Here is a 257,281-nt window from a genome sequence, read left to right on the forward strand (position 1 = left end):
ACAGGAAGGACTCAAAGATGATACCTAGATTGCTAACTCAGACAATGAATAGATTCTCTGATTCTATTCACTGAATCAGAGAACACAGGAGAAGAAGCAGGGTTCCATTTGGAATGTGTTCAGTTTGAAGGGCTGTTGAACATCCACAAAGAGCCATCTAGTTGCTCCCTTGCTGGCTGGAAATTTAAGAGAATTGAGGTCTGGGCATGGTGGCTCATGCTTGTAATCCCAGCACTTTGGGAAGCTGAGGAGGGAGGATAACTTGAGGCTAGGAGTTTGAGACCAGCCTGGGCAAGATAGTGAGATGACCCTCTCTACAAAAAATTTAAAAATTAGCCAGGCATGGTTATGCACACCTGTAGTCTTAGCTACATGGGAGGCTGAGGTGGGAGGATGGCTTGAGCCCAGGAGTTGAAGGCTGCAGTGCGCCAAGACTGCACTCCAGCCTGGGCAACACAGGAAGACCATGTCTCAAAGAGAGAGAGAGAGAGAGAGAGAGAGAGAGAGAGGAGAGAGAGAGAATGCTGAGGGTTTTGAAATCATCAACTTATTGATTACAAAGCCATAGGAGTGAATGCAACCCCTTCTGGGACAGGCTATTGAGAGAGAAGTGGGAAGAAGAAAGGCAGCTGAACATAGAACCATAAGTAAGGTTAACAGTGAGAGGTTAAAGGGAGGAAGGGAGCCCAGAAGGAACATTTAGACAGCAGGTGGCAAACCTGGAGAGGAAGGAGGTCACGGAAGCCGAGGGAAGCAAGTGTTCTGAGAAGCAGACAGATGCTGCAGAGAGTCAGAGTGAGAAATGAAGAGTCAGGGCAAATTCACAGCTCAGGCAGGATACTGGAAACCAAGATGACACTTCTGATCCACCGTCGAGGAGGAGTATGCTCCGAGCTCTCTCCACCTGGACCTATGTGCATTGACCAACCAGTAAGAAATGAGAGAATAAATAATCAAGAAGCTGTCATGCTGCTAAATGTTCATTTGGAACTTGTATCAAAAGGCACAGGGAAAATATACAGAATGTGAAGACTGTGTTGTTTCCATTAACTGCTTTTCCACTCCCATCTCAGGGAACGAATCCTCAATAGTGTCCTTACCTGAGCACTTTCACAGTGTATATATTTGTCCATTTTCATGCTGCTGATAAAGTCATACCTGACGCCAGGCGCAGTGGCTCACACCTGTAATCTCAGCACTGTGGGAGGCCGAGGAGGGTGGATAACCTGAGGTCAGGAGTTCAAGACCAGCCTAACCAACATGGTAAAATCCCATCTCTACTAAAAATATTTTAAAAATTAGCCGGGCATGGTGGTGGGCACCTGTAATCCCAGCTACTCAGGAGGCTGAGGCAGGAGAATCGCTTGAACCCGGGAGGTGTACATTGCAGTGAGCCAAAATCGCGCCTTTGCACTCCAGCCTGGGCAACAAGAGCAAAACCCCATCACAAAAAAAAAAAAAAAAAATGACATACTGATGTACAAAGGAAAAGAAGTTTGATGGACTTACAGCTCCATGTGGCTGGGAGGCCTCACAATCATGGCAGAAGGCAAAAGGCATGTCTTATATGGAGGCAGACAAGAGAGAAAATGAGAACAAAGCAAAAGGGGGTTCCCCTTATAAAACCATCAGATCTCATGAGACTTATTCACTACCTGAAGAATAGTATGCAGGAAACCACCCCCATGATTCAATTATCTCCCACCTGGTCCCTCCCACATACGTGGGAATTATGGGAGCTACAATTCAAGATGAGATTTGGGTGGAGACATAGCCAAACCATCTCAGTGTGATTTTGAGAACTGTTTCCAATTGATACAGCCCCCAAGCCTTGTTCTTATACCTTCTCAGAAGTTCTGTGAGTCATCCAGTATATAAATCAATAAATTCTGATTCTACTTAGATCATCTAGGTTATGTTTCTTTGTTTGCAAATAAGAACTTTGGATGATATAAGTCCCGTATCCTGTCCTGGAAAAGAATATTATAAAAATCTCTAGGTTCCTGTTTGGATGATTAGGAAGTGACCTGTTAGTTAATGTATGGTCTTCATGTCATCCAAGAAGGGAAGGCCATGAAAGAGTGACCATGGTCAGTTAGTCAAAAGTCATAACTGCATGGAGAGCCTGGGCTGGCTGGCCACACTTTGACCAACCCTGATTCACCCACACCACCGGCTGGGGTGGCAGCCCACAGCAAGGAGCTGTGATCACTGGCCACCACTTATAACTCATTACTCTACAGCACAGTGGCGATCTCAACTGTAGAGGACCAACACAAGCAATTCTCCTCTGTATACTGAAGAAAATTGTAGAAGAAATTCGAACACCTATTCTGAAAAACCCAACGTGCATTTTCTACCTTGAAATAAGCATTTTACATGCAATGGTGTTAATAATGGTCATTAGTAAGCCGTAGTAAGCAACCCTGATGGATAGCCCATCTGGACAGAAGCCTGGCTTGCTGTCCCGGCCCTGCCTGCTCCTAGATTTGGATTCTGGAATGCAATTCAGCACCCAATTTCTGAATATTTTCTCATCCCTTGTTGCTGAGTTTGTCTTGCTTACTTATATCCCTCCTCTCTCTCCCTCTCTCTCTCTCTCTCTCTTCCTCTTTTCCTCCCTTCTACCTCCATGACACCCCTGCTCTCTGATATAAGAAGAATGAGGAAGAATAGGTTAAGAGGGAGAAGGAACAGTTTCCAGCAGAGGAAATGTGCAAAACACCCAAAGATGAGCAAATTCAGGTTCATCTGAATTTAGAAAACTCAAATTTAGGAAACTACAAGTAGTTCCATTGGATGTGAAGCCAGAAACTGTGTGAAGGGCATTGGCAAGAGGTGAGTCTGAAGAGCTCATGACAGTGACAACAACACATGGAGAGATCTTTTGTGCTAGGAACTGCTGTCATGTTTCACATAGATTCCCACAGCCTACCCTCACAGCACCTTTTGAGGTAGGTGCTATTGTTATTCCTATTTTACAGACAAGGAAACTCCGGCATACAGAAGTTAAGCAACTTGCCCAAGTCATGTAGTGAGGAAGAGGCAGAGCTGGGGTGTGAACGAGGACCCTAAGCAAAGCTACTGAACTTGGACTTCCACCTGAGAGCTACCGAAGACCTTCAAAGAGGGGAGGGATCTGAACGGCCTGTGCTTTGGCGAGGTTGTAGGATGCCGGTGTGTCCCCCGATGCCAATAACAAGACTGAAACTGAGGATGTTTGGGAGTTAATACTCCAAGAAGATGCCAACAGACAGACATCAGAGCTAGCAGAGGAAGCAAGCGGGCAGTGGCGTGGGATGGAACTAGGGCCAATTGCCAGGTTTCCAAGAACTGAGTGGGGAGCTGCCAGGATTGCAGCCAAGGCTATAGGAGATAAGGGCATGGGGATGGCACTTAACTGGTTCAGGCTATTTCTCAAAGGCAGGAGCACCCACTAGCTTCCTTGACCCTGACTGTACCCAGTGCCTGACACCAACTTATCTTTTCAAACTTATCTCCCTGCATTCACATCCTCCTGCAACCGGAACCTATTCCGTCATTTATACCCACACGTATTCACAAATATGTGTGAATTTGTGGGCCCGGGGGCATTGCAAGAAATAAACATGTAATGAAATGATGTTAAAATATGGATTAAAAACAAATATTAAGACCAGAGAAAGCACTCATTAGAGCAGAAATTGAACTTTTGGGGAGGAAAGGAGAAGAAACTCAAATATTCAAGCTGTGTGGTTCTCTGCTCTTGCTCAAGTCAAGCTCAAGTTTGAAGCTAAACTTCCAGTCAAAGTGAAAAGGAAGGCAAGGTCATTTACGTGGTTGTTATGGAGAGAAAAGAGGAAGTGCACCAGCTGCCAAGAAAACTTGGGGCCCTTTGCTAGCAAAAGTCTGGCATGAATTTTCAAAGTGGACTGCTTTCCAATCCCTTAACCCCTCCTCTACTTCCCCCATCACACCTCTGTTTAGGTGGTTGCATCCACCTAGCTTACAAACATGTAAGTGTCAGTCAAAATCCTGCCCAAATTTTAAAGCCCATCTTAAGTAGTTTGGCACCCATGACATAAGAAGGTGTCTTTTCCCTCCCTGGTCAGAAATTTTTCCCCTTAATTATTTCTCTGCCTTGTTGTTGCTTCTTTCATAGCACTCATTACATTCTCTCACATGTTACAATTCAATGTCTATGCATCTTGTCTTTCGTGAGGCAGCATAGCCTAATGTTAGAGCAACAGTTCAGGAGTCAACCTCCCTGGGTTCCAGCTTGCCCCACTCTGGCTGTGTAACCTTGGGCAACATACTTGATCCATCTAAGCTTCAGTTTTTTTCATCTGTAAAATGAGAATTTTAAGAGCATCACCCTTGTTCTCTTAGCACGGCATTTGGCACATGGCAAATGATCATATTTTTATCAGCATCTTCATAATCATCATCTCATCTCCTAGGGCTGTCAGTACAGTAGACACTAGCCACAGGTAGCTCTTCAAATCTAAATTAATTATAATCAAATAAAGCTTAAAAGTCCTTTCCTTAGGGGTACTAGCCTCATTTCAAGTGCCAGCTGTAGCTAGTGGCTACCATATTGGACAGTCCAGATATAGCATAATCCCACTCTCACAGAAAGTTCTAGAGTTCCCTCTAGAGCAGGGACTAGCAATTTTTTTCTATCAAGGGTCAAATAAGTAATTATTTTAGACTTTGTGGCCATAAGGTCTTCACCACTATAGTGTGAAAGCAGCATAGACAACAAATAAATAAATGGGCATGGCTGTGTTCCAATAAAACTTGACTTATGGACACTTTAAAGTAAATTTCATCTAATTTTTATGTCAGAAAATATCATTCTCCATTCAAGCTTGTTTAGCCACTGAAAAACATACGGCCAGGCGCAGTGGCTCACACCTGTAATCCCAGAAATTTGGGAGGCCTGAACAGGCAGATCACTTGAGCTCAGGAGTTCGAGACCAGCCTGGGCAGCATGGAAAAACCCTGTCTCCACAAAAAATATAAAAATGAGCCAGACATGGTGGTGTGTGCCTATAGTCCCAGCTGTTTGTGGGACTGAGACAGGAGGATCTCTTGGGCCTGAGAGGTCAACTGCAGTGAGCTGTGTTTGCACCACTGCACTCCAGCCTGGGAGACAAAATGAGACCCTGTCTCAAAAAAAAAAAAAAAAATGTAAAAAATTAAGCTTACGAGCTGTACAGAGACAGGTAGTAGATCAAAAATTGTTTACCCCTTCTTTTAGAATATAAACTCCATTTGAACAAAGATCATGTCTTCCTCATATACTACCTAGCAGGTTTCTGCTCTGCATTCAGGGAGAGCAATACAGAGGTCACAGTCTTTTTACCATAGGAGCTCACAGACTGCCGCAGTCAGCCAGATGATGACCCCCCGCAGGAATGTCCATGTCCTACTCCCTGAAACCTGTGAAAGTGTTACAATACATGGCAAATGGGAATTAATATTGTAGATGAATTCAAGGTTACTAATCAGATGATCTTAAAATAGAGAGATTGTCCTGGATTATCTGGATGTGGCCGGTGTAATCACAAGGGTCCTTCCATGTGGAAGACGAAGATAGAAAGCTAGTATCAGAGTGATGCAGCATTAGAAAGACTCATCTAGCCATTGCTGGCTTTGAAAATGCAGAGAGGGCCGGGCGCAGCGGCTCACGCCACAGCACTTTGAAATCGCAGTGCTTTGGGAGGCCGAGGCAGGTAAATCATTTGAAGTCAGGAGTTCGAGACTCGCCTGGTCAACATGGTGAAACCACGTCTCTACAAAAAATACAAAAATTAGCCAGGCATGGTGGTACACACCTGTAATTCCAGCTACTCAAGAGAATGAGGCAGCAGAATTGCTTGAAACCAGGAGGTGGAGGTGGCAGTGAGCCGAAATGGCTCCACTGCACTCCAGCCTGGGTGGCAGAGCAAGACTCCATCAAAAAAAAAGAAAGAAAGAGAGAAAGAAAGAAAGAAAGACAGAAAGAAGGAAAGAAAGAAAGAGAGAGAAAGAAAGAAAGAAAAGAAAAGAAAAGAAAAACACAGAGAGGGACCAGAAGCCAAGAAATGTGGTCTGCCTCTAGAAGCTATAAAAGGCAAGAAAACAGATTGTCCCCCAGAGCCTTCAGAAAAGGATGCAGCCCTGTCAACACCTTGCTTTCAGCCTAATGAGACCCATTTAGGATTTCTAAGGTTCAGAATTCCAGATAATAAATTTGTATGGTTTTAAAGCACTAAGTTTTTTGCAATTTGTTATAGCATCAAAAGGAAACTAATACACAGATAAGCAGAAGAAATAGACATGAGAACAAATGTGCTACAATGTACTTGATGAGTAAATGAATATAATAAGAGAAGCACGTGCAACAGAAACATTAGCACAGAGAAGATATAGAACCCTGTATGCAAAGAAGTCTTTCCAGAAGCACCATCAGAGGTAAATTTTGAAAGCTCAACAAGAATTTACCAGGAAGATGGTGGTGTGACAGACTGGTGAGGACAGGGGAATGGAGTAAGGACGGGAACATCAGTCCAGGCAAATGGAATAAATAAGAAAAAGAAGCTGGCATAGACAATGGCACCAAGGTAAAGACCATAGTTGGTTCAGGAACCTAGAAAAAGCCTGGGGCCAGGTGTGATGGCTTTCACCTGTAACTCTAGCACTTTGGGAGGCCAAGGTGGGAGGATCACTTGAGGCCAGGAGTTTGAAACCAGCCTAGACAACATAGCGAGACCCCGTCTCTACAAAAACAACTTTTTAAAAAATTCAGCAGGCATGGTGGCACATACCTGTAGTCTTAGCTACTTGGGAAACTGAAGCAAGAGGACCACTCGGGCCCAGGATTTTGAGGCTAAAATACTCTACACTCGAGACTGGGAAGCAGAGCAAGACCCGGTCCCAAAAAGAAGAGCCTGAGAGATAAAGAAGAGTACAGTAGGAAGGGAAGGTAGACAGAGGCCAGATCTAGGAGAATCTTAGCCCTGCTGAGAAGCCTTTCTTTGTTTAATAGAATTCCAATTATCTATGGCTATCTAACAAGTTAACATAAGGCTTAAAACAATAATTATATCTCATTTTGTGGAGCAGGACATTTGGCAAGCCCAGCTTGGGGGATTCTTCTGTTCTATGTGGTGTCCACTGAGGTCAGGGGTGGCATTCACCTGGAGGATGGGCTGGTCTGAAGGATTCCAAGCGGCTTCTGTTTGGTGGGGAAGATTAATATACCAGGCCCAGCTGACGCCGTTTGCCAGGCACTTACATTATGGAAGACTCAGGGTATCCAACTTTTCCACAGTGGTCAGGGCTCCCAGACAGAATGTTCCATGAGAGCCAGGCAAAAGCTGCATGGCTTTTTATAACCTACCCTTGAAGTCCCAGCACAGCACTCCTGCTATTTTATTTTATTTATTTTTTGAGACAAAGTCTCCCTCTATCTCCCAGGCTAGAGTGCAGTGGCGCTATCTTTCTCACTGCAACCTCTAACGCCTGGGTTCAAGCTATTCTCATACCTCAGCCTCCCACGTAGCGGGGATTACAGGCTCCCACCACCACACCTGGCTAATTTTTGCATTTTTTTTTAGTAAAGAAGTGGCTTTGCTATGCTGGCCAGGCTGGTCTCGAGCTCCTAATCTGAAGTGATCCATCCACTTCAGCCTCCCAAAGTGCTGGGATTACAGGCATGAGCCACCACACCTGGCCCATATTTTCTTATTCAAACAAATTACTTAGGCCAGCCTAGATTCAAGGGGAAGGGAATTAAACCCAGTCCGTCAATGGAAAGAGTCTTAAAGCTCTTTGGCCATCTTTAATCTGTGGCAACTAGAACAGGCAGTCAGTAAAGGGCATTTTTGATCACATATTTTTAAATATGTTCAATATAGAAAAATACAAAAAATAAAATTAAAATCATCCATAATTCTCCCACCTAGAAACTATTTATAACGCTGTGAAGAATTTTCTCTCAAAATTTTTGATGTACGATGTTGCCACATTCTCCATTTATCTTCATGCTTTTCCACTCAAGAGCGTTAAGTAGGAAATAGATACCATTAAATTTGTATGTTGGGCCAGGCACGGTGGCTCTCACCTGTAATCCCAGCATTTGGGAGGCCGAGGCAGGCAGATCATGAGGTCAGGAGTTCGAGACCAGCCTGGCTAAGATGGTGAAAGCCCATCTCCACTAAAACTACAAAAATTAGCTGAGTATGGTGGCATGCACCTGTAATCCCAGCTACTTGGAGGCCGAAGCAGGAGAATCACTTGAACCTGGGAGGTGGAGGTTGCAGTGAGCTGAGATCATGCCACTGCACTCCAGCTTAGGCGACAGAGCAAGACTCTGTGTCAAAAAAAAAATTGCATGTTGAAAAATATCTTTGGCATCAGTGCAAAGAATAGTTTGGCAAGGAGACAAAAACGGGAAGCGATTGTTACAGCATAGGGAGTGGCCACTCCGAGGCTTGGCTGCAGAAAAGTAAGAAAGTGTGGGTAGGCGGGGAGTCAGCTATTCCATGACCTTCTCCCTATTTAGTTTTTTGATATGAACAACTTAACTTTTAAAAAAATATTACATAGCACTTGCCTTTCAAGTTGCCTGCTTGGCCCTCTTCCAAGTGTATTTTCCTTCGTTTTGTTCCTGCTCTAAAGCTTTCTTTTTTCTCCAACTTTTAAGTTCAGGGGTACATGTGCAGGATGTGTAGGTTTGTTACATAGGTAAACGTGCGCCATGGTGGTTTGCTGCACAGATCATCTCCTCACCTTGGTATTAAGCCCAGCATCTATGAGTTATTCTTCTTGGTGCTCTCCCTCCCCCGACCCCCACTCCTCTGACAGGCCCCAATGTGTGTTGTTCCCTGCCACCATGTGTCTGTGTGGTGATTTCTCAAAGACCTAGAGGCAGAAATAGTATTTGACCAGCAATCCCGTTACTGGGTATATACCTAAAGGAATATAAATCATTCTATCATAAAGATACATGCACATGTATGTTCATTGCAGCACTATTCACAATAGCAAAGACATGGAATTAACCTGTACACCCATCAATGATAGAATGGATGAAGAAAATATGATACCTATACATCATGGAATACTATGCAGCCATAAAAAAGGAATGAGATCATATCCTTTGCAGGGACCTGGATGGAGTCAAAGTTTTTTTAATGAACTTTCACTCCCACTCTAAAACTTGCCTCAGTCTCTCCTTCTGCCTTATGCCCGTCAGTCAAATTCTTTCTTCTGAGGAGGCAGGAATTGAGGTTGCTGCACACTCATACTGATACACATTGACCGCCAGTAGCATACTTGGGTGCTGTGTGACTTGGATACATTCCCAAGCGCTAACATACTTTGGTGCTGCATAGCTCACATGTGTTCCCTAGTGGTTAGAGACCTCTACACCCTCTTCGGCTGCAGGCGTTCAAGCCCTGTACAGTTTTCTTCTCCCTTTCGCTCTCCTGCTTTCTAACCAATGCCCAGAACAATTCCTCTCAGCCACAGTGGCTCTGCTCCCATGGCTGATTTTCAGCTCACCCCGACGGCTGGCTCACGGCGGTGGGAAGGACCTTGGGGTCTGCACCAAGTAGAACTAAGGCACTAATGACCCTCCTGGACAAGAGGCTCATGAGGGTGGTAGAGCTAAAGCCTCAAACCGTGCAATTTCCGGGGTGTCCTCTGCTTTTTCATGTAAGATCGGCTCTTTCCCAAGAACCCGCACTGCCTGTTCTCCTGTTTTCTCTGTGTCTTCTGAAAAGAGGCCTTGGGCACCCGCCGAATGAACCATCGGCCTCAGGGGCAAGTTGGCCACTTGGCTTTCACTTCGAATACCACACGACTTCTTAAACACACGCTCTCTGTTATTAGTGTGCTTGCGGTTCTTGCACGGCAGCAAAGACACAGGCTTCCTTGAGGATATCCCCTGAGATTTATACTTGGTTTTAACCTAATAGCGTGGATGACCTCCAACTCTTCCCCTGTCTGCTGGCACATGACCAGGAGAGACACTAACTCTGGTTCTGCCAGCTCCTTATGACTTACCATATGCTTTTCGTTCCTGTTATGCCTCGGGGCCAAGTTTTCTGGTGGCTTTTGAAGCAGTTTGTCCGCCTCCGTGAGGCCTTATTCTGGCCCTTTAAGGATCCCACTTACTGGCTTTTTTGCTTTGTTTTGTTTTGTTTTTTGAGTTAACACCACTTTGGGAGGAGGCAGAATTCTGCTTTTGCCATTTGTGAGTTCTTACCCGAAGCCCCAACTCCTCCAGAGGTTGCTGCTTTATGTCAAGATAGCAAATGAACATTGCCCTCTCGAATCCAAGGGCTGCTCTTTTTGCAAGCATATGAAGGCTTTCCACGAGTGTTCCTCTCACTTCCTCCCACTTCCTCCTGGAGCCTCCACTTCTCTAATGACTTCCACGCCCTTCTCAATTAGCATCAAGACCTGCAAGGTCATATTTGAAGCTTGCAGGGAGGGAAGTCCAGCCCCTTTGCGGCAGTGAGCTGAAAAACAGGCTTCTTGTCTCCTTAAAGAACATGGGAACTAAGCAACTGAGAAAAGAAATAATCATTTTGGCTGGGCACGGTGGCCCACGTCTGTAATCCCAGCACTCTGGGAGGCTGAAGCAGGCAGATCAGCTGAGCTCAGGAGTTCAAGACCAGCCTGGCCAACTTGGCAAAATCCCATCTCTACTAAAAATCCAAAAATTAGCTGGGCATGATGGCACATAGCTGTAATCCCAGCTACTTGGGAAGCTGAGGCAGGAGAATCGCTTCAACCCAGGAGGCCGAGGTTACAGTGAGCTGAGATCCTGCGACTGCACTCCAGCCTGGGTGACAGAGCCAGACACTCTCTCTCAAAAAAAAAAAAAAAAAAAAAAGAAATAATCATTTTTTTGCTAAAATGCTCTGAGTGAGAGTCATTATAAGGTCTTGGAGACAAGAAACAGGCTGGTCCACGGCCGCAGACACAAGAGACCCATAGGACAGAGATGGAGGTTGCTCCCAGGCTAACAGATTATCATTAGAACAGAGATGAAGGCAAAGTTAGGGGTACGCAGTAGAACCAGTTCACTCTGGAACCTCAAGGATAAACAGAGAACCCACTCTTCACTCCAGTATCTCCTCTATTCTCAAGTGGGTAATTGTGATGAGTTGGGACCAAGGATACATGATAAGACTGCTTCATTCTGGAACCCAAAGGACAATGAAGGATGCCCCATTCAGGATAATAGGAAAGTAGAGGGAATGCTTTCTTTTTTCCTTTTTCTCCTCTGTTCTTTCTTCGCAGGTGGGTAATCATGTCTCCATACCACAGGACATGCCCGCCCCTCAGATGCATCCCCAAAACTGGGAAAAGTTTTACTCCCCCAAACCTTAAGGAAAAAAAAAAAGTTTTCCTTTGTAATACTGCTTGGCCTAAACTGGAAGGAAATTACAAAACTCAGCCATGGAACCCAACACCGCTATGCAGGAGGTCCTCAGATTCGCCTCCTCCGTCTTTTATAACCCAGATCAGAGTAGAAGGACAGGGCTAAGAAACAGGAGAAATGTGGAGACAAGAGGCAGCCTCAACGACTGGCCGCTTTACAAGCTCTCCAGCACTCTCCAACTTGCCCTAAGGATACTCGTCCAGGTAACTGCCAGAGGTACAAAAAGCCAGGACACTGGAAAGCAAAGTGCCCCAATGGGATAAACAGGGAAAGGCCCTGCACGGCTTGCCCGCTCTGCCACAAGCTCAGCCAGTGAAATGGGACTGCCCAGAGGGCGAATGGGCCCTTGGGACAGAATCCCAACCCCTGATGGCCTTGAGCTGAAGGGCTCTCTGCTCAGGTTGGTTGACTTCCAAACCAGACGTCATCATCAACAAGACAAAGCCAAGGGAAACTCTCAAGTGGCAAGTAAAATGATACATTTCCCTTTGGGGTGCAAAAGCTGCCTATTCTGTGCTCATCTCCTCTTCTAAACAACTCTCCTCCAAATCCTGTTGTGTAATCAGGGCAAATGGCACTCCCTCTCTCTAAAAGAAAAGATTCACACCCCTTTATATTACTTAAGGGACCAATTACCATTCTTCCATGAGTCCCTGGTAATATCTAAATATCCCACACCTCTTTGGAGCAAAAATATACTTTCCAGGCAGTTGTGGTGCCTCACGCCTATAATCTCAGAACTTTGGGATGCCAAGGCGGGTGGATCATTTGAGGTCAGGAGTTCAAGACCAGGCTGACCAACACGGCGAAACTCCGTCTCTACTTAAAACATTTTTTAAAAATAAAAATAAATTTTAAAAATTGCCGAGTGTGATGACACGCACCTGTAATCCCAGGTACTTGGGAGGCTGAGGCATGAGAATCACTTGAACCTGGAAAGCAGAGGTTGCAGTGAGCTGAGATTGCACCACTGCACTCCAGCCTGGGCAACTCTTTCTCAAAAAGAGAAGTGTGTGTGTATATATATATATACTTTCCATATATACACATATACATATGTATACATATTATAAAAATACATATACTATATATTATACATTGTACATATACATATACATATGTATACATATAATATGTATACATATGTATATGTGTATATATGGAAAGTATATATGTATACATATTATATGTATATATGTATATGTGTATATACGTGTATATGTAAATATGTATATGTGTATATATGGAAAGTGTATATATGTATATATGTATACACACACATATATACATGTATGTACACATACATATATACATATACATACGTGTATATATACACATACATATATACTTTCCATATATACACACACATATATACACATGTATATGTATATATACACATATATATACACTTTCAAGATGGGTGCTCACTTAATATTTACCTAACCTCTATCCTATTTCTCCTAGGAAAGCTACCTAAATCTTTAACCAATAACTTCAATCTGGTCAGTCCCACCTCTGGGGTTTAGAAATAGCCCACACTTATTATTATTATTATTATTTTTTTTTTTTTTTTTTTTTTTTTTTTTTTGAGACGGAGTCTCGCTCTGTCGCCCACGCTGGAGTGCAGTGGCCGGATCTCAGCTCACTGCAAGCTCCGCCTCCCGGGTTCACGCCATTCTCCTGCCTCAGCCTCCCGAGTAGCTGGGACTACAGGCGCCCGCCACCTCGCCCAGCTAGTTTTTTTTTTTTTTTGTACTTTTTAGTAGAGACGGGGTTTCACCGTGTTAGCCAGGATGGTCTCGATCTCCTGACCTTGTGATCCGCCCGCCTCGGCCTCCCAAAGTGCTGGGATTACAGGCTTGAGCCACCGCGCCCGGCCAGCCCACACTTATTCAGACAAGCCTTAGTAAAAATCTGAGTGATTTTTTTTCAAATTTTTAAAAAATAAAAACAAAAACTATTTTTAAAATTGTGTAAAGTGCTTTACACACACAGCTTCAAGACAAGCCCAATCCAGACACAGGACAGAGAAAGAACCCTCTGAAAGCTTATTTCTCACACTGCATATCCATCAGGGAGCCTGAAATCTAGTTCCATAGTTTCTTCACTCCAGAGCTCAGGTCTAAAAGGTGGCCTCTTTATAGGACCGTGTGGCAGAGGGAAAGGAATGATGGAGAAGCCCACACTGACTCTTTTTTTTTTTTTTTTTTTGAGACGGAGTCTCACTCTGTTGCCCAGGTTGGAGTGCAGTGGCATGATCTCAACTCACTGCAACCTCTGCCTCCCGGTCCAAGCAATTCTCCTGCCTCAGCCTCCCAAGTAGCTGGGATTACAAGCTTGCACCACATCACACAGCTAATTTTTTTTTGTATTTTAATAGAGATGAGGTTTTGCCATGTTGGTCAGGCTGGTCTGGAACTCCTGACCTCAAGTGATCCTCCCACCTCAGCCTCCCAAAGTGCTGCGATTACAGGTATGAGCCACTGCACCTGGCCCCATGCTGGCTCTTAAAGCTTCTTCCTGAGAGGGACACTTGGCACTTCCTGTCAAATTTCACAGGTCAAAGCAGGCCAGAAACCAATCAGGTTGTGTACATGGGGCAGAGAAGCCTTGCAAGGGCATGCAAGCTCCTTAGATCTGGCTACCGTCAGCCTCAGACCTCAGCTCTTCTATCCTGCTCACACATTTCTCCAGCCACAGACATACTGGCTGTTGCTCAAATAAGCCAGGCCCACCTCGATCTCAGGGCTGGCTGTTCTCTCCACCCAAAACATAGACCTCCCCAAACAGCCTCAGAGCTCGCTGCCCCACTTCCTTGGGTCTGTGCTCAAAAGCCACTGGCCATCTTCAAATCGCAACTCTCCCCATGCCGCCCCCCTACTCCCCTGTGCTTCGTATTTATCACGATCTGATGTATTACATGAATTTCTCTAGTCTGTTTATTCCCCCCTCTCTCATACAAATGTAAGCTTCATAAGTGCATTTTTTTGGTTTGTTTATTTCTGAGGTTTTTTCCATTATTGTTGTTGTTCACTGTTGTGCCTCTGATACCTAGAACACTATCTGGCACAAAGAAAATGCAAAATAACCAAAAAAACACTTTTCTTTCTTTTTTCTTTTTCTTTTTTTCCTGCTTCAGCCTCCTGAATAGCTGGGATTACAGGCGCCCACCACCAGGCCTGGATAATTTTTGTGTTTTTAGTAGAGTGGGGTTTCACGATGTTGGTCAGGCTGGTCTTGAACTCCGGACCTCAAGCAATCCACCCACCTTGGCCTCCCAAAGTGCCGGGATTATACGCAAACCACCACGCCCGGCCCCAAACCACTTTTCCGATAAGTCAATAATGAATGAATGAATACTAGAAAAATTATTAGCACAGGAGACAGTCAGGAAATGTTGGCTTAAATTATAACTATGTGCCTCTCATTATATACCACAGTGCTAGGCTAAGTAAATATTGATGAATTAACTTGGTAGCATTCATTTGAAAACACTACAATGTAAAAATGTACCTGGAGGTAAAGTTTATTTCCCAGCAGTTGAACTATAATGTTGGTTATCTCTATTTTTCTGATTTTTATTGTTAAAACCATATTTTGAGCTCTCCCTATGTGCAAGGCACTGTGCAATGTGTGTACGTGAATGTCTTATTAAATCCACACAACAGGCCAGGTGCAGTGGCTCACGCCTGTAATCCCAGCACTTTGAGAGGCCAAGGCAGGAGTATCACGAGGTCAGGAGTTCGAGACCAGCCATGGTCAAGCCAACATGGTGAAATCCCATCTCTACTAAAAGTACAAAAATTAGCCGGGTGCAGTGGTGGGCGCCTGTAATCCCAGCTACTGGGGAGGCTGAGTTGGGAGAATTGCTTGAGCCTGGGAGGCGGAGGTTGCAGTGAGCTGAGATCACGCCACTGCACTCCAGCTGGGGTGACAGAGCAAGACTTCGTCTCAGAAAAAAAAATCCACGCAACATCGACATTGGGAAGTAACTAGCATTAGTATACCCATTAACACTTGGGTACCTGAGGCACAGGCATATTAGATGAGTGACTTCTGCAAGGTAATGCAGCTAGTTAGCAACAGAACCAGATTTTCAGCTCAAGTTTCATTCCAAGCAAGAGCACATAGTCACACTATATTGTCACTTTCTACAATGAGCATAATTTATTTTTATAATAGGAAGAGGGAGAAGAAAGCTAATTAGAAGAAGGAGGAGGAGGGAGAGAAAAGAAGGAAGGCAGAAGGAAGGAAGGAAGGGGGAGGAGGAAGAGGAAGGAAGGAAGGAAAGAAGGGAGGGAGGGAGGAGGAGGAAGAGGAAGGAAGGAAGGAAGGAAGGAAGGAAGGAAGGAAAGGGAGGGAGGGAGAAGGAAGGAAGGAAAGAAGGAAGGAAGGAAGGAAGGGAGGGGGAGGAGGAAGAGGAAGGAAGGAAGGAAGGAAAGAAGGGAGGGAGGAGGAGGAAGAGGAAGGAAGGAAGGAAGGAAGGAAGGAAAGAAAAGGAATAAGAGGAAGAGGAGGATGAGAAGAAGGAGGAAGATGCAGCACCAAGATAAGGAGCTTGTGCCTCCTAATGCTATGACAGACTTCAGTCCAATCACTTCATAGAACAGTTTCCTGCAAAGCCATGTATACGTCCAAGACTCCTTAATCATGCGGGCATTAAAAAAAAAAAAAATCTCATGAGCTTTTCTCTTAGTCCAGGCACCAGTGTGACTGAGGTGAAACTGATTGCAAAGTGGCTGATTGCTGGGAGACTGTCTTCCTTCCTTTTGATGAATCAACAACAGTTCACTGAATCATTAAACATGTTATGGATTGTGGGGATCACTGAAACTTAGGCTGGGCACGATGGCTCACGCCTGTAATCTCAGCACTTTAGGAGGCTGAAGCGGGCAGATCACTTGAGGTCAGGACTTGGAGCTAGCCTAATCAACATGGTGGAACTCTATCTCTACTAAAAATACAAAAATAAGCCAGGCATGGTGGCACGCATCTGTAATCCCAGCTACTCCGGAGACTAAGTCAGGAAAATTGCTTGATCCCAGGGGGCGGAGGCTGCAGTGAGCTGAGATTGTGCCACTGCACTCCAGCCTGGACAACAGAGTGAGACTGTCTCAAAATAAAGAAATTTAAAGTATGTTTCTTTAGGATCAGTGGAATGATTCTAAATAAATTTTTAGATGAAGAACCATAATTCTTTAGGCCTCGCAAGAATAACTGGAATGTTTTCTCCTTCAGTCACTTCAACCCCTTACTTTCAAAAGCTTTGGATGTAAAATGGAGTCTCTTCTGTGGTGTAGGCATTATCATCATTTTACAAACACAGGGAGGAACGTAGAAGAGTTTCAAAGGTCCTATTTCCAAAGCAAAAGATCAAACGGTCAAAATAACAAGTGGTCACTAAAAGGGAAATATTTTTAGAAGGCTTAACTCACTAGAAGTAACAGATGTCTTCTCCTTTTTTACTTCGCTGTTTCTCTTTTACAAAGCAAACCCACTGCTGCATTATACAACACAATCCAAGGATAAAGGGGAACTCTGAGGTCTAGGACAATATCCTTGCCCAGTATTAGCTCATTTTAGGGGTCACTCAGCACTCAGCTGTTTGTGGAAGCGAAGTTGATCTTTGCGTCCCACTCTCCATCTGTCTTGAGCTTACCTTCAATTCTAGACAAATAGTTCTGTGTGCATAAACTACTGCTTGTTTGATCATTTTTCCATGATAGTTTCGTGTGTAAAATAATCTAACTAGCAGAAAGGCAGCCCACAGTCTGCCCGTGAATCCAGCAAATCATAGAAGTTCAAGTTGTTCTTTGAGTCCTTGGTAAAACAGATAACGTCTGCAATGTCTTAATATATTCCGTAGATCTCTTACAAACTTAACTGCTAATTTGTTAGTTCTTTGCCACTGTGGCAGAAAACACATTCATTTTAAAGCGAACAGAGCAAATTTAACTTTGTCCTGAACTATGAAAGTGAACAATATCCTGTGACTCCTCACTTTTATTTGCATGACAAATTTAGGGACATTTTCTTAGTTTGGATTGTCTCCAGAATCTGAGACTTCACCCTCACTTGCTTTCTCCGTCAGGATGGAAAACACTGCTTTGTTTGTCAGCCTTTCTTGCTACATTTGATGAGATTCCAAAACTGACCCAAATAGAGCTTTTTCAACCTGTTAAAGGACATCTATGAAAAACCTGGAACATTTAACTCAATGATGAAAGACTGAATGCTTTCTATCTAAGATCAGGATCAAGTCAAGGACATCCACTCTCATCACTCTTATTTAACATTATAATGGAAGATCTAGTCAGTTCAACAAGGCAAAAGCAATAAATAAAAGGCATCCATATCAAAAAGGAATAACTAAAATTGTCGAAAATCCGATGGAATACCAAAAAAAAAAAAAGATACCACCATGAGTTTAGCAAGGCTGTAGGATACAAAGTCGAAATCAAAAAATTAATTGTATTTCTATATACTAACAATGAAAAATTTAAAGCTTAAAACTCCCATTTCTAATCGCATCAAAAATACAAAACATTTAAAAATAAATCTGACCAATGTGCAAGACCAGTACACTGGACACCACAACACACTACAGAGATAAATTTTTAAAGACCTGAATAAATGGAGAGATTTAATTTGTTTGTGAGCCAAAATAGTCAGTATCACTAAGATGTCAATTCTCCCCCATATTACTCTATAGCTTCAGGGCAATCCCAGTAAAAATACCTGCAGTTGTTTGTGGGATTTTTTTGTAGACATTGACAAGCTGATTCTAAAATTCATAAGGAAATGCACAAATACCTAAAATAACAAGAACAAAGTTGGAAGGTTAATGGTACCTAATTTCAAAAGTCATTATAAAGCCCCCGTAATAAAACAACATGATATTGGCATAAATATTGACAAAAGATCAATGAACTGAACAGAGTCCAGAAACAAACACACACATATATGGACAATTGATCTTTTTTTCTTTTTTTCTTTTTTTTTTTTTTGAGACGGAGTTTCGCTCTTGTTGCCCAGGCTGGAGTGCAATGGCACGATCTCAGCTCACTGCAACCTCCGCCTCCCGAATTCAAGCTATTCTCCTGCCTCAGCCTCCCAAGTAGCTGGGATTACAGGCATGCACCACCATGCCCAACTAGTTTTGTATTTTTAGTAGAGATAAGGTTTCTCCATGTTGGTCAGGCTGGTCTCGAACACCCGACCTCAAGTGATCCACCTGCCCCAGCCTCCCAAAGTGCTGGGATTACAGACATGAGCCACTGCACCTGGTCTGACAATTGATTTTTAACAAGGATGTGAAGACAATGCAGTGAAAAAGGACCACCTCCTCAACAAATGGTGCTAAAGCTTTTTTTGTTTTGTATTTTTTTAAGATGGAGTCTAGCTCTATCGCCCAGACTGGAGTGCAGTGGCGCGATCTCAGCTCACTGCAAACTCCACCTCCCAAGTTCAAGTGATTCTCCTGCCTCAGCCTCCCCAGTAACTGGTATTACAGGGACTGGCCACCATGCCCAGCTTATTTTTGTATTTTTAGTAGAGATGGGGTTTCACCATAATGGCCAGGCTGGTGTTGAACACCTGACCTCAGGTGATCCGCCCACCTCTGCCTCCCAAAGTACTGGGATTACAGGTATGAGCCAGTGCGCCTGGCCCGGTGCTGGAGCAATTTGATGATTTGTATGAACCCATATGCACTTGGGTCCATGTACATCATAGACAAAAAAAAAAAAAAAAAAAAAACTCAAACTAGATCACAGATCACAATGTAGAGCCTAAACTAATGAATATGTAGAAGACAACATAAGAAATTTTTTGTGACTTTAGGTTAGCCAAAGGTTTCCTATATTTGACACCACAGCCTGATTTGTTCAAAAAAATCGATAAATTGGACTTCATCAAAACTAAGGACAAACAATTAGCCACATCCAGATATGATCAGACATCAAGCTGGAATCATAAAGAAATACTTTCCGCCTGGAAAACTCATAGCCTGCTCCAGGTCGTCTGTCACCCCAGTATGGGAATGGTTGGTATATTTGCTGAGAGCCAATAGTTTATATGCTGAAGGCAATTTGAGGACATCTGGCCCTTCCTTTGTCCACCAATTGACCTTAGTAAAAACAGATAAGGGAGCCAATGGATATACACACAAAGCCTCCTTCTCTGCCCGTTCTTTTTTTTTTTTTTGAGACGGAGTCTCGCTCTGTCGCCCAGGCTGGAGTGCAGTGACCGGATCTCAGCTCACTGCAAGCTCCGCCTCCCGGGTTTACGCCATTCTCCTGCCTCAGCCTCCCCAGTAGCTGGGACTACAGGCGCTGCCACCTCGCCTGGCTAGTTTTTTGTAGTTTTTAGTAGAGACGGGGTTTCGCCGTGTTAGCCAGGATGGTCTCGATTTCCTGACCTCGTGATCCGCCCATCTCGGCCTCCCAAAGTGCTGGGATTACAGGCTTGAGCCACCGCGCCCGGCCTCTCTGCCCATTCTTTTTACCTTTATTGTATGGACAATATTTGGTTTGATAACGCTAAGTTTGATGAGCTATATAACCTTCACCTTGTGTCTAGGGTTATTGCCCCAGAGTGAAGGAAGTACAAAACATGAAAACAAAGAGGAATTTTAAAATCCTAAATGTTTTTGCCATTTAAAATATTTATTTTTTTCCTCTTGAAAAGTTAGTGAATGTTTCCTTGTTACAGCACCGTAAAAAAGTCCCAATAATCTTTGTTTCTATATTATAGCATATAAATGAGATGAAACTGTATTTGAATTCCAGTTTTACCTCCCAACAGTTGTGTGTCATTGGGCAAGCAACTGAGCCTCAGTTCCTTATCTGTCAAAGAGTAATAACATCTTCATAAGGTTTTTGTGAAGCTAAAATGAGGATGTGTGCAAACATGCACCACTATGCCTTGCACATAGTAAATTGCCAATAAAGATGAGATAAGTTTTAAATTATATGCAGTCAAATCTGTCTTGTCTTTTTCCCTGTGGCTTCATCCGACTAACCACCACTCGTCTTTCAAAATTCAACTCCAATGTCTCCTTGGAGACATCGTCTCTGACCTGCCCTGTCTTCTTGCTCCGTGGCGGCTTGTACATCCCCCCACTGGAAGACACAGCACTTGCCACACAGTCAGGACCCATCTCCTAGTCTGTCTCTAGCTCCACCCACTGGATTATAAACTCCTTAAAGGTAGGGCATTTCTTCCACTTTGTGCCCTAGCACCTGGGGCATTGCCTAGCACGTACCAAGCACTCAATACGCAACTGTCTCATTTTCCGTAATCGACAAATCTCAGTTTAAGTTCCATCCATCTGAGAAGTGTTCCTTGTCAGCGCAAGCTTCCACTGGCTTTGACATGTTCTATTCATCTGTGTATATCCCCAGTGCCCAGCATATAATGGGTGCTTAAATAATACCACATGAAAAAAATGAATGAATGGCTGAATGAACAAGTAAACTATCCCAGGATTCCAAAAAGGTGGAAGACTATGACAAAGAGGAAAATGTCTGGCTACCTGGAAATTCTGGATCAATTCATATAACGTTTTAATGCAGGGGTACCCAACCCTGAGCTACAGACCAGTACTGTGAGCTCTGCTCCTCTCAGATCAGCAGGGGCATTAGATTATTACAGCAGCACGAACCCTATCGTGAACTGCACATGTGAGGGGTCTAGTTGTGTGCTCCTTATGAGAATCTAATGCCTGATGATCTGTCACTGTCTCCCATCACTCCCAGAAAGGACAACAAGCTCAGGGTTCCCACTGATTCTACATTATGGTAAGCTGTATAATTATTTCATTCTATATTACATGTAATAATAATAGAAATAAAGTGCCCAATAAATGTAATGAGCTAGAATTATCCCAAAACCATCCCACTTTACCTTGGTCCATGGAAAATTTGTCTTCCACGAAACCAGTCCCTGGTGCCAAAAAGGTTGGGGACTGCTGTTTTAATGCGTAACTAAGCTTTCAAAGAGGAAAGGGAAACCTCAAGGGCCAAAAACATGCCACATGCAAACAGGCAAAATAAAGCACAAACAAAAATGGCACTGAAAATATGACCATCCACAAGAGGGTGAGCTGCTGCTATAACTGGGGAGGGAGACACCTGACTGTTACACTGACAAGCTACAGGCTTAGATTTTATTACCTATACAGACATAGAGATGAAGCGGTGGACCTGCATGAGGTAGAGAATTGAATCTAAGATTCCTGAATAAAACTGAGGACTTTGAAGGTCTACCACCAAGTAAAAGGATAGAAAATTACCCGGTAGCTCAGGAAGATAAAGAACCTTGCGTTGGCTGGGAGCGGAGGCTCGCGCCTGTAATCCGAGCACTTTGGGAGACCAAGGCACACAGATTGCTTGAGTCCAGAAGTTCGAGACCAGCCTGGGGAACATGATGAATCCCCATCTCTACAAAAAAATTACAAAAATTAGCTGAGCCTCGTGCCATGCCTGTAGTCCCAGCTACTCAGGAAGCTGAGACAGGAGGATCACTTGAGCCCAGGAGGTTGAGGCTGCAGTGAGTCATGATTGCACCACTGCACTCCACTCTGGGCAACAGAATGAGACACTGTTTCAAAAAAATTAAAAAAAGCTTGTGTCATCTGAGTCTGGATACAATAGTTTTCCACTGAGAAACTAAACCCCCTAACCTGCATTTCCAGTGGGTTTGGATCTGAAATACATAGTAGCAGAGTTGTCTGGGAACCTCTGAACTGATAAATTAATGTTTAAAAAGGTCGCAGAATAACGATATCCCTGGGGCACCTAACAGAAGAAACAAAAACCTCCCTGGAAGGCCCTTCCCATAACTCAGGCCATAGGGATTCTCATAAATAGCGCTACCCAGAAGATGAACTCACAATAGAAAACTAATGGTCAAAACTTTAAATTATAAAACAGTCCAAAAATACTTTCATTCAAGCATGTTTACGTAATCGAAGACATTAAAGACAGAATCAAAACTAAGGGGAAAAACGTAGGATTTAAAAGAACTGCTATTTTTTTCAAGGATCAAATAACTTCTAGAAATGAAACATGGAATTGATAAGGTTTGGCCATGTCCTCACCCAAATCTCATCTTGAGTTGTAGTTTCCATATTCCCCACATGTTGTGGGAGGTACCTGGTGGGAGGTAATTGAATCCTGGGGGTGGTTACCCTTATGCTGTTCTCAGGTTAGTGAGTTCTCACAAGACCTGATACTTTCATAAGGGGCATTTCCCCCTTTGCTCAGCACGTCTCTCTCCTGCTGCCATGTGAAGAAGGATGTGTTTGCTTCCCTTTCCACCATGGTTGGAAGTTTCCTGAGGCCTTCCAGCCATGTGGAAATGTGGGTAAATTAAACTTCTTTGCTTTGTAAATTACCCTGTCTCAAGTATTTATTCATAACAGCGAGAGAATGGAATGATATAGGAATCACTGAAATTAAAATCTCAGTAGACTAAACAGGATGTTAAATACAGAAAAAGAGAAAATGTGTAAATTTGAAGAAAAGACTGATAAAATTACATGGAACGCAGCACAGAAAAATAAAAAATGGAAAATAGGAAAGTTAAGAGCCATAGAGGATAAAGTACATTTTTTAAAATAACATATTCCCAATGAAAACCCCAGAGATGATAGGGTAGAAGCATCTGAAACATGATGGCTGATAGCATCCAAAACTGATGAAAACCATAGATGTGAGCATCGAAAAATATGCCAGGTCCCATTCAGAATACATAAATCCAAGCCCAAAACATAGCAAAGCAAAATTGCAAAATCACCAAATACAAAGAGAAAATGTAGAAAGCAACAAGAGGAAAAAGACAGGTTATGTCATCTGTACCTAAAATAGAACAGCAATTCAATCCACAGCTGACTTTTTCACAGTATCAAGATGAAGGAATAGAACACAAGAAATAAAAACAAAAGAAAATATTAAGACTGTGAATAAACCTAAACAAGTTTTTACTGGATAAAAATAATAGCTGTAATTACCAATGTGAAAAGTATAAAAACAATGTAGAAACTAAAATACTGGACAAAAATAGAATGTGGATAACTACAGTTAAAGCAGTCTAAGTTTTTTGCCTACAGTAAATCTACATGGAGAAATGGATTAAGACTGCCTAGGCTGGGCGCGGTGGCTCATGCCTGTAATTCCAGCACTTTGGGAGGCTGAGGTGGGTGGATGGCCTGAGGTCAAGAGTTCAAGACCAGCCTGGCCAACATGGTGAAACCCCATCTCTACTAAAAATACAAAAATTAGCTGGATGTGGTGGCAAGCGCCTGTAATCCCAGCTACTCGGGAGGCTGAGGCAGAAGAATTGCTTGAATCCGGGAGGTAGAGATTGCAGTGAGCCAAGATCGTGCCACTGTACTCCAGCCTGGGTGACAGAGCGAGACTCTGTCTCAAAAAAAAAAAAACACTGTCCAACATATACATATTAAAACCATAGGATTTAACACACCTAGGCCTAGTATTGTGAAAGTTCCAAACACTGAATATAAAATATAGACACATTCAGATACACACACACATGCACACACATATTTCTAAATGGTCATGACAAAAGAACAATAATCAGATAGCGATACCAACTTTCATCAACACAGTGGATGTTAGAATGCAACCTGATATTGCCTTCGATGTGTTGAGAGAAAAATGTTTCAGTTGTTTGTTTGTTTGTCTTTTGTTTTTTTTGATATGAAGTCTCACTCTGTCACCCAGGCTGGAGTGCAGCGGTGCGATCTCAGCTCACTGCAACCTCCGCCTCCCAGGTTCAAGTGATTCCCCTGCCTCAGCCTCTCAAGTAGCTAGGACTATGGGCGCACACCACCACACCCAGCTAATTTTTTGTATCTTAGTAGAGACAAGGTTCCACCATGTTGACCAGGATAATCTCGATCTCCTGACCTCATGATCCGCCTGCCTCGGCCCCCCAAAGTGCTGAGATTGCTGGGATTGCAGGCATGAGCCACGGTGCCCAGCCAAGAAAAATGTTTTTAAACAAAATATTATATTCCAAGCCAAAATATCAAAAAACATGTGAAAACATAATAGATATTTTGGGGCATTAAAGGGTTCATAAAGTTGTGTCTCAAGTGCAGTTTGTTAAAGCTTACTTGAAAATATAATCCAGGCCAGGCACGCAGCTGTCCCCTGTAATCCCAGCACTTTGGGAGGCTCTGGCAGATCACCTGAGTTCAGGAGTTCGCAACCAGCCTGGCCAACATGGTGAAACCCCATCTTTCCTAAAACTACACAAATTAGCCAAGTGTAGTGGCGGGTACTTGTAATCCCAGCTACTTGGGAGGCTGAGGTGGAAGAGTCACTTGAACCCAAGAGGTGGAGGTTGCAGTAAGCCGAGATCGCACCACTGTACTCCAGCCTGGGCAACAAAAGTGAAACTCCATGTCAAATAAAATAAATAAAAATGGAAGATATACCAAAAAAAAAAGAATAAAATTGTATTTGAAACATTAGATCGAGCATAGGAGAAAAAAAATGAAGGGAAGTAATTGAAAATCATCTGCATAGAAAACCAGAGAGCACTGAATCTGAATTTGACCAGATGGGTTGAATAATATGGAAATAAGTACGCACGGGGAAAAAAGGTATCTGTCAACTTGCCGGGCTGATAAGAGTTTGGAAAAAGATCTGGAGTAGCATTAAACTGGAGAATTCATTTGAACCCAACACTCAAAACATTCTCCACACTATGACATTAAGATTGTAAAATTGAATATTTACTGGTGAAACTGCAGTCTCACAGTGAGCCTTGGTTCTGAAGTGAACAAAATTTACATGATAATTATGAATTAATGGCAGAAAATGCTACAACAAGCAGAGATATAGCAGATGAAAGAAGAGAATTAAATGAATTAGAAGTGATAGAGGGAAGGATGGTGTTCCGATATCCTCTCATTGTCAACCAGATTTGATGCATGATGAGTAAAGGAATAAAGGTTTATGATCATTGCTGTCATATGCAAAGATGATTGTTGTGGATTTATAGAATTACTATATGACTGAAGAAGTGAGTGTTTGGGACTTCTCTATTGTACCAAGACAACTAAAGGCCTTGTCTAAAATTTGTAAATGAATAAATAGCAAAAGCCATATTATTTTGATATACTGCAGGATTCAGAATTTGGGAGCACAAAACAGACATTAAAACTAGAAATCTTAGTCGAGCACAGTGGCTCATGCCTGTAATCCCAGCACTTTGGGAGGCTGAGGTGAGCGGATCACAAGATCAAGAGATTGAGACCATCCTGGCCAACATGGTGAAACCCCATCCCTACTAAAAATACAAAAATTAGCTGGGCGTGTTGGTGCACACCTGTAGTCCCAGCTACTTGGGAGGCTGAGGCAGGAGAATCGCTTGAACCCGGGTGGCAGAGGTTGCAGTGAGCCGAGATTGCCTCCAGCCTGGGTGACAGAGCGAGACTCTGTCAAAAAGAAAGAGAAAAAGAGAGAAAGAAAGAGAGAAAGAGAGGGAGGGAGGGAGGGAGGGAGGAAGGAAGGAAGGAAAGAAGGGAGGGAGGGAGGGAGGGAGGGAAAAAAGTGAAGAAGGAAAGGAGAGAGACAGACAGACAAACTCCAGAAGAACTGGTAAGAAGCTGGTAACAGTGGTTGCCCCAGGAGGAAAGATGAGTGGCCACAGCCCAGAGAAGGGGTCAAACACTTTTCACTACATGCCTTTCAGTACTTGTAAATTTTGAGCAATGTGTGTATATTACCTATTTCTAAAAATATCTCTTTTAATAAAGAAAGGGGAAAATGGAGACCTACACTTCCTGCAACTTAACAGTCTAAATACCCTGAAATCCTTCTGCCTGCAAATACCTGGCAATGGCAAATAGAATATGACAACAACTTCTAGCCATAGTGAGAGTTTTTAACATACTATCTCCTAGTATTGGTTCAATCAAGCAACCCAAACATACGCAAGGTGGTAAAAGCTTTGAACAATGCAGTCTAAAAGCTTGACCTAGTAGATTACAGTAGATTATAAATATTATAGTAGATTATAAATATTATATTATAGTAGACTGAGGCACTCAACAATTAGTGCATTCACATTATTTGTAAACACTATAGAGCATTTGCCAAAATCGACCAGGCCATATGCATAAAAACATATGAAACTTCACAGAAGGCATCAACGAAACCTAAAACCCCCCCAAAAAAATCAGCATCACATCCCCATATTCTCTGCAAAATTTGTAATCAACTTTAAAGAGAACTTTAAAGAGAACAATAACAAAAAATCTTAACATGTTTAGAAATTTTAAATTTTTAAAATATTCTACATATATATGCATACAAAATATATATCAAAGAAGTGGCTGTAATGAAAATCAGAAAATGTTTAGACCTGAGATACAAATGAAAAGTCTGTGTAAAATGGCTAGGATGGGCTGGGCACGGTGGCTCACGCCTGTAATCCCAACACTTTGGGAGGCTGAGTGAGGCAGATCACATAAGGTCAGGAGTTCGAGACCAGCCTGGCCAACGTGGCAAAACCCCATCTCTACTAAAAATACAAAAATTAGCCGGGCATGGTGGCATGCACCTGTAGTCTCAGCTACTCGGGAGGCTGAGGCACAAGAATTGCTTGAACCCAGAAGGTGGAGGTTGCAGTGAGACGCAATTGTGCCACTGCACTCCATCCTGGGCAAGAGAACAAGACTGTCTCAAAAAATAATAATAAATAAAAACAAAATAAAATGGCTAGGATGAAGCTATACAGCAGGACTTACAGAGGAATTGTTTCTTGTTACACTCATCCTGCTGTTGCTTGCTTTCTTTGTTCAGTATTTTGTTTTACACAAGGGATTGTATTGACATATGAAGATTTAATTCACCCATTTAACTCTGATGTGGAAACAAGGGCACAGGTGTCCTGCCTGATGCCAAGGAAATTCTTTCCATGTTTCCATAACAAGTATAGTATTTGCTAGAAGTTTTTGGTAGATATTTTTTAGGTTAAGGAAGTTCCCTTTCACTCCCAGCTGGCTGAGAATTTTTATCAGGAATGGATTTGAAATGTATCAATCCACTAAGAGATCTGTTGAGTGGGTTATATTTTCCCTCTTCATCCATTTATATATTAAAATTGCATTAAATGTATTCATTGATTTTCCGATGTTGAGCTATTCTTTCATTACAAAAATAAACCCAACTTAGATTTTAGAATTTAAAAAGACATTACAAATTTTTTTATTAGCAAATAGGAAAACTTGGGCATTTTGACTGTGATTTATTTGTTTTTATCTTATTTTATTTTTTTTGAGACAGAGTCTTGCTCTGTTGCCAGGCTGGAGTGCAGTGGCGCGATCTCTGCTCTCTGCAACCTCCACCTCCCAGGTTCAAGCGATTTTCGTGCCTCAGCCTCAGGAGTAGCTGGGACTACAGGTGCCTGCCACCACGCCCGGCTAATTTTTTGTATTTTTAGTAGAGACAGAGTTTCACCGTGTTAGCCAGGATGGTCTCGATCTTCTGTCCTCGTGATCCATCCACCTTGGCCTCCGAAAGTGCTGGGATTATAGGCATGAGCCACCGCTCCCACCCTATTTATTTATTTTTGATAAGCTGATTGAGAAATCCCTGTAGAGAGCCGCCTGACACGGTGCAATGCTGACCACTCATCACGGGATCAGCCCGAGGCCGCGCTGCCTTCCTGTTGCCAGACTTCTCACTATGTGTGACATCAGACAACCGGAGATCAAGCAGGCCCCCAGGGCACTGCTGTACAAGTCACCCAAGCCTCAAACTCCTCCTGTACCCGCAAGGGGAGTCCAATGCAGGAAGTAACCTTCTGTTAGCATCCTCTTTATTTGTTAGGAAGCACACTTCACCTTTTTAAAAACAGCTGAAATGACAGCTGACTCCTTACCTTTCCAAAAACTTAGCCCCAGGGAAAAGCAGAGTTGATGTGACTAAATGCTCTAAATTTGGAAATTTTTAGGCTTAACATTTTCCAGCTAAATTGAAGATACCTAAACTATGTATAACTATGTATAATATAAATGAATATAGAAATATATTTGGTAGTTTTTAGAAAGATTAGCAAGAATCAAAGATCAACTGGGTATGAAGATTTTATGTTAACATGCATTTTTTCTTTAAGAGTTCCTTTTCTTGTTAACAAGTTTTTAAATCAAAAAAACGAATACATACACATGTTTAAAAAGCCAAACAATGGCAAATTATACAAATAAAGAATAAGCTGTCTCCCATCCCATTCCCCCAATTTCCAAGGTTTTGGGGAATGAGAAGAGACTTGGAAATCACCTTTTCCAGTTTCTCTCCATCTTTCCAGAAATCAACAATCCATATAAAATAGATAGGTCAGCCGGACACAGTGGCTCACGCCTGTAATCCCAGCACTTTGGGAGGCCGAGGTGGGCGGATCACAAAGTCAGGAGTTCAAGACCAGCCTAGCCAATATGGTTAAACCCTGTCTCTAGTAAAAATACAAAAAATAGCCGGGCATGGTGGCGCACACCTGCAGTTCGAGCCACTTGGGAGGCTGAGGCAGGAGAATTGCTTGAACCTGGGAGGCAGAGGTTGCAGTGAGCTGAGATCACACCACTGCACTCCAGCCTGGGCAACAGAGCGAGACTCGGCCTCAAATAAATAAATAATAAAATAGGTCAATTTATTTACCAGATCAACTATTTTCAGATAGATCTACAGCTAGATCAGTAGTTTTATCTTTTCATGCTAATCAGTTCTGTGTTAGTCAGAATTTAAGTGTATTTATTTATTTAATTTTTGTAGAGATGAGGTCTCACTATGTTGCACGGGCTGGTCTCCAACTCCTGGACTCAAGTGGTCCTCCCACTCAGCCTCCCACAGTGCTGGGATTATAGAGGTGAAGAAACATTGTACCCAGCCTTAATTTAAGTTTAAATGTAAGTGTGTACAATGACAGTCTAATATTTCCTCTGACATCTCCTGTAGCTTGTGGAGGCCATAGCAAAAGCCAAAAGTTGCATCTACAGAACAACTTTTCTCAAAATTAAAAATTATTTGTGATCCAGCATTTGCCAAGAGAGGCTGATATCACTTTCAATTATATCAATTAAAAATGAAGCTGCTAAAAGTATAAAAATATTGATGACCTAGTGAATGAATTTGCAGAAAAGTGAGCCAGAAAATCTAATGATCAATCAAATACCACATTAACAAATTATTGGGGCCGGGCGTGATGGCTCAAGCCTGTAATCCCAGCACTTTGGGAGGCCGAGACAGGTGGATCACGAGGTCAGGAGATCGAGACCATCCTGGCTAATACGGTGAAACCCCGTCTCTACTAAAAAATACAAAAAACTCGCCGGGCGAGGTGGCGGGCGCCTGTAGTCCCAGCTACTCGGGAGGCTGAGGCAGGAGAATGGCGTAAACCCGGGAGGCGGAGCTTGCAGTGAGCTGAGATTCGGCCACTGCACTCCAGCCTGGGTGGCAGAGCAAGACTCCATCTCAAAAAAAAAAAAAAATTATTATTTATTAAGTTACTTTTTTTTTTTTTTTAAGACAGAGCCTCACTCTGTCACCCAGGCTGGAGTGCAGTGGCATGATCTTGGCTCACTGCAACCTCTGCCTCCCCGGTTCAAGCGATTCTCGTGCCTCGGCCTCTAGGTAACTGGAATTACAGGGGCGTGCCACCATGCCCAGCTAATTTTTGTAGTTTTAGTTGAGACGGGATTTCACTATGTTGGCCAGGCTGGTCTCGAACTCCTGGCCTCAAGTGATCTGCCCACCTCAGCCTCCCAAAGTGCTGGGATTACAGGCATGAGCTACTGTACCCAGCCATTACATAAAATTATGACACGAAAATGTTACATTTTTTGCAATGTGTAAATTAAGTGTGATGCTCACGCACCATTCTTTTCCCTATTACATTTTATTTAGAAATAAATTTTTTTTTTTTTTTTTTTTTTGAGGCGGAGTCTCGCTCTGTGGCCCGGACTGGAGTGCAGTGGCCAGATCTCAGCTCACTGCAAGCTCCGCCTCCTGGGTTCACGCCATTCTCCTGCCTCAGCCTCCCGAGTAGCTGGGACTACAGGCGCCGCCACCTCGCCCGGCTAGTTTTTTTTGTATTTTTAGTAGAGACGGGGTTTCACCATGTTAGCCAGGATGGTCTCGATCTCCTGACCTCGTGATCCGCCCGTCTCGGCCTCCCAAAGTGCTGGGATTACAGGCTTGAGCCACCGCACCCGGCCGAAATAAAATATTTTTAAAGAAAAACTTTACGTTTTAGCGTCTTTAATAGCAGTTGCTCCTGTTTTTTGGACAAGAAATCCTACATTTCCATTTTGCACTGAGGTCCGCAAGTTAGGTCACTGGCCCTGATTGGAAACTTGGCAGTGCAGTGAAGACTCACACGCCCAGGAGCAGGAAAGTTCTTGGGAGTTCCACCTGTGTTCCCCGGAACATGGAGGGGTGAGGAAATGGCAGTGTGGGGAGGACTTCTCCACCCATGGCAAGGCGAGGGTCTGAGAGCTTCGGGAGTCATAGAGGCTGGGGGAGTTAGCAACGCTGGAGCCGTCCTGAATGGCCTTACTTGCCACCTGCCTGGGCCACAGAGGAAAGGGGTTGTGTGGGTGGGCACTGGGGGAAGGAGCTGAGCACAAGAAGTCTGCTGAACCGCACCTCCTAACTGCTATCAGAAACTAGGCAGCACAGGCTGGGCGTGGTGGCTCAGGCCTGTCATCCCAGCGCATTGGGAGGCCCAAGCAGGTGGATTGTTTGAGGTCAGGAGTTCAAGACCAGCCTGGCCAACATGGTGAAACCTCATCTCTACTAAAAATACAAAAAATTAGCCAAGTGTGGTGGCGGGTGCCTATAATCCCAGCTACTCGGGAGGCTGAGGCAGGAGAATGGCTTGAACCCGGAAGGCAGAGGTTGCAGTGAGCCGAGATCATGCCACTGCACTCCAGCCTGGGCAACAAAGCAAGACTCTGTCTAAAAAAAAAAAAAGAAAGAAAGAGACTAGGCCATTCAGAGGGTCTCACAGGAGCCCTCTGTATAACCACAAGTGGGGCCTCTGAGACGGTCAGGCATTTGCAGACATTTGGAGAACTCCCCTAATAGAAAAGCATTAGGGCAAGAAAGTACTACAGGGACATCCCTGGCGAAGACTTTCGCCGTCTCCCTGTAATCCCCTCTCATGGCCCCAACTCAGGCAGAGAGGGAGACGGAATGGAAAGGAGGAGGAGGGGAAAGAATAGAGGGGCTTAGCAGTTTTGAATTGGCAGTGAGAGTGACGTTTTGGTGTTACACATGGCTGAACGGTTCTGCTCTCTGCAAAGTTAGGGTTTCTGTCCATACCACACACATCAAGCTCTATGTCTGGGGGAGGAGGAGATTATGGTTACAGAGAAACAAGCTGCCTTCTGCTTGTCCCTCTACTGAATTCACAAAAGCAACCAGTTACCAGTGCATATTAATATACACATTTTTTTTTTTTTTTTTTTTTTTTTGAGACGGAGTCTCGCTCTGTCGCCCAGGCTGGAGTGCAGTGGCCGGATCTCAGCTCACTGCAAGCTCCGCCTCCGGGTTTACGCCATTCTCTCGCCTCAGCCTCCCGAGTAGCTGGGACTACAGGCGCCCGCCATCTCGCCCGGCTAATTTTTTGTATTTTTTTAGTAGAGACGGGGTTTCACCGTATTAGCCAGGATGGTCTCGATCTCCTGACCTCGTGATCCGCCCGTCTCGGCCTCCCAAAGTGCTGGGATTACAGGCTTGAGCCACCGCGCCCGGCCAAATATACACATTTTAAATAAAAATGACAGTATACTGTAGAACTTGAGCCATCTTATTTTTTTCCGTCTTAGAGACAGTTCTATTTCAGTACCAATAGAGCTGCTTTGTTCTTTTTAATGACTGCATAGTATTGCATCCACAAGTGTGTTGCAGTTAATGCAACCACCCTGTCCCCTCCTGATGGACATTTAGCTGTCTTTCAGTGTCCTGCTGTAGGTGTATTACTTTTCAAATCGGGGGAAAAAAAGCATTGACTTTTTTTTTTTTTTTTTTTGAGACGGAGTCTCGCTCTGCCGCCCAGGCTGGGTGCAGTGGCCAGATCTCAGCTCACTGCAAGCTCCGCCTCCCGGGTTCAGGCCATTCTCCTGCCTCAGCCTCCGGAGTAGCTGGGACTACAGGCGCCCGCCATCTCGCCCGGCTAATTTTTTGTATTTTTTTAGTAGAGACGGGGTTTCACCGTATTAGCCAGGATGGTCTCGATCTCCTGACCTCGTGATCCGCCCGTCTCGGCCTCCCAAAGTGCTGGGATTACAGGCTTGAGCCACCGCGCCCGGCCAAATACACACATTTTAAATAAAAATGACAGTATACTGTAGAACTTGAGCCATCTTATTTTTTTCCGTCTTAGAGACAGTTCTATTTCAGTACCAATAGAGCTGCTTTGTTCTTTTTAATGACTGCATAGTATTGCATCCACAAGTGTGTTGCAGTTAATGCAACCACCCTGTCCCCTCCTGATGGACATTTAGCTGTCTTCAGTGTCCTGCTGTAGGTGTATTACTTTTCAAATCGGGGGAAAAAAAGCATTGACTTTTTTTTTTTTTTTTTGAGACGGAGTCTCGCTGTGCCGCCCAGGCTGGGTGCAGTGGCCAGATCTCAGCTCACTGCAAGCTCCGCCTCCCGGGTTCAGGCCATTCTCCTGCCTCAGCCTCCGGAGTAGCTGGACTACAGGCGCCCGCCACCTCGCCCGGCTAGTTTTTTGTATTATTTAGTAGAGACGGGGTTTCACCGTATTAGCCAGGATGGTCTCGATCTCCTGACCTCGTGATCCGCCCATCTCGGCCTCCCAAAGTGCTGGGATTACAAGCTTGAGCCACCGCGCCCGGCCAGCATTGACTTTTTAAATTTGCACATCACTAGAAGAAAAAAAGGAGTTACATTTTTTATTCATTTATGCAAAACAATAAGGCTAATTTGTATATTGAACTCTTCATTGTTTCTGAGTTTTTCCCTCCCATGTTGTGGTAATGTAGAATTTAATGGTCAAAAAGGCCACGCTTTTGTAGGAAATGAGATTTGGTCGTGGCAGTCACCTCTCTATTACTTATTAGCTTGGCAATCTTTCATACATTATTTTGGTTTTCTGAGCCTCCTTTTCTTTGTCTATGAAATGGAGCTGATAATTCCTGCCTGGAAATGTTGGGATAAGAATAATCTTTGGAAAATATAGAGCACACAGTGCATGCTCCACAAAGGCACATGTTTTTATTGTTGTATTTGTTTGTATGTGGATGTGTCTGTATAAAAGCAACAAATTACTAACCTTTGGTTTGTTTTTCCATCACCCCTTCCTCGCTATGCATCTTGGTCACCTTTGGCAAACTTGAGGAATGCAAATGTGTTCTAATATTAAGCTAAGCAAAGGATATCGAAGAGAAAATTAGTGCTTAAAGAGAATGTAGTTCAAAGACAAAGAAAAATATTCCTCTCCACTGATATCAATCTTTGGTTCTCAATGTGCTTCGGCAATCCCTGGGTTTACCCAAGACTCTCTTGGGGTATCTGTGAAGTCAAAACTATTTGCAAAATTATCTAAGATGGGCCGGGCACAGTGGCTCACACCTGTAATCCCAGCACTTTGGGAGGCCAAAGTGGGTGGATCATGCAGTCAAGAGTTTGAGACCAGTCTGACCAACATGGTGAAACCCTGCCTCTACTAAAAATACAAAAATTAGCTGGGTGTGATGGCACGCTCCTGTAATCCCAGCTATTAGGAGGCTGAGGCAGGAAATCACTTGAACCCGAGAGGTGGAGGTTGCAGTGAGCCAAGATTACGCAACTGCACTCCAGCCTGAGTGACAGAGTGAGAGCCCGTCTCAAAAAAAGAAAGAAAGAAAGAAAGAAAGAAATCTAAGATGTTATTCACCTTTTTTTACTCACATTCTCTCGCAGGTGCACAGAGGGGTTTTTCAAAGGCTACATGATGTTGTGATATCATGACACATTGAATACAAAAGCAGATATAAGAATTCAGCTGTCTTCTATTATACCAGACATTAAAGAGATATGCAAAAATAAAAAACAATGCCTCTGTCCTCCCTGTTTTTTTGTATGCTTGGGGGAATAAAAAATAATATTAATGTTAACATGTAATGGGTTTATTATTACTTTAGTGTATTAATAAATATTTTAAATTCTCAGTTTTAATTTCTATTTCACTAGGTAATGATAGATATAATCATACAAACAAAAGTTCTTTGGGGTCCTTAATACTTTTTAACAGTGTAAACAGCATCCAAAAGCTTGAGAGCCACTAATACAGTTAATTGGCATTTGTCAATAATGCTAGTTAAATCAGGACAACATCCTTACTCAAGAGAGGAAAAAAAAAAAAGGACATTCATGATGGAAACTTTTGTATGATATTTAAGCAACTGACTCTGTAAGCCAGTCAGCCAACAAACATTTCATGAGCACCTACACATGGGGGCATTGCTCTAGGTGCTGGGACAAGACATATGGGGCCCCATCCTCATGGAACTTACCTTTTAGATGGAGGAGACAGATAGTAAACATGTAAACCAAGAAATCACAAGATAATTTCAGTTTTGATAACTGTTTTGGGGGAAATACATAGGCTAATGTGATAAAAAAAAAAATTCCTGGGGGTAGAAGAAATTGAGCTATGTGGTTGTGGGAAATTTTACACTTCAAAAGGACTTAAGAATCTATACTATGTTCATGGATTGGAAGAACAGGAGAAAAAAACTGGCCTACCTTGAAAACAGACAATGCATAAAATGGTGCAAAATGAGTGATTCCTGTTTTGGTGTGGGATAAATCTCTTTTGTAAAAAAAATGACTCTCTCAACATTCCCTGGGAGTCACTGAAGCAGGACGCTTTCAATTGTTCAGGAGAAAGAGATCCCATCAGGAATGCCAGCGGAAGTGGGTGTTGATGTTCCCTGGGATGAAAGTCAGAGGCATATGGAGCATTCCAGAGTTTGAGGTCAGACAAGGGTCACTTACAGATAAAGGCTGACTTAAACCCCCATCGGTGGAACGGATCCCTGGAGAGGAAGTGAGCTGAGAACCTAGGAATGGGCCACTTTAAATATTTTGAGATATGTCTTGTCTGCTTGATGTTTTTCCTAACAGCTTGTAAATAGTCTCTGGAACTGACCTTTCATGAAAAATTAGAAACCCACCAAAGGACATTTCTAACCTCAGAGAAATAACAAAAAGTCCAATCTGTACCCTCTTTAGATATTCAGCAGTGAAAACATTCGGTCATGTTTTTGGAAAGCAAGCTAGCTTTTTTATTCCTTGTGCGTATTTGCAATCAATAAGGAGAATAGGAGATCATGGACATAATAGGTACCAAAATAAACTGGTGCATTCAGCTTTAGCCAGTGAGTATTTGCCAGTTCACATTTCCATTTATAACAGAGGTTCTCACTCATCAGCAATGTGTGGTTTAGAGCTGCTGCAGCCGACTCAGCTCACAAGCTAGCCTCTTTTCTGATAGTGTTCCTAAAATTAAATGAATATTCAAAACGTCAAACCAGGACATTTCATTCTAGTTCTTCACCAACTGACACATTTTCCATTATAGCCTGCCTCCTCTCACAGCTTCAGCTACTACATCTTCCCCCAATTACTCCCGGATCTCTCTGTCAATCCCACATATCTACCCTTAGCCCCAGATACAGATATCAAATACCTCCTAGACATGCCCTCTTTGATGTCACACAGGATTTTGCTTACAGCCAAAGGGACCAAAGTTTCTGGTCCTCAGTGTTTATTTTTCTGTATCATCTGCATGATTAGCCCCACTCTCCATCCTAACAAGGACCTCCATCACAGCCTGGGTGACATGGCAAAAACATCATCTCTCTAAAAAAAAAAAAAAAAGTGTGTGTGTGTGTGTGTGTGTGTGTATACATAAAAATTAGTTGGGCATGGCAGTATGTGCCTGTGGTCCCAGCTACTTGTGGAGGCTGAGGTGGGAGAATCAGTTGAGCCTGGGAAGGTCAACATTGCGGTGAGCCATGATGGCTCCACTGCACTCCAGCCTGGGTGACACAGCAAGATCGTGTCTCCAAAAAACAAACAAACAAAGAAAGAAAAACAAACAAACAACAACAACAAACCCTGCATAGTAGAGATCCCTGGCGAAAGCTAAGCAGCTAAGTTTGCAAGCAATCATATCCCAGTGTACCTAAAGAGCTGGTGGTATATCAAGAGGTTTTAGCTAGGAGAATGAAAGATAAGATTGGAAAGAACAGGCCAGGAAGGAAAGCCTGGAATCTGCTTCAGATATCGAGTTCTTGACACGGCCCCATGAACTCTCATTTGAATTTCACGAAGAGAGAGCTCTGGGTTGAAACTTATTGTCCAGGTGTCAAGAGTGGGACCCAGAATGAGCACAGGGGTCTTGAGAATATAGTAGGGCTTTGACTCATTGAGAATGCTGGGGCATCGAGCACTAGTTAGATGTCCCAAGGGTTTGCAGTTTGCAGGCATCTCATAAAACTTTAGTGTTCATGACACCCACAGGATGGCTATAATAATTTGGAAAACAAAAACAAAAAACAGCAAGTGTTGGCAATGACATGGAGAAATTGGAGTCCCTGTATGCTGCTACGGGAATGTAAAATGGTTCAGCTGCTATGAAAATCATTTTTGTATTTCCTCAAAAAGTTAGACATAGAATTACTAGGTGACCCAGCAATTCCACTCCTAGGAGTTCAGAGCATTCTCAAGAGAATTGAAAACAGGTACCAAATAAGTACGTGTACGCACATGTTCATAATATTCACAACAGCCAGAAGATGGGAACAACCCAAATGTCCCTCAGCTGATACATGAATAAAATTGTGATACGTATATTCAAAGGAATACTATTCAGCCATAAGAAGAAATGAAATGCTGACGCACGCTACAACATGGATGAACCTTGAAAACATTCTGCTAAGTGAAAGCCAGACACAAAAGGCCACATGTTGTGTAATTCCATTTATATGAAATATTCAGAATAGATAAATCCATAGAAACAGAAAGCTGACTGGTGGTTGCCAAGGGCTTGGAGAGGAGGGATGAGTAGTACCTGCTTAAGGGGTACAGGGTTTTCTTTCGGAGTGATGGAAATGTTTTGGAACTAGATAACAGAGGTGGATGCACAACATTGTGAACGCACTAGATGTCACTGCATCGTTCACTTAAAAATGGTTAATTTTATGTGAATTTCACTTCAATAAAAAATGACAGTATAATTCTCCACATTAACATAGGAGAAAACATGATTGGGCACGGTGGCTCACGATTGTAATCCCAGCACTTTGGGAGGCCAAGGAGGGCGGATCCTTTGAGGCCAGGAGGTCGAGACAAGCCTGGTTAACATGGCAAAACCCCGTCTCTACTAAAAATACAAAAATGAGCCGGGTGTGGTGGCAGGTGTCTGTAGTCCCAGCTGCTCGGGAGGCAGAAGCACGAGAATCGCTTGAACCTGGGAGGCAGAGGTTGCAGTGAGCCGAGATCGCACCACTGCACTCCAGAGTCTCACTCTGTCTCAAAAAAAAAAAAAAAAGAGAGAGAGAGAGAGAGAGTGAGAAAACGTAAATAATCATTTCAATACAAGCAGAAAGGGTGTATACTGGGGGAAAAAACATTTCTGTGTTGTTACAGTAGACTCCAGCAGGTGGCAGCAATGAGGCATCAATCACAAGAGCCTTCCTCAGCAGAAACAAACATCCCTACGCGCAACGCCTAAAAGGCCAGGTCCCTGCAGGTGCGAGGTGTCTCTGGGGGCTTCCCAGTAATTAATAGGAAGGGCTTTGGAGGGAGCTGAATGTTCTATAAAAGGTAGAAGAAGCCGATGAAATTTGGGTAACTGATAACACAGGCCCATTTGCACGCAGAAGCCAGTAAGGTCAGAGGAAACCCAAGTTACACTGACAACCAGTCTCCATGCTGACCTGCCTCTCCCTGTTCCCTCATCTAATAGGCCACTGAGTCCTATACATTCTACCTCCACCCGCAGCAAGCACCTAAGTTCCGGTGTCTGACTCGGACTGACACACCAGCCTGTCACCTGGTCTCTGCCCCTATCACCCACCCCTCCCCAATATCATCTCTACTGCTGCTGCAGGGAGCTTTCTAAGATGCAAGTCTGCTTTTGTGAATCACCATTGCCTATACACTCACTACAGCTCAAGAAAGCTGAGACAGGCCGGGCGCGGTGGCTCGCGCCTGTAATCCCAGCACTTTGATAGGTCCGGGCGGGTGGATCACCTAAGGTCAGGAGTTCGAGATCAGCCTGGCCAACATGGTGAAACCCTATCTCTATAAATAAATAAATAAATAAATAAATAAATAAATAAGCTGGGCGTGGTCGCGCACGCCTGTAACCCCAACTACTCTGGAGATTGAGGCAAGAGAATTGCTTGAACCCCAGAGGCGAAGGTTGCAGTGAGCTAAGGTCTCACACCTACTCTCCAGCCTCGGCAACAGAGTGAGACTCCATCTAAAAAAACAATAATAATAATAGAAAGCAGAGACAATGTCTTTTGTTTTGCCCAGAACCAATCTGGTCTGTCTTCAGACATCTGTGCATTGCCTGAGAAAGTCCAAGGAGGCTCCTGGCAGGAGGGAAGAGTATTAAATCCTCACCAAGCCAAGAGGTCCCATAGTACAAATGTTCAGCCAAAAATGTTAGCAGCAGAAGGGACCAGAGAGACAAGGAGCAACTTATAAAAATAAGCTGGCCGGGCACAGTGGCTCACGCCTGTAATCCCAGCACTCTGGGAAGCCGAGGTGGGCGGATCACGAGGTCAAGAGATCCAGACCATCCTAGCTAACACGGTGAAACCCCATTTCTACTAAAAATACAAAAAAATTAGCCAGGCATGGTGGCGGTCGCCTGTAGTACCAGCTACTCAGGAGGCTAAGGCAGGAGAATGGCATGAACCCGGGAGATGGAGCTTGCAGTGAGCCGAGATCGCACCACTGCACTCCAGCCTGGGTGACAGAGTGAGACTCCATCTAAAAAAAAAAAAAAAAACCAAAAAAAAAGAAAAAAAACCCCACACTTCCCCACCCTTTTCATTCTTAAGATGCTGTTCTCAATTGGTACACAAGACAGTTTTGGGGGAGATGCAATGTCTTATCTTTAGACTCAGAATTTCATAATAGGAAATAATCATTTTGTCCAGCTGTTCTTACAACTTGTTCTACGAAACGCTGGGCTCTGATAACAGGTAAAGTATAAGAGGAATGAATCTTGTCAATGTTACTAATTTTTTTTTCTTTTTCTTTTTGAGATAGAGTCTCACTTTGTCGCCCAGGCAGGAGTGCAGTGTGCAGTGGCGTGATCTCGGCTCACTGCAACCTCCACCTCCCGGGTTCAAGTGATTCTCCTGCCTCAGCCTCCTGAGTAGCTGGTTCTACAGGCGCACGCCGCCACTTCCTGCTAATCACCTTGTGATCCATCCGCCTTGGCAATGTTAGTTTTATTAACTTCCTGCAGCAAGAGGGTGTGCACGTCAAGTGAACCATGAGGCAGCTCAGTAAGAGGCTGTGGGAAAGGGCTTTTTTGCCGGGTTTGTGTTAAGTGATGCTAGGGAGGGAAAGGTAGAAGAAACAGGAATCAGGTCAGGAATAGGTGTGTCGTGAGGCAGGGTGTTTTCCTCTTTGGGTGTCTCAGAAATTTTTGTTCAGCAAGTGGAGAAATCGAGTGGGTCTAGGAGAGGCTTTGATAAGAAAGGATTAGATATGCCAGTGTCAGTAATTTTGCAGCTATGGTGTGGCCTTGGGTTAAACACAGTTTTTGCCTGGCCTTGTGCTGGCCTTGTTTATGACTGTCGGGAATGTTCCAGTCTGCTTATCCGAGCTGATTTCCATTTTCTCAGGTTCCCACATGTAGTGGGTGTTCCTGGAAGAAAGGGATCTATCTTTAAATAAGCTTGGAAAGTACTTGGGAAACAATGTTAAATAAACATAATGCTGGGCTTTCTGGAGACTTGAACCTGCTAAAGCGAATTGTGAATCTCCCAAGACACCTTCAATTTATTTTCAGCACAGCTGCCTGTGTCGAATTCCAATGTAAGTCAGAACTTCCAGCGATTTCTCGGGTCACTCTGACCTTTTTACCTATAGTTCTCCCCACTCTTCTCCCTACTCCAGTGGCCCTGCCTCCTCGCTGCTCTTTGAGCCTTTCCCCCCATAACTGCATCATCTGCTCCCTTTTCTTCCAGACGTCTTGTTCATATGGAAATTTTCAGTGGGGCCTTCCCTTCCCACCCTATGCAAAATCTCTCCTCCTCACACTCCACACTCCCAAACACGCTTTCACTACTGTGAAAGCACTTATCACCATCTAGGAACTATACATCTCATTTTTCTTGTTGACGGTCTCTCTACCCAGGTGGGCAGGGGTTTTTATTTATTTTGGACAGTGTCATATCCCTAGAACCTGGAGCCATGGCTGGCACACAACAGGCAAACGATAAAAATTGGTCAGATGAATGAATAGATGAATGAATGATTATACAAACTCCTTCCAAACTTCTCCTTCTTCAGAGGGAGTGGTGAGGGAGGCTTCTGTGTTTTCCATTTATAGACAGTAAAGAGGTTTTGGAAGAATACACAGGCAGCCTCAGAGACTTCTCTTTTGGGGCTTTCAGACCGGCTACCCATATCTTATCACTCAAGCCAGTTTTTCCTGAGGTGTCCACCCAACCATCCTAGAACTAATTCATGCAGACCGCTAGATGGCACTGTTCACCAAGAATCTCGGGATTCTTAGCCTCGCCCCTCTCACCTCCACCCCAAAGCCTTTGAATCCACCTTCTTCTCAGGGTTGACTGATTCTAAAAAATGGTTGCCACTCCCTACACCACCGCTAGACTAGAAAGAAACCTAAAGTAGTACAGCACTTCCCAACAAGCCATGCCCAGCCAGGAGCACAGGCTAACCCTCTGGGAGCAAAGGTCGTTTTTGAGTATTTCTAGACGTACCCTTGGTAAATGTAGGCAAAGTGTTGGTGCCCTTTGAAGAGCTGCAGGACTCCACACTCTCCCCCTTGTACTTAGCCTGTGACCCTCTTGGCATAATTCGGCCTCTATCTCTTCACCGCTTGCTCCTCTGTCCCTTCATAGGATGAAGCACAGGTTAAGATGCCAATTCTATTTCCAGCCTTGAGCCAAAGGAGTCCGAGAGACAGCGTGGACTGGCAACCTGGGCACGCAGTGGAAGGGACAGAATACAACCACACTTGCATCAAAAACTGTGCTAGGGCCTTTGGCAACTTACTCAACAGTCTCCACTTCGGCATATGCAGCTGCCTGATGGGGATAAACATTCCTACACCAGATAGGTGTGGTTAGTGTTAAATGAGAAGATGGATGACGCTCCAAACCAAGCTTTCTATAAAGCTTGGTTTTCTATTTTCAGATATCGCCTATAATTAAACTCTAAAATTTAAGGCAGGGTGATCGGCTGACCTGCTGAACCCGTCTCTGTATTCTCGACCAATCTGAAGATGCCTCAGTGAACAAACACACCCTGATTGAACCTCTCTGCACTGGCATGAGTAATAGACTCTCAGCTCAAAGAACATTAGCAAAAGCACTCATAGAGAGCAACTGTCTTCGTGATCATCAGCCAATCAGCAAGCATTTATTGAGAACCTGTGATTCACCTTGCTGTTTCAGGAAGGTTATTCTGGAGGCAACATAAGACGGGTGAGGGGAGAGAATGAAGATTAAGACATCAATTCACTCTTTCATGAAATAACATTTTTCCCGACTTTTGGGAAGGAATATATAAGTCAAGGAATATTAGAAGTGTTGTTAGTTTTTGCTCCCTGTCTCTCCCCTTTTCATCAATAAATCCAGAAATAATGGTTCCATTTGGGGGACAAGGGCACATGATGGGGACCTTCATTCCCTGCAGCCATGCTATCTCACACGAACTGTCTATAATTAGAAACAAAAACCCAGTTGCACCTGCTGCTCAGCCAGATCTCTGGCTGGGGCTTCCTGCTTGCCAATCAGATCCATCATCTCCTTTCCCAGAAATCACCCCACAGCCCAACCCCTCCTCTTCTACCCTGGCACCATAGGGCTGACTCCTTGAACTTCCTCCACGTACTGACACATCGCCCTTCCCTCCCTCTCCCTCTTGGCTCCATTGTCCCAAGGCCCTTCCTACTTTATCCTTTCTCAAAAGGCCACATAACCCATTAGGGTTCAACTCATTCTCAGTTCATGTTCTGAGTATTGCCCCATCGCAGAAAAGAAAAAGGAGATTATTTCCTGTAACTTGGTTTTATAAAAATAGAATGGACTTTATAAAAAGAAGAACAGAAGAGGAGCAGTGTTTGTTCACCTAGTAGTTACTCTAATTATAGATGGTTGGGTGCCATGAGTGACCATATGGGGTGACAGGAGTGTTGCATCAGACAGGACGTCTCATTTCCACCTTCCCCTGTGAAAGCCCTGTGCATGCCCTAATCAGCATTTTAGAATTACAACCTGATTGTTACACAAATAAGAAGTCTCTCTATTAGATGAATTGTGGCCTGCAATTTTGTATTACCAAACATGTTTTTAATTCCCAGAGCCCAGCTTTATTCTCCCAGATTTTGCTAACTGGTCAGTAACTTATGAGTACGTTTTCCTAGGAATAATGGAGATTTTTCTTGTTTGTTTGTTTTGTTTTTCAGGGAAAAAATAGACATTTAGGAATTTCAGTCGAAAGAGAAAAAGCCAAAATCTTGTTCCCATTGGAACAAAGCATTGTTTGCCGCCCCACCTACCCCATTACCTTTTGCTGATGTTATTTAGTAGTGAAATTGCTGTTGCAAGAACTTGTAAGAATTAGGATGCTCGTAAGCCCAACATTCAAATCAAGAATGTCCTCTCCCACAGAAACCAGAACTAGAATGTTAAAAAAGAAAAACCAGTCTGACATTAAATGGATTCAGCACCTCTTAAGTTCTTTATAACCTTGTCCTTGGCTTTTTATATGAATGGACTTCTGGGAAATTTTTTGAGGGTGGAGCTCTTCAAAGTGGCTGCTTACACCTCTAACAAAAATCACAAACCAGCCCTCCGCAAACCACGTCCAGCTAGCTGATGTATTCAGTTTGGCTCACAAGGTACTTTTTGAAAACAAGAATTAGTTTTCATCATTTTTTAAATTTACCTACAAATACAGGTTTTTAATGAAATAGGCATAGATTTATATAAAAATATAGACTTACGTATTGTCTTGGGAAAAACGAAGTCAGATGAGGCAGCCCTGGGATGTTATTTCCACATGGCTGGTGGCATAATGGACCACTAGCCTGGAAAGAAACATATAAGGGGGAACGTTCACAGGAAGTCGTTGAGGCTGGGAAGGTGACCATTTTTCTCCCATGGCCATATCTCTACATCCAAACCTTAATTCCAGTAAGCATGTAGTTCTGCTGCTAATGAAAAGTGTCTGAAATGCAATAAATCCTCCTCATTACTTGACTGAAGATCTAGTTTCTAAAAGCAACTCAACGGGCTTCCCCTTCCCAACCATGAAACCAGCTTTGACTCTTCCCTCTTCTTCCCTGCCCCTCCCCCTTCCCCATTAGTCGCCATGCCTGTCATTTAGTCCCTCAAGACTCTACTGAGAATAAAGTAGCCACCAGCTACATGAACACTTAAAATGTGGCTCATGTGAACTGAGATATGCTGTAAGTAAAAAATACACACTAGATTTTCAATATTTAGTTGTAAAAACATTAAAATCTGAGGCCAGGCACGGTGGCTCACACCTGTAATCCCAGCACTTTGGGAGGCCGAGGCGGGTGGATCATGAGGTCAGGAGTTTGAGACCAGCCTGGCCAATATGGTGAAATCTCGTCTGTACTAAAAATACAAAAATTAGCTGGGCATGGTGGCGGGTACCTGTAGTCCCAGCTGCTCAGGAGACTAAGGAAAGAGAATGGCTTGAACCCTCCTGTAGCCTGTAGTCTCAGCTGCTCAGGAGGCTGAGGCAGGAGAATCGCTTGGACCCGAGAGGCAGAGGTTGCAGTGAGCCTGGTGACAGAGCGAGACTCTGTCTCAAAAAAAAAAAAAAGAAAGAAAGAAAATTAAAACCTGAATTAACTGATTAGTAACTTTATATTGATTATCTTTACCTTGAAATGATGTTTTGGATATATTAGAGTAAATAAATGATATTATTCAAATTAATTTGCCTATTTCTTTTTACCTTCTTAAATGTATCTTCTAGAAAATTGAAATTTACATATAGAGTTCACATTTGGGGCTCATTTTATCCATTGGTCAGCATTGCCTGAAAACAGCTCCATGATTTGGTCTAATTTTCTGGCCTTGTTTTCATCACTTTAGCCTAGTCTCTCCTGTCCCTTTACTTCCAGAATTTCGCATTAGTCCCCTAAAGACTTCTAGGTCTTTTCCCACTTCTAATTTGTTCTGCACACCCTGGCCAACTTTATCTGACAAAGACACTGCTTTTATCACGAAACACTCCTGCTCAAAAACTAACACCAGCTCCCACATCTACCCCATGAAGTCCAAACTCTTAATAACAAACTGATAATAACAGCTTACACTTTAAAAACTTTATGGTACACTTCATGTAATTCTCCAAACAATTTAGCACCTAGCATGGCGGGGGGGGGGGGGGGTGGGGGGGGGGGGGGGGGGTGGGGGGGGGGGGGGGGGGGGGGGGGGGGGGCACCTTTGATCTGAGAGGTTACAAAAATGGCACAAAGTATCTAAACAGCAGTTCCATTCACTTCTGAGAGTTTATACAACACCTCTCACAATCAGCCAAAGAGCAATAACATCTCTGAGTCTATGAGCTGAACTATTTTTTACATCAGTGGAGTGAAAAAAATAATAAAGTTGAGAAAAGAAACTGTTACATTTGCATCTCAGAAAACACAAACCGGAAATCCAACCAGAAAGGTTTAGGTGAAATAGTGCCCTTTGCTCATCTATTCTAGGTCCAAGATTAAAAATACACATATATATATATATATATATATGGCTTTGTCATAAACTAGGTATTAAAAGTAGGAAATGGGAAAAATCACAATTACTTTTGCACCAACCTAATAAATTTGAATTATGCTGATTTGAGACACTGTCATACAACAATAATTAAAATATTATCTCAAAATTTGAAAACGATGAATTAAAAATCCATCAGCAATTATACAATGCAAAGCTGGCAGAGCGCCTGATTCATAAATCGTATTGACAATAATTCCACATGGAAACATGTACAGTACTTAGCTTGAAAAAAGAGATCCTTTGTCAAGGTTTATCTCGAATTATGTGAGTTTTGAATTGTGCTACGTCTTCCAGACGTTACCCCTTTCATAAACTACACTGCCCTACACACACTTTCATTTTTTTTTCAGCTACGGATCGGATAGGTCTTGCCAAATAACTGTTTAGCAGTTATTTAGTGCACAGGAGGTCTTGAAAGCAGACAAATACACATTCTACCATTTATTGTTACTTTAGACAAATTGTGTAGCTTTGGAGATTCAGTTGCCTCCTCTGTATATTGAGCACAATCATATTTTCCACACAAGTTTTATAAGAATTCAACAAGATGACATACATAATATGGCGCTTGGCAAGTAGTGAGGGTTCTCAATCGCTCCGCAACGGATAAGACAACCTGCTATCTCTCTGGCTGAGGCAGCCCCATTTCAGGAGCTTCTCTCAACGCAGCTTGAGGACTCTACAAAAGGGTGGGGCTTTGGAGTCTAACGCTCTCTGCTAAACTCCGTAAGTTTAATAGGCAGAGCTACACATGTCAAGGGGTCTGGGCGGGGCGGGAACTAGCGCGTCCTCCTGTCCCCCTTGCGGCGGCCCCGACGCAGTTGCCGGACTGAAACCAGCAGGTCTGGCTCCAGCCGCATTCATTCTTCCCTCTCCCTCCCAGCTGGGCGGCTCCGGCAATGAAAACACCACCACGTGGGCCTGCTGCCTTTGCGTCCCGCGCTTTTGTCCAATGGAAAGCTGCGTTACGAAGCCAGGGGCGGGCCGCCAGGGTGGGTCCGCCCACAGCCGTCACGGATTGGCCAAGGAGGCGGTGTCCGCCCTGTCAGGTGCTCTGGTCCTCGGGACCCGCTCGTGAGGCAAGGAGGGGCGGAGCGAAGCCGGGGACGGGGCGGGGACGGGGCGGGGACGGGGCGGGACAGGACCGGCGACCCGGCCCGTGGAGCCGGCGCGGGCGGGCGGGCTGCTGAGGTGGCTGTCGCCGGCTCCGAGCTGCGGCTTCCCGGGCCGAGCCCCCGATGGAGGCCGAGGCCGCGGACGCTCCCCCGGGTGGGGTCGAGTCGGCGCTCAGCTGCTTCTCTTTCAACCAGGACTGCACGTAAGTCGCGACGCGGCCCCTGCCAGGGAGGTAGGGGACAGAGTGTCAGGACCCAGGGGTGTCGTCCTGAGCGCAGCTTGTGACCGCGCCTCGAGGCAGCCTCGGCGGGAGGGCCGGTGGCTGCTTCGCACGCGTTGGATCTTGTTATCCCCTTACGCCTGCAGTGGGGTTTGCCCCACCCCACCCCACTCCCAGTGTCCTCCGAGAGCCAGAAGGTTGGGCCAAGGGTGAGAGCAGGGAGTTCGCAAAGGGAGTGGTGGGGCTGCGGGGGCCACGAAATATGGGGGGAGCAGGGCGGTGGGAAAGCCAGTGACCAAAGTGGGTGTCTGGGGAAGAGAGACGGTGGCCAAACCAAAAGATGAGAAAGGAGAGGAAGTTGCAAGTTGATCCAGGACTCTGTAGTTGGGGCCCAGGAAGATGAGAGAACTGGAAAAACTTTCCCATTTGTCCTTGAGCATCTCAACGTGGCATCTGGGCAGGGCCTCCAGCGAAGAGGCAGCCTATCCCTGCGGCCAGGCCAGCCCCTGCCCCATCCCCAGCGCAGGGCATCGTGCCTGCCTGCTCTGGATGGAAGAAACCTTTGGATTTCTTTGGCTGTTTTCACATCGCCCACCCAGCCAGGCAGGATCTCGTTCTTGGAGTCCAAGACTCTTCCCGGGCGCAGACTGCTTTCTCTCCAGGAAACCGGAGCTCCACCCTGTTGTTTTTGAGTGGATTTTTAATGTTTTACTTTGATGTTCACATTTGGGCTTTGGGAGGGAGCTGGGACTTGAAGTGTGTTTCAGGCTCTGCAGGATTCTGTGACTTAGAGGCAAACGCGTGTTTCCTTCCCTATTTTCATGGAAGTCAGCCCTGGGGACCATATGGAATCATCTTTTTGGAATGTGCACCCAGAGCATCAGGCGGGGATGACCGATTCCCAGTTTCCCACTTCCTGCTGTACCAGTTTTTGTGCCTTGGCTGCTGGTGACTGAGCTATGCTAATATTGATCCTTCAGTAGTGTAATTAAGGCCATTATGTACCATTAGCCACCCTGGCTTCCATTCCCTTTGTGTTTCTGTTTTAAAACACCCGGTGCTGAACAATATGCCTTTGTTTGAAAAAAACATATGTGTAATCATGTAATCGAGTAGCTCTACAGCTTGGTTATTTGAGTGACTTTCAAGTTTTTCTTGACCACAATCCGCAATAAGAAATACATATTGCAACATCACCCAATACCCATAACACATACACTATTCACAAAATATCATGTGCACATTTTCTATGTCTTTTTTTTCTAAGCTGGTTGTGACTCACTGAATTGCGTTTTAGGATCCACTCATGAGTTGAGACCTGCCGTTTATAAAAATGCTGGTATAGATAAAATCCTGATGTTTTGTAAGAAACATTTTGCAAGAGGGCATGGCTGTTGAAATGCCTGGGTGATGTTTTCCTTCCCAATTGAACACAAGTTAAGAAGGGGGGTTAGTTTGCTTATAAGTAGTAAATGTTCTAAATTCTGCTTTGTAACATTATTAGATTTGAAAAAAAAAGGGTGTTAATTTATATTCTAGTCATTAAATAATGCAAAGTCTCAGCTTTCTACAGCAATTGAATGTTATTATCAAAACTGTAGGGTGCTTTGAAAGTTAATTTCCTTACTCCCTACTGTTAGTTTTATTTTCTTGGATGGAGGCTCTGCTGGGCAGCTTTGCCTTGCCTATAAATAAAAGTTCCTGTCACAGTCAGTTGCTTTGAGCCACAGAGGGTATGACACTGGATTTTAAAATAAGTCAAGCCCCTTACTGAATATATTTAGGTGTATTGCCATGTCTTTTTCTATAAATGCAGGCTGAATTTGGGATCCAGTATTTCAAAGAAGGTAGGTGAAAACGGCAAACCCTTACCAGTCCCCTATGCTTACACTTCGTGCTTGGTACCATACTATACACTTTGGGTACTTTTTTTTTTTTTTTTTTTGACAGAGTCTTGCTTTGTCACCCAGGCTGGAGTGCAGTGGTTGTGATCTTGGCTCAGTGCTGCCTCTGCCTCCCAGAGTTCAAGCGATTCTCCTGTCTCAGCCTCCCAAGTACCTAGGATTACAAACGTGTACCACCACACCCAGCTAATTTTTTGTTTTTTTTAGTAGAGACGGAATTTTGCCCTATTGCCCAGGTTGGTCTCGAACTACTGACCTCAAGTGATCCACCCACCTCAGCCTCCCAAAATGCTGGGATTACAGGTGTGACCCACTGTGCCCAGCCTACTTTGGGTACATTTTAAATTTGATTAGTGATAAATATTGTCCCCAGCTCTGTTTCCATGAGTGGTGATTAGAATTTTGTTTCTACAGGAAGACTTTATGGATGAAATAAGGTCTAAGTCTAAATTTCTTGATTCAGAGTCTTTCGTGGCCATTGATCAATCATCTAAAACATCACATAAAACATCACTCTGCGATTTTCTCATATGTAGAATTCTTCTGGTCCAGGACCAGGGCTTATGTTTGAAAATTACTTTAAATTGCTGCCACTTTGCATTAATGTTATAAGACTCTAGTTACAGTATTTCTTTCCTTACTTGCAAACTTTACAAACCTCAATTTGCAGCTAAACACATCTATATTTATGTGAAAAAGTTTATGTGAAGAAAGTTTAAAAACAATAATCACCACAAAATACATTTTGAAGTTTTAAGATACTCTGGGCTTACTTTTCCAGTTGCTGTTTGGTATCATGAATACCTCAATCTAGGTACTAAATGCCAGTTCTAAGTGCACAGCTGCAAATGTCTAACCCACCAGTTTAGCTACTTAGCAGGTTGGAGGGCTGCGAGCCGTCACCAGCTTCCTTGTGGATTAAAAGTTTACTGTAGTTGCCCTATCCCTGTGTCCCGGGGAAGAACAAGTGTTTGGGTAGGGAAAAAAAAATTCCAGGGAAAATCATGTGACCATCTCTTTTTTAGGCTAGTGAAACAAGAGCCTTGGCCATCCAGGCTTGTAGTAGTAAGTTGCTTATTTTAGTATATGCTTTCCTGTAAATAGTGAACCTCACCTTGGCTTCCACAGAAACATACTGCTGTGAGTGTGCTCCAGGTCAGATTCTGTTCATCACTTAGGTGCGGAGGGTACAGCTGGAAAGAGCTGGTTGGGGATTCCCAGCTGCTGAACAAAGTTGACTTTGATGTTTACTTTCAACACAAGGCCAAGAAAATCTGGATTCATGTCCTATCTTTCTGTCCTCATTGAAAAATGAAAAATTAAGAAAACCAGATTTTTTTAAAAGGCACTTTGTCCCAGATAAATGTTTAGTTTTTATTTTGTTTGTTGGTTGGTTGTGATGATTGCTTTGTAGGACATAGTAGAAAGCAGAGTTCTCCAACTTTGGCTGCTTATTAGAGTACTTGAACTTAAAAGAAAATCCAGTTAAACTTCCCAGCTGAGTTTAATGTACATCCAGGTGTGAGAGCTACTAGTATAAAGTATTGGGACATTTTTCTGGAAACTGATGAAAGGAAGAATCTATTAAATTTTACCTACTAATGACCTACTATGCCTACTGTGAAAGTGTTTCTTAGGCCAGGTGCGGTGGCTCACACCTGTAATCTCAGCACTTTGGGAGGCGGAGGCAGGTGGATTATTGAGACCAGGAGTTTGAGATCAGCCTAGTCAACATGGTGAAACTCTGTCTCTACTAAAAATACAAAAATTAGCCAGGCGTGGTGGTGCATACCTGTGATCCTCACTGCTCGGGAGGCTGAGGCAGAAGAATTGCTTGAACCCAGGAGGCAGAGGTTGTAGTGAGCCGTGATGGTGCCACTGCATTCCAGCCCGGGTGACAGAGTGAGACTCCATCTCAAAAAAAGAAAGGAAGAGAGAAAGCAAGAGAGAGAGAGAGAGAAAGGAAGAAAGAGGAAGGAAGGAAGGAAGAAGGAAGGAAGGAAGGAAGGAAGGAAGGAAGGAAGTGAGGGAGGGAGGAAGGAAGGGAGAAAGGAAGGGAGTATTTCTTCTTATAAGCAACAAACCAAGTTATGAAGGAAAGAAGAAACGATTTATCTGGTAAAGTGCCTCTCAGACAACAAGAAGACCCCTTCGTTGTGTTGGAGGTAGAGCTTTGAGCTATTATGAATATTCTTAAACATTCCATTTTCCTATTATCTGCCCAGTTGGAAAAATATGTCTGGTAGCTTTGACATTTTGTTGGATGACAGAACTCATGCCATTTCATGTCCCTTGACCATTTCACTTTTTTTTTTAAGTTGCCTTTGACTTTTTTTTCTTTTCTTTGACTCTTCCTGCCTGTCAAGGCATGCTTACCATTTAGGAAGTTATCAAGGATCTAAGCTCCTGCAGATGCTTGTTTACCTGTACCCCTGAGACTAGGGGGCAAAAGGTATCTATTTTCAGACAGATCTGTTGTTAGAATGCCTGTCGCCATTCCCATGCTGTCATTATCTTCCACAGATCCCTAGCAATTGGAGCTAAAGCCGGGTATAAGCTGTTTTCTCTGAGTTCTGTGGAGCAGCTGGATCAAGTCCACGGAAGCAGTAAGTGTGTGAGTGAGAGAGCCCAGGGATCTGCAGGAGAACCAGAGCCTCCTTCTAGGCTTTAATCTGAGGTGCCACCAAGCAGCCTATTTTTCCCTTCCTTAACCGTCAAACTTAGGGAAGTCAAGATTTTTCAGATTTAAATATAAATCATTGCCACCACTTGCTTTAAAACCACAAGCACTTAGTAAGATCTGGCAACAGTTTAAGTAACATTTTCTTTTTATATGAATAAATTATTTGTGTGAAATCATATTATTGAGACTTTTTCACATGCTTATATGCAGTCATTAATTTTTATCATTGTCAAACCTAAAGGACACTCGTGACATTTTCTTTTCTTTCTTCTCTCTCTTTTTTTTTTTTTTTTTTTTGAGACGGAGTCTTGCTCTGTCACCAGGCTGGAGTGCAGTGGCACAATCTTGGCTCACTGCAACCTCCACCTCCTGGGTTCAAGTGATTCTCTTGCCTCAGCCTCCCAAGTAGCTGAGATTACAGGCGTATGCCACCAAACTCAGCTAATTTTTGTATTTTCAGTAGAGATGGAGTTTTACCATGTTGGCCAGGCTCGTTTCCAACTCCTGACCTCAAGTGACCTGCCCACTTTGGCCTCCCAAAGTCCTGGGATTACAGGCATGAGCCGCCTCACCCAGCCACTTGTGACTTATTTTTGTCATTATATTGGCACCATAAGATACTGATAACATTCACTCAGTTATGGAAGTATCTGTTTGAAGAAGGCAACAGTATCCTGTTTACATAGCCCATGTCAATGATGTTGAAGCACATCGAGTGAACACTGTAAATAATTCACTAGAAATGTCACTTCCTTATTTTCTCAGGGTGATAGTTTATGCCATCATAATAGCAAGCAATATACAACCTTTCAGTTTCCTGGAAAGAAAGTGGTTCAGTAAATAATATTTTGGACTCCTACTTTACTTGTAAGATGTTATTTTTATTACACCATTCTTGTGAATTTTTTGCACTCTGTCTGTCCCACATCGTTCCCTGTGGGCCTTGTCCAAGTGAAAGAAAGGCACACATATGAAAAGAACGTGCTCAGAAAGACACCAAAGCCGTAACCTTTGTGCTCAGAGGGTCATTAACTAACTTCCTGAGTACAGAAGTACGTTCCTCATCATAATACTGATGTCCAGATTATTTTCAGCAGGAAAGAGATCCAGGGAGCACAGCAAGATAGGGGGTGGGGGGAGTACAGATTGAACTCTGTTACTGTCCCCTCCCATATCGGCACCCCTCTAGCAGGACAAGGAGAATTCTGAAGCAGAGGTTCCCCACTGAGAAGTCACACCTTTGAAATCTCTCAGGGAAAGGGTAGATGAAAATTGTTCAAACATTCCAAACATGTTTGACAGAGCAAACGGTGGAGCCCTAGAGTCTGGAGGGAGATTCTTCCACTCAGACAGCATCAGAGACAGCTGTCTGCCTTTGCTCTGACTTTGCAGTCTAGTCACTAGTGTCTTCTTTTTCTTTCCTTGAGACGGAATCTTGCTTGTCGCCCAGGCTGGAGTGCAGTGGCGTGATCTCAGCTCCCTGCAACCTCTTCCTCCCAGGTTCAGGTGACTCTCATGCCTCAGCCTCCCGAGTAGCTGGGATTACAGGTGTGCACCACCACACCTGGCTAATTTTTAAACTGTTTTTAGTAGAGATGGGGTTTCGCCTTGTTGGCCAGGCTGGACTTGAACTCCTGGCCTCAAGTGATTCTCCTGCCTCAGCCTCCCAAAGTGCTGGGATTATAGGCGTGAGCCACCAGGCCAGGCCACTAATGTTTTCTTTACTTTAGATATTTGGAAAGGACTCTGAAAGTGCTCCCTGGGAGAGGGTAAGAAGTCACCTGGCAGGGTGGGGGCATGGCGGATCACTGTCAATGCAAGCTCAGAGAGGGCGCCTGGCTGGCAAGACCTGGAGAACCTTTGGAACCTGGCCTGCACTGGGCCCAGTGTCATGGAGGCTGGAATCCTTCTTGGAAGTGATCCATCCATGTAACCTCCTGGCTACTTTTCCTCCCAGATGAAATCCCGGACGTCTACATCGTGGAGCGCCTCTTCTCCAGCAGCCTGGTGGTGGTAGTCAGTCACACAAAACCACGGCAAATGAACGTGTATCACTTCAAGAAAGGCACAGAGATCTGTAATTACAGCTACTCCAGCAACATCTTGTCCATAAGGCTGAACCGGCAGGTAAGTGGGGGAAATCCCTCAGAGTTTCAAAGCTTCTGCTAATGGGAGCCAAAGAAAAAAGATGGACATCTTTCAAGATCAATGTCTTTACAACAAGCTTCCAATTCTAATGAGAATTTTAACATTCAGGCCCGGTGTCCTGGGGGTATTGTAAACAGAGTCGACTCCAGGTGCTGGTTATAACCTTGTCTTCCCTGGACCTCTGGCTTATGTTTCCAGAACGTTGGTCCCTGACTGGTAGGTTGCACCCTCTCCCTAGGGTGCGGGTTGGGCACCGCAGGGATGGGTCAGAGCTCTGGGTTGAACAGCCCCTTGAGCCACCGCAGGGGCATCTTAAATCAGAGGAGCAACTCTTCTGGTTTTGCCCCAGATAGTGGCATTCATTGCAGATGGTGGGGCAATACCACCAAGCAGGAGACGCCTGAGAGTGAAGTCAGGGCTCCCTGGGTCAGGAAAACCACCCTTCTCCCACCTCGTCCTCAGCTGTCCTGGAAGGCCCACTATTCTGCCTTGGGTTCTCGTTTTTCTTTTTCCCAGCTAACCCTTGAAGACTTCTTCTGTTTTGTAGCATTTTCCTTGTTGAAGGATTATTCTGATCTCAAATAGGCCATACATTCTCTTTTAAAATATAAATTCTTATTCAGTAAGTATTGGGGGTGTTAGCAGATTTCCTTTTGAATTGCTGGGTTTTCGTTTTAGGTTGTTTTTGTGTTTGAGACAGGATCTTGCTCTGTTGCCCAGGCTGGAGTGCAGTAGCACGATCTTGGCTCACTGCAGCCTCCATCTCCCAGGCTCAAGCCATCCTCCCACCTCAACCTCCTGAGTAGCTGGGACTACAGGTGGGCACCATCACGCCTAGCTAATTTTTTTTTTTTTTTTGTATTTTTTTATAGCGACAGAGTGTATTTATCTATTCTCACATTGCTATAAAGAACTACCTGAGACTGGGTAATTTATAAAGAAAAGAGGTTTAATTGGCTCTATGTTCTGTAGGCTGTACAGGAAGCATGGCAGCATCTGCTTCTGGGAGGGCTCAGGGAGCTTTGACTCATGGCGGAAGGCAAAGCGGGAGCAGGCGTCTTACGTGGCAGGAGCAGGACCAAGAGATGGGTAGGGGGTGCTACCCACTTTTAAACAACCAGGTCTTGTGAGAACTCACTCACTCTACAGTACCAAGGAGGGTGATGGTGCTAAACCATTCATAAGAACTCTGCCCCCCCTCCAACACTGAAGATTACAATTCGACATGAGATTTGGGGAGGGACATCAAGCCGAACCGTATTACAGTGTTTCCCCATGTTGCCCAGTCTGGTCTCAAACTCCTGGGCTCAAGGATCCTCCTTGGCCTCCCAGAGTGCTGGAGTTACAGGCATGAACCACCACGCCCGATCAAGTTACTGTGAGGACAGGGACTGTCTTGATGTGTTCACTATTATAAGACCTGGTAGAACAGACAGTAGATACGTGCTCATAAATATCTATTTCCTGACTGACTGTTAAATAAGTAAATAAACAAAGAGATTCTTTGTGTGACCATGCAGATTTATCTATTCGATTAAGTATTCCCAGAGTGGTTGCTGCATTCATTGAGGACAATGTTTTCTTCTGTCTTTGTATCTGAACTCTTAACTACTAATTATTTTTTTAACAAATGAGACAAATAAATGCTTTTTAAATTTATGAGAAGGAAGGGATTGTTTCTTTGAGTTGATCAGCTCTTTCAAATGAAACTCCACTGAAGTCCATCTGAAGCAGTGCAGTGAAAAATAGCTGGAGAAAGAGAAGTGAGGCCTTTTAAGTAGGGAGTAGCAGGAGTAAGAAAGAAAAGAAACCTGCGTTCTTGGCGAGAAGGGAAAGACAGTTTGAGAGTTTTCTACTTGAAGGCTTTCAGATGAAATTCTTGACTCAAGTGTTTTCTTTGAAATCTGTTGGTAGCAGATTAAGTTTCGCTGCTAAACTTTTTATCTTTGCATATAATAGTAATCCGTATACAAGGTTAAATGTCTGTTTTTGGTACCTGATGATCTTTTGAAGATTGTTTAGGCAAATGATCTATAAAGACGGGAACCCTCAGATCACCTCTATTGTATTTGCTTATATGATTTCTCTCTTTCTGTCTGGTATATTCATTAGCAAATGGCACAAGGAAGGCCTATTTGAGTGTCTGAGTCTGTTAACCTTTAGGTGCCAGCCTCCCCTTAATATAATACTCATTAACTGTGAGGTTCTCCTCCCCCACCTTCTAAAGAACACTGATGCACCAGCAACTGTCAGCAATTCATGGCAAAGCCATGAACCAAGATCTAACAGTTCTCGGAACCAAGATCTAACATCGAAACCAAGATGAACATCGGTTCATTGGAACCAAGATCCAACAGTTCTCCCTTCCTTTAGCATTTCTTCTCCGACAAGAATGACTTGAAGTAGTCCTGGGAAGTATTGGGGGTTTGCTTTTCTGAAAACTTTCAGGTTTGGGACTTAACTTTTGGCTTAAGCAACTCAGCTGCTGCAGTCCCTCTTGCCAGGTAGAGATTCTGCGGTGTCCGGTAGGACTGCCCACTCTGGGGAAATGATAAAGGCCCAAGGGCAGTGTGTCTTGCTCTGTAACACTCAGTCTGCTACTTCCTCAGGCCTTTAGACAGCACAGTTTCTTTTTAAAAAAACAGGAAAAAATTGAAGATTTGTATAAGGAGTTATAAGGATTTTTTATGTATAAAAAATCCCCCTTTTATTTATTTATTTTTTTTTGAGATGGAGTCTCACTCTGTTGCCCAGGCTGGAGTGCAGTCTTGGCTCACTGCAACTTCCACCTCCTGCCTCAGCCTCCCAAGTAGCTGGGACTACAGGCACCCACCACCACGCCCGGCTACTTTTTTTGTATTTTTAGTAGAGATGGGGTTTCACCATGTTACCCAGGCTGGTCTCAATCTCCTGACCTCATGATCCACCCACCTTGGCCTCCCAAAGTGTGGAGATTATAGGCGTGAGTCACCACGCCCGGCCCCAAATCCCTTTTTTCTAAGTATATAGAAAGGAAAGAGCCAAGTGTGGTACCAGCATTTCAGGAGGCCGAGGCAGGAGGATCGCTTGAGCCCAGGAGTTTGAGACCAGCTTGGGCAATGTAACGAGACCTAGTCTTTACTAGGTCTTTACTATAAAAATAAATTAGCTGGGCATGGTGGCATGTGCCCGTAGGCCTAGCTACTTGGGAGGCTGAGGCAGGAGGATCGTTTAAGCCCAAGAGTTGAAGGCTGCAATGAGCTGCAATCATGCTGCTGCATTCCAGCCTGGGTGACACAGCAAGACCCTGTCTCTATAAAAAATAAAAACTTAAAAATGTAAAAAAGGAAGAACACTTAGGAATTGTCATATGTTTCATTTTTAGTTAATGTTATTTCTCTTGCATTGAACTGAGGAAATATATTTTACGGAATAAAGACAATAAACCAGTTGTACGATGTATTTAGATTTGCACACTTTTACAGTTCTTTTGCAATCTGCTCCCAGGGACCCTTGCTATCCAGATGGAGGCTGATTGGCTTGAATCCTCTGAGGCCAAATCTATGGTGTTCTAGGGCAGATGCTATAAATATTTTGTAATTGATAAAAGGAGTTATTACTTATAAAACCTAGAAAAGTATAGATGAAAGTCAAAGCAACAGACAAGGAGCTGAGTTGAAGGCAAGGCCATGGTTCTGCAGGGGCTGAAAACTGATGGTTAAAAAAGCAATTAGCAGCATCGTGCCCACCCCAGAAACACGCTCTCACACGAACTAAGACACAGTGCATCCTCGTTCCCTCCCAGTGTTTTCTTTCTGTTTCCCTCTGCATTTAGTCTTATCTGCAGCCTGCAGCCAGCATGAGGGTGACCTGAAATTCAGCTGAGTGGGCCGCAGAGCAGATGGGGCCATCAGAGCTCGTGGGAAAAAAGTGCAGATCAGATCAGATGGGCTAGATGTAGAGGCTGTTCCTATGAGAGGCATATGTCGAGGCCCCTATCCCGGGGATTGGGGGTGGGGCTAGGAGGGGACACAAGAGGCTATCAGAAACCTCAGAACAGAAGGAAGCATAGAACCACATAGTTCAAACCACGGCATGTGCTGGCAAAAGGCACAGTGAGTGGATAAGTCAGAGAATATTTCACGGAGGAACACTCATTTTACCATCAATTTTGAGACGTTGTTAGAAATTTTTTTAACCCTCAACCCCCAGTCTCAGACCTATGACAGAGCCTTAAGTAAAACTGAGAAAGGGCCGGGCACAGTGGCTCATGCTTGTAATCCCAGCACTTTGGAAGGCCGAGACAGGAGGACCTCTTGAGCCCAGGATGGTAGAGACCAGCCTGGACAACATAGTGAAACCCAGGTCCCTACAAAAAATACCAAAACATTAGCCAGGCATGGTGGTGCACACCTGTAGTCCCAGCTACCCGAGAGGCTGGGGTGGGAAAAGGGACTGAGCCCTGGAGGTCAAGGCTACAGTGAACTATAATCCTGCCCCTGCACTGCAGCCTGGGTGACAGAATGAGACCCTGTCTCAAAAAAAAAAAAATTTGAGAAAGACGTTTAACTTTTATTTTTCTGCTGGGTTAACACTGATGACCTTCATCATTCTGAGCCATGGAGAGTCTTCCTGGGGGAACAGCAGGGCAGGCTTTTCCCAGGAGCAGAGCCTGTCTCTTTTGTGTGGTATTTTTTGGTACCTTGCCTTCCAGCTGAGGTTCCCTGGAATAAAAGGAGCTGGCTGAGAGCAGTGGCTCTCCAGCCTCAGTGTGCATCGCAATCACCTGGGTGTTCGTCTAAAAACCTACCAAACCGGGGCCGGGCGTGGTGGCTCAAGCCTGTAATCCCAGCACTCTGGGAGGCCGAGACGGGCGGATCACAAGGTCAGGAGATCGAGACCATCCTGGCTAACCCGGTGAAACCCCGTCTCTACTAAAAATACAAAAAATTAGCCGGGCGAGGTGGCGGCGCCTGTAGTCCCAGCTACTCGGGAGGCTGAGGCAGGAGAATGGCGGGAACCCGGGAGGCGGAGCTTGCAGTGAGCTGAGATCCGGCCACTCACTCCAGCCCGGGCGACAGAGCGAGACTCCGTCTCAAAAAACAAAACAAAAAAAAAACCAAAAAAAGCCTACCAAACCGGAACCTCCGGGGAGAGCCCAAGGCTTGCTCCTTGGGCAATTCTGGTGCTCATCCAGGTCTGAGAAACACTGGCCTGGGGGAAGCCAAGTCAGGCCTGTGCAGGGGTGGTCGGCAGCTGCTCAGATGTTCAAGGAGCTGCCCGACCGGAAATGCCTTCCTCACACCTCCTCACCAGCACCGAAGTCTGCCCTTGCACTGGCTATGCATTCTATTCCTTTAAACACTCAAGACGTCAACCCTGTGGCCTGTCTGCACTTAGCTGAGAGCACAGCCATTGGGAAGAGGCTCTGAACCTGACAAGCTTTGATTTGGAGAAGAAGAGAAGGGTCTGACAGCAGTGGGGAGAGCAAGCACCAGAGAGAGGAGCCCAGGGAGGACAATGGGGACGTGGGACACTGGGGTATTCACAAGATGGCTGAAGCCCTTCTCCTTTTCCCTTTGCCAGGGCTGCAGACAGCAGCCCAAAAGCAGGCCTAGAGGAGAGTCTGAGTAGCAAGAAGTTAGAGCTGGTAATTATTCTTATTCGGAGAGGGGTAAAACCTAAGATTTGGTGATAGAGAGAAAGCAAAGAAACCCATTTTTGTACAGGAGGGAGACCTGTGCTATAAACACTGAAAGGCAGCCTGTCAGATGGCAGTGGAAACTAGAGAGGACACATGAAATTGCCTTACATGGCACAGGGGTTCTGATCAGAAAGTGTGCAGAAGTCCTGCCGAATGCAGTGGCTCAGACCTGTAATCCCAGCAGTTTGGGAGGTCGAGGCGGGCAGATCACCTGAGGTCGGGAGTTCAAGACCAGCCTGACCAACGTGGTGAAACCCCATCTCTACTAAAAATACAAAATTAGCCAGACGTGGTGGTGCATGCCTGTAATCCCGGCTACTCAGGAGGCTGACGCAGGAGAATTGTTTGAACCCGGGAGGCAGAGGTTGCAATGAGCTGAGATCGCGCCACTGCACTCCAGCCTGGGTGACAGAGTGAGACTCCTTCTCAAAAAAAAAAAAAAAAGTGTTCAGGAATCCCTGTTCTAAGGAAAGAAGGAGAAGGAAGGGAGGGAGAGAGGGAAGCAGGAAGGAGAGAAAAGTATAAACAATCTTAATTTCTAATAAAATTTGTTAAGATCTTGCATTGTATGCTTCTGTTCAGGTGGATAATTGTGTATGTGTGTACATCCATAAACATAATCTTCAAAATGCATCATCAAAATTCTCCTTTAGGCTTAGCATCAAGTTAGGACTCATATGAAAGATGAATGATTTGGATTTGGTCAGTGCCTTTGTAAGGAACGGTTTGGTAGACTGATAAGTCTGTGTGATTACAGAGGCTGCTGGTTTGCCTAGAAGAGTCCATTTATATTCACAACATTAAAGACATGAAGCTGTTGAAGACCCTCCTGGATATTCCTGCAAACCCAACAGGTGAGCTCCAAAAATGGAACAAATGACCCTCAAATTTCATGTCCAGGTGCTTCTTTCTCAAGCTTTATTTTCCTCCAAATTGCAAACCCGAAACAGTGTTTTCGCTTTTTGAGTCTTAGTGAGGTTTATCTCGAAGCTTTGTCTTAATGGTGGCAGATTCAAATTATGTCAGTCTATGTGTTCTGCAAGGGGGCTGTGTGCCCTTCATGGCAGTCCAAGAATAACAACACCCTTTGTCTGGGATCCATATCAGCAAATGTGTCAAGGCACATAAGGTAGACATGTAAAAGATTTCAAGCATCTGATGTTGAAAGGTGTTTACCCCTAATTGTTTTTTGTGGTTGTTCAGTACAGAGTAGGTGTGATAATTAGAAGCAGGTTTCAACTTGGCGTGTCTGCGTGGCCAGCAAAAAGATAATCTGAACCATAAAGAATGCGTTTTATTATATGACAAAGAAATCTCTCTACTTTGACGATGTGCTAGGATATTAAATCTTACTGAATTCTCAGGATTTAACACTATTTAATACATTCCTGGTGTATAAGAAGAGGAATGGTTTGGATTTGTTATATCGAAATAGCAGATGACATTATATGAATTCATCGAGGTAGGAGTAAACAAGAAAGAATTCCTTCGTTGTGTGGTGGGGTGAGGAGTCAGCACACAGAACAATTTGTACATTTAATGACTCCGAATTCACATTTGCAGATTATATTCCAGTTTAGTATCATTGAACAACTGCTTCTATTATATTTCAGTTTAGTATCATTGAACAACTGCTTCCATTTACTGTTTCTGAGTTATTTGGCTTTCACTGAATTTCAAGATCTATCTGGGTGCCACCCAAGTCACCTAGACTTTTGAACCTTGGTTCCCTTATGAATAATATGCATCTCCCAGGGTTGGCTGAGAATTAAACAAGGTAATGTTTGTGAAAGTGACCAGCACAGGAACCACCATGCACGAAATACTACCTATGCCTTCTCTTCATTCCAGTTCTATAAATGGCTTGGCTGGCCGGGCGCGGTGGCCCAAGCCTGTAATCTCAGCACTTTGGGAGGCCGAGACGGGCGGATCAGGAGGTCAGGAGATCGAGACCATCCTGGCTAACCTGGTGAAACCCCATCTCTACTAAAAATTACAAAAAACTAGCCGGGCGAGGTGGCAGGCGCCTGTAGTCCCAGCCACTCGGGAGGCTGAGGCAGGAGAATGGCGTGAACCCGGGAGGCAGAGCTTGCAGTGAGCTGAGATCCAGCCACTGCACTCCAGCCGGGGTGACAGAGCAAGACTCCATCTCAAAAAAAAAAAAAAAAAAAATGGCCCTTGGCTGTCGATTTCAGTGCTTTCACATTTCAACCATGGCAAAAGGATATTTTAAAAGAACAAAGCTAGCCAGGTGCTGTGGCTCACGCCTATAATCGCAGCACATTGGGAGACCAAGGCAGGTGGATCACCTGAGGTCAGGAGTTCAAGACCAGCCTGGCCAACATGGTGAAACCCCATCTCTACTAAAAAAATACAAAAATTAGCTGGGCTTGGTGGCGGCCGCCTGTAATCCCAGCTACTTGGGAGACTGACACAGGAAAATTGCTTGAACCCAGGAGGCGGAGGCTTCAGTGAGCTGAGATTGCACCACTGCACTCTAGCCTGGGCAGTAGAGCAAGACTCTGTCTCAAAAAACAATAAGTAAATAAATAAATAAATAAAAGAACAAAGCCATTGAGACCATTAAGGAGTTCTGTGAGACAATGACTTTGAAGCATAATTTCTGAAATGGAAGATGGTATGTGAAGAAGCTGTGGGTAGTAAGTTTTTCCCTTAGAAATGAGAGGCTGGAATCATCTGGACAAGTATCTATTGTTTGTGCCTGACACCATGGTAGGCACCATTAGGCAACCACATACCAGGAGCCCAAAATCTAGTTGTCACGAGTTCCCTTCAACAGTCTGTCTGAGGTGGTCTGAGACAGGCGCGCCAGCAGCCTTTGGCAGGGGTGGAACCATGTTTAACTCTGGGGTGCAGACACAGTTGAAGGGAGCATGTGCTCTTCCAATCGGGAGTGAGAGGCCCCTGAATCTGCACGGAGCTTGAGGCTGGCAGGGCCTGAGCTGGGCCTTCAGAGATTTGGGGAGGGACGTCGGGCATGCAGAAAGCTAGAAGCTGCCTATGGCTCTCAGTTTCTCTGAAGAGAGGGGAGTTGAACACAGTAAATGCCACTTATTCCTCACACCTGTCACACACTTGACCCCCAGAGGACGGGGTTGCTTTAGGACTGAGCACCCTCCCTTACAAACAGATGTTTCTCCCCCCCTCCTTTTTTTTTTTGAGACAGAGTCTCACTCTGTTGCCCAGGCTGGAGTGAGGTGGTGCAATCTCAGCTCACTGCAACCTCCACCTCCCAGGTTCAAGTGATTCTCATGCCTCAGCCTCCTGAGTAGCTGGGACTACAGGCGCCCGCCACCACACCCAGCTAATTTTTTGTATTTTTAGTAGAGATGGGGGTTTCTCCATGTTGGCCAGGCTGGTCTTGAACTCCTGTCCTCAAGTGATCCGCCTGCCTTAGCCTCCCAAAGTGCTGGAATTACAGGTGTGAGCCAGCACACCCAGCCACCATTACTCTTATTTTTTAGCAAAAATAGTTGTTTTTCTGTAGTTCAGAAAACTCACTGGTTGCCTTACTTTCTGCAGCTTAAACAGAGAGAAAATTAGGTTTAAAAGTGCAGGGCTATTTGTGTTCCATGTTAGAGACAGTGTATATTGCTTGTAAAGGGAATCACTTTTATCTCAAGAAAAATTAGAAACAATGGCAGAGACTTTCTCTGTCTCAGATAAAAGAATGCCTCCTTATGAAATGATCCAGGGATAGGTTGAGTATTTCTTCTGAAAGACCAGGAGCAGGTTGACCAAACTGTGTCTTTTTAGACCTCTGATGTTCTTTGGAGACACAGCCCAAGGTGTTTTAAATGCTTCCGTTTATAATTATCACCTCAACTTCTCCTGACCTCCCTTTCTACTGCAGTAAAATGCAGATGATCATTTTTAGCCCGCAGAGTTGCTACAGCGAGCATTACCTGAGGTCGTGGCCTGGGTGGGCAAAGGTGGGTCCGCCCTGTCCATGCGGGCAGTCAGACTCACTCCCTAATCAGCTCCGTCCCGTAGGGCAGCCTTGCACAGGTCAGAGCTGTGCTTCAGTGACATGATCAGGTCCTCACTCGGGAACCTTCAGAGGACTCTGCACTGTCAAAATCATGAATATACACTTACTTCCCAGAGGCCAGGAGTCGCCTTATCTGTTCTCATCCTCTAGTTTCTTTTCTGAACGAAGAAATAAGATGGAAACTCTGACTGTTGATTTTATAAATCCTTGCTAGGTACAGAAGGAAGACAGAATCACTTGTCTAATTGTCTTCAGTACACAAATCCTGAATGCATTTTGACTTCATAAACTACAAATAAATTAGCTACGCAGAGTTCGCCTGTTGCCTCACACTTGGTATCTAACGCAGCTGTAAATTTCCTTCTTTCTGTCTGTTTGTGTCATGCCCATTCCTGTTGTGTCAGAGATTGCAGGCTATTTCCTTTAAAGAGCTTGGCCAGACAGGGGCTCGAAGTTAATTTCCTGCTAGCACAGCAGTCTGCTCTGAGCAGTCAAGGGTGGAAATCTCCATGAAAATCCTGCCAACTGCAAACCTCCCAGTGTGGAGGAGGTGGTCACAGAGCTGACCACCTTTTATGAGATACTGAGGGAGCGTTCTATACCACACAGCAATGCAGATCGTTGAACAATTCATGGTTTCTTCCCCAGCAAGACCTCTTTCTTGCTTGAAAATGGTAATACAAGTGGTATAAATGCTTCCCTTCTGTAGGAGCATAGGGCATTTGCTGTACAAAGAAGATTTCTTTCCTTCCTATTTTTGAAAATTGGAAAGCGTAACCTGAGACGTTAATCAACTCAGAGGGAACTGCATTTTATAAATCACTGTTAACTTACCTAAAGTTTGACATGCAATACTTTAAATACCAAGGTGAGAATCATTTAGAATTATGGGACTTCCTTTTAATTCCACTGATGATGCCATTGGTTCTTGAGTTGAGAGCAGGCACTTCTTTTCCAGCTGTAGAAGAATTACAGCCAAATAATTACAGTGGAATGATAGCTGCCAGTGACTTGTGAAAATACGTGTCAAGTCTATAACAAGTCCAAAAGCCCCATCAGAACCTCATTCCTAGGTAGAAAAAAGACTGGAAGGAAATGTGCTCAGATGTTCAGAACAGTGAAAAGCCTCTGGGTTTTAGAATTGTGGGTGATTTTTTTTCTCCTTATATTTTCTAGGCTTCACAAGTGTTCTACACCATCACTTTTATATTATACAATAATATTTTTAAAGCCCATTTCCTTCCTTAAAAAGGCTTTATGTGACACCTGTAACAGAAAGAAGAGACTGGCAGAAAGGCAATAACCAAGCTAAGGAAAACTCTTCTTGCTTGTCTTGGGTGGTTCCCAAGATAGGAGGATACATTCATGTAGCTGATTGGATTTTTCTGGCACTTGGGCCGTAGGGAAGTTACAGCAGGCTTTTCTGGGGACCTTCATTAAGTCTGTAAGGGTAGGAAGGCAGGATTCCTTGTCTAAATTCAGATGACTTGGTAGAGTGTGAGCCTGGAGGCAAAACTGTCAAATAAGTGGTATGTGTCAGAGTATGCCTGCCCTCACTCTTATCCTTTGTGGCTTTCTTGTTAGCATCTAGTGTCATCCAGTTCTATAATACGTATTATAGAAAGTTCAATGTTAGCTTAGAAAGTTTAAACCTTTCTTCCCTTCTGGGAATATTTATATTTTAACTTAAAACTCTGAAGCATCGCTGTAGGTATGCGTCCAAGGCTTCTGCTCCAAGACCGTTTAGCTCTCTCTACCATAAAGACATGCCCAATATTTCAGAGGGAAGAAGTAAGAAACAAACATGCTTGGCATCTTGGAGTATTAAATCTGGAAAGACCTCTATGTCGTGGTAGCCTTCATTTCACAGACAGGAAACAGGCCGGAAAGAGCCACAAATAACTCGGCCAGGGTTACATAGTACATAGCAGACCCCAGTCTTGAACCTATGTCCTTAGCCTGTCTCTAACCAGATAAATATTCCTGAAACACACCTTAAAATAAAATTTGAAAGTCTTTTTTGAGATATAATTCACATCCTATACAATTCACCCATTTAAAATGCATGGTTAAATAGCTTTTGGTATATTCACGGAATTGTGTAACCATTACCACAATTAATTTTAGAGCATTTTCATTGCCCCAGAAAGAACTGTACCTCTGAGCCATCACTCCCTCTGCTCCCAGCCATAGGCAACCCCTAATCTACTTTCTATCTCTACTAGATTATGGATTTCTCTATTCTGGACATTTTACAGCAGTAGACTCATATAATATCGGTTCCTTTGTGACTGACTTATTTCACATAGCCTAATGTTTCCAAGGTTCATCTGTGTTGAGGCATGTATCAATACTTTATTTTTCTTGCTGGATAATATTCTATTATAAAAATATGTCACATTTTCTTTATCCATTTATCAGTTGATAACATTTGGGTTATTTCCACTTTTTGACTTATGAATAATGCTGCTATGAACATTCATATACAAGTGTTTGTGTTGACATGTTATAATTTCTCTTGTGTATATAGGTAGGAGTGGAATTTCTAGGTTATATGAGAACTTTATGTTTAGCTTTTGAAGAACTGCTAAAGGTTCCAGAGCACTGCCCCATTTTACATTCCCACCAGCGGTGCATGGGGTCCCAGTTTCTCCATATCCTCACCAACATTGTCTTTTTGACTATAGTCATCCTAGTGGTTGTACGGTGGTATCTCATCGTGTTTTTAACACAGTCTTTAAAAAAACATATGTGCTAGGCTGGGCGCAATGGCTCACACCTGTAATCCCAGCACTTTGGAAGGCTGAGGCAGATGGATCACCTGAGGTCAGGAGTTTGAGACCAGCCTGGCCAACATGGTGAAACCCCGTCTCCACTAAAAATACAAAAATTAGCTGGGTGTGGTGGCACACCCCTGTAATCCCAGCTACTCGGCAGGCTGAGACAGGAGAATCACTTGAACCCAAGAGGCAGAGGTTGCAGTGAGCTGAGATTACACCACTGCACTGCAGCTTGGGCAACAGAGCAAGACTCTGTCTCAAAAAACAAACCAAAACATATGTGCTGAGAAACCTTCAGCAGTTACATACTGCATTTGGAAGGCCTTAACTCTTTAGTACTCTAGTCCTTGTAAGATTTCCACAGTCTGCACATCTTTTCTGCCAGCCACTTCAGCACACAAGCCAACCAGATCTCCTGACTGCCTCCCCACGCAGTTTCACAAGGCTAGAATCCCTTCTGCCTGCCTAGCTGTTCTTGAAGTTACATTTGGATGGCAAAGAACTCAGACGGGATGAGGAATTGGAGTTTCCAGAGCAAAAATGGAAAAAAAGAAAAGAAAAGAAAAGAGTTGCCTCTTTTAAGGCTAGGGCCGGAAATGACCTTGTATAGCCAAAGGGGTGGTAGGGCTGCCAGAACGTGCAGTTGAAGGTTTCAGGGCTCGGCCACTTCCTCCCAGAGCTATGCATGGCAATTGATAAGAGGACAGCCCTGCTGTGGACTCAGCAAAGCCAGAGCAGGAAGAGAGACCTAGGTTCCAACTCTAAATGTTTGCTTTCTTTTTCCTTTGCTCCCCTTCCTCAGCAGATTAGTTAAGGTATGTTTCAGCCTGACCTAAAGTTTTTCTTATATTTTTAGAAGAAATCCACCTAATATACTAACTTGTAATAGACGCCAGTCACCTTTTTTTCTTTTCTTCTTTTTTTTTTTTTTTTTGGTAGAAAGATGTCTCTCTTCCGTGATCTCAAAGTTTCTGGTGACACTTCGGTTTCTATGGAATTGCTGGAATTCACTGCTATCATGTGCACCCCTATTAATCTAAACCATTGTTTTGAAAATCCTTTACTTAAATGCTCCCTCCTTGAATCCTCTTATAAATAAAAACAGCTTATGTTGGTTCGATGGTTTGATGGGCTGTTTACTCTTCTGGAATATTGTTGAAGCATTTTAAATCCAAAACGTCCTCTTTATTAAGTTTGTCTCAATGTCTAGGCGCACCATCTTGACTGCAGACGCAGACCTCAAATGAACTCCCACCTCCAGAGGTGCCCATTTTCCTTATCAAGGCAGGACATTCGGCTCAGAAATTGCTCAGTTTCTCTTTTTTTTTTTTTTTTTTTTTTTTGAGACAGAGCCTCACTCTGTCACCCAGGCTGGAGTGCAGTGGTGCTATCTTGGCTCACTACAACCTCCACCTCCAGGTTTAAGCAATTCTCCTGCCTCAGCCTCCCAAGTAGCTGGGGCTACAGGCACATGCCACCATGCCTGGCTAATTTTTGTATTTTTAATAGAGACAGGGTTTCACTGTGTTGACCAGCCCGGTCTCGAACTCCTTACCTCAGGTGATCCACCTGCCTCGGCCTCCCAAAGTGCTGGGATTACAGGTGTGAGCCACCGCGCCTGGCCTGAAATTTCTCAGTTTCTAAATAGGTTCTTGGCAGCTCCTCTTCTCCAACTTGAAATTACTGGCCAACAGTATATAATCATCTGCAGAAAGACCAACATACACTGACCTTTCACAATAGGAAGATTTATTTAAGTTTTGAGTAAATCTTTTGTAGCCCTAGAGGATAATGGAATTGGAAGAGAAGTAGATGCTGTTTCAGAGTCCTGGGATAAAATGTAAAAATGAGCAATATATATACATAATATATACATATGTGTGTGTGTATATATATATGTTTGTGTGTGTGTATATATATTTGTGTGTGTGTATATATATTTGTGTGTATGTATATATATATTTGTGTGTGTGTGTGTGTTTATATATATATATATATATATATTTTTTTTTTTTTTTAAGACAGAGTCTCACTCTGTAGCCCAGGCTGGAATTCAATGGCACAATCTCCACTCACTGCAACCTCTGCCTCCCGGGTTCAAGTGATTCTCCTGCCTCAGCCTCCCAAGTAGCTGGGACTATAGGCATGCACCACCATGCCCAGCTACTTTTTGTATTTTTAGTAGAGATGGGGTTTCACCATGTTGGCCAGGCTTGTCTGGAACTCCTGACCTCAAGTGATCTACCCGCCTCAGAGTGGTGGAATTACAGGCGTGACCCACTGCACCCAGCAAGTCTCATTGTTTCACTGTAGCAAAGACACAGCCAGTGTTAAATCAGGAGGTCTTCCCCTGTGAACTGACTTTACTGGAACCCTTTGATCAGAAGCATCATCAGCGGAAAGCAGTTGTCTACAAAGCCATACCTCCCCTTGCCAGTAGGTGGCACTGTAGCTGTACTGTTTTCAGATGCCTTCTCCAGCCGTGCACTCTCTCCCTTGGCCCCAGATTTCTCATGTCCTGTTTCTTCTTTGCCAGGTCTATGTGCTCTCTCTATCAACCATTCCAATTCTTACTTGGCCTATCCTGGAAGCCTGACTTCAGGGGAGATTGTGCTTTATGATGGAAACTCCCTGGTAAGTTGACAGTGACCTGGCTGAGCCAACCCACCTGCCTTGGCTGTGTGGTCATGGAAGGAGACAGATAACGATGCCCTGCCGCGGGGGGCTGGAGGCGGTGGGGGTAAGCAATACTGGGGGAGTTGTTCAAGAGAAGGTGATGCTATTTCCCCTTGGGCTTTCTGTCAGTCAACGTCACCATGAGCCAGCGGGCCAGGCCAAGTCAGACATCTGCAGCATAATGAAAACCACTTGCCAGCAAGGGGCCAGTTGTCTGCCTGAATGTGTCACGCTGTCCCATGCCACAGCCTGAGACAGTGTGCAGGTGTTTCATATTCCCTGCTCTCTAGTCTCTGAGGCATCCCTGAGCAGGACAGGACTGCTGTGGGAAGTTCCCTAAACATGTGTGCAGGGCACGCCTGCGACGGCATCACACTGCATCAGGTGCTTAGTTCGTGGCCACCTTCCTGAGGGCAGGAAAAGGGAGGGAAATGGAGTGGCCTTTAAAGCCGAATCTTGATTCACCAGAAAATGACGCCCAGCTTACATGCAAATGGCCTGGGGAACAGAGGAAGAGACAGGGAGTTGGACAAAGGAGGGAGAAAGGAGAAAAGAGGAAGGGTGAAATCCATCTTCCCTCTTCCACATCTTCAGTATCCATTTTGCCTTTTCACCAACAGAAAACAGTCTGCACTATTGCTGCCCACGAGGGGACACTGGCTGCCATCACCTTCAATGCCTCAGGCTCCAAACTAGCAAGTGCGTCTGAAAAAGTGAGTCCACTCCCACCACCACCTCCATCTGGGGTTCGCTGGATGGCTCCTGCCATGCCCAGGGCTGGGATGGAATGAGCCTGGTGACATAAAGACGGACTGGTCTCTAGGCCCACTCAGAATTTGTTTCAGAGGGAGAATTTCTGGCCTCTGCATGTGTGCTATATTCATACATTTGTTAATTCAATCATTCAATAGGCCAGGGGCCTGCGCTATGCAAGATACAAGACACTTTGCATGAAAATTCGTGGTCTTATGAAGAAATGTTCATGCACATCAGCCGTAGAGACAGACAGATGCTGCACCTTATAAACACAGTACAGTGCAAACCCAATGCTTTACTTTGCTATTTAGAGAAATTGACGTCTTCTGCCTAGAATAATCAGAGAAAGTGATCAAATTGAATTTTTTTTCTTTTTTTTAATTTTGAGATGGAGTCTGGCTCTGTCACCCAGGCTAGAGTGCAATGGCACGATCCCCGCTCACTGCAACCTCCGCCTCCCAGGTTTAAGCGATTTTCCTGCCTCAGCCTCCCGAGTAGCTGGGATTACAGGCACATGCTACCATGCCTGGCTAAGTTTTTGTATTTTAGTAGAGACAGGGTTTCACTGTGTTGCCCAGGCCAGTCTTGAATTCCTGAGCTCAGGAAATCCACCCGCCTTGGCCTCCCAAAGTGCTGGGATGACAGGCATGAGCCACCATGCCCGGCCTCAAACTGAAATTCTAAGAAACCAGAGCAGTTGGGCGAACACACACACACACACACGCACATACACATACACAGACACACACACACACACACACACACCAGCCTTGGGCACGGGTGGAAAGGAAAAGGTAGACAGAGGGTGTTTAAAACATTTTCCAAGAATTGTTGATATGGAACATAAATAAAAATGCCTCTATGCTCAACATGGTGTGCTTCCTCAGAGACAGATGTTCAAAACCAATAAAACAGACTCCTCTCTAAAGGGACATCTCTGTGTGAAACCATGAATGGTTATGAAATGTCCACCTGCTTTCTTTTCCAGGGCACGGTCATCCGGGTGTTCTCTGTCCCTGATGGGCAAAAGCTCTATGAGTTCCGGAGAGGGATGAAAAGGTCTGTGTTCAATGTCAAACCCATTTTAAAGTCCCCGCAGGGGCCGCTGGCAGCTGTCTAGGGAGAGGACAGAGAGTGGCTCTGTGCCCTCCACTCACCTGGAGGAAGTGTAACTACTCTCCCAGGTAATTGACTTCCAGGCTTTACTTAGGGTTCAGCAACACTGAAAGCCGAGATGCTGTTTTAACACAGTTCAGCCATGAGAGTCCCTTTTTGATGTGTGTGTGGGCGGCCGGCACAGGAAAAATGAGAGAGCCAGGGAGTCACAGTCCAAAAATAATTTCTGATTTCCTTCCATGGAAATAAAGGACCATGTAAAGTGTGACTGTTTGGGATCTTATTGGATGTAGGTTTGCAGCCAGATCGGTGCACAGAGCAACCGGAAGATTCCAAGATGCCAGGCACAGTTCTTCCCTTCTGCTAACAGAGGCAGGGCTATACCTTGTTTCCTCTCACATAAATAAGACTATGGGCCGGGCGCGGTGGCTCACGCCTGTAATCCCAGCACTTCAGGAGGCCGAGGCAGGCAGATCACCTGAGGTCAGTAAGGAGCTCAAGACCAGCCTGACCAACATGTTGAAACCCCGTCTGTACTAAAAATATAAAAATCAGCTGGGCATGGTGGTGTGTGCCTGTAATCCCAGCTACTCGAGTGGCTGAGGCAGGAGAATCGCTTGAACCCAGCAGGTGGAGGTTACAGTGAGTTGAGATCAAGCCACTGCACTCCAGCCTGGGCAACAGAGTGAGACTCTGTCTCAAAAATAAATAAAATAAAATAAAATAAAAAAGACTATGACCCTTTGTGAATCTTTCTGACATTGATTTCTAAATATGGGCACCACAATGTGTAAGGGATTTGGGGCTACCTAGGCTCTTCAGGATACATCTAATTTTCTTATAAAGCTGATCTCTGAGCTATAAGGCCGTAACTCTCATTTCTCTAGCTCACGGGCCCATGTGTTGCTGTGTTTCTAGGTATGTGACAATCAGCTCTCTAGTGTTCAGTATGGACTCACAATTCCTCTGCGCCTCCAGTAACACCGAGACGGTACACATCTTCAAGCTGGAACAGGTCACCAACAGGCAAGTACTGCACAGGGTGCCAAATGCTCATTAAATGAAAGGAGTCAGGCCCTGGCTCTTCTGCCAGCATGAATGATCTCTTTTCTTTCTCAACACCCTAATCTTGGCTTTACTTGGGGCTTCACCTAAGTGATGGAGCGCGTTAGCAAAACTTTGGGGGCATAACGCACATAAGCAAAAAACTGGGAGCCACCTACGTGAGTTCATGTCCCAGCTCTGCCTCTTAGGAGCCAGGAGATCCTGGGAAGATCATTTAGATCTGTGTCCTTCAGTTTCCTCATCTGCAAAACAAACCTAACGATAGTATATGCATCTGAGGCTTGTTGCGAGGATTAAATGAGTCTGCAGATCTCAAAGCGTTTAGCATTGTGCCTGGCACATAGTAAGCACTAAGAGGCATCAGCTGATGTAGCTGTAAATATAGCAATATATTTATTTATCATCGCTGCCAGCACCACCGCTGAGTGCTTAGGAAATACCTGCAATTTCTCAGGGCTTAAGAAGCTGTCTGAAAAGTGAAAGAAAAGCCTAAAAAGTGGATAAAATCTCTAGGGAAAGAGTAAAAAGAACTTCAGGGCAAACAATGAGCTTTGGGTTACACCTGAGCAGAATGGGGGTTGGAAAGTTCTGGAAAGACTAAGGAGTGGGAAGGGAGCAGCCCCCATTGTTTCATACCCTACGGTGGGGGACAAGGATTCTAGAGAAAGAGTGCTTTGAAAATGTTACCCCAACCTGCAGGGAAAGGCAGGATCAGGACAGAAAGCCTACTGTATTTGGGGAGTTGGTTGTTGGTACCCTTGGATAGAGTTTCAGAAGAGGAAGGTGTAGAGGCCGGGCACCGTATCACACTGATACATGCTAACACATACATAACAGAGGCCAGGCACCGTATCACACTGATACATGCTAACACATACGTAACAGAGGCCAGGCACCGTATCACACTGATACATGCTAACACATACATAACAGAGGCCAGGCACCGTATCACACTGATACATGCTAACACATACGTAACAGAGGCCAGGCACCGTATCACACTGATACATGCTAACACATACGTAACAGAGGCCAGGCACCGTATCACACTGATACATGCTAACACATACGTAACAGAGGCCAGGCACCGTATCACACTGATACATGCTAACACATACGTAACAGAGGCCAGGCACCGTATCACACTGATACATGCTAACACATACGTAACAGAGGCCAGGCACCGTATCACACTGATACATGCTAACACATATGTAACAGAGGCCAGGCACCATATCACACTGATACATGCTAACACATAGGTAACAGAGGCCAGGCACCGTATCACACTGATACATGCTAACACATAGGTAACAGAGGCCAGGCACCGTATCACACTGATACATGCTAACACATGCATAACAGAGGCCAGGCACCATATCACACTGACACATGCTAACACATACATAACAGAGGCCAGGCACCGTATCACACTGATACATGCTAACACATACATAACAGAGGCCAGGCACCATATCACACTGATACATGCTAACACATACGTAACAGAGGCCAGGCACCGTATCACGCTGATACATGCTAACACATACATAACAGAGGCCAGGCACCATATTATGCTGATACATACCAATACATACATGAGAGAGGCTAGGCACCATATCACACTGATACATGCTAACACATACGTGACACCGGCAGGCACCAATGCCCGCTAGTGCAATGGAGGCAGCAGTGGAGTGAGGGCTGGCCACGTACGGAAGCCTGTGTTAGAGTGTAGCCAATGGTATGTGTCATCATTTCCCATTGCCACAGCAACAAATGACCACAACTTAAGGGCTTGAAACAGCCACATTCATTCATTTATTTATTTATTTTAAGACGGAGTCTCGCTCTGTTGCCCAGGCTATAGTGCAGTGGCGCTAGCTCACTGCAACCTCCACCTCCCGGGTTGAAGCAATTCTCTGCCTCAGCCTCTCGAGTAGCTGGGATTACAGGCACCTGCCCCCACACCCAGCTAATTTTTGTATTTTTAGTAGAGACGGGGTTTCACAATGTTGGCCAGGCTGGTCTCGAACTCCTGACCTCATGATCCACCCGCCTCAGCCTCCCAAAATGCTGGGACTGCAGGCAAACAACCACATTTATGATCTCAAAGTTCTGCAGCCAGAAGCCCAGAATGGCAGGACTAGGTCTTCTCAGCGTGACACAAGGCTGAAAGGGAGGTGTCAAGATTTCTCTAACTTGCCCTTCTGCCATCTTTTTCTGCCACCAGTTGGAGGAAGCTCTGTTTTTAAAGGCACATGTGATTTGAGCAAGCCCACTCTGAGGTCACCTGAGCCATGTCACATATCACAGCTGAAGATGTCTCTTCAGCGCTAGAATCCTTGTCGTCCCCCCCTCCCCGCCCCGCCCCCTGTGATGTATGAAACACTGGGGGCTGCTCCCTTCTCACTCCTCTGTCTTTCCAGAACTTTCCAACCCCCAATCTGCACAGATGTAACCCAAAGCTCATTGTTTGCCCTGAGGTTCTGTTTACTATTTCCCTGGAGATTATATCCACTTTTTAGGCTTTTCTTTCACTTTTCAGACAGCTTCTTAAGCCCTGGTCTTTTTTTTTTTTGAGACGGAGTCTCGCTCTGTCACCCAGGCTGGAGTGCAGTGGCCAGATCTCAGCTCACTGCAAGCTCCGCCTCCGGGTTCACGCCATTCTCCTGCCTCAGCCTCCCGAGTAGCTGGGACTACAGGCGCCGCCACCTCGCCCGGCTAGTTTTTTGTATTTTTAGTAGAGACGGGGTTTCACCGTGTTAGCCAGGATGGTCTCGATCTCCTGACCTCGTGATCCGCCCGTCTCGGCCTCCCAAAGTGCTGGGGATTACAGGCTTGAGCCACCGCGCCCGGCCAGCCCTGGTCTTTTTTGGAGCCTTAATTCATCATCTGTTGTGGTGGGTTTGAGCACCGGAGGGCGGCTGAGCTGTTAAGATGCTGTTCAACCCCAAGGTTCCATGAGTGAATGACCCCAATTGCTGCTGCAGCCCCGCCTCCACCGGGGATTATTATCAGAGATTCATTTCCCACTCCAGGCTCTCCCGTTTCTGTCTGTGAGCACAGGTGACCAGGAGCAGAACCTCCAAGTTGTTCTGGGTTCTCCGCTCAACCTGGGCATGGGGTGTTCATATGTCCCTGGCAGTTACGGCTCACATGTGCCTCCCCCAGCCTATCTACGGAGTATGCATATGTACCCAGCAGTTACGGCTCCCACGTGCCTCTTCAGCCCTGCTTTGCTGGCCAGGGCCCTTAGCCATGTCTTCAGCACCTTGTGCTGGTCCAGCCGTTACTCTTACATTTGGTCTGACTTTTCGGTCTCTTTCAACCAATACCAATCCACCCTATATCATCTTGCTGATCAATCTTCTGAAAATGTCCCTTTGAACATGACACCTCCTCCTCAGACACCTTTATGCCCCTTTGACCTTGGGAATGAAATCCCAGCTCCTCCCTGCCCCGCTGAGTCAGACCTGCTGCAGAGCCCAGCCGCCACCACCCACAGAACCTCCTCACTTCCTCCAGCCGCAGAGACACCATCCCATAAAACAGCACGTGCCGCGTGCCAGGCTCCATGCTCAGCCCTCAGCCTCCTTAGTTCTCCCAGCAACCCTGATGGGAAGGTTGTGATGATGATTCCTGTTTCCCAAATGAGGAAATCTGGACACGGAAACGTTAAGGAACCTCATCCGCCTCTCCCCTTCTCTGTGGTCCTGGACTAGATCTGCCTGGGCCATCTGTGCAGCACCACATATTAACTGCTCACGTTGTTTTTCTTTGTATACACCCGTGCTCTCTCTTTTTTTTTTTTTTTGGGACGGAGTCTCGCTCTATCGCCCAGGCTGGAGTGCAGTGGCCAGATCTCAGCTCACTGCAAGCTCCGCCTCCCGAGTTTACGCCATTCTCCTGCCTCAGCCTCCCGAGTAGCTGGGACTACAGGCGCCCGCCACCTCGCCCGGCTAGTTTTTTGTATTTTTTAGTAGAGACGGGGTTTCTCGGTGTTAGCCAGGATGGTCTCGATCTCCTGACCTTGTGATCCGCCCGTCTCAGCCTCCCAAAGTGCTGGGATTACAGGCTTGAGCCACCGCACCCGGCCACCCGTGCTCTCTCAACCTGGAATGCAGGGTCTGGATCGTACACCTCTTTGTGAACCCCAGCCTGGAGCACAGGGCTGTGGGACAGTCATACAGGGATGTCTCAGGATGCTTCGGATCACAGAATCCTAGCAGTGCACCTAGCATAGTCACTTTCACATGAGAACATGAAGGCGCAGAGAGGCTTGTCCAAAGACCCCCCAGCCCGTCGGTACCATAGTAAAGAATACCTCCCAGGGCTCTGAGCTGCAGGGTGAGCTTCCCACCAGGACCTAATCCTGCAGACAAGCAGCCTCTCAGCAGTTGCCTGCTCCTGGGAACTCACATGGCAGCCCTGGTCCTCAATGTGCCACCCTCTGTGTGGGGCAGAGCTGGGGGTTTTCTCCCACCAACAGAACAGTCACCCCCTTTGTCTGGCAGAGGCCTTGGGATGAAGTTCCATGACTGCAGGGAACATCCCAGGCCCCTTTGCATGATCTCCATCATTCTGCATGCTGGGTACCTGGGTGACTCCAGGGTTATCTACAATCAAACACCACCCAGAGTTTCTTGCCCGGAGGTTTGCTACCCACTCAGTCTGGCTCAGGAGGCCTTCACGTTGAGATCTGTCTGTTCTTCCAGGAGCCCAGCACAGTCCGGAGCTTATTTAATGGCACCTGGATATCGAGTCCATCTCACTCTCTACCTTAGCTCTCTTCTGGAAATCTAGAATCAGACCAGTCGTCAGATAAGCCTTCTTTAATAGGGGGAAGCAGTAGCATTGGGAACCTTGTAACAGCTTTACAATGGCTCTTCTGAAGAACAAACAAGCCCTTGATGCTCTTTAGTTATTGCCAGAATAATACATCTTGGATTGTTCTCAGTGGGCAGAACATTAGCTAAGGCACAGTCTCTCCCTGCTGTGGCGAGTGTGGCTAATGACACTTGGGTGTGGAGATTCCTGGGTGTGTGTGGGGCCTGCAGCCCAGTCCCAGCATTGTCTGTGCATTACTCCCTAGTCGACCAGAAGACACTTCGACCTGGAGTGGCTACATGGGAAAGATGTTCATGGCTGCTACCAACTACCTCCCAACCCAGGTGTGCGACATGATGCATCAGGACAGGGCCTTTGCCACCGCACGCTTGAACTTCTCCGGGCAGAGGAACATCTGTACCCTCTCAACGTACGTACAGTGCCACCCACTCTAAACAAGACCACGCTTTCATCAATTTATTTCTCCAAAGCACAAAAATCCCCAAACCTGAAAAGAAAGAGAAAACTTGCCCCAGGCTGGGCATGGTGGCTCACATCTGTAATGCCAGCACTTTGGGAGACCAAGGCAGGCGGATCACCTGAAGTCAGGAATTTGAGACCAGCCTGGCCAATGTGGTGAAATCCCGTCTCTACTAAAAATACAAAAATTAGCCGGGTGTGGTGGTGCGCACCTGTAGTCCCAGCTACTCGGGAGGCTGAGGCAAGAGAATCGCTTAAACCCAGGAAGCGGAGGTTGCAGTGAGCTGAGATTGTGCCACTGCACTCCAGCCTGGGGGACAGAGTAAGACTCCATCTCAAAAAAGAAAAAGAAAACTTGCCCCAAAGGAAGAGTGAGCAGAATCAAACCCCTGCTATTCCCATCTGACTTCAATACGGATTCTCAGGGGGCAGCTAGAAGTTGGCATGGGAATTTTAACCTTCTGGTTATAACAACGCTGTCTTAAAAACAATTCTTATTTTTATGTAATTATGTGAAAAGCCTCCAGGTCTGTTTTCTAGGTTCAGACTCCTATGGGGCTGACAGATGTTTTAAGAAGTTTAAAGGAGTTTATTCAAAAGTTGAACATTTTAAAAATTTCACAAAACCTACCAGCAAAGACAGTGAGCCAGTCATCCATTTGCCTGCTTTCTGTCTTGGTCAGGGGCAGAGACACATGTCAGAGGGAGACTGAGTCCCATGTAGGGCGCTAATGTGTTCGCTAGCTGCTGCTTTTCACAGAGTTACAACATCTATACTCATTTGCCTCATCCACACTATTGCGTTCAAAGACAAGAAATAATCCTGAAAGTAGATCCCAAGGCCAGAATGCAAAGGAAGAGCCAGAAGCCCAGACCAGATCAGTGGGCTAAGGGTTTGTCAAAGGCAGAATCTGGTGACAGCTAGGGTGAGGGGGGCTTTGTCATTGGAAGCGAACCCATCACCCATCTCCGTTGTCATCACAGCTTATGTTTTCCTTGGCCCTTAGGATCCAGAAGTTGCCACGGCTGCTAGTTGCATCATCCAATGGACACCTTTACATCTACAATTTGGATCCTCAGGATGGAGGGGAGTGTGTCTTAATCAAAACCCACAGGTGAAGAGACTGCTTTTCAAAAGACAGCTTCTTTCAAGAGCTGGTTGCATAGAGCTGTCCCTTCGCCAAGAACAATGACAAGCTTCAATGCCCTTGCTTTGATTTGTTCTTCACTGGCAGTCTCAGTGGCAAACCTCTAGTGGGCAACTGCTCTGCCCTGGGCTCTGTGTCAGGCGCCCTCAGCCTGTGGTAGTCATCTGGAAAAGTGCCAGGATTAATAACACACAAGATGGTCTCCCCCTCGGCCTGTCCTCCTAACATGGCCCCGAGTTCACAGTGGGCGTTCAAAAATATTCCCTGCCACCAGGCATGGTGGCTCACACCTGTAATCCCAGCACTTTGGGAGGCCAAAGCGGGTGGATGCCTTGAGTCCAGGAGTTCAAGACCAGCCTGGGCAACATGGTGAAACCCCATCTGTACCAAAAACAAATACAAAAATTAGCTGGATGTGGTGGCACACACCTGTTGTCCTAGCTACTCGGGAGGCTTAGGAGGGAGAATCACCTGAGCCTGGAGAGGTTGAGGTTGCAGTGAGCCATGATCACACCACTGTGCTCCAGCCTGGGCAACAGAGTGAGACCCTGTCTCAAAAAAAAAAAAAAAAAAAAAAAAAAACACCTGTTCCCTGCGTGGAATTGGAAAGTGCTCTACCAGGCATGTTGACTCATGCCTATAATCCCAATACTTTGGGAGGCCAAGGAGGGCGGATGGCTTGAGCTCAGGAGTTTGAGACCAGCCTGAGCAACATGGGGAAACCCCATCCTTACAAAAAGAAAAAATATAAAAATTAGCCAGGCATGGTGGCATATGCCTTGTAGTCCCAGCTACTTGGGAGGCAGAGGTGGGAGGATCACCTGAGCCCAGGAAGGTCAAGACTGCAGTAAGCCGTGGTCACACCACTGCCCTGCAGCCTGGGCAACAGAGTGAGACCCTGTCTCAAAAAAGAAAAGAAAACAAAACAAAAGGACTCATGCCTTCTGTGAACGGGCACAACTGAGCTCTCCTGCTGTGACCAGGGCACCAGAGCTGCCACTGCCCCCCACCGATGGCGACTCTCCTTGCTAGCATGTCCTCACCTGTGTGTACTGGGAAGAGCAGGGGACCAATCTTTGTTTAGTCAATATAAGAGAGATGGGCCATGTTGACAGTGTGCAGCTGCTCCTGGCAGTTTCAGTTCACTTCAGCTCATCCTGGCCCAGCAGTGTATGGGTAGGTCTACAATTGAAACCCACAGAGTTGGCTGGCGGATCACCTGAGGTTGGGAGTTGAAGACCAGCCTGGCCAACATGGTGAAACGTGGCCAACATGGTCTCTACTAAAAATACAAAAATTAGCCAGTTGCTGTGGTGGGCGCCTGTAGTCCCAGCTACTTGGGAGGCTGAGGCAGGAGAATCACTTGAACCCAGGAGGCGGAGGTTGCAGTGAGCCGAGGTTGAGCCACTACACTCCAGCCTGGGTGACCTAGCAAGACCCTGTCTCAAAAATAAATAAATACCCCACAGAGCTGAGCACAGGCTTCCTCATGCTTTTCCTTTGGAAGGTGTCCTAGATATATGATGATTTCTTTTTTTCTTTCACCCCCTCTTGATTGTCACAAGTAGCTTGCTTGGCTCAGGAACAACAGAAGAGAATAAAGAAAATGACCTCAGACCTTCCTTACCTCAGTCTTATGCAGCAACCGTAGCCAGACCAAGTGCATCTTCAGCCTCCACGGTGCCAGGTGGGTGGATGCGGGGCCAACAGGGGAGCATCTCCAACAGTGACCTCCCTCTCCTTCTCCCTCTGTCCTCCCTCCCCTTCCCCCTTCACTGTTACCTGGGGGTGGAATGCCCTCCCTCTCCTTCTCCCTTCACCCTCCTTCACCTTCCCCCTTCACCCTCCCTCACCTTCCCCCTTCACTGTCACTTTGGGGTAGAGCACTCTCCTTGAATTTTTTGTTTCCTCACAGGTGAGGCCATGGTAATAGCCTTTAAACCTGGGACCCTCAACCTGGCAAGGCATCGCACGATATGGTCTTTTTCCTAACAAGTGATGTTAACCCTTTGCCTCTTCAAAAATTGCAATGAGGCCAGGCACAGTGGCTCACGCCTATAATCCCAGCACTTTGGGAGGCTGAGGCAAGCGGATCACTTGAGGTCAGGCGTTTGAGACCAGTCTAGCCACCATGGTGAAACCCTGTCTGTACTTAAAAAATACAAAAATTAGCTGGGCATGTTGGCACACACTTGTAATCCCAGCTACTCAGGAGGCTGAAGCAGGAGAATCGCTTGAACCAGGGAGGTGGAGATTGTAGTGAGCTGAGATCATACCACTGCACTCCAGCCTGGGTGACAGAGTGAGACTCCGTTTCAAAAAATTAAAGCTAAACTAAAAATTCCAAAGTGCCTGCAGTCCCAGCCACTCAGGAAGTTAAACTGAGGCAGAAGGATCCCTTAAGCTCAGGAGTTTGAGGCCAGACAGGGCAACATAGTGAGACCCTACCTCAACAAAGCAAACTTCAAAGAAGTAGGATGTTTCAGGCATCTGAAGTGGAAAGGCAGGTCAGGCTTAAAGACGGCAGATGGTGAGGATTATGGCTTGTCCTAGGCACAGTCCCTCCACGGGGAAGACAGACAGCCCCTCTGCTTCCTTTGCCCTTTATTTGAGCTCCCCCTCCCCACCCGCCAGGTCATGGCATAAAAGCAGATCCCCAGGGCTTGTTTCATGTCTCTTTCTTGGTTTCCAGGTTATTCCGAGGACGGCGGGGCGCTGCGAGGAGAAGTTATTCCTGAACATGAGTTTGCGACAGGACCAGTGTGTCTGGATGATGAGAATGAGTTTCCTCCTGTGAGCATTAGGAACCCGTAACCGGGCGGCTCAGTCTGTGTGCTTAGAAGGAAACCTTCGCCTCATACGAGAGGCAGAGTCCCTTGCCCTGTTTTCTAGTCTATAACAGCTAATCCTCTGCTCTGGTATTTGGAAAGCCATAGGATATTTGTTGTACTGTGTGCTTCAAATCCTACAGAGTAGCCTTTAGGTGTTGAGCTAAACCCTGATGGCATTAGAGTCACTAATCCAGGGAGTCTTGGTGACCTCCCTCCAGTTAGAGGCCTGGAATCTCTTCTTTTGCTTCTGTAGCATTGACTTTGCTGCCTAGAAGGTAGGAACATGTACCTTGCATAAAAACGTATTTTCCTGAGGCTTCCATGGATGCTTTTGCAGAATGCTGCCTTCCTTGTGCTGGAGGGGATGGTTTCAGAGGGCTGGGCTGTGTGTTCAGGACTCTGAGCTGAGTTGCTGCACTCTGCGGACCAGCTTGACCCTCACTTACCTGCAGCTCTGACTGGCAGACCTGCACCTCCCAGGCAGTTGCAGACACTCATTAAGAACCAACTGGCCGAGTGCAATGGCTCACACCTGTAATCCCAGCACTTTGGGAAGCAGAGGCTGGAGGATTGCTTGAGCCTAGATGTTAGAGACCAGCCTGGGCAATATGGCAAAACCCCATCTCCACCAAAAAAAAAAAAAAAAAAAAAGCAAAAATTAGCCGAGTGTAGTGGCATGTGCCTGTAGTCCCAGCCGTTCTGGACGCTGAGGTGGGAGGATCACCTGAGCCTGGGAGGTCGAGGCTGCAGTGAGCTATATTGTGCCACTGCGCTCCAGCCGGGGTGAAAGAGTGAGACTCTATCTCAAAAAGAAAAGAAAAGAAAAGCACTTGTATGCTCTGTGGAGGGTGGGAGGTGCAGTGCAGGAGCTTGCCCGAGCACCTTTAGCTGGGTTTCCCAGCAACCTGCTCAGGCTGTTCCCATAGCTAGGGCCCTCGGGGCTGGCTGAGTGCTGGGCGTGGCTTCTCCCACCACCTGCAACTGAAGACAAGATTCTCTCCTGAGCGCCTGCAGGGCTTCCTCAACTTCCCATTCTTCAAGCTCCCATCTGGAGTAACATAGACCGCTCTTGTGAGTTTCAGTCAAAACATCCCAGATAGTCAACCTGAAATCATTGCGAGATGGACGTACTGATTTGTTTTGTTTTGTTTTTGAGACGGAGTCTTGCTCTGTCACCCAGGCTGGAGTGCAGTGGCGTGATCTTGGCTCACTGCAACCTCTGCCTCCTGGGTTCAAGCAGTTGTCCTGCCTCAGCCTCCTGAGTAGCTGGACTACAGGCGTGCACCACGACGCCCACTAATAGTTTGTATTTTTAGTAGAGATGAGGTTTCACCATGTTGGTCATGCTGGTCTCGGACTCCTCACCTCAAGTGATCCACCCGCCTCGGCCCTCCTAAAGTGCTGGGATTATAGGCGTGAGCCACCGCTCCTGGCTGGAAGTAGCGTTTGGGCCAAGACTTGGAGCATCAACTCCTAGAACCAGAGAGGAGCTGCCACTCGGGCACTGAAGCAATGCCCATTAGGCTTTGTTATGGAAATGTCTCCTGATCGTTGTTTTGTGTCGGTTGAGATTCCAATTGTAAAAGGATGGAGTGCAGGTCTGGCTGCTTTCTCTGGCAGATCCATAGGAACCCTCTAGTGAGCACATTTGGCTTAGAAAACAAAGCTGCCGTGGGGTCCTGAGTGCAGGGCCGGGAGCTGTTGTTTGTGATCTCCCACATCGGCTCGTGGATCACAGCGTGAGCTTTTACATTTGTGGCTTTCAAGAGGCAGGTTGTCAGAGACATGGCTGGCAAGTGAAGTTTATATCTTAGTGGCGGAGAGCAGTTGTTCTTAAAAATACTAATTATAAATGTCAAAACCTCTGTTGGCATGCTGCCTAACTATAAACCAGTTGTTTTACCTTTGGGTTCTCATGGCCCCAACTGGCCTTAAAGGGTGTTTTTCTGCAAGCTCAAAAGGCGGTGGTTATTTACCTGAAGTTGAGTCTTCCAGGAACCAGAGCACTCTCAGTCAGACACCATGGGGACAAATGTGGCCACCCTACTCTGTCAGGGTTTACCGCATCCAGACACTCACTAGGTTCCATTTCACTAATTTTGGTAAAAGTCTGTGACTACTATAAAACATTATCAGATTCTTCATTGTAATCACAGTAAACCTTGCAACCTCTTATATGTACAGAATTGGGGTAATTTGGATATTGGCATCTTGGAGGTAGTTCCTTGCCAAAGAACCTGTATAAAATAATAGGTACTTTGTGCAGATCATTTATTTGGGGTCAAAAGGAAAAGGGGAGGTGCTTAATTGAAGAACCAGTGAGAAAGTTTGTCCTGAGGCCTGTTTGCCACTCAGTGCCAGGAAGCTGGGCATAAGCCAGTTGTTTCTTCTCCCTCCTAAGGACCAAATGAAAGAAAGTTGGTTGAAATTGCATGAGGAATTATTATTTATACACAAGAAATACTTCCTGCCAGTGAGAGTGGTCACCGAACAAGGTCCCTAGAATGGGTGTTAGACCCTTGTGAGTGTCGGGCAGCCCCTGTGTGCCGGGCTGTGTCATGGCAGCCACCAACCTCTCAGCCTGCCCTCCAGCCTGCAGGCAGATGGTGATGAGGGCCAGTGCTCCCACTAAGGCACTGTCTCAGTAGCCGGCAGGCTTTTCCATCTCATCACGTAAGGACCAGAGGCACGCGTGCTCCTGGGATGCTCTGTCAACACGGCCCATCTCAGTCATGCCTGAATTGGCAGAAATGTTCAATGAGGGATGCTGGGGAACTTCCTCTCTGTGTCCTTATTCTGAATTGTCATGCCTATTGCAAATCTCTGTGCAGAATTCACATCTTTACTCACATTCCTTAAAATCTGCTAGGACCACAAAAGGCTCTTAAGAGTCTCAGCTTGGTTAAAATCGCCTCTCTTGCAGCAACAAACATACAGCCTTGCCTGAGTAGTCTGCTGCAGGAGCTCTGTGAGCCGCTGCCTTAAGAAGGCGGGTCATCACTAGCGATCTTTTTAACATATACTGACACTTCATACACTGATTGTGCTTGCTTCTTTTGCTCCGAGAGCAGCGAAAGAAAAGAGACTTGATCGTTTCTGGTACCTTAGAAAGCTGCTTCATTCAGGAGGATGAGGAGCTTTGGTTTCAGGAACAATCCACCTGTATAAGTCTCTGTATTTTGTGAGACTAGTCCCAATCTTGTGAGCAAGAGTCAGGATATCAAGCCCAAGGGTATAAACTGACCTTCCCCCCTTTTTTTTTTTTTTTTTGAGATAGAGTCTCACTCTGTCCCTCAGGCTGGAATGTGTTGGCGTGATCTCCAGTCACTGCAACCTCCACCTCCCAGGTTCAAGTGATTCTAGTGCCTCAGCCTCCCATGTAGCTGGGATTTCAGGCATGCCACCATGCCCAGCTAATTTTTATATTTTTAGTAGAGACGGAGTTTTACCATGTTGGCCAGGCTGGTCTTGAACTCCTGACCTCAGGTGATCACCCACCTCAGCCTCCTAAAGTGCTGGGATTATAGGTGTGAGCCACTGCACCCAGCCTAAACTGACTTTTTTTTTTTTTTTTTTTTTTGAGATGGAGTCTTGCTCCATCGCCCAGGCTGGGGAGATCTCGGCTCACTGCAGCCTCCACCTTCCCAGTTCAAGTGATTCTCCTGCCTCAGCCTCCTGAGTAACTGGGATTACAGGCACGCACCACCATGCCCGACTCATTTTTGTATTTTTTAGTCAAGATGCGGTTTCACCATGTTGGCCAGGCTGTTCTCAAACTCCTGACCTAGTGATCCACCCACCTCAGCCTCCCAAAGTTCTGGGATTACAGGCGTGAGCTACCGCACCTGGCCTAAACGGACTTTTTAATAGTGATTGAGCAGTCCATGTTTACAAGTAAGATGAGCCTTTAAAAAATATATACATATACATATAAATACATACACACATACACATATTTTTATACAGTCAGTATTTCCTAGAACTGTGTCATACTTGTCTACATCTAAATAAGCTGGGTGACTGTTCTGTGGCCATGAGCGCGGTCAGACAGAAAAATTCCACAGTGCCCAGCCTCTCCCTGCTCACTCTGCATGGGCACAGACCTGTTGATAATGCACCTGCCTACCAGCCTCTTCCTGAGAAGAGTAAGGCCATTCTGTTTTGATTTTGGTAGATAATCTTGTGCCGTGGAAATCAGAAGGGCAAAACGAAGCAGTCATGATGAGAAGCACACCTCAGAAATCAGGACATCCCCCTATCAGGTGGTTTTGGAGAAAACAAGGAAGGTGGAAGAATGGAGTGCAATTGTGTGAGCAGAAAGGGGGGGGCAGGAATCCCAGGTGCTGCACTGCTTAAACCACAGGACCTGGTTAACTCCTCACCAAGCTTCCCACCACCCTGGTTGCCAGTGGGCGTGGGAGACATTGTATACACATTATGCTATTTAAAATATGTTCAAACCATAGTGTAAATGCTAATTAACCATATTGGTATATAACCAGAATTTTATATTAAAAGGGGCCTCCTTTTTAAATATATGCTGTGTAAAAAATGTACTTATAGGAACATCTCTTTGAATTGTATTTCTTGTATATTACATACTTAGACTATTTTAGCCAGGCAAAGTCTTTTTTGGCTGTGACTGGAATAAGTCATTTATTACTGGGAGTCCCATTTTGGACACTAATAATAAAATCATGGCAATGCATTTTTGAGGTTTTTATATTTTTTTATTTCCTTGTGGTTATAGGGGACAGGAAGAACTCTTTAACATCTTTTAAATACAATCGTTTCACCCTTAAAAGGAGAGGAAGGGGATTGGGCCACAGACTTATCCATGGACTCGTCTGCTCTGAGATCTGGAAAGCAACCTAACTCTGGTCTCAATCTGTGCTCCTCAAGGCACTGTTTGCTAGAAATGTAGGATTTCAGGCTCCACTCGAGACCTACTGAGACAGAATCCAGATTCTCACAAGATCCTAGGTGATTTGTTTGCATATTAAAGATGGAGACCAGTGAGTACACTGGTTTGTGGAAGGAAAAAAAAAAAATAGAGAAGTTCTGCCCTAGATACTAATTAGAATGGATTTACGCGAAAATGACCAGAAAAACTGGGAACCAGAGAAACAAGGAAACGAAAATGTATTGAATATCTGCTTTGTGTCAGGTAACGTGCCAGGCATTCTCATGTATGCCTTTATTTAACCTCAAAATCAACTTGCAGGTTAGGTTAAACAATTGCCAAGTTCAAAAGCTGGAGCTGGCACCTGTGCCTGACTCCAAGCCCGTGTGCTTCCCATTAGGGCACACTCCCTGCCCAGAGCCAGCATGGCTCAGCTGCTCTCAGGCCAGTGTGGAGGAGGGACAGGATACAGAAGGGATATGCAAGGCTAACTCCAAAACTAAATTCCAAGACTAAACTAAAGCATGTGTTTGTAAAGAGGGCAAAAATGAAGTTTGGGAACAAACTTGCCTAATTCCCAGATATTCCTCCTTGTGAAATAAAAACTGGTCTGTTATGGGGCTTGACAGCGGCAGGCAATTGGTAGGGATTGCAGCAGGGAGTTACTGAAGGGTCCTGGGTGTAATCTGCACTGGAGATGTTGTCATTGGCAATGTCTTGAAGGACGTCTGCAAGAACCTTTCTGACCTTGGGCAGCACAGCCTGGTACTCCGCACCACCTCTTTCTAGAGGCACAGCTTCTGCGATATCGTCTTCCAGGTTGAAAATCAGAGGAAACTTATGCTGCAGCTGAGGCCCGATGCTCCCATCACATGCTCTGGCTCCACCTAGAGAGGGAATGACAACAAATACCTTGCTAACCCTGACAGTTGCCCTATGTTGTAAAGACGAGAGCTGCAAGTGATTATACATTAATTCAAATGTACCAGATAACCCAATGTTCCAGTGATGGCTCCCTCTGTCAAAGAAATGACCTTGAGAATCTATTTGCTCCTTCCAGTGATGATCCTGTGGTCCAAAATGTTTTGCTTTTTCATTTCTGTTTTTGTTTTTTGAGGCAGGGTCTGGCTTTGTTGCCCAGGCTGGAACGCAGTAGCGTGATCCTAGCTCACTGCAGCCCCAGCCTTTTTGGGCTCAAGCGATCCTCCCACCTCGGCCTCCCAAGTAGCTGGGGCCACAGGCATACACCACCATACCCAGCTTCCCCCCCCTTCCCCAGAGACAGGGTCCCGCTATGTTGCTCAAGCTGGTCTCGAACTTCTGGCCTCAAGCAATCCTCCTGTCCCAGCCTCCCAAAATGCTGAGATTATCAGCAGGAGCCACTGCACCCAGCTTAAAATGATTTGGAAGTTCTCCTTGAACTTGCCTTCAGAGCCAGTAGAATATTCATTCAAGTATCTTTATTGACACAAAATCAGGAAATAATGGGGTTTTTTTTGTTTTTTTTCAAGTTGGAGTCTTGCTCTGTCACCCAGGCTAGAGTGCAATGGCACAATCTTTGGCTCACTGCAACCTCTGCCTCCTGGGTTCAAGCAATTCTCCTGCCTCAGCCTCCTGAGTAGCTGGGATCACAGGCGCCCACCACCACGCCCGGCTACTTTTTGTATTTTTAGTAGAGATGGGGTTTCACCATGTTGGCCAGGCTGGTCCCGAACTCCTGACCTCATGATCTGCCCACCTCGGCCTCCCAAAGTGCTGGGATTACAGGCATGAGCCACCGCACCAGCCAGGATATACTTTTTTTAAGTATCTTTAACCTCTGCCCTTTAGGAGTAAATTTGATTTTTCTGAAAATCGATTTCTTGACTACCAATTGGTGAATCAAGTAGAAAGGTAGGTGAGTAATTTCACTTTGGGTTGAAGATGACAGTCTTATGTGGATTCGAATCTTGGCTGTGAAAGCCATCCAGAAGAGAAAGGACAAAAATGTTTGGAATGATAGCAGCTTCCTTGGCTCTTCATGATTCCAATGACTTTTGTGTGTGTGTTTTTTGTTTGTTTGTTTGTTGTTGTTGTTGTTGTTGTTGCTATAGAAAAAGTAGTTAAGGTGTCTAATGGAAATAAATACAACATAAATAAACAAAGGGGATTAAGGCAAAAGATAGCCCTCAAAATTACAAGAGTTCCTAAACACTGACTTTGCTTCTGAGCTTATCAGCAGCCAAACATTAATGAGATAGAAACTTATCAGTTGCTCAGGAGAAGCAGAGCTTTTTCTGACACTAAGATCTGAGAGAAATTCTTCCAGGGCTCCTTCTCCTCCAGGGGACCCTGTAGGATAGAATGCTCACTGGCATTCTTACAAAAAACAAAACTGATATTAGGATGGTTCCACTGACGACTTCTTATCACATCCTTTACTATATGATGAGAGCAGGTGCCAACATGCAACTCAGTCCAAGGAAATCTATAGGGGCAAAGCCATACCACCTAAGGATCCAGCCTTCTGGTCCAATCTGGCCAGAAATAAAATCTGAAATATTTAGGAGAATGAGTAGATCTCAAAGCCTTTAGACAACCCTTTATTACTGGATTTCCTCCTGTGGCTGAGAGTCAAGTTGATCAGTAGAGATTAATAGTTGTTGTCTTTGCCTTGAGTTGGGAGTAGAATTTGATTATTCTTCATTGCCAGTAAAGGGCAGTGATGTGGGCTTTGACAAACAGTTCATGCTAGGAGTAGAGACTGTGTCCCAGGACTGAGGGATCTGCCTAAGATCAGGGGAAAAATCTGAAAGACTCGTCCTAACAAAGTGTAAAACTAAGGCTTTATAAGTTCAAGGGAATTGACTACTGATTAACTGCCAGTGAAAACAAAAATCAACACTCCCAGATAACAGAAATCAGAATTGCTACGATGCATCACCAACAATGTCCAGCTTACAATTTTTAAGGATGGCTAAATAGGAGACTCCCAGTTTCTAGTCTGGCAAGTAAGGAGGTCGGCAGTCATCACTTCATTCTAACAAGTAAAAAGCTGAACAAACTAAAAAATCAACAACTCGGCCAGGCGCAGTGGCTCACGCCTGTAATCCCAGCACTTTGGGAGGTTGAGGCGGGCAGATCACAAGGTCAGGAGATTGAGACCAGTCTGGCCAACATAGTGAAACCCCATCTGTACTAAAAATACAAAAAAGTAGCTGGGTGTGGTGGCGGGCACCTGTAATCCCAGTTACTTGGGAGGCTGAGGCAGGAGAATCACGTGAACCCAGGAGGCAGAGGTTGCAGCAAGCCAAGATCGTGCCATTGCACTCCAGCCCAGGCAACAATGCAAGACTCCATCTCAAAAAAAAAAAAAAAAAATCAACAACTCTTATTAGGTCTTTCAGACAAGTGAAGTCACAGGGCAAACTACTGCCCCCAAAGTCAGAGAGACAGGCAAGCAAACAGAAAGAATCACAACTTACCAGAGCAGAAACCCACAAGCAGAAACCTCTGCAAGAACCAGTGCCAGGAGTAGGGAAACCCTGCACTGTAATTGACAAATTGCTGGAGGCTCAATGTGGACAATTCTGAGGGACCAAAAACTCCAGTGGGGCCCAGTCGTCAAGTGCCCCCTCCCCCAACACCCAAAACACACGGCACTTTTGTGAGTTTTACCTCCAGGAGCTCAACCAAGTTCTTACAGTAAATATTGGAGAAACATCTCTTCATCCGTCCAAAAGAGGTAGAAGAAAAGTAATTTTTAAATATACCAAAACGTTCTCATTTTCTTAACGAGGCCTGCCCTCAGGGGAAACTATTTTACCAGAGCTTAAATTACTTAGGTTTTTCTCAGAGCCTAACTGACCTAACGGTAGGGAGATCCCAGCTGTAGTCACTCTAGCTGTTCCACCTAAGGGGAGGGAAGGGAAAGACTAAGATGCATTTGTGAAGTTCACAGTCCAAGGATACAGGCTCACCAAAACACTAAGACTTACTAATAACCTACCCAAAAGAGAAGGAACCAGAAAACCAACTCTGGTAATATGACAAAACAAGGCTCTTTGACACTCCCCAAAAAAATCACATTAGCTCACCAGTAATGGATCCAAACCAAGAAAAAAATCCCTGATTTACCTGAAAAAGAATTCAGGAGGTTAGTTATTAAGCTAATTAGGGAGGTACCAGAGAAAGGCAAAGCGCAATGCAAGGAAATCCAAAAATCAATACAAGAAGTGAAGGGAGAAATATTCAAGGAAACAGCATAAAGAAAAAACAGGCCGGGCGCGGTGGCTCAAGCCTGTAATCCCAGCACTTTGGGAGGCCGAGGCAGGCGGATCACGAGGTCAGGAGATCGAGACCATCCTGGCTAACACGGTAAAACCCCGTCTCTAATAAAAAACAAGAAAATTAGCCGGGCGCGGTGGCGGGCGCCTGTAGTCCCAGCTACTCGGGAGGCTGAGGCAGGAGAATGGCGTGAACCCGGGTCGGGGGCAGAGCTTGCAGTGAGCAGAGATCGCGCCACTGCACTCCAGCCTGGGGCACAGAGCAAGACTCCATCTTAAAAAAAAAAAAAAGAAAGAAAGAAAAAACAATTAAAACGTCAGGAAACATTGGACATACTTATAGAAATGCAAAATGATCTGGAAAATCTCAGCAATAGAATTGCACAAGTAGAAGAAGGAAATTCAGAGCTCAAAGATAAGGTCTTTGACTTAACCCAATCCAACAAAGACAAAGGAAAAAGAATAAGAAAATATGAACAAAGCCTCCAAGAAGGTGGTGATTATGTTAAACGACCAAATCTAAGAATAATTGGTGTTCCTGAGGAAGAAGAGAAATCTAAAAGTTTGGAAAACATATTTGGGGGAATAATCAAGGAAAACTTCCCTGGCCTTGCTAGAAACCTAGACATCCAAATACAAGAAGCTCAAAGAACACCTGGGAAATTCATTGCAAAAACATCATCAGATAACCTATAAAGGAAAACATGAGACAAAAATACCAGGTATCCTATAAAGGAAAACCTGTCAGGATTAACAGCAGATACCCTACAAGCTAGAAAGGACTGGGGCCATATCTTCAGCCTCCTCCACAAAACAATTAGCAGCCAAGAATTTTGTATCCAGCAAAAGTAAGCATCATCTATGAAAGAAGGATACAGTCTTTTTCAGACAAACAAATGCTGAGAAAATTCACTACTGCCAAGCCAGCACTACAAGAACTGCTAAAAGGAGCTCTAAATCCTGGAAACATATCAAAATGGAACCTCTTTAAAGCATACAGCTCACAGGATCTATAAAACAAAAATACAATTTAAAAAGCAAAAACAAAAAACCAAGGTACATGGGCAACGAATAGCACGAGGAATAAAATGGTACTTCACATCTCAATATTAACACTGAATGTAAATGATCTAAATGTTCCACTTAAAAGGTGCAGAACAGCAGAATGGATAAGATCACCAACCAACTATCTGTTGCCTTCAGGAGACTCACCTAACACATAAGGACTCACATACATTTAAAGTAAAGGGGTAGAAAAAGACATTTCATGCAAATGGACACCAAAAGTAAGCAGGGGTAGCTATTCTTATATCAGACAAAACAAACTTTAAAGCAACAGTGGTTAAAAAAGACAAAGAGAGACATTATACAATGGTAAAAGGCCTTGTCCAACAGGAAAACATCACAATCCTAAACATATATGCACCTAACACTGGAGCTCCCAAATTTATAAAACAATTACTAATAGACATAAGAAATGAGATAGATGGCAACACAATAATAGTGAGGGACTTCAATACTGCACTGACAGCACTACACAGGTCATCAAGAAAGAAAGTCAACAAAGAATGAATTTAAACTATACCTTGGAACAAATGGACTTAACAGATACATAGAGAACATTCCAATCAACAATTGCAGAATACACATTCTATTCAACAGTGCATGGAACTTTCTCCAAGATAGACCATAGGATAGGCCACAAAATGAGCCTCAATAAATTTAAGAAAATTGAAATTATATCAAGCATTCTCTCAGACCACAGTGGAATAAAACTGGAAATCCATAAATAAATGGTTACATCCCATGTTCATGGATTGGAAGACTTACTATTTTTAAAATGTCAGTACTACCCAAAGTGAACTACAGGTTCAGTACAATCCTTATCAAAATTCCAATGATGTTTTTTGCAGAAATAGAAAAATCCATCCTAAAATTCACATGGAATCTCAGAGGACCCAGAATAGTCAAAACAGTCTTAAAAAAAAAAAAAAGCCCAAAGCTGGAGGACTTCACTCCTGATTTCAAAACTACAAGTCTACAGTAATCAAAACAGTGTGGTACTGGCATAAACATAGACATATAACTAATAGAATAGAATAGACAGTGGAAATTATCCCTCACATGTATGATCAAATGATTTTTAACAAGGGTGCCAAGACCATGCAATGGGGAAAGGACAGTGTTTTCAATAAATGGTGCTGGAAAAACTGGATGTCAACATGTAAAACAATGAAGTTGGACCCTTACCTTATGCCACATACAAAAATTAACTGGAAATGGATCAGAGATCTAAATATAAGACCTAAAATACTAACACTCTTTTTAAAAATATGACAAAATCTTCACAACAATGAATTTGGCAAATCATATCACAGATGAATTCAATCAAACATGAAAGAAATAATACTGATCTTGCACAAACCCTTTCAGAAAACAGAGAAGGGAATATATCTGAACTCGTTTTATAAGGCCAGCAAAATCCTGATACCAAACCTTGACACAGACAAGAAAGGAAAATTATAGACAAAATCTTAGCAAATCAAAATCAGCAAGATATAAAAAGTATGATGCATCATTACTAAATGGGATTTATCGCGGAATGTAAAGTTGGCTTAACATTTGAAAATCAATCAGTGGAAAAAGAAAAAGAATCAATAGAATTCACACCATTAAAAGGGTACATATACAGCTATCTACATTTATAAAACCTCACCAAATTATACATTATAGATCTGGGTCTTTCATTTTGTGTACAGGTTGCCTTAACTGGTTTTTAAAAAGAAGAACAATAAGGTACACCTGAATTCTAGGCCGCATACCAAAACAGACTGGTTGTCTTTTTAAGGTCACTCCCAGTGCATGACCATAACATCATATCCTCATCATAGAATAACACATCTTTTCTCTAATCTAATGTGGTAGATGTCAATTCATCTAGCTTATCCAAAAGCAGTTGTAAGTAACTGGAATGCAAATATTAGAAGCAAGAGGAAGAAGGAATCAGAACATGCCGCTGTTTCATCCTATTCCCAGTTTTCACTGATGGATTGAAAGTTCAGTGCTCCCTACCCAGACTCTCTTGGAAGTGTGGTGACTCCTTAGAAGAGCAGACCTCCCCTGGGTGTTATAATTCGTATCTGATTGTGATCATTTTAAATAGCCCTATTACTTCATAGTACCATGTATGATTCCAATGTGGTGGTGCCAAGGGCTTTCTGGCAGGACTATTACTTGTGAAATTAACTCAGCCTGGAAGGCCCATACCTCTTAGATAATGTAATATAAGGACTCTAATCTAGAAACTTTTCAACTGAAAACATAACACATATCTGACTGTTTCGAGTTTTAGGTTTTAGAGAATCAAAGATTTCTGTGACATTTTTAATACCCCTCAAGTCATGTTTTGTTTTTATGCCACATTTTCTTCAGGATCACTTATTTACACTCTGGGAAAATCATTTTTTTCTTATATAATTCTTTGAAAAGCTCCAACATTAAATAACTGAATCAAGTTGGAATCTGCATTAGGTCACAGGTTTTCCTTTTTTTATTTTTTGGTTTTCATTCATTTAAAAAAAAATTGTAGCGTTCCTACTAAGTGTACTCAGCACTTCAAGACAACAAAGATAAAGCACTGAAAGAGTTCTGAATTTAGAAAGCTTAAAACTAGTACAGGTTCGGGCCGGGCGCGGTGGCTCACGCCTGTAATCCCAGCACTTTGGGAGGCCGACGCGGGCAGATCACAAGGTCAGGAGATCAAGACCATTCTGGCCAACACGGTGAAACCCCGTCTCTACTAAAAATACAAAAAAGTAGCCGGGCGAGGTGGCAGATGCCTGTAGTCCCAGCTACTTGGGAGGCTGAGGCAGGAGAATGGTGTGAGCCCAGGAAGCAGAGTTTGCAGTAAGCCGAGATCACGCCACTGCACTCCAGCCTGGGCGACAGAGCAAGACTCTGTCTCAAAACAAACAAACAAACAACAACAACAAAACTAGTACAGGAAATAAGACGTGTGACTGACATGCGTGGCAGAAAGTGAGAGGTAACAGAATTCTCCAGAATTCCTACCCGGCTGGGAAGATAAGCAAGAGTTTTATGAAAGTGGCATTTGACTTGGGCCATAAAAGCTTAAAAGGGTTTTAATACGGAGAACAAGGAAGAGGAGACTTGTTCTTGGAAAACTAAGGCTGGAAAGACAGAAGGACTCGGGATTGAGAGTCTGAATTCGGTTGGCAGCAAGAAGCCATTAGAAGACCGTGAGGACCATGCTGATCCCGTATGACATTCTACAATATACATCTAAGAGACAGATAGTCACAGTGAACCAAGAAGCAGAGAGACTTCTGTTGGTTTGCTAACTAGTCCTCTAAAATCTATTTTCTGAAACAGTCTATTGTCAAGTAAATTACACTTTCAAATATCTCTAGGCTTCCATTTAATGTTCATCCAAACTGGCATTTAAAGCACGACAATAGGAAACGCGCTGTATGTGAAAAGGAGCTGAATAAACGTGCTGAGAGCCCCCAGCTCGCTAGAAATTCAGGTGAATAGCACAAAGACTTTATTTGCATATGGGAGATCCAGAGAGCTTGTGCAGAGACCCTGGGTTTGGAGGAGATGCTTGTCAAGAGGTGCTGAGAACCCCTCAAAGGAGGGGTTCACACTCATTCCCAGAGGCCTGGGTGAGAGCCCACGGGGTCCCCGTGCAGCGGTGCATGTGGGAGGCAGGGCTACGTGGCCCCTCACTCACCGGTAACGTAGAAGGCTTTGTAACGCTCCAGGCGGACAGTCTGCAGGGCTCCAGACTCTCCAGCTGCCCCGCTGTTGGGGTGGAACAGCACCTGAGAAAGGGTGGCAGAGCTTACTAATAGAAAAATGGGCAGAGCTTGGTGACTCACGCCTGTAATCCCCATACCTTGGGAGGTCGAGGCAGGAGGATCGCTTGAGCCCAGGAGTTTGAAACCAGCCTGGGCAACACAGCAAAACCCCTCCCTACAAAAAAAAAATACAAAAATTAACCAGGCATGGTGGTGCATACCTGTGGTCCCAGCTACTTGGAGGCTGAGACGAGACGATTGCTTGAGCCTGGGAGGTCAACACTGCAGTGAGCTATAACCATACCACTGCACTCCAGCCTAGGTGATAGAGCGAGACCTTGTCTCGAAACAGCAAAACAAAAAATCATGCTAGATGATGCTAGATGCTCCCTGGAAAATATTATTGTCTTTTTCAGAATCTGGTCTCCCTATCCCTGTGCCCAAACAAACACTGACAGACACAAGCCTGGAGTCCACACCAGCCGAATCCAGGGAGCCTGTGAAGTTGTTATTTTGCTAGTTAATGGATGGGAGTGGGTTACATCTCTGGAAGAGGAGGCAAAAGGTCTCACTAGGTAGGTCAGATTTCTAGGCCTGAAACCTGCTATGTACTTTGCAAAGCCCACAGCAAAATGCAAATCAGGGATATCTTGTTCACAAACTTAAAATTTCATGATGACCACGGCAGAGCTTTAAACCAAGCACAGGGTCCCTCCAAGTGTGGGGCTCTGTGTATGGAGCACCAGTCACAGGCCCACAAGGCCACCCTGTCTGAGTTCCAACGCCTCAGGGTCAGGATGAGCCCTGGAGACTCACTTGTTTTACAAGTATTTCCAGGGATTCTGATGCAGGTGACCCTCAGATCTCTTTGAAGAAAGGCTTCTTTCGCATCAAGTCAATTTTCCAACTCTCCCTTGAGCAAGGATGGTACAAAAGAAGGCATCTTTGATTTCCCCAGAATCAGGCACAGCCCAGACTCTGGTCACAGACGCCCACAGCTATGACTCAATCCGACTATATTTGGACAGAGGAAATCTTTCCTCATCAGGTCACAAAGAAAAGAATTACCCTACAGAATGGAAACACCTAAATCAGGGTTCTCGAGGGAAGGATATGAAAGAAAATAAAAGGCCAGCGTCCTTGGTAGTTTGGTGGGTCTGGGCTAAAAGCCATGAGACTGCCTTGGTATGAACCACAACCGTATACAGGGCTGGAAAGGCACTTACATGATTCAAAGTTTCCACGAGACTTTTAAAAAAATGAGAAACATCTGTTGGAGCAGTAAACAGCTGTCTCCCTGAGTTTTACAGCTCCGAGAGGATGCCGCCAAGGTAGGGCTCCTCCCCACACCTGCGGCTTCCAGGTTCTCGTGACAATCCCTGCACATATCCAGGGCGCGCGTGATGACAGCAGGTTCCTTCCAAACAGGAAAAGAAGTCGTAACTGAAAACCCTCACTTCTTCCATCCCTGCAGAAAGCCAAGCCTCTTCACCGCAGGAGACTGTTTTGTTTCCTTCTTGAGACAGCAGGAAGTGGGAGATTTGGAAAATCTATTGTCAACTGACACACGATGCACTCGGACATGCAGAAGATGGGAGTGAAGGCTCGCTGCTTCAGATCAGTCACACTACTTGGGTCTCGGTCACAGAAATTCCATGAGGGTGGGCTGCTATATTCCCACTATTTATGTGGTGTTACCAGAGGCAACTTCCAAAATCCACGAGGAAGCAAAACTGTGGGATGGCTCATTCTCGGAAACATAGATGGACTTTGGACAATTTGTCTATGCATTCTTTTTTTCATTTGAGCAGACCCACTATGGCTTTCTTGTTTATATCAACATAGGAAGGAAGTTGTCAAAAGTACACATGAATCACAGCTCTCCAGATGCCTGGTTCAAATTTCAAAGATGACTTTATCTTCTGCAAACTTGTTTTGCCTTCCTGGTGGCCTTTCTTGTTCTATTTTATCTTGTTTTGTTTTTTAAGCACGAGAGCGTTCCCTTACCTCAGGTCCTACAGGCTGCTGATATAGCATCCCCCGAAGGCGGGCTTCTTCTCCATTCAGGTGGGGATGCGCAGCTCACAGCCTCCAAAGGGGGTGGATGGGGGTGATCAGTTTGCCAGCCACCCCAGATGATGTCTCTCGCCACTAGGGGCCTCTCTAAGAGAAGCGATGGGCGTTCTGGACATTAAAAGGCAGCTTGTTTCCTCAATGTATGGCTTCCAGGGGCATGCCAAGCATTTCATGACCTACAGCAGCCCCAGACTGTGTTAGGCTGGGCAGGTGCAGAGCTGTTAGGGGAAACGTTCCTTCATTGACAATTCTGGACCTGACCATGACAACCTGGGGCTAAGATACAACCCGACCAGTGGTGATGTTACAACCTTCAGCTTCCAGCTGGGAGTCAGGAAAGCACAAAGCACAGGACATTTGGTTCTAAGCTGTGCAGCCCTCCGCTTCCTGGCCCTCATGTCTCTCCAGGTGCCCCTCACTGCCTAGACACAGACCTATCAAGATCAGAAGCAGGAGGTTGAGCTGATGCAAGAATATGCAGCATGGTGTCAGCTGCTGTGGTTTTGAACATCACCACACAACGCCCCTAGAGGTTGATGGAGTGGGTTGTGAGAAGACCATCCAGTGTAGAACCGGAGCCCATTATGCACATGACACCTGTCAACTCTCTTGCTTCTCTCCTTAGCGCTTGGTTACTTGGTTTGCCACAGGGAAGGACCCGATTGCTGAGAAGCGTTGGCATATTGTTTCCAGCTGAATATCCAGGAGTTACTTTGAGCTTCTAGAACTGAAACTGTTTCTAAACCAACTCATATTGAAATCCTTGTAAGCCCAGGATGTATCTGAGGGTGAATACAAATTGTGCTTCTTTTAAAATGCATATGTATACATGTATGCATGTGTTACAGACATAGGCATCTATGTACACATATGTATGTGTATATCGATAAACGCATGTATATACATATGTATACATGTGCATACACATACATATAATATATGTGTATATCTCTATGTATGTGCCTGGATATATGCCTATGTATCCATGTATGTGTGTGCATGCATGTGTATACATATATGTGCATAGACATCCATAGGCATACATATGTACACATGTATAGTGTATGAACATAAGCATACGTATATGTTTATATAGACACATGCATATGCAAACATGTGTATGCATGTATGGTATATGCATGCATATGCATACATGTGTATATATGTATGTTTACAGATGTGCATATGCCTACATGTGTATACATGCATGGTATATAAACATGCATATGCAGGCCAGGCACAGTGGCTAACGCCTGTAATCCCAGCACTTTGGGAGGCCGAGGCAGGCAGATCTCCTGAGGTCAGGAGTTTGACACCAGCCTGGCCAACATGGTGAAACTTCGTCTCTACTAAAAACACAAAAATTAGCTGGGCCTGCGTGTGCCTGTAATCCCAGCTACTTGGGAGGCCAAGGCAGAAGAATCGCTTGAACCCAGGAGGTGGAGGTTGCAGTGAGCCAAGATTGTGCCGCTGCACTCCAGGCTGGGTGACAGAGTGAGACTCCATCTCAAAAAACAAAATACAATAAAATAAAATTAAACTAAAACAAAACATACATATGCATACACATGTCTAGAATATGCAGGCACATGTATAATACACATGTATAGACATATGCACAATATGCATACATGTAGGTATGTATAGCATATTTTGTGTGTGTGTGTATATATAATTCCTCGTATTCTTACCTTCCAGCCTCCTCCATAGCTATTCCAAATTTGAGACAATTTGTTCTTATTTCTTTAGGCCTATTACTTTGCTTCAATAGAGAGAACTGGCCAGAGAAGACCAAACCCAAATTCCGATCCAGTGCCTACCCATGTTGTCCTCAAACTTCAGAATCTTATCTCAAGTGTCTTTGCTGACACTGCAGCCATGCTCTGGGAGACTGGGTGTGACCCACACGTGCCAGCCCCATGTGCTCTTAACCTTGAAGATACCATCAGCTGCTTCCCACAATCTGGAAGCGTGGCTGTTTCTTTCTGGGCCATGTGGTGTGGTTAGGGAGCAAATCAGTCCTGACTCCAGCTGCGTTCATCACCCCATCATACATCCCCACGACGATGCTGTGACTTGTATCTGGTTTTCCAATCTGGCTCCTGGGCCTAACCCAGCTGGGCACTAATTAGGATGGGGTCTCTGCGAGCCTGCGCAAAACTCCAGTTAGAGCAAGAGCAGCGCTCTCCTGTCTGAGAAAGGAAGTTAGTACATGAAGGAGCTGGCTTCCACAGGCAGTACCGACAACGTCAAGGAGACCACAGTCCTTGAAGCACTTCCTGATGACCCCAATTATTCCTAGCAGCCACGGTAATAAACACTCCAGAGCACCTCTCCAATGACGTCTGTGACAACTCTCCAGGGTCACATACTGCTAACTTCCAACCACAAGGCGGAAACCATCTTCCTGCTTGGCTGCTCCTGCTTAGGGAGAAGCAGGACTTCAGAAGACCTCTCAGATCTCATCCAACAACCCCTAAAACCTGCATTAATGTGCACAGAAGTGCCGATGGCCCATAGAAGACTCATGTTTTGGTTTGCTGGGGGAGGCTGGGTGGGAAGGACAGCTTTGATAACTACCAGCCACAGGACATTTGTGTACATTTGAGTCACTTCCATGTGACCCTTAGCAAAGACATAAATAGACCCTTTGATGTGTGGGTCCCTCATCAAGAAGCCATGCATTTGCAGGGCGTTGCAGAAGGGACTCTGTGCTCCTTCCGCCTCCTTGCCTCCTGCTTCCTCTTCCTTTTGGTGAAAGGAAAACACAGGGAAATTACAAGGAAAGGCCATGAGGCCTGACATTTCCTGGCTGTCACTGCCAATGAGTGCTTCAGAGTGCAAAAAGGGGACATTGAGGAGGTGACGCTGGGAAGTGGAAGCCCAAAGCCATTGCCAAGGACTTCTTGGTCAAGAACAGGCTGCAGGTTGGACACAGTGGCTCATGCCTGTAATCCCAGCACTTTGGGAGACCGAGGCAGGCTGATCACTTGAGGTCAAGAGTTCGAGACCAGCCTGAACAAGATGGTGAAACCTCACCTATACAAAAATACAAAAATTAGCTGAGCATGGTGGCATAGGCCTGTAGTCCCAGCTACTTGGGAGGCTGAGGCAGGAGAATCACTTGAACCCGGGAGGCGGAGGTTGCAGTGAGCTGACATCACGCCACGGCACTCCAGCCTGGGTGACAGAGCAAGACTCCATCTCAAAACAAAACAAAACAAAACAAAACAAAAAACAGGCTACAGAGAGTGTGCTGAGCCCTTTAGAGCTGGGAGAATGTTGGATGTAAGGCCCTTGCTGGACCTGCCATCCAAAGGGTCTTTCACCCATTTGTTCATTTGGTCCTTCATTGGTTCATCCAGGTTGCATGGACTGAATGCTCGCTGACTGCAGGCAGTGAGAACTGAGAGCTGAACTCAATGACTCAGATTCTTGCCCTCAAGAAACTTCCATTCTAGAGGGAAAGGCTCACAATAAACAAGTTGCAGACACTAGTCAGTCATCTCATCTAACAAAACATGCTGGGTAGTTATGTTATTAAATTAAATACATGACAGAAAAGTTGCCCATTATAGGCAATGAGAACATATATACACCCACCCTAAGCCAAATTGTTAAATATAAATCTGGACTGGGGATTGGGGGTGGAAAGAGGCTCATCTCAAATGCTTCACCTTTTGGGGTCTGAACCAGCCACTTGTTTGCATCTTCTGAGGATGGTTCTGTCTGCACAGAGGTGAGAGGCAACAGACCAGCCTCCTAAAGAGCCTACGTGTGGGCACGTACGTCTTCCACTTACCCTGTGCCCAGGCTGTGACCGGCCAAAGAGCACCTCGGAGATGTCCACACCATCAAAGTGCCGTCCTTGAGGTAAGTTGGCCTGGGCCAGTGCTACCACAGTCGGAAAAATGTCCAGCACACTGCAGAAATAACAAGACTGAGTTGGCCCCAGCTCTCTGACTCACTCTCTGACCCTGCTGTGTCAACACCCACCTGAATCAGCCCAGAGCAAGCACCAATAGCCTCTCCTATGGCCTGGCTTACCTTCTCTACCTGTTTGTTTTTCCTTTCAGTTCCACCTGGATTTCTGCTCCTACAAGAGGCAGAATGATACAGTGGTTCAGCACCCAGGCTCTGCAGCCAGGTGTTACCTGGGTTGAAATCCCAGCTCTGCCACATATCTAGCCTCTCAATGCCTCAGTTTTCAATTCTCTAAAATATGTATGATATTTTAATAATATAGTAGTGCCCCCCATATCAGAGAGAGACACATTCTAAGAGCCCCAGTGAATGCCTGGAACCTTGGATTGTACGGAACCCGATTGCCATAAATCAAACATGTTTATTCATTACTTTTTTTAGAGACAGGGTCTTGCTCTGTCATCTAGGCTGGAGTGCAGTGGTGTGATCATAACTCACTGTAACCTCGAACTCCTGGGCTGAAGTAATTCTCATCTGACTCCAAGAGTAGCTGGGACTACAAGCATGTACCACCACACCCACAAAATTTCTTTATTGTTTTATTGATTATTTGTTTGTTTATTTATTTATTTATTTATTGTAGAGACAAGGTCTTGCTATGTTGCCTAGGCTGGTTTCAAACTCCTGGCTTCAGGTGATTCTCCTGCCTCAGCCTCCCAAAGTGTTGGGATTACAGACATGAGCCACTGCACCCAATCAGAACACATTTCTGTTCATGTCTTCCACTCAAAAATGTAATGACTTTTCCACCTTAACTAAGTACTTACCATGAACTGTGGCCATAACTTTTGCAGTTTGAGGCGCAACAGCAAAACTAGCACAAATTTCTTTTTCCTTCTTTACAATTTCATGGATAGGAGATTCATTCTTGGTGGCTTATGCCTGTAATCTCAGCACTTTGGGAGGTCAAGGTGGGTGGATCAGTTGATTTTGTTCTGACATGAACAAAATCCACCAAAGTGTGAATAATGGCTGAACAATGGTGATGTGAACAATGGGCGGTTTGAGACCAGCCTGGGCAATAGGGCAGAATCCCATCTCTACCACAAAAAAACAAAAAGAAAAAACAAAAAAAACAGAAGATTCATTCTCATCATAGATCTTAACAACCTCAGCATATAATTTCTTTTTCTTTCTTTCTTTCTTTTTTTTTTTTTTAAATGGAGTCTTGCTCTGTTGCCCAGGCTGGAGGTGCAGTGGTGCAACCTTGGCTCACTGCGGCCTCTGCCTCCAGGGTTCAAGCAATTCTCCTGCATCAGCCTCCTAAGTAGTTGGATCTACAGGTGCATGCCACCACACCCAGCTAATTTTTGTATTTTTAGTAGAGATGGGGTTTTGCCATGTTGGCCAGGTTGGTCTTGAACTCCTGACCGCAAATGATCCACCTGCCTCGGCCTCCCAAAGTGCTGAGATTACAGGCAGGAGCCACTGCACTCAGCCTTCTTTCCTTATTAAGTCAAGAACTTTCACCTTTCACTTAAAGGAAACACATTTCGGCTTGTCTTTGGCATATTCGAATTACCAGCATCACTACTCTTGCACATTGGGGTCATTAGTAATTAAAAATAAGTATGACGGGAACACAAGCCCTGCTATACCTTGACAATCAATCTGCTAACTGAGATGGTTACTAAGTGACTACCAGGCAGGTAGCGTACACAGCGTGTATCCACCGGACAAAGGGCTGACTCGTCCTGGGCGTTAGGGGGTGGGACGGTGCCAGACTTCACCACACTCCTCAGAATGTGCACCATTTAAAACTTATATTCATTTCTATAATTTTTCATTTAGTATTTTTAGACCATGGTTGATCACAGGTAACTAAAACTGCAGAAAGTGAAACCGTGGATAAAGGAGGACTGTTGTATTGGTGCCCGCTTACAGGTGGTTGTATGCATGAAACACACATGTAAAGCACAGAGAAGACCTGGCACTCAGAAAGGACTCACTGGATGTTTATGTGTTAATGATTCCCAAGGGTAATCCCTGTGAGCCCATCTAAGAACTGAAGGGTTCTACCTGTCACCAGCTTGGTGACAGCCATTTGCTTAGAAACAGTGTGGGACAGGTGTCCACAAGAGAATATTCACTGCATTTTCCATTGGGTGGGTCTCTGTATTATAAAAGATTTAGTTTTTGTTCAAAATGCCATGATACGTGAAACTTTCCAGCCTCTCTATTTTAGCTCTTTTAGTCCATTACAAAGTAGTGACTGTGGCCAGGTGTGGTGCCTCACACCTGTAATCCCAACACTTTGGGAGGCTGAGGTGGGTGGATCACCTGAGGTCAGAAGTTTGAGACCAGCCTGGCCAACATGGCAAAACCCTGTCTCTAGTAAAAATACAAAAATTAGCTGGGTGTGGGGACACATACCTGTAATCCCAGCTACTTGGGAGGCTGAGGCAGGTGAATGGCTTGAACCTGGGAGGTGGAGGTTGCAGTGAGCTGAGATTGCACCACTGCACTCCAGCCTGGGTGAAACAGCAAGACTCTGTCTCCAAAAATAAATAAATAAATAAAAATAGTGAATGTTTACGGTAGAAAAAATGAGAGCATTCGAAAATGTAAGAGAGAACAACACACACTTAGTCCATCACCCAAAGGCAGCCATTGTTCGTATTTTAGTGGATTTTGCTCATGTGACTTTTTTTTAAGTCATATGGTGCAAGGTTACTCTACCTGTGGCACATCCTCCTCCAGCCTGTTGTGCTCGTTTTGGGGGAAAAAAGGTCTTCAGCAAGAATAGAGAGGCTGCCCCTTCAATAGAGCCGTTTATCTGATGGCCAGGCCAACTGGAAGTCAGCGGGGCTTATTGGAGCCAGGAGGGCTGAGCTAATGGGAAGCTGGACTTTCCCAAGAAAGAGGCCCTGGTAGCCCTGAGGCTGGGCGCAGCAGCAGACTTCAGGCTTTTGCATGCACCGTTCACCGGGAAGCCTCCAGGGCCACAGATCCCCACTTTCCCCAATCAGATATCTGAGGGGCTGGGGGGATATCCGCCCTGTAAGGGGGCTGCAGAAAGGACCTGCTCTGAGGCTCCGTCTCCTGTTGGCCACCTCCTTCTCCTCTGCAGGGCTCTACCTACAACCCCAGGCAGAATCTCTCCAGTGACTACAGTACAGAGGGTTTCTGTTTGCCTTTCTCTCCCACAGTCCATGGAGCTGGTGGCTTCTCTCTTAAGAAACAAGCTGCAGGACCTGGCATCCCACTCTGATGCAAAGTCAAGAATGCAGAGTCAGCACTCACAGAGCATGGAACAGTCCAGAAACCTGTCCAGAGTCCAGGGTTCCTGCCACAAACCGGAAAGCAAAGAGGACCGCAAAGCAGTCTGAAAAGGCCGCGGTGGTTTGGAGCTGTTTGATCGAGTTTTCTCTAAATTGTGCCCCTAAGAGAGATCAGCGTCACAGATGGGTCAAATCAGTCAGCAAGAGAAACAGGATCTGCGTTCGATTTTGGAAAGTATTGTGTACTTTCTTTGTCCATCTGATTCCCCCCCACCACTCTCTCCTGGGGTTTAGCATCCTAATTATATAGCGCTGAATCTAATGTTCACGGAATCCTAATGTCTCAGACTTTGGCAAGAACTTCAGAGGTACCTAGTCCACCCAGAGCCCAAAGCAAGCCTCTCGCCCATGAGAAAAGCTTCAACATGTCCAGTGACTCAGGCCACTCAAGGCAACCCCATCCCCATTTGGCAAGCTTGGGCTGTCTCAAATAGTCCTTCCTTAAGTAACAGAAAAAGCCAAATCCCTGAGCTTAGCCCAGGAAGAGGGAGACACTCCCTGGCACTTGCAGCCCAGTGTCATCCCAGGGCTGCGCCCCCAGCCTACATGTGAACTTGAAGAAAGCATCTGCTCTACTAAGGCTGCCAAGGGCACCCCAGCTACTCCAAACCTCAAACTCCACCGAAGAAATTGGGCCTGGGAGTCTTTAAAACCTCAGAGAAAGAGACAAAATAAATACAAACCTATACTTTAAAGTTTCCCCTGTTCATTTCGATGCCTGACTTTTGGCAGAGCCACATTCCAGCTTTCATGGCTCCACAGTCCATGAAAGTGAAGGCAGTCATTTCTGCCTTCATGGGTCTCTTCCTCCATTAAAAAAAGAAAGAAAAAAAAAAAAAAGAGGGCCAGGCGCAGTGGCTCATGCCTGTAATCTCAGCACTTTGGGAGGCCAAGGAGGGTGAATCACCTGAGGTCAGGAGTTCAAGACCAGCCTGGCCAACATGGCGAAGCCCTGTCTCTACTAAAAATACAAAACAAATTAGTCAGGCATGGCGGCAGGCACCTGTAATCCCAGCTACCCGGGAGGCTGAAGCAGGAGAATCACTTGAACCCAGGAGGTGAGGTTGCAGCGATCTGAGATCATGCCATTGCACTCCAGTCTGAATGACAAGAGGGAAACTCCATCTCAAAAAAAAAAAAAAAAAAAAAATTCCAAAATTCTGTGGACTCTGGCACTGTGCCTCATGGGTCTGATGGAGAAGTGGTTCCCGGCTTTTGATGGGACGAAACCCCACTTCAGTGGGGTTTTGGCTGTGACAAGGGCAGCCATGAGCCCACTCATGATGACAGGAGAGGGCTGAGATTCCTTTGCACAATGGCACAAAAGGCTGTCCTCAGAGTGGGCAGGGTGACATCTTTGCAGGTTGCATTGCCCTTATGAAAATATGTACTTTTTCTTTCCTATGGCACTGGCCAGCCCAGGCTCCGAAGGTTGTTCATAGGAAGGGTGCATATTGGTGTTCTTATCCAAGGAGTTGCTGAAGGAGCCTAGGAGTGGAGATGGGGCAGTGGCAAGGAGGATGCAGAAAGGCCTTGCCTGCTGGGCAGATCGTTTGAGGCCAGGAGTTTGAGACCAGCCTGGCCAACATGATAAAACCCAGTCTCTCTACTAAAAAGACAAAAATTAGCTGGGTGTGGTGGTGCATGCCTGTAGTCCCAGCTACTGAGAAGGCTGAGGCATGAGACAGAAGAATCACTTGAACCCGGGAGGCAGAAGTTGCAGTGAGCCAAGATCATGCCATTGCACTCCAGCCTGGGTGCCAAGAGTGAAACTCCATCAAGAAAGACAGAAAGAAGGAAAGAAGGAAGGAAGGAAGGAAGGAAGGAAGGAAGGAAGGAAGGAAGGAAGGGGCCACGAGGTAGCCCAGGGGATTACCTGTTCTGGCTACACAGCAGCTTTAGTTATTTTTCTCTTTCTTTTCTTTTCTTTCTCTTTCTTTCTTTCTTTCTTTCTTTCTTTCTTTCTTTCTTTCTTTCTTTCTTTCTTTCTTCTCTCTCTCTCTCTTTCTCTTCTTTCTTCTCTCTCTCTCTTTCTTCTTTCTTTCTTTCTTTCTTTCTTTTTTTTGCGACAGAATCTCACTCTGTTACCCAGGCTGGAGTGCAGTGGCACGCTCTCGGCTCAATGCAACCTCCGCCTCTTGGGTTCAAGCAATTCTCCTGCCTCAGCCTCCTGAGTAGCTGGGATTACAGGCACGGGCCACCACACCAGGCTAATTTTTGTATTTTTAGTGGAGACAGGGTTTCACCATGTTGGTCAGGCTGGTCTCAAACTCCTTACCTCGTGATCCACCCTCCTTGGCCTCCCAAAGTGCTGGGATTACAGGCGTGAGCCTCCGCGCCTGGCCTTAGCTGTTTTTCAAATGAGACTGTTTCAAGTCCTTTTTGACATTTTGGTCACCTCATACTTGCCCCAGTTCATCTCTGAAGGATGGATCCTCATTCAGAGCAGAGATGGGGGTCTCCCAGCTCAGAGGCAGAGCAGGCCCTTCCCCTTCTTGTATATGGCTAAGAGAGCTTCCGCTAAGCCGTAGTTCTCAGCCAGAGTGAGTTCATCCTCCCCGGGGACATTTGGCACTGTCTGGAAACATTTTAATTGTACAACTTAGGGGGTGGGGTGGGGATACGATTGGCATCTAATGGGTAGAAGTCAGGGCTGCTGCTAAACAACCTATAATGCACACAGGACAGTGCTCCAAAACAAAGAGCGATCCAGTCCAAAATCTCAACCACGCCACAGTTGGGAAAGCCTGCATCACAGTTTTAGGTTAAAACTACTGCAACTTTTTCACATGTGCTGCCAAAGCCCTGCCCTCCTGAAGGTAAGGTAGCCCCTAAAGAAAGAGCTTTCTGTCTGGTCTGCTCATGACTGCCACCTCCCCAGTCCCTGGAGTAATGATTGACCCATAGTTGGACATGGCAATAAATATCTGTGGAATAAATGTCTTTTCCCCATTCTGCACTTGTGTCTGTAGAGGCGGGTCATGTGCAAAGCCTTTCTTTCATCTTATGACATCACCCGGGTGCACACTGATATGAACATCGGTTATCTCTAAAACCAATGGGATCCATGTGAATGGATCCCCCACCCCCTCTCCCACACATTCTCTTTTACTTTTCTGTATTCATATTTATATCAACCTGACCACTCTCTGATGCTCATAATTCCTCAAGGCCTCAAGGATATAGGTTTAAGGGACTCTGGCTTTAGCTCTTAGTAGCTTAAGAGAGTTATCTCTGATCTGGAAGATGTATATTCCTCAAGCAATAGAATGAGAGTAGGGGATATGCAGTCGGGGCGGGGGACGGGGGAGTGGTGGGCTGGGCTCCCAACAGCATGAAGCATTAGCATCAATGTCTTGAATTTGGATCATGCTACCATTCTCTGTCGAGCTGACCCTGAGGTGTCAAGGGAAACAGAAACACACACACAGCCTGCCCAGGCAGTAAGGAAACTCCGCCCAAATTTGCTTAACATGGATTCACATGGGAAACAGCAAGAGGGTAAATCTATACAGGTAAAACTGACTGGCTGAAATCCAGCCTAATTTAACACCAAACACTAGCCTTGGCTGGGTGTGATAGCTCATGCCTGTAATCCCAGTGCTTTGGGAGGCTCAGGAGGGAGGAGTGCTTGGAACCAGGAATTCCACACCAGCCTGGCCAACATTAAGAGACCCCGTCCCTACAAAAAATTTAAAAATTAGCCAGACAGAGTGGCGCATGCCTGTAGTCCCAGCTACTCGGGAGGCTGAGATGGGAGGATTACACGAACCCAGGAGTTCGAGGCTGCAGTGAGCTCTGATCTCGGCACTGCACTTCAGCCTGAGCGACAGAGTGAGACCCTGTCTCTTAAAAAAAAATAATAAATAAAATGTATATGTATGTGTGTGTGTGATACACTATATATTAGGTTGGTGTGAAAGTCATTGCGGTTTTTGCTACTAAAAGTAATGGCAAAAACCACAATGACTTTTGCACCAACCTAGTGTATGTCCTAGGAGGTGCCGATATGGTGTACTGATATTGTCCTGGTACAATTCCAGGGGCCCTCAGGCAGACACTGCCTTGTACCAAGAACTCGCTGCCTTGGGTCACCAAACCATCCCCTCAGTCAGCTGTCTCCTCTAAGACCCTACATTATCAACCAGATGAGACACTTTTATCATGGTTGACTGTAGATGCAAACACCATTCTCCAATGAGAAGACACTGCTTGGCTTTCTGTGATGCAACTTGAGAGACGGCTGAGTTACTTGTGCAGCCCAGCCTGTGAACACTTGGCCCCTCTCGATAAGCACTTCGACTACATCAAGTCAGCCCTATAAAAAGCAGCCTGCCTGGCCCTTTTCCCAGGCAGCCTGACATCACAGATTCCAGGCTCTGCTATTGTTGTCACACCTGCTGGTGCCCGCTGACAGCACGCTGCCCCTCCTGACTGTACAGGCCTGACCCAGAATTCCTGGGGGGCCCACAGGCTGCCAGGGGTGACGCCCACCCACCCCATACTTTGGCCCTCAGAGCTGTTTACCCTTTTCCCCTGGACTTTGAGTCTCTCCCCTCCTCCCCATTGGATCTCGGGAAGTCAGAGGGTGCCAAGAAAGCTTGCCTGCCTCTACTCAGCTGTGTTCTTTACGCCAGGACTCGCTGGGCTAATTGCAAAGAACCTCTGGAATTAGGAAATTGGTCTTTAACCAGCAGTTTTCTGAGCACATGAATGAGCACAGGGTTCTACGGAGGGTCCCCCTTGTTAGTAAACACAGGGCAGAACCACAGAGAGAAAGGTCCTCTCTGAATTAGTGAAATGTCCCCAGGATAAGTCATAGTTCCATAGCTGGGAAGACATTGCTTTCACATAGACGCTGTACAGCCAAGCTCTTTGCCATGGAGATGGCCTCCTGGATCTCCCTTAATGCAGGGATAAGAGTCATGGTGAGATATCACATTTACCTGATGTGATGGGCCTGCAGTGAGCTTTCAATAAAGGAAGCACCCAGACACTTAGCTCATTGAGAAGCTTCATGGCCAGAGGCAGGAGGAATGTCTTCACCTAAGGATGCATTCTTTCCCTAATGGCCCAGAGGGGCCACCTTTCTTCTCCACCCTCCTCCAGGGAAAGTGGACATCTGGACTCCTTTCTTGGGGCCATCGAATCGCTAGAGACTAGCTGGCTTCTCACAGCCACCCCTAAGACACCTGCCTTAACCCCAAGGATGGAATAATCAGGGCTCAAAAGATCTGCTGCCTCGGTCAGCTTGGCCCAGGCTTAGAGGGGAGATGCTGCTGTTGCCGCCTTTTCTGCGACTTTCTCTCCAGCAGACACAGCCAGGACCCAATGCTGATGTACGTGAAACCAACCAATCCCTTCTTCACTCAGGCATTATTCCCAGAAGATGGCTCGAGTCCCACTTCACTGTTTCTCCCTCCCCTCCCCTCCTGTCCCCTCCTCTCCCCTCCCTTCTCTTCTCTTCTTTTCCCTTCTTTTTAGAGACAGGGTCTTGCTATATTGACCAGGGTAGTCTCAAACTCCTGGCCTCGGCAATCCTCCTGCCTCAGCCTCCCAAAGTGCTAGGATTACAGAAGTGAGCCCCCACGCGTGGCTCCACTTCACTATTACTTTCATTACTTCTGCAATCAGTCTTGGAAGTGTCTGGGAACACCTGGAAAAGGCAAGTGGGTGAATGACCTTCCTGAGGCCTCTAGCCACCCATGCCTCCATCTAGCCACCCATGCCTCCATGACTTTTCTTGCTCTGGGCCCCGACATCTCAAGGTAGTTTGGGTCTCATACCTTAACAAGGCAGTGCTGGTGACATTAACTGGAACTCTGCCAGGCCAGTAAGCCAGTGCCGGGACCCGGTGCCCTCCTTCCCAGGTCGTCTGCTTGGCTGGACTTCCCCCTGTGAGAGGAGGGGAGCAGCTGGTTCATCCATGGTGATAACTCCAGATTTCTTTTCAGCTAAGAGTTAGTCTCTGGGAGAACCCCTTTCTGAGTTTCCAATAACGCCAACAAAGGAATGACTTTTTTGGTAACTAGCTATTTCCCTCAACTAGCTAGTGTCTTTCAATATATGCTTTTTATTATACTGGACTTCAGATGTGAAACGTTGCCTCACTCTACTGAATCACCTCATTTTATTTTCTTCATGAGACCTTCTCCACTGTAAATTATTTTTTTCATTTATTGATTTGCATGTTGTGTGTCTCAACACCATGACACTTCATCAGTCTCATCCACCTAAGACATAGTGGGGCTTAACGAATCTTTGCTGAGTGAGTGAACTTCTCTTCCTCGTGATCATAATGTGACTGTCTGTTTAGGATGAAGAAATACAACTATTAAAGAAGAGAAAAAGAAGGAAACTTCTGCAGCTATTTGATCTGCTCAATGTCCAAGAACCGATCTGGCATGGATTTTATGGCTTTATTTTGTTTTGCTTTGCTTTGTTTTTCCTTGAATTAATGAGTTGTTCTGATGTTATGGAGACAATGTCAGTAATAGCTCCAACCTCTTGCCTCCTGGGGGAGGTAAGAACCAACTACGTGCAATCTATGAATTTCCACTTTGGTTATTAAAGGAATTATTTTTGTAGCCATTAAGTCAAAAGCGACCACCAGTATAATGATGGCTAGTGGGTTGGGAGAGATGAGGTCATGGTTGATGGAAACATCCTGAATACATGTTGGGTTGCATGAACCATGGCCATCCCACCACCCCCACACACACCCCACCCTCATCCTGGTTAAGCCAAGGGCCAAGGATCCCACAAAGTTAGCGTGTGCACGGCCTTTCCAACGCAAGTGCTGTGTGTGGCTGACACACACTGTGGTCATGCAATTTCCCTTTGTTTGGCTGGTGTGAATAATAAAAGCAATTATGTGGGGAGGAGCGTGGGGAGGAACAAGATGAAGGCTTCTGTCGCCCTGTACTAGCACTGCTGCAAACGGAACCTTTGATGTCCCTGGCCCAGCACACCACACGGGAAATGCTCAGCATTCTTAGGACTTTTTCATAACCAGCTTTGGAGTCCCTCAAGTTTTGAAGTAAGAAACAAAACACAAAATAACTTACGTCCTATGGACTGTTTATGTTTAAGGGTGTGGGGTTCAAAAATCCAATTGGGGTCTCTGCAGGCTGAGTGAGACGCTCTTTGATCTAGCCCAGCATTTCTCAAATACATCCTTCCTATCGAGAGCCACGTCTCCCATAAATGCATATAGCTCCCTCCAATTTATTCACGCACTTGGAACAAAGAATCCAGAACTCCAGCAAGCATAAAACACATTTCCACGTGGCTTTGGAATGTATGACTTATGCTTCAGCTTAGGGCCAAAGAGCAGGGAGGAAGCATCCGCTCAAAAGCATGTGCTGGGGCTTCGTGGATATTTCCAGCCCCATGGGGGCATCTTTGTGGATGCTTGGGGTATGGGTGGGTGAAAACGGGGAGTCTGTTTATCTGCATGTCCATGGTGTACAATATTCAAATAGTCTTGCTTAACCTTTGAGGCCAGATGCTAAGGAAGGATCAAGGCTGTAGTTCCAGGAAACAAGCCATTAGCTCTATTGGTCCAGCAGAAGGCACTGGGGTGGGCAATGGCACCAGGGTTGAACATGGGATTTGGTCTCTGCCTCCAGGATGTTTCCAGAAGGGTAAACTGATCTTTAATTAATAAATTTGCTCATCGGTCTTCACCACTAGGGATTCTTCTCGTTTGCCACAACCTTTTGTTTTGCTCTCTTGTAGCTGACTGGCTTTCCTAATATGCTCTTCAGAGAAAACCATTTCAATGTGCTGGTCTTATTTCAGCAAAGGATTGAAAGCTGGAGGGGTTTGGAGGAATCCAGCTAGTTATAAAACAGGTGTAGTCAACAAAGCAGACAATCTCCTTGCAAAAGGTTCAGGAATTAGGAGAAAGAAAAAGATTGGCTGAGAGAAGTCCCTTAGTGTGGTCACTTAAGGAGCAATCCCCTCTTTCTGTTGTAGAGACTAGTCGGCCAGCGCAGGCTACACCCTGGGTTCTGGCTCTAACAGGAAGACACAATTATATATGCCAGCCATGCAAATGATCACAGGCCCACAGATCTTGTATTCTAAAGGGATTCGTCTTAAAAGGGTCTAGGGTGTGAACAAGCAATTCTTAAATATTTATGTATCACCCACAACGCAGATACTGTCTTGCTATAAATTCCAATTTCTCACTGGTACTCCTAGGAGTGGACAAAACTTACAAAGATCTGACTAGCATTCTGTCAGCCCCTGGGGTTGTATAGTCTAATTATGAGATGCATATGCTTGTATCAAACAGGCGTGTTGTGTTTCACCTGCACCAGCAAAGGCTGAATTCTAAGGTAGCTACTCCTAATCCCCCAATATTCTTCAGTAATACCTGCTCCCACTAATGGGTAGTTATTCTAAATTAAACATAATATGAATAACAACAACAATAGCATCTCCTATTTATTGAGCTCTTACTAAGTACCAAGTTAAGTGCTCCTCAACATAAAGATACATGCTTCCTGGTATTATCTCATTGAATCCTTATGACACCCTCTCAAGTTAGCCACTATGGGGAAACCAAAGCTCAGAGAGGCTAAGTAATTTGCCCCCAAGTCACATAGCTAGAAAACGATAGAGCCGGCTGGGCGTGGTGGCTCACGCCTGTAATCCCAGCACTTTGGGAGGCTGAGGCGGGCGGATCACGAGGTCAGGAATTCGAGACCAGCCTGACCAATATGGTGAAACCCCATCTCTAGTAAAAATACAAAAATTAGCCAGCCATGGTGGCACATGCCTGTAATCCCAGCTACTCAGGAGGCTGAGGCAGGAGAATCACTTGAACCCGGGAGGCAGAGGTTGCAGTGAGCCAAAATTGAGCCACTTCACTCCAGCCTGGGTGGCAGAGTGAGACTCTGTCTAAAAAAAAAAAAGAAAGAAAGAAAGAAAATGATAGAGTCAAGATCTGAATGCCGGTCTGACTACACAGCCAGCACCCTCACTCACTAAACCTAGGGCAGTGGTTCCCATTTTGGATATGTATTAGAATCACTGGGGAGCTTTTAAAAAATACTCATGCCAAAGTCTCTTTCCCAGAGACTGTGATTTAATCGGCCTGCAGTGAGGCTCTGACATCAATATCTTCTAAACCTCTCCTGGGGCTTTAGTGTGGAGACCACCCATTCCCAGGGAAGGAGGGCAAGGGGCAAGATAGGGAAGAGAATACAGCACAGTTCAAAGTTAAATGTAGCTAATGGTCATCGTCACCGCAGGCTTTCTGTTGCCCACGCCTTTATACCTCTATGCCATAGCGTCATAAATATGACCTTATAAGTCATAGTAAGAACAATAGATAATCCATAAATGAAACTTCTAATCACTTTTCAATTTCAAACACTATTCATTCATTTAGATAAGCTTCCATACTTTGATCGGGCACTGGCGCATTAAAAGTGTTAGTTGCCTTCGGCTTTCTGTCGAGAAATGCATGTCTTATGGCCATGAGAATGCATTTCTATGCACTCACGGTTACTTATGACTCTAATTAAAGCAGAGCCTCTTACTTAAAGGAATAAATATTTAGCCACAGCAACCAAAATATAAACAAAACCATGATTCATGAATTTGCTTATTTGTGCTTCTCTGGTTATGGAAGTGAAGTGGTATTTTATGATGCATCGAGACAGGGGCAGGCCGAGGAAGACTCAGCACTGCCCACGCGGAGGAATAGTGGTCTTTCTTGGCTGGGACCCAAGGGCCATATTTCACTGAGTCAGAAAGGCAAGGCAGCAAACAAGGAAATTCGCAAAATTCTCCACACAGAAGAATCACCACAAGAGATCTCATCTAAGATACGGATTTCTGGGTCCTATCCCCAGGAATTCTAATTTAATAAGTCCAGGGTGGGGCTCTGATTCTAGGTAATTCTGATGTCAGTGGTCTGAAAACCAGAGTTGAAGAAGTATTCAATGAATAATTAGGACAATGCCTTTGGGGGCAGGCAGGTCTCCAGTGGCACCCCTGCCAACCAAGTGGCCTTGGGCAGAATTCAAAACCTCCCTCAGTCTCAATCATCTCAGCCAGGAAGCAGGGAAATGATTGTACAGTTGACCCTTGAATAACACAAGAGTTAGGGCACTGACTCCCACGCAGTTGAAAATCTGGGCATAACCTTTGACTCTTCCAAAACTTAACTACTGATAGCCTTATGTTGACCAGGAAGCCATACCAATAACATAAACATTCAATTAAGACATATTTAGTATGTTATATGTATTATATACTGTAGACTTACAATAAAGTGAGCTAGAGAAAAGAAAATGTTAGTAAGAAAATTCTGGCCAGACACAGTCGCTCACAACTGTAATCCTGGCACTTCAGGAGGCCAAGGCAGGAGGATGGCTTGGGCCCAGGAGTCCAAGACCAGACTGGGCAATGTAGTGAGACCCCCTGTCTCTATAAAATAAATAAATAAATAATTAGCTAAGTGTGGTAGTCCCAGCTACTTGGGAGTCCTAGCTGGTAGTCCAAGCTACTTGGGAGGCTGAGGTGGGAGGATTGCCAGAGCCCAGGAGGTTGAGGCAGCAGTGAGCTCTGATTAGATCACTGCCCTCTAGCCTGGACAACACAGCAAGACTCTGTCAAAAAAGAAAAAGAGGAAAAAGAAAGAAAGAAAGAAAGAAAGAAGAGAGAGAGAGAAGGAAAGAAGGAAGGAAAGAAAGAGAAAGAAAGAAAGAAAAAAAGAAAGAAAGAAAGAAAGAAAGAGAGAGAGAGAGGGAGGGAGGGAGGGAGGAAGGGAAGAAAGAAGAAAAGAGAAAAGGAAGGAAGGAAAGAAGGAAGGAAAGAAAGGAAGAAAGAAGAAAGAAAAGGAAGGAAGGGGAAGGGAAGGAAGGAAGGAAAGGGAAGGGAAGGGAAGGAAGGAAGGAAGGAAGGAAGGAAGGAAGGAGGAAGGAAGGAAGGAAGGAAGGAAAGGGAAGGGAAGGAAGGAAGGAAGGAAAGAAGGAAGGAAAAATCAAATTAGACGAAAGACAAAATATATTTTCTATTCATTAAGTGGAAGTGGCTCATCATAAAGGGCTTCATCCTCGTTGTCTTCACGTGGAGTAAGCTAAGGAAGAGGAGGGGAAAGAGGAGAGGTTGGTCTTGCTGTCTCAGGGGTGGCAGCAGCAGAAGAAAATTCATGTATTAAGTGGACCCACGCAGTTCAAATCCGTGTCACTCAAGGGCCAACTGTATTTATCTCATAGGGTTGTGGGAACAGCTATATAACATAGTGTACATAAAGCTTTAAGCAAGGTACTTCTGCATAATGCCTGCCAGAGAAGTGCCAACCAAATTACCTATAGGGAGAAAATAGCAGAGAGCACAACCTCCGACAGTTTGGTTTGGCATGCATAGTGTTTTTCTTTTAACTAATGCTGAATGTCATTTGGCAGGGTCCTCTCTCCAGTTTATTGAATTCCTAACACTGCCCATGACTGACAAAAACAAACATTTGTTCCTTTGTATCACCTGCCTGGCCCACAAAGCCATTAGCATTTGTGACTGGGTAGCGTGCCTATTCTGAGGAGTGCACATTCTAATAACCTTCTAAAGCAGCAGGCTCTCAGCCCAGTGCAGTGGCTCGCACTTGTACTACCAGCACTCTGGGAGGCCAGTGCAAGGAAGATCATTTGAAGCCAGGAGTTCGAAACCAGCCTGAGCAATAAGCAAGACCCCTCTGCCCCATCTCTGTAAAAAAAAGAAAAAATAAAAATTTAATGTTCCAGGCATGGTGGCTGTAGCCTCAGCTACTAGGGAGGCTGAAGCAGGAGAATTGCTTGAGCCCAGGAGGTCAAGGCTGCAGTGAGCCATGATCACACCACTGCACTGCAGCCCGGGCAACAGAGTGAGACCCTGTCTCTACAAAAATAAAATAAAGAAGCAGGCTTTGTTTCTAAATGTAGTATGTCCCCTTGCCAAGGATGCCTACAGTGTACTCGTTTTCTAGAAACACAGGGCAGCCTGGGACTCCGGCTGGCCTGGGGTGGCCCTGAGGATGGGATGAGGACATTCCACTAAGCCTGGTGGCCAAAGGCCCAGAAAGAGACACAGTTTGACTTCTGCTGGGTCTCCATCAGCAAGCCCAGGCCCCAGCCAGGGCCAACAGCCAGAGTCCCTTATCCCTCGCTCTCTCACCCCATGGCACCTCTGACTTTTCCCCGCCCCACCCCCTACCCCAAACGGGACAGAAAGCCCAGGATGCGGAGACTGCTTCCCAGTGGGAAAGATTATGCAACAACCTGATAGCATCAGATTACAAACAACCAAGGTCTCCTAGGAGCCTGGATGCCAAATTCAACAGAATGTTTCCTCATCACCAAGGGGGAGGAAGGAACAGTTCTGCTCTTCAAATAAAACAAGAAAAGATTTTCCAGACAGAGGAGCAGTCAGTTAGGGGAAAAACAAGGTGTTGGTTCTGTCCCGGGTAGGAAACAGATCTGGCATGGAGAAGGGAAGGCGGCTGCAGTGAGAGCCAGGCCTCCTGGACCAGGCTGCGGGCTCAGAGACAGCAGGGGTGACTAACTCGTGCCCTTCTTCTTCGGGAGAAGGCAGGGCTGCTTTGCTCTGCCTCCGCCCCAGTTCTGTGTCTCCTCGCCCCTGCAGGGCACAAGCCAAGTGGAGTATTCTCAGTCCACACGCACGGGGTGAAAAGATGACTCCAGGAGACGCTGCCTCATCCCATCAGCTGAGCGGGGCGGTTCAGCCAGGAAAGGAAAGGGAAGAGAAGCAGGGGGGCCTGGGGGCCCTGAGAACAGGGGAAGACAGCGCGTGGCCTGACGCAGCAGCCTGGCTTCAGGGAGAAAGTTGCACGACTCCGGTACTGTTTGTCCTACCCCGTTGCGAAAACATTGACTGCCTTCTCTCTTTCATCTACTCTTGAGTCTGGCCCCCGTACAGTGAGCCGTGCAGACATCCCACTGATGGGAAACTGGGTGAGGAGGAGCAGGTGGCCAGAGGGACCCCAGCCCCTTTGACTCACAGGACATGGCCACCTGCCGAGCAGGGAGCTGCCTGGCTTCCCAGAGCCTCAGCAGCATTCCAGGCAGAGAGGAAGATGGAGGCTATGGCATAGTTAGTTGACAGGAAGCTGCTTTGGAGAATGAGGAAGAAGAAGTGTTGACCCCCAGGCAGCAGCCTTTCAGGCAAAGTTCACTTTCAGACTCCCAAGAAAGGAAAGGAATGGCGTCCAGCCCCAGCCCGATCATGAATTTAAGTGCTGTCACCCACCAATCCCACATCAAGCCACAGAGTTAGTGGGAAGGCCTTGCCCCAAAAAAGAATGTTATCTTGAGGTGCCTGAAATTCAGCTTCAGAACAATGTTTCCCAAGAGACCCTGAACATTTTAAAGTTATCTGCATGCGATTTGTTGCCTGATCCTTTAGTGAGGGAATCTTTTTCAGGGTGTTTGCCAGTCCCCTTCTAGAGCTTCTACGGGTGGGGTCCTGTCAGGTTGTTTCAGCTAGGAATTAAGAAATTGAGTCTAATGGGGGTTATCATTAGAGGCCAGGCACAAGGCTGGGAGCGTCCCAGGCAGTACCCCCACTGATTTTCCCAATAGTCTGCGGAGAATGGTCCACGACTCCACCTAACAAGAAGAGGATGCTGAGCCCTGAGCTGAGTCAAGATTTAAGCCCAGCCTGAGCCTCCAAACCCTCTCTGCCTCCCACAGATGTAGAAAGATTCAGACTGTCTCAAGAGCTAAAGACTTTTTCCTTGACAATTACTAGGTTCAAAGAGCAAGATAGGATTCTCCAGGTGGCTGAGCCGTCGCGCATAACCAGGTGTGCGTGAGAGCAGTCACGTGGCTTGGGGAATGAGCCAGTGATGGTCAGAGGATGTGGGCCCCTCCATTGCTGGCTGGCCTCGGGGATGCCTTCCATTCTCGTTGGCCTCAGTTTCCTCATTTGTCCAATAAGGTGGCTGGAATAAAGATCGCTGAGGTCGGCCAGGCATGGTGACTCACGCCTGTAATCCTAGCACTTTGGGAGGCTGAGGCGGGTGGATCACTGGAGGTCAGGAGTTCAAGACCAGCCTGGCCCACATGGTGAAACCCCGTCTCTACTAAAAATACCAGACATGGTGGCGGGTGTGGTGGCGCACATGTGTAATACCAGCTACTCAGGAGGCTGAAGCAGGAGAATTGCTTGAACCTGGGAGGTAGAGTTTGCAGTGAGCCAAGATCGCACCACTATACTCCAGCCTGGGCGACAGAACAAGACTTTGTTTCAAAAAAAAAAAAAATGACTGAAGTCTTTTCCAACTTTGGCATTCTTTGAACTTGGGGATATTCCTGGAGATTTTGTCACTGGCTTTTCTCATTGGTCATTTTTGGATCAGTGGAAATGAGACTGGTACTTGCCCTTCTCCTTGTTCTCAGCTCCCCTGATACAAGAGGGATCTTTTAAAACAATTGACTAGTATGCTGGAGGGGGAGTGGGAAGTGGTGAGCAACTGTTTAAAGGATATGGGGTTAAACAAAATAAATATATATTTTTTTAAAAGCTAGGCATAGGCCAGGTGCAGTGGCTCACACCTGTAATCCCAACATTTTGGAGTTTCACACCAGCCTGGGCAATATAGCAAGACCCTGTCTCTACAAAAAAAAAAAAAAAAAAATTTAAAAAGGAAAAGAAAAATTAACTGGGTATGGCAGTGCATGCCTGTGGTCCCAGCTACTTAGGAGGCTGAGGTGGGAGGATTGCTTGAATCCAGGAGGTTGAGGCTGCAGTGAGCTGTAATGATGCCACTGCACTCCAACCTGGGCAACAGAGCAAGACCCTATCTCAGAAAAAAAAAAAAATGCAGGGGGCGCAGTGGCACACTCCTGTAGTCCAAGGTACTCAGGAGAATGAGGTGGGGGGATCCCTCAAGCTCAGGAGTTTGAGGCTGCAATGAGCTATGATCGTGCCACTGCACTCCAGCCTGGGGGACAGAGCAAGACTATATCTCTAAAATATTAATAAATAAATTAATTAAAGGATATAGGGTTTCCTTTTGGGGTGACGGAAGTGTTTTGGAATTAGACAGACATGGTCGTCACACAACATAGGGAAGGTGCTAAGTGCTACTTAACTGAACAATTTAAAATGTTAATTTTATGTGATGTAAATTTCACCTCTATATTTAACATTAAATAATGTCCCTCCCGCTCTTAAAATCTTCCCATGGTTCCACATTTCCTTAGAATAAAAGCCAAACTGAAAAGATCGTTGAACGCTGGCCCCATCTCTCGCTATTCTCCTTGGTCGCCACAAACTCCAGACTCACAGACACAGGGGCAGCTCCAGGGAGCGGCTCCTACTCCCTGATGTCCCCACCTCTGCCCGGGCTGCTGCCCTCGCCCAGAGCCTCTTCTCCTGCCAATCCCTGGCTGTCTCCTACTCATTCTTCAAAACGCAAACCATCCCCAGGGAAGCCTATTTGCTACCCAATATAGTAGCCAGTAGCCACATATGGCTACTGAGACCTGGAAGTGTGGCTGGTGTGACCAAGGAATTGAATTTTAATTGACTTGTATTAATTTTAATTTAAATAGCCATATGTGGCTAGTGCCTGACATACTGGATTGTGTAGCTCTAGACAGGTGGTTCTCAAATTTTAACCTGCATTATCACCCAAAGGACTGGTTAAAACACAGATTCTTGGAACCCATCTCAAGTGTTTCTGATTCTTTTGGCCCAGGGTGAAGCCCTAAAATTTGTACTGTTAACAATTTCTCAGGTGGTGCTAATGATGCTGGTTGGGGAACCACACTTTGATAACCATTGGTCTAAAGTTGAAAGTTCTACACTCAGATGATTCTAGACTCACGGTCTAGATGTAGACGTTCTGGACTGGTGGTTCTCAACGTTCAGTCCCTGGACCAGCCACATCAGCATCACCTAGGAGTGCCTTAGAAATGCAAAATCCCCATCGGCAACCCAGCCCTCTTGGGTCAGAACTGTATGTTAGCAAGATCCCCAGGGGACGGTCTGCACACTTTAATTTTAACATCAAAAAAACACTGTTCTAGACTGTCATTCCTTGTGGTTGGAGCTTTGTTGATCTTTGTAGCACCAGCACTGAGCATAGTTCCTGGCACACAGTAGGTGCTCAATAGGAGGAATAGAAAACAGTAGGCGCTCAACAAATGCTTGCAGGAGGAAGGAAGGAAAGGAGAGATGGAGGTTGCCCAGCTAGTAAATCTATTTTTCTTTTTCTTTTTTCTTTTTTTTTTTTTTTTTTGACAGAGTCTCACTCTGTTGCCCAGGCTGGAGTGCAGTAGTGCAATCTCGGCTCACTGCAACCTCCTCCACCTCCGAGGTTCAAGTGATTCTCCTGCCTCAGCCACTCGAGTAGCTGGGATTACAGATGCCCGCTACCATACCTGGCCAATTTTTGTATTTTTAGTAGAGACAGGGTTTCACCGTGTTGGCCAGACTGGTCTTGAACTCCTGACCTCAAGCTATCTTCCTGCCTCAGCCTCCCAAAGTGCTAGGGCTACAGGCATGAGCCACTGCACCTGGCCAGCTAGTAAATGTATTTCTCATCATTCTCTCAAAGAATGGGGTCCCAGTCCACATTCTTAAGCCTGACTCACTATTTCAAAACTGCCTCATAAAGGGAGAAGAGATCAATAAGGCAAGTCCTCAGATAGGAGATCAGCAGGTCAATTCTTCTCCCCACGGAGAAGCCACTTACTTGCAGATCCTTTCCCCTACATCCATGGTCTCCACACCTTCTGGACTTTTAACCATGGGGCTTCTGACACCAGGCTATTCCAGGCTTTCTAACTGAACACTGAAGATGGCAGCCTGGCCCAAGGGTGTCCCAGGTACAGAAAGGAGGAATTGTAATCAGCTAATGCAACAAACCACTCCCAGTGTATGCTGTATTTCTCTAGGCTCTTGTTTCTTGACACACCTCCATTTACCTCCAGTCCTCCTTAGCATCTTCTCTTGACCCAGCTCTCCAGAAATCACAACTAAATCACAGCATTTTTTAACTGAAGAGGACCAAAAAGATCTATGCATATATAGAGAGAAAGAGAGAGAGTGAGAGTGAGAAACACCAATACTCAAAGAGATAAAATAGTCTGGTCACTGAGAAGGTTAGCAGGAGGTGGTACTCAGCTCTCCTGACCCCTGACTCAAATTTCCAGACACAAGTTATGGCCACAGTCCAGCAGCCACTTGCTCCTAAAGTTCTCAAGCTATCTGATCCAAGGGACATCAGGTTAAAATTGAAAAATAGGCCGGTCGCGGTGGCTCACACCTGTAATCCCAGCACTTTGGGAGGCTGAGGTGGGCGGATCACCTGAGGTCAGGAGTTCAACACTAGCCTGACCAACACAGAGAAATCCCATCTCAACTAAAAATACAAAATCAGCCAGGTGTGGTGGCGGGTGCCTGTAATCCCAGCTACTAGGGAGGCTGAGGCAGGAGAATCACTTGAACCCAGGAGGCAGAGGTTGTAGTGAGCCAAGATTGTGACATTGCACTCTAGCCTGGGGAACAAGAGCAAAACTCCATCTCAAAAAAATAAAAATAAAAATGATAATGGCCGGGCATGGTGGCTCATGCCTGTAATCCCAGCACTTTGGGAGGCCAAGGCGGGTGGATCACTAGAGGTCAGGAATTCAAAACCAGCCTAGCCAACATGGTGAAATCCCATCTCTACTAAAAATACAAAAACAAAAACAAACAAACAAAAAATTAGCTGAGCGTGGTGGCACACACGTGTAATCCCAGCTACTTGGGAGGCTGAGGTAGGAGAATCGCTGGAGCCCAGAAGGTGGAGGTTGCAGTGAACCAAGATCACGCCACTGCACTCCAGCCTGGGTGACAGAGTGAGACTCTGTCTCAAAAAAAAAAAAAAAAAAATCAGCATTTGCTTCTCTGCACCAGAATCGAGGTGCACAATGCTTCAGTTTCTAGGTAACTACAGTTATCCTGCCAAACTAATACGATGAGGGGAGTACTAGTGGAGACCACCTGGAGACAGCTGAGGGCCATAGGTCAGGATTGAGTTTGACAGCAGGGAAAACAGCCTGATATAGTTTGGCTCTGTGTCCCCACCCAAATCTCACGACGAATTGTAATCCCCAGTGTTGGAGGAGGGGCCCGGTAGAAGGCGACTGGGTCATGAGAGCAGATTTCCCCTTTGCTGTTCTCACGATGGTGAGTGAATTCTCATTAGCCTTGGCTGTTTAAAAGTGAGTGGCACCTTCCTCTTCACTCTCTTCCTCCTGCTCCAAACATGTAGGACATACACGCTTCCCCTTCGCCTTCTGCCATGATTGTAAGTTTCCTGAGGCCTCCCTAGCTATGCTTCCTGTACAGCCTGCGGAACTGTGAGTCAATTACACTTCTTTTCTTTATAAATTACCCTGTCTCGGGGAGTTCTTTATAGCAATGTGAATTTATTTGATCTCTTGGAGTATTGGTGTTTCCATAGATAGATAGATAGATAGAAAGATAGATAGATGACAGATAGATGACAGATAGATGACAGATAGACAGATAGATAGATAGATAGATAGATAGATAGATAGATAGATAGATAGATAGAACAGGCAGACAGACAGACAGACAGACCTTTTTGGTTCCCTCTAATTCAAGAATGGTGCGATTGTGTGTATTAGTCTGTGGAAGAATACACAGTCCCAGATCTAAAATTCTGCCTCACACATTCCTCAATGGGGGTAATCTTGCCAGGCCCACCTCCGAACCCCTTGACACAAATACCTCCTAAACGTTTAATTTATATGAAACAAACAATACTGGTTTATTGAAGGGGTAAATTCACCCCTTCAACTCTCCCTCTGCTGCCCAGAGGTAATTACTGCTAATGTTTTGTTACCCTTTATTGATTTCAAGATTTTTTTGAGTCTACATATGATTATTTTTTATATAATAAAATCATACTTTACATATTGTTCCATATTGGAATCTGTTTTATTCATTAAAAAATATCTCATGTAAATGTTTCCAAGTCAATAAATATGAATTATTTTAGTGGTTCTTTGTTATTCCTTTTAATGGAGGTATAATAATTTCTTTAAGCACTATCTTCTTACTAGACACTTGGGTTATGTCCAACTATGAAAAAAAATTCACTGCAATGAGCATCCTTCTCGTATGTCATTTAGCATGTGCCTAATTATTTCCTTAAGACAAACTCTTACAGGAGGAATTGATGCATCAAAAGATATGCGTATTTTTCAAGCATTTGGTCCATATGTCAAATTGTCCCCGGCATGGCTGCACTCTCAGAAAGTGAGGTCCTTGTGGGAAAGCTCTCCCAGAGCAGATGGGAGCTGAGCTGGAAGTTGAAAGATGTTGAAATAGAGACAGAGGCAGCTGTGAGAAGCAGTATGGTACAGCAGGGTGAGTACCAACTTTAATTTCAATGGAAAACCTGGCTCCCTCCTCACAAACTGTGTGACACGGGCAAATTACTTACCCTCTCTGACCCTCTCTCTTTCTTCATCTGTAAATGGAGCTATGACTGCCACCCTCTCACTATTGTAAGAACTGTTACATTAAAAACCTTGCACCGTTGTGCACTAAATATTTTTTGAATGGATGAAATAAGTTAATGGTTGGATGGATGGATGGATGGATGGATGAATGAATTTTTAAAAAGGAAGGAGGAAGAGCAAGGGAACAGGAAGAAAGTAAAGACAAAGCACATTTGTTGGAATGTTCATAGACTGGCTTGTTGGGTGGAGGGCTGGTCGCCTTTGGGAAGTTCTAGGAGGAAAGGAGAGACAGGGATGGTCCAAACTGAGCAGTCGTTTTCTCCATCACAACCTGCTCCTTCTTCTCTGGGTGCTGGTGGCTGGTGAGCAAATGTGTCCCTATTTCACGATGATGACCCTAAGGCCCAGATATAAGTTGTTCCCCACCCAGAGGCAGAATCCCACACCCCAGCCTGGCCTCAGCATTGCAGTGGGATCCACCAGCCCCAGCTGAGCCTCTTACCTCGACGAGTTTGCCACACTCCGGTGAAGGCACCCACACTGCCCGCTAGCTCACACTTCTGAGCCCATGGGCCATTGTCTCCTAGAAACCAGAAAAAGCATAATGATCACCAGGCTGGTTGGACACTTTCGCTGACCCTCCCACTCTAGCCCTATCTCCCTGTGCAGAGCAGGAACTAGATAGAAAAAGGACTTATAAAGGCAAACATGGGCCTGGTGCAGTGGCTCACGCCTGTAATCCCAGCACTTTGGGAGGTGGAGGCAAGCAGATCACTTGAGGTCCGGAGTCCCAGACCAGCCTGGCCGACATGGTGAAACCCCTTCTCTACTAAAAATACAAAAATTAGCCGGGTGTGGTGACTGGCGCCTACAATCCCAGCTACTCTGGAGGCTGAGGTACAAAAAACACTTGAACCCAGGAGGCGGAGGCTGCAGTGAGCCGAGATCACGCCACTGCATTCCAGCCTGGGTGACAGAGCGAGACTCCATCTCAAAAAATAAGTAAAAATAAATAAATAAATAAATAAAGACAAATATGATTCCCACTCGTGAAGAACAACCTTTGATATAAGGCCTGTCTCTACAGGGCTTTCAGAGACAAGTGGCATTTTCTGCCCCAACCCAGCCCCATCGTGAGCCTCTTGCCTTCCTTGCCTTTCCTCCTCTTCCTTCCTCTTTCCTCCCTTGCCTTTCTGTAAGTTTTCAGCAATCTCATTGCCACCGTCATCAGCCTCAGTCCAGCGACTGTTTATTGAGCATCTGTTATGCACCCAGTGTTTCACATACATCGTCTCATAATCCTCCAACATGCTCTGGAGTAGATTCTGTTATTAGCTTAATTTTGCAGATGAGGAAAAGGAGGCTTGGAGAGATTAAGGGAATTCCCTCAGTAGTAGAATATAGATTCAAATCCTATAGGAGTTTATAACACCTTTGCTGCACGGTAGAGAGTATTGGTCTCTACTTGACCTGAAAGCAGTGCTTTTTTTTTTTTTTTTTGAGACAGAGTCTTGCTCTGTCGCCCAGGCTGGAGTACAGTGACACGATCTCAGCTCACTGCAACTTCTGCCTTCCAGGTTTAAGCAATTCTCCTGCCTCAGCCTCCCAAGTAGCTGGGACTACAGGCATGTGCCAATAAGCCCAGATAATTTTTGTATTTTTAGTAGAGACAGGGTTTTGCTATGTTGGCCAGGCTGGTCTCAAACTCCTGACCTCAGGTGATCCACCTGCCTCAGCCTCCCGAAGTGCTGGGATTATAGGTTTGAGCCACCACGCCTGGCCGAAAGCAGTGCTTTTAACCTCTGTGGTCACTCCAGACAGAAACCTAAAACACACAATGCATGTATGAGGCCTTTAAAGAGGCCACCAGTTCAGCTCACTAAGGCCACTCAGCCAAAAGACGTGACATGGGGAGTGGCAGCAAGCGGAATCTTTGGGACCAGGGAAGATGGAGAAGAGGGAAATCTCAGAACTGCACAAGGACAACACAGGCTCACAATGTCAATGTCATTCAATGGCAATTAAGAGCAATACCCAGATAGCCTGAATGGACACACAAGAGGCCAGCAAGGTGCCTGCTCTGTGTGTGCAAACCTTCCCAGGGACTTGGCCTTGGAGGCCCCAGTGCACAGGTGCTCAGCATGCAGGCCCGTAAGCCTTATCGGGGCCTCAAGTTCAAAGCAAGCTCCCTGACCTATGAAAGGGGATCACAAGGCCAGACTCTGCTCTTCACAGGTAATGTGCAAGTTTATCTATTAAATGGCAGTTAGGCTGGCTGGCTTTTATCACGTTACCTGTAAACCAGAGGAATGTGTTGTCCTTCGCTGTGTGGTCAACTTTGTCCTTGATCTGGCCAACCAGACCGTCCATCTCCCGGAGCCCTGCACCATACAGCCTTCTGCCCCGTGGGGCTGCTGGTAGCTGAGTCACAGGTAAGGGCACGTGCATGTGGGCCAGAGCCACATAGAGCAGGAAGGGCCTCCCGCTGGTGCTGAAACAGGAGAACCAAGAGGTGACTTTTCAGAAGGCTCTCCTGGCTTGTCTGGTGCCTCAGGGATCCTCCCTTTCCTCCAGGAGACTCCCCAAAGCTCCTTCTGCCCCATAGGCTCAGGAAGGACACATTTATCCATAACCTTCCAAGGAAATGTGAAAGCAATCCGGTGACCGATTAAAAATGAGAATTGTAATAATAGTTACTATCCCTTATCATTTACTGAGAGCTTATTATATGGGACTCACGTTGTCTAGGTTCATCCTCATCATAGCCCCATTTTTCAGATGAAGAATCAGAAGCTTAGAGATTAAAGGACTTGCCCAGGGTATGCAATTAGTTACATGTCCCAGTCTTGCTCTTAACTGCCACACTGTAAAGTCTAAGGCATACACACACACACACACACACACACACACACACACCTTTACATTTTATTTTGCAGCATCCAAACTATCCTGTCCATTCTCAGCCTCCTTCCTCCCTTCCTTCCTTCCTCCCTTCCTTCCTTCCTTCCTTCCTTCCTTCCTTCCTTCCTTTCTTTTTTTTGTTTTTTAGACAGAGTCTCACTCTTGTCACCCAGGCTGGAGTGCAGTGGTGCGATATTCTCACACTGCAACTTATGCCTCCTGGATTCAAGCGATACTCCTGCCTCAGCCTCCTCAGTAGCTGGGATTACAGGTGCCCACCACCACGCCCGTCTAATTCTGTATTTTTAGGAGAGACGGGGTGTAGCTATGTTGGCCAGATTGGTCTCAAACTCCTGACTTCAGGTGATCTGCCCTCCTTGGCCTCCCAAAGTGCTGGGATTACAGGTGTGAACCACTGTGCCTGGCCAGTCTCGTTCCTTTCTAAGAGATAAGTGGTTGTCTCGGGTTAATTACAGGAATTCCAAGGACACATATGACCACCAGGTAATATCTAGATCAGGGCTCAGTCAGAGGCCCCTGTTGTTCTGCTGCCTCTGTTGTAATCCTGATTCCCCTGGAAAGTGCAGAATGAAAGGCTTGGAGGGAGCTGGGGTGGCCTCCAAGCAAAGGTCCCAGCCTTACTCCCAGCCAAGAGCAGCTGCAGAATCACAACGGTGGCAGGGACCTTCAGGGGCCCCTCTCCCACAGATCCATCCACGGCGGTCTTTCAAAGGACACCAAACAAGGGTACTGGGAGAGTACAGAATCAACAACATTCCAGTGGGGGGAGATGCATGGCCCTTTCATACTTGTTCACCCAGAGATTCAGTTGGACCCAGGGGTCTCCTTAGCTCACCCTGGTTTACACCACCTCACAGCCTTGCTCTATAGCCACCTGTGCCCTCAAACTCCCCTGCATCCTGGCTCCCAGGGTCTGCCACCCAGGACTGTGCTTGCACTCAGTTCTCTTTGATAGGTATAAAACCCTGGACACAGGTCCCAAGACAGGGGCCTCTGCCTTCCCCATTTTAATTCACACTTTCTCTGCAACATTGCTAGAGTTGTGTTGTTCAGGGCAGCAGCCACAAGTCACATGTAACTATTTAGATTTAAATTAATGAAAATTCAATCATATTAGAAGTTCCATAGCTCACATGCTAGCACATGGGTGGACCTGGAAAATATTATGCTAAGTGAAATAATCCAGTCACCAAGAAGCAAATAACTGTATGATTCCACTTGTGTGAGGTACCCAGAATAGTCAAATTCAGAGAGAGAAGGTAGGATGGTGAGTGGTGGGGCACTAAGAAAAACTGGGCAGTTTATGTTTCATGGGTACAGTTTCAGTTAGCAAAAACGAAAAAGTTCTGAAGATGGATAGTGGTAATGGTTGCAAAACAAAGTGAATGTTTAATGCCACAGAACTTTACATTTAAAATGGTTAAGATGGTAAAATTTTATCATTATATATATATCTGTATATATTCATATCCACAGTAAAATACATACACACACACACACACACACACAAATTCCTAGCCACATTTCAAATGCTCAGCAGCAGCAGGTGGCTAGAGGCTAGCAGCTTGGACAGTGCAGACAGAAAACATCTCCATTCTTGCCGAGCTTTTTCGTATAGCACTGATTTGCAGTGCCTGGTGACCCCTCTCCCAGGGATGGTCACGTACAGTTGTGCAGGTTGTGGCCTACATCAGGACATCCTGCTGAGTGAATGGGTCCTGATTTCCAGCTTACAATCTACTGCCTTGGTACCCTGCACAAGGCAGTGCCTAGCCAGAAGGGGTGTCTTTTTGTAATTTTCAGGTAGATTCCATACTGCAGTGGTGCCTAAACCTGGCTCAAATTTCAAGAATTTTGCAAACCAGTTGTTAAACACGGCCATTGCTAAAAATTGAATTATATAAGTTTACAATTAAATAAATTTTATTTTTTTGCCAGGCGTGGTGGCTCACACCTGTAATCCTAGCTCTTTGGGAGGCCAAGGTGGGCAGATCACTTGAGGTCAAGAGTTTGAGACCAGCTGGGCCAACATGGCAAAACCCTGCCTCTACTAAAAAATACAAAAATTAGCCGGGCGTGGTGGCAGGCACCTGTAATCCTGGCTACTCGGGAGGCTGAGGCAGGGAGAACTGCTTGAAACCAGGAGGCAGAGGTTGCAGTGAGCCAAGATTGTACACTGCACTCCAGCCTGGGCAACAGAGCGAGACTCTGTCTCAAAAATAAATAAATAAATAATATTTTTTAAAGGTGGTACATTCTCACCATTTATCACTTCCTAATTACTACATTCTACTATGATGTATGCTCATGGGCTTATTTACATCTATTGTATCTGTGTGGTGGAAATAACACACAATGGCTTGCTACTGCCCATCATTTCTCAATGCCCCATTCAGTGACATCTCCATAGCTGGAAATCAGCCATGGTGACAGTGAGTATTTACACTCCAGGAATTGGCAAATGCTACAAGTTGCGGCTGTTTTCTTAGAAATCAGCTCACCGTGTGTATAGGTGAGGGGCGGTCCTGCTGTCCACCCTTCACCATCCATCATCATCTTCCAAATTCTCACCCATTATCAAAGTCACATTAGCACCCTGAGCCAGAAGCTTACAGAGAAGGGCAGTTATGAGAGATGGCAGAGCACAGGCTGATGAAGAGCACAGCCTTGAGAATCCTGCATCCAAACCTCCGGATTTGTTATTTCATGACTGTGTAGCCCTGGACAATTAACTTACCCTCGCCATCTATAAAATGGGGACAATCAGACCTCCCCAACAAAGTTGTTGTGTAACTTCCCACACTAAGCATCTAATAAATGGTAGCTTATTTTGTTGTTGTTTTTTGTTTCTGAGATGGAGTCTCCCTCTATCTCCCAAGCTGGAGTGCAGTGGCATGATCTCAGCACACTACAACCTCCAGCTCCCGGGTTCAATTAATTCTCCTGCCTCAGCCTCCTGAGTAGCTGGGACTACAGGCACGTGCCACTACGCCTGGCTGATTTTTGTATTTTTAGTAGAGATGAGGTTTCGCCATGTTGGCCAGGCTGGTCTCGAACTCCTGACCTCAACTGATCCACCTGCCTTGGCTTCCCAAAGTGCTGGGATTACAGGCGTGAGCCACTGCACCCGGCTGCTTCCTTGTTAATAATGTTGAATACATGCCAGCCGTAGTAAGTATAAATGGTGCCCAAGGGTGTACCTCTTTCCCTGCATCCTGATGCCAGGCTAGATTCCAAAACATGGCATCAGGCAGAGCCTACACAGACTAGTCCCTTGGGGGCATCTGTCCCGCAAGTCACCTCTTCATTATGCACCTGCGCTGAATGGAAACTAGAGTGAGGGACACCTGGTGCTTTAAAAAAATACTGACTATATCACAGTGTGACTCCACTTTTGTTTTTTAAAATATGTTCATTTCAACTATACCTTAATAAAACCAGGGAGACATGTTTATACACCAACATAGAAAGAGGCTAGAAGAACATAATCAGAGCTATTAAAACAGGTTATCCTCATGCCTGTAATCCTAGCACTTTTGGGAGGCCGAGGTGGGTGGATCACCTGAGGTCAGGAGTTCAAGACCAGCCTGACCAACATGATGAAACGCTGTCTACTAAAAATACAAAAATTAGACAGGCGTGGTGATGCGTGCCTGTAATCCCAGCTACTTAGGAGGCTGAGGCAAGAGAATGGCTTGAACCTGGGAGGCGGAGGTTGCAGTGAGCCCAGATTGTGCCACTGCACTCCAGCCTGGGCGACAGAGCAAGACTCTGTCTCAAATAGACAACAACAACAACAACAACAGGTTATCTCCGGGGTGGAATTCAGGGTGATTTTTTTTTGTTTGCTTGTCTCAGTTTTCCAAGATTCCTAAAGGGAACACGTGTTATTTTTGTGAGTAGAGAAGGAAAAAAACAAGTAAGATAACACAGGGAACATTCCAGGAGAGCAAGAGGATGCGGCAGGGCGTGGAGACACACTGAAGATTATGGTGCAGGGACAGCTAAGGGTGGGGAAAATCATCTGATCCGAAGTGGAAAAGGGCAGGTGAGAGGCACCCATCTCTAAAGAAGTGTCCCCAGATGGTGCCTAGGTGGAGGGAGGCAGGCCTGGAGCTGTAGGCAGGGCTTCCCTCATGCAGGGGGAAATGAATACTTGCAGCTGTCAGCCCACCAGCCTCTCTGGTGGTGGTTCCCTGGGGATGGATGGACAAGGGGTCTCTCTGAATTGGACTGCTGCAATAACCACTTGTCCCCCGCCCCACCATTTTGCCATCTTCCACTAGACCCTGGCATCACAGACAACCTTCTCTAACCCAGACTTGATCTGGCAGATCCCTATTTAGAAACATACTAGGGCTGTCAGGCACGATGGCTCACGCTTGTAATCCCAGCACTTTTGGAGGCCGAGGCAGTTGGATCACCTGAGATCGGGAGTTCAAGACCAGCCTGACCAACATGGAGAAACCCCATCTCTACTAAAAATACAAAATTAGCCGGGCGTGGCGGCGGGCGCCTGTCATCCCAGCTAGTCGGGAGGCTGTGGCAGGAGAATCGCTTGAACCCAGGAGGCAGAGGTTGCGGTGAGCCGAGATCGCGCCATTGCACTCCAGCCTTGGCAACAAGGGCAAAACTCCATCTCAAAAGAGAAAAAAAAAAGACAAAAGAAAAATAAGAAACATACTAGGACTCATTGCAGCCTGCAGGGTCAATCCAAACTCCTCACCCAGCCTTTGCAGTTTTCCCTATCTCGGTCCCTTCCAGCCAGACCTTCCTTCCCCCTCAAAGACTCTTGCTATATGCCAGTGTCCCAAGCACCTCACCTACTTCCTGTGCCTCATCTATGTTATTCCTCTCTCAGCAGTATTCTCCCTGTTATCTTGCCTAAAATCACTTCATCAGTTCTTAAGATCCAACTCCAAAGCCACCAACAGTCCTCCTCCTTTGCTCCCAGGTCACGGTTGGCTGCCTCCTCTCTGCCCCCATCCGTGCCATAGCCCTTTTCCCTGCTTCTTGCAGTATTAATAAGACACAAACAACCTGCATTAAAGCATGTTTTTACATATCTGGTTCCCCACTAGCCTGGAAATCACTCAGAGACTGGACATGTCTAATTCACATTCGAATCCCTGGCACAACAGCAGCACGTCACTGGGGCTGGAGAAAGTAACTCGTTCATTTAGTCATTCATTCATTCATTAAATATTTATTAAGCTCTAACTGGGCACTGGGGACAGAGCAATGAGCACAATAGATATGATTTCCACCCTCTTGGAGCTTAACATCTAATTAAGACCAGGAAAGAGAAAAAGGCAACTAAAAAATAAATAAGATGATTATTTAAAAATTGAGTATAGGTAGTGCATCCCAAATCTGAAAATCCAAAATACTGCAAACTCTGAAGCTGTCTGAGTGCTGACCTGACACTAAAGGAAATACTTATGGGAGGATTAGGGATGCTCAGCCGGCTAAGTATAATACAAATAGTCCAACATCTTTAAAAATCCAAAATCTGAAATACTTCTAGTCCCAAGCATTCCAGATAAGGAATACTCAGCCCGTAGGAGTGATGGAAGAGAAATACAAGGTGCTGTGAAAGGTGTAACAGGGGAACCAAATGGGGTTTGGGGTGTGGAGGGGAGGGAAAGATCCCCGAGACAGTGGGACCTGGAGGACGGTGTGTGGTGACCACACAAGGCAGAAAGCACAGCCCTGGGGGAGACGGTTGATATGGTTGCATCCCTATTCATTAGTTTATTTTGTCAATCACTAGAGATTTGTCTCCACATTCAAACAGGAGAAAGGAGAAAGAGGGGTTGGGGGTGAGTCTGGTCTTTGGATCTGAACCTGAATCCGTGATATAGGTTGGTGTCGGCTGGGAGCTGGGTGAGAGGCAAGATGCGGAGGAGGCAGCACCACAGCAGAGGCGCTTAGGCAAGCACAGGTGCCAGCAATGAAGGGGAGTAGCGAATCAAGGAAAACAGAGAATTCTGCAGATCCCAGGCATGAGCTCATGAAGACTGCAACACGTCGTTCGTCTCTGCATCCCGAGGACCTAGTTCCAAAAGATGCGTGTCCTGTGTCTTAGCCTGCTTGGGATGCTATAACAAAATACCACTCCCTGGGGTGGCTTAGTACACAACCATCGACTTCTCTCAATTCTGTTTTTGGGGTGTTTGTTTTGTTTTGTTGTTGTTGTTGTTGTTGTTTTGAGACAGTTTGGCTCTTGTTGCCCAGGCTGGAGTGTAATGGCATGATCTCGGCTCACTGCAACCTCCGTCTCCTGGGTTTAAGCATTCTCCTACCCCAGCCTCTCAAGTAGCTGATGTGCCACCACGCCCGGCTAATTTTTGTATTTTTAATAGAGATGGGGTTTCACCACGTTGGCCAGGCTGATCTCGAACTTCTTCTGACCTCATGTGATCCACCCGCCTTGGCCTCCCAAAGTGCTGGGATTACAGGCGTGAGCCATCATTCCTGGCCTCTTTTTTTCTTTTTCCAGGTTCTAGAATGCAGAAAGACTTTTCTGTTTGTTTGTTTGTTGTTTTGTTTTGTTTTTGTAGAGATGGCATTCTCACTATGTTGTGCAGGCTGGTCTTGAACTCCTGAGCTCAGGCAATCTCCTACCCTTGACCTCCCAAAGTGCTGGGCTTACAGACATGAGCCACCATGCCTGACTTTAGGTCTCCCAGTTCTAGAGGCTGGGAAGTCCATTGTCTGGTAAGGGGCTGATTATTGGCTTATTAGCAGACAGCTGCCTTCCCACTGCATCTTCACATGGCCAAGAGAGAGCACACCATAGTCTCTTTCTCTTCTTTTAATACAAACACTAATCCCAACATGGGGGCTTCACTTTCATGAGCTTATCTAAATCTTATTTCCTCCTAATGGCCCCACCTCCTAATACCACCCCACTAAGAGTTAGGATTTCAACGTGTAGTACATGACACCATGGGATATTGATTTGTTTGAAAGGTCTGATTTCAGGCCAGGCACGGTAGCTCATGCCTGTAATCCCAGCACTTTGGGAGGCTGAGGCAGGTAGATCACCTGAGGTCGAGAGTTCAAGACAAGCTTGGCCAACATGATGAAACCCCGCCTCTACTAAAAATGCAAAAATTAGCTGGGTGTGGTGGCATGCGCCTGTAATCCCAGCTACTTGGGGGACTGAGGCAGGAGAATTGCTTGAACCCAGGAGGCAGAGGTGGCAGTGAGCCAAGATTGCACCACTGCACTCCAGTCTGGGCGACAAGAGCGAGAGACTCAGTCTCAAAAAAAACAAAGAAATATCTGATTTGAAACATCCTGGGCCACTGCTCATTCTGATGCCCGATACACTCCTGCTTATTAAGCCCTGTATTCCCCACTAAGGCGCAATGCACGGTCCCAGACCTCATAAGGAACAGAGGCCCAGCTAGCTCTGGGACCCAGGAGCCCATGCCTTCTACCTGCTCCTTTGTCCTATTCAGAGCTTTGCCTGCTGCTTAAAAAACTCAGATCAAGCATTAGCAATCAGCACTGCTACCAGATGAAAGGTCTAAAGTCAAGTAAACTGAATGACCAGCAGTGATACCCAAGTACTACATCGAGGGTCTTGGGTGAGACACTAAAGCCAACTAAAGACCCAAGTAAAAACTCCCTAAGTCCTGGGCCCCCTGTCAGAGAAGAGTGGGAAGCCACACTCTAGGGATACCTGGTGGTTTTGACAAACAGGTCCAAGTTGGGGGAGGGGCTTGAGGCAGGGGCCAGAGTCATGGAGGAGGAAGGGCAAGGACCTGGGGGCCTTTTCTGCTGATGCTCAGAAAACCATTTGGCATGTGGAAATCCCAAAGAAATCAGCATTTCTGGGGATTTCCTTCTGTAATGTTAAATGCCAACAGGACTCGGGACTTTTCACTTAATAACCAGTTAATGAAGTAACAAAACTGTTCCCCTTTTTTGTATAATAAAGAGGCTGTTGGTTGATTGCCTTTTAACTGATTAATTAATGGGTAGATGCCCAGGCCCTATGCCCACTTCGGAGGGGGCATTAAACAGTCCCAAGTCCCCATTCCTTCTCCTAAGAACACAGTGTTGTTTGGTTCACTACAAAAGCAGAAGAGTAGCTGGAACCGAGTAACTGTCCCCACTAGCCTTGAAGCATCCATGTGCCATGGGGCACAGGGGCCTGAAACCATCCCAAAGATCCAGTGAGCTGGGAGACGCTCAAGCCTCCAGATGGGAGAAGAGGCTCTGCCCTTTCTACTCTTGAAAATCTGAAATAAAACAATAGTGTTCTCAGAAAGTCCTGATAAACCCTTAAGATGCAATGTCTGAAGCTACTTTTGAGATTCAATCCTTAAATAGGTTCTATTACCAAGAAAACAGGATGCCTGGACCTCCTGCATTGCTGCCTCTACCCTCCCTGCTGAGCTTCTAAAAACGTCCCATGTGGCTGAGCGAGGGGTGGGGGATTCCCGCATATTCAAGGGGCTGCTGTGATCACTACAGGTCGAGTCCCTTTTTAACTCTGCTCAAGTGGACAGCCATGCAGCACGTGTTTTCTTGCCCACTTAGGCTAAGGCTATAGAGAACACCAAGTTTCTTGGAGTCCATTGCCCTTGAGGAGTGGAATCCTGAGAGGAAGATAAGATGAACACATATGGGGTCGTTAGAAGGCAGCAGAAGGCAGTTATGAAGGGGCGGGCAGGGTGACTGTGTGCGCATGTGTGCAGGTACACGTGTGTGTGCACTTCTACCCCACAGTCTGTGGGTGTGCCCTCCAAATAACTGTGCACAATTTTGGAGTTGTCCATTATTTCACAATGTCCATTCTTTGCCCTGACATCTGACAGAGGTTGTAAGCCAGCAACCCTCACACATATATGATTTGTTAGAGATATACTGTGGTATGGTTTTGTTTTTGCTTTCCTGTTTTTTGGGTTTTGGGGTTTTTTTAAGAGACAGGATCTCAATGTGTCAGGCTGGAGTGCAGCGGCGCGATTATGGCTCACTGCAGCCTTGAACTCCTGGACTCCAGTAATTCTCCCAGTTCAGCCTCCTAAGTTAGCTGGCACTACAGATTCACACCACTACGCTCAGCTATTTAATAATTTTTATTAATCTTTTTTTTGAGACAGAGTCTTGTTCTGTCACCCAGGCTGGAGTACAATGGCACATTCTGGGCTCACTGCAACCTCTGCCTCCCAGGTTCAAGTGATTCTCCTGCCTCAGCCTCCTGAGTAGTTGGGACTACAGATGCGCGCCACCACTCCCAGCTAATTTTTGTATTTTTAGTAGACACGGGGTTTCACCATGTTGGTCAGGCTGGTCTCGAACTCCTGAACTCAGGTGATCTGCCCGCCTCGGCCTCCCAAAGTGCTGGGATTACAGACATGAGCCACTGCGCCCAGCTATTTTTTATAATTTTTTGTAAAGACGAGGTCTCACCAGGTTGTCCAAGCTGGTCCGGAATTCCTGGCCTCGAGTGATCCTCCCACCTGGGAGGATTACCCAGTGTAATCCCAAAGCACTGGGATTACAGGTATGAGCCACTGCACACAGCCCACTTCTTCGTTATTCCTATTTACTTTTATTTTATTTTACTTTTCATTCTATTTATTTTTTTTGAGACAGGGTCTTGCTCTGTCACCCAGGCTGGAATGCAGTGACACAATCTTGGCTCACTGCAGCCTATGCCTCCCAGGCTCAAGTGATCCTCCGTCCTCAGCCTACCGAGTAGCTGGAACAACATGTACACATCACCACGCCTGGCTAATTTTTGTATTGCTTGTAGCGACAGGGTATCATCATGTTACCCAGGCTGGTCTTGAACTCCTAGACTCAAGCAATTTGCCCACTTCAGCTTCCCAAAGTACTGGGATTATAGGCATGAGCTATTTTGTTAATTAGTACTTTCTAATATTTCAAGATCAGGAGATTTCACATAAAAGCCAAGTATCCTATGTCTCTTGTAAAATGAAAAGATCTGATATTTCAGGTTCACATTTTCACAAAGAAGTACCAAGCAGCTGGAGCTAGGTAGTAGCCGCCCCCTGCAGATGGAGCATGTGCTTATGGGTTCGCTGCAGACCCCACCACTCCCTAATGCCTTACATTTATCCTGCTTCCCTCTTTAAGGTTACCTATCTGTGCCTTCTAGATGCGGGAATCTGTAACATCTGTCTGGTAGAATGAAGGATAGCTCCCAAAGATAAGCAGGGTCTAATTCCTGAAATCTGTGAACGTATGGCAAAAGAGACTTTTCAGGTGGAATTATGTTAAGGGTCTTGGATCACCTTGCATTCTCCTGGTGGACCCTAAACGCCATCACAGGTGTTATTCTAAGTGGGAGCCAGAGGGGAGATTTGACTAAGAGGCAAGTGAACAACAGAATTAGAGTTGAGAATGATATGGCCCTAGCTTAGAAATGCCAGAAGCTGGTAAAGGCAAGGAAGGAATTCTCCCCTAGAGACTCCCCAAGAAAATAGTCCTGCTGATGCCTTGATTTTAGCCCCCTAGGACTCATTTCAGACATCTCGCCTCCAGATCTGTAGCAGGGTAAGTTACTATTGTCTTAGCCACTAAATTAGTGGTTGGTTGTTACAGCAGCAATAGAAAAGTAATATATCCTGCCAGCTAGTGAGCTCAACAAACGCCTCGAGTGCACAGAGTGCAGTGGGCAGGCCCTACCTTTGAGGAGCTTATAACCTAGAAGGAGAGGACAAAATGATCATGGCAGTGGAACATGATCAAAGCAACAGAGGGATAAGCCCTAGGGACTCTAGGAACATGCCTGAGGAATCTCCAATCCAGGACTGCAGATTTCCAGAAGGCGCTGTTTTCTAGCTTTATTTATAGGAGACATGTATGCATCCATCTCTACTGAGCAGCAAAACTCTGTCATGGCCTCAAGCGTGCCGAGGCCAAGGGACATGGTGTGTGTGCACGGGTAGGTGGAAGCAGGGGGAGGCCCTGGGGAGGGAGGGAGGCTCCTCACCTTGTCTGCTGGATGAACTGGGTTGCTTTCTCCGCATACTTCTGGGCAAGGCTGCTCAGGTTCACCGGCTGCTCCACAATGTTGAGGTTTTCATAGAGAGGGAGGGCCACATCAGTATAACAGTCTCTTTGAAGGTTGCTGTGTGGAAACCACAGACCGTAGAGTATTCATTTCCTACGTACTCATGGAGCAGAACTAAATGCTTTAATGCAACAATGCATATGCACATAAATACAACTCTGGCCCCAGATGATTTTTCCGGTTGGCCATTTCCTGCAAGTGTAAAAGTCTATGCATAATGCTTTCTTCCATTCCCTCTGAATAGATATTTAGGCTCCTCGGACAAGCTGACCACTCTGTAAAGCTTACAAAGACTCTGGTGAGCTGGGGACATTATTTTTTATTACTTCCATTTTGCAGGGAGAGAAACTGAGGTCTAAAGAGGCTAAATGATGTCAAGCAGAGCCCCCCGCCAGTCAGTAGCCCCATTGCTGGCTTTCTCTGCGGTCTCACTTCAATCCCAGCCTCTGTGTATGGAGTGTAACTTGGCGTTTTCTGAAGTCAACACTCGGGACTTCAGGTAATACCAGATCTGTCAGTATATAAGATGGGCCAGGTGCGGTGGCTCATGCCTGTGATTCCAGCACTTTGGGAGACCGAGGCCAGCAGATCACTTGAGGTCAGGAGTTCAAGACCAGCCTGGCCAACATGCTGAAATCCTGTCTCTACTAAAAATACAAAAAGTAGCTGGGCATGGCAGTGTGCACCTATAATCCCAGCTACTCGGGAAGCTGAGGCAGGAGAATCATTTGAACCCAGGAGGCGGAGGTTGCAGTGAACTGAGATCATCCCACTGTACTCCACCCTGGGTGACAGAGTGAGACTCAGTCTCAAAAAAAAAAAAAAAAAGGAATACATAAGATGGGTTGGGACAATTTGAATTTTAAGCCATATCTGCAGAATTTGGAGAAACTTCAGCAGCTGGAAAAAAAAAGTAAGAGTTAAACTAATAACATCTCCTGGAAAAAGAAAAAAAAAACAAGCTCATGCCCAGGCGCAGTGGCTCAGACCTGCAATCCCAGTACTTTGGGAGGCTGAGGCGAGTGGATTGCCTGAGGTCAGAAGTTCAGGACCAGGCCGGGCACGATGGCTCACACTTGTAATCCCAGCACTTTAGGAGGCTGAGGCAGGTGGATCACCTAAGGTCGGGAGTTCAAGACCAGCCTGGCCAACATGGTGAAACCCTATCTCTACTAAAAATACAAAAATTCGCCGTGGTGATGCACACCTGTAGTCCCAGCTACTCAGGAGGCTGAGGCAGAAGAATTGCTTGAACCCAGAAGGCGGAAGTTGCAGTGAGCTGAGATTGCGCCATTCCACTCAAGCCTGGGCATCAAGAGCGAAACTCTGTCTCCAAACAAAACAACACAAGCTCAAGCTTTGATCTTACAGATGGAAATGAATTTGACCCATGGCTGCCCATCAGTGTGGCTGAGTCATGGTCTGAGTCCAGTCATGATCTCTGGCAAGTTACTTAAGCTTCCAGAGTTATCTCCTTATCTGTAGCACTGGATGGCCTGGGCCATCCTTATAGGGGTGCTGGTGGTCTAAAGGAGATAACAAATGGTTAGTGCATTGCACACAGCTTCAGTGTATTAGGAATTCGAAAAAACTCAAGCTCTCAGTCCTGGTCACCAAAGAGAACCAAGAGAGAAGCTGAGAGCAATGGAGACAGAGGTGGTAATGAATGGAGTCCTCTCAGGCAAATATATTGTCCTAATAGTGCTGGGAAGGATTTGTGAAGAAATCAAAACTCCCTATCACACCTACATGCACACACACTCCATTGTAGAAATATAGGAGATATGGTCAGACTGGGTAGATAATTGTCAAAAACCACAACTTTTGTTTTGTTTTATTTTTTTGACACAGGGTCTCACTCTGTCGCCCAGGCTGAAGTGCAGTGGCACAATCTCAGCTCACTACAGCCTCAAACTCCCATTTTAGCCTCCTGAGTAGCTGGGACTATAGGTGTGTGCTGCCACGTCCTGCTAATTTTTGTATTTTTTGTAGAGACGGGGTTTTGCCACGTTGCCCAGACTGGTCTCGAACTCCTGAGCTCAAGCAATCCACCCACCTCAGCCTCCCAAAGTGCTGGGATTATAGGCATCCCAAATTTTTTTTTTTTTTTTTTGAGACGGAGTCTTACTCTGTCGCCCAGGCTGGAATGCAGTGGCCAGATCTCAGCTCACTGCAAGCTCCGCCTCCTGGGTTCACGCCATTCTCCTGCCTCAGCCTCCCAAGTAGCTGGGACTACAGGCGCCGCCACCTCGCCCGGCTAGTTTTTTGTATTTTTTAGTAGAGACGGGGTTTCACCATGTTAGCCAGGATGGTCTCGATCTCCTGACCTCGTGATCCGCCCGCCTCGGCCTCCCAAAGTGCTGGGATTACAGGCTTGAGCCACCGCACCCGGCCTGGCATCCCAAATTTTTTAAAAGAGAAAAAGAATTATCACCATGCTGGGCATTATAACACTAATTGCATATTTATGTTGAATTTTTCAGCTTTTTATTATATCATTGCAACTCCATGAGTCATTTACATTCTTTCCTTTTTTTTTCTCTCTCTCTCTCTCCTAAGCCACCATTTTTTCTGTTTGATTTTTTCTTTTTTTTTTTTAGGCAGGATCTGGCTCTGTCGCCCAGGCTGGAGTACAGTGGCATGATCTCAGCTCACTGCAACCTCCTCCTCAAGCCATCCTCCCACCTCAGCCTCATGTGCAGCTGGGACTACAGGCATGGGCCACCACACCCAGCTAATTTTTGTATTTTATGTAGAGATGGGATTTTGCTGTGTTGACCAAGCTGATCTCAAACTCCTGGGCTCACAAGGTCCATCCACCTCAGCCTCCCAAAGTGCTGGGATTACAGGAGTGACCCACTGCACCTGGCTTTCTACTGGATTTTTAACATAGATTAAAAAGAGATTTTTAACATAGATTTAAAAAATTTAAAAAACTAAAACAGGAGCAGGATTGAAATAGAAGAAGAAGAAAAGAAGAAGGAGAAGAAGAAGAAGAAGAGGAGGAGGAGGAGGAGGAGGAGGAGGAGAAAAAGGCCAGGCGCAGTGGCGCACGCCTGTAATCCCAGCATTTTGGGAAGCCAAGGTAGGCAGATCACTTGAGGTCAGGAGTTCAAGACCAGTTTGGCCAACAAGGTGAAACCCCATCTCTACTAAAAATACAAAACTTAGCCAGGCGCGGTAACACAAGCCTGTAATTCCAGCTACTCAGGTGACTGAGGCAGGAAAATCACTTGAACCCGGGAGGTGGAAGTTGTAGTGAGCAGAGATGGTACTACTGCACGGCAGCCTGGGCAACAGAGCAAGACTCCATCCTCCTACCCCCCAAAAAAATAAAAATTTAAAATTTTTGAAAAGAGACTGGCTGACATATGTCATACCTTCATATGGCCAGGTATGATTACAGGTGTGCCCAGCAGGCCACAGTGGGTGAGGAGGGCAGCAGGATGCTCTATAGCCTCGTTTCTCATGCCATAATGTGCAGAATCCCTGGGTTTTTGTTTGTTTGTTTTGTTTTGTTTTTGTTTTTGTTTTTGAGACTGGATCTTACTCTGTCACCCAGGGTGAAGTGCAGTGGCACAATCATAGCTCACTGCACGCATAAGTCTTGTTAAAAGGCAGACCTGGGGGTAGGGTGTGCATTTGTGCACCTCTAACAAGCATGTAGGTGATATCCATTAGGCTAGTTCAGTGACTACACTATGAGTAGCAAAGATAGGAAAGGCATATGGGCTCTGGACTCAGAGAGACCCAGATTGGAATCTCCATTCCTACCTCTTTCCAGCTCCAGTGTAACCTGGGTAACATAAGCGTCCTCATCTGTAAAATCAGGTATCAGGTTGGTACAAAAGTAATTGCGGTTTTGGTCATTACTTTCAATGGCCAAAACCGCAATTACTTTTGCACCAACCTAAGAAATACTTCACACAGTGGTCATGCGGATTACAGATAAATATAGACAGTGCTTAGACTGTAACAATTTCTCATCAAATACCCATTATTATATTAACTATTGTTTTATAGATAGACCAGCTGAGACTCACCTTTCCCGAGTGGCTCACACACCTGTAGCCTTAGAAATAACTACAGTGTACTGTCTGAACAAGGGAACACGTGTTTTGTGCTGCATTCTTACCTGAGTAAGGCTTATCATCTTTTTTTGTGATCATAAATGCACCGCAGGATATTTAGGAAATACAATGAGAAAGAGGAAAATAAAAACCCTGGCTGGGTGCGGTGGGTCACGCCTGAAATCCCAGCACTTTGGAAGGCCAAAGTGGGCAGATCACCTGAGGTCAGGAGTTCGAGACCAGCCTGGCCAACATGGTGAAACCCCGTCTCTTCTAAAAATACAAAAATTAGCCTAGTGTGGTAGTGGGCGCCTGTAATCCCAGCTACTCAGGAGGCTGAGGCAGGAGAATCGCTTGAACCAGGGAGACAGAGGTTGCAGTGAGCTGAGATCGCGCCACTGCACTCTAGCCCGGGTGACAGAGCAAGACTCCATCTCAAAAAAAAAAAAAAGAGAAAATGAAAACCCTGAGTCCCACAACCAGAAAAAGTTCTTGATAACATTTTGGCATGTCTCTTTTGAGTCTCTGTTAATAGGACTGCAAAGATAGGGCTACAGAGGTCATTAAGATCTTACTGTTGATGACTTGCTTCCTGCTTTTTTTTTTTTTTTTTCACTTACTATTATATCATAAGCATTTTCCCATTTCATTAAATGTTTTTTCAAAACATCCCGTTTGGTGTCTGTTTGGCATTCCAACGTCAGAATGCTGGCTTAGTTGTCCATGGGGTGATAAGCTCAAAAGGCATCCTGTGTACTTTCTTTCTCTCTCTCTCTCTCTCTCTCTCTCTCTCTTTCTCTCTCTCTCCCTCCTCCTCCCTCCCTCCTTATGTCCAGTGTCTGGGCTAGAAGCAAAGCCAGCAGGCAGAGGAAGAGGGAGGCCCCATATGTGTGAGACCCTGGCAGCCCAAGGCTGTCCCCAGCTGAGCTCACTAGTCCAAAGAACCTGGAAAATTTCAATAGAAGAATTTTGTGGACCTCATTGTTGAAAGGTTTCTTGCACTCCCTGCAAATAACATTTAAATTTGCACAGAATGTACCGTGTATCTTATTTGCCGTCTTAACTGTTTCCTGTCTGCATCTTTCATTTATTGCTGATGGACCACAGTCTTGGAACTTTGCCTTGTCCTGGAGCCTATCGCAAATGTGTCAGACAGCATTACCTTGATGGTCCATCACCCTGCGGACATGCTGGACAAGGAGGGTGGTTGTAGCCTGGAGTATCAGTACAGCCCATATCATGGCTATATGGGATTCCAAAGTAGTAATCAAAACCTGGAATAGAAGCAACTGGTTAGCACCCCCACGTGGCTGTGACTCCATGTGCTTGCCTTCGTACACCCACGACAAAAATGTAATTTCCTATGATTTAATACTGCAGTGCTATAGAGTATGTAATTAAAAGAGGATTTGATTAATATCCCTTTGTAGTATGCACAGAAAATCACTTTGCTGGGTTCTGGCTGTTAGATTAGATTTGCAAAACATCTTGTGATTAGAATTAACCCAGTTTGGGAGGAAGTGGAGAGAATTATTGAATGCCTAACATCTTCAATGAAATTATGAACATACTCAGTATTTGGTGAAAACCGACTAAACACATGACACTTTAAGGGATAAAAAAAAAGTAAATCAGTTGTTTTTAGCTGCCACACCCACAGAGAAAAAAATTATAAAAAAAGTTTCAGAAAGAATAAATTCTGCCTTCAACTTTTCATGTGAAGAGAAAATAAGATATAAAGATTAAGCAATAAGAGATGAATAGGAGAACCAACAACAGTGATCAGAGGAAGCTACCCCCGATAGAGATGGTGGGATGGGGATGGGGCAGAAATCTCAAAATGCTCCTTGAAAGATACTGCGTTTCAGCTGGGACTCAAAAGGCTGGCAGAATTTGGGCTTGGAGTGGTGGAGTGAAGGTGAGGGATGGAAGGGTGTGAGCATGGAGACCCAAAGCCTTTGTGTTGAAGTTTTTTTCTGAGTTCCTCCTTTATTCTATCTCTTACCCAGTCCAAGCTTTTTTTATTTTTATTTTTATTTTATTTTATTTTTGAGACAGAGTCTCGCTCTGTCACCCAGGCTGGAGTGCAGTGGGGCAATCTCGGCTCACTGCAAGCTCCGCCTCCCGGGTTCACACCATTCTCCCGCCTCAGACTCCCAAGTAGCTGGGACTACAGGCACGTGCCACCACGCACGGCTAATTTTTTGTATTTTTAGTAGAGATGGGCTTTCACCGTGTTAGCCAGGATGGTCTTGATCTCCTGATCTAATGATCCACCCACCTCAGCCTCCCAAAGTGCTGGGATTACAGATGTGAGCCACTGCGCCCAGCCCAGCCGAAGCTTTTAATCAAAGGCTACAGCTGCATATGCAACTAGAATGAATAAATTCTCCAGAAAAATAAAACCTTCCCCAATTGCCCAGGTAACTGCTTCAGCTGTTTATTTCTCTAGAGGTAGACAGAATTCAAATCTCACAAAGAATTGCTATTTCTCATTGGCCTCAAATTTTAGGCCCAGGAACAGGGAGAGTTGTGTTTTCAGCTTCAACTCCTGCCCCTCCAAATGCTTTTTGGCCCTCTCTATAAGCACACTTCCTAAAAGAAGCAAGTTCCCTTCAGTTCCCTGTGAGCCTCATGCCTTGGGGCCTTGGTGGCTTTGCCTGGAATGATCTCCTCTGTGTCTCTCACAGGTGAAAGAAACTGCATTAGCACTTCTCAGCCCAGTCTGAGTGTGAAGTTTCCTACAGAATTTCCCTGCTCCTCACCTGCCACAGCCCTGCACTCAATCCCGCCTGCCACAGCCCTGCACTCAACCCATTCCCCTAGCATAGCCTACAGACTTTTTATCATCTGGGTAATACCATCTTCCCCATTAGTGATGCACTTCTCGAGTTAGATACTAGATCTTTGCCAACCCAATATGTGGTGTATGTAGAATAACTAGTAAATGTTTGTTGTATTTTTTTTTTCTTTTTGAGACAGAGTCTCACTCTGTCTCCCAGGCTGGAGTGCAGTGGTATGATCTCAGCTCACTACAACCTCCACCTCCTGGGTTCAAGCGAGTCTTGTGCCTCAGCCTCCCGAGTAGCTGGGACTACAGGCACCCGCCACCACGCCCAGCTAATTTTTGTATTTTTGTAGAGACGGGGTTTCAGCATGTTGGCCAGGCTGGTCGATAACTGCTGACCTCAAGTAATCCACCTGCCTTGGCCTCCCAAAGTGCTGGGATTACAGGCATGAGCCACTGCGCCCAGACTGTTTGTTGTATTTTTTAAAAATTGAAACCTTCATGCTAACTTGGTTAGTACAAATGGATTCGGCTATCCCCTAGGTACGCAACGTAGCCCTGAAATGCCACCGCATCCGGTATCAGGATGACGTTCCACCAAGGACAGCAAACTTTTGCTAGAAAGGGCCAAATAGTAAACATTTTAGGTTTTTTTTCTTTTTTTTTTTTTAGGTAGAGTCTTGCTCTGTCACCCAGGCTGGAGTGCAATGGCACTATCTCGGCTCACAGCAAGCTCCGCCCCCTGGGTTTGCATCATTCTCCTGCCTCAGCCTCCCAAGTAGCTGGGACTATAGGTGCCCGCCACCACGCTCAGCTAATTTTTTTTTTTTCTTTTCTTTAATAGAGACAGGGTTCATCGTGTTAGCCAGGATGGTCTCGATCTCCTGACTTCATGATCTGCCCGCCCCGGCCTCCCAAAGTACTGGGATTACAGGTGTGAGCCACCGAGCCCAGCCAGTTTAGGTTTTGTGGGTCAGATGGTCTCTGTTAAGGCCACTCAACTCTGCCATTATAGTGCAAACCCACCCATAGACAATACGTACACAAATGACTGTACATACTGACATATTGGCTGTTTTTTTGTTTTGTTTTGTTTTGTTTTGAGACAGTGTTTTAGCATGTTGGCCAGGCTGGTCTCGAACTCCTGACCTCCAGTGATTCGCCTGTCTCGGCCTCCCAAAGTGCTGGGATTACAGGTGTGAGCCACCATGCTCACCCTGTTTGCTGTATTTTTAAAAAAACGATACCTTCCTGTTAATTTGGTTTGTACAAATGGATTTGGCTACCCCTTAGGTACACAACATAGCCCTGAAATGTTACTGCATTTGGTGTCAGGATGACTCTCCACCAGGGACAGCAAACTTCTGCTGGAAAGGGCCAAACAGTAAACATCTTAGGTTTTGTGGGTCAGATGACTTCTGTAAGGTCACTCAACTCTGCCATTGTAGCGCAAACCTACCCACAGACAATATGTACACATACACAAATGACTGTAAATATTGGCTGTTTTCTTTCTTTCTTTTTTTTTTTTTTTTTGAGACCAAGTTTCAGTTTTGTCACCCAGGCTGCAGTAGTGGTGCAATCTCAACTTAACTGCAACCTCCACCTCCTGGGTTCAAGCAGTTCCCCTGCCTAAGCCTCCCAAGTAGCTGGGATTACAGGCATGTGCTGCCATGCCGAGCTAATTTTTTATTTTTTCAGTAGAGACAGGGGTTCACCATGTTGGCCAGGCTGATCTTGAACTCCTGACCTGAGGTGATCCACCTACCTCGGCCTCCCAAAGTGCTGGGATTACAGGCGTGAGCCACTGTGCTAGGCCTTACTATTTTCTAATAAAATTGTATTTACAAAAACAGGCAGCATACCGGATTTGGACCACAGGTCTATGCCAACCACTGATCTAGATCACAGGCATCCTCATACCCCAGTGCTAGAAAGACCTTGTTGTGTTTGCAGGAGCCCTGACCTGAGGAACAGCCCAGGGCAGCAAGAAGAGCCTTAGAAGGAATGTGTGCTTAGAAGGAATGTGTGAGTGTGCTTGGCATAAACCAGGGCATTTGAAGTTTTTTTCTGAATTCCTCCTTCATTCTATCTCTTCTCCAATCCAAGCTTTTAATCAAAAGGTTAACCGGGTATGGTGGCGGGTGCCTGTAGTCCCAGCTACTCGGGAGACTGAGGCACGAGAATCACTTGAAGCTGGGAGGCAGAGGTTGCAGTGAGCCAAGATCATGCCACTGCACTCCAGCCTGGGAGACAGAGTGAGATGGGGAACCAGGACAGTGCACCAGAGAGAGGACATAAGAGGCAGGAGGGAAGAGGAGTGAACTTGGATACAAGCATGAAGAAACCTCAGTGTCCATGCCAGAAGGTTTTTTGGAATTGTCTGGTCCAAAGACAGCAAATAGGTAGGAGGTACTCTTTCTTCCTACTTCCCACACCCGCAGCAGGCACCAGATCCATCATGGTACCACTTCCTGCTGCATAGGAGCTGGTCTCAGTATCCCCTCACCACAGGAATATGCCCTCAAGGTGCCAACACCTGATCTGGTCCAACCCCTCAATTGTCAAGTGAGAAGACTGAAGACCAAGGAGGAAATAATTTCTGGAGTAATTTTAGTGAGTGCAAAAGCCAGGTCTTCACTTCCCCCATCTGTTTTTTTTTTTTTTTTTTTTGAGACAGTGTCTTGCTCTGTCACCCAGGCTGGAGTGCAGTGGCGTAATCTCGGCTCACTGCAAGCTCCACCTCCCGGGTTCCCGCCATTCTCCTGTCTCAGCCTCCCGAGTAGCTGGGACTACAGGCGCCCACCACCATGCCAGGCTAGTTTTTTTGTATTTTTAGTAGAGATGGGGTTTCACTATGTTAGCCAGCATGGTCTCGATCTACTGCCCTTGTGATCTGCCTGCCTCAGCCTCCCAAAGTGCTGGGATTACAGGCCTGAGCCGCTGTGCCCGGCCTGCCACTTTTTTTAAAGCACATGTGTACGATGCCATGAATGCCCAACTGGGAAAAGGGGCTCAAGGGAGGAGAGGGAGAGCAATGAGCATCAAAGAGGAGGTAAGAGCTGAAGAAGATGCCAGCCAATGGGGTTACTGACTAGTGGGTCCCTGCTGAACGCCAACCCTCTGAAAGTCATTCTCCAAATGTAAAAAACTTCCAATGAAAACCTTCTGCCAGGTCTAGGACAGAACAATTCAGCCATTTTTCACAGAGAGAGGGATAGATACTGGGGCGGGGGAGGGGAGAAGTCTGCAAAATAGTCAGAGAATCACATTTGCTTATAAAATGGCAGAAGAGAAAGGGGCCAGGGACAGGAGAAGCCACCAAAGCTGGAATCATGGCAAACTGCTTTCAAGAGAAAGTCCATGGCTTCCCATAGAAAATGGAAAAAGGTCAGTGGCACGAACGGCAACTTTGAAAACCCATCAATAATTCAGTGAATTGGACGGTTGGAGAATCCGCCCTTCAGCAAAGTGATTTTCAGAGAACCGGCTTTGGCAGCTTGATCTTGGCCTGCTTCCCCAAGGCCAGAGGGTGAGGAAGCAAAAGCTGCAGGAAGAGGCCAAGAGGCAGCATCTCCTGTTTGGGTCCATGGCCAGGTTTCCTGCTTCGGTGAACCCATCAGTCAATTGTTACTTTTCCCCAGATTAGCCATGTCTGGACCTCATGGGGCAGAATGTTCCCTGAGGTGCAAAGAACCAAGAGATGGCAAAAAAGCTGTTGGGCCTATGATGGGGCAACTGGAAGGGCAGACAGGCACCAAGGAAGGGGAGACAAGGAAGATGCCAGCAAGTGGGATGTAAGGTCCTGGAGAGCCCTGGCACCCCAAATGCACCCAAATGACTTTGTGAACAAAGATGTCCTAACTTAGGTTTGCCCCCAGAGACAGGATGGCTTAGCTGTTCATGGAGTCTTTTTTTTTTTTTTTTTTTTTTTTTGAGACAGAGTCTTGCTCTATCGCCCAGGCTGGAGTGCAGTGGCCGGATCTCAGCTCACTGCAAGCTCCGCCTCCCGGGTTTACGCCATTCTCCTGCCTCAGCCTCCCGAGTAGCTGGGACTACAGGCGCCTGCCACCTCGCCCGGCTAGTTTTTTGTATTTTTTAGTAGAGACGGGGTTTCACGGTGTTAGCCAGGATGGTCTCGATCTCCTGACCTCATGATCCACCCGTCTCGGCCTCCCAAAGTGCTGGGATTACAGGCTTGAGCCACCGCGCCCGGCCTCATGGAGCCTTACACAGAGACCTTTATTTTCTGTTTCCCAGGTAACAAATCCCCAAAAGAATTCTTACCACGGAAGTTGGGGTGATACGAGCCGTGGTGTCCAAGATGCCATTTGCCTGTAGAAAAACAAAAGAGAGATTTTCAGAGGAATCCCCGTAGGGGTACCACGGCCCCGTGAGGAGTTGATCACACACTCAGCTCTCCATTGGCTTTGCCTTGCACTGTGGACAAGCAAAGAGAGGCTGCAATGCAGTATACAAGCCAGGCTTTGCTCTCTGGGGCTGAGATGGTGTCCACAGGGACACATAAAGGATGACTCCAGACTCACACAGGAAACCACAGTGAAAGGGGAAGACAGCCCATCACCAGGAGCCCAGAGAAGCCTAAGCCTCTGCCCCTCAAAGAGGGCTCTGCAGACACAGCAACCCCATATGGGCCATCACCCCCTTCACTTTGCCCTCCTGCGCTGGGGCCCTACAAAGGCACCAGGCGGCCCAGGGTGCAGGTGCACCACCCCACGTCATCTCAGAAATGTCCGCTTCCTGCCTGGTTTCATCATCTTCCTCTCTAGCCAACGTCAGCAGCCCGCAGTTCAAGCACCGAGACACCTACGGGGCAGCAAATGAGGAAACTCAGACGCCCCGCTGCTCCTCGGTCTGCAAATGTGTTCAGTCTGGGGGAATAATTGGGTAATGTGTGGCAGGAGCTCTGACAGTGTCAGAACTCTCTGATCTGCTCTTCCGCTCTGAGGAGTGGACCCCAGGGGCGTCACCCCCATGGTGAGGGGGCAAAGAAAAGAATGTGGTACAAAGATCAAGACGCTGGCAGCATTAAACTGCTCAAACGAGAGAGATTAACGGGCAACCACAGGAGTATGTCTAAGTACATTATTTGATGTGGCCTCAGTAAGACACTATCAAACTATTTTTTCAAGGCAAATGCACGTAGCAAAAATTAAGAATTGGTGAACTGGATGAAGTGCCTCTGGGAGTCCATTATTCCCTCCCTGAAACTGTTCTATTGGATTGAAAAAAAAGATTAATAAAAAATTGAGAGAAATGGGCTCTTAATTTCTCTCAGTTGAGTGGCTCACGCCTGTAATCCCAACACTTTGGGAGGCCGAAGCAGGCGGATCACATGAGGCCAGGAGTTTGAGACTAGCCTGGGCAACGTGGCAAAACCCTATCTCTACTAAAAATACAAAAATTAGCTGGGCGTGGTGGTGCATGTCTGTAATCCCAACTACTCAGGAGGCTGAGGCAGGAGAATCACTTGAACCTGGGAAGTGGGGGTTGCAGTGAGCAGAGACTGAGCCACTGTACTCCAGCCTGGGCGAAAGAGTAAATAACAAAATAAACAAAAAAATAAATAAAAAAAACAAAAAAAAAATTGAGAGAAATGGATTAAGCATTATGTGAAATATTTGGATTAAACATTACATGGGAACATGACTTTATATTAAAATTATGAAAAGTATTGTTTAATTATAAAAATTATAATATGTAAAATTATATTACATGGAAACCTAGAATAATGTGAAGGGGGAAAAAGTGGAGCCCAGCGGTATTTGCACAGCTAGGCAACACAGAGACAGATGGACCAAGATGAGAAGCAAAGTGTGAGTGTTGTAAATGGATCGATATTCCTTTGGTGGGTCTTTAATTTTTCCTAAAAGTGTACTTTAGTTCATAATTTCAACAGCTGGATATGCTTGAATATCCTGTCCAGGATGTACAAAAGGTGTCGTGAGTGGTGAGGGGGTGAGGAATGGCAGCTAAACAGTCAAGCTGCAAACAGTTACTTACTTGGAGTTTAAAAGCATGAAAAGGGAAGGGCCAGTAAGGTCAAAACAGCTCCAGAAGAAGCCAGCCCCCCTACTGCAGCATAGAGGCTGAGTCTGGGACAGCCCTGGGACCAAACCCTTACTGGCTATGAGGTTTATTATTTATTTACTTATTTGTAGATACAGGGTCTCACTATGGTGCCCAGGCTGGTCTCGAACTCCTGGGCTCCAGGGATCCTCCCACCTCAGCCTTCCAGAGTGCTGGGATTACAGGTGTGAGCCACTTTGTTCAGCCAGCTGTGAGGTTTACACAGACGCATGTAACTGGCCTAGTAAGGAGAGTCAGCCCACAGTGGCAGTTTCACAAATGGTGTCCTGGTGTTGATGTTGTTAACATAATGACTCCTTGGGGTATGGGAAGAAAGGGATTGGTAAAAGAGAAATGTGGGACCTTAATTGGTCTCTCCTACAGCCTGGGACTTGCCCCTCCTGGGACAAAGAATGCCACACTCCAGGCTGAGCTTCCGTAAAAGGATATCAGGCTCTTTAACCCAGAGTGGGACAAAAAGGCCAATAGCAGAGGCAGCAGCCCTGGGTCTGGGTAGAACAACCCCCCGCAGGTTCCCATGGTTCAGACACCCAAGGCATGCCCACAGGGCCACCCGCTTGTGGTTGCACCCTCCCTCCCTTGCAATTTCCTGTATGGTGGAGAAGGCAGGGATCCCAAGGGGTCCAGCTCTTTGAGAGTTAGACTAACAAATGCAGGCAGCTGAGGATACTTCTGGGAATACCGGGTTGTCTTGGCTCTTGGAGGGGAGAACGGCAGTGAGGCAGAGCCTCAGGGCAAGGCTGGGACCAGATATACCTGTCTAGACCCGGCCTCCACCCCTCCAGGTTAGGCAACTTCTCTTCACCGGTGTGAAACTCAGTTCTCTTGGCAGTACAATGGGGGACATAATCATCTTCATACCAATAAATACTCAGCCCAGTGCCTAGCACATAAGAAATGCTGAGTAAGGGATGCCTTAAAAATGTTTTAAAGGAGAGGAAGTCATTGGGCAATATGGCAGACATTGCTGGTCTCCCAGCAATGCCCATGTCCCGTGTATCCTGCTAATAGAACTGTGGTTTTGTTCAAAGGGAGGGAGATTACCATGCCCAAGTTCAAGTCAGTCACTACAATGCTGTCCCCAGTTTCTCAATCTGGGAGTGCAGCAGTGAGGCGTGGCCAAAAGACCCAGCTCTAGCCAATAAGATGTAAGTGCAATTCTTGGGGTACGGGCAGAACTGAGCCACCTCCCTTCTCTTCTCCCCTCTTTGAGCCAAATCATGATTCAGGGGCCTAAAGTCACTGGATGGCAGTCATGAGGCAGCAAGCATGAGGACAAACACAAAACACTAACACGCTAAGGACGGCAGAGCAGAAAGATGGAGTGAGAGCACCTGGCTCCCGGCAGCATCTTTGAGCAGCTGAACTAATGAAAGCAACCACTTACCTCAAAACTTGTGGTAATGGGAGGAAAATAGCTCCATGTATGTTTTAATTCACTGTTAGGTCTTTTCAGTTCCTTATAGCTGAGAGCATCCCTAACTTACATAGCAAGACATGAACAGGAAAGCAGACAGGCAGTATGTTTGGGATTTGCAAACACAAGGCAACTGCCACTGCAGTAAATGCAACAGGCAGACGGGGCCCAGAGTTACCTATCATCCCAGTGACATAACCCGCCTGCTGCAGCACCTCTGCCAAGGTGGTCTCGTTGAGCGGAAGGCCTCCCACAGAGGTGACTGCAAAGTTGTGTGTGACTCCATTGCGAAGGCCAAGTCGGCCAGTGAGCAAGGAAGCCCGGGAGGGTGAGCAGGTGGAGGCAGCCGCATGGAAATCCACAAACCTGCAGGGAAAGGACAGTGGTCAGGACCGCACCAACCACAGGAAGCCGGAGTAAAAGAAAAGGCAACGACCACTCAGTTCCTGGGATTTCAGTGCTCAAAGATCAAAGATCACCCAGTCATGGGACAGGTCAGGAAATGGGATTTCTGGTTGGGCACGATGGCTCACCCCTGTAATTCCAACACTTTGAGAGGCTGAGGTGGGAGGATCACCTGAGGTCAGGAGTTCAAGACCAGCCTGGCCAACATGGTGAAACCCCATCTCTACTAAAAATTTAAAAATTAGCCGGGTGCAATGACATGCTCCTGTAGTCCCAGCTACTCAGGAGGCTGAGACAGGAGAATTGCTTAAACCTGGGATGTGGATGGCCAGGCGCAGTGGCTCGCGCCTGTAATCCCAGCACTTTGGGAGGCCGAGAACGGCAGATCATGAGGTCAGGAGATCGAGACCATCCTAGCTAACACGGTGGAACCCTGTCTCTACTAAAAATACAAAAAATTAGCTGGGCGTGGTGGCGGGCGCCTGTAGTCCCAGCTACTCGGGAGGCTGAGGCAGGAGAATAGCGTGAACCCAGGAGGTGGAGCTTTCAGTGAGCCGAGATCGCACCACTGCACTCCAGCCTGGGCGACAGAGCAAGTCTCCATCTCAAAAAAAAAAAAAACCTAGGAGGCAGAGGTTGCTATGAGCCAAGATCATGCCACTGCACTCCAGCCTGTGTGACAGGAGCAAGACTCCATCTCAAAAAAGAAAACAAAACAAAACAAAAAAGGAAATAGGATTTCTGGGTTTCAGGAAAATGAAACCCAGAGAGGTAACACAGGTAGTCCAAGTTTCCACAACTCATTCAAATGGATTTAATCCAACAAAGTCAGTCAATCTTATTTACTCGAAGATTCCACATTTCAAATGTGCCTACTTACTAACGTTGTATTTTTTTAATCTCAGAATCAATACTTGAGGTGATTTCGGGTCATTCGCGGATATAGGCAGACCTGCAAAACGTTTGAGTAGCTTTGGCGCACACGTTCTCAGTGGAGGCTGAACAAGGTGACCCTCTCCCTTCTGGTTTCAGCTCTCACATCACACTGTAAACAAATGTCCTCACAGTCTATTTAGAGCCACGGCTTTTGCATTTTTGTGTTTCGTGTTGGTGGTTTCACTGTGGAAAATGGCCCCCAGATGTGTCTACGTGCTGCGTAGTGTTCCTAAGCGCTCAAAGGCTTTGATGTTCCTTATAGAGAGAATGGATGTGTTAGGACTGGGTGCGGTGGCTCACACCTGTAATCCCAGCACTTTGGGAGACCAAGGTGGATGGATCATTTGAGGGCAGGAGTTCAAGACCAGCCTGGTCAACATGATGAAACCCTGTCTCTACCAAAAATATTTTTTAAAAAATTAGCCAGCACTTTGGGAGGCTGAGGAGGGCAGATCACGAGGTCAGGAGATCGAGGCCATCCTGGCTAACACGGTGAAATTCCGTCTCTACTAAAAATACAAGAAGAAATTAGCCGGGTGTGGTGGCGGGCGCCTGTAGTCCCAGCTACTCGGGAGGCTGAGGCAGGAGAATGGCGTGAATCCGGGAGGCGGAGCTTGCAGTGAGCTGAGATAGCACCACTGCACTCCAGTCTGGGCGACAGAGGAAGACTCTGTATCAAAAAAATTAAAAAAGAGTTGACTGAATCTATGACCTATTACTCTATGCCCAGTCCTTTTTTAGACATTGTTGAGAAACACAAAAGAATTCTAGTCATTATCCTACCCTCAAGGAACACACAGAAACAAGACATTGAGTGACAAGACGTGAGCAAATTTAAGTCACAGCAATGCACAATGGTATGTAATTAAGACCCCAAATAGGCCGGGTGCAGTGGCTCAAGCCTGTAATCCCAGCACTTTGGGAGGCTGAGACGGGTGGATCACAAGGTCAGAAGATTGAGACCATCCTGGCTAACACGGTGAAACCCCGTCTCTACTAAAAAATACAAAAAACTAGCCGGGCGAGGTGGCGGGCGCCTGTAGTCCCAGCTACTCGGGAGGCTGAGGCAGGAGAATGGCGTGAACCCAGGAGGCGGAGCTTGCAGTGAGCTGAGATCCGGCCACTGCACTCCAGCCTGGGCGACAGAGCGAGACTCCGTCTCAAAAAAAAAAAAAAAAAAACCCAAATAGATGGCTAGAGCCACAGGAAATGGAGATAAGGAATCCTCTAGGATTGAGATACGGAGAAAGAACTTGATGACGGTCCACGGATTAGAGAAATCTCCGTAGAGGAAGTGGCACAGAGGGTTGGAATCAATCTAAAAGATGGGACTGTACGAACACTTCAAAAATCACAAGGACAGGCATTCCTGGTGGAGGAACAGCAGGATATTCTTATTTTTGCAAAAGGAAACACTGAAAGGATACATCAGAAGCTAATAAAAGAATGGTTTCCCCCAAGGGGAGGGAGAAACAGTATGTGGAGGGGGAAAACAAGATTCTCTGGACTATGTTGTTATACAGTTTGACTTTTCCACCTTGCAAATGTTTGATATGGCCAAAATGTAGAATTAAACCACAAGGGAAAAACAAGCAGACCCTATAATTTAAAAAAAAACCCACTGAAACAAATAAATCTAACCATATAATCAACAGTAATATGACCACACAGAGGAAAGAATCATTTCAAGTAATATTAGCACCCAGTGTTCTGGCTCTACAACATTAATGGGATATAATCTAAGGACAAAGAGAACCACAAAAAAATCGTAAACTTCACTCAGTAGTTGTTCCATTGGTGGCAATGTTGGGTTCAGGATTTGAAACTATTTTATGTGATATGGTAGAGTAAAGCAAACAAGTAATTATATTAATGTTTCTAACCAGGAACCAAGATTTCCAGGGTAAAAGGTAAAGATATAAAATAAAAGAAGATAATAAAAAACCTATAATGTTAAAATTAATGTAGAAGTCATTATGAACTCATGATTTTTAAAAATATAGATCTCCTTGGCCGGGCACAGTGGCTCAAGCCTGTAATCCCAGCACTTTGGGAGGCCGAGGCGGGTGGATCACGAGGTCAGGAGATCAAGACCATCCTGGCTAACACGGTGAAACCCCATCTCTACTGAAAATACAAAAAAATTAGCTGGGCATGGTGGTGAGCACCTGTAGTCCCAGCTACTCGGGAGGCTGAGGCAGGAGAATGGCGTGAACCCGGGAGGCGGAGCTTGCAGTGAGCTGAGATCGTGCCACTGCACTCCAGCCTGGGCAACAGAGCAAGACTCTGTCTCAGAAAAAAAAAAAAATATATATATATATATATACACACACACACACAGAGATAGATAGATAGATAGATAGATAGATAGATAGACAGATAGATCGATCGATCTTCTAGCTACTATCTGCTGAAAGAGCGTAGAATCATTGACACTCCTGTAGCAATGAGGGCGCTACACCCCTATCTTTGTTTTAAACACCATCCTGCAATAAAAGGAATCGGATCTCCTTGGAGAAATAGTTAATTCCAGATTTGAGTAAGGAGAAGTAACAGGGGAATCTGGGACATCTGCTTGTGCCAGGAAGCAAAGACCCAAGAGCCAACTTTGAGGGGCTCCTGCTGGCCAAACTTGGGACAATGTGGGCATCAAAAAGCAATGAGGCCCGGCGTGGTGGCTCACACCTGTAATCCCAGCACTTTGGGAAGCTGAGGCGGGTGGATCACTTGAGGCCAGGAGTTCGAGACCAGCCTGGCCAACATGGCGAAACTCTGTCTCTACTAAAAATACAAAAAAAAAATAGCAGGACGTGGTGGCGCATGCCTGTGATTCCAGCTACTCAGGAGGCTAAAGCACAAGAATCGCTTGAACCCAGAAGGCAGAGGTTGCAGTGAGCCGAGATCACACCACTGCACTTCAGCCTGGGAGACAGAGCAAGATTCGGTCACACACACACACACAAGAACAATTAGTGTATTTGATTGAAGGCATGAATAAATAAAAATCCATTAGTCCATACTGACACTCAGAAAAATTCATTTACCACCATTAGAAAAGCATGTTATGCCAATTCCACACCCTAAAAATTCGTAAACATTCATCTTGACACTTTAGAAGGACCACAGTCATCACTAGGTGATGAGGGAAAGCACCCCTTTTTCAGAAGCATGCCAGGCAGTCAGACGCAGGGAAGGGATGGCAGGCTCAGGAAATCACCATTTTTGCAACCCGCCCCCCCGACCTCACCCAGCCCTCATCTATTTTTTTTCTAGTGGGGCAGCCAAACCAACACATCTCCCAGCTAATAACTGATGATCAGTGGATGTGTTGGGAGTGGTTGTTCAGAGTGTCAACCTCGGAGCATCATAAATCGGACAGAGTTGGCGATCCCCACCTTATAAAATGATTAAGTTTAGTGTGATGCACAATGGGTACCCTGACCTCGTACATCTCCTGATGGGATGCAAGATGAAGTTTATAAAATCAAGGATTCTTGCCAAAAGCATTTACCCTGAATCTAATCAAACCTCTAGATCTAATTTCCAGGTTACAGGAAATACAGCTCATAGAAAAACAAATTAAATGATACCACAAGGAAGTAATTTAACAAACCAGTATCTTGATATTCTACAAGAAAACTGGTCTAGTCTCTTCAAAAAGTCAGTATCATGGGATAAAATGGGATTGGGGTGGGTAGTAACCTACATTAAAGGACATTAAAGAGACAAAACCAAATGTAATATGTGATCCTTGATTGGCCTGCAGTTCAAATAAACTAACAACACATTTGGGGATAATTAAGGGAATTTTAATACAGACCCAATGTAAGATATCAGGGAATTTTTGTTCATTTTCTGAGTGTAATAACAGTATTATAAGCATATGGAAGAATATTATTCCTCTTTTATATATATATATTTTTCTAATTTTTATTTATTTTTTTCTTGTTGAGACACAGTCTCGCTCTGTCGCCCAGGCTGGGGTGTAGTGGTGCCATCTCGGCTCACTGCAACCTCCACCTCCTGGGTTCAAGGGATTCTTCTGCCTCAGCCTCCCGACTGAGAGCTGTAGCTGGTAATAGAGGCACGCACCACCATGCCCAGCTACAAAGTGGCTAATTTTATGTTATGTATATATCACTTCAATTAAAAAAAAAAATCCTACAGTCAGAGGAAAATGCTCAAAGAGAACCTCTTAGGAAGGGGCCTTGGCCCATGAAGTGGCTGTCAGGAGGTCTTCAGGAGAGAAAGCTACTGATTTATAACAAAGGGATTCATTTATCATTTCACTCATTCCAAAAATATTTACTGAGCAGCAACAGCTACTGGGGGCAGACCCTGTAATCCATGTTAAGGAAGCAAAGAAACAGTGATCCACCTGTCTCGGCTTCCCAAAATGCTGGGATTACAGGAGTGAGCCACCTCGTCCAGTGTCTTTAAAAATGATGATCACCTAGCATGCGCACATGCAGCCCAGGACAGCTTTGAATGAGGCCCAACACAAATTCATAAACTTTCTGAAAACATTGAGTTTTTGTGTGTGATTTTTTTTTCTTAGCTTATTAATGATTGTTAATTTTAGAGTATTTTACATGTGGCCCAAGACAATTCTTCGTCTTCCAACACGGCCCAGGGAAGCCAAAAGATTAAACACCCCTGCGATTTGTCCCTGGCTGGAAACCCTTTCATGGGTTCTTATTGCAGTCCAAGCAAATCTGAAGTTAGCACAGCCTACAGGCCCTCCATCACAGCCTCCCAGCAGGGGAGCTGCAGCACAATTAGGCCCAAATGAGCCATCGGTTTTCTGAGATTGTGCTCTTCTCAGCCCCTGGGGCAGCCAGGTGGGGCCTGGGGCAACTTGAGGCACCAGAGCTGCCCAATGTGGGCTCTGTCTGTTCCCTGCCCAGCTCCACAGAAAGCAGTGCCCTTACAGCACAATGCGAGACAGCCCTCCACTGCCAGCCTCAGTGGAGGTCCTTGGAAAGGGACACAAATATCACTAGTTTCCAGGTGTGACATGACAGGGGAAAAGTGGGAACTCACCACCCTGGTGATCCGGACCCCGTGTGGCATCAAATCCCTCCTCCCCAAGCTCTCTCCCCTCCAGCCAGACAAGGTGAGTTGCTTTTTCTCGAACACCCCAAGCTGGTTCTGGCCTCAGGCCCTTTTTGTGTTCCCTCTGTCCTGATCACTCTGCTCTGGTCTCCACGGGGCTGGCCCCTCCTGGTCAGCTGGGCTTCAGCTCTCATTTCGCCTCCTGGGGAGATCTCCCGAACCCAGCTACACCCGCAGCAGCACTGTTTGCGTTTGTCCCTAACCCTTATCATATCTGACTTTATCTTGTTCGGGGATTTGTCTTTTTGCTGCTGCTGGCTCCCTTATCCAGATTAGAGTTCCACAAGAGCAGAGGTGTGTCTGCCTAGTCTCGTCACTGCCCTGGGGTATAATTCCAGACCTCATGAACGCTGTTTCTCCACCACCAGCAGCTCGGGTCCCACACTCTATCTGGTGAGACCTGTTTCTTCCAGTCTGCTGGGAAAGCCATAGCCTGCATCAACACTGGCTTCCTCAGCTGGGCTCTCTGCAGGCCCCATGACTTCATCCCTCCAGCAGCTAGGCATGTAGACTTGAAGACACCACTGGACGTCCCCCTCTTTGTTCATCTCTCTGCCTCCAAACAGATACACGCATATCACCTGCCATCTCAAACCTTTCACCTACAAGCTCCTGGTCGAGTTCAACCAACCACAACAGAGCTAGCTGGGGAGCTACAGCCCTTTCCATCAAAGAGCTTACACTCTAGCAGAACTGTCATATGTGGATAATAAGAGAAAATAAGATGAGCCCTATCAGAGAAATACAAAGAAAGTGCTATGGGAGGCAGAGTGACAAGAAAATTAAAGGCAAGGGAAAACAAGCCTGGGTCCAAATACAGCCCCAACTCTGTCTAGTGTGAAACTAGACAGGTAACTCAGTCTAAGCCTCAGTTATCTTCTTCTGCAAAATGGGTATAATCAGACCTACCTCATCAAGTTATTTGAAGAATTCAATAAGACGATGTACATAAAGTAATTAGCAAAGCATCCAGCACAGAGTAGGTTTTTAAAATTCATGGCAGGCAACGTGATGACTGCCATCACCAGCTAAATGGGGAGAAAGAGAACATCTCAGTGTGTGGAGGGGCAGTAAGTGAGCGGGATGTGAGTGGATGGAACTCTGGGTGAGTGGCACTTAGATGCTGCTGGTGCTATCCTGGCATCATGTTCACTGCTACACGTATGTCACATGTCAACTCAGACTCAACATGCACTGAACCAAACTCAGCGTTCTCCCTCCAAAAGCTATGACCACTCCCTCCTGGTCAAGCAGTGGCACTGAGGCAGTGGAGGCTGAGGCATTATCTTCAAGTCTCCCTGCTACTTCCTGCATCCTTCCGATCCTCCTCATTCCCAGTGACACCACCCAGGATCAAATGCGGGTTGTCCCTCACCTGACGCACTCCCTCTAACCCATGCTAGCACGCCGACTGGTCATGCCATTTTGCAGCCCCAAGTCTCAGCCACCAGAACCCATCATGCTCTGGCTCAACCTACCTATCAGCCTCTGAGCCATGGCTGCTAGCCGGGGGTTGAGCTGCGTCCCCCCAAAAGATACGTTGAAGTCCTGACCCCTATACCTTAGAACGTGAACTTATTTAGAAATAGGGTGATTGCAGAGGTAATTTTAAGTGAAGATGAGATCATACTGAAGTAGAGTGAGTCTTGATCCAATGTAACTGTTGTCCTTATTTTAGAAGAGCAGAGAGACACAGAGAAGAGAATGCTATGAAGACACAGAGACACACAGAGGGAAGACGGCCATGTGAAAAAGAGGCAGAGCTGGGCGCGGTGGCTCACGCCTGTAATCCCAGCACTTTGGGAGGCCAAGGCAGGCGGATCACGAGGTGAGGAGATCGAGACCATCCTGGTTAACACAGTGAAACCCCGTCTCTACTAAAAATACAAAAAAAAATTACCCAGGTGTGGTGGCAGGCACCTGTAGTCCTAGCTACTTGGGAGGCTGAGGCAGGAGAATGGCGTGAACCAGGGAGGTGGAGCTTGTTGCAGTGAGCAGAGATTGAGCCACTGTACTCCAGCCTGGGCAACAGAGCGAGACTCCATCTCAAAAAATAAAAAGAAAAAAAAGAAAAAGGGCAGAGATGAAAATGATGCCAGCACAAGCCAAGGAATACCTGGGGCTACCAAAAGCTGGAAGAGGAAAGGAAGGAACTTCTCCTAGCGCTTTAGAGGGAGTGTGGCTCTGCCAACACCTTGATCTTGAACTTCTAGCCTCCAGCACTGTAATATAATACATTTTGGTGGTTGTAAGCTACTCAATTTGTGGTACTGTGTTACAGTAGACCTCAGAAATGAGTACACCTCACTGCGTGTCTCCAGGGTCCAGCTCAACAGTATTCTTTTTCCTGGAACATCTGGAATCCCTCCCTCCCCCACACCCCACTCAACTCTCCAACACAACACGTTCACTCTGTTGTATCTCTGCTAAATAATGCATTACCCTCTTCCTGCCCTTCCAAACTCCTACTTGTCCTTCAGAACCTACTGTTGTCACAAAGTCTTTCCTTACCCTCCAGGAGGATAAGCCTTGACTTTGACTTCAGAAGCGCGTGAAACTGTCTCGCAGCCTTTTCATGTCTCATGTAGACATCCGCCTGTTGTCTGAGCACTGACTATTGCCGCCATCAGTTGTGTTTTGCTGTGGAGCATCCACCCTTTCTCCGGCCACTCCTTCCACATGACTCATGGGGCTGCTGACGCCTGTTCCCTGATGCACAACAACCCACCCCGACCCACCACAAGAAGTATCATTAGTTTCCAGGTGTGACACGGGAAAGGTGGGAACTCGCCACCCCAGTGATCTGGACCCCGTTTGGCATCAACCCCCTTCTCCCCAAGCTCTCTCCCCTCCAGCCAGACAAGGTCAGTTGCTTTTTCTTTTCTTTTTTCTTTTTTTTTAGATGGAGTTTCACTCTTGTCGCCCAAACTGGAGTGCAACGGCATGATCTCGGCTGACCACAACCTCCGCCTCCCAGGTTCAAGCGATTCTCCTGCCTCAACCTCCCAAGTAGCTGGGACTACAGGCATGCGCCACCATGCCCGGCTAATTTTTGTATTTTTAGTAGAGATGGGGTTTCACCATCTTGGCCAGGCTGGTCTTCAACTCCTGACCTCATGATCCACCCGCCTCGGCCTCCCAAAGTGTTGGGATTACAGGCGTGAGCCACCGTGCCCGGCTGAGTTGCTTTTTGTAGAACACTTCCAGCTGGTTCTGGCCTCAGGCCCTTTTTGTGTTCCCTCTGTCCTAATCACTCTGCTCTGGTCTCCACGGGGCTGGCCCCTCCTGGTCAACTGGGCCTCAGCTCTCATTTTGCCTCCTGGGGAGATCTCCTGGACCTGGCTACACCCGCAGCAGCACTGTTTGCGTTTGTCCCTAACCCTTATCATATCTGACTTTATCTTGTTCAGGGATTTGTCTTTTTGCTGCTGCTGGCTCCCTTATCCAGGTTAGAGTTCCACAAGAGCAGAGTTATGTCTGCCTAGTCTCATCACTGCCCTGGGGTATAATACCAGACCTCACGAACGCTGTTTCTCCACCACCAGCAGCTCGGGTCCTGCACTCTACCTGGTGAGACCTAATGATAGTTTCCCATGTCATGTCCCACCTGGATACTAACGCAGTACAGGACTCCACTGCACGCTAATCACACTAGCACAACCTTCTGTCCTCAGTGAACCAGCCTGTGACCCATAAGCCAAGCAGGGTTATTGTGAATTTAAACTTGGAATTTTAGGCCGGGCGCGGTGGCTCAAGCCTGTAATCCCAGCACTTTGGGAGGCCGAGACGGCGGATCACGAGGTCAGGAGATCGAGACCATCCTGGCTAACACGGTGAAACCCCGTCTCTACTAAAATACAAAAACTAGCCGGGCGAGGTGGCGGGCGCCTGTAGTCCCAGCTACTCGGGAGGCTGAGGCAGGAGAATGGCGGAAACCCGGGAGGCGGAGCTTGCAGTGAGCTGAAATCTGGCCACTGCACTCCAGTCCGGGCGACAGAGCGAGACTCCGCCTCAAAAAAAAAAAAAAAAAAAAAAAAAAAAAAAAAAAAAAACTTGGAATTTTCTGAACCAGAGAATGAGAAAGAGCTCTTTCTTCCCCCTCTGGAATATCAAGCTATAAGCATGCAACCCCAGAAGGGTAAGGGCTTCCTTGACTATCACATGGAGGAACTTGAAAGAATGGGCCAACTGGCTCAGAAGCACAGAGAAAAAAACGGAGGCTCTCAGGGGCTTAGTTCAAGAGCCCCACCTGTGCCTCTTTTGTGTTTAGGTTGATTGAGTTGGGTTTCTGTCACTTACAACCAGAGAATCCTTGTTATTATACTGTAGGTCAGTTATCCTCCACCTTCCTGGCACCAGGGACCAGTTTCATGGAAGACAATTTTTCCACAGACAGGGGTTGGGAGGGATGGTTACGAGATGATTCAAATGCATTACATTTATTGTGTACTTTATTTCTATTATTATTATATTGCAATATATAATGAAACAATCACACAACTCACCATAATGTAGAACAAGTGGGAGCCCTGAGCTTGTTTTCCTGCAACTAGATGGTCCCATCTGGGGGTGATGGGAGACACTGACAGATCATCAGGCATTAGATTCTCATAAGGAACGTGCAACCTAGATCCCTCGCATGCCCTGTTCTTAATAGGACTTGCACTCCTGTGAGAATCTAATGCTGCTGTTGATCTGACAGGAGGTGGAGGTCAGGTGGTAACACGAGTGATGAGGAGTGGCTGTAAATACAGATGAAGATTCACTCACCTGCCGCTCACCTCCTGCTGTACAGCCCAGTTCCTGACAAGTCATGGACGCTACCAGTGGCCTGGGGGTTGGGAAACCCTGCTGTAGGTGATCCAGGATATGCCAATGAACAAGACAAATCCCTGCCTTCAAGCCGCTCACCGGTCAGTGAGGGAGGTGGATAATTTCATTACGTAAGAGGATTTGGAAAACATGAAGCACAGGATGTTCTCAAAGTGCACCACGTATGTATACCTGTGTGTTGGGAAAGCATTTCTTAAAAGAAGTTAAGTGTAAGCTGAGACCTAAAGTATAAATAGGCATTAGCGTTATTCATCTTATAGTAACAAAAATATCTACCATGTACCAAGTGGCTACTACTCTAATCATGTTTCACATATTTCTAACTTTTAAAACACTCTGTAAAATAGACATCCAAATTCCCATTCTACAGAGAGGGCAGCTGAGGCAGAGAGAGTTTAAATAGCTTTCCAAGACTACATAGCTGGTATGAGCTCAATGCATCTTATGCCAAGGCCTGTCTCACCATGGTGCCATATTGAAGACTGCAGACCCCTAGAGTTAGGAAATGGCAAAGTCAGAATTTGAACCCAGGCCTTTCCAATCCAAATTCCTATGCTCTTTCCACTACAGCCATGCGAGGGAAGGCTGTCTGGAGCTGGGCCGGTCCGCAGGAGGTATCGTATTAACTAGGTCATCATGTTACAGGAGCCAGCCTTTGGCTAGGAAAGTCCTGAGACTCAAGCTTGGTGGTGCCAGCCCCGACAGCCTGACTCACATCCACACAAACCACGTGAGCCCAAGAAAGAGGCAGGAATGCCCGTGACCCATCTGACTTCCAAGGATGGGTACAGGAACCAGAATGTCAGCGTGGTCAACATGTTTTCTTCCTGTGCACAAGCTACACAGGAAATCAGATTCTGAAGTTTGCCTTAGTGAGTGTGGACTTCATTAATGCTAAGACAATTCAAATGGAGCATCCAAAAAGTCCTTTACTTTGTGAAGCTTAAGGGCCTTTTCTCCACTATAGATTGACTTTTTTTTTTTTGCCGGAGTTTTGCTCTGTTACCCAGGTTGGAGTGCAGTGGCACGATCTCAGCTCACTGCAACCTCCGCCTCCCAGTTTCAAGCAATTCTCCTGCCTCAGCCTCCCAGATAGCTGGGATTACAGGCACCCGCCACCACACCTGGCTAATTTTTGTATTTTTAGTAGGGGCAGGGTTTTGCCATGTTGGCCAGGCTGGTCTCGAACTCCTGACCTCAGGTGATCCACCCGCTTCGGCCTCCCAAAGTGCTGGGATTACAGGTGTGAGCTACGGCGCCCAGCCTGTGGATTGACCTTTGACAGTGGGTCTGGGATACTCAAAGGCTGTTGAGCCACCATTTCCTCTTGCCTGGTTCCATGGACTGAATGCTTGTGTCCCTCCAAAATTCATGTGTGGAAACCCAAATCCCCAGTGTGTCCGTATGTGGACACAGGCCCTTTAGGTGATAATTAGATTTAGATAAGGTAATGAGGGTTCCATCAGCTTCCATGAGGAGGTAAGTGCATTTGTGAAAAGAGGGCTTGGCTGGACGTGGTGGCTCACACCTATAATCCCAGCATTTTGGGAAGGTGAAGTGGAAGGACTGCTTGAGCCCAGGAGTTCAAAATCAGCCTGGGAAACATAGCAAGAGCTTTCTTTACAATAATAGTGATTCACTAATCAATAAGAGGGTTCTTTCTCTCTCTCTCATTAAGTATGTCTATGGCTTCGGGGTAATGTCAAGTTAATGTGAATCCTTTTCCTAGTTTTCATTGACTTCTAAGACCTAGAATTTATAAATTAGAGTCTACCAGTGACTCAAACTATCTGAACTTCATTTTACTCATATGTAAGTGAGGATGATAATGCTAATCTTATAAAATCCCTGCAAGGACCTAATGAGAGAATTTATAAATCACATTGATAGGATATGGCACCAAGTAGATGCTCATTCGAAATCTGTTCACTCCAAAAAAAAAAAGAAGAAAAAAAAAGAAATCAGTTCTCCTTTCAGACCCTCCATGTATTCCAATAATTAGGATGATAACAACAGAGAGAGAGAGAGAGAGCCCTCTCTTATTAATTTATTATTATCAATACTGCAGAGATGGGGTCTTGCTATGTTGGCCAGGCTGGTCTTGAACTGTATTCTCCTTGTGAGAATATAGCAAGAAGGGGACCATCTGCAAACCGGGAAAAGAGCCCTCACCAAAACCTGACCATGCTAGTACCCTGATGTTGGACTTCCAGCCTCCAGAACTTTGAGAAATAAACATTTATTGTTTAAGCCATACAGTCTATTGTATTTGTTACAGCAACCCCAGTTGACTAATATGGCTAGCCAGTGCCAAAAATACACTGCCTGAATGTTATCCCTGCTTGCCCAGTTTTAATGATGGTCCTAAATGTAATCTCCCCTTGGACTTGTTAATGTCCTCATCTTGGGAACAGCTATCTTAATTTCTTTTTTTTTTGAGATGGAGTCTCACTCTGTCGCCAAGCTGGAGTGCAGTGGCGCAATCTTGGCTCACTGCAACCTCTGCCTCCCAGGTTCAAGCGACTCTCCTGCCTCAGAATCCCAAGTAGCTGGGACTACAGGCGCGCACCACCATGCCCAGCTAATTTTTGTATTTTTAGTAGAGACGGGGTTGGCCAGGATAGTCTCGATCTCTTGACCTTGTGATCTGCCTGCCTCAGCCTTCCAAAGTGCTGGGATTACAGGCATGAGCCACCGCGCCCGGCCAGCTATGGTACATTTCTACAGCAGGATGCAGTTTTGAGTTCCTTTGCCGGGTGTAGGTTCCATGAGATGGGGCTTAGAGTTGCGACTCCAGCCCCAAGCGCAGCACCTTGGTGGGACAGCGCTGCCCCAGAAATCTCTAGTGAACAAACAAACAACACTTGGGGAAACTCAGGTGGTTTGACTGGAAAAAACATGTCAGTTCATTTTTCATGTAATCACTTAAGCGGATGCTTTCAGGGCTCAATGCCTTCCCCACTGTGTGTTAAAGTTCATAGCTTAACTCTCAGAAACAATCTCGTTTCCTTTATTTGCAATTCTTTGGAGAGGCTGTACCCACCCCAAAAAATGCAGCTTTATGAACTGGCCTGCACGTCACCTTTTTCCCCCTTCCTGGCCACTGTCTCCATTTAGTGGGACTAATTAATAAGCAATAAAATGACCTTGTTATTTGGAAAGCTTTCTTTTCTCCCAAGTCTATCTGGGCAGGCTCAGGCCAGTTCACCATCAGGGGTCCTAATTAAAGTCTGAAAATACATTGTAAAGCAAAGCTGGAAATACAGAGCCAGACATTACAGCAGCCTGTTAACAAGAAAATCAACGCAAATTAAGACACAGCCAGACAGAAACCAAAGCAACTTGCCATTGCATAAATTATGTGTATTAGAATCAGGGAACGCTAGCACTAGAAAGGCTGCCACAAAAGCCCCAGAGAGACATAACGTCGCAAAGTTAAGCGTGTCCAGCCTTCATTTACAAGGAATTTAAAATAGATGATGAGGCGTTCTGTGGCAACTCTCTACAATGATATGTGACTGGAATAAAAACTGTCCTTGCTCCATTCATAATTTAAAGGCATGGACGTGAAAATAGGTTTTTAAAATCTTTTGCTGTGGCCTCTGTGTGTAGAGGGACAGGGTTAGGAGATGGGAACTGGAAAGTAGCTGAAGAAAACTTAGAGAACCAGCTCAGCCCGCCCTCCACATTGCCTTCTGTTAAATGGGAACACGGCTGACTTATTCCTCAGAAGGTTGTCAACTGAGATCATTGAGATCACGGATATGCAGGCCCTTTGTAAGCTACAAGCAAATAGTGAACTTGGTGCCTTTCATCTACTCATTCATTCATTCATCCATTTATACTCTTGTTCTTTTTGTTTCTTTCCCTTTTTTTTGTTTTTTGAGATGGGGTCTTGCTAGGTTGTCCAGGCTGGAGTGCAGTGACTATTTACAGGAGCAAGGATAGTGCACTGCAGCCTCAAATTCCTGGGCTCAAGCGATCCTCCTGTCTCAGCCTCCTGGGTGGCCTCCCAAGTAGCCACCACACGTCACCACATCCAGCCTCTTGTTCTTTTCCAGAAAGGATTCCTGGCAGCTGAGCTTGGTTATGGTCCTTGGCAAATTTCTCCTTTCCTTTTCATAATTTCGTATATATATGAACATTCACATTCAAGGAAGCACACACACAAGGTATATGACAATGCGACATACACACAGGCATCTGTGCACCTCCTGAACCTGACATCTCTCTCCATTGCCACAATTCTGAGTCAAGCCATCCTGAAGATCCCTGCAACGTGGCCCCTGCCCTTCCAGCCACCTGTGTGGGCCATCCTGGTAAGCTGGAATATCCCATCTCAAATGCAGGGGGATGACTTCAGTCATTCAGGATCCCCACAGCTTGCAGGATCACGTCCAATCCTGTAAACATGTACACGACACACGGTACTAGATGCCCAGTCCCTCCATCCAGCCTCACGCTCCCAGCCCTGCCATACTCAACTGCTAGAATGCAACACCCCCTGGAGAGTGAGGGCTTTTGGGTGTCTGGATCACAGCTGTGTTCCCAGCACCTGGGACAGTGCTCCGAGGGAGGCCCTAGGAATCAGGTCTAGGTCTTTGCTCTTGCCTTCCCTTCCACCTACAACACTCTCCTCTCCCTTTATTTTAAGCCTCAGCATTCAAGTCTTAACAGATAATCTTTATTGATGACCTCCTGACTTTGCTCTAGAGAAATGACTTTTCTCTTCCTGTAGCCCCACGGCACTTTTTTTTTTTTTTGAGACGGAGTCTTGCTCTGTCACCTAGGCCAGAGTGCAGTGGCGTGATCTCAGCTCACGGCAACCTCCTACTCCAGGGTTCTAAGCGATTCTCCTGCCTCAGCCTCCCGAGTAGCTGCAACTACAGGCACACGCCACCACGCCCAACTAATTTCTTCTGTATTTTAGTAGAGATGGGGTTTCACGGTGTTGCCCAGGCTGGTCTCAAACTCCCGGGCTCAGGCAATCTGCCCCCCTCGGCCTCCCAAAGTGTCAGGATTATAGGCATCAGCCACTGCACCTGGCCATGGCACTATCTTTAACAGGATTCCTCACTGCAAGCTTTATCACCTAAAGGGTGAGAAGCCCAGCAAGGGGCCTTTCTCTTTCTTGACTGAGACCAATCTATAGGTGATACGCTAGTTCTATCCCCTAAGCTGTCAATTCAGATGCATCCATCTCAGGTTATAAAAGCACAGAAGTAGGAGATATGGCAGGAGTCTCCACTCTCACAGCACACTACCCTCCTGCATTCTAAAGGCTGGTTTTCTTGTCTTTATTTGCCATCAGGCTATCGGTCCCTTAAGGGCAGAGCTGGGAGAGTCTCCAGCATTTATCTCATGTCCTCCTCTTCGTAGAGATTCACTGTTGAATGACTGTATTGGGGAGGCTTAAAAGAGGAACTATTAATAGCAATTGGACAGGCTACTTTGAACTTGCAGTTGGTTAAGCAGGCTGGCACCAAGGCCCCACTGGTTAATATTTCAGTTCCTTTTCTTTTCTCTAAGATTGGCTACCATCTAGGTCATTGTGTTCCTGCCTGTCCCCATCTATTAAACAGAGCCATGAGGTAAAAACCTGAAGTCCCTTTTGTTCAGCATTTACCTGGCCCCAGTTGAAAGGTGGGCATGACATGATTTTGATGTCTATTTGACCTATTTACCCAAGTGCAAAAATATAAAGTCGCCTGTCCCACCATGCCAAGAGCTTACAAAGAGAAGTCAGGATAGGACCTCCCAAAGCTGGCATCTCAGGGATAATGGTGAAGGTCACAGGACAAGAGGATTTCTCCCCAGTGAGGGTCCTCCCAACCCCGAATCTGAGTTACTGTCAGGGATAGGAATACAGCTGAAAAGGAATTACCTGAAAGAGGAAGGGTCCTTCTCTCTCTAACATTGGTCTTGTTCAGAATGTCCTTTCTGCCCTCGTCCCCATACTGTCCAACAGACATCAAGACCTCATCGCAATCCCTGCAGTGTCACTGCCGACCTGGTTTGCATCTTCCATTAGGTTACTGCCAAATCCCCCAGGCAGCAGGGTGGCTAAGAAAAAGAGGTCGGAGAGGTAATAGGGTGCATGAACTCTTGCAAAAAGCCAATTCTGAGAACACAAATCAAGCCAAGTGCTCAACTAAACTGACAGCTCAATTCATTGCTCACTGAGGCCCGTTTTAGAAACAGCCTCAAGTCCCTGGGAGCCCCTGACCTTCCTGTGGCGAATATTGATCTTTGATTCCTAGCTAAGCCACTGCCTGTAACTCCTAGCAGCAGCAGCATTGACTTGACTCAAAATTAAACCAGGAGTAGAGAAGGGGGAAAGCACAGAAGAAACGAGATCAAGGTGCAAAGTTAACGTATTGCAAATCAACGTACATAAGTAACACGATTACAGTGTGCTGTCACCTGCACCTCTGAGTCAGCCTGGCAGACAGTTCAAGCAAGTGGGAAGTATCTGGGCTCCGCTGCCTGGGACCACCTCTCTCTCACGATCACTGGGCATCCTCCTTCTCTCTCCCAAGAGACCTGTGAGTCATTGTTGCCCGGGAGCTCAAATCCTCATTCAGAAATCCTAGGCCATTGCCTGAATCCAGCCACCTGCCGGGAGTCATATGCAAGGTACTTCCCAGCCTGAGAATTTTCAAGAAATAGTGTCGCTTGTTCATCACAGGTGAAAGCAGCACTGGCTTTCCCTGGGTCTGAGATGTGCTGCCAGCAAGAACCAAACTACTATTGTATCATCAGGATTATTCACTGAGCTCTGAGTTATCTTAAATATTTTCAGGCTGCATGAAGAGCTGAAAAAGATGCCCACAGAATGCGTTTGTCCTCTTCTCTTTTTTAAACCATGAGCAATTCATCCCTCTGTCCCCTATTGTAATACAAGTTGCTTTTCATCTCCCGTTTTAATTGCCTTTTTTTTTTTTTTCCTGAGACAGAGTCTCGCTCTTGTCACCCAGGCTGGAGTGCAAAGGCACAATCTCAGCTCACTGCAACCTCCACCTCCCGGGTTCAAGAGATTCTCCTGCTTCAGCCTCCCGAGTAGCTGGGATTACAGGCACCCACCACCATGCCTGGCTAATTTTTGTATTTTTAGTAGAGACGGGGGTCTCACCACATTGGCCAGGCTGGTCTTGAACTCCTGACCTCAGGTGATCCGCCAGGCTTGGCCTCCCAAAGTGCTGGGATTACAGGCGTAAGGCGTAAGCTGCTGTGCCTGGCCAATTGCTTAAAATTTTTAAGTTTTAGTTGATTACTAAGTCCCTGACATTTTCACTTAAATTTCACTTCAATTATCTTCTGGCTATCTTATCATTTTTAAACTGGTAAGTGTCCAACAGCATAGCCCAGCTCAGATCTGCAAAGGACATTGGCAAAATGACATCCCACAAAGTCAAGGGCAAAATAGGTTGGCTGCTTAACCTACTGACACGTGCAAGAGGACCTGGGCCTTGTGGTGCATACACGAGCAATCTCTCAACACTGGGGAGCCCCGAACAACGACGCCCTCTGATAAAGAGATGTCTGCTGATTCGCGGTAGCTTTGTGTTTTTCACATACAAATTTAAAAAAAAGTTCATCATTATTTTTCATGTAGCCAATCTTTAAGCTAGCAAACCCACAAACGAGATAATCTACCCACACATGGCAGAGAGCTGATTAAAATAGTAAAAACGCTTCACGTCTCTCGGCCTCAGTTTCTCCCTAAGGGTATGGTGACATGAATGCTCTTTGACCTGGGCTACTCTAAATAGGCTTAAGCCTGTGGGATTTTAGGCCATCATCCCTATTTTATCTCCATGTAGATGGAGTTTAGAAGTCTGAAAAGGGTTACCAAAATACGAAGGCAATGAAAGGTTCTGCTTTTCTTCCCCCAAAGATTCCTTTTCTCCTTTAACAAATAATGACATCATAATTGTGGTATGGATGGTGCTCTTTCTGTGCACAAAACGGGCCAATCACATCTCCTGTAGCCAGGCTGAGAACAAACAAAAAACGAATAGCGTGCGCTGGCCACGAACTAAAAGGGAAATGTTACTGAGACCTTTAGGTGTTGACTTGGGGATTTGGTCTAGGAATGAGAAGAAACAAGCAGATTCTAAGTCCTACAGCTCAGCCTGGGGAGAGGTGAGAGTCTGGGAATAGACAGAGCCAGGTGCTTTTGGAACAGAAGCTGAGAAAACAGGCCTCACCCTCCAGCCAGAGGAGGGCATGATGAACAGGGGAGCAGGGCCGGTGTCATAGGGAATCATTAAGTGCTAGCACCCATCAAGCACCAATACATGCCAGGGACCCTTTTGCTGCCTTATATGACCTTATTTCCTCCTCACAACAGTCCTGTGATGTAGGTGCTATTATTTTCCCATTGCAGAGATGAGCAAACTAAGGCCCAGCAAGGTTTAGTAACTAGCCCAGCGTCCCAGAGCTAGCATGTAACAGACCCAGGCAGTCTAGTTCCAGCTCTCATGCTCGGGTTAGCCCATGTGTGCACACCTAGAAGTTTAGACCCAGGAGTCCAAGTACGTGAACAATTATTGTTTGAGCACCTACCATGTGCCAGGCATTGTTTTAGCCACTGAAGACATAAATAAGACAGATAAGGAGGCTCCTATAAGGAGGTGATATTCCAGTGGGAGAGACAGGCAATAAAGAAGTAAACAAAGAAGATCATTTGAACAGTGATACAGGTCATGATACAGGAGAATGGCTAGGAGATGTGCATGGGGAAGGAAGGCAATGTTGGAGAGAGTGGTCAGGAAAGGCCTCTCTGAGGAGATGGTATTTGAGTAGAGGCCAGAAGGATGAGAAGGGATCAGCAGCTTGAAGCCTGAGGAGAGAGCTTGCCAATAAGGGGTAACAGCCAGTGCAAAGCCCCTGAGGCAGGGAAAAGCCTATGTTCAAGGAACAGAAACAAGTGCAATGTGAGGAACATGAGGAGAGGGTTGGAGATGAAGCTGGAGTGGGCGGGATAAGATCACAGGTGCCTGAAACTGCAGCCATCACACATCCCCGGCTGGGTGAGCCTCCTGAAAGATGGTTACATCAACCATTTTGATGACTGACATCTAAATCCCATTTCTGGCCGGGTGCAGTGGCTCACGCCTGTAATCCCAGCACTTTGGGAGGCCAAGGCGGATGGATCACCTGAGGTCAAGTTCAAGACCAGCCTAGCCAACATGGTGAAATGCTGTCTCTGCTAAAAATACAAAAATGAGCCAGGTATGGTGGCACAAACTTGTAGTCCCAGTTACTCGAGAGGCTAAGGCAGGAGAATCACTTGAACCCAGGAGGCAGAGGTTGCAATGAGCCAAGATCGCACCACTGTACTCCAGCCTAGGCGACAGAGCAAGACTTCGTCTCAAAATAAATAAACACATATATACATAAATACATAAATAAATAAAATACAATCCCATTTCTCAGGTTGCCTCTTATGCTTGGACAGCACAAAAATCCTTATTAGCACCAAAGAGAGAAAAAAATGATGAGATTCCAATCTTTTTTTTTTTTTTTTGAGACAGGGTTTCACTCTGTCACCCAGGCTGGAGTGCAGTGACGCGATCATAGCTCACTGTGGCCTCAACCTCCTGGCTCAAGCAATCCTTCCAACTCAGCCTCCAGAGTAGGTCGGACCATGCCCAGCTAATTTACTGATTTTTTTTGTAGAGATGAAGTCTTGCTATATTGCCCAGGCTGCTCTCGGACTCCTGAGCTCAGGCAATCCTTCCACCTCGATCTCCCAAAGTACTGGAATTACAGGTATGAATCACCATGCCTGGCCTCCTCCTCTTTGACAGCCACACGGCAAAGCTGGCCAAATCTTGATGGATTCTCTTTGCTAATTCCCCAATTCTGCCCAGTCCTGAAAGAATAAGGCTCTAGAATGAGGAAATCTGAGTTTGAATGCTGGCTTGGCCACTCACCAACTCTGGGTGTGTTACTTAACCTCAATTTCCTCATCTGAGATATAAGAGAAAAAGTAGGGTGGTACCAAGAATTAACCAGGGTAATGCCTAGAGCCTGGCACCTTGCAAGAGCTTGGTAAGGGTTAGTGATTGTTGCAGCTGTTGTGTTGATTCAAATAAAGGTGTTGGTCCCGGCGCACAGCCAGCATAGGGATTACCAGGAATTTGTCACTGGAACTCCACCTCATCCTTCCAAGTTTTGTCATTGGACCTTTTATCACGCAGATTAGCCAATTCACACTGACATTACATATGGACATTTCTAGTAACAATAACAAAAATAACCACAGCTAACATAGAACCCTCTCCATTGTATGCTAGGCTCTATGCTGCTTACATAGATTACTTAATTTTTTTTTTTTTTTTTTTTTTGAGACGGAGTCTTGCTCTGTCGCCCGAGCTGGAGTGCAGTGGCCAGATCTCAGCTCACTGCAAGCTCCGCCTCCCGGGTTCACGCCATTCTCCTGCCTCAGCCTCCCGAGTAGCTGGGACTACAGGCGCCAGCCACCTCGCCCGGCTAGCTTTTTGTATTTTTTAGTAGAGACGGGGTTTCACTGTGTTAGCCAGGATGGTCTCGAACTCCTGACCTCGTGATCCACCCGTCTTGGCCTCCCAAAGTGCTGGGATTACAGGCTTGAGCCACCGCGCCCAGCCAGCCACCGCGCCCGGCCTTTTTTTTTTTTTTTTTAATGAGACATGCGATTGTAGCCCAGGCTAGAGTACAATCGCATGATCATAGCTCACTGCAGCCTCGAGCTCCTGGCATCAAGGGATCCACCTGCCTCAGCCTCTGGAGCAGCTGGGATCACACACATGCTACACCACACCTGGTTTATGGACTACTTTTTTTTTTTTTTGAGATGGAGTCTTGCTCCGTTGCTCAGGCTGGAGTACAATGGCGTGATGTCGACTCACTGCAACCTCTGCCTCCTGGGTTCAAGTGATTCTCCTGCCTCCACCTCCCGAGTAGCCGGGATTACAGGCATGTGCCACCATGCCCGGCTAATTTTGTATTTTTAATAGAGTTGGGGTTTCTCCATGTTGGTCAGGCTGGTCTCGAATTCCGGACCTCAGGTGATCTGCCCACCTCGGCCTCCCAAAGTGCTGGGATTATAGGCATGAGCCACTGTGCCCAGCCCGGATTACTTAATTTAACCCTCACAACATCCTGTGAGGTAGGGGTGCTATCACTGTCCCCACTTACAGAAGAGGAAAACAAAACTCCAAAGGATGATGCAGCTTGCCCAGCTCACAGCTCACAAATAGGAAGTGGCAGAGCTGGAATCTGAGCTCAAACTGTCTGGCTCCTGCCCTCTTAAGCATGACATTTGGTCTTCAATGCAACAGATACTGACTGACCACCTACTACATTACAGACTGCGTTTAGAAGCGGAGGAAAAAGAGATATGTAGGCCAGGCACAGTGGCTCATGCTTGTCATCCCAGCACTTTGGGAGGCCAAGGAGGGTGGATCACTTGAGGTCAGGAGTTCGAGACCAGTTTGGCCAACATGGCAAAACTCCGTCTCTACTAAAGGTACAAAAACCATCCGGGCGTGGTGGCAGGTGCCTGTAATCCCAGCTGCTCAGGAGGCTGAGGCAGGAGAATCACTTGAACCCAGGAGGCAGAGGTTGCAGTGAGCCAAGATTGCACCACTGCACTCCATCCTGGGCGACAGAGTGGAACTGTGTCTCAAAAAAAAAAAAGATATGTAATATGGCTAATTGCACCAGACTGAATAGTGTTCCCCTCAATTTCATATCAATCCAGAACCTGTGATGTGACCTTATTTGGAAATAGAGTCTTTGCAGATGTCATCAAGTTAAGATGAGGTCATACTGGAGGAGGGTGGGCCTTCAATCCAATGACTGGTATTTTTATTAGAGGAGGGGAGTCTGGACACTGGCATGAAAGAACACCACGTAACAACAGAGGCAGAGATAGGAGTCCTCAAGCCCAGAATGCCAAGGATTCCAGCAGGCACCAAAATCCAGGAGAGAGGCAAGGAATGGATTCTCTGTCAGAGCCGTCAGTCGTAACCTTGATTTTGGACTTCTGGCTTTCCGAACTGTGAAAGGACAAATTAATGTTTTTTTGGTTTTGTTTTTGTTTTTTTGAGACGGAGTCTCGCTCTGTCACCCAGGCTGGAGTGCAGTGGCACCATCTCGGCTCACTGCAAGCTCCGCCTCCTGGGTTCATGCCATTCTCCTGCCTCAGCCTCCCAAGTAGCTGGGACTACACGCGTGTACCAATACGTCCAGATAATTTCTGGATTTTTCATAGAGATGGGGTTTCACCTTGTTAGCCAGGATGGTCTCGATCTCCTGACCTCATGATCCGCCCGCCTCAGCCTCTCAAAGTGCTGGGATTACAGGTGTGAGCCACCGCACCTGGCCAGGACAAAGTCATGTTTTAAGCTGTCCAGTTTGGAGTAATTTGTTCCAGCAGTCCTAGAAAATTCATTTATTCACAAACGAAAAGGAGCCAATAGAACCGGGCATGGTGGCTTCAGCGTGCAGTCCCAGCTAGTCACCCCAGACCCTGTTGGGCAATAAGAGTTTGTGTCTGAAAGTCACGGTTCCCCACTGGCCGTGAGTAGGCAGAGGAAGAAACCAGCGATGAATCAGTTCATGGCCTCACAGGAAGCCCGGCTTTCCTGTCAACAAAGAAGAATGAAAAGCCGACGACCTCAGCCCAGAGGGCTATCCACCTGGCCACTGTCACGAGGCTCAGATGGAAAGCAACACTTTCATAAGGGGTGGGGAGAAGGAGAGCCCAACGAACCACATTTGGCATCTGACCCCTGAGTCGCCCTTTCTGCTCAGGATGAGAGTGTGACAGTAGAGACAGCACATGAGAAAAAAAAATGTGTAAGCTTCGAAAATCTCAGCTTAAATAATGGGACTAGTATTTCCTCACTAACCCGCTAGACACTGAAAGCAGAAGTTCCTAAGCATTTCACAACCCAGGCCCTTTTGAGAATCTGGTAAGTGCTAATGGATGGATGAACTCTCTCCCCAGAAAAATCTTCTTATATGCAACATTTGGGGTGACATCCCAGGGCATCTGGAGCTCCTAGAGCCCATTTATTGACAAACAAATATTAATTGTCCACTATGTACCAGGTACTGTGCTACATGCTAGGAATATAAGCAGGAAAGAATAGATGAGGCATTTTTCTTCCTGAAAAAATGAAGGAGGGAGGTGTGTAAGTTTCCTGTGGCTGCCGTAACAAATTACCACAAGCTGTGTGGCTTAAAACAACAGTACAGGCCGGGCGTGGTGGCTCAAGCCTGTAATCCCAGCACTTTGGGAGGCCGAGACGGGCGGATCACGAGGTCAGGAGATCGAGACCATCCTGGCTAACACGGTGAAACCCCGTCTCTACTAAAAAATACAAAAAACTAGCCGGGCGAGGTGGCGGGCGCCTGTAGTCCCAGCTATTCGGGAGGCTGAGGCAGGAGAATGGCGTCAACCCGGGAGGCGGAGCTTGCAGTGAGCTGAGATTGCGCCACTGAACTCCAGCCCGGGTGACAGAGCGAGACTCCGTCTCAAAAAAAAAAAAAAAAAAAAGAAAGAAAATTGCTAAAAAAAAAAAAAAAAAAAAACAACAGTACAGGCCAGACATGGTGGCTCAGACCCGTAATCCCAGCACTGTGGGAGGCCAAGGCGAGTGGATCACTTGAGGTCAGGGGTTCGAGACTAACCTGGCCAACATGGTGAAACCCCATCTCTACAAATATACAAAAATTAGCCAGGCACGGTGGCAGATGCCTGTAATCCCAGCTACTCGGGAGGCTGAGGCTAGAGAATCGGTTGAACCCGGGAGGTGGAGGTTACAGTGAGCCAAGATCGTACCACTGCACTCCAACCTGAGCAACAGAGCTAGACTCCGTCTTAAAAATAAATAAATAAATACAGTATAGGAGGCTAAAAGTCTGAAATCAAGATGTCAGCCGGTCTGGTACCTTCTGGAGGCTCTGAGGGAGAATCCGTTTCGTGTCTCTCTCCCGGTTCTGGTGGTTGCCGGTGGTCACTGGTGTTCCTGGCTTGTAGAGGCATGCCTCCAATCTCTGCCTCCTTCTTCACGTCACCATCTCTCTGTGTGTCTCTGTGTCGTCTCCTCTTCTTTTTTTTTTTTTTTTTTTTTTTTTTTTTTTTTTTTTTTTTTTTTTTTTTTGAGACGGAGTCTTGCTCTGCCGCCCAGGTGGAGTGCAGTGGCGGGTCTCAGCTCACTGCAAGCTCCGCCTCCTGGGTTTACGCCATTCTCCTGCCTCAGCCTCCCAAGCAGCTGGGACTACAGGCGCCCGCCATGTCGCCCGGCTAGTTTTTTTTGTATTTTTTAGTAGAGACGGGGTTTCACCATGTTAGCCAGGATGGTCTCGATCTCCTGACCTCGTGATCCGCCCGTCTCGGCCTCCCAAAGTGCTGGGATTACAGGCTTGAGCCACCGCGCCCGGCCGTCTCCTCTTCTTATAAGGAAACGTCACTGGATTTAGGATCCACCCTGAATCGATTCTGAGATCATCGAGAGCCTTAACTAATAACATTTGCAAAGACCCTATTTCCAAATAAGGGCACATTCTGAGGCTCTGGATGGACAAGAATTTAGGGAGCATGCTATTCAACCCAACGTAGTGGTCAGATGATTGAACAGCCACCACGGTAAGCAGCAAGGACCATCACAGAATACCTGAGGCATCCACGAAAGCTTTCCTGAGGCCCTCGTGTACAACTGAGACCTACGTAGTGACTAGAAACTAATTAAACAGAGGAAGTGGATAGTGCACCAGGATGAACTCATCACACAGATGAGGGAAGTGCTCACCCAAAGACCACTCAAGAGAGAAGGGGCGGTGAAGAAACCAGTTTGGGGTTTTGTTGGTTTTGTTTGCTTGTTTTGAGACAGAGTCTCACTCTGTTGCCCAGACTGGAGTGCAGCAGTGCAATCTCAGCTCACTGCAACCTCCACCTCCCAGGTTCAAGCAATTCTCCTGTGTGACACCACATCTGGTTAATTTTTGTATTTTCAGTAGAGATGGGGTTTCACCACATTGGCCAGGCTGGTCTTGAACTCCTGTCCTCAAGTGATGTGCCCACCTTGGCCTCCCAAAGTGTTGGGATTACAGGCGTGAACCACCGCACCCAGCCAAACACCAGTGGTATGGGGTTTGAGTTTTATCCTTAGGGCTAAAAATGTCTTTGAAGGACTGGAAGAAGAAGAGTGTTTTTACAAAGTTCACCTTGATGGAGGTGAGGAAGAATTGGAGTGAGTGAGAACAGATGCAGAAACTGCCACCCACCAAGGGCATGTATCTCAGGAAAAGCATCAAGCTCTAGGATGCAAGTGGCCAAAATTCTGTGGAGATGCCCTATGCGTCATCCTAAGTGGTGAGCTGAAATGATTCCCCCCAAACCACATGGAGGAGTTTCACCAAATGCAGACAGGATCCAAGCTGGACAATCAGACCAATGTTAGCCCAAGAAGAAAATCCTGAAGCCTGAAAGCTCTAATGCTTGTTCTCCATCTAAGTGGGAAAAGGAGCTGGGCGTTTTAACAAAAATCTGCAATAGCTGTTTCCTAAACACTTCCACTCATCAGATGCATAGGTTCCTCTTTTGTGGTCCCTTAGAATTTAGTATGCCTTAAGCATAAGCCATGCCTCTCATAAATAAGTGAGTCATGTCTCCCACGCCTCACACACTCTCTGCTGCTCTTCAAAGGCCATCTCCTCCCTTGAAACCCCAGGTTGGGTTCCATACCCTCGCCTCTGTTCTCCAAAAACTCTGGATGTTGGGGCTGGGTGCGGTGGCTCATGCCTGTAATCCCAGCATTTTGGGAGGCCAAGGTGGGCGGATCACCTGAGGTTAGGAGTTCGAGACCAGACTAACATGGAGAAATCCCATCTCTACTAAAAATACAAAATTAGCCAGGTGTGGAGGCATGCACCTGTGATCCCAGCTACTTGGAAGGCTGAGGCAGGAGAATCACTTGAACCCAGGAGGTGGAGGTTGCAGTGAGCTGAGATCGTGCCACTGCACTCCAGCTTGGGCAACAAGAGTGAAACTCCTTCTCAACAAAAAAAAAAAATCTGGAAGTGGGCTCACAAACTATCTGCTTATAATTCTTATTTCCCTTATTTCCCTTTCTTTCTTTCTTTCTTTCTTTCTTTATTTTGAGACAGTCTTGCTCTTGTTGCCCAAGCTGGAGTGCAGTGGCGCGATCTCAGCTCACTGCAACCTCCACCTCCCAGGTTCAAGTGATTTTCCTGCCTCAGCCTCCCAAGTAGCTGGGATCACAGGTGCCTGCCACCGTGCCTGGCTAATTTTTGTATTTTTAGTAGAGACGGAGTTTCACTATGTTGGCCAGGCTAGTCTCCAACTCTTGACCTCAGGAGATTCGCCCACCTCGGCCTCCCAAAGTGCTGGGATTACAGGCGTGAGCCACTGCACCCGGTCTTTTAAGAGACAGAGTCTCACTCTGTCACCCACACTGGAGTGCAGTGGCACGATCATAGCTCACTGCAGCCTTGAACTCCTGGGATCCAGTGATCCTCCCACTTCAGCCTCCCAAGTAGCTAGGATCACAGGAGTGTGCCACCATCGCTGGCTAACTTGCTTTTATTTTTTGTAGGAGTGGGATCTCGCCAGGTTGCCCAAGCTGGTCCCAAAATCATGGGCTCAGGTGAACCTCCTGCCTGAGCCTCCGCAAGCACTGGGATTACAGCCATGAGCCACTGCATCCAGCCCCTTACTTTCCTTTTAACCTGTCTCCTCTACCAGACAATGAATAACTTGAGGGCAAAAATGTTTTATCTTGTTCACCTCTGTATTCCTAGAGCCTAACACATAATTAAATGTTATCAGACAGATGGATGGGTGCTAGATGGCGGGATTTCTTCAGGATGCTATGCTAGCTTCAAATCAAATTCATTAATAGATTAATTAAATCAGCATGGGTCCATCAATGACTCTTTAAGTGCTTTGCACGGCCCCCTTCCCCTCTCAAGAACGGGAGTAAGACATCCAAAGACAGGTTGGCCTGGCATCTCAAGACTCACCTCATTCCCTCCGAAGCCATCTTATCAAGGTTGGCAGTGTCCTTTGTTTCTGCCCAGTTTGCGCCCAGGTCACCCCACCCCATGTCATCAGCCAGAATAATCACAAAGTTTGGCTTCTGGCCTCTTGTTTTCCCATTGATGCAAAAATCCACAAGAGGATAAAGAAATCCTGAGAAACTCACTCCTGTCAACAAAACCTTTAGAAAAAGCCAGCCCATGGTGGTTAAGGCAGGATTCCGACTGTCTGGAGCGACGGCAGCCACTACTAGAGACTTTTCTGAGAGCTTCCTTTCTGCTGACTTTCAAAGCAGGGAGTCTCTGGGGAGCAGGGGTGGAGTTTGCAAGAAGACGCTGGTGGCAGCAGTGATGGCGGTGATAATGGCCATAGGAGTGTTGGGGGCTACAGAAATGAGGCCCCCGTCTGGAATCCTAATTCAAAAGAATCAGGAAATTTGCAATCCCTAATTTGGCTTGATCTTCTATGGTCAGTGTTTCCTCACTGCAGCTCAGTAAAACAACTGGTTCTGTTCAATCATTAGCCATCAATGTCAATAACTGCTCTTTGGCCACTAAGAAAGTGACTCTTCTGTATTCAGGGCTGCAGAGCCACAGCACAGGCCTCACATCTGTCTGGGACTCCATCTGGTGACTACAGGATGAGTTCTTGCATCTGCAGAACACCTGGATGTTCTAGAAGCCACAGTCAGCCCCGAATAAGTTTCTGAGTTCCAGATGGTTGAGGGCTTCATGTTTCTGTAAGGTTTCCTGAAAGAACAAAAATTGACAAGAAAACAGAGTTAAAACTGCCAGTGCAGCTGTGTTTTACTCAGTAGCTTAGGAAATAATCACTTTTCCATGCCAACAGATGTTTTTATTCAGATATTTAACTGATTCATCTGTTTCTCCACCTGAAAAATAGTGATGATAATAATACTTGCAATGGACCTATAGTGACAGGGTTGGAAGTAACATTAGAGATGATCTCTGCCAACCCACTCACCGTATAGATGAGGATATTGAGGCCCAGTGTTCTGGGTGAGACCAGGACCAGCCCCCAATGCTGCTAAATCCCAGTGTGCCACTGAGAATTCTAGAAGGAGAGGTGAGACCCTTATTACCAAGACATGGTTATCTGTAACAGTCATGCTATAACCTAATGTCTCTACATTAAAAAAAAAAAAAAAAAAAATTGGAGATAGGGTCTTGCTACGTTGCCTAGGCCAGTCTTGAACTCCTGGCTCCAGTGATCCTCTTGCCTCAACTTCCCACATAGCTGGGATTATACGCATGTGCCTCCATGCCCAGCTAAAATTCTTTTTTTTGAGACTGAGTCTCACTCTATCACCCAGGCTGGAGTGCAATGGCACAATCTTGGCTCACTGAAATCTCTGCCTCCCAGGTTGAAGAAATTCTCGCCAGGAGTGGTGGTTCACACTTGTAATCTCAGCACTTTGGGAAGCCAAGGTGGGCGGCTCACCTGAGGTTGGGAGTTCAAGACCAGTCTGACCAACATGGAGAAACCCCAGCTCCACTAAAAATATAAAATGAGCCGGGTGTGGTGGCACATGCCTGTAATCCCAGCTACTCGGGAGGCTGAGGCATGAGAATGGCTTGAACCCAGGAGGTGGAGATTGTGGTGAGCTGAGATCACACCACTGAACTCCAGCCTGGGGCAACAGGAACAAAACTCCATCTCAAAAAAAACAAAAAAAAAGAAAAAAGAAATTCTCATGCCTCAGCCTCCTGGTAGCTGGGATTACAGGTGCCCACCAACACACCCCAGCACATTTTTGTATTTTTGGTAGAGATGGGGTTTCACCATGTTGGCCAGGCTGGTCTCAAACTCCTGACCTCAAGGGATCTGCCTGCCTTGGCCTCCTTAAGTGCTAGGATGACAGGCGTGAGCCACCACACCCAGGCCCAGCTAAAATTCTTGACAGAAGTTAATCTGGGGGAAAAGGAAATGGTTTTAAAAAGTTAACAATAGATTCTAGGTAGAGGACATATGGGTGCTTACTATAGAACTCTTTTAATTTTGCTGTATGTTTGTAATTTTCATAATAAAATGTCAGAAAAAATTTCATAATTTTTTTTTCATGGAAATGTGTCCCTTTGCATCCTAGCCATGTAATTTTAATAAGAAAATCTAAAGACATGTTCAGCCAGTGGTGCGTCCTACACATGGAGGTACATACGAATCTGCTGTGGATTTTGTGTTTATTAAACTGCAGATTCAGTAGATAACGCTGGGCCTGGGATCTGTATTTCTAACAAGCCCATGTGAGGCCTGTACTGCTCGTCTTTGGGTCACACTTTAAGTAGCATAGGTGCTGGAAAACAAAAACATCATGAGTCTAGTGCAAGAAGCAAAAGGAAACTGCTTAATCTAACTGATGACTCAACTTCAGTGGACAAACAAAAGCAACAAATCAGACTGAGTTTTGAAAGACGGGAATTGAAGGTTATACTTTAAGCTAGAGATTGCAAATGGAGCCAAGGATAAAACTAGATTAGCTCTAGTTCACTTAAAAGCCCTAAATTTGTAAGTTTATTTTATCTATGTATTTATTTATTTTTAAAGAGATAGATCCCAGCTCACCGCAGTCTCAAACTCCTGGGTTCAAATGATCCTCCTGCCTCAGCCTCCCGGGTAGCTAGAACTACAAGTGTATGCCACCAAGCCCAGCTAATTTTCTTTTTATTTTTTGTACAGATTGGGTCTCACTATATTGCCCAGGCCAGTCTGGAACTCCTGGGCTCAAGTGATCCTCCCACCTCAACCTCTCAAAGTGCTGGGATTGCATGCATAAGCCACCACATCCAGTCAAGTAGGAAGTTTAATAAGGAGGAACAGAGTTGAAATTGTGGACCAAATAAAAATTTCAGTTGGCTGGGCATGGTGGCTCATTCCTGTAATCCCAATACTTTCGGAGGCCGAGGCAGAAGGATTACTTGAGGCCAGGGGTTCAAGATTAGCCTGGCCAACATAGTAAGACCTTATCTCTATTTTTTTAATCTAAAATTAACAACAACAACAACAACAAAGCTTCAGTTGAACACCCAATGTATGGAGCAGATTACAGGAGAACAAATGTGTAAAAAAGATGGGCCTGGGATTATGATAGACACTTTTGCCACTTGTACATCCTTGCCAGCCAACCCAATTGATCAATCCACATGGATGGGGGTGGTTAGAGGTATGTAAATTCTGGAAGACCTGGATAAAAACCAAAAGAATGGGCAAATACACACTTAATCAAAATAAAAGGAAATCCAAGTACACAGTCACGTCATCTGGAGGCCAATGAATCAATTGTTCAGAAATGCAAATTCTTTTGTTTCCCAAAAGGAGATGTATTATCTCAAACTCAATTAGACTCAACTGGTATTTGTTGATCTTGAGACTCCAAAGATGTCTCCTTTTGTAGGAGAAAGCCTTAGCACAAGGAGGGTAGTTAACAAATGCCTGAGGTCCTACTGCTTGATTCCAAGATCATTCTACTGGCTTCTGACCATGTGCAACAGACGCAGGAGACCTTTCCTCTTAAAGCTTCTTAGCTTGGAACACTAGAGCGGCCTCATGCCTGGTCAATAATCCATTTCAGAATGGATCCAATGTAGAAGACTTCAGGGAAAAAAATTCACTTAAGAAAGAAGCTAAAATTAAGGTGGGAATATAAATAAACAGATTGTGTTTCTTCAGTGTTCCATGATGAAACATTCCATTGAGGATTTTCAAAGAGAATCATTACTTAAAATTTTCATAGAATGGAAATAAGCAAATCTAGCCAGCACACCATTGCATTATTCTTCACACCCACACCTCCAGGGAGACATTTAATCCTTTCCCCATTTTTGTTTTAACTAAATGGAAAAGGCAGACCAGATACTCAAAGAATGGATGCCCAGGTACAGACTTTGATTAAGATCTAAGCTCAAACTTAGAGCTCAAGTGCGATAAAGAAAATGGGGCTGGGCGCAGAGGCTTATGCCTGTAATCCCAGCACTTTGGGAGGCCAAGGCAGGTGGATCACCTGAGGTCAGGAGTTCAAGATCAGCCTGGCCAACATGGTGAAGCCCTATCTCTACCAAAAATACAAAAAATTAGCCGGGCATAGTGGCGTGCACCTGTAGTCCCAGCTACTTGGGAGGCTGAGGCAGGAGAATTGCTTGAACCTGGGAAGCAGGGGTTGCAGTGAGCTGAGACTGCGCCACTGCACTCCAACCTGGGCAACGGAGTGAGATTCCGTCTCAAAAAAACAAAACAAAAATATAAGGAAAATGGTCCCATAGCCAGACTCAGTGGCTCATGCCTGTAATCCCAGCACTTTGGGAGGCAAGGTGGGAGGACTGCTTGAGCCTGAGAGTTGGAGACCAGCCTGGGTGAGATGGCAAGACCCGATCTCTACAAAACAATTAAAAAATTAGCCAGGCATGGTGGTATACGTCTACAATCCCAGCTACTCAGGAAACTGAGGTGGAAGGACCACTGGAGCCCAGGAGTTCGAGGCTGTAGCGAGCTATGATGGTGCCATTGTACTCCAGCCTGGGCAACAGAGCAAGATCCTGTCTCTGAAAGCAATACCTCCAAACATACAACTATATAAGCCAAGCATTTGATTGCATCTAGCCCTTAGAACAAATGAAGAAAAGAAAATGGCCTTGCTTGCTGCCCTCAGATCTTATCTGATGTTATTTTGCCAGCTTTTTCTTTCTCCATCACTCTCAGAAAGGAGAGTAGACACAGGGAAGGAGCCCTCCTGGCTATAAAGAAAGGCAGAGTCTTTGTCAAATACAGCGTTCACCCCTCCTTCCACTGGGGCAGAAGGTACTTGGCCACATCAGTCAACAAATCCCACAATGAAGGCCCATCTGCTCCATCAGAGCACAACTGACTGTGAAAGATCCTTGCTGAGGACAAGCATGAACAATTTCCCACATCTCATGCTCCCCAAGCAGGAGTAGAGTGAACTTTAGTTGACAATCAAGCTTTACTCGTGATTCCTGTTCTTCTCCATGACCCCCATTTTAAAGCAGGGCTGCTAAGTGTGCTCAAGTTTGACCTCCCTCAGTTTCCAGGCTTGCTTAGGGGTAAAGGTACTGATAAACAGCCAAATGACCCACAGGCAGGCTGTGGGCCAGAAGCACTGAGAAGCAAATGGAAGACAGGAACCTGAAGATCCGCTGAGCAGTGTCTGAAAACACAGAGCTGAAGTCCTTGGGCTTCCTGAGCCACTCACTTCATCACCTGACCCTCATTTCCCATGGGCCTCCCTGTGGCCAAGCATCCTCCTAGAGAACCTTGAAAACAGCTGAAATAACAAGAAGGTCGGGCAGACCTTTCTGGCAGAGGGTTCTGTTGGTTTTCCAGAGACAAAAGCATCTGATGAGCTGAGGCCAAAAAAGACAAAAGAGCAGTGGGGGAGCGGGTCTCTGGGATGTGAAGTCCTGTTGTTTTACTCCCCAAAATCAGAACATGGTCTGTGTGCTGGCTGGGGGCCAGGAGCCATCAGGGGCTGTCAGAAGGGGCCATCGTTGGGCATCAGCTGTTCATGTGTTGTCTGAAGCAACTCCCCAATGCATTCTGTCATTTGTCCACCAAATTTGTACTGACTGACAGGTTTTAAACCAGGCACGGTGCATACAGCCGTGAATGAAATAGACAAAAATCCCTGCCCTCACACCACTTACTTTTTTGAGAGTGAGGGGAGAAACGAAATCAATAAAATGTAAATAGCACGGAGAACATCAAAGAAGGAACTCAGGCATGGGATGGAGGCTGCAAAGTTAAAGGGGGTGGTCTGGGACAATCTCATCGAGAAAGTGCAATTTGGATTAGGATCTGTATGAGGTCAGGGAGGAAGCTACACAGCCAACAGGAAGCCATGCAGGAAAGGTAGAGAAACTGGGAAAGGCCGAGGTCTGGCACAAGCAAGGAGCGGCAAATAAGCCACTGCAGAAGCAATGGAGAGACGAAGGGCAGGGATTAGAGTCAGAGAGGAAAGAAAGGCTTTTGCTGCGAGAGATGGGAAGCCAGAGGGATTGAGCAAGAGCAGCAGGCTCTGGCTTACATTGTAACAGAATCCCTGCCCTGTTGAGAATACACAAATGCCCTGCAGGGTGGCAGATGAAACAAGCAGCTGAGTTAGGAGTCCCTTGCATGGGTTCAGGTGAGTTCAGGTGAGAGACAGTGCTAAAGCGAGACAAGCAAAATGCCTAGGGCACAAAACGTCAGGAGGTGGCCCTTCTGCTCAGGTGGCCACCCTGTACTCACACTACCTGGGCAGTGAGCACTTCCTTACATGTTGCCTCACCCTAGTCCATCCAGGTGAAAAGGAAAACACAGTTCCCACAATAGCCAGGACAAAGGTTTATTTATCATCTACACATAATAAACATCCTCGTGTCCGTCTTTTGCCCATAGACCCCAACATGTAATTTTGAGGCTGGCCCAACTTGGAAAGATTGCTTTCTTAGAGTGTGAGGGCTAAGGGGTAGTAGTCTAAGCTCAACAGAGGATGCAGAAGACATCTTTGAATGCCTCTATCCAGCCTGGGAAAGCAATTTCACTTAGGTAATTAAAATGCTTTAAAAAAAAAAAAAAAAAAAAAGCTTGGAGACTTCATGCCAGACACTGTTTGGGACAATATCATCTCTGTGAACCCAACGATGCCAGGAAACCCATTCACAGGGGGCATATGACATCCTGCCTAGTTTTAGGCTCGAACCACCTGTTGAGACTGTCACAGAAGAAAGCCATATTGCAGGAGCCAATTTGAGAGAGCCCAGGTGGTATCACACCATGCATCTAAAAACCCAGTAGCCCTGAGGAAATTATATCTGTGTCCTGGCTCACAGATCAGAGAGAGGACATGGACCTCTGGATAACATCTTTTCTCTAAAAGTCTATCCTCCACTTGAGAAGGAAAATCCTGAGGAGTGTGATTAAGAAGAAAGCTCCAGGAAAACTGTCTGAAATTAGCTCCCTGGAAGCCTGTTTGCCACATTTTTAAGAACTTTTCACAAAACTGTATTTACTTATCACTTATTACACATTTTATTATGGAAGTTGTCAAACACACCAAAATTGAGAAACTCACATGTACTTACCCAACATCTCAATTCAACAATTATCAACATATGGTCAGGCTGGCCCTCTCCTTCAATTTCCCTTTGCCTCCCTCTCCACGTATGCTGGATTATTTTGAAGTAAGCCCCAGGCCAGGGGTGGTGGGCCACACGTGTAATCCCAGTGCTTTGGGAGGCTGAGGCAGGAAGATCACCTGAGGCCAAGAGTTAGAGGCCAGCCTGGGCAACACAGCGAGACAACAACAACAAAATAGCTGGGTATGGTGGCATGTGCTATAGTCCCAGTTGCTGGGGAGGCTGAAGTGGGAAGATGGCTGGAACTGAGGAGCTCGAGGCTGCAAGTGAGCCGTGATCATGTCATTGCACTCCAGCCTGGCCAACAGAGCAAGACCCTGTCTCTTAAAAAATAAAAAGCAATCCCAGACATCATATAATTTTATCCAAAAGTATTTTGGTACGATTCTCTAAAAGTTAATTCTTACTATATAACTACAATTCCATAACACTCTCCTTTTAAAAATTAACAATGGATAGTATCATCAAAAATTCAATCAGAGTTCAAATGTCCTCCATTGTCTTATCAGTATATTTTTTTTTAACAGTTAGTTTGTTCTAATCAGTATCTAGACAAGGTTCACAATACACTGCACTTGGTTCACGCGTCTCTTTTCTTTTCATTTATGGCTCCCCTCCTCCTTTCTCTGCATAGATTTATAAATAAGTTATGTTGTTTGCCCTGTAACATTTCTCAAATTTTGGATTTAGCTGATTGTATCCTCTATTGAAATGTTCCCTGGACCCCTGTTTTCCCTGTAAACTGGCTTGTAGATCTAGGATGAGATCCAATCCAGGTTCGATTTTATTTTTTGGCAGGCCCACCTCATGCATCGTATCTTTCCCCTTGTCACGTTCAGCCTGATCGGTGGTTTACGTGTCAAAGTTCCATTTTTTCAGCTAGGCGCAGTGGCTCATGCCTGTAATCCCAGTACTTTGGGAGGCCAAGGCAGGCGGATCACCTGAGGTCAGGAGTTTGAGACCAGCCTGGTCAACATGGTGAAACCCCGTCTCTACTAAAAATATAAAAATTAGCCAGGCATGGTGGTGGGTGCCTGTAATCCCAGCTGCTTGGGAGGCTGAGGCAGGAGAATTGCTTGAATCCAGGAGACGGAGGTTGCAGTGAGCCAACACAGTGCCACTGCACTCCAGGCTGGGCAACAGAGTGAGACTCTGTCTCAAAAAAAAAACAAGTTCAATTTTTTCCCTTTGTCATTTTTGTATGAGAGTAGGAAACTTTCTCTTAAGAAAAACAGTGCTTTGTACTATCTTTTCTGTTTCCGTAGATTTACCCTTGCCCTGGATCCATTCCACTTCCACATAATGAAATATGTTATTCTGTTATAAATTAAAAGTTTGTGTGCCCCCAAAATTTGTATGTTGAAGCCCTAACTCTCAGTGTGATGATATTTGAAGATAGGCCTTTGTAGGGTGATAAAGCTTAGATGAAGTCATGAGGTGATGGGATTAGTGCCCTTACAAGAAGAAACATCAGAGAACTTGTTCGCTCATTCTCTCCGCCATGTGAGGACACAGCAAGAAGGTGGCTGTCTGCAGGGCAGGAAGAGAGCCCTCACCCGCAACTGAATTGGCCAGCACCTTAATCTTTGACTTTCCAGCCTCCAAAGCTGTAAACAATAAATTTCTGTTGTTTGGGCTGTATTTTTGTAAATTTCTGTTGTTAGTCTATAGTATTTTTCTTTTTTCTTTTTTTTTTTTTTTTGAAACAGAATCCCGCTCTATCACCCAGGCTGGAGAGCAGTGGAGCAATCTCAGCTCACTGCAACCTCCATCTCCTAGGTTCAAGAGATTCTCGTGCCTCAGTCTCCCAAATAGCTGGGACCACAGATACATACCACCATGCCCAGCTAATTTTTATATTTTTAGTAGAGACAGGGTTTCACCAGACTGGTCTTGAACTTCTAACCTCAAGTGATCCGCCCATCTCACACTCCCAAAGTGTGGGGATTACAGGCATGGGGCAACAAGCCCAGCCTAGTCCATGCTATTTTATTACGACATCCTGAGTACCCCAAGACAGATTCCCGCTAAAGTTTTACCTGAGAATCTCTGAAGCCAAGGCTCAGGTAGGGGCAGAAGTAGGGGTAAGACCCAAACTTAGAGAAAAAAAAAAACACTCAATTTAGTGAAGCAGTTACTTAGCAAATTTGCCTTTTGGGGAATTGACTTTTGAGATGTGTTGTCTTATTTCCAGAATAGTATGTATCCAGGATCCAGCAGTGATTTGCTAGCTGTGTGACCTTGATATGTTACAGAATCTCTTTGTGTCTCAGTTTCCTCCCTTACCTGAAAAATGCAGTTTTAGCCTGGAATTAGATATCAGAAAGAAAAAAAAAAAGAGTCACAGTAAACTTTCTCAACCCCAAACACAATGTGAGAATGAAATAATCCAACCCAAGTTCTCAGGAAGTGCTAAGAAATATTGGCTACTGTTAGTCCATCTCTTGATTGTTTTGAGGATAAAGGGATAATAAATATGAGAACACACTGAAAATGTGCTGTGCAAGCCAAAGCATTACTAACATTAAAATAAAACATAATGGCCGGGCACAGCAGTTCATGCCTGTAATCCCAACACTCTGGGATGCCGAGACAGGAGGATCACCTGACCCCAGGAGTTCCAGACCAACCTGGGCAACATAGCAAGACCCCGTCTCTATTAGAAAAAAATGTTTACTCCCTGCAGCTACTGGCTGAATCTGCCAGAACTGTTTGTTAGCAAGCTCTGATGCTGGTTTCTGAACCTAGAGAAGACAGAAGCTACAAACATACTACCATAGTCTCAAACAAGGCAAAGAGGAAATAAAGAGTGATTTCAGTTTGCATTTTCAACGTTCCAAACTATGGTTCCTTGTTACACAATCCCATGACTATCTGTGCCATCTTGGCTAAACCTGAGCCAGGTCCCTTCAGCTAAGCAGACTCTAATAATAGCTGGCATCCTTGGAGTATGCTGCCTTCCAGCAAATCTGGTTTTGGACAATTTAACAATATGAGGTCAAGACGTAGGGTGCGTGTGAGGGGAATCTCCCCTTTGTTGATGTTACTTGAAAATGGAAGTTACATTTCCCTATCAGAAACATTTCAAAAGAACTCTTTGTCCATGATGCTTGGCTAGCTAGGTGCTCAAGCAAGAAAGATCCACAGCTCCAGGGTAGAAACTATGTAAAGGCAGGGACATTCTGTATAGTTTATGCACTACATAATTCCGGCACCTGGCCCAGAAGGTATTCAGTCAATATTTGCTGGATGAGTGCATGTAACACGAACATCGACAGCCCAGCCGGCTCTGCCCCACCCTGCCAGCTTCATCTCATCATTCTCCTAAACTTGGATGACTTTTCTAAGTTCTTTCTCCGAAGACATTCACTTGTAATTCTCACTTGTAAAATTGCACTTGTTGAAATGCTGTTTTAGGTAACAATCACATGTGTCCTGTCTTCTGAACTAAACTATAAACACTATGAGAGAAGGAACCACATCCTCTGAGGTGTGGTTTTGTGGCCTGGGAGACAACAGTATTTGTCAGTGCTCACGAGTAGGCTACGGATGAGCAGAGGCTACTTGGATGGATGGATGAACGACGGGCGTGGGAGGGAAGGATGGAGGGAGGGATCCTGCCTGGACCCAGTCCTGCTGTGTATCCCTACAAAGCTCACCTAACTCCACAGCCCCCCACTGATCACAGCAAGGCGGGACCCCTCCTCACCATTTGCCCACAACACAATCCTGCAGCATCCTTCCAGTTTCTTCGCATCGTCCCCTAGCCATCTGGAAACTCATGGAGGCACTGGTCCTGAAGGGTTAAAATAGAAACTTAACATTGCCTATTGTTCCTGGGAATCCAGAAGCACAGGACAGGAGGTACCTGTTTAGACAAGATAGGGAAAGTCAGCATCTCCCTTTAGGCAAGAAACATAGCAGGAGAGCAGGTTTTTATTCCTTGGGCCTTGAGGAACAGGGCAGGTGGGGCAACTTCAACAACTATCCGAAGAAAGTGTGACCCTATCGAGGCAAAATCCACTGGTCCCATATGCAGCCCTTCCCAATACTGCCAATGAGATTCCATGACCCACAACTGTGTCATGCAGTTTAATGTGACATGCATTCACTCCTAAATGCAATGTGATTTAAATAATTTTGTTCTGAGATTTTGAGTTGGTTGGTTGGTTTGAGATAGCGTCTTATTCTGTTGCCCAGGCTGGAGTGCAGTGGTGTGACAGCACCAACACACCCAGCTAATTTTTTTAAAAGATATTTTTTAGGCTGGCGCAGCAGTTCACGCCTATAATCCCAGCACTGTGGGAGGCCAAGGCGGGTGGATCACCTGAGGCCAGGAGTTCGAGACCAGCCTGGCCAACATGGTGAAACCCTGTCTACTAAAAGTACAAAAATTAGCCAGGCATGGTGGTGCACACCTATAGTCCCAGCTACTTGGGAGGCTGAGGCAGGAGAATCGCTTGAACCCGGGAGGCAGAGGTTGCAGTAAGCCAAGATCACGCCTCTGCACTCCAGCCTGGGCAACAGAGGAAGACTCCATCTCAAAAAAAAAAAAAAATTGTTTTAGATATGGTGTCTTGCCATATTGCCCAGGCTGGTCTCAATCTGCCTTCAAGCAGTCCTCCTGCCTTCATGCCAGAAGCACTAGGATTATCACACTCAGCCTGGGTTTGTTTTTTAGGACTTTTGCAACAGCTTTGAGATAATTTATAGAAGCCTCCCGGAGGCTATGTTCTCTCTTTTTTTTTTTTTTTAATTTTTAAGCAGTAATAGATGGCAAAACTACAGAAGCAGTCAACTATGAAGACTGAGAAGCCTAGGAATGAAATTCAGTACTAATCAAGTAAAAGTTACTCCAGAGTTAATGCCAGACACCAGCAATACATCGATACTGCACCAAATGGTAACAGGCAGGACAGAAATCAATCATCGCCCGCCCCCACACACACGAGTGGGAAGATGACCTCACTGTCCCCAAATACAGAATGGCCTCACCTACCTCCTACCTTCCTCTCATGCTGTTCACCTCTCCCCTGGCTCAGCACCCCCTGCCAGTCCTCCCAAGGTCCTCTCTGCCAGTTGAAGGCTTCCCTGATCACCATCCTCCTCAATCCCCCAGGAATCACACGTTGAAAGAGTCGCAGACAAGAGTTAGGGAACCTGACCATGAGCCAATCCCAGTGCTAAGCCCCTTGCACGTGTTAATTCAGTTAACTTAGCAAGCGTACTAAGCCTTGCACACAACTCTGTGGTATTATTATGATCATCGTCATCACTATCTGTGCCTCAGAACCACTTGGCAAATCTTTAAATTCCCCCAGAAGTGTGTGTTTACCAGTTTGAAGGGCCCTGCCTTCCTACAAACTGTGAAATTTGTGGGGGGGGTGGGTGCTGCAGGGGAGGACCCCAAATCAGAAAATAAACCTAGCAGAACTACCTGGACCATCAGTTCACTGTTGCTACATGGCGGAGTGTGTGAAGTTCCTGGCCAACTGGAGAAGCAGATATTAAAGTTTTAAAGCAAGAAATTGCTTCAGTGGCATACAAGTCACTCGCCCGGAATATAGGCCCTTGGGTGGGAGCATGGTGGGAGGAACAGAGACTGGAAGAGGAAGAATGGAAGGGTGGTTGAGCCATCGAAGCTTCCCATGGAAGCCCCCTTCACACACTCTCCCTCTTTGATGGTTGCCCTGAAGAATCAGCCCCCAAAAGCAGGCTTGCAGGACCCTCTTCCCAGAGCTCCAGACCAGATTCCTTTCCGTCTACTTAACCAAGTTGAAGTTCTCACAGGCTGGTAAATGCAGTGAGCTTATTTGCAAGCCAGGGTCATATCTGCCTAGCAACCCAACACGAAGACTTGAAGGACTATAAACGTGGACAGAGAACAGGCAGGCCAACTTTACACAAAGGAATCTGTTCTCATGCAAATGACCCTGCAAGAGGGCTAGAAGAGGGAGCCTTGGGGACAGCTCTGAAGAGCCAATATTTTCCCCAGGAAGATGTTGGGGGGCTTCTTAAGGGCATCATCATGGCCTTGCCCACTGTAAAGGAAAGCCAAGAAGGGGCTCTGCCTGCCACTTGGGATCAGGCAGACACAACGGGAGAGGCTACGAGGGGAGCTGAGCCCGTCACTTGATTTCCTGATTTTTCTGGTCCTGTACTCCAGACTCCAAAGGTTCTTTTGTTCTTATTTAGAACTAAACAGAGTTAGTTTTGTTTGGGGGCGAGGGGGTGTTGATTAGCATGGCAATGCAGTGCTTTCTCTGGAGAAGTTAAAAAAAGCAGGGGTTTTCACGCTTGGTCTCACTAGGATTGAGGGAACAAGGTGAAGCCAGCCTCTAACTAGGGTGGGCAAAAGTCATGTTGCGTGACTTTTTTGTGACTAGCAAGGCTGTGCTTAGGTGGGGTTTCCAGCCACCTCTCCATTATTCAAACATAGATGGCAAATGTCATGTTTGGATGAGCTCTACCTGTAAAAAGCGCTAGTGTGTATCTATAAACATGGTGTAACCTTAGGTCAATCCCTCCAGTGCTCAGTGCCTCAGCTTTCCTCATCTGTAAAACGGGAATAATGAGTGTCAACTACAGAAGGTTACTGATGGGGTTAAAATTGAATTACATGTATGGCACTTAATACAGTGTTGAGGACAAAGCAAACATTAAAAAAAGATTAATATTAATAAAATAGAAGAATAGTAATACATTACTAGTAAGAAAAATCTATTATTATTATTATTATTATTAGAATCATGCTCCCCAAAAGCCAGGTTTCACTTGCTCAAACATTCAGATGTGATTTTTCCAATCATTCATTCACTCCTGAGGCTTTAGACATAATTTGTGTAATTTTTTATATCAAGAGACTGAAGAACGGAGACTATGTGACTTGCTTCGAGTCACTCAGGTATATAATGACAGGCTGCAACTTTAGGTTCCTAAGACATACAGAATATGCTGTCATATTACACACGACATTTCCATACATACAGTAACAGGGCCTAAATATTGTTTTTTTTTTTCTTTTTTTTTGGGGGGGGCCTAAATATTAAAGTGTAAGATCCTAAATATCAAAGATTATCTTACAGGCAGCACTGTATTAGCATGAAGTGTTCAAATCAGTTTCTAAACATCATTATATGTGGATCCCTTTGAAGAACAACTCAGAAAAGGCTCTCACAGGGAGTGTGTTGGAGTTAGCAATTAATTGGCCTTGGTAAAAGCATAAATCGTAACAGCATCAAGAGCTAATGGGTACTGAGGCCTTACCAAACGCCAGTCACTGCGATCTGTACTTTACAAGTACCATAAATTAAACCCTCCAATTCTGGGAATACCACCTCCATTCCCATTTTACAGATCTGGAGAAATTAACGCTCTACGAGGTTAAATTACGTCTACAAGGTTGCAAAGCTACTCAGCGGCCCCCTGGCTGCACAGGACTGGCCATACAGGGCACCCTGTACCAACGAATCTTCTCCCCACTTACACAACCAGAACTTGTCAACAGCAAAGGATGGCATTTAACTCAGGAGAGCCTATCCCAAAATGGTGAGAGAAATCAGCGAGCAAGGAAGGCTTTTATTAAAATTCAGATCGCCGACTCCTCCCGGTGGCGACCCTCCGTGCACGCACTCCCAAACTAGGCTCTCTTGAGTTTCTGACATCAGAACCACATTCTCCGAACCCCAATGAAGGCAGCAGCCGGAACCAAAGTCTGCAGAGGAATGCAAATAACATGGCCTTCACTTCCGAGCAGTTTCCAAATTTGCCCTCGGGATGTGAGGTAGAGACCGAGAAGCTAAGTTTGCGCCCCCGCAGGCTCTGAAATGTCTAGGATCTGACACATGCTTTGTCCCTATGAGGAGCTCGTAACTGGGGTTTCGCGAGCATCATCCGCTTAGTTCACAGTGACCTTGGGGTCGGGGACTACGGGATGAGGGGCACGGACTGTCTAAACCTTCAGGTCCCCTACAGAGGGCTCCCCGTGGGTATGGGAGCCATGCACCTGTGCCGACGCCGCCTCTGCCTGGAGGGTGCGCGCGCGCCCTGGGCCGGGGATGCTGACTCAGCCTGGCGGCTCACATTCCTTTCGCGCAACGCGGATGCTGTTGCTGCTACTACTGCTGCTGCTGCTGCTGCTGCTGCCGCTGCTGCCGGTGCAGCCAAGTGGGGGAAGCAAGGCACCCGCAGCGGCCCGGCCGCTCGCTCCCTGGGGCCCACTGCGGCACTCCCTCCCCACCGCCGGAAGGGGAACTGTGGGGGTGCGCGAGTTGACGAAACTGAGGGAAGTGGGCGCTGCAGGAGGAACTCAGGCGCCGCGCGCGCAGCTCACACCCAAACTGGAAGGAACCTGTTCTGCCCGGGGCGGGCGCGGAGCCGCCGCAGCCGCGAGCGCCGCGCGGAATCAGCCCCGGCGCGCGCGTTCCCCCTCCCCGCTAAATCCCCAAATCCTCAGGGTGCGGACGGGACTGGGCGGTGGGCGCGCCGGGAAGGCGCCAGGGGTGGGGACGGGGATCCGCGCGCGCGCGCGCCTGGCCGAGGTGCTCCGAGGCAGGGTGCAGGCGCCCCCACCACCCCTGCACACTCGCGCTCCCACTAGCGTTGCAGCAAAGCTCCGGGGTCTGGGCGGGTCACGCGCGCAGAGGCGCGACTGGGTTGGGAGATCGGGGCGTTGTGCCAAGGACCCCGGAGGCGCTGGCGGGGTCGGCCTGGCCCCGGACCGCGACGCGGTTACCTTCCGTGACCCCCAGCCCAGGAGGCAGGCGGGCGGGCGGGCGCGCGCCCGGCGCGGCCCAGGTCCACGTGGGCCGGCGCGCGCGCGCCAGGCAGGCCCCCTCCTTGGCTGCGCTCGGCGCTCGCAGCACATGGTCGGCGGCGGCGCGCCCCCGAGGCCGGCGGAGACCGGCTGCAGCCGGTATAGGATAAGAGCTTAGGCAGCGACGCGGGGCCGGGGCGCGGGCGGCAGCACGCACGGCCCGGGGCGCAGGCGGCCGGGGTGGGGGGCGGGGGGAGGGTGTGGCTCGGGTGCCTGAGTCGCGGGAGTGGGTGGAGGGCCCGGGCGCTCCGGCCTCACCAGCCCGAGCCAACTTGCGCTAGAGTCGGGCCCGCCCCCTAAGGGGTTAATCCTTTTCTCATGTTACCGAGCGGCTTATAAGGAGGGGGAGGCCAAGCCTCCGCCTTATTGGGAGCCTTTTGGGGTTTATTCTCTTCCCTTCTAACTTGGTGAGTTGGTTTATTATTTTACATGTTTAAAAGTTTGATTGTGGGGTGTGGGTTGTTTTTTAAAAATATGTGTTGGAGCCTTTTTTTGGGATGGGAGGCGGAGGAGACCACTGAACATCTTCACATTTTGGAGAGGTTATTCCCAAAAATATTCTCTCTGACAGTTAGGAATGCCCAGGGCCACCGGGATGACGCGCTCGCGCCGGTGTGGGTAGCTGAGAGTTGAATGTCCGTGACCCTGGTACAGTTGGGTCCTGTAACCTAAAGGCACGCCTGGCCTTTGAGTGCCCCCTGCCCCGGGTTGGGGGCTCCGGGACGTCGGAAGAGTGGGGGGCTCCGGGCTCAGCCCCTCCGCGGATTTTCCGCATGAAGTTGCCTGCGCGTCGCAGGAGCGAAATGTCAGAGGTACCTTCCTTCCCCAGGCTGGCGCGCGCACGCAGGGCGGCCACTGAGGCAGCGCGAGGGAAAGTGGGGCTCCCTGCCTCCCCGACCCCCAAACACAGCACTCCCTGGGGCGGCCACCGTTTGCCCCCTGCGGGAAGGCAGGGATTTCCTGGCAGAGCGCGGGTCCTCCACCTGGACGGTCAGAACTGTCAGCGGCTGACGGCCGGTCCCGCGCAACTTCAAGGTTCCCGGGCCGCCAACCGCAGGAAAGCGCTGGTGTCGCCGAGCAGTTCCGTAGCAAGGGAAGATGGTTTTGCAGAGGAAATGGGTTATTTCCTTCTAGGTTGTTGTCGCCTTTTCTTTTTATTCCCCCTACCCTAGCAAGACAGGTCATAGAAGTTTGTTAGGTGGCGTATATAAAATGTCACCAAACACGGGGGGCGTCAGTCTTAGAAAAAGCTCCCCGGAGCCAACTGGGGAGGAGCAATTACAACTTGTCAACCTGGAAGCCGGTTTTGTTTGCACGGTTAGGCACTCCGTGCCAGCTCCTTCTCGCAGGAGATGGTTTCTACCCCGGGAATGAGATTTCTCAGTGATCTGATTGTTTTTGCAAATCATGGTAAGATAGGTGTCTTGTTTGTAAAAAGATGCCAAGTGCTTATGCTGAAATCTCTAAACGATGCATCTCCCCATGTCCCAAGCACCGTTACGTGGCATTTTGGGGGTCAACAATACATCCGGCCAGATGATATAAGAGAAACCCCTCTTCTCATAATTAAGGGAAGGGTGTCCAAGATAGGAACTTACAGTATGTAAATAAACAATGCAGCCAAGTGGAAAAGCTCCTTCCAGTGTAATGAGTACCACTAACCCTGAGTTTTCCTTCTGTGGTTTCCAAAAGACGACTTTCCTCAGTGGAACTCCTGAGGAGGACACTTAAATTAGGGGCTCAGGTTTCAACACCATACCCTTGTAAAATGGTGACTCGGTTGTAGCCAGTGATTCAACATCGTGAGGCAGCTATCCAGGTTAGGTTTGGAAATTTTTTTTTTAATAGAGAGTGAAAATGAACTTTAGCCAAATGCAGACTGGTTTTGCCAACTTGGGCCAGAAACAACTTGTCAAAGCCGTTCTCCAGGCTACACCTTTAAGAAGAAGAGAAATCCTCAGTGCTTTTGCTCGGGGTTTGCCTACACCAGTAGCCACCCCATTTCCATCCAGAGCCTGCATTTTGAACCTTGCTCTGAGCTGCCCCTAGAGTAACACTCTGATGGTCTACGATAATCCAATTTTTTCATGCCCTCAGGCTAAATCTTCTCTCAACAAATTAAGTCACAGTGAAACTCCCAAGGATAGCAGGTTTCCAAGCCTTTGGCAAGATACCCATTTATTTATTTGTTTAGAGGCAGGGTCTCCCTCCCATCATGGAAGTGATCTCTGCTCACTGCAGCCTCGACCTCCCAGGCTCAAGCGATCCTCCCACCTCATTTTAAAATTTTTTTGTAGAGACGCAGTCTCACTACGTTGCCCGGGTTGGTCTCAAACTCCTGGGCTCAAGCAATCTGCCTGCTTCAGCCTCCCTAATTGCTGGGATTATGGGCATGAGCTACTGCACCTGGTCAATACCCATTTAGTGAAGGGGACATTTAACCACATGCTACTGGGAAATCCTCCAAACTGTCCATGAATTTTGTCATTGTGCTTCCTCCAGAAGAACACTAGGGTGAAGGGAAGATGGCTGCCAGGAACCCCCATTCAGAATTGTTGAGTTTTATAAGTTGGAAAAGACTTGAGAGACTCCCCTGACAAGCCATGCTTTCCAGATGATAGAAGTTCAGAATTTAGTGGTTTCCATAACTGTGCAGCCAGTTAACGGTACACAGAAATTAACAAATACAGCCTAAGAGCTTTAAGAAGACCAACTCTTGGGCCTTGCCTTCAAAGGGCTTAGAAGGATTAAAGCAAGTGATGGTCAAAGGCTATCAGAGAAGTATAGACTATTAGGGCAGGAAGAGCTCTAAGCTCATCAGAGTCTAGTTCAACTCCCTTTTTTACATTTACCTTGATTTTACATTGACAATGAAAATGGGGAAGCAAAGTGATTTGCCTAAGTCCTGTCATCCGTAAAGCAGGGGTTGATGGGCAGGATGACTCAGCTTGCCTCACCAGTTAGATCTGCACACAGCTGAAAAGTATCCCCACCCATCAGATAAATTCACATGGCCACAAACCAAAGTGGACAGATAAACTTCCATATTCTGGAACATAGAGACTTCTACGTAAATGAGTTCAAAATTCAGGCCTCAGTTGCTTTGTTTGCAGAGACAGAAGGTTTGGCCTTCTGTTGAAGGAATGGAAAACAAGAAAAGGAGAAGGCCAGGCACCGTGGCTGACGCCTGTAATCCCAGTACTTTGGGAGGGTGGATCACGAGGTTAGGAGTTTGAAACCAGCCTGACCAACATGGTGAAACCCTGTCTTTACTAAAAATACAAACAAACAAACGAAAAATTAGCCGGGCGTGGTGGCAAGCGCCTGTAATCCCAGCTACTCAGGAGGCTGAGGCAGGAGAATCACTTGAACCCAGGAGGCTGAGGTTGCAATGAGCCAAGATCGTGCCACTGCACTTCAGCCTGGGTGACATAGCAAGACTCCATCTCAAAAAAATTCAATAAAATAAAAATGCTTTCCTGTAGGCTTGTACAGCAGGAGCCCTGGAAGGCAGGAGATTCAGTACTGGGCTACTTCAGTCAAGTCCCTTCACCTCTTGGGGATGTTTCCCGATTTTGCAAAATGAGTAAGATTTTACAAAGAGGAATTGAATAAGATGACCTCAATTTTCCCCTTCAGCTTTAACATTCAGTAATTCTAACTCTCTTCAGGGGTTACAGATTCATCCTAACCCCATCCGTTTTTCAAGTGTAAACCTCTGATGATACAGGCAAGGGAAAAGAGGAAGGGGGTAGCTGGCACCAGAACTTCAGTGCTGGCCAAACAGAGGCTTCTCATGGTGGCAGGTAATCTCAGCTCATAAAAAAACTGCAATCTGGTCCCACTCATCTAAATGCAGTCCACAGCCTGGTCTACATGGTGAGACCCTGTCTCTACAAAAAATAAAAATTTTCCCAGGTACAGTGGCTCACACCTGTAATCCCAGCACTTTGGGAGGCTGATGGGGGTGGATCACGAAGTCAGGAGTTCCAGACTGGCCTGGCCAACATGGTGAAACCCCGTCTCTACTAAAAATACAAAAAAATTAGCTGGGCATGATGGCGGGTGCCTGTAATCCCAGCTACTCGGGAGACTGAGGCAATGAATTGCTTGAACCCAGGGGGTGGATGTGGCAGTGAGCCGAAATCATGCCACTGAACTCCAGCCTGGATGCTGTCTCAAAAAATAAATAAATAAAAATTAAAAAATAAAAAAGAATTGGCTGGACATGGTGGCACATACCTATAGTCCTAGCCACTTGAGAGGCTGAGGTGGGAGGGTCACTTGAGCCCTGGAGTTTTTTTGTTTTTGTGTTTTGAGACGGAGTCTCTCTCTTGTCACCCAGGCTGGAGTGCAGCAGCACAATCTCAGCTCATTGCAACCTCTGCCTCCTGGGTTCAAGCAGTTCTTCCACCACAGCCTCCCACATAGCTGGGACTACAGGTGTGCGCCACCACGCCACGCTAATTTTTGTAATTTTAGTAGAGACAGGGTTTCACCATGTTGGCCAGGATAATCTCGAAACCTGACCTCAGGCAATCCACCCGCCTCGGTCTCCCAGAGTGCTGGGATTACAGGTGTGAGCCACTGCGCCCAGCACGATCCCAGGAGTTTTGAGGCTACAGTGAGCTATGGTTGTGCCACTGCACTCCACGTCTCTCTAGGGTCTTTATCACATTTTATCACTATATGTTTTGTTTCAAGGTGGTCCTGAGCCCTCCATTAAAACTCTTCAGACCTTCTGGGCACATTTCTGGGTTAGAACAACTGTGCCAATTTGACTTTGGACTTAGCAGCTACTGAGTCCTGACTGCTTGTCAGAAATGTGCTGAATTCTGGCAAGATGTGGTTGAATCATTTAAATAGGATGCATTTCAGATGCATTCATTTTCCTTAGCATCATCATCAGCAGATATTTTAGTCCATGGAGGCAGAGACCATCTCTTGGTCTTTTCACTGTAGTGCCCGTACAGTGAAAGCGAGGACCTGGCACCTGATAGCTATTTTGTTGCAAAAATAAATACAAGCTGTGTATAAGGTACAGGTGGGGTCTGGGGACATGGAGTTATACAAAGAGAAATAGACCTCAGATTTTGTGAACATAATAATTTAATCAAGCAAATAAGATAAAGGCATAAAAGTAAACAATACCCCATCATTAAATGATACCTGTCACCTGAAGAAGAGAGCCCTTAGATTGTGCTGGTTGGAGAAGGCATTATGGAGGAAGAAGGATGTCACAGAGCAGGGTCTCATTTTGGGGAAATGGCATGGCCACAGCCAGGTGGGTAGAGACTAGAGGGCCAGGAGGACTCCACTTTGACCATGGCAGGTGAGTCAAGTTTTAGAACCAGAAGAAATAAGGCCACAAAGAGAGGTTACAAAGAACATTGAAAGTCAGGCTAATGAGTGGATTTTTTTTTTTTTTTTTTTTTATGAAGTCTTGCTCTGTAACCCAGGTTGGAGTGCAGTGATCTCAACTCCCAGGTTGCCCCTACTGCAATCTCTGCCTCCTGGGTTTAAGTGATTCTCCTGACTCCGCCTCCTGAGTAGCTGGGACTACAGACACACGCCACCACGCCTCCACATAATTTTGTATTTTTAGTATAGACAGGGTTTCACCATGTTGGGCAGGCTGGTCTCAAACTCCTGACCTCAAGTGATCTGCCCGCCTCGGCCTCCCAAAGTGCTGGGATTACAGATGTGAGCCACCGTGCCCAGCCTTAATGAGTGGATTTTATTCTTCAGAAAGACGAAAGCTATTGAAAAAGTCTGAGTAGGCTAGGTGCAGTGGCTCACACCTGTAATCCCAGCACTTTGGGAGGCCGAGGTGGGTGGATCACTTGAGGTCAGAAGTTCAAGACCAGCCTGGCCAACATGGTGAAACCCGGTCTCTTGAAAAAATACAAAAATGGGCCGGGCGTGGTGGCTCAAGCCTGTAATCCCAGCACTTTGGGAGGCCGAGACGGGCGGATCACGAGGTCAGGAGATCGAGACCCTCCTGGCTAACACGGTGAAACCTTGTCTCTACTAAAAAATACAAAAAACTAGCCGGGCCAGGTGGCGGGCGCCTGTAGCCCCAGCTACTCGGGAGGCTGAGGCAGGAGAATGGCTTAAACCGGGAGGTGGAGCTTGCAGTGAGCTGAGATCCGGCCACTGCACTCCAGCCTGGGCGACAGAGCGAGACTCTGTCTCAAAAAAAAAAAAAAAGAAAAGAAAAGAAAAAATACAAAAATGTAGCCAGGCACTGGTGGCGTACACCTGTAGTCCCAGGTCCTTGGGAGGCTGAAGCCGAGAATTGCTTGAACCTGGGAGGTGGAGAGGTGGAGGTTGCCGTGAACAGAGATTGTGCCACTGCACTCCAGCCTGGGTGACAGACCGAGACTCCGTCTCCAAAAAAAAAAAGTCTGAGTAGAAAAATGCCATGACAATACACCATTTCCAAAAGGTTCATTGTACAGGATACGGAAGTCCATTAAGAGGCTGGCAAAGGAGTCATGGTCTTCACAAGGAAAAGCTCAAACCAATGGCCTGGTGGGGGGATGAAATAGAAGGGGTAAAGGCTACAGCCTTGACAGCGGCAGGCTCATCATTCCTCCCCAGGGCTAGACACTATTCTAAAGCCAACACTGGCAAGCACTTCTTAAAAATTTTTTTGGTTTTCTAAATCTTAAGCTAGTGTTGTTCTCACTTCTCTGCCCCAGCGGCCTCATTTTGAGAGTGGCTTTTGAAATGGAGGGATGTTGTGAAAACCTAATTTGGTAAAGGGCTCCTGGCTCCCAACTTAAATCAATTGCTTTCTATGTTGAGGGGCAGTAGTGACAAACTATTCTATAGTTGCTCAGCCTACCTCTTGAGCTATCTAACTGCCCTTCCCACCTTTCCATTTGCTCTCAGACATGACACATCAACACACATCAAAATGCAAAGGCCTTTGCTGCAAAGAGCATACTCATCTTATAACATCTTATGCCTTATTTTAATCAACCAAATATTTAGCGGTAATAGAGTATAAAGTGAATATATAGTCCTTCCCAAGTATTAGGCTACAGTGGGAATGGCGCTATCAATAGGATTAATGATATTAAGTTAGATCAGATTTGCTGCTTTTTAAGATTTATAGAGTAAATTCAGAACATTAGATTTTAAAAATAGAAAACCAGCAAGTCTGCTGGATAGATGAGGTTATGTCCTGTTATTTTTCAGTTGCCTTCTATTTTCAATAAAATCTTTGCCTTCCATCCTGGCTAACATGGTGAAACCCCATCTCTACTAAAAAATACAAAAAACTAGCCGGGCGAGGTGGCGGGCACCTGTAGTCCCAGCTACTCGGGAGGCTGAGGCAGGAGAATGGCGTGAACCCGGGAGGCGGAGCTTGCAGTGAGCCAAGATCCGGCCACTGCACTCCAGCCTGGGTGACAGAGCGAGACTCTGTCTCAAAAAAAAAAAAAAAAAAAAAAAACTTTGCCTTAGTAACTTTGACCCAACAACTTATGGCTAGGAAAAGGATATAAAGGATACAATGCACCCTGACCCTGAAAATTCACCAGTATACAATTGTATAATTAGGAAGAATTTTCTTTTTACATTTCACTTATTTTTTATTTATTTATTTATTTGTATTTATTTATTTATTTATTTTAGATAGAGTCTTGCTCTGTGACCCAGACTGGAGTGCAGTGGCACAATCTTTGCTCATTGCAACCTCTACCTTCCGGGTTCAAGTGATCCTCCTCCTTCAGCCTCCTGAGTAGCTGGGACTACAGGCCCGTGCCACCACACCTAGCTAGTTTTTGCATTTTTAGTAGACACCGGGTTTCACCATGTTGGCCAGGCTGGTCTCAAACTCCTGACCTCAAGTGATCCACCTGCCTTGGCCTCCCAAAGGATTACAGGCATTAGCCACCATGCCCAGCCTTTTTTTTTTTTGAGACAGCGTCTCACTCTGTTGCCCAGGCTGGAGTGCAGTAGTGTGACCTCGGCTCACTGCAACCTCTGCCTCCTAGGGTCAAGTGATTCTCATGCCTCAGCCTCCTGGGTAGCTGGGATAACAGGCTCGCGCTACCACGCCCGGCTAATTTTTGTATTTTTAGTAGAGACGGTGTTTTGCCATGTTGGCCAGGCTGGTCTGGAACTCCTAACCTCAAGTGATCCACCCAACTCGACCTCCCAAAGTGATAGGATTACAGGTGTGAGCCACCATGCTAGTCAACTTAAAAAAAAAAATTTTAGACAGGGTCTTGCTCTGTCACCCAGGCAAGAGTGCAGTGGTGTGTTCACTGCTCACTGCAGCCTGGAGCTTCCAGCTCAACTCAAGTAATCCTCCCACCTCAGCCTTCCAAGTGTCTGGGACTGCAGGTATGTGTCACCACACCCTGTTTTTTTTTTTTTTTTTTTTTGAGACAGAGTCTTACACTGTCGCCCCGGCGGGAGTGCAGTGGCACGATCTCAGCTCACTGTAACCTCCACCTCCTGGGTTCAAGCAATTCTCCTGCCTCAGCTTCCCAAGTAGCTGGGATTACAGGCACCCACCGCCACATTAGACTTTTTTTTTTTTTTTTTTTGTATTTTTAGTCAAGACAGGGTTTCACTGTGTTGGCCAGACTGGTCTTGAACTCCTGACCTCATGATCCACCCACCTCGGCCTCCCAAAGTTCTGGGATTACAGGCATGAGCCACTGTGCCTGGCCCTGCTAATTTTTTATTTTATTTATTTTATTTTATTTATTTATTTTTTTTTTTGAGATGGAGTCTCGCTCTGTCGCTAATTTTTGTTTGTTTGTTTGTTTTGTTTTTTGTTTTTTGTTTTTTGAGACGGAGTCTCGCTCTGTTGCCTGGGCTGGAGTGGCAGTGGCCGGATCTCAGCTCACTGCAAGCTCCGCCCCCCGGGTTTACGCCATTCTCCAGCCTCAGCCTCCCGAGTAGCTGTGACTACAGGGCGCCGGCTAATTTTTTGTATTTTTAGTAGAGATGGGGTTTCACCGTGGTCGCAATCTCCTGACCTTGTGATCCGCCCACCTCGGCGTCCCCAAGTACTGGAATTACAGGCGTGAGCCACCGCGCCCAGCCTGCTAATTTTTTTTATACTCTTTTGTAGAGACAGGGTCTCCCTATGTTACCCAGGCTGTTCTCAAACTGCAGGGCTCAAGCAATGCCCCCACCTCGGTCTCCCAAAGTGCTGGGATTACAGGCCTGAGCCACCGCGCCCGGCCCTGTTCACCCATTTTTAAGTCAGATTGTTGGGGAGTTTTTTTTGCTGTTAAGGTGTTTGAGTTCCTTGTATATTCTGGATATTAATCCCCTATCAGATGAATAGTTTGCAAATGTTTTCTACCTTTCTGTGGGTTGTCTTTACTTTTTTTTTTTTTTTGGAGGCAGAGTCTCCCTGTTACCCAGGCTAGAGCGAAGTGGCAGGATCTCAGTTCACTGCAACCTCCACCTCCTGGGTTCAAGCAATCCTTGTCCCTCAGCCTTCCGAGTAACCAGGACTACAGTTGTGCACCACCACACCCAGCTAATTTTTTGTATTTTCAGTAAAGATGGCGTCTCACCATGTGGCCCAGGCTGGTCTCAAACTCCTTAGCTCAGGCACTCCACCCACCTTGGCCTCCCCAAGTGCTGGGATTATAGGCGTGAGCCACCACACCTGGCCTCACTCTGCTGATCTGTTTCCTTTGCTGTGCAGAATCTGTTTAGCTTAATATAATCCCATGTTTATTTTTGCTTTTGTTATGTGTGCTCTTGCAGTCTTGTTCATAAAAATCTTTCCTCAGACAAATGTCCTCAAGTGTTTCCCCTATGTTTTCTTCTAGTAGTTTTATAGTTTTGGGTCTTATATTTAAGTCTTTGATCTATTTTGAGTCGATTGTTGTATAGGGTGAAAGGTGGGGATCTAGTTTTATTCTTTGTATGGATATCCAGTTTTCAAAGCGCCATTTATTGAAGAGACTGGCCTTTCTCCAATGAATATCTTTGGCACCTTTGCCAAAAATCAGTTGGCTGTAGACACATGGATTAAGTTCAAGATTCTCTCCTCTGTTCCTTTGGTCAGTGTATCTGTTTTTATGCCAGTACCATGCTGTTTTGATTACTGTAGTGTTGTCATGTATTTTGAGGGCTGTTAGTGTGATGCCTCCAGCTTTGTTCTTTTTTTCAGGATGGCTTTGGCTATTTATGATCTTTTTTGGTTCCATACAAATTTTAGAATTTTTTTCTTCTATTTCTGTGAAGAATGTCATTGATAATTTGATAGGAATCCACTCCGTAGATTGCTTTGGGTCATATGTAAATAATTCTTTTCATTTTTGTTTTTTGTTTTGTTTTGTTTTGTTTGAGACAGAGTCTTGCTCTGTTGCCCAGGCTGGAGTGCAGTGGGATCTTGGCACACTGCAACCTCCTCCTCCCGGATTCAGGCAATTCTGTCTCAGCCTCCTGAGTAGCTGGGATTACAGGTGCCTACCACCATGCCCAGCTAATTTTTGTAGTTTTAGTAGAGACGGGGTTTTGCCATATTGGCCAGGCTGGTCTCGAACTCCTGACCTCAGGTGATCCACCCACCTCGGCCTCCCAAAGTGCTGGGATTACAAATGTGAGCCACCGTACCCGGCCATAAAGAATTCTTAAACTTGAGGTTGGTTGCCATTAAGAGCTCTAAGATCATGGCATGGACTCATTGATTATTATAGATATAATTAATGTTTAGTTAGGCTAAAAATAAACATGACTGTTTTGGCTGGGCATGGTGGCTCACGCTTGTAATCCCAGCACTTTGGGAGGCCAAGGCGGGTGGATCACAAGGTCAGGAGATCGAGACCATCCTGGCAAACATGGTGAAACCCCGTCTCTACTAAAAATGCAAAAATTAGCTGGGCGTGGTGGCGCATGCGTGTAGTCCCAGCTACTCAGGAGGCTGAGGCAGAAGAATCGCTTGAACTTGGGAGGCAGAGGTTGCAGTGAGCCTAGATAGCGCCACTATACTCCAGCCTGGTGACAGAGCGAGAGTCCGTCTCAAAAAAAAAAAAAAAAAAAAAATACATATGACTCAAAGTATATGTAACCACAGAGGCTTTGAAAAAGACAGTATTCATGTGCTAGAGCCCAATCCAGAAGACTTAAGTTAAACCAGTGTCAATGTCAATGTCTCCTTAGTGGTGTTAAGGTACAGGTCTGCTTGTTCTGATGTTTGTTGCAGGTTGAATGGAGAGGCACAGTGAGGTTAGAGGTAACTCAGTTAACTGGTACCCAGATGGGGCCCCACAGGCTTGTATAATAGCACCTTATTTAGACACCTATTATAGAGTATCATCATGTACTTGGAAATTGAATTGCTAATATACCAATTGGTGGTCAACTTTGAGGAAATTACTCCTGCTTAACAAACTCCCAGAAGACAGAAGGCCCTCATTTTGACTTATAGTAACATTGTGTCTGCGTAGGTACATCCACATGGAACACCAAATCATAATCAGAATATTGCTTACTGAGTAGAAAATGGGGGGGAAGAAGAGTTGCTGGGTGATCGCGGTGACCAGGGACATCAAGCAGAGATGCTTATGGTATCTCAAACACGTACACGGTGGAAGGTGCTGGATGCACAGCCAGTGTTTGCTTTTCAGCCTCCATTTTCTAGGCTTCATTTCTGATCAACATTCCTTATAGTCAGTGCAGTCTTTTCTGGCCTAAGTTGAGTCCTTCAAGGTCAGCATTAATACCTGGTCTGGTGACCATCTGGTGTTCTTCAATATGCTTCTAAATATTCTGCTCTGGTTCTTCATGTCTGTTTATTTTTCCCATTTAACTTTCTTTTTGGGGGGCCCATGTATAATAACATGATTTGTACATATGTATATATACATAAACTTACCCAAAGACTTTATACTACTTGTACATAATTTAAATATTCAACCGTCAGCCGGGTGTGGTGGCTCATGCCTATAATCTCAGCATTTTGGGAGGCCAAGGCGGGTGTATCTCTTGAGGTCAGGAGTTTAAGACCAGCCTGGCCAACATGGCAAAACCCCATCTCTACTGAAAATACAAAAATTAGCCAGGTGTGGTGGCGGGCGTCTGTAATCCCAGCTACTCGGGAGGCTGAGGCAGGAGAATCGCTTGAACCTAGGAGGCAGAGATTTCAGTGAGCCAAGATCACGCCACTACACTGCAGCCTGGGCAACAGAGTGAGACTCTGTCTCAAAAAAAAAAAAAAAAAAATTAGGTGGGTGTGGTGGCACATGCCTATAGTTCTAGCTACTTGGGAGGCTCAGACAGGAGAATTGCTTGAACCCGGGAGGCAGAGGTTGCAGTGAGCTGAGATCATGCCACTGCACTCTAGCCTGGACGACGGAGCAAGACTCCATCTCAATAAATAAATAAATAAATAAATAAATAAATAAATAAATATTCAACAACCTAAATCGGGTGAGTAGTTCATATATATATATATATATACACTTTATGTTCTAGGGTACATGTGCACAATGTGCAGGTTTGTTACATATGTATACATGTGCCATGTTGGTGTGCTACACCCATTAACTTGTCATTTACATCAGGTATAGCTCCTAATGCTATCCCTCCCCCTTCCCCCTGGTAAGTCATTCTTATCTGTTATGTTTGCTAAAGAGTATGAGAATCATTAATCCTCACGCTATTGCTGGTCTGAATTGTTTTTTAACTTTTTCCTTCAGATTAAGAATGACCCAAAATACATTAAAGCTTTGTTCCAAAGCCAACGTGTATACTGAAGTGCCTGATGGAGGATGGGGCTGGGCAGTCGCTGTTTCATTTTTCTTCGTTGAAGTCTTCACCTACGGCGTCATCAAGACATTTGGTGTCTTCTTTAATGACTTAATGGACAGTTTTAATGAATCCAACAGCAGGATCTCATGGATAATCTCAATCTGTGTGTTTGTCTTAACCTTTTCAGGTTAGTACATCTTTTGGCCTAACCATGACGTAAGTGTAGGTCCCTTTTAATTTGGCTACCTTGATCATGGTAGTCGGGGTGATTGTGATGTTTTCATTCCCTTATATGCCTGTTGGTCCTTCCTAGACCCAACTAACAGGGTTTTCAGAGCACTGAGGATCGGCAAGAAACAAAAGGCACTGAAGAAAAAAGCCTTATTTGCCAGCCATGACAGCCTTCAATTTCATACACACGTATTAAATATCTGCCGTCTGCACACTCTTAGGATTCTATAGATCCCCTTGAGGAGTGCCGCCAACCCCCTTTTATGAGGATGTGAGGATGCTGTCACTGTCTAAGAAGCAACATCAAAAAGTTGCTGATGGCCGGGCACGGGTGGCTCACGCCTGTAGGCAAGCGTAGGAGGCCAAGGTGGGTGGATCACTTGAGGTCAGGAGTTCAAGACCAGGCTGGCCAACATAGCAAAACCCCATCTCTACTGAAAATAGAAAAATCAACCGGGCACAGTGGTTCGCACTTGTAGTCCTAGCTACTTGGGAGGCTGAGGCACAAGAATGGCTCGAACCCGGGAGGCAGAGGTTGCAGTGAGCTGAGATCACACCACTGCACTCCAGCCTGGGCGACACAGCAAGACATCGTCAAAAAAAAAAAAAAGTTGCAGCCAGGCACAATGGCTCATGTCTGTAATCCCAAAAATTGCGAGGCTGAGGCAGGAGGATCACAAGGTCAGGAGTTTGAGACCAGATTGGCCAACATAGTGAAACCCCCTCTCTACTAAAAATACAAAAAATTAGCTGGGCATGGTGGTATGTGCCTATAATCCCAACTACTCAGGAAGCTGAGGTAGGAGAATCATATGAACCCGGGAGGTGGAGGTTGCAGTAAGCCCAGATCGTGCCCTTGTACTCCAGCCTGGGCGACACTGCGAGACTCTGTCTCAAAAAAAAAAAAAAAAAAAAAAATTGCTGACATAGGGACTTCACTGATTCGTCATTACATAATCTACTCCCAGACCCAATAGCATAAAATAAAATGGGGCTTCAGTATCATTTTTAACATACTAATCTTCACTTGGTCCTATAAAGGACTATTGGATATACATGCCAGGTCTCATGAGTTCATTGGTCTGTCAGAAATAATTGCCAAGGGTTTTCCAAGAGAAAAGGGCTGTTGAACTCACCTCAGAAAGTTAACCAGGCTGGGCGTGGTGGCTTACGTCTGTAATCCCAACACTCTGGGAAGCCAAAATGAAAGGATCACTTGAGCCCCAGAGTTTGAGACCAGCCTGGGCAACATAGCAACACCCCATCTCTACAAACAATTAAAAAATTGGCCAGGCTTGGTGGTACACACTTGTGATCCCAGCTACTCGGGAGGCTTCAGAGCGAGGATCGCTTGAGCCTGGGAGGTCAAGGCTGCAGTGAGCCATGATCATGCCATTGCATTCCAGCCTGGGCAACACAGCAAGACCCCATCTCAAAAAAGAAAAAAGAAAGTTAACCAGGTTGACCTTAAACTTCCCTAAGTTTACCCTTACACCCAGTCTTGGAACTGTTATCTCTGAAGTGATCGCTGAAGTTAAAGCCCTTCTTTAAATGTAGTACATTTTTAGCCATAGAATGTCTTTAAAAGGCAGTTCTACATATTTTTACCCTTTGGGTAAGGTAGAAATTTCTCTTGTTAGCTGGGTGTGGTGGTGGGCACCTGTAATCCCAGCTACTCGGAAGGCTGAGGCAGGAGAATCACTTGAATCACTTGATCCTGGGAGGAGGAGGTTGCAGTGAGCTGAGATTGTGCCACTGCACTCCAGCCTGGGAAACAGAGCAAGACTCTGTCTCAAAAAAAAAAAAAAAAAAAGTATCTTGTTAGTTCTCATACTATCTCTTACAAATTTCATGAAGTAGTTCCTGGTTCCAGTTTAAGTGAGTATTAAGATAACTTAATTTTTTTTTTTTTTTTTTTCGAGACGGAGTCTCGCTTTGTTGCCCAGGCTGGAGTGCAGTGGTGCGGTCTCAGCTCACTGCAACCTCCGCCTCCCAGGTTCAAGTGATTCTCCATCCTCAGCCTCCCGAGTAGCTGGGATTACAGCACCTGCCACCACGCCTGGCTAATTTTTTGTATTTTTATAGTAGAGATGGGGTTTTGCTATGTTGGCCGGGCTGGTCTCTTAACTCCTGAACACCTGCCTCAACCTCCCAAAATGCTGGATTTACAGGTGTAAGCCACCACAACCGGCCAAGTTAACTTAATTTTTAAATTGTGGAATACTTAATTACCTTCTTAGAAATATAATTTAGGCCGGGCGCGGTGGCTCAAGCCTGTAATCCCAGCACTTTGGGAGGCCGAGACGGGCGGATCACAAGGTCAGGAGATCAAGACCATCCTGGCTAACACGGTGAAACCCCGTCTCTACTAAAAGATACAAAAAACCTAGCCGGGCGAGGTGGCGGGCACCTGTAGTCCCAGCTGCTCCGGAGGCTGAGGCAGGAGAATGGCGTAAACCCGGGAGGCGGAGCTTGCAGTGAGCTGAGATCCGGCCACTGCACTCCAGTCCGGGCGACAGAGCGAGACTCCGTCTCAAAAAAAAAAAAAAAAAAAAAGAAATATAATTTAAATGAATTAGGACTAAAATGTTATATTTGGTAATCTAAATAAAAAGAAAATCCCAAAGCTTCAGTTTTAGGTCTTTTGTACCTAAAAATAAAAATGTAGTCAACAAGAAATTTCCACTTAATACTATTATACCAGAAGATAATTCTTCCAAATGCTATTATTCTAATTGTTAATGCTTTGAGCCAACATCCTGGCTCAAAATGGTGACAGTGGTTTTATGATGAGCTACATCCAAGATTACTTTGTATTCTAATACTTAACATAGTAGATACATATAGACTAACCCCCAAAAATGGAATCCTTTTCTCCCCACTTCCTCTTCTAGCATGTTGTTGTTCCTTGACCCAACTTTCAATGGCTCACTTATGTCACTGTTGTCAAGTTAATATTAAGTAACCTATAACTAGGAAACTAATTTGCCAGATTTAAATGTCCTAGGGGATACAGCTTATAGAAGCTAAGCAAATGATGATTCGCTTTCAATTATCTATCCCATAGCAACTCTCCTTCAGGAGTGCATAACTTAGAATTCACATTCTTTCGTCCTGTAAAGAAACTAACTAGGCCGGTTGCAGTGGCTCATGCCTGTAATCTCAACACTTTGGGAGGCCGAGGTGGGTGGATCACCTGAGGTCGGGAGTTCGAGACCAGCCTGACCAACATGGAGAAACCCCGTCTCTACTAAAAATACAAAATTAGCTGGGTATGGTGGCACATGCCTGTAATCCCAGCTACTCGGGAGGCTAAGGCAGGAGAATCGCTTGAACCCAGGAAGTGGAGTTTGCGGTGAGCCGAGATCACACTATGGCCACTCCAGCCTAAGCAACAAGAGCAAAACTCCATCTCAAAAAAAAAAAGAAACTAACTAGAATCTGATCCCAAATGGAGCTTTTTAAAAAGAATCCAAAGCCATGAGTAGAGAAAAAACAATGATTCAAGCAATCATAGGAAAACCAATTTTTATTATAGAATAACAAATTAAATATATATCTAATTTTATAGATGCTTATGGTGAGTCAGAGTCATCTAAAAATATAGATAAAAGTTGTATACTGTTATTCTGGCTTTCTCTTTCAGGAGTCTGACAAATCGTGTTGAATTTGAACACATAGGAAAATAATTCCTGCACTGACTTTGCATGAAATGTATTATGGTTTGGTTTTGTTTTTTCTTGAGACAAGGTCTCACTCTGTCACCCAGTATGGAGTGCAGTGGTGTGATCTTGCTCACTGCACCCTCTGCCTCCCAGGCTCAAGCAATCCTCCCACCTCTGCCTCCCGAGTAGCTAGGACTACAGGTGTACACCACCATGCCTGGCTAATGTTTGTATTTTTTGTAGAGACGGGGTTTCACCATGTTGCCCAGGCTGGTCTTGAACTCCTGGGCTCAAGTGATCCTCCCTCCTCAGCCTCCCAAAGTGCTGGGATTACAGGCATGAGCCACCGCGCCCGGCTGTATTTATATTTGACATCATCTCTCCGTGTGCAAGATGTGGAGGAAGGAGTCTTATGGCAGCTAACCCTGAAGCCTCTGTGAGTTAAAATATCGTTTTGTTCTTTCCTGGCAGCTCCCCTCGCCACAGTCCTGAGCAATCGCTTCGGACACCGTCTGGTGGTGATGTTGGGGGGGCTACTTGTCAGCACCGGGATGGTGGCCGCCTCCTTCTCACAAGAGGTTTCTCATATGTACGTCGCCATCGGCGTCATCTCTGGTAAGTGTTCCTCTTTGGCTCAGAAGTTCTCTAGATGCTTAGTTTGAAGAACAAGGAAGGGGAAGGAGGAAATTAAAGACAAACTATATTTCTTTCTCTTTCTTTTTTTCTTTAACATTAACGGTGTCTCAGATCAGTAGTTTTGAACTGAGCTATATGGACTTAAGGGGACCTGGGAACCTGGGAACCTGTTCTCAAGTGCCCAAGGGTTTTTGTTTAATCTTCACCAGAGATGATGATAACTTCTCTTTTGCTACATTTACAACCAAAAGATAGCATTTTTACAAAGTAAGACGAATTTCTGTAGCCAGTATTTCTCAAATCACTGTCTGAGGATCCAGGGCTGTAGGGGAAGTGCAACATGTCAGACTTAATCTTGGGGGCCTAAGAAAACCTTTTTCCATTTAAAAGGAGTAGCCAGCATGGTGGCTTATGCCTGAATTCCAGCACTTCGGGAGGCTGAGGCAGGAGGAACACTTGAGCCCAGGAGACCAACTGGGGCAACATAGGAAGACCCCATCTCTACAAAAAATGAAAAACTAGCCAATCATGGTGGTGTGTGCCTGTAGTCCCAGCTACTTTGGAGGCTGAGGTGGGAGGATCACTTGAGCCTGGGAGGTCAAGGCTCCAGTGAGCTGTGATCACACCACTGCACTTCAGCCTGGGCAACAGAGCGAGACCCTGTCTGTTAAAAAAAAAAAAAAAGAAATGAACAATAAAAGGAGGCTGTATATTCCTCACAGATGATAGATACACACACACATGCGCACACACACACACACACACAGTTGTTAAGATTTGCAGACTTTACATTTTTCCTGTATTTCTGCACATATGAAATGACTTATTTCTTTCTAGATACAAATCTTATATAAAATTTCATGCAATAATAGTGTCATCCATTGTGAATTATATAAATTTGAAAAAAAGTGTTGCAAAGTAAAAAAAAGAAAAATTATACTTTTAGTATCCCAAAACAACCACTGAAGTTTATCCAGACCTTTCATGAAACCCATTTTGCTTTACAACATCACCTTTGTCCAGAATGAATTACTTGGCTCCCAGAACTTAAGATTCAAAAAGCAAAACCAAAAATCCCAGCTCTTTGAATATACATCCTTCCAGTCTCAAGCAGTATGTGGGTTTCACTGGCTTTTCTGACTTTTCTTTCACAGGTCTGGGATACTGCTTTAGTTTTCTCCCAACTGTAACCATCCTATCACAATATTTTGGCAAAAGACGTTCCATAGTCACTGCAGTTGCTTCCACAGGAGAATGTTTCGCTGTGTTTGCTTTCGCACCAGGTAGGTAGACTACAGTCTAAGTGTGAATGTGGATGAGGGACGCCACTCAGGTATTCTTGCTACACTAACTTTTGCCAACATATGGATGACTTTAAGTGTATGAGTAATGAGAGGTTATTTACGTCTCTTCTCCAGCTCATTTTTAGGATCTGTCCTCCCTAACCCCCACTTCAGGTATTCAGACCACTTTAATAATAGGTTTGAATTCCTAACTGGGCACATATGCAGTGGTAGGGCTTTCTTGACACATGCATTCCAGAATAATCTAGTAATTTGCAGTTGTTCACCTGTTATGTCCTCTCCTTTTTCAAGAGAGCTACATTCAATGTGGATTTAGATTATGCTAATAAAGACAGCATTCTTATCTGTGTGCAGATCATCTCAAAACAAAATCTTTGGCCAGGCACAGTGGCTCATGCCTGTAATCCCAGCACTTTGGGAGGCCAAGGTGGGCAGATCACCTGAGGTCAGGAGTTCGAGACCAGCCTGACCAACATGATGAAACCCTGTCTCTACTTAAAACACAAAAAACAGCTGTGCATGGTAGCACACGCTTGTAATCCCAGCTACTTGGTAGGCTGAGGCAGGAGAATTGCTTGAAACCAGGAGGCGGAGGTTGCAGTGGGCCAAGATCACACCACTGTACTCCAGCCTGGGCGACAGAGCAAGACTCCATCTCAAAAAAAAAGATTGAGTACACATTCGTAATGCTGAGTATAATAAATTTCCACAAAATTTATAATGGAATCTGGATCCATATTTCTTCTTGATGGCTTCTCCTGGGTCTTAAGTCTATTATTGACCTTATATTTTATTTCTTCTTCACTCACTCCTGCCTCTTCAAGCAATCATGGCTCTGAAGGAGCGCATTGGCTGGAGATACAGCCTCCTCTTCGTGGGCCTACTACAGTTAAACATTGTCATCTTCGGAGCACTGCTCAGACCCATCATCATCAGAGGACCAGGGTCACCGAAAACAGTCATCCAGGAAAATCGGAAAGAAGCGCAGTATATGCTTGAAAATGAGAAAACACGAACCTCAATAGACTCCATTGACTCAGGAGTAGAACTAACTACCTCACCTAAAAATGTGCCTAGTCACACTAACCCGGAACTGGAGCCGAAGGCTGACATGCAACAGGTCCTGGTGAAGACCAGCCCCAGGCCAAGTGAAAAGAAAGCCCCGCTGTTAGACTTCTCCATTTTGAAAGAGAAAAGTTTTATTTGTTATGCATTATTTGGTCTCTTTGCAACACTGGGATTCTTTGCACCTTCCTTGTACATCATTCCTCTGGGCATTAGTCTGGGCATTGACCAAGACCGCGCTGCTTTTTTATTATCTACGATGGCCATTGCAGAAGTTTTCGGGAGGATCGGAGCTGGTTTTGTCCTCAATAGAGAGCCCATTCGTAAGATTTACATTGAGCTCATCTGCATCATCTTATTGACTGTGTCTCTGTTTGCCTTTACTTTTGCTACTGAATTCTGGGGTCTAATGTCATGTAGCATATTTTTTGGGTTCATGGTTGGAACAGTAGGAGGAACCCACATTCCACTGCTTGCTGAGGATGATGTCGTGGGCATTGAGAAGATGTCTTCTGCAGCTGGGGTCTACATCTTCATTCAGAGCATAGCAGGACTGGCTGGACCACCCCTTGCAGGTAATTTAAATACACAAAATACAAATGCTTGTCTACTCTCCCTTATGAATTGTGCTAGCTTCCTGTTTAAGCCATAAAAAAACTTACTGCCATTTTATATTTCCATTGAATTTTAGAGTTGCCAGGGATTAGAGATTACCTGAGCCAGCCCTCTTGATTTAAATATGAAGAAACTGAAGGCCAAAGAATTGAAGCCAAAGGTCAGATGGTAAATTAGTGGTCGAATCAGGACAGGAAGGTGTGTCTGTAGTGCAGATTGACGCAGGCTTTTTTTTTTTTTTTTTTGAGATGGAGTCTCACTCTGTCGCCCAGCCTGGAGTGCAGTGGCACAATCTCAGCTCACTGCAACCTCCGCCTCCCAGGTTCAAGTGATTCTCCTGCCTCAGCCTCCTGAGTAGCTGGGATTACAGGCGCCCACCACCATGCCTGGCTAATTTTTGTATTTTTAGTAGAGACGGGGTTTCACCATGTTGGCCAGGATGGTCTCAATCTCTTGACCTCATGATCTGCCCTCCTCGGCCTCCCAAAGTACTGTGATTACAGGTGTAAGCCACTGCGCCTGCCAACCCAGGCTTTTTCTATCACCTTGCCTTCTCTCATGCTAGACAGGAACTCATGGATTTATCACCTTCAGAGCCCACCTGACTTCTGGAATGACAGAACTAATGGACTTCTGTAAGTCACCGTCCCTTCTCAGGAAAGGTGTTTGGGAATGGATAGCAGTGCTCTGTAAATACCTAATTGATTTGTACAGAATGTTTCCTTGTAGGAGGGACATAGGTATGTTTCATATCTTAGATCCCAAATGGGTCTTTAAAGTGTCTGTGATTAGAAATCATACCCCTGTCAAAAGATACCTAAAGTGGACCAGGTGCAGTGGCTCACGCCTCTAATCCCAACACTTCGGGAGGCTGAGGCGGGCAGATCATTTGAGGTCAGGAGTTCCAGACCAGCCTAGCCAACATGGCAAAACGCCATCTCTACTAAAAATACAAAAGTAGCTGGGCATGGTGGCAGGCACCTGTAATCCCAGCTATTCAGGAGGCTGAGGCAGAAGAATTGCTTGAACCTGGGTGGCGGAGGTTGCAGTGACCCGAGATCGCGACATCGCACTCCAGCTGGGGCGACAAGAATAAAACTGCGTCTCAAAAGAAAAACAAAAACCTAAAGTGAACTCAAGTGAAAATAATACAGTTCCTTCCTACCAAAGAATATTACCTTTTCAAAGAAGTATGCATCTAAATGTCCCAGGTTTTACATCCTCTGCTAGGACAGACTCAGCCCAAGAAGAACAAGTATATTGTGTGTTTGTCTCTTTCTCCTCTCCAATCTAGCAAAGATTTCTGCCTTTAACACCCATTTTTCTTTAGAAACACAAAAGAAAACAAGGAAGGCAATGAATCTGAGAGGCTTCTGAATGTGAGGGTCGCCTGGGTGAGAGGGCTTATGTCTAGGAAGGATGCTGTTAACGGACGCCATGCTCTCTTTCAGGTTTGTTGGTGGACCAAAGTAAGATCTATAGCAGAGCCTTCTACTCCTGTGCAGCTGGCATGGCCCTGGCTGCTGTGTGCCTCGCCCTGGTGAGACCGTGTAAGATGGGACTGTGCCAGCGTCATCATTCAGGTGAAACAAAGGTAGTGAGCCATCGTGGGAAGACTTTACAGGACATACCTGAAGACTTTCTGGAAATGGATCTTGCAAAAAATGAGCACAGAGTTCACGTGCAAATGGAGGCAGTATGACACACTTCCTTACAATGACAGCCACTGTGTTGGCTGGAGAGGGATGGGGTGGGCCCGACGGGGACACAAGGAGGTAGAGGAGCTAACCCCTCTACTCCACTTTCAAAACTACATTTTAAAGGGAATGTGTATGTGAAGAGCACTACGAACATCGTTTTTGTTTTGTTTTGTTTTAAGCTTTCCTTTTTGCTTGTTTTTAAAGCCAAAACAAAAAACAACCAAGCACTCTTCCATATGTAAATCTGGCTGTATTCAGTAGCAATACAAAAGATATGCAGAAAGACTCTTCGGTTCACATTCCAATATTAAAATAGTGACATAAACTGGCAAAGTGGTTTTAAAAGCTTTCACATGGGACAAATGATTTTCTTTCTTTCTTTTCTTTCTTCCTATGGTCTTGTCTGAATAAACTACTATCTTGAATAAAACAACATCCAACCCAGGTCATTGAAATGAAATTGGCCAGTCAAAAAAAAAAAAAAAAGACTTCAATCATTTAAAAAATTCCTAATTTTCAGAAATATGAATAAATAGTTTTTGTTAAACCTTTTGTAAAATACCAAGGCTCCCATTAACAAATTACGGCCTCTGCTTGCTGGAAATGAAGTATAGTTTAAGACCAAACGTTTTACTAATAAACAAATTTTAAGTATATCTATAACTTGAACTTCATAAATGTGAAGATTACCACTTCTTTTTATGGCCAGTCCTTACCAGAAGTATTTCAATATAGAATATACAAAATGGCATTTAAAAATGTGTTTCCTGTTGCTTTTAGTTATACAGAAATATGTGACTGTAGTGTCTTTAATTTAAACCACTATTTATTATTAAGTTATTCTAGGATGAGTAAAGTAATCAAAAGAAATAAAATCGGAGACATAAGCAGCATTTTTACCTCCTTTCTGCAATCCTTTAAATGACTCACAGAATACGTCTTATCTTGTAAAAATACTTTCATAAAAGGCCAAGTTGTCATGATTCTTCCATTTGATTAGGGGCAACGTGTGCTATTAAAGGGGAAAAAATACTGGATAGCAAATCGCCTTAGCTTTCAAAAATAATTTGTTTTATCATCTAAGAATACTTGAGGAACTTCTTTGATCAGAATTATATTTCATTGAACTGTTAAAGCATTTCTGATTTAAAGAAAAAACCATCTAATTGTTGAAGGATTTCTGTATTTCACATGGGAGTAACAGAGACAATTATGTTATAGTGAATTACAAGTTGCAATTTACATCTTCTATAACTTGATTGCTCTAAGTTGCCAGAGGTATCGGGTAGCTGGTCATTGTTTTTTGTTTTTTGTTTTTTGTTTGTTATTCTTCCTTTTCTTTTCTTTTGGAGTTACACTACATGTATAGTATTGCTCACGTTAGCAGTTTTCTGTAAAGAGGGCAAGTGTCAGGATAATAGGTGGACTTTTTACTCACCTATTTTACCGCAATGTCACCCTGCAGGTGATGGTCAATGCTTGCTGCTCCATCTTTATTCATCGTTAATGTTAATTTATGACAACTCAGGGGGAAAACCATAACAAGCCTAGTTTGGTTACAGGTACACACAAGCTTGAATATTTCTCTGCACTGAAATGAAAGTGGCATAGTTCATCACCACCTGCTACAATCTGTAGAGCATCTTATCAGCCATAGAAATAGGACAATCTATAAAACTTTGGGGAGGGTGGGGGAGGAAATGACAAAGTGTCTGTCAAAAACAGACATACCTAAAGCAAGGTGATGTTAGCAAATCTGTCACTGCTTGAGAAGAACTTTGAGCTTGTGGCAGTTTTGCAGACTTAACATGACTTCAGCACTTTACAACATATTTTTTACTATGAATGTTCAATACAATTTAATATTTATAACTGATTTCTGAGGGATCTGCTCCATGTCTATTCTGTTATCTGCATGAAAACAAAATGTATGCCAATTTCAATATGTCAATAATCAAGGTTTTAAATGTTTGGAAGAAAATACAAACAAGATTGCTGATTTGTTCTGTATTAGTGACATTCTGGTACTTCTAGATTTGCAATAAATTTATGGATTTTTTTATTTAAAGAGACTGATTTTCTTCTGTTATAAGATTTATTGACTCTCACAGCATTCAGTGTTTGATGCAATTAAAGTTATAAAAACTCACCAAATATTCATTCCAATAAATAATTGTTTAACGTTTATCTTCTGCAAAACCTTTTAACTCTACTAGAGACACATAAAGTTTCCCAAGAAGTTTCTATTGAACTTTTTATTTATTTATATTTATTATTATTAGTAGTAGTAGTAGTAGTAGTAGTAGTAGTATATTTTGAGATGGAGTTTCGCTCTTGTTGCCCAGGCTGGAGTACAGTGGCACAATCTCAGCTCACTGCAACCTCCGCCTCTCAGGTTCAAGTGATTCTCCTGCCTCAGCCTCCCGAGTAGCTGGGATTACAGGTGCCCGCCACCATGCCTGGCTAATTTTGTGTATTTTTAGTAGAGATGGGGTTTCACCATGTTGGCCAGGCTGGCTTCAAACTCCTGACCTCAGGTGATCCACCTGCCTCGGCTTCTCAAAGTGCTGAGATTACAGGTGTAAGCCATCGTGTGTGGCCTGAACTTTTTTATGTCTTTTTTTTTCTTTTGGTCATTGAAAGCAGGACAATTTTATTTTATGTTGAGTTTCATACAAATCATTTTATTTTATTATTTTATTTTATTTATTTTTTTTTGAGACGGAGTCTCGCTCTGTCGCCCAGGCTGGAGTGCAGTGGCCGGATCTCAGCTCACTGCAAGCTCCGCCCCCCAGGTTTACGCCATTCTCCTGCCTCAGCCTCCCGAGTAGCTGGGACTACAGGCGCCTGCCACCTCACCCGGCTAGTTTTTCGTATTTTTTAGTAGAGACGGGGTTTCACATATTAGCCAGGATGGTCTCGATCTCCTGACCTCATGATCCGCCCGTCTCGGCCTCCCAAAGTGCTGGGATTACAGGCTGGAGCCACCGCGCCCGGCCCATACAAATCATTTTAAAGCACCTTAGAAAAAGACTAAATAATTCAAGGGAAGTATTAAGTAATGAATAACAGGAGAGGGAAATAAAAATTAAACAATATGGCCGGGCGCGGTGGCTCCAGCCTGTAATCCCAGCACTTTGGGAGGCCGAGACGGGTGGATCACGAGGTCAGGAGATCGAGACCATCCTGGTCTACACGGTGAAACCCCGTCTCTACTAAAAATACAAAAAACGGCCGGCGCGGTGGCTCAAGCCTGTAATCCCAGCACTTGGGAGGCCGAGACGGGCGATCACGAGGTCAGGAGATCGAGACCATCCTGGCTAACAGGTGAAACCCCGTCTACTAAAAATACAAAAAGTAGCGGGCGAGGTGGCGGGCGCCTGTAGTCCCAGCTACTCGGAGGCTGAGGCAGGGAATGGCGTAAACCGGGAGGCAGAGCTTGCAGTGAGCTGAGATCGGCCACTGCACTCCAGTCCGGGCCACAGAGCGAGACACCCTCAAAAAAAAAAAAAAAAAAAAAAAAATACAAAAAACTAGCCGGGCGAGATGGCAGGTGCTGTAGTCCCAGCTACTCAGGAGGTGAGGCAGGAGAATGGCCTAAAACCGGGAGGCGGAGCTTGCAGTGAGCGAGATCGCGCCACTGCACTCCAGCCTGGGTGACAGAGCAAGACTCCGTCTCAAAAAAAAAAAAAAAAAAAAATTAAACAATATAATCAAATGAAGAAGCACATTTTCATCTAAGAATCGAAATAAGAATGAAAGCAGCAATGTAATTTAATTATTAATGAAAAACACATGAATGAAATGATATCATGGTACCCAGAGTAAGCCTATCAAAAGTCATAAAGGCAAATAGTTAAAGACTACACCCAGTCACAGAATCGTTCTAAGAACTGTTGTAACCTGTAAGTAAACAGCATGGACTCTACATGCCAGGGGTTGGCAAACTTTTTCTGTAAAGGTCCAGATAGTAAATATTTAAAGCTTTGCAGGCCATGAGGCCTCTGTCTAGTCAGCTCTGCCACTGAGGGTCAAGAGCAGCCACAGACAATATATAAATGAATGAACATGGCAATTTTTCAATGGAATTTTATTTACGGATACTGAAATGTGAATTTCACAAGATTTTCACACAGGAAATATATATTTTTTTTCAATAACATAAAAACGTTAAAAAAAAAAAACACTATTAGCTCTCAGGCTGAAAACATAAAAAATAAACAGTGGACTAGATTTGGCCTGTGGACCACAGTTTCTAGCCCCTTCACCACACATCTGTAACATTGGCACAGGTCAGTACTGCCAGAAGCAAAACTCTGAAAACTAACAGTCCTGACCCATGGGAAAGGATTTATTGTGGTCAAAGTAATTCTTAGATCATAACTGCCCCAAAATAGGAAAGATCAATAAGTTAACCCTTTTTTTTGAGAGACAGTCTTGCTCTGTCCCCCAGACTAGAGTGCAGTGGCACAATCTTGGCTCACTGCAACCTCTACCTCCCGAGTTCAAGCAATCCTCCTGCCTCAGTCTCCCAAGTAGCTGGGATTTCAGGCATGCAACACCACACCCAGCTAATTTTTGTATTTGTAGTGGAGACAGGATTTTGCCATGTTGGCCAGGCTGGTCTCGAACTCCTGACCTCAGGTGATCTGCCCACCTCAGCCTCCCAAAGTGCTGGGATTACAGGCGTGAGCTACCACACCAGGTTGTTAATTATGTTTTCACTTCCCCTGATTAAAAAGATTGGCTTTAAGCTTGTTGACCTCAAGAGGTTTCAGTTAAAAGTCTACATAGGGTTCTACGTAGACTTTCTCTCCCCAAAAGTAAAATTATTCTAGTTATAAAAATGAGTTGGGCCCGGCGCAGTGGCTCACGCCTGTAATCCCAGCTCTTTGGGAGGCCGAGGCGGGTGGATCACCTGAGGTCGGGAGTTCGAGACCGGCCTGACCAACTTGGAAAAACCCCATCTCTACTAAAAATACAAAATCAGGCGGGCATGGTGGCACATGCCTATAATCCCAGCTACTTGGGAGGCTGAGGCAGGAGAATCGCTTGAACCCAGGAGACGGAGATTGAGGTGAGCCGAGATCCCGCCATTACACTCCATACTGGGCAACAAGAGCGAAAGCCCGTCTCAAAAAAAAAAAAAAAAAAAGAGTTAAGATCATGTACTACTCTTTTAAGACCTATGTATCCGCAACTAACACAAAATGTGTCCAAACCTTTTAACAATGTTATATGTTTTATACTCCAATAACATGTAATGTAGCTTTTGAGCATTTGCCTTTCCCTTTGCTTAATACCTGGTGATAAAATAGAAAATGGATTATATGTCAGAATTCTCATGGAGCAGATTCAAATCATCAAGTAGTATTTATTACATTTAGTTTCCATACTCCAATTCAACTATTATAAATCAGAAATCATCATGATCCTTCAGCTGGGTGCGGTGGCTCACACCTGTAATCCCAGCACTTTGAGAGGCCGAGGCATGCAGATCACTTGAGGTCAGGAGTTCGAGACCAGCCTAGCCAACATGCTGAAACCATGTCTCTACTAAAAATACAAAAATTAGCCGGACGTGTTGGTGCATACCTGTAATCCCAGCTACTTGGGGGGCTGAGGCAGGAGAATCACTTGAACCTGGGAGGTGGAGGTTGCAGTGAGTCAAGATCACGCCACTGCAACCTAGCCTGGTGACAGAGCAAGACTCCATCTCAAAAAATAAAAATTAAAAATTAAAATATAAAAGAAATCATGATCCTTATTTTCAAAAGTTTGCAAATATGGGGCTCATGAATAGGGAATTAGAGTTTAGAAGCCATTGCCTTTAAATCTTTAAACAGTGGCCAGGTGTGGTGGCTCATCCCTATAATGCCGGCACTTTAGGAAGCCAAGGTGAGTGAATTGCTTGAGCCCAGGAGTTCAAGACCAGCCTGGGCCACATGGCGAAACCAAAATTAGCCAGGTGTGGTGGCTCATGCCTGTAGTCCCAGTTACTCGAGGGGCTGAGGTGGGACGATCACTTGAGCCCAGGGGGCAGAGGCTGCAGTGAGTCCAGATGGCACCACTGCACACAGCCTTGGCAAAGAGTGAGACCCTGTTTCAAAAAAGAAAAATTTTGGCCGGGCGCAGTGGCTCACGCCTGTAATCCCAGCACTTTGGGAGGCCGAGGGGGGCGGATCACGAGGTCAGGGGATCGAGACCATCTTGACAAACACAGTGAAACCCCATCTCTACTAAAAATACAAAAAAAATTAGCCGGGTGTGGTGGCGGGCGCCTGTAGTCCCAGCTTCTCGGGAGGCTGAGGCAGGAGAATGGCGTGAACCCGGGACGCGGAGCTTGCAGTGAGCCGAGATCGCGCCACTGCACTCCAGTCTGGGCAACAGAGCGAGACTCCGTCTCAAAAAAAAAAAAAAAAAGAAAAGAAAAGAAAAATTTTGATGGTTATGCACATTACTTAAAATGACCTATTTAAGGAATTCAGACATGTTACACGCAAAAATGATCACTGCTATAAGTACACATCGCATTGAGAAAAGAGACGCTGCCCTTGTTTTCAGATTTGTGTTTATATTGCATGTGTCCTAAGTGAGGGTGACCGGAGCCCAGAGCTGGGCCAGCCCCCGTTGCATAAGTAAGGAAACTGGGTCCCCCTAGTGTTCAGTTCTCGTAATGACTCTCTAAAGGTGCAGAACAAGAAAAGTGGCAAGAGAACTTACAACTTTGCTTTCTATGTAACAACTCACACCCAAATCAAAACTACTTCAATGACTATCCGCTTCCTACAGGGAAAATTAGACGGGGAAACCTGATGCCCAGAACATTTCCCCAAATATTACTGAGAAAATACATATTGTGGCCATGTATTTGTGTCATTCATACGCCTTTCCAGCAACTCAAGAACAAGCACACTCACTTCCCTAACAACTTACACGCCCTAGAATTCAACCAGAACTTTAAGCACCTTCTCTGCACCGGCACCTCCCATTCTGAGTGCCAACTTTGTCCCTGAGCTCCTGATTTACCTCTGCCCGCACGGCAGGGCATGCATATAAACTAGGCATCTTCAACTTAAAATGTCCTCAGCAGAACTCTGGATCCTCCTCCTCAAACCCACTCCTCCACACATCCAATTGGCTCTCCTTTCTAAATATATCCAGGAGCTGACTGCTTCTGCCAACTGCACCAGGACCCTTGATCCAAGCCAACATCATCTTAGCTGGATTATTACAGTAGTCTTCTAGCTGGCCTGCCTGCTTCCACTCTTGCAACACGCCACCCCCACCTTAATTTTCCATACAGCAGCCACAGTAATCCTCTTATAGCACAAGTCTGACATAAATCCTTAGCAATGGGCCCTGCGTGAACTGCCTCATGGTATTCCTTTTCCCTCTGCTCCTGTTATACTAGCCTCACTGGCTCTTTTTTTTTTTTAGGCAGAGTCTCAAACTGTCGCCCAGGCTGGAGTGCAGTGGTGTGATCTCGGCTCACTGCAACCTCTGCCTCCCAAGTTCAAGCGATTCACCTGCCTCAGCCTCCCGAGTAGCTGGGACTGCAGGCGCATGTCACCATGCCCAGCTAATTTTTTGTATTTTTAGTAGAGACGGGGTTTCACTATGTTAGCCAGGATGGTCTCGATCTCCTGACCTCATGATCTGCCTGCCTCGGCCTCCCAAAGTGCTGGGATTACAGGCGACAGCCACCACGCCCGGCCCCCCCCTCCTTTTTTTTTGAGATGGAGTTTCGCTCTTGTTGCCCAGGCTGGAGCGCAAAGGTACGATCTTGGCTCACTGCAACCTCTGTCTCCAGGTTCAAGTGATTCTCCTGCCTCAGCCTCCCAAGTATAGTGCCTGCCACCATGCCTGGCTTTTCTTTCTTTCTTTTTTTTTTTTTTTTGTATTTTTAGTAGAGAAGGGGTTTTGCCATGTTAGCCAGGATGGTCTCAATCTCCTGACCTCGTGATCCGCCCACTTTGGTTTCCCAAAGTGCTGGGATTACAGGTGTGAGCCACCAGGCCCGGCCTCTCTTATTGTTTCTGAAATTGTTCTTATCGTTGCAAGCTTCAGGCCTTAGCATTTGTGGTTCCCTTTGCTTGGTACTCCCTGAGCTGTATATACAATGTGACCCTTCAATTTGATCACTTCCAAATGCCACCTCCCTAAGGAGGCGTTCCTGTCTATCCTGTTCAGAATGGTACTTGTTTCTATCCGTTTACTTTGACATTAGGTTATAACAGCATCTACTTTGGGAGGCTAAGGTGGGCAGATTGCTTGAGCCCAGGAGTTTGAGACCAGCCTGGTCAACATGGTAAAACCCCTCTCTACAAGATACAAAAATTAGCCAGACGTGGTGGCACGTGCCTGTAGTCCCAGCTACTTGGGAAGCTGAGGTGGGAGGACACCTTGAGCCCAGGAGGCAGAGGATATAGTGAGCCAAGATCATACCACTGCACACCAGCGTGGGTGACACAGCAAGACTCTATCTCAAAAAAATAAATAAAATAAAATAAAGCATCTGTTTATTCCTTGACTCTCTGTGTCATCCACTAGTGTATTAGGGTAGGAGTTCTTTGTTCACTGCTATATTCCCAAGGCTTTGAGCAGGGCCTGGCACCCAGTAGGTGGTGCTCCATGAATATTGTTGAATGAAAAAATACATGAATGAATGAATGAGCTATAGACGTTTTTTCCCTTTAGTTACACAAGAGAAAAAAATGGTATCTATTGACAGTTACAGCTCAAGAGAGTCTGTGCTGCTGTGAAACAGCTGGATAACCACAGGACACTGAAAGCATTGTGCTCAGAACCCACCGGTTCAGCGTCCGAGGCTGGATGGGTCTCAGACTGCCCAGCAGTAGTGTACTATACAGGTGGGTCAGCTGTAAAGAAGAAAAAACTGATCCATGAGCAGACACTAAAGAAAACAGTGGGATGAAATCAATACTGGGTTAAGTGTGGAGGTCTGTGAGTTTGAACATATTGCCCCAATAGATTTTAACTATTTTCCAGTAGACTTTTTTTTTCATAATGCTTTCTTTTAATACCTCAACTAATCACAAGAGCTTTACTAAATATTACAACTATTGGCTGGGCATGGTGGCTCACATCAGTAATCCCAGCACTTTGGGAGGCCAAGGCAGGTGGATTGCTTGAGTTCAGGAGTTCCAGACCAGCCTGGGCAATGTGGAAAAAAACTCCATCTCTAAAATATTTTTAAAAAAAAAATACACTGGGCATGATGGTGCACACCTGTAATCCCAGCTACTTGAGAGGCTGAGGTGGAAGGATCACTTGAGCCCGGGAGGTCGAGGCTCCAGTGAGCCGTGATCATGCCACTGCACTCCAGCCTGGGCAACAGAGCAAGACCCTATTTCAAAAATAAATAAATATTGCACCTCTCTTTTTTTGGCACTAAGGCAGAAGTACATAGACTGATTTCTCCAACTTTGAGCAATCCCAGACGGCTCTACTTGAACAGAAAAGAAACTGAAAGTTCAATCATGTATAACCCCTTGTAAACAATCTGGGGGGAAAATGGTTAGGTTCTGGCTGGTGATATTTTACTTCAATGAGGTCATGTAGCACAGTGAAAACAACAAATAACTCAACAGGAGACTTGGGATCTGATCCCATTTTTGCCATTGGTTAAACAACAAGCAAGTTTACTCGGCTGCTGCAGGCTTGCGTCCTCATGCATGAAATGGACTAAACAGTCTCCACATTATTAATGCTTTATGACTCCGCTTTCCAAAAATGGAAATGCATTTGAAGACAATACCAGGCCCTTGAAAATGAAGCGGGGAGGGTAACAAATAAGCTGTAATAGAGAATAGTATCAAGCTTTTAAAAAAACAAGTTAATAGCAAAGCCAGAGGCCTTTACAGTGTCTACACCCTTTCAGCTTGAATGTCAGCACTGGCTGTACTGACAGAAGACTTGCATGACCTTTTCCTGAAATAAGCCTTCCTCTCCCAGCAACTCAATATCATGGGTGCATTTTTCCAGGTACACTAGAGTTGGGTACTGGTCTAGAGCTGCACTGTCCAATACTGTAGCCACAAGCCACATGGGGCTGTTGGGCACTTGAAAATATGGCCAGTTGGAAGTAAGATGTACTGCAAGTGTAACATACACACGGGAATTTGAAGACAGTACAAAAAAAAAGAAGATATAAAATATTCAGCATTCATATTGTTATTGATTGAAATAATATTTTGGATGCACTGGATTAAACAGAATATACTATTAAAATTAACTCCACTAGCTTCTTTATGCATTTGCTAATACGACTACTAGAAAAATTCAGCACATATATGTGGCTTGTATTATATTTCTATTGGACAGCGCTACTCTAGATATCAGAATCTAGAAAGTGACTGAGATTCGAACTCTTCAATGAAGCACTTTTTAAATACTCTACTGGGGAGTTGATTCCACTCACTGCTCTGCTGCCCTCGCGGTCCTGACTTTCCAAGGCCATGCCCAGAGCGCGGCACACGTGGCTCTTCCACATGCAGACCCGAACGGCGGGCGGCAGTGGAGGTTGTTACCCTGGGTCGCTGACGCCAAGGGAGGCCAAGCGACCGACCCCACACTTCTGAGCCCCGCCAGGGGAAGTCCCCGGGCGCGGAAACAGGTGGTGCGTCGGCGGTTCGCAGCTGCTGGGCCCGCGCGCCCGTACCCGTCTGGCCACAGCCGGAGACAGCTACGCGCTTCCTGCCCGGGAAGGGCCCGAGCGCAGGGCCGGCTATAGCGGTCCCGCAGCTGCCTGCTTCGATTTCAGCACTCCCGCTCCCAAGAGGGAGCAACGCCGTCCTCTGTCTCTCGTAGGGCTTCAAATGTAAATTATTCATATCAGGGGAATGTGTGTTTCATAAAGCAAGCTGGACAAGAACGGACGGGTAATCCTCGCCAAATTCTTCTATTTAACCCTCACCATTAAAAGTCTGAGGCCTGAAAAATCTCTTGACTGGAGAGCCACTCACTCCACAGGTGACTGGGATCAGGATCTATGACATAAATGAAACAAATTAACTGATTTCTAAGAGTATTTAGACAGTAGAAAATTATTAATCCTCTTTTTAGTTCAATACTTTGTTCATTCAGCATTTGCAGAACAAAATCTGCTTGGATTTATTTAGTGGAAGTTATCTTTTAAAACAACAAAGATTTAACCATAGTACATAAAATTTAGTTGCAGTAGGCAAATTATATTTTTAAGCTGAACCCTAAGAAATTGTCCAAAAATATATACAAGTTATACACAGCACTTATGATTGCTGAATAAATGCATCACATAAAATTTTTAGCAAGAGTGAACGATTTCTTAGATGATTTTTCTCCTGATCTCATAGTGCAGAGTATTCACAAATGGACCATATATCTTCTCCAGACAACCGTCATCCCCAATTTATTCACCTAGGCAAATCTTAGTTCAAAAGAGTTTGTGACAAAGGCTGATCTACAGGACTAAAACCGTGCTTACCTCGTAGGAAAAAAAAAATGTAATTGAATAGATAATAATTTTTAAAGTACATTATTCAAGGAGGAAATAAGCCCTGTGACAGAATCCATAAAACACCATACTCCATCAGTCTCTTTTTGCTAATAGAATGACCAAGTATTCTCTCCAATTAATCTTAATAGCAAACCACCATTTTCTAAAACGACTTAAATGGGTTCAATCAAGTAGGAGAATGAATCCAAGGGAAACCACTGACTCAGGGTATAAAATGTGCCTTACATCATATTGCGTACATCAAACAATGAAAGAATTTAGGTTTCAAATTACAAAAAAACAAAACAAAACGAAACCTCTAAGTCTTACCCTCAAGGTAAGATAGGAAAGTGGGAAATGCTGTCTGCTCACTGGCATTCCATAAAATATTCACTGTAATGTCTAATTTCCAAAACACATCTATGCAGCAGAGGTGGTTTGTCAAGTCTGAGGTTTTCCACCTCCACCCCCCGTAGCAACGGGGCTGATGTTCGCACTCTGCAGGTCCTCATCAGCATTCATGGCACCCCGACAGATAACCCCATTAAACTCTCTCCCTGACTCAAGTAAACACTTCACAACGTAAGAAGGTGAGGAGGACATTATTACTGAAATAAACCTGAAACCTGCTCTAAATCTACAGAAAAAGTGTAACACTCACAAATATAAATACCATTACACACTATTTGTAAGATCTCTCATAAATAAATGACTCTGTTATAGCTCACAACTGCAACAGAACTCCCACCACCAAATGTTGTGGTAGTGTAAGGACCATTGTTATTTTCACTTGCAAATATTCCTGAGAGGTCATATTTTAAGCTGCTAAAAACTGATACAAGCTGTTCATTCTTTCAGGGATAAGGTGACAACCAGCAAGAGAAAAAAACGAGGTAATGCACTCCAGAGAGTAAGGAAGGCTCTCGGAAGAGGAGGGCTGTGGTGAAGATCAGAGCCCATGGACGTCCAAAAATGTGACTTGGCTGGGCCTAACAGAGGGGAGCAGCTCTTCTAAAAACAAAATCACCCCCTGGAAATTATGTTGGTTGGTTCCCTGGGACATCTACAGTTCTTTTTCAAGTTATTTACTTGCTCGTTACCACCAGTCCCAGCTTTCTTGGGAGACATAAGCATATTTGGGGAATGGAAATAAAGTGCTTGCTGCCACAGACCAGGCCAGCAAGATGAGAAGATAAAGAGTTTCTAGAGTTTTTATTATTCAAAATGAGTTTCATTTCAATTCAGGTACTTGAAAGAAGGTTCTAGTCTGTTACTCTGACACAGCACAAGATCAGTAGTTTATTCTGATGAGGTATTCCACCCAAATGAAAGCATAACATGCAAGTAGTCATTTATTTCAATCACTCCTAATTGAAGGTCCTTATTTTTGGAGAACAGCCAGGCATTTTATGATCCACTCTTTCCATTCCTTAAAGGCTTCCACGGGTTTCGGTAAATTCCCATTATCCTCACGACTGTGTTCTGGAGTTGCTCCAGGTGTGTCAGAAGATTCATCATCAATCCACCTCACCAGTACCTGGAAAAACAGGAAAGATGCGCATTTCAACAAACCACAGCAAAATACTATGAGACAAGAGAAGAGCATTGGCTTCTAGATATAGAGTGACATCTTACCCCATGAAGATGCTGCATTTGATAATGATGGTGTGAATATGAAATAATGCTTATGATATACTGAGTGAAATGGTGCATACCAAATATACACAGAATTACAAATGATGTCAAAAGTACGCATTGAAAAAAGATGAAAAGGAAATACACTCATTCTTACATTTTGTTACTAGCATGATAGGATGTTATTTTTTCTCAACTTGCTAAATATTCCACAAGGCATTATATAATTTTTGGGGTTTTTTTTTTTTCTTTTTTTTTTTTGAGATGGAGTCTCGCTCTGTCGCCCAGACTGCAGGCTGGAGTGCAGTGGCCGGATCTCAGCTCACTACAAGCTCCGCCTCCCAGGTTCACGCCATTCTCCTGCCTCGGCCTCCCGAGCAGCTGGGACTATAGGCGCCCGCCACCTTGCCCGGCTAGTTTTTTGTATTTTTTAGTAGAGACGGGGTTTTACCGTGTTAGCCAGGATGGTCTCAATCTCCTGACCTCGTGATCCGCCCGCCTCTGCCTCCCAAAGTGCAAGGATTACAGGCGTGAGCTACCGCGTCCGGCCGACATTGTATTAATTTGACATGTACGTATATACATATATAAGTGTACACATAGGGATGGATAGACATATGTATGTGAACACACGTGTGTAGACATTTCTGTGCAGTCACCTGAATGCGCAGTCACACCCATGAGTAGCCACATGAATGTATATTGATGTTTGTGGGCATGTGTGGGCACACACACACACATACTGAGATTAGGTACTTTCCTTCTTCTTTTTAAAGAAAATCATTTTTTCCTCCTAATGAACATCATACCTCTGTCCCATATTGGAAAGATAAATCTTGTCCACACACTTATAGGGTTTAAAAAATGAACTTTGGCCGGGCGCGGTGGCTCACGCCCGTAATCCCAACACTTTGGGAGGCTGAGGGAGGCAGATCACAAGGTCAGGAGATCGAGATCATCCTGGCTAATACGGTGAAACCCCGTCTCTACTAAACAAAATACAAAAAATTAGCCAGGCGTGGTGGCAGGCGCCTGTAGTCCCAGCTACTCGGGAGGCTGAGGCAGCAGAATGGCGTGAAGCCGGGAAGCAGAGCTTGCGTGAGCCGAGATCGTGCCACTGCACTCCAGCCTGGGTGACAGAGCGAGACTCCATCTCAAAAAAAAAAAAAAATGAACTTTGCCACACATACCAATATTTATTCTGTTCTGCAAAGTCAAACTCTCTTGCCCTAAATGGAAGAGAAGCAGAGAAACTTCTACTATTTCTCATTGAACTGTAAGCATAAATCACTCAAAGGCAAGCTGAAGTTCTTAAGAAGGGCATTTCTTCACATGTTTTTAAACCGCAGCTTCCTGCTTATCTTTACACTAACTTCCTCTGATAAACTATAACTCTAGAGAAGGATATAATAGAAACATCAGCTTGCTACTCAGATAACCACTTCCCCCTCTTTACACTGTCCACCCCGCAACTTACTTTGTATCTTTCTATAATGTTGAAGCCAATAGCACACTGCAACTTGCGCAAACAGATAGGGCAAAGGTTTAGAGGGCGCCGGTCAGCTTCTTCCAAGTGGTTGGAGCCTTGCATTAGGCATGCCAGCCACTGGCAGTGTCGCAGTCCAAATATGTGTCCTATCTCATGGGTTAAAGTCTGCAAGACAATCATGTTGAGGCTTTATAAGACCACCATCACATTAAGCTACACGTCTCTTCTTTCTCCTGCTTCTCCAAGAAACATAGGAATCAACTCCCTTACTATTATCACCGAAACTTCACCCCGTCCAGACCTTCAAAGACTTAATAATCCCTCATCTCCCCAAATGTCTTACTGCCTTTCTGCTCTAGACTTCCTCAACCTCAACACCACTGACATGTTGGACCGATAATACCAGGTTGTGGGAGGCTGTCCTGTGCCCTGCACAATACTTTGCAGCATCCCTGGCTCTACCCACTAGATCCCAACAGAACTCCCTCCCTGATCCTGAAAATCAAAAATGTCTCCAGATGTTGCTAATATTCCCTGGATGGCAAAATCACCCCTGGTTGAGAACCCTTAATCTAGACTAGGATACTCATTGTAATTCAGATTCTGGGGCCCTTCCCCTAGAGATGCTGATTTCAGTAGGTCTGGGAGAAAGGGGGCTTGATGTGCATGCTAATGAGAACATCAGGTGGCAATGACACAGGGGACCCATGGAACACACTTAGAGAATGTAGTTCTAAGAGGCGTAGCTCTCAAACCCCAACAAATAGTTGGGGAGATTAGGAACTGCCAGGATAACTATATTTGAGGATAGCCTGGAGCCCAGGGCAGGAAGGCCCATGCTCCCAGAGAAGCCAGAGCAGATGTCCTCCAAAGGCCTGGGGAAGGCAGTTTTGCCCAATGACTACAGTAGCTTGAACACGTAGGTTACCCGTTCACGCCAGAATTCAGTAATTACACTAATAGAGAACACATGGGTACAGCCAAGGCTGTGTGTCACCAGTAGTACAAAAAACTGGCACTGATACTGTAAATTTCAATATGAAGGTATCCATTTACCTTGCTTTATTGATCATTTCAGTCAAGCACTATGCACCAAAATTATACAAACGATACAAAGTCATTTATAATATTGCCTTAAAGACTGACAATATACAATTCATGCAACTAAGATTCTCTTTTAAAAAATCGTCCTGTCAGATTTTTTTAGTCACTTACCTTACAGGATCGAAGTAGTAAAACACTAGTTATTTCTGGAATATAACAGTTGTCGAAAATTGAATAGTCACTTGAAGATGTTTTCTTGAGCTTCTTCACTTTGCCTTCATAGCGCATGTTATAAAAATCACTGCCATACCTGGCAAAGCTGAATATCCCCACACCTACAAAAAGAGGACAAGCAGCGACAGAATGAGAGTAAGGTCCCTGAGGAAAGACCAAAGAAAGAAGAGCCTGCTGGCCCATCTGGCCAGTGAGTACACCTCTGTGTCACTGTGTCCACACCATGTGATACATTTATGGTTTGCCACCAAAAAGAAAGACTTTTGCCCCGGATTTCCCTATCAAAATCTTTTGCTGCTATTCACTTTGCCTTGCCCTGTAAAACTTAATGGACTTGAGGTGAAATACTTGACAAACTGAAGTTTCAGACAGTCTTTTCCCACAAAAGTAGTCTTTTTCTGAAGTAGCAAGTACTCCAAATCAAGTACTCAAAAAGGAATCATAAAAAATAACCACTTGGGTTGAGTGTGGTGGCTCACACTTGTAATCCCAGGACTTTGGGAGGCCGAGGCAGGTGGATCACCTGACGTCAGGAGTTCAAGACCAGACTGGCTAACATGGTGAAACCCTGTCTCTACAAAAATACAAAAATTAGCCAGGCATGATGGCAGGTGCCTGTAATCCAAGCTACTCAGGAGGCTGAGGCGGGAGAATGGCTTGAACCTAGGAGGCGGAGTTGCAGTGAGCCGAGATTGCACCATTGCACTCCAACCTGACGACAGAGCTAGACTTCGTCTCAAAAAAAACAAAAAGGCACCCACCGGCTGGCCGGCAAGGCAGCCACTTCGCGGTCGGGCCCGCCGGCTGCCACCCGCGCGAGGGGTGGGAAGATGGCGGACGTGGTCGTGGGCAAAGACAAGTGCGGGGAGCAGCAGCTCATCTCGCTGCCTCTATCCCGCATCCGGGTCATCATGAAGAGCTCCCCCGAGGTGTGCAGCATCAACCAGGAGGCGTTGGTGCTCACAGCCAAGGCCACGGAGCTCTTTGTTCAATGCCTAGCCACCTATTCCTACAGACACGGCAGTGGAAAGGAAAAGAAAGTACTGACTTACAGTGATTTAGCAAATACTGCACAGGAATCAGAAACTTTTCAGTTTCTTGCAGATATATTACCAAAGAAGATATTAGCTAGTAAATACCTGAAAATGCTTAAAGAGGAAAAGAGGGACGAAGATGAGGAGAATGACAATGATAATCAAAGTGACCATGATGAAGCTGAATCCTAAACCAAAAAAATGCTTTAAAAACAAGCCTGGCGAGGACTGCCCTGGACCCGCTCCACCGTCTGTAAGTAAACACAGCACTGCCCGCTTTTAGCGTCTTCACTTCCTCACAGACTTCTAGTGCATGATATTCTTTCGAGGTATTCTTTCCAGGCCAAGATTGAGCGCCTCATGCACCTGCGCCACAAACAGCCAGAGGGAAAGTGACCCAGACAGCAGTCCCTCCTTGACAGGCCCACCCTGCAGCTCCGGCACCAAGAAAGCAGCCGATACTGGCAGCCATTGCAGCTCCAAACTGCAGAGGCAAGGCCAATTTTAACTTTTCAATTTACAGTCGATTTGGAAGAACTTCTACATATCAGTTATGTAAATTCATGTATGTATATTTTGGAATCAGTTCTTATAAACAGCTCAATTCAGTTTTAGCTAAATATGTAGTTTATAGGTCGTATGTTATATTTGAATTTTTGTCTTGACTGTTCAGATATTTTTCTACTGTAAAGAAATATACTTTTCTATTAAAGATCTGTACATATTTTTACAGTAAAATGCTTTATGGAACTAGTTTTAGAGCCCTCTGTGGCTTTAAGGCCTTGCTTACTGCCTGCAAATTTTGAGAAACTTAAAATAAGCATTCTAACACTTTTATTCCCACAGAAATATTCCAAGTCAAATTATCAAATCAAATACAAAAATAAGTCTTACCTCTTGTATAAGCATGTTGTACTAAAAAAATGTTTTGAAACATTTTGTATATTGAAGATCTCTCTCATCTTACTGTTCTTTGCTTTAAATTCCTGGTACTTATTTTTACTGTCTCTAAGAGAAAATCTATCATAAGCCCTTTTTTTTTTTTAACCTCACATAGGGTAAATGTTTGGTTCCTCTCATTTCATTATCATTTTTTTTTTTTTTAAGACAGATTCTCACTCTGTCGCCCAGACTGGAGTGCAGTGGCGCTATCTTGGCTCACTGCAACCTCCGCCTCCCAGGTTCAAGTGATTCTCCTGCCTCATCCTCCTGAGTAGCTGGGATTACAGGCGTGTGCCACCACACCCAACCTATTTTTCTATTTTTAGTAGAGATGGGGTTCACCATGTTGGCCAGGCTGGTCTCAGACTCCTGACTTCGGGAGTGATCTGCCCGCCTCAGCCTCCCAAAGTGCCGGGATTACAGGCATGAGCCACCATGCCTGGCCTTTATTATCTCTTTTTTAAAAATAAAAAAGTTTATAATTTACTTTCAGTAAAATCACCCTTTTTAGTGTCTAGTCTGTGAATTTTGACAAATGCATAGTTTTGTAACCAATCTATGGGACAGGTCTATCACCCAGGACATTCCCCTGCTCCCTGTACTTAGTCTCTTCTCCTGCACCCTGGCAACCACTGGTGTTTTCCGTCCCTCTTGTTCATTAACATTTATTTTAAAATAAAATATTTTTAAAAATAAAAAGAAAATCACATGAATAGGCAGTCATGATTTCACTCTTTAAGGACACACTAAACAGATCTGTTACACGTGTGTTTGGAGGGGTTGCTGGCCTTCCCTCACGCAGCACTGACTGAAGACAACTGCCCTGATGTCTTCAAGACCATGCTTTAAACCACGGCTTTAGACAGAATAACCCCTTCCCCTGCCCCACCCCACCCCCTTTTTAAAGAACAGCCCAACTCTATTATGTGTCTGGTGACCAGAATAAATACCCTTGTAACTGACTTCCTGTGTTACATTTAGAGTTATATCAACCATCTCTGCAAGCACAGAGAGCACGGTTTGCTACATAACCCACTCTACAGGGTACTGCTTCATAATTCGACTTGTTTACATGATCACTTTTATTTATGTCTCTCATTCAGTTTTTATTTTAAAGTACTACATTTTTTGTTTTTTTTTGAGACAGTCTCGCTCTGTCACCCAGGCTGGAGTGCAGAGGCGCAATCTCGGCTCACTGTAAGCTCCGCCTCCAGGGTTCACACCATTCTCCTGCCTCAGCCTCCTGAGTAGGGGGGACTACAGGCATCCACCACCGCGCCCAGCTAATTTTTTTTTGTATTTTTAGTAAACACGGGGTTTCACCGTGGTCTCAGTCTCCCGACCTTGTGATCTGCCCGCCTCGGCCTCCCAAAGTGCTGGGATTACAGGCGTGAGCCACCGCGTCTGGCCAAGTAATACATTTTTAAAGAAAATAAACTCATAGATTTGTTCAATCTAATTTGATTCAAAAACAACTTCTTCGCCTCCCTTTACCCAGAAAGTGTAGACTGATATTCGAAAATTAGGGAAAAAAGCATTCTGGAAGTTAAGAAAACACTAAATCTATTCATGTATCACAAGTAATCCCCTCTGGCCAATCAAGTGTGAGCATATCTCACTACAGTAATACTTTCAGCAAGGACATTTCTTTCTTCCAATAATCCTACAAACAGAAGATTATTTTCTTTCATAGTCAATGCATCCCAATTTAAAAATATGAATCTTTGTAAACTTGGAGAAAAGACCACCGTGTTAAGATACTGTCACTGTATAATCCTGCTACTTTCCTATGTCAATCTTTCATGTCATGTAATATTTAAGAAACTTACAAAAAAAAGAATTAAAGTAAAAACAGTTTGGGGAAATGTTTCCTGACCTCCTCAAATACATAAGATAAATCAGCTAGCAATATCTAGATAAACGAACATGTGGTTTAAAAATTTTTTTTTAGCTGGGTGTGGTGACTCACACCTGTAATCAAAGCACTTTGGGAGGCTGAGGCAGGAGGATCGCTTCAGCCCAAGAGTTTGAGATGAGCTTGAGCAACACAGGGAGATCCCATCTCGACAAAAAAAAAAAAAAAAAAAACAGCCGGATGTGGTGGTCCTGTGGTCCCAGCTACTCGGGAGGCTGAGGCAGGAGGATCCCTTCAACCTAGGAGGTTGAGGTTGCAGAGAGCCATGATTACACCACTGCACTCCAGCCCAGGTGACAGAGGGAGCCCCTGTCTCAAAAGAAAAATAAAAGGTAGATAAAATTATTTTTCAATGTTTCCATCTCTATCAGGTTAATAATAAAAGAGAAAACATATGATAAAAAGCTACCTCACACTACCAAAATCAGTAAGAGAGTAGTGACCCACATCTCCAAGAGTACATGTTGGTAGGGCCATGGGGGGCTACAAGAAACCTCACATAAATGGAGAATAAAGAATAAAGGAATAGGTGGGAAGAGATTCCATAACCCTACAGCTCCCAACTCTAGTAGAAACATTTGTACCAAAAAGTTTACCACCCCCCACAAATCCTAAGGCTAATGTAACATCCAGACAGACCATAAACTCTAAGGATGTTCCCTGTACATTCTCCCCATCCCCAGAACACTAATGAACCACTCCCCTTGGAGGGCCTTTTCCCTTTCACGTCTGTCTTGGATTATTGGGGATGAAGTTAGAGAAGTAAGAGCAAAAATGAAGGGGAGGAGAGAAGTAGAGAGATGACAAAAAAAAAAAAATTGGGTTGAAAATATGACCTGTTTCCAGAACCTTTCCCATCCCCAATATTACCATGCAGAGTTCCTAGTGAGTCAAGGTTTATTATGTATCTCAAATCAAAGATGGAAGTTTTGCCTTTTTAAATTAAAAAACAAAAAGCAATGTCGTAGGATGAGAAAGAAGCATACACTTAGTCTACGGCTATTCTATCTATGCAAGATGACTATGAAAAGAACTGAAAAACAATTAGCAAGATTTTCACATCCATTAATGATAGTTCAAACTGGAATTGCTTTAATTCACCTTGCTACTGAATTACTGACATTTACTAGCTGTTACGCTGAATGCCTATATATGTGCCAGGCCTATATATGCATTTTTTTTGAGACAGGGTCTCACTTTATTGCCCAGGCTGGAATACAGTGGTGTGATCACGGCTCACTGCAGTTTCAACCTCCTGGGCTCAAGTAATCCTCCCACCTCAGCCTGCTGAGTTGCCAGGACTACAGGTTTTGTGCCACCATGCCCAGCTAATTTAGTTTAATTTTTTTGTAGACATGTGGTCTATGTTGTCCAGGTTTATACACACTTTTTATGTATAGGCACTTTTATGTAAATTATCTCCAAATCACTCCATGATGTGGGTATTGTTACCTTTAAGGTCATGTATGTAGTGAGTGGCCAACCCGAACCTAGATTATCAGAATCTACCAACAGCACACTTCCCATTATGGCATAATGTCTCCACTGAAAATACTATACAGTTTTAAATATCAATATGATTCTTGGTTGGATTTTTTTCCCTTCTTTTAACATCTTCAAATATTCTCAAGTTGAAGAAGCTTCTAACAACGCCAAAAAAAGGAATACCATCTGTCAGAGGCCTGTCCAGAGACAAAATTCCACGAGTCTCTTGGGTAAAGATCAATCACTGTTATTCCCACAACACACAAGGCATCTTCAGGTTTCTTTTTTCACGAACTTCAGGATGTCCCCTACTTAAAAAGAAATACATAAATGTATGAGTGTATAGTATATACATATGCTTCCTTTACTCAGTTCAAATTGCAAAGTTGTGTAATTCACCTGCATGAATTTATAGGTTTTGTGTGTTCTCACTGACTCTAAAGGAGCACTTTGTTGTGGAAACAGGAACTGGTTCTAGGAGTTTTACTCTCAAGCCATAGAAATATGCTTTACAGTAGCCCGTGAGCCATTTCATATATTCTTCACTGATAATTCTGGTGTTTCCTAGAGAGCCTATAATATGGAAGAACATTTAAAAACAGACTTTAAGATGATTATTCAGTGTTTACCCAGTCTATGAGTAAGAGGATTCAAATTAGAAACAAAACCAACTCTAAATTTTCAATACACCTTTATCATTCATTGGTGTTGCTATGAATTAAAAGGAAACAAAATGTTCTAGGTCAGTTTGGCTACAAAACTTGTACCATCGCAATGAATATCAAAAATGATCCTAAAACGGCCCATCTGAATCAGACCAATAGCCCGGACTATTCCTGACAACAGCGCCATGGCAAAACCGAACCAAAACCAGCACATTACCAGTATTTACCAATGGACTGTATATAAATGCTGCGTTTGTCTGGAGAGGGTGTCTTTCTGTAAGGATCACTGAAGAACTGTTCAAAGTCTTGGGGGGCCTCAGGGTGGGAGGTGATCCAATCTGATGGAGAATGCAAGGTAATGGGTCCAAAGAGATCACTGGCTGGCTGGAAGGCTTCATTCATTAAACGCTGTTCCCCAGCATCTAATTTCTCATACTGTGACACAAGCACTGGGTTCTTTGAGATGAGGGCTGTTTTTAGTGTCTGTTCGGAGTGCCGTACTATTTGCATCTAACAAAGAAACACAAGTAGTCAAATATAAAAATACACATCCATATTGGGTACTTTACCTATCCTCCATATACAGCTCTGATGTCTCCCTAGAATGAAATGACTGATTGCTAATGCTTTAGAGTGGTCACACTTAAGAGTGGTTTCCTCACGTCCAATCAATTTCTTGGGGATCTAAGAAATTAAAAAGAAGATCATGAAATCTATTCCTCCATCTCATATGGAACCCGCTCCCATTACAAAAACGAGTGGTGGCCAGGCTTGGTGGCTCATGCCTGTAATTTCAGCACTTTGGAATAGAAGGACTGCTTGAGGCCAACAGTTTGAGAACAGCTTGGGCAACATGGTGAGACCCTGTCTCTACAAAAAATTTAAAAATTCCCTGGGCATAGTGGTACACACCTGTGGTCCTAGCTACCAGGAAGGCTGAGGTTGCAGTGAGCCATGATCGTGCCACTGTGCTCCAGCCTAGGCAAGAGTCCAAAACAAACAAATAAAACCTCATGGTGATCATAGGAGCAGGACCTCACACCCAATTTCCTTTGTTCAGGGAATAATAGTATTAGCCTGGCACGGTGGCACACGCTTATAATCCCAGCACTTTGGGAGGCCAACGCAGAAGGACTACTTGAGCCTAGGAGTTTGAGATCAGCCTGGGCATCATGGCAAAATCCCGTATCTACAAAAAAATTAGCCGGGCATGGTGGTGTGCACTTGTAGTCCCAGCTACTTGGGAGGCTAAGGTGGGAGGATCATCTGAGCCCAGGAGGTCGAGGCTGCAGTGGGCCGTGATCGTGCCACTGCACTCCAGCCTGGGCAACAGAGACTTTGTCTCAAAAAACACTATTATGAATTGACTCATTAGTGCCACATGAAAAATACTCATCGTTTCTAATGTGACTCAAAGATCTTCAACATCAAATAAAAACAAAACTAATGTAAGCCCTATCATTTCTGCAATTTAACTGCAAGCTGAGAAGCTACAGCTTAGCCACTGAAGTTTACGGCCTCAAAGTCACGTCACATTAGGGAAGACATCAGATGACTAATCAAAAGCCAGACTCACAATGACAGGTTTCTTCCATTCACATCGTGTTCCCATGTAGAGCTTTCATCCTTCCTCTTGAATGGGTCAGATGTTCCGCCACGAGGCTTTTTGAATTAGACAAGGAAAAAATTGAACATCTCTGTCTGGATCATTTCTGTCATATTTTCTAATTATCTAGATTTTGCCAGTTTAATGATAGACAGCTGATGGGAAAACTTAAGCTAATGTTGTTCCGATTGAACCTCTGAATTCTGGGGTTGAAGAGGCTGGTTGAAATTCCAGATCAAATGTCTCTGCACTCAAGCTCTGATATGAGCATAGGCTCATCCTCACTCCTACACAAGTGGGCAGAAATTTGACTTCTACAGGACAAAATACAAAACAAGATGCACCTTCCTGTAGTCTACCTACCTTGATTAAGAAGAAAGGCTCCCACGGAAGCTTTTATCTTACAAGGACGGACATGTCTGGGCCTGGCCGGAAAAAAGAAGTTGTGGAGTGTGCCTTCATCTTAATATTAAAAAGGCAGTGTGAAAGGTCAGGAGGCCTCCTCTTGCCTCCCAAGCCTAATCTAGGGAAGCTGCGGGAGAAGACAGGTAGGGGGCGGAGAATTCGGTCACTGCAGTAGGCTGGAGGCCTGGGATGCTTTGGTCCCAAAACCAGAACATCGGGGCAAACCGGGAGGAGCTGGCCACGCTGGCTGGTGGCCTATAGCAACTTGCACTGTGGGCTCTGGTCTGTGCAGGCACAACCCAGTCTCCGGCTGGGGGTGGAGTAGGGGTTCCCCGGGTACTCTTGCTTCGCCTCTTCTTCCCCCAGGAGCCTCTGGAAAGGCCTCCCTGGCTCCCCAGAGGCGCTCCGCCCCCGCAGTCCCCGCGGCTTCCGTCACGTCCACCCCTCCCACATCCTCAACCCTCTCCACGACCGCGACTGGCCCCCGCCTCTACGACCCGGCTGCCCCGCCTAGGGTTCCCGGCCCAGCTCTGACAGCACCCGCGAAAGGCCCTGACTCAACAATCCTCGACCCCACCCACCCGCGACTGCTCTCACGCGCGTGCCCGCCCGCACTACGCCACGCCACGCCCACTGGCGCCACGCCCCTCGCGCCACCCGCCGCGCCGCTCCGTCTCGCACGCCCTGTGAGCCCCGCCCCACTCGCGACCCGCCCGCGCCACGCCCCTGAGCGCGCGGCCCTCCTGGGCAGGCGCAGAGCTGGAGTTCGGTGGCTGCGGCCCGCCGGCCTCTTCCAGAGTCGCGATGGGGCTACAACCCCAAGCCTTCGGCCCCCTCAGTCGCCAGTTCCCTACCTGCCCTCGTGGGGACTGCGCCGCCTGGTTTTCGAGAGCCACAGACGCGCCCGCGTCGCCGGGGTTGCCCGTGTGGGACTGCTTGACAGGCCGCGGGTTTGAGAGGCGTCCAGGCGTGACGAATGCAACCAGCGTGGCCCCAAATGAGTTGGCGGCCGCCACAGGTTGATGTAGAGCTGCGGCGCTCCCCGGGGCCGTCACCCGCAGGACTTTCCCTTCTTTATTTGTTGGGGGCGGCCGAGGCTGGAACCCAGACGCTCAAGTGTGGGGCGCGCCCTCGTGCAGTTCCTGGCGCTCCGAGGCCGAAACCCGGATGCCAGGAGGGGCAGTGAGGTCGGAAAGGCACCGCGGGGCCTGCCTTAGGGCTGTGCTAGCTCTGTGGCATCGGGTGAGACGTTCAGTCTCTCTGGGCCTCGCCATTCTCTTTTTCTTCTTCTTTACTTTTGTGTTTTGTTTTGTTTTTGAGATGGAGGCTCTCTCTGTTGCCCAGGCTGGAGAGCAGTGGTGCGATCTCGGCTCACTGCAACCTTTGCCTCCTGGGTTCAAGCGATTCTCCTGCCTCAGCCTCCCCAGTAGGTGGGACTACAGGTGCCCACTATCACGTCCGGCTAATTTTTGTATTTTTAGTAGAGATGGGGGTTTCACCATATTGGCCAGGCTGGTCTCGAACTCCTGACCTCAGGTGATCCGCCAGCCTTGCCCTCCCAAAGTGCTGGGATTACAGGCGTGGGCCACCGCGCACAGCCTAGGGCCTCGCCATTGTCATCTGGAAGACGAGAGGACTCCCTTCGGCCTTGGGAATGTGGGGGCTCAAAGCACGCGGTCCCAGGACACTCTCCTTTACAGCCCCTGATGCATCCCAGCGCCCATCAGGCCTTAGGACACGGTGGATTGCCAGACTTGGTAATGCCACTGACTGATCCCAGTTACAAGTCGCCACCTCACCAGCGTCCCCTCTCCCTTTGAAGTTGGCCTTTAAACAGGCCTCTACCCCCACACCCACCTTCCTATCCGACTCAGTTCCTTCTTTACCAGTTTATGCCACGATCCGTTGGTCCTAGCAGCTTCCTAAAAGCAGCCCTGGGGAAGCCCAATTCCATTACAAACCTGTTTCCCCAAACCTCCCACTGGTTCACTTCCAAGACCTCACCTTAAGGGACACCCAGCTTCCTTCCCTGGACACTTACTTCCTTCCCACACTTTCCTCAAAAATACTAAGCCCTTGTTTTTATTTTCCAGCTATTGTACTTTCGCTACAAAAGTAACCTCTTATTTATTTAGAGACCGAGTTTCACTCTTGTTGCCCATGAATGGAGTGCAATGGCTCGATGGGGATCTCGGCTGGCCGCAACCTCTGCTCCCTGGGTTCAAGCGATTCTCCTGCCTCAGCCTCCTTAGTAGCAGGGACTACAGATGCCCACCACCACGCCTGGCTAATTTTTGTATTTTTAGTAGATACGGGGTTCCACCATGTTAGCCAGGATAGTCTCGATCTCCTGACCTCGTGATCCACCTGCCTCAGCCTCCCAAAGTGCTGGGATTACAGGCGTGAGCCACCGTGCCTGGCCTTTTTTTTTTTTTTTTTTTTTTTTTTAAATAAAGACAGATTTTCACCCTGTTGCCCAGGCTGGTCTGGAACTCCTCAGGTGATCCACCCGCCTCGGTCTCCCACAGTGCTAGAATTACAGGCGTGAGCCACCGAGCCCTGTCTCAGTTCTTATTCAAGTCAGGCCATTTTACCATTCTCTGGATTTTCCTCATCCTAATTTTCCTTCCCAGTCTTCAGGAAAGACAGGCACATTTTCTTGATGACTTCAGCACTTGTAACCCCTTGTTGGCTCTCTTTAGAGGACATTAACTCTGTGTGTTTGAACCTTTCAACTTCGAGGATCTCCTCATCCCTTCCTTATTTGTTCACCCTTCTGGATCATGAAATCTCCAAATTTGTCTTTTGAACCCAGTGCCCATATCCACCCTCACCTGAACCCATTCTCTAATAAAATGGATTCGCACCATGACTGTTCTCAAAGTTTGAAACCGAGAATACTGACGCGGCACTCCTGCTTCAATGCTTGAGAAGTCGTGGGCTTTCTCCCAAGTGCCTTTTGACTGGGCGCCTACCTCCCGACTGCCTGAGGTGGTGTAGCGTAGGGGCAAAGGTGGTTGGTCTGTGCTTGAATCCCAAAACCCTCAATTACTAGCGTGGGACCTGTGCCAGTTAACTTGACCTCTTTTTCATCTCTTCATTAGTTTGTAAAACGGAGACAATAACAGCAAATCTTTTTTCATTATTATTATTATTTGATGCGAAGTCTTGCTCTGTCACCCATGCTAGAGTACAGTGGCGAGATCTCGACTCACTACAATCTCTGCCTCCTGGGTTCAAGTGATTCTCGTGCCTCAGTCTTCCGAGTAGCTGGGATTACAGGCACGCACCACCACACCTGGCTAATTTTTGTATTTTTAGTAGAGACGGGGTTTCACCATGCTGGCCAGCCTGGTCTTGAACTCCTGACCTCAGGTGATCCACCTACCTCGGCCTCCCAAAGTGCAGGGGTTACAGGCGTGAGCCATCGTGCCCCACCTACAGCACATCTTAGCAGAATTTTAGGGATCAAATGAGTCCCTTTGGATATTGTGCCTGTTTTTGACTGAACGGCTGGCTGTCTTCTGATATCCTGAGTGGCTTCTTTAGCTTAGTTGTCACCTCTTCTATAGCCTCATCCCGCCTCATGACAAGACTTCTCTTCTGCCTGTTCATTGTCTTGTGTGTACATAATAATACTGCAGTCGTCCTTGTCACAGTGATTGTAACCTATTTCTTACATGTCACCCTTACTCAACTGCGAGATGCTTGAGGGTAAAGACTCTCGTACGAGGTGTCTGAAGCATAAAAGGTATTCACTAGATTTTCATTCAGTTTTTTTTTTTTTTTTTTTTTTTAGATGGAGTCTCACTCTGTCACCCAGGCTGGAGAGCAGTGGCGTATCTCAGCTCACTGCAAGCTCCGCCTCCTGGATTCTTGCCATTCTGCTGCCTCAGCCTCCCGAGTATCTGGGACTACAGGCGTCCGCCACAACGCCTGGCTAATTTTTTTGTGCGTTTTTAGTAGAGGCGGGGTTTCACCATATTAGCCAGGATGGTCTCGATCTCCTGACAGTTTTTGGTATTCATTAAAAAGAACTTCATTTTGCATTTAAACTGTTTAAATTTCTGAATCATGAACTTTGTATTTGCTCAAAAATTTTAGGATAGCATGTTTCTGCATAGTCTAATATTTATTTTTTTAAAAAAACTGACCAGGCATAGTGTCTCATGCCTATGATCCCAGCACTTTGGGAGGCTAAGACAGGAGGATCACTTGAGCCTAGGAGTTCTAGACCAGCCTGGTCAACATAGGGAGACCCCATCTCTAAAAAAAAAAAAACCCAAAAAAAACCTGGTGTAGTGACACATGCCTGTAGTCTCAGCTCCTTGGGAGGCTGAGGTGAGAGGATGGATTGAGCCTGGGAGGTTGAGGCTGATTCACAACACTTCAGCCTGGGCAATAGAGTGAGACCCTGTTCAAAAAAATAAATAAATAAACACCTTAGTGCTTGGGGGGGTTAGGTTTTGTTGTGTTTTTTTTGTTAGAAGAAAAAGACACTTTCCCTTACTAAGATATTTTTGCCTGTTAACTACTACGCAGTTGCAGACTGAACCATAGACTGGCTACATTTCAAAGAGCACTACAAATTCTGATATTTAGAAATGAGTGAATATGCCAGGGGTCCAAGGTTGGAAAAGAAAGTTGGTAACAACATTAGAAGGTGGCAGAAAGCAGGAAAGAAATGTAACATATATGGCAGATGAAGGGTTTTAAAATAGCTTTTATGTATCAACACGGAAAAGATAAACACCATGACATAAAAATGAGCAAAAAATATGAACCATATAATCCGAATAGTCCATTAACATTCATGTGTTCAATCAAGTTGAATGAACTCAAATGAAAACCACTCTAATAATTTTTTCTTACCTGCTAATTTGGCCAAACTGTTTATTTTGAAATAATTTCAAGCTATCAGAAAAGTGGCAAAAAAAAAAAAAAAAGTGGCAAAAATATAAAGAATCCCTACCTTCGGGGCCGGGCGCGGTGGCTCACACCTACGATCCCAGCACTATGGGAGGCTGAGGCAGGCAGATCATGAGGTCAGGAGATCCAGACCGTCTTGGCTAACACAGTGAAACCCCATCTCTACTAAAAATATAAAAAATTAGCCGGGTGTGGTGGTGGGCACCTGTAGTCCCAGCTACTCCGGAGGCTGAGGCAGGAGAATGGCGTGAACCCGGGAGGTGGAGCTTGCAGTGAGCCAAAATCGCACCACTGCACTCCAGCCTGGGCGACAGAGCGAGACTCCATCTCAAAAAGAAAAAAGAAAAAGAAAAAGAATCCCTACCTTCTTTTCACCCAGATTCCCCAGTACTTAACATTTTACCTCATTTCTTTATCATTCTCATTCTTTCTCTGTCTTTATCTCTGTCTCTCTCTATATGCAAATGTACATTGTTTCCCTGAACTATTTGACAGTAAATTGCAGGCCAGGCCCGGTGGCTCACGCCTGTAATCCCAGCACTCTGGGAGGCTGTGGTGGGTTGATCACTTGAGGTCAGAAGTTCGAGACCAGCCTGGTCAACATGCTGAAACCCATCTCTACTAAAATTTAGTGGGATGTGGTGTTGCATTCCTGTAATCCCAGCTACTTGGGAATCCCAGCTACTTGGGAGGCTGAGGCAGGAGAATCGCTTGAACCCAGGAGGTGGAGGTTGCAGTGAGCTGAGATCATGTCACTGCACTTCAGCCTGGGCAGCAGAGCAAGACTGTGTCTCCAAAAAAAAGTAAATTGCAGACATGATGCCCTGCACTCCTAAATACCTCAGAGCATATTCCCAAAAATCAAGCACTTTTTTTTTTTTTTTTTTTTGAGACGGAGTCTCACTCTGTGGCCCAAGCTGGAGTGCAGTGGCCGGATCTCAGCTCACTGCAAGCTCCACCTCCCGGGTTCACGCCATTCTCCTGCCTCAGCCTCCCGAGTAGCTGGGACTACAGGCGCCCGCCACCTCGCCCAGCTAGTTTTTTGTACTTTTTAGTAGAGACGGGGTTTCACCGTGTTAGCCAGGATGGTCTCGATCTCCTGACCTTGTGATCCACCCGTTTCGGCCTCCCAAAGTGCTGGGATTACAGGCTTGAGCCACCGCGCCCGGCCACGTTTTCTTAAGTAGTCACAGTACAACTAAAACATGAGTCCATACTGACATTTCCAATTCCAGTCCAGCCTGACACCACAGAGTTCATTCATTCTAGCCTTCCGTTTTTCCATATATATGATGTCCTTCATCAGTAGAGAGAAACCTGGCTCCTCTTATTCACAATTTATTTATTTATTTGCTCTGTACTAGAATATGTACTAAAAATAATTTCAGAATTCCTAATCCATAGCACTGCAGGAAAACAACTCTACCAATTAGTATGTAGTTAAGGTTCTTTACTGCCAGAGGATGTATATTAAAATACTGTATTCAAGTTACCTACCTGGGTTAGTTCCTCCCCCTCCCAATTCTGCCCTTCAGTGTAGTATTGTTATTAACATGAAATATAGTTCGGTTCATTTATTTTTGTTTGCATTCCATTGTACGAATTTGCCCCCAACCTTGATCTTTTTTTGATTGTGTGATACATTAACATGGTTACTCAAAAGTTGTATTTGATGATAATGTCCAATGGTGGTAGACTTTGCTGGCGGAACTGTGTATAAACAGGTCGAATCTTTCTGGTGAACAACCCGACATGGAGTATTAATAGCTTTTAAAATATTCATACCCATTGACCCAATAAGAGACCTCACAGACTTAAGGTTAAGGATAGTCACCAAAATATTATTTATAATTATAAAAATTAGAAACAATGAAAATATCCAGCTATTGGAGACTGGAAAAGCACAAATTACTAATCAAAGACCATAAATTACATGTACATTCATATATTAGAATACTAAGCATCTATTTAAAATCATTTCTCAGCTGGGCACAGTGGCTCATGCCTGTAATCCCAGCACTTTGGGAGGCTGAGGCAGGCTGATCACCTGAGGTCAGGAGTTTGAGACCAGCCTGGCCAACATGGCGAAACCCGGTCTCTACTAAAAATACAACAATTAGCCAGGCATGATGGCACACGCTTGTAGTTCCAGCTACTCAGGAGGCTGAGGCAGGAGAATCGCTTGAACCCAGGAGATGGAGGTTGCAGTGAGCTGTGGTCACCCCCCTGTACTCCAGCCTGGGTGACAGAGCAAGACTGTCTCAAAAAAAAAAAAAAAATCATTTCTCAAAGACAGTAGTGATCTAGAGAAATGCTAAAGGGAAATAAAGTGTGACACAGAAACGTTTACACATTGCAATTTTTTTTTTTGGAGATAGGATCTCACTCTGTCACTCAGGCTGGATGGAGTATAGTAGTGTGATTACGGCTCACTGCAGCCTGGACCTCTCAGGATCAGGTGATTCTCCCACCTCAGCCTCCCAAGTAGCTGGGATTACAGCTATGCACCATTACACCTGGCTAATGTTTTATATTTTTTGTAGAGACGGGGTTTCACCATGTTGCCCAGGCTTGTTTTGGTGTTGAACTTCTGGGCTCAAGCCATCTGCATGCCTCCATCTTCCAAAGTGCTGGGATTACAGGCATTAGCCACTTTGCCTGGCCTATACACCTTATTTTTGTTTTAAAAAGATGTGCTTGCCGGGCATGGTGGCTAATGACTGTAACCCCAGAACTTTGGGAAGCTGAGGCGGGCAGATCATCTGAGGTCAGGGGTTCGAGACCTGCCTGGCCAACAAGGCGAAACCCCATCTCTACTGAAAAATACAAAAATTAGCTAGGCATGGTAGCACATGCCTGTAATCCCAGCTACTTGGGAGGCTGAGGCATGAGAATCACTTGAACCTGGGAGGCAGAGGTTGCAGTGAGCCAAGATTGCGCCACTGCACTCACTCTGTGTCCAAAAAAAAAAAAAAAAGTGCTGATAAGTAATAATCTATGAATAATGAGATATTTAGTGGTTTTGATTTCTCTTTCTCTCTCCCATTTTACTTGTTAATTTGCCTTTTCCAAACTTCCTACAATAAGTATTATTACTTTTACAGTCAGAAAGCAATTTAACAAGTCAGTAATGTACTAATATTTAGGCATTCCTAAATATACAAATGACCCTTGGGCATAACAGCTTCTCCATGCTTTCTAGGTGGTTCCCTGCCTCTTTCTGCCTACCCTTTCAACTGCTCCTCAATCTGTTTTTCCTACAGTTTCTGAATTTTACTCACACCAACACACCACTAACTAGAGATTCACTTAGATTAACAATCAAGCCATCATTTGTCTTCCTAATTTGTTGACTTTATTTTAAAATTACTATATGGACCGGGTACAGTGGCTCACGCCTGTAATCTCAGCACTTTGGGAAGCCAAGGCAGGCAGATCACTTAGGTCAGGAGTTCGAGACCAGCCTGGCCAATGTGGCGAACCCCCGTCTCTGCTAAAAAAACAAAATGAAACAAACAGACAAAAAAACAGAAAATTAGCCAAGTGTGCCAAGTGTGGTGGCACACACCTATAGTCCCAGCTACTTGGGAGGCTGAGACAGGAAAATCACTTGAACCCGGGAGGCAGAGGTTGTAGTGACCCAAGATCACACCACTGCATTTCATGAAGCCTGGATTATAGAGCAACACTCAGTCTCAAAAAATAAACAAATAATAAAATTACTATATGTATGAAAATGTTCCAAGTATACATTTTTAAAAGCTAAGAAGTACTAAAAGCATTGTAATGAAAAGTAATAGTCCCCACCCCATAGGCCAGCTTCCTAGAGGCTACTGTTCTCAACCCCTTGGCTGTTTTTTCTGGTATTTATCTCCATGTTTCTCAACAATGTGTATATAGTGAGATTTCTTGATCTTTTAATTTTAGGTAGCATCTGTTAATTTATTGCCATGAGAGATGAGGACTTAACTTTCATACATCATACTTTCCACCTCTCATTCCTCTTGTGATTATATCACACATTTTGGTTGAATCTGGTGGTCAATGTTTACATTCTGATGATTATGCAAACATTGTACACTACAGAGCCAAGTAGTGTACTATGACCATGCTTTCTTTCTTGTAGAACCTCTTTATTTTTGCCTGGAGTTAATCATCACTTGATTTCTATTATTTATTTTCTTTAAAAAAACTATATAATATGCATGTGCCTCATTTTTTATGATTCTCTGATTCTTTGTCTTTTAATGCTTCTCTACATGGCCCATGCACACTGGTTACATTTTTTTTCTGGGTACTTTCATCTCCCCATTCCTATCTGTACTGGTCGTCCATGGGCCTACTGCATAGCTGTTTCTAGGACTGCAACTACACTTTGCTCTGTTGGATCCCCTGTTTCTTAAATTATTAAATTCTGTGTCTTCCTCTTTCCTGGCTTACTCCTTTGGTTTCAGTAGCACATCCCCAGAACCTTCTGGAATAAAGGTACATAGAGATAAATATTTTGAGATCTTTGACATCTAAAAATGTTTTTATTCTGCCCTCATACCTGACTGAGAATTTATGTGGGTTGGTGTGGAATTCTGGATTGCAGATCACTTCCCGTCAGAGTTATAAGTAGTTTGCTCCAGTTTCTTCTGACTTCCAATGTTGCTACTGAGAAGTTCAATACCATTTTGATTCCTAGTCCTTTGTATGTTATCTGTTATTTTTAGGAAGATTTTAGGATCTCCTTTTTATCCTTAGAGTTCTGAGGGGTTATAAAGATGTGCCTTAGCCTGAGCCTTTTTTCCCATTCATTTTGTGGCTCACTTAGCAGGCCCTTCGATACTGAGACTCTTATCCTTTCATTCTGAGAAATTTTCTGGTATTTTTAAAAATAATTTCCTTCCCTCCATTCTTGCTGGATGTTGGACTTTCAGAATAGATCCTCAAATGTTCTTATCTCTCACATTGTTCCATCTTTTTGTACTATGTTCTGAAGTTTTTATCAATTATTTTCTTTTTCTTCTTTTTTCTTTTTTTTTTTTGAGACAGAGTTTTGCTGTGTCGCCCAGGCTGGAGTGCAGTGATGTGATATCAGCTCACTGCAACCTCCACCTCCTGGGTTCAACCAATTCTCTGCCTCAGCCTCCCTAGTAGCTGGGATTACAGACCCCCACCACCACGCCTGGCTAATTTTTTTTTTTTTTATATTTTTAGTAGAGATGGGGTTTCACCATCTTGGCCAGGCTGATCTTGAACTCCTGACCTCGTGATCCACCCGTCTCGGCCTCCCAAAGTGCTGGGATTACAGATGTGAGCCACCACGCCCAGCCTTTATCAATTATTTTCTATCCTTTCTTTTGAATACTTACTTTCAACTATTCTGCTTTTTCATAGCCAAAATCCCTTTCTTGTTATGATTATTTTATTTTGCACCCTGCTATGGTTTGAATGTCTGTGTCCCCCCAAAATTTACGTGTTGAGACCTAACCCCCAGTGTGATAGTATTTGTAGATGGGAACCTTTGGGAGGTGAAGAGGTCATGAGAATGGAACCCTTATGAAGAGTATTAGTGCCTTTATAAAAGAGACCCGGGCTGGGCGCGGTGGCTCAAGCCTGTAATCCCAGCACTTTGGGAGGCTGAGACGGGCAGATCACGAGGTCAGGAGATTGAGACCATCCTGGCTAACACAGTGAAACCCCATCTCTACTAAAAAATACAAAAAACTAGCCAGGTGAGGTGGCGGGCGCCTGTAGTCCCAGCTACTTGAGAGGCTGAGGCAGGAGAATGGCGTGAACCCGGGAGGTGGAGCTCGCAGTGAGCTGAGATCCGGCCACTGCACTCCAGCCTGGGCACAGAGCAAGACTCCGTCTCAAAAAAAAAAAAAAGAGACCCTAGGGAGAGACCCTAGGGAGCCAGTTCACCCCTTCTGCCACGTGAGGCCACTGCAAGAAGACACTATCTCTGAACCAGAAAGCAGGCCCTCTCCAGACACCAAATCAGTGCCTTGATCTTTGATTCCAGTCCCTAGAACCGTGAGAAATAAATTTCTGTTGTTTATAAACCACCCAGTGTATCATATTTTGTTATAGTATCCCAAACAGTCTAAAATACATCCTCTCATGGATAAAATGTCTCATTGATAAAATGTCTTTTCTTATTTCTCTATAGATAGTAACTGTACCACTTTTAAAGATTTGTTCTGTTGTTTCCTCTCTTTTGGTCTCTTTGTTTCATGTTAGAACTTTCCATAAACATCTGGTAATCTTTGGCTATCTGTTAAGATTTCATTATGAGGCACAAAAAAACTGGTGGACGGTTCTGTGTGCATGAATGTGGCTTATTCTCAGAGGCAATTTCGCAGATAATCAGCTTATTCACTGAGGGGAGTCTCCCCAGTGTCTGAACCTGAAAGTCTTCTCTGTGACCATCCCATTTTTTTCCAGAGTAGGATCGTTTCCTAACTGACTGCCAGTGTTCCGGAAGCAGGTGCAGTAAAGAGCCTAAGAGTCCCACTAATGTGTGCGTGAAATGAATCCTTAGTCACCTTGTTCATCCCTAACCCATACTGCCCGACAAGGACTCTCAAGTCTCACAACTAATTCTTTTTAACATGAGAAGATATTAAGGGTTAAGAGGTTCTCCGTGATTCACCTACTAGTGTGAATTCATATCTGCTCCTTTTGCTTTTCCCCTGGCCCTTAGCTGATATCAACTGCCCTGAGGAAATGGAAGTCTGATTGGTCAGGCAGCAGGAATAAGTGGGTAATTTGGGGTCCCAGACCCCCCTCAGCAGGCAAGCAGCCCAGAGGTGGGTAAAGTACATTAGGAGAGGGTGCTGCAATCCAGGGACTAGGGCCCTGGACCGGGATGCCAAAAGGGAGTTGAGAGAGTAGAAAAGAAAACTTACGCTTAAATTGTGCTCAGAGCCAGGGCTCTATGCAAAGAAGCAGCAGGTGACCTGATTTCTCCCTCCTGCACTGCAGAGAACCTGCCCTCAAAGACCCGGAGCTCAGCTTCAGTAGAAGTTGAACAGCACTGTACAAATGAACCTGAGATCCCAGTCACCCTGAGAAAAATGGTTTCTAGGGGAAAACACATTCTTTGGTCCAAACAACCAACTTACAAATGATCTTTTGGACCACGTCCTGCCTGCAAACTGAGGCTCAATTCACCTTTAATGGGCCAGCTCTGGCAGTGCCAAGGGAGAGAGGTCATTAGCAGAAATGAAAAAAGCAAGAAATCTTTTAGCCCATTCGATTAAAAGAAGATTTTTCATGCTTTATTATTTATGATTTGCGACTTCAGTTACTGTTTCCTGGAACAAATGTTATGATTCAACTTCTATTTACTGAAGCAAATAGATGCTTATCAGTTGTCATGCTACAAATCACAAAGCAGTCAATAAGGCCTTCGGGGCTGTGGCCTCTTTTGCAATTATTTGATGTCTTGTCAGGCAACTTATTTTCTGTGCCTCAGAGAGTTTCCAAAAGCTACCACAACCTGATATGTGTGTGTGTGTGTATGTGTGTACATGTGTGTATATCTATATGCACTCTTTCTCTATATATATGGCATATAAATACAGTAAAGTCAAAGAATTGAACAAAAGCAGATTTTGGTTTTTACTCTAAGAATATAATTTCACTTCCCGAAAAATTAGGAATTAGGAGTCCCAAGGATACCACGTAGCATTTAGGAAGACTTGAGTGGGAGCTAAGAAAGTTCGAATGAGGGGAGGAAGAAAGTTCCTGGTCAGTCCCAGCATAGTGACTCAAGCCTGTAATTCCAGCACTTTAGGAGGCTGAGGTGGGAGGATTGTTTGAGCTCAGGAGTTTAAGATCAGCCTGGGCAACCTAGCAAGATTCTGATCTCTATTTAAAAAAAAATAAAAAAAATAAAGAAAAGAGCCGGGCGCAGTGGCTCAAGCCTGTAATCCCAGCACTTTGGGAGGCCGAGACGGGCGGATCACGAGGTCAGGAGTTCGAGACCATCCTGACTAATACGGTGAAATCCCGTCTCTACTAAAAAATACAAAAAGCTAGCCTGGCGAGGTGGCTGGCGCCTGTAGTCCCAGCTACTCGGGAGGCTGAGGAAGGAGAATGGCGTAAACCTGGAAGGCGGAGCTTGCAGTGAGCTGAGATCCGGCCACTGCACTCCAGCCCGGGCGACAGCGAGACTCCGTCTCAAAAAAAAAAAAAAAAGAAAGAAAAGAAAAGAAAGCCTGGGTCAGTGGCGTCAGTGAACCCTGGAGGATGCTGTGATCCTCTTGGCGGCGTCCCCAGCCTCTGCTTCAGGATGACAGCATGGTCTCCTGCACTGTAGCTCGGTCTGAAATTTTCAGTTTTTCTTTCGAGTTCCCCTTTTTCCGTCTCCAAGGGGGTTGGAGGAGGTGGCCTGAATAAGATGTAAATGAAAGAGGAAGTGTCTCAGCAACAACCAAACATAAAACAGCGACCCACTTCACTTGTGACCTCTACGGAAATACTGAAGACGTCCTCTGTGTCCTTTTAGACTTTCTGGGGGAGGGGACAGCTGCTGCCCAGAAACAAGCAGCTTCCTTTTGGCCAGGTCAGTGCAGGGAACCAACAAAGACAGGGACCTGGGGCCAGAAGAAGCACAGCCACAGTGGGTATCTGATTGGACTGAGCCAGGAAAGGCCTTCTTGCCCTTAGGGACCCCTCAAGGCTTCTTCCCCACAAGCTGGAAACAGCTTGGCTCACTGCTGTGCTAAATGCAGGTGCCAGCCAAGGGGGTTACCCTAGGACCGTGAGCCATTAACAACTTGTCTCAAATTCACTTCTCCAAGGCAGTCAGCAGCTCCCCACTGAACACCTGTGGGTTCCTGCTGGTGCTAACTTAGGCACAGGGCTAGCAGGTCCCTCTCCTGTAGCAGATGATGAGAGCAAGTGTGGTGCAGGAGGAACTGGAAAGAGAGTGTCGTCAGAGGCGACACTTGCGTGGATTACAACCATATATTCTTGTGCAATGTAAAAATGCCAACTTGCATCAGCATAACGAAGGACACACTTAGAAGAGCTGAGGAGGACAGAAGAATAGGAAGAAAAACAAAATCATGCCTGGTCCTTTTGCCCAGAAATGACCCAAGTGAAACTTGGCTGAACTTTTAGACTTTTTTGTGGTGCACATTTTTCAACAAAATTTGACAACACGGGACCTCTGGAATTATACATTCTAATTTTTCAGTCCATTTATTTCTTATTCCAGAAATAATCCATATATAAAGATGGCTCATCACGGTGTTGTTTTTAATTCTGAATAGTTGAAAAATGGATTTTCGCCACTAGTGTTTATAAATAAATTCAATAAAGTTATGCTCTCACAATAAAATATGATGTAGTCATGAAAAAGAACAATCTCATGCTATGCGTATTATCATGGAAGGATGTCCACAAGATCTTGCTGAAAATTTTTTAGAAGTCCCAAACAGTGTATATATAATTTGAAACTATTTATATAAAAATATGGGTGTGTATGTGTGTAAAAAAGGATGTTTGCGGTAGCACACGGTGGCTCATACCTGTAATCCAGCACTTTGGGAGGCCAAGGCAGGCGAATCACGAGGTCAGGAGATCGAGACCATCCTGGCTAACATGGCGAAACCCCATCTCTACTAAAAATACAAAAAATTAGCCGGGTGTGGTGGCGGGTGCCTGTAGTCCCAGCTACTCGGGAGGCTGAGGCAGAAGAATGCCGTGAACCCAGGAGGCAGAGTTGGCAGTGAGCCGAGATCACGCCATTACACTCCAGCCTGGGCGTCAGAGCGAGACTCCATCTCAAAAAAAAAAAAGGGATATTTGGGCCATGTGCAGTGACTCATGCCTATAATCCCAACACTTTGGGAGGCTGAAGTGGGCGGATCATTTGAGGTCAGGAGTTTGAGACCAGCCTGGCCAACATGGTGAAACCTCGTCTCTACTAAAAAATAAAATAAAATAAATATATATATGTATATATAAGCTGGATGTGGT

General features: G+C 45.6%; 5 protein-coding genes and 1 long non-coding RNA gene across 17 annotated transcripts; 3 read left to right on the top strand and 3 right to left on the bottom strand.

Moving 5' to 3' along the window:
- Positions 1–35,724: 35,724 nt before the first annotated feature.
- Positions 35,725–45,003, bottom strand: LOC117067385. Its single transcript, XR_004430719.1, has 3 exons — positions 44,686–45,003; positions 43,700–43,783; positions 35,725–35,967 (listed from the first exon to the last, which is right to left on the bottom strand). It is a non-coding gene; the product is annotated as an uncharacterized LOC117067385 (long non-coding RNA).
- Positions 45,004–46,633: 1,630 nt separating this feature from the next.
- Positions 46,634–85,671, top strand: WIPI1 (WD repeat domain, phosphoinositide interacting 1). Of its 3 annotated transcripts, XM_033183873.1 has the most exons (13): positions 46,635–46,833; positions 51,279–51,361; positions 53,396–53,565; positions 60,027–60,123; positions 68,598–68,695; positions 69,358–69,450; positions 70,482–70,552; positions 71,528–71,635; positions 76,770–76,934; positions 77,992–78,099; positions 79,701–79,819; positions 80,825–80,925; positions 85,138–85,671. In XM_033183873.1, the coding sequence occupies exons 1-13, from the start codon at positions 46,754–46,756 to the stop codon at positions 85,183–85,185; spliced, it is 1,341 nt and encodes a 446-aa protein (XP_033039764.1). In that variant the 5' UTR covers positions 46,635–46,753; the 3' UTR covers positions 85,186–85,671. The 3 variants fall into 3 exon arrangements, with proteins under 3 accessions (XP_033039765.1, XP_033039764.1, XP_033039766.1); XM_033183874.1 differs by lacking the exon at positions 77,992–78,099 and having other exon boundaries at positions 46,634–46,833; XM_033183875.1 differs by lacking the exon at positions 51,279–51,361 and having other exon boundaries at positions 46,645–46,833.
- On the bottom strand, positions 85,672–229,141 carry ARSG (arylsulfatase G). Of its 3 annotated transcripts, none has more exons than XM_033183866.1 (12): positions 228,865–229,141; positions 180,488–181,252; positions 152,334–152,521; positions 148,915–148,962; positions 143,002–143,113; positions 137,689–137,826; positions 126,083–126,279; positions 124,291–124,371; positions 110,079–110,187; positions 100,830–100,950; positions 94,885–94,975; positions 85,672–86,753 (listed from the first exon to the last, which is right to left on the bottom strand). In XM_033183866.1, the coding sequence occupies exons 2-12, from the start codon at positions 180,703–180,705 to the stop codon at positions 86,437–86,439; spliced, it is 1,620 nt and encodes a 539-aa protein (XP_033039757.1). In that variant the 5' UTR covers positions 180,706–181,252; positions 228,865–229,141; the 3' UTR covers positions 85,672–86,436. The 3 variants fall into 3 exon arrangements, with proteins under 3 accessions (XP_033039757.1, XP_033039758.1, XP_033039759.1); XM_033183867.1 differs by lacking the exon at positions 228,865–229,141 and adding an exon at positions 196,386–196,518 and having other exon boundaries at positions 86,087–86,753; XM_033183868.1 differs by lacking the exons at positions 152,334–152,521; positions 180,488–181,252; positions 228,865–229,141 and adding an exon at positions 149,459–149,639 and having other exon boundaries at positions 86,161–86,753.
- SLC16A6 (solute carrier family 16 member 6) lies at positions 195,501–220,490 on the top strand. 8 transcript variants are annotated; one of them, XM_033183865.1, is made up of 7 exons: positions 196,457–196,565; positions 209,153–209,391; positions 213,572–213,715; positions 214,891–215,019; positions 215,865–216,680; positions 216,797–216,880; positions 218,172–218,280. In XM_033183865.1, the coding sequence occupies exons 1-6, from the start codon at positions 196,516–196,518 to the stop codon at positions 216,835–216,837; spliced, it is 1,419 nt and encodes a 472-aa protein (XP_033039756.1). In that variant the 5' UTR covers positions 196,457–196,515; the 3' UTR covers positions 216,838–216,880; positions 218,172–218,280. The 8 variants fall into 8 exon arrangements, with proteins under 8 accessions (XP_033039750.1, XP_033039756.1, XP_033039755.1 ...); XM_033183864.1 differs by lacking the exon at positions 218,172–218,280 and adding an exon at positions 216,969–216,984; XM_033183859.1 differs by lacking the exons at positions 196,457–196,565; positions 216,797–216,880 and adding an exon at positions 195,501–195,519 and having other exon boundaries at positions 218,172–218,499.
- A 1,974-nt stretch (positions 229,142–231,115) lies between the features above and the next one.
- AMZ2 (archaelysin family metallopeptidase 2) lies at positions 231,116–242,949 on the bottom strand. The gene is given in 10 exon segments (XM_033183888.1): positions 231,116–231,457; positions 233,033–233,209; positions 234,260–234,423; positions 235,605–235,615; positions 239,891–239,986; positions 239,988–240,006; positions 240,098–240,271; positions 240,591–240,873; positions 241,940–242,025; positions 242,333–242,949. Coding segments are annotated over 9 exon segments (1,116 nt in total). The 5' UTR covers positions 241,976–242,025; positions 242,333–242,949; the 3' UTR covers positions 231,116–231,301.
- On the top strand, positions 235,082–236,989 carry LOC117067382 (chromatin accessibility complex protein 1). Its single transcript, XM_033183887.1, has one exon. The coding sequence runs from the start codon at positions 235,153–235,155 to the stop codon at positions 235,546–235,548; it is 396 nt and encodes a 131-aa protein (XP_033039778.1). The 5' UTR covers positions 235,082–235,152; the 3' UTR covers positions 235,549–236,989.
- Positions 242,950–257,281: the final 14,332 nt, after the last annotated feature.

This window comes from Trachypithecus francoisi, unplaced genomic scaffold, assembly GCF_009764315.1.
Source record: "Trachypithecus francoisi isolate TF-2019V2 unplaced genomic scaffold, Tfra_2.0 Lachesis_group20, whole genome shotgun sequence".
NCBI lineage: Eukaryota > Metazoa > Chordata > Mammalia > Primates > Cercopithecidae > Trachypithecus > Trachypithecus francoisi.

Bases quoted from the DNA above. Each gene is read 5' to 3' on its own strand.
- WIPI1 (XM_033183873.1), top strand. From the start codon at position 46,754: ATGGAGGCCGAGGCCGCGGACGCTCCCCCGGGTGGGGTCGAGTCGGCG. The intron at 51,362-53,395 runs GTAAGTGTGTGA...TTTTCCTCCCAG, and splicing joins GGATCAAGTCCACGGAAGCA to ATGAAATCCCGGACGTCTAC. The intron at 79,820-80,824 runs GTGGGTGGATGC...CTTGGTTTCCAG, and splicing joins TTCAGCCTCCACGGTGCCAG to GTTATTCCGAGGACGGCGGG.
- ARSG (XM_033183866.1), bottom strand. From the start codon at position 180,705: ATGGGCTGGCTTTTTCTAAAGGTTTTGTTGACAGGAGTGAGTTTCTCA. The intron at 124,372-126,082 runs GTAACGTGATAA...TCTGGTTTCTAG, and splicing joins CACATTCCTCTGGTTTACAG to GAGACAATGGCCCATGGGCT. The intron at 110,188-124,290 runs GTAAGAGGCTCA...CTCCTCTCACAG, and splicing joins AGTGTGGCAAACTCGTCGAG to GGGGAAGTCCAGCCAAGCAG.
- SLC16A6 (XM_033183857.1), top strand. From the start codon at position 196,516: ATGGTCGGCGGCGGCGCGCCCCCGAGGCCGGCGGAGACCGGCTGCAGC. The intron at 196,566-209,152 runs GTATAGGATAAG...TTTTTCCTTCAG, and splicing joins GCGGAGACCGGCTGCAGCCG to ATTAAGAATGACCCAAAATA. The intron at 215,020-215,864 runs GTAGGTAGACTA...TGCCTCTTCAAG, and splicing joins TGTGTTTGCTTTCGCACCAG to CAATCATGGCTCTGAAGGAG.
- LOC117067382 (XM_033183887.1), top strand. From the start codon at position 235,153: ATGGCGGACGTGGTCGTGGGCAAAGACAAGTGCGGGGAGCAGCAGCTC.